The sequence below is a fragment of the Colias croceus genome, chromosome 10 (assembly GCF_905220415.1).
Source record: "Colias croceus chromosome 10, ilColCroc2.1".
Lineage (NCBI taxonomy): Eukaryota > Metazoa > Arthropoda > Insecta > Lepidoptera > Pieridae > Colias > Colias croceus.
In genome coordinates, this window is record NC_059546.1 from 1,821,837 (window position 1) to 2,052,193 (window position 230,357).

Below are 230,357 nucleotides of genomic sequence, written 5' to 3' on the forward strand. Positions count from 1 at the left end.
CTTATAAATACACGATAGTATTAGTCAGTTCAATAAAGAAACGAATCTTCATTGGCGGCCAAAGCTGACTTTGACAGATGGTAGGATCAGCAAAAAAGAAAATAAAAATAACGTAAATTGATAATTATTTTATTAATTATTTCAAATTGTTTGTTGACAAACTTTTTTGTTATTGTATTTGTGTATTTATATGAATTATCATATTTACGTATACAGAATGTAATAAAATCCCCATAATACTTGTAATAAGCCCATAAAACTGAACAACTTTTCCCAAAGAACATATATTGTCAAATTCCAATAAAACATTATTTACTTTCGCAAATGCATAATTGTCATTGTAAATTTATGATAAAAGCCAATATAGGGAAAATCAAATACATTTTAGTGATTTTATTTTTCCCTTTTTTTTTGCATACCGTACGGCCGTGTGTGAGCGAGAGGGAATGATAAGCGCCGCCATTGAAGATTCGTTTCTCTAAAGAACTGACTTATACAAGAAAAATTTACACTTTCTTGTAGAAGTCGAGTGATGATTCATAACATAACTATAAGCTACCTACCTACCTATTTATCTTATCTATTATTCCTCTGATTATTCTTTGAAAGTTGAAACGTCAATTTCGCATTGACAATTGACATGTTTACGATTTTGACAATCGGAAAAGTTGTTCAATTTGTAAAATCTTTAAATATTTAAATAATTATTATAGTTAAATAATAAGACTAATGCTATCAATGAAGTTAGGCATATAATATAGAAAGTAAAAAAGCAAACGATGAAAGTGTTTTCAATAAGCGACATACCAGAATTTTCCAATAAGGACCGCATAGTTGTAGTCGGAATAATAGGAAAGTCTCCCTATCGATATCCAAATAAAGCTAGTCCTCTAGTAACTGTACCTGCCTGGGAAGAAGTAAGGCATATTTATACTATTTTCCTCAATCTGTATTACTAAATATTGAATACTTTGTGTTTATTTAAAGTTTGGTTATTTGTTGTCACTTTTATGTTTCCTGTCTCCAATTCATATAAAGTTACTTTCAGAATGGTATCCAATGTCACTGGGATGAAAGGCAAAGCATACTCTACCTTCACGCAGTCACATATCTCGACACAAAGCAGTTAACAGCCCTCGCAGAGGATTTAAATGATAACTCAACTAGTACAGTCAAAGATGCAGATGCGGCACACTGGCTTGTCGCGTCTGGCGAACTGGCGATTGATTCTTGTAAAGCAATAGCCCTGCTTTTTCATTTGTGTCACATTGTTATATTGTCATCTCCCACTCCAGTATTTGATTTGGGGTATTTGCAGTTGTTTAAAGCTGTGGATGCTTATAGGTAAGTTACTGGGAATTAATATTTTAATATTAAAGATTAATCTTATTGTAAGACATTGTAAAGTAAACTTATTTTGCTTAAAATATACTAAATTAATTTTAATAGATATTCATATTCAAACATTTATTTATTCAATAAGACTTTTTCTAGAAGCACTTTTGAAACGTCATTATATATTTTTGCCATTTACCTGTATTATATAGATATTCAATTTAATTATTTTTCTTATAACTATATATTTTTTATTTTTTATGAATATATATTATATATTTTTTATGTAAATATTTAAATTTATTAAATTAATAAGCAGTATATTACAAAATACAATCATAATATGAACAAGCATAACTTACATATTTTAATTTAACACTTTCTATTCACAGAAATGAGTTAACGGGTCTAACAACAACAGCCTTACTGGATGCTGGTGTATCTGGAGCTTGGGAGGCCCACGGTAGATCCTGCTGTCCTCGCCTCCTGTTCCACTTCAGAAGAGCCCCAACACCACTACGCAAGAACCCAGCAGGTTTGAAACGGCTGGAGCATGCTGTGGAGGACCAGATATACTTTATCTTGAGGAAAGCTAGGATTATTACTAATGTGTGGTAAGAATAATAGATTGTTATATAAATGATTGAAATAATTTTTTGAAGTGAAACTTCTATAAAGGGGTTGGAAAAAAATTTAGTGTAACATTTTTCGTTACGCGTTTCATTTTTCCGTTACGCGCCATCTTTTTCTTATCCCTACCACGCGTGATTCGACGTATTTCTGTAAAGTTGCATATCTATAGTAAATTATTTTTTGAAAAATAAGGTCATAAAGAAGTTTCACTTCTTACGTGTGTACACTAGTACACGCACACATTTTTTTTCCTAAAACATTGTACTTATATTCATTAAAATTGCTAGAGCAATATTGGAGAGACTTTCTCACAGGACATAATGAACTTTGCAGACATTTTTTAATTTATGAAAAATTAAAAATTATTTCGAAAATATAACATGACACATGTAAATACAAAGAATTGTGTTATTATCATTAATAATTTGATATTTCAGTGCCAAATCACTATTTGCAATACCCAAAAATGAGGAATTTGTATACATAAGTGCTGAAGAAAACAATGGAAACGCTAGGGATATGAGTTCTCTAGTGAGAGGGCTTGTGCAATTGTGTTCAGGCACACAAACTGAGGTCACAGCTCGACCAACTTTTGGGCAATTTCTACAGACACATCTGGATGTGGCATTTGGAGAAGGTTTCGATGATAACGTCGGGAAATATGCTATGAGCACATCGTTTTTTGAGGTATATGGAATGGATATTTAATTTTAATTAAAATAAATTGAGTTGTCACATATTTATAATAAGATAAATCTTACATTATTGCTATTTTGATACCTTGTGAAGTGAGGAATAAATAGGTTTTCATGTAAATCTCAGTTATATCTTAAAAACAACATCATTCATATCTATACATATAATAAATCTGTAGAAGGGTCAATTCTGTACATTGAAAATATTGAAAAAATAAATAGCAGGGGGTGTTACTGGATCGACACCAAACCCAAATATGTGATTAAATAAATTTTTGTCTGTCTGTCTGTCTGTCTGTATGTGAAGGCATCACGTAAAAACTAACGGTTCTATTTCGATGAAACTTGGTATAATTATACCTTATTATCCTGGGCATAAAATAGGATACTTTTTATCCCGGAAAAATACGTAGAAAAAAAATAAAACTTAATTTTTCTTAATTTTTCCGCGCGGACGGAGTCGCGGCTTATATGAATAATTTTGTCATATTTAAATTGTGTTTTATTAAAATATTAAATAATTTCTTAAAACTAATGTACGTACATTCAAATGTACATATAAATATGCTAATAAACCTTGATATCCAGGGTTATTTTATTTCAGCTACCTAGTGCAAGTTCATGGCGTTCGGCCGCTCAAGCTCTAACCCCAGTCTATTTGAAGGAGTCTCCGAAAGTTGATGAAGACCAGGAAGCAAGTGGAGCCCTGTTTGACGCTTTGGCTACTGATGTTAGATTCTCGCAAGCTAGGTGTGCTAAGGTAAATTGTGCTCTATAAGTATGTGCTAAGGTTGATTTTCATTTGAAAAACAATTTTAATTATTTTTTACAGGTATTGCCTATAGCTCAAGCATCTTATGCTGAAGGTCTACCATCTCACTATTCAAGCCAACATCATGCTCATAAGGTAAGTGATAATGTATTAGTAACTTTTTTTTTAACCTATTGAGCCCCGAGCGGCCCGATCAGACCACGACACAATAGATTTTCTATTGTGTCTGTGATTCCGGGGGCTGAGTTATTAATAAATTAGAGCATTACATATTATTAAAGTTGTAAAAGGGTGACTGGAAATGAACTTAATTTTATTTTATTTTTGCATTTCTTGCATTTTTCTGAAAACTCAAATTTATTAAGTAGGTCTAAATATTTTAATGATGGTTTTCAACTTGTTGTTTCCTTCGTGTTTCACACCTACACGTCCATCTGCTTAACCTTTTTAGTTGGAATTGAGTTACCAAAAATTGCCAAAAAAAAATCATTTTTCTTAATATTCGAAGGTATGTTGGCTAATAATAAAACTACTAAATATCCCAGGTAACAGTAGCCCTAGGGGTAGTAGCGGCAATGGCCCGCGGGCCGCTAGCGCGCGGCGCCCGGGCCCGCCTGCGTGCCGCGTGTGCTGCCGCCTGGCGGACGAGGCGCTTGTGTGAAGCACCCTCACTCACTTCGCACCCCTGTATCAACCCTGACCAGTGAGTATGTAGATATGTGGGGGGATGGTGGTGATACTACCAGAAGTGTGTCTATAGTCGACACAAAAAAAATGATGAAAATAAAAATACTTTTACCTAATACAAAAGTCCCTTCCTCTGGAGGGAAGGGGAAATGAAGAGCAACTCCAAAAAAAAGTGGGTTCATAGTAGAAATGGCTCGTGGGCCACTAGGGCCCGCTTGAGTACCGCGTGTGCTGCCACCTGGCGCACGAGGCGCTTGTGTGAAGCACCCTCGCTCACTTCGCACCCCTGTATCAACCCTGACCAGTGAGTAAAGTAAATAAAGTTAAAAAAGAGCGTGTGTTCCGAGCGCACGTGTCAGAAGTGAAACTTCTTTGACAAGATTCAGAGATATCAAAATCGTCGCCTTACGTCGTCCATGACGTGATGGTATTGCCATGAAGTTTCACTTAAAAAAAATGAAGAAAGTCGGAAAGGTAATAGTAATAGTAAAAAAATACAGTCGAAATGAGAACCTTCTTCTTTTTTTGAAGCCGGTTGAAATCTTTTACATAAGAAAATATTCACATTTCCAGTCAAAATTTATTAAACTTATCGAAAATTACTCGCTATGTACCCTCTAACTAAAACCTCTATTACAGTGACAGCACCAAAGATCACCAGTTCATTAACTTTTATCGAAAAATACTCCCCCTTTAACCCCTCCCCTCTATTTTATTTTTTATCATATTTACTTATTTACCCCTTCTACATAATAAAAAATTATTTCACAGTGACAGTTCCAAAGACCACTCATCCGGCGTCCGCTACATAAGCGTGTGCAACTGCGGTCGCAGCAAGTGTTCCCGGGACGACCCTTACACGGTCAAAATGGCGAACTACACCTTCTACACTTACGCGGCGGAAGAGTGTGGTGTGTGTAATACGCTGCAAAATGTGGAATTTCCTGTTTTCCAACCGTCTACGCCGAGTTTTAGGTTAGTTGATAGTTATAAGCAAATTATCTGTGCTTTGTATTATCCGGTTTTGTTTTTGGTGTACCAAAAACACCGAATGAATTGTAAATAACTATAGAATGCTAGCAAATTATTAGCAGAATACAAATGTCTGTATCATTGAAGTGAAACTTCTTTATCGGGGTTGGAAAAAATTTAGTGTAACATTTTTTCGTTACGCGTGACATTTTTCCGTTACGCGCCATCTTTTTCATATCCCTACCACGCGTGATTCGACGTATTTCTGTAAAGTTGCATGTAGTAAATTATTTTTTGAAAAATAAGGTCATAAAGCAGTTTCACTTCTTACGTGTGTACACGCACACATTTTTTATTTAACTTAAAATTAGTCATTCTGATAGAACTACAAAGATTAACGCTGAAGTTAGGCGACTAGTAATAAATTTTATGTTAATACATATTTTAATTTTGCTACAGAGTTCAACAAAAAAAGTTCAGTCACGTTACCTTCGAAATGTTATCAAAAACTTCCACCGCCTATTTCGATCATTTTCCAGAGCGGCATCACTAAAAGGATCTTCACAAGAAACCCAAGAAAGACTGGAGTCTCAAGTGGACGACGATTCCGCAGAGTCACCGGGTGCTTCGCCCCCGCGTTCCGAAGGCTGGTCTCCACCGGATGAACTGTCTCCAGGCTCTGAAAAGGATGAGGAGGAGGAAGAAGAACCTGCTTGCAGTGATGATGCTATTGATGTGATGCCGGTCAGAGAAGATACAGCTAAAGGTTGATTTACTGATGGTCCTTGGAGTCGGATATATTCCGGCAATTGTAATGTTCCTACATATTTTTCTGTGTAACTAGCAATGAAAGTATTTTTTTTGTCTTTCTTTGGATATAATTTTAATTAAATTGTCTTATTTTATATTTGCTGCGTCATTCTAAGTGCTTGATATTTTAAACTAGCTGCGCACCGCGGTTTCGCCCGCGTGGCTCCGCTTAGCGTGATGATATATAGCCTATAGCCTTCCTCGATAAATGGGCTATCCAATACCGAGAATTTTTCAAAATCGATCCCGTAGTCCTTGAGATTAGCGTGTTCAAACAAACAATCAAACAAACAAAGTCTTCAGCTTTATAATACACTCACCGGCACGGAATCTTGGCCACTTACAAATTTGCCGATAAAAAAAGTTTGAAGTGTTTTTCACGATTTTTTTGTATGCAGATATGTTAACATATTATTTGTTTAATTTTATGGTAAGAAATCATTGAGTTTGAGAATAATCTTTTACCACTTTTTAAGAGTTACTCGAAATTTGCGATTTGTGCGGTTAAGCCGAAGTTACGAATTGTTCGTTTTAAACTTTTTTTGATATCGTTTATGCCGTTTTAAGATATTTTTATTGTTGTACTGTAGTCAATGATCATAACAAACAATAAAAAATGCCATTAACATCTGAACAACCTACTCAGGCTATCACAATGTTAGACCAATGACTGCCGCAACGTAAAGTACCTAATGTACAGTATGTACCTCGTTTAGCGATGCACTATGCATGGAGAAGATACCAGGAGACTGGCAGCCACATGTGCAGACCAGGAAATGAAGGTGTGAGGTGCGCATCAGCCCGAGAAGACCCGTTTATTGTTCGAGAGATACTCAGAAATGGCTTTCTGACAGTTTTTAGGATACGCCACCGGCTCTAAAACACCAGGATAATAAATTTGAGTGAGCAATCGGTGAGAAGACTAATGAAAGAAGTTAATTTGAAGGTTTGCAGACCAGCACGCCGTCCAGAACTCCTCAGACATCACAGAGAAGCACGTCTTCGTTTTGCACGAGAACATGAAAACTGGACCCACAGCCAGTGCGCTCGTGGGGTGTTCACAGATGGCTGCTAAGGCACTTTACGAGCTTCTGATAGCCAACAGTCAGTATAGAGGAGACGAGAAGAGAGGTTTTCACACATCACCACACTCAAAATGCGATTTTTCATGGAGGGTCAATAATGGTATGGGGAGGTATAAGTTCCGATGCTCGCACGGAGTTATTTATCGTAGATAATGGCTTAAATTTGATCAGGTACATCGAGGAAATTCTCCAGGAACATGTTCAGCCCTATTACAGGTTTATCAGTGAAGAAAATTTGCTACTTATACACTATAACGCACGTCCGCGTGTCGTACGATACGTATAAGAGTACCTTTAAGAGGTTATTATTGAAAAATTGGAGTGGCCAGCTCGTAGCCCGGATCTTAATCCAATAGAACACATCTGGGACATGCTTAAAAGAAATATAAAGTTCGATTCCAACCCAGCACTAATGTTAGATGAGCTTAGAAATACAGCTGGGGCCGTTTGGTACACTATAGCTCAAGTGGTCTCCAAAAATGTCTTCTAGAGTATGCCAGACTGGATGCAAACAGTGTTTAAGGCAAGAGAAGGAAACACCCTTTATTAAAAGGTTCAATTTTTTTTATGGAAACGTTCTTTCTAATTTTTTAGCATTTTTTAAGAAATCATTTAAATTTCACAGGAAAAGCGTAAATTCTTGTTTAATTCATATCTACTCGGAAGTACTTCTTATTAACTTCCAATTATTACTAAAAGTTAGTAAAAACATTAAAGTAACTAGTTTTGATTAAATTTTTATTGAATTTTGTAGTAGAAAAGAAATAGTGTTATTTTACGCAAAAATTTGCAGTGGCCAAGATTCCGTGCCGGTGAGTGTATTAGTATAGATTAACTGAAACATAGCTTATAGCCTATAGTATAGGGTAACTGCAACATTAACCAATAAAAAAAAATTTAAATAATCAGTGTATTATTTAGTAAACATGTCATTAAAATTATACAACTAAAAATATATTTTTTAAACGCTTTCACAGAGAAAGCAATAAGCCGGCAGCCATCAACAACAGAGTACTTACCGGGCATGTTGCACATGACAAGCCCGGCTGGTCTATTGCCACCTTTCCCGAGCTGGTCTCTGGTATGTTTGGGAGCTTCGTCCCTGTACTCCCATAGTTTGGGTCTGCCTGAACACTTGCAGCCTGGGTTCCTGCCACATACTAACTATTTGCTGCCGTGGGATTGTACTGTGCGGTGAGTTAAAAAAAGTGTCTAGATGAAAAATTTTGCAGTAGAACAATAGTTGATTTGAAGAAATTTTGCCAAGAACTTCTAGTAGAAATTTTGAATGTGTGGAATGCAATATAAACATTTTGATTCGTTTTACTGAACTTTCTCCTTACAGTTACTACTCTTTTACGTCTTATTCCTTTTCCATAATCCTTATTAAAGTTGCCATATCTCGTCATTGTTAAAATATCAATTATTTCTCAAGATATTTGAATCACTTACAGAGAAATACGGTTAACAAAATAGTTGATAGATACAAAAGATATCTAATTCAAGTTGCCATCTAAATCTCGTCATTATTTAATAATCAATTTGTTAATTGAAGTGAAACTTCTTTATCGGGGTTGGAAAAAATTTAGTGTAACATTTTTTCGTTACGCGTGACATTTTTCCGTTACGCGCCATCTTTTTCTTATCCCTACCACGCGTGATTCAACGTATTTCTGTAAAGTTGCATATAGTAGATTATTTTTTGAAAAATAAGGTCATAAAGAAGTTTTACTTCTTACGTGTGTACACTAGTACACGCACATATTTTTTTTATTTTCATTACTGCAGTAACAAGTTTTCTAAATAACATTAATTGTTTTACAGCATGGAGCAAGCGAATGTATGGCGCACGTCCACTAGAGGGCGCGGCAAGGGCGGCGCACCACACAACCTTACTGTCAAGATATTTATTGGCTTTGAGTATGAATGCCCTAGAGGACACAGGTAATGATTTTTTCTATCTATATTGGTATTTTTTTGAAGTGAAACTTCTTTATTGGTGTTGGAAAAAAATTTAGTGTAACATTTTTTCGTTACGCGTGACATTTTTCCGTTTCGCGCCATCTTTTTCTTATCCCTACCACGTGTGATGCGACGTATTTCTGTAAAGTTGCTTAATAACTCAGCCCCCGGAATCACAGACACAATAGAAAGTCTATTGTGTCGTGGTCCGATCGGGCCGCTCGGGACTCAATGGGCTAAATAGTAAATTATTTTTTGAAAAATAAGGTCATAAAGAAGTTACACTTCTTACTTGTGTACACTAGTACACGCATACATTTTTTTTGTAATGAGACACTTCAGTTTGTTTTCACAATTTAAGGTATTTAAAAAAATATGTTCATATTTCTTGAATAATATGTTGGTGGTCTTTTACATTTTATGTTTACATTATTTTAGATGTCTTATTATATTCATTAAAGTTAATTTTGTAATCGAAACAATTTCTATGATTTTGTGTTTCCCTTACTGTATGATAATATGGTAAACTAAAATTACACGCACAAAAACTTTCTTTATTTGAACCGCGTTTCGCCATATAAAATCGTAAAGGATAGACTTGTTTGCTACGAATAGCATCTTTTTCTGAAATACCTTATATCCGGTACTCACTACTACTACTTCAAACGAAGAGTGAACCGGTGCCTACTAGGGAAGCGCGTACCATCTTAGACCGCATCTTAGCTTTCCATCAGGCGAGATTGTGGTCAAGCGTTTCCCTATCTTGAATAAAAAAAAAACACACAGTAAATTCTTTTCCAGGTTCATGATGTCGTCCCCGGACACAGTGGTAAACGGGGGCGGGACAGCGTGGGGCGGTCCCGGGGCCACGGGCGTGGGGGCGGGGGCACGACTCGCTGCTAGTGCCATGCCATTATTCGCACCGTGCATATGCCGCCCTAGTGCCATGTTGGCACAGCTCATGCGCTTGCATGTTGTCACGCCGAAGGCTAGCGTGCATGTCACGCTGCAACCGAAGGTAATTCATTGGAAGAGGGAGGGGGATAGCCATATGTGGTGCTCAACTATGTCACATGGGGGCGGGGGCACGGTTAGCTGCCAGTGCAATCCACAGGAAATTTTGATGGGGAGGGGGGGGGGGGGGGCTTATTGCATAGGGCTAGGTAATATGTGCCATGCTGTTATTCGCGCCGTGCATATGCCGGCCCATTGCTATGTTGGCACAGCTCATGCGCTTGCATGTTGTCACGCCGAAGGCTAGCGTGCATGTGACGCTGCAACCGAAGGTAATTTATTGGAAGAAGGAGGGGATAGCCCTATGTAGTGCTCAACTATGTCACTTGAGGGCGGGGGCACGGTTAGCTGCCAGTGCAATCCACAGGAAATTTTTAAGGGGAGGGGGGGGGGGGGCTTATTGCATAGGGCTAGGTTATATGTAACATGGAGGTGGGGGCACGGCTAGATGCTAGTGCCATGCCATTATTCGCACCGTGCATATGCCGCCCTAGTGCCATGCTAGCGCAATTGATGCGCCTGCATGTTGTCACGCCGAAGGCTAGCGTGCATGTCACGCTGCAACCGAAGGTAATTAATTGGAAGAAGGAAGGTGGGGGGATAGCCCTATGTAGTGCAAGTTATATGATCTGTGGGGGGGAGCATGGCTAGATGCTAGTGCCATGCCCCTGTTCGCGCCGTGCATATGCCGACCTAGTGCCATGTTGGCACAGCTCATGCGCTTGCATGTTGTCACGCCGAAGGCTAGCGTGCATGTGACGATGCAGCTGAAGGTAATTGGGGATCTCTACTCTTGGCCTATGTGATTAATTCTGGCTGGCTGGAAATGTGTCCATGTAAAGGGAAGAAATATGTAACATTCGAGCGATCCATAATTGTTATGTATCCATTGTATATGATCTACCACTATCTCTAAATTCGTCTTATGACTGACTAGCTTTCCGCCGGCGGCTCCGCCCGCGGTTTCAAAGAAAAACTCGCATAGTTCCCGTTCCCGTGGAATTTCCGGGATAAAACCTATCCTATATTACTCGTGGATAATGTAGCTTTCGAATGGTGAAAGAATTTTTAAAATCGGTCCAGTTGTTTATGAGCCTATTCATTACAATCAAACAAACAAAGTTTTCCTCTTTATAATATTGGTGTAGACGACTATCATAGAAAGAACACAATGAAATTCGTGTAATGGACGACATGCTATTCGACGACCACAAAACGTAGCAATATAATTTATTTCTACGCACTTCGATACCTTTTCTCCAACACGCCTTTAAAACACTGTGAATTAACAAGTCCTCATTTCAGGTGCAACCAGTACCCCTTGGGCCGATATTCATACCTCAGCCAGATTCAGAAGGGCCCATAAAACTCAGTGCTTCAGCTTACTGGATCCTACGCCTGCCCTATATATACGCGGATGAAAGAGGCCCCATACAACGGCCTAGGACAGCTTCTGGCCACATGGGGACTATGCTTACACCCTTGTTTGGGTTGCAAGAATAAAAATATAATAATAAAGGGGTTGTTTTATTTCACTGATATTCTAATTTCTAACATGTTAATTTTCACTTAATCCTACCGCTAAGGAAGGTTTGTAAGGATGTTTGAATGTATGTTTATCCTTTCACTTAAAACGGTACTGATAAGTGTTGTGTATGAGAAGATAATATTATACCAGCTAGGGAGTTACTACATAAATTAAATACCAATTCATTATAATGTGATTTAATTTCAATATTGTATTTAATTTAAATTGAGACAGTATTTGCATGCTTTAGAGTAAGCAAAACATGATGAACAATCAAATATTTTGACATCTCTCTGTACCATGTTTTAAGCAAATAAATATTACTAGATTTCAGTTATAAATTTTATTTTAACTCGCCTAACTACAATCCTCTATACTTTGATTCGCCAACTTATCGGCTTGTAGTGGGAATAAACATTTTTAATTGCTTAATTTATTTTATAAATTTGATTGTTATGGGACTCGTGGTGTTTATTTATGTCCCACCATGAACTTTTAAAATAAATAATAAGAATATATTGATTAAAATCATCATATCATTGTGCCTTTTTGACAATACAATTGTTACAAAATTATTTTATAAATTTACCTTTTATCAGTAGAATTCCACCACCGGTTCACACAACTTAATCCAGCATATAGTGTATCATATTATATGAAATCAAACAAATTAGTTTTATATTTTTTTAACACAAATAAAAAATGTTGTTTAAAACACTTTGATGTGATTAACATTAATTAACGAATTTTCAAAAACAGAAACCTTCATAGGTATACCTGTAAGTTCGAATTTCGAAGTGTAATTTTTTTTATTTATGCCATATTGAAGACATAATTCGCATGATTTTTTAAAAATTATTTGGAAATAATATTAAACATAATAATGATATTTGTTTACAAGAAATAGCTATATTTTTTTGAACTGCGCGACTTTTCAATTTTCTTCCCCAGATGTCTCTAGTTTTTCTTCATTCATCGTTGATAATTTATTTTTATATTCATGAGAAGTATAATATTTAAAATCCGCCAAATTATCTAAGTTAAAATTAGATTTCATCAATATTTGAACTATCCAAAATAACTTCGCGATGTTGACGCATGCGCTCTCTGCTGGCTAATTTTAGAACAAAATGCGCGGGAAACTCAATTCGAATGTTTTCAAATTTATTATATTATATGTGTATTATCTTTTTCAAGTTTTGATAAATAATAATGAAAATATTTTTTAATAATAATAAAATCAATTTAGGGGTTGTTTTTATTTGTTTGAATTAAAAAATATCAACTTGATATGAAAGTAGGCGTGGTTTACCACCCCTTTCACGATTGGTGGGGAGCGTGGTGGGGGGGTGCGCTTCGTGCTGCGCTGCGCTCGGTGTCGCCGGCAGTTGTCGGAGTGGAACCAACGCGTGAACAAGTCAGCAGGAAACTCTGCTAGTTTGGATACTCATCGGCAATTGAAACTTTTCGGCGGCGCCATGCCGCTTCTGCAACAGGTTGGTAATTTTTACCAAGTGCTTGGCAGTTGTTTTAGCTTTTGAACTTTGTTGCTTTTTCGTCTGGTTAGTTTAAATTCTATAAATTTATTTGAATATCGCGCGCATATTTAAATTAACGGTCTTTTTATGTACCTTCGTTTTTTTTTTCGTCTACCCTTATTCTTCCAATTTCAAAATTTTCTATAGAATTTTTAGATTGTAGGTAATCTATGAACAATTAACAAATTATTATCATTTTTCTGAATATAAATCTACATACAAAGATGTTAGCTCTTGTTAATATTCTGCTTTCTACAGGATAATGGTCGTGGCGGCGGTTCGAGAGAGAACCGCCGCTCTTTTGCGGAGTTTTTGGGATTCGATGCGTCTCAGCTCACGGAACCAGCAGCGGCCCCAAGGGCCTCGCGCAGTAATGTACGTACAGTTTTTATAAATTTTTAAATTGAGGGTACTTGTTAGATTTCAAATAGAGAAAAGCGTGTGTTTTTCTCAAATTTTAATAAAATTTTTAATTTGGCGAGCTTTCTGCAACTGCTCTATAAATTGAAATAAAATTTTGCCAATACACGAGATAAACCAAAAAGCCACCGTTGGGCGCCAAATATTTTCAATCTTGCTTTGCATTTAAATGTCGTGACTAACGCAGTATTCCGCGAACTACCGCCAACTTCCCCGCAATTGGCAATATTTTTTAACTTTGCCCCATTCGTTGGCCGTTTATTTGAAAAGCTACGCGTGCATCATAAAACGGCGCACCCTAATGCATTCTGCAGTGGCTCAACTCTCAATATTTGAGTACAAAGCACTGTAGTTTTATTGTCCGTTCATAATATACCGTACGACATCCGTTTTGATGCCAGTTAATGTAGGAGGGTGGCTGGCAGCCCGTATTAATGGCTCGCCCGTGCCAAATAATGCAGGCCCAAGCTATGCACTTGCATTAGCTTGAGATTTCGGATTATCTTCAAATTAGTCTTGTATCGTTTTGATCGAATCACATACGCCACGTGTAGCCAGAATGAAAGGAAAGGGGTAATAAGTCTTTTTATGTATATTTGACGAACCAACTCGATATTTTGAACGACTTTATTGTTTGACGTTATATCATATCAATTGTAATAGTTATAATATGTAGGTACTTTCAAGTTAATGAGATCGTTAAAAATATAAAAATTAAGATATTAACGGACGTTGTAAAATGCACTAGCAACGTCCGTTTAAAAATTTACTTATCAGAGTCTGTAGAACAAAATAACTTTACTTAGCAATCCTGAAATACTAGTTTTATTAAAATCATTCGCATAGGGTCAAATGTTAAACATTCAGCAGGTTAAATTTAAGCTTTGCCAGATCAATATCAAAGCTGGACTGCTAAATTTACTTCGCAATAATCAGTTTAAAAATAGTTGCACTGCGCTTAATGTTCGGCACCATTTCAGGCTTAAATGCAGTGACATAATTTAATGGATCCAATACATTTTTAATAGCGCTGTAGTTTGGATTATGAATAAAATAGATTTAACTTATAAAAAAATTCGGTAATGATTCATTGCAATATGCGCGAATTTTTCAGCTATTCTTTGTTTTTAATTTTAATGTACATTGTACAAATTTAAGTTTTATAAAAGATGGATATTGCAAGTAGGTATTACCTGATTTTACTCACTGATATTGCAGTCACTGACTTATGTATGCAATCGTAACTTTTCATTTTTGGCGCAACCACAGATTCTGAGTAACCCTGTGCTTTATAAAAATTTAGCTTTTCTAAGCTCTGTAAAGTTGTCGGAAAAATAAACGTTTATTTTGTAAATTCAGTTTCGCAAAAGCAATTTGAATAAATGTAATAATTTATCGTGGTTGCCCTCCCCACAGTTTAGGGCCCAATTTGGAATTATTGCATTTCAAAGAACGGCTAAACGTTAAGCACTATTAAGAATATAAATTATAATATAGAGCGTGTATTTTCGTTACAATAGTCTGTTTTCGGTTACAAAAGTTCGCAATCGTGCACTTGGCAGACGTCTGAGTATCGCCGGCTATTGGCATGGGGCTAGCAATTTAATATTATTTGTATAGGCTTATGCCAAGCAGAAGCAGTTTTAATCGCGAATACGCGACCCGGAAAAATGTCTCCTTGGACCTTGTCGGGTGCATCGCCGCTTAAAATACGATCTAAAAATGTTCGATATGATAAATGTTGTCGCCGTTCATTAAATTTTATTATTCCATTTGAATTTGTAGCTCTATTTTATGGCGTATTTCAAATCTTGGTATATTTTCAGCTTACTTGGATTTCACGGGGATTTTATTTTATATCCCTATCTATTTTACCGTAAACGTCTTCCCTATTCAATCGTTAGTAATGACGTCAATAACGTATATCGTCTGTCTCGATCCTTGGCCGTAGATTTTCATGTCAATCTCAAATATCTAGGCCTCCAGTTCATTTCCATACGCACTATCATTATGAACAAGAAATATTTTCCTAGACGCGAATCTTGGGCTGTTTTTATCGTCATTGTTTGGAATCCTAATACAAAAGATGTTCCTAAATTTTTAGAGAAAATCTTACTTGTAATGATCATAAATTTGTATTATTGAAAAGGCAATATTTTATTTTCGATAAAACTTTCAACCTATTTTTCCTTTTCCTTTTTTTGTCTACATCTAAATTTATTTTCAAACATTTTACAATACCATCCATACTGTATTTACATAAGGAATATAATCTATTCTGAAACAATACGTAAAAATAGTTTCTAGAACATAATTTATTAAGGTCTAGTTTATATAGGAAAGCGAAGAGTGGCACTGGGACACGCCGGCGAGCCCGGAGGCTGCGCCGACCCCTCGCTCGCTAGTGCCGTCGGCTTGCTTCCCGCCGCGACACCCCACAGCATTTACTAGCTACAGGTGACTACGTTATTTGTACTAATTAACACTTAATATTTTTTATTAAAAATGTGAAAATATGTTTTGCGTTCGTCTTGCCAATCAAGCCATGTTAGTTGCTCTATATTATATAGAGCCAAGTGTACTAATTTACCAGAATTTTTATTTAAAAAGCTATTTCACGAATTTACAAATAATAGCGAATGTTCTATTTATCAGAAGAAAAGTGTATTGATAACCTTTCTGGTTACCACGGGAGTAAAGCCGTGGGCCGGGTATAGACAATGTATTCCCTCCTACACTTTTTTTGGCAGTGGGTTTACTTGGAATGTATTGATGTTTTTTTTTTGCTTTCCTGTACTAATTGGGTTATAAATAACTAAAGTTACTATTTATTTTATATTAATGCTAGTCAGAAGTTGTTCTGCCTTATTCGTATCATTTAGGGGGGTGAAAAATAGATGTCCGATTCTGACCTACCATGTGTGCATAAGCATAGTTTCATGAGAATCGGTCAAGCCGTTTCGAAGAAGTTTAACTTCAAACACCGCGATACGAGAATTTTAAATTAGATGTTCTATTATTTTAATCAATTTAACATTAAACTGCTAGACTGTACATTTTAAAACTGTTTCCGTGCGTTCAAATATACACATCTAATTCGTACATTAAGTGATATAACGTGTACCTGAAAATGAATTGCCCTCTTTAATTGTTGTAGTGAGCGTGCGCGGCCCGGTAGTTGGGCGGAGGAACCCTCCAGCCAGGGCATTACCGACCTTGTTGCTAGCCTGGTAAGTACCAATTTCCTATAGCAAATTTGTTCATGATTCTTAATGTTTTGATTACCTTAGTTCTCGTCCTGAGAGATTTCTTTAGTAAGTTTTAAAATCTTACTGTTTAGGCCAGTAAGTTAATCAAAGTGAATTTGGTATACGTACACGACGCGGACGGTCAATTTTCAAAGCCTATGGTATTTATTCCATTTTTTAAGTGTCGCAGTTGTTTACCGCTAAATCTATACCTATATCTATACCTATTGAGCATATTTTTTTTTTAATTTGGAATGAATACTAGACTGTTCGATCCTGGAGACCTCCATGATATCAGTCTTATTTCCGCAAAGCCCAATCTTGGAACAAATATGAGATATTTTCCAAATGCATATTTTCAACCGATTTCAAAAAAATGGTTTCAATTCGACTGTATTTAGTTTGATCCTCAGTACTCGAACAGAACAGAATAAATAAATAAACTCTTGACTGAACCGATTTTGATGATTTTTTATTTACAAGCTTCCGTTAGTGCCTTCCGGTTGGTCCTATTTTAATTTTGTGCAGGTCTAAAGTTGGCAAGTTTAAATTAAACCATTTACCAGCTAGAACAGTAAAATCATTGGAATGTTCTAGAAGGCTCTGACGCTGCCCCCCAAGAACATATCGCACACGCCGGGCCGGAGCTGCGACTCGCTGCATACCTCTGTTACTACTTCGTATCATGCTACGGTACTTATGTGTTTTTGAGTTATTATTAAAAAAAGTTAGTTTCAGGGATAGGTGTAAAGTGTTAGTTTCAGGAAAAGGTGTAAAAAGTATTACACGAGCTTTGGAAAAGTGTTAAACTTTAAGGAATTATTGTTTGGAGAAAAAAATTAAAGGGTTGTGGATAATCAGCTCTAGGGTACGCTTTTGCTGATACTAACCGGTTTTCATGCTATTTTATATTTCACTGGCTGACATGCACATTAAAAGATGTGTTTTAGTGTTGAGTTTTTATTTTGTTTCAGGTTGAATCTCATTGGTCCTTGGAACAAAATCAAACGGTTAACCGTAAAAAAGAGCTGCTACCTCGCCGGTCATCTTTTTGTAAGTTTTAATCCAGAAGGCTCTATTAAACTTATCCATAAAGCGAATTCATTTAAATTCATTGCTCTTACTAATTGCTCTACAGTAAAACAATTTTTTAATTATCATAACATATTGTTAGTTTTATTAATTTACATTCGTAAGATTAACTTAACTATGTGGCGAGTATAAAAATTAAAAATAAACGAGAACTTATATTCGATTCATCAAAATCGGTTGTTTAGTCTGAGGATGGATGTATGTGTATGTTTGTTTGTTACTCTTTCACGAAAATTCTACTGAACCGATGATGATCCTGGAAATCCCACGGGATCGATGCTCTTTTTATCGTTTATTTATTTATTTTATATATCTTTCGCAGTATTTAATACTTACATAGAGGCATCTTATTCCATTCCTTAAAAACCACGACTAATTTCTTAAAACTTTCTTAGGTGTAACATAAATATCTATTTCCCAAGGTGGTGCAGTAGGGGGTGGTGAAGAAGCAGCTCTAGTATGGAGCGGACCGTTACCCGCCCGTGCGTTGGATGGAGGCGGATATTCGCCCAAAGTGTTCCTGGGAGGCTTGCCCTGGGATATCTCGGAGCATACGCTGATGCAAGCGCTGAGGAACTATCATCCTGTGCGGTGAGTATTTGGACAGGTTTTTTGGGCAGGTTATTTTTGGCAATTATTTAGTTTGGTTTGGAAGGCAGCATTGTCCTGGAGTGGGTATGTGGAGATGTGTATAGCTAACGACTGTTTGGAAGGCGGCATTATCCCGGAGTGGGTATTTGTTGCTATGTATGGCTGGTGTAGAGCAGGGTTAGAAGAGGCATTAATGCGAAGCGGACCGCTATCTGTACGCTGGACGCTACTCCATTTTCTAGTGGAATTCTTTTATTTTTATATTGATTCACAATTAGTATTTTATGATAAATTATTTATTTCCGCAGCAAAAAGTCGCTGGATCACATGGAACAAGTTAAATTTCTTTAAACCTTATAATCCTAACTTTCATCATTCATTTCATTAATTCAGAAGAATTGCATCGAAAATCCTCCAACATCTGATACTTAATCTACACCAATTTAGTTATTAAAAAAATGTTTCTGTATTACATAAGTACCTTCGATATTCCTAGATGTTTTTTTCCTGTTCTGTGTTAGATTATTAAGATTTATATTTTTGTAATTGGTGGCAAATAAAACACTTTCTATTTCTAGATATACCTCTATTTCCTACATATTTTCCAAAATAATCCAATATTTTCCAGCGTGGAATGGCCAGGTCGTACGGGCACAGTACCGGACGGGCCGCGCGGGTTCGCGTACGTGACGTTCGAGAGCGAGCGATGTGTGCACGCGTTACTTGCAGCTTCCCGCAGGAACGGGAACAAGTGGCACTATCGCATCTCGTCCAGGACTTGCAAGTCTAAAGAGGTAAGTTTGGGAAGTTTGGCAAAAACTTGCCAAAGTTGTAGGTGGGCAACCTGATGTCACGGACGAATTCTACCTATACCCGTGGCCCTGTTGATGCGGCTTGACGGAACACAGGGAGGTTTTGGTCGGTAGAAATCCGTCATAACCCACGGCCTCTTCCCCGGAGGCCTTGGGTATCTATGCAAGATTTCCCCACTTAAAAAAAAGGTGGGCAATCTGATAAGTGTTCACTACCCATAAACACTTGTAGTTTCGTTAAATTTGGGAAGTTGGTAGCAATGACGCGCGGTTTCCCCTTCGGACGAATCGGCAAAATGGAGTAGTTCGTGAACTTAACATACTTTATCTCCACGTGTGCGCAGGTAGGTGTAAATCCCCGCCGTAGATATCCAGAAATAGAAAGATTTGTGAAGTATCGTTCATATACGGGTGATGTAGTCTGAAATGGATTCATAATAATTCTTAAACCTATGAAATTTTTACAGGCAGAAGTAATTCCGTGGAGTATACACGACAGCAGCTGGGTACGTGGGGGGTCAGCGCGGTTGGAACCAACCAGGACTGTATTCGTGGGAGCCCTACACGGGATGCTGTCTGCGCATGCGCTGGCCACTATTATGAATGATCTGTTCGCGGGAGTTGTTTATGCTGGTAAGTACAACACATACAAATATACACATACACACACAAACACATATACACACGTACATACAAAACTAGATAAATATAATTACGGGTCGTTGCGGCTCGACCCCTTTAGAACGATTTGTTCGCGAGTTCGAGTTACATACACGTATCACACACGTTCCCCATTTAAGTCATTGATTGGTAAAAATTACCGATTTTAGAGAAATATTAATGCTGGGAATTCTTTTAACATGCCGTACATAGTAAGTTCTTTATCGTACTTAGACAAACAATGATGAAAATAAGATGGAAATCTTCATTTTTTTTAATTCTCCATAATGCTGAAAACTTAGATTCAGAAATATAAAACGTATCTGTCCCCAGGCCTAGACACAGACAAGAACAAGTACCCGATCGGTTCTGGTCGCGTGACGTTCAACAACGTGCGCTCGTACGTGCGAGCCATCTCCGCGGGCTATGTGGAGATACGGACAGACAAGTTTACTAAAAAGGTGAGGAAATAGTGATAACATTTTATATTGAAAGGTAATTTTTCTCCTAAGATTCTGGAACAAAATCCATAAATCTATACTAATATTAGCTGAAGAGTGTTTGTTTGTTGAACGCGCTGATCTCGGGAACTACTGGTCGGATTTGAACAATTCTTTCGGTGTTGGATAGCTTATTTATCTAGGAAGGCATCACTCTACGACCAACAGGAGCAGAGTCGCGGGGGTGAAACCGCGCGGAGCAGCTAGTAAATAATACGTTAGAGTAAAATGTTTTTACAATTTCATAGCGACCGTTCTTTAATATTCTCCATACACTTTTCTTTACCTAGAGGTTTCTGAACCGATTTACATCGAATTGGTCCCATAAACATTTTATTCGGATAGGCCCAGTAGTTTTTATTTTATGAGCATTTTTGTCTGTATTTGTAAATGTTGCAAGTGCAAGTTTGAACTCGGTTGTTTTTAACGCAGTTATCACTTGTTGCAGGTACAAGTGGACCCATATCTAGAGGACTCGATGTGTTCACTGTGTAATGTGCACCAAGGGCCCTACTTCTGCAGAGAACCTTCATGCTTTAGGTGAGTGATAGAGCTAAAACTTGTTACGTGTGTAATTTAAGAGATCCCACAGCAAAATTAGTGCGTTCAGTTTTTCCGTTGAAGCCAAAATTTTATGTATATTTATAATTAATAATACTAATATTATAAAGCTGAAGAGTTTGTTTGTTTGTTGAACGCGCAAATCTCTGGAACTACTGGTCCGATTTGAAAAATTCTTTCGGTGTTAGATAGCTCATTTATCGAGGAAGGCTATGGGGTATAGGGTATATATCATCACGAGCCACAGGGGTGCAACCGCGCGGAGCAGCTAGTTAGAATATATATCGACTAGGTTGCCAGTCGGCAAAAATGCTTGCGGCCAAATTTTGACTGGCAACGACACGAACGCATCCTACTGTGGGATCTTGTCATTTGTTTCATAGTGATTAAGTAAGTAATTTTTTTCTTATTCCAGATACTTCTGCCGTTCCTGCTGGGCCTGGCAACATCCGACAGACAATCACAAGCCCTTGATGCGCAGTTTCAAGACTAATCAACCCGTTACCGCCACCATTGGCAACGGAAACGGAAATGGGAACAACGGAAATATGCACTGCAATAACGGAAACGGACAAAGGCAATCCCCGCACAGCGACCATAGCAGCATCAGTGGGGGGTTCGGGGCTCCTAATGATTGTAAGTACATTCTTAAAAAAAAGTACGGATATGTAATCCTTATGCACTTATTTATAAGCCTCTTAGCACTTTATAAAATTCTGTTGATCCATTAAATAACTCTAAATCGAGGTGACTTCTTGAATAGCCTTTTAAATAAGTCTAAACAGATTAAAACTTTATTTAAATTTTCCTATTTTTTGTTTAACATGGCCTATAATTGAAAATATTTTATTCCAGTGACACCATCCCCATCCACAAGTGCAGCGAGCGGTTCCAGCGAGCCCGCCACTGAAGAGGTCGGCGAGTGGCCGCTGCACTAGCCCGCGCACTGACGCCACTTTGACACCTGTCATCTGTCAAATTTGACACCTGTCAGTTTGACGTGTTGACAGATGACAGTGACAGGCGTCACAGACCACCCGACGCAACCCGTCACAGCTTGTCGCGACACTCCGTGTTGCACGTTGTCGAGCCGCTATTAAGTTGGGCGCTTCGCCAGCATCCGCTTTTAACTTAGATTTAAGGTTGATTCCATGTTTTGACGTGCAAATGCATTCCAATAGTAACCGCACGTCGTTGTTAATTATTTATTTGTTAAACAAATTATTTGTTTGTTATAAAAATGATTATTGTTGATTTTTTAATTGTACCAATCAGGTATCGAATAGTGATTTGCACATGCGTTCGTAGCGTTGCCTAAACTTGGCAATTTTAAACAATTTTAAGGTGCCTATCGGTTTAGGCAGTTAAAACGTTTTAAAGTTTTAATGGCTTTTAATAAATTGTGATTTTTATAGAATTTTAGATCTCTACGAATATGCTGATTTTAAAGTGCTTTTTAATTTTAATGTATAAAAATGTTACTGCAAATAAATATTATGAAAAATATGCATCTTTTATTTACTATCCTATATACAGGCCTACCTTACCAACACAAATGAGAAAGTCTTATTTTTTAAGTTTTGTCTGAATGTTTTAATAATTGCCTGAACTGACAAATCATTGTACATATTGGACAAGCCATAGCTACATTTTTATAAACACACATTAAAATTGATAAATATTTTAGTGATCATTTTAATTTCATGTAAATCTAAAGGACTAAAGAGCATTTAAATCATACCTAATCCTCCTGCTTAAGATGTATAACACACAACCTTGATTTATTTATATTTTTTTTATATTTGTTAAACAGCTTTGTGATGTCGATTGAAAAGTGCTTTATTAAGTATTAGTAAAGTAAAGTGCTTTAGTAAACCATTGACAAAAATTTCTAAATATACTTGCTGACCCGACAGACGTTGTTCTCACAGAGCAAGTAACATAGGTATGTCCTGTCTTATGTACGGTCAAACGATAGAGGGCTCTAATTGATTCTTAAATAGCGTCATCTATTGCATACATTATATCGCCATATTATTTAAGAAAATGGTTTAGACGTGGTTTACAGCTAACGGATAATTGTGACTGTTAAATAATAGACAAATAAAAATTTGAAATAAAATGACAATGTGACTTTATACTGAGATGTAACCTATCCTATCTTTCAAGTTAGATCAATCCGCACCCGGGGTGCAAGTCAAATTAAAAATCAGTTTAGTAGTTTTGGGAGTCCATCGCGGACAAACATAGTGACACGCACTTGTTTATATATAATAGTTTTGATCATTGCGTCTTAAATCTTAATACTGACAAGTTTTATTAAGATTCAATGCATTTTGAATGATTATGGAATTATAAACTTCAAAAAAACAGGAATATAGGATAAAAATAAAACTACACTTTTCGATTTAACCTTAGGTATATTGCATACTTAATACAAATACACGGTACTTATATACAACATTTACATTGAGATTGTGTTAGGTAATCCGAAATTCAATTTCGAATATTATACTAGATAGTTACATTTAATTATGAATTACATTTATATGATGACCATAGACAACCATAATCTCTATAATAAAAATGAACCCCTATTTACGTCCTTGGTCACGGCATCACGCGTGAATGGGTGAACCGATTTCGATAATTCTTTTTTATTATATTCCTTGGAGTACGAGGATGGTTCTCATGGAGAGCTTACGTAAATATGTACCAAGGGCGAAGCCAGGGCGGACCGCTAGTATGATATAAAATACAGGTTATCAGGACTTGATACAAATACTGAATCTATGATTGATTTATTTACTTTGTTTCTTTGAAATATAAAACAATTAGGGATGTAACGATACCGATACCGATATATCGGTATCGCCGATTATAAAACCACCGATACCGATATCAAACAATTCAAAAAACCGCGCCCAATGAACGATGCGGGAGGCCGCCCGCGCGTGCGCACTTTGTTTTCTGAAAAAACTCTACCAATAGTAAACTTTTATTAGATACTGATTGTATGTGTATAACTTAAAGTTTAACTGACTTTGTAAAATAATAATACTAAAATAAATGGTTTTCTTTTTTTATATTTGGCATTATTATATAAAAGAATACGATTTACAGTTGAGTCTCTGTTAAATGTTGGTAACTTTTATGCATAATTCACTATTTATTTTTCTACCAAGCCATCGATATCGGTATCGGTATCGGTATCGCCGTTATTTTATTACAAATATCGGTATCCCTAAAAACAATGTATACAAGAAGCGGCTTTGGTTAGTAGAAAACTGTAAAATATTATACATACATAGTACATACATTGAATGTTTTTTTTAACAGCTGGTAAATATTAAGAGAATATTTGGCAAAAATAATAAACTGGCATATAATAGAATCTAATTAAGTCATCAAATTTGTCTATATAATTGTAGTTAAGTATATAATAGATTCAGTGATCAATATTAACCCATTGAGCCCCGAGCGGCCCGATCGGTCCACGATACAATAGATTTTCTATTGTATCTGTGATTCCGGGGCCTGAGCTATGAACATTAAAATTTGCTTCACCAATATCTAACGGACAGGTTAATACTACCGACCTTTTAATTACACTTAGTACACACAAATAACACTGTTTATCTTAAATACAATTTCACTAAAAACGAATAAATTGTCTATGAAATCCTTTCAGTCTTGCCACATCTTGCCTTTTCTCGTTCAGTGTTGCCATCTAGTTCAATTTTCTTGTCTTATTAGATCAGTCGAAGCTCATGCTCATATCGGATGTGTTGGTGACGTCATGCTGTGATGTGAGGGCCACCGGGGTGGAGGGAGGGGGGAGGGAGAGAGTCACCGGGGGGAACGGGAATTGGGGGACTTCCTCCTCTGCAAGAAAAATGTATATAAATTTAGTACGTAACATTTTCATTTTGTAATTTTTGAGGTAAGGGTATGTTGTAAAGAGAGAATATAATAAGTAATTGGGAGAAATGTTTTTAAGCTATTGCATAGCTTCTATCGCGGGCCTTCGAGCGCGGGGACCGAATCTGGAAATTGCGTAACGAAAAACCTCACGCTCCCCACTCGGACGGGCGGAGGTGTGGCTTGAAGGCATAGCATGCAATAGCGCAACCGCGGCAGTCCCCGAGTGACACACGTATTTTTTTTATTTTTTTAGCGAAATAGCGCTTAAACTTTTGGATCGAACTTGAAATTTTTTGAACAATTAAACTTTCATTATTACTGGACGATATAGGCTATATTTTAATGAATTTAAGGTGTCAATTAGTGCGAGTGTTAAAATGTTTGATTGATTGACGGTCATCAAAACCAGTTGTTTATAGCCATTAGTTGTAACTGCTTTAAACTGGTTCCTTCCGCATGTAGTACGATTACGCAAAATTTCTACTAAAAGCTTCTAACTTACCTACTAAAAGCTACTATCTTCCTACTATAAAAGCTACTAACTTACCATTAAGCAGATCCAATCTTTCCACTACCGCATCTAACAACGCAGCGGCTACCACATTATCTGGCTCCTTCGCCAACGCCGCATGTAAGGCATCAGCAGCAGGCGCAGTTTGACCAGATAGCGCGAGGCAGAGCCCCCGCGCCGCAAGCGAAGCCCCCCGTGCGGGGCGGAGCGCTAGGGCTCGCGCGTGCCACGTGGCCGCCTCGCTGGGGGAGCCCAGTGCTCGGACTGCGTGCCCTATGGCATCGAGGGTAGCCGCCCAACACGGTTTAAGCTGCGAATAAATGTAATTGTGTTATTTATAAACACGTGGAAATAAAATGAAATAAACAAAAATAAGTGTGTTATGTATAAAATATATGGAGGGAAGAAGGTGAAATTTCTCAAAATAAAAAGGAAGGATTCTCGACCAGTTAATGATATTGGAAAGTTATAAGCTCGATAACGAAAACATTTCGCTTGCGCGATTCAAACCGAGATGTCTCTACAAATCCAACACTGCACTGTTGTATCCAATGATATTATGAGTAAAAATGTGTCGATAGATTATTAGCACTCCGGAAGTGGCACGTCAAAATGTGGCTAATAATTTATTGTGGTTTGGTCCACCATAAAACATAATTTTTACATTTAATATAAGTAACAATATTAAGTTTAGTAACAAAAAACTTTAGACAGAGTTTAACTTTAACCGCGGGTTCTATTTAATATGGTTTTATCGTATTTCACATATAGGTCTACCAGAATCTGATGGCATATTTATATTTAAGAAATAAAAGATTTTCATGTGGCAACTTATTTGACAACTATCAAATTGGTTGTCAAATTATTTGTCTTTTTTGCAGTTGATACATAATTTTTAGGATTTTGTCTAAAAAATCTTCGAAAATGTCGAAAAAGCCGCTGTGATCACAAGCAAGAGGTGTTGTTTATAATGTGTATAGAAAAATATTTGATGAAGAAGGGTCAAACACATCACAATTTTCAATTTAGAAGATTTTATTGGTAAATTGGACTTACCCGCTTTGATACTTTTAATTAAAAAATATTATATGTAGGTAACTATAATATTGTTTGTTGATTGGAATATAATTTTATGAAAACTTATTACAGGAGTTTCCAATACGGCTATTCGTCAAGTCCAAGCTGTCCAAGTCAATTTTATAATGTGTGTATCTGTTAATACTTACGAAAATAAACATAGTTTTATTTTACTTTTATTTTATTTTATAAAAAATTATAAGCAGTCTAGTTTTCTATCGATAGAACATCGATATTTTCACATGGCATAATGATAATGAACATACAAATATAGGTATATGTAAATAATAATATGTATTACCTGTGTAAAAGTAATATGTATATTATACATGTAAGTATGTACCTACATAATATTAAGTGGATATCTCATTATTAAGTACAGTATTGTCCACTTATGTAATGTGACTAATGATATAAAACAACTAAAAAATAAGCAGTATCAAGATCGTTCAGTCCATTTTCCCCAGGGTTGCACACTCAAAATTTTGATTTCCCTAATTGCCATCAGATTCTGGTTTACCTATAGACAACTATTAAAGTGACAGATCCCTGGTTTAAAGTTAGACTGTGTTTAAATTGTTTTATGGTAAGACCAATATAGTTTTAACAACACGCTTATAGTTCAGGATCCATCGCCCATTTTTGCAAGTGACTACTATCAAGCTAATTTTCCGTGAATAGCTTTATTTTGGTGAGACGCCCAATAATTTCCTGTACGAAACTCTCTATTGTGGTAGATAACAGAGGTAACAAGGATACAATTTTTTGATTTGATGGTTCTCAAATATTTATTACGCAATTTGTAGGACAATATGTCTGTTGAATTATATAAACATTAACTAAGTGAAAACAAAAAAATCAGCAGGTTAGTAATCATTTATGATGACCTCGTTATCGATACACATTGGATAGAGGGGACTCTTTGATCAAACTATAGATTTTGTAGGACAAATATTTTTTCGAATAATTTAGATACTTAATTATCTTGAGATTGAACAAAAAAAAAATTCAGTTAGTAATAAATATTTGAGAGACATCAAATCAAAAAATTGTATCCTTGTTACCTCTGTTATCTACCACAATAGAGAGTTTCGTACAGGAAATTATTGGGCGTCTCATCAAAATAAAGCTACTCACGGAAAATTAGCTTGATAGTAATCACTTGCAAAAATGGGCGATGGATCCTGAACTATTATGCAGACTGTACGCACCTGGTCGGCGGGCCCCGCGAGGTGCAGGGCCCGCAGCCACAGGGCCCTGGCGGCCTCGCAGTCCCCCGCGGCGTAGGCCCCCGCGCCCGCCTCGTGCGCGATGGCCGCGCTCGTCACGCAGCGCTTTATGCGCTCCCAACGACACTTTTTGTCCACTTGTGAGTCGTCCATTGCGGTCTCGCCGGGGGACTAGTAAATATAAAAAACGTAGATAACAAAATAAATAAAAATAATATAAATATAAAAATAATATAAAGAAAGATAGAAATGTGTAAGGATCCAGCTCAAAGGAAAAATAAATTAAATTATAGATCCGGCTCGAAGGACCAAAAAGTAAATAATGGAAGTGGATAAAAAAAACATCGAAATGTTATATAGGGCCATTATGGAAATTAATAAATAGAATATTTTTTTTATGTGAAGTGAATTACAGATCCGGCTCAAAGGTCCATATGTAATTTCTATAGACATTTTTTATTGTTAGCAAATAACTACCTGACTCGAAGGACCATGAGTTGAATTTAAAATTTAATTAATTTTGAAATCCGATTCGTTATTGATGAATAACGAATCCCGCTCGAAGGACTATGCCCTGAATTTAAGTTAGTATAATTTTTCATTAATATTGTAGAATATGAAGAATAACGAAACCGGTTCAAAGGACCCATGATTTGAATTGAAGATGCAACTATTTTGTCATTAATATTTTAGGTAAATAACTAATCCGGCTTAAAGGACCATGAAATGAGATGAAAAGTTAACTTTTCTTTTATATGATAGTTGGATCGCGAATCCAGTTCGAAGGACCACAAATATAATGTAAAAGTAGTTGTTCTAATATTATCGTGTAAATGAAAGTTTTTGCAATAAAACGATATTATCACCATGTAATTGTAAAGCTATATCATATATCTATACTATTATTATAAAGCTGAAGAGTTTGTTTGTCTGAACGCGCTAATCTCAGGAACTACAGGTCCGATTTGAAAAATTATTTCAGTGTTCGATAGCCCATTTATTGAGGAAGACGAAGGAGAAAATATTTATTTATAACAGAGAATTGCGGACAAAATCACAGGGCACAGCTAGTGCATAGTAAATACTCATTAAAATTGAAAACAACAATACTCACTTCAGCATTGCTATGCAATATGGCCGCTCTTGTTAAGAACCGTTCACACATGTTAATGTTATTGAGTAAGGAACACTCCACACCAACATAGAGCGGGGGTAGATAACTGCCCGGCATTAGTTGACTCGCCTTAAACAAATCAATTTTTTGAATTAAAACCTCTAATACTGACTAAAGCAAAGAAATAACTGAAATAATGAGACTTTTAAGGAATAGAAAAAATCCATCACGAGGCCTAGAGGCTAGACGTTACTCCGGATTGGCAAAAAGACGCGAGTTCGAATCCCGCCTCGCGAATAAATTTATAAAGCATTTGAATGTAACAAAACTAAATATTAAACTGCAGAATGCTTTGAACAAAAGTATAACAGAAAGAAGTGGGGAAAAATATAGAAAAAAAAGACGGGTTGCACTGCGGGAGTGCCGGCAGAAGTGAAAACTTGATTATTAACGTTCAGCATGTTTGATATTTTAGAATGGTGTCCGTCTTACGCATGGAATATAAGGGCTAAAAAAAAAAAAAACATCCGTCTTACGCTTTTTCGATCAGGCCACGTGTCCTGACGCGAGTTTAAGATTTTATACCCAACGCCGGTAAAGAAGTTTTCACTTCAATAAACTATTTACCAGTTATGTGTAGAGATAAAACGTAAAATAGTTATAATTTAATACCTTAAAATAAGCCGCAATAGCCTGATCATGTTCGTTATCAGCCGCAAAGCTGTGCCCGTACGTGAGCCACACGCAGCCCGCGCTCGGCTCCAGCGAGCACGCCTTGCTGAGGTAGCGGCGGGCGAACTCGTTCTTACCTGCGTTTTGTGGAAAAAAGAGTGTGTGTACTTATGTACACGCGTTAGAAGTTATACTTCTTTGGCGTATGGAAAAAAATACTAGAATATACAACCTGCAACATAGTTATCAATTTTCATCACACCCTTATGCTGTTAAATTTAGGTGTCGGTGTGCGCGCGCATCGAAATAATTCACTCTCATCATTTTTATCCATCGCGCCAAAAGTATAACTTCAATAATACATTTTTAGGTATAAACCTGAAGGTGATGTAACGTAAGCGTAGCGTTTCGTAGTTCTTATAACAAAGAGCGTGTGTGCCGAGCACACGTGTTAGAAGTGAAACTTCTCTAACAAGATTCAAAGATACCAAAATCGTCCATAACGAGACGGCTTTGCCATGATGCGACCTTGAAATTTTACTCTCAACGCACCTTAAGAAGTTTCACTTCAAAAACTAATAATTGAAATAAAAGTAAACAAAAGTGGAACAAGTAAATTGTGTGTTTCTTTAAGTAATCTAAATGCATGCAATGGAGAGGTTACAGTACAAAGTATAAACTATAAATATGTAACTTTTTTATATTTCTTATTTTGGCCAGAGCTTATTTGTAATAAATAACTTTTAAAACATACATGTTAAAACTGGAGGAAATTACTTTTAATTCATTTTGTATTAAATTAAGCATACTCATTTCTTCATTTTAAAGTTAAATCCAGTAACAAAACCTGTCAATTTTTATAGTATTGAAATTCTCACTCAGCATAATATAATATTAAAACACTCACCAATCAAATAATAATAGCATCCGACCGCGAACCACGAGGTCCACACAAGCGGGTACGCGTCCACGAGCGTGTGCGCGAACGCGAACAGTTCGGCCGATCGCTTGAGCTCCACGAGACACGCGACACGCACGTCCGCACACGCCCACGGCCCGGCGCCGTCTAACACTTTGAGCGCTTGTTCCCACTCCCCACACGCGGCTAAACGACGCCCACGCGCTTCTAGCCCGGTTATACTGCGGGCACGGGCCAGTTCTACCACCGTGCGGGACTACAAACAAGATGAGTAGTTAGATGTCTACAGATTTTTTGACAATTTTCTTGAAATATAGACTAAATTTCCAGTGAAACTCTATTAAGATGTACATATAACGGTTTGAGCTCTTGTTCCCGTGCTCGCACGCGGCAAGATGACGCGCACGTCCGCACACGCCCACGGCCCGGCGCCGTCTAACACTTTGAGCGCTTGTTCCCACTCCCCGCACGCGGCTAAACGACGCCCACGCGCTTCTAGCCCGGTTATACTGCGAGCACGGGCCAGTTCGACCACCGTGCGGGACTAGAGACAGTAATATAGCACCCAGTTAGTGTATTTTTGAAGTCACTTTTTTTAATACAAAATATAACACTAACATTAGCATCCCAATATGATAGTGGTATTTAACCTAGTTAGTTGTGAACTGATTTTTAGGTATAGACAAAATTTTCATTGAATAGAGATTTTTCATTGAGCTCCACGAGACACGCTACACGCACGTCCGCACACGCCCACGGCCCGGCGTCGTCTAACACTTAAAGCGCTTGTTCCCATTCACTACACGCGGCTAAACGACGCCCACGAGCTTCTAGCCCGGTTATACTGCGGGCACGGGCCAGTTCGACCACCGTGCGGGACTACAGACAATGATATAACACCCAGTTAGTGTATTTTTGAAGTCACTTTTATTAAAACAAAACTAAACACATATTATTGGAGTTAAATCTCTACTTGACAATTTTATTAGTCGACTAACTGCGCTCCACGGTTTCGCCCGCATGGCTCCGCTTCTGTTGGTCTTAGCGTGATGATATATAGCCTATAGCCTTCCTCGATAAATGGGCTATCCAACACCGAAAGAATTTTTCAAATCAGACCAGTAGTTCTTGAGATTAGCGCGTTCAAACAAACAAACAAACTCTTCTAGTATAGATAGAGATTACTTTACCATCAAACAAAGACTTTAAAAATATCTCTGTTAGCCTCGAGCATCTTATTTTTAGCAAATAAATATTTCTCTCTAAAGAAATAATAATCACAAAGAATTAAAAACTATAAAAGACAAAATTGACTCACGCTGTCGTCCTCTGTCGGCGTATTCTTAATAGGCGCGTATCGCAAGAGTCGCTCCCGATACGCGACTCGCAACAACGCCGCTTCCGCTGCGTTCAGTTGGTTGTTTATGGGCAGAGATTCTATTAGTTCATTCTCTGGAATATATTAAATTTAACAATTTTACATTTTTGCCTGTAGTATTATAATCAAGTCCTTTGAGTAACTCAACTATTTAGATGCAGGTTTACAGATAAAATTCGCATTGCTTTGCAATTTGTATAAAATGTCTATTTTACTATGTTCCTTTTTAGTAGCATTAAAAGTAAATTGTATTAGATAAAATGAATAAATTATCTGTCTGTAGATGGAAGGCCTCTAAAAGTTGAATATACCAGCCAACTGCGTTCACTATAAAGCAAAAACAATAAAGATATTTACTTCCTTCAATATCCTTTTATTAACCCATTGAGCCCCAAGCGGCCCGATCGGTCCCAGACACAAAAGATTTTCTATTGTGTCTGTGGTTCCAGGGCCTGAGTTACTACAATACGTAAAGTGTGTAGCTGTTATATATTATACTCTTTTATATCCATAATTTCATTAGAATAGAGGTATTAACCATAAATTTTAACTCACCCTGACTAGGTGTAAGCGCATGTTGTTCTAGCAACAGATCCAAAGCTTCGAAGCAAGCTACATCAGCTCGGAGGGCAGATGTTAGTGCTTCTATAGCAGCTTCTCGCCTTTCTAAGCATGTCAGTGCTTTTGCTTGCCATACAAGTACTCCAGCAAGGGCTCTCTGGAAATATACATTTTAATTGATTTATGGAATTTATTGGGTACATTTATATTATATACTGATTATGATTGTGATCCTGATATTGTTCAAGAATATTAAAAAGATTTTCCATTTAAACAAGGAAATAGACTAACTGAAGTTCAACATAGTTTTGGGGGACTTTTCCTCAAAAAATTAAATAAAAATATAAAAACTGCACTTTTCAAAAGATGGTCAAGTTAAATATTTTTCAAATGGTGGTTTTAAAGATAATTATCAAATAAGTTTTAACCAATAATTGGAAAAATCAGCCCTCAAACATTTACATGTATACCTACATTGTGAGTTTGATCCATGTTTCTGGGCTCCAATAGTGCTGGAAAACACTCCTCCATGAGATTGAGTGCTGTAGATGGTTCTTTGGCTGTAATGAAAGCTCTCATCGCCACTCCGAGGCATAATAAATGATTTCTGCAAAAATAAGTCCATGGTTAAGTCCAACATGTCATTATAAAGTTAAAATAACTCAAACTTCTTAATATAAAAATAGTGTAATGAAATTACAGCATATGTATATTAGACAAGTATATTTAGGTGTTGTTTGAAATTTTTATAATCTGCGTTTATGTCTACACTAGCTGTGCCCTGCGGTTTTACCCGCAGTGCTCTGCTCCTGTTGGTCTTAGCCTTCCTTGATAAATGTGCTATCTAACACCGAAAGAATTTTTAAAAATGGCCCAGTAGTTCCTGAGATTGGAATGTTACATTATCACTGTAAAATACTCTGTCTATCAGTTGTTTTCACATTTTGATTACTTCATAAGGCAAGAGATGCTACCTATTTGCTTTAATATCTCTTGCCTTAAGCTATAGAAAAAGTAAATAGAATATTACGTATGTAATCCCCTTGAAGTGATAGCGTGTGCTGCTCTATGCAGCTCCCCCTTTGCTAACAAGGTGCTGGCCAGCAGCCATATATCATCACCACTAGGTGTATCCAATCCACTGGAAGCTGCAGCTGCATCTGCCCAGAAGAACGCACTCGTCCATTGGCCCTGAAAAATAAATGTGTATGTGATAACATACAATAAGAAAATAGGACTGTGGGAAAAGGATATTTTAGTGACTTAACAAACGTCTTACGTATTATTATGATTTGAAATAGATACCAGTTGAATAAAATTGAATTTTAAGTAGAATTTAAATAAGAATACTGCGTTTATTCTTAATAATTGTAAAGTTACAACTATGGACACAGGATTGTCTTACCAATTCAGAGTATTGCTTTACAAGGGAGCGCATAAAGTCCACATTCAAACAATCTACATTATTTCTCGGACACGATTCTGCTTTAGCCATGTTTTGTAAAATAATATAGTCTTTAATCTGCAAACAATCACTAATCCACTACGTAACTATTAGTCTATCTCTCTGTGGTCTATCTATATTAAAAATACACTGTCTCTATTCCACTATTTTACAATTTGTACGCTTTTTAATTTAACACAAAAAAGGGCAAAAATGATTAAGGATTTTGTTTATCGCGCTAAAATAAATTCGTTGAGACGAAAATTGATTTATTTGACATTGACATGTGGTTTGACAATTTAGATTTGTTTTGTACTGACATTTTTTTGACATAAAGAAATGCCTAATGAAAATTATAAAATCGATTTTCGTAATACCTAGTTCCTTCGATCTATTACTTTTTATTATTTTAACATAGTTTTATAATGATAATAGAAATATAATTTAAATATATTTATTATTTAAAATAAGTATGTACTATACATAACAAAAAGAACTTATAATATTTTACACATATTATTTTTATACGTGTATGCTTAAAAATATAATTTATATTTAATCAGTTCGCGAACTAAACTTTAAAAAAAACTAATGTATGATATAGTTTTTCATTTTTACTCCAAATATTTAAAAAACCGACTAACAGTAAACTACATTTCTATTATGAATATAATAATAGAACGTCCCTAAATGGGACACCCATAAATCATTTTTCCCATGCTGTCATCTGACAGTTTGAATTTTGATGACGGAAAGAAAAAGGTTAAATACGGAAAAAGAGGGAATAGGCTGATTATGATTAATTGAGAGAATAAGTTAATTAAATAATTCCTAAAATAGTATAATTATATTGCGAATTGTATTAGTTAAATTTATAAATACAGTCCTTATAATAGAAACCTAAACTAGTGAGCAACGTGTCCTAGGTTAGGCCGTTATAGGAATCATGTTATTGCTGGCGTAACATGACAGAAAGGAAAATGTGCAAATTCTATAATTTAAACGTGCCTGAACGACGCGCTGGTGACATTGGACTTCAAAACCACGGGGGCAACGAGGAGGATGATAGGAACCCAGATGACCCTATGCAGCCTTACGTGCCCCCAAATGAGCATAAGTTGGAATATAGTTATTGGATGTGGTTCTCGAGGCGGCCGCCCGCCAGAGAGCTATCGAATACAACTACTGGTTATGGACAGGTAAACTGACCATAAGGCCTTTAAACCAAGCCTTGCAATGTACACATTTGTTATGGCTTTTTTTTATGGATTGTATCGTTATTTTAAAACTTAAATTAATGTAGAAGTTATCTTGTTTGTAAATAACTTAAAGATTGTGTTAATTTCATGAAACAATCAACTTTGGATATCATAAATGTTAAACATCTATTTAAACTTTTAGGCAATCCACATATTTCTATTAATTAAATTAAATACAGAGTTTTATGAAATTAATCTTTAATAACTCAGCCCCCGGAATCACAGACACAATAGAAAATCTATTGTGTCGTGGTCTGATTGGGCCGCTCGGTGCTCAATGGGTTAAGAAACATAATCATTTTATTTTGGGTGCTTATTAAAAATATAAGTCTTAAAAAATATACTAAATACAACGGGGATTTTTTCATATAAGATATGTAACAATGCCCATAATAATGGAATGCATTAAAGCTAAAAACTATTTTATTGCCTGTATAGATAAGTTATATTTCTTGATAAATGATATGTTTCCAATAGTTTAGAAGTAGATACAAAAACAACTTAAACTTGCATAGATTTAATTTTGATTTCATACCATATGAATAAACAACAACAATAATATTCCTCTAAACAATTTTCTATTGCACAATTTCATGTTTAAAATAATTTAAACATTTGTTCCAGGCTTTAAGAATGGTAGGTTGTGTTGGTTCAGTGGAACAGTGGTGGGGTCTGTACACGCACCTAGCGAGGCCCCACGAGCTGCCGCCACTCTCCGACCTGCATCTGTTCAAACTGGGCATCAAACCCATGTGGGAGGACCCAGCTAATGTTAATGGTGGTAAATGGGTAAGTTAATTATTAAAGGAAAAGTTAAAAAAATATATCTTATTTTTATTGTAAAAACTAAATAATATTTTATTCAATTTGATTGATGGAAGCTTAGAGACACTAATCTTTCAGCCACTTTTATTGTAAAACTAGATGTTTTAAAATACTGAATTTGTGATTGTAAATAAAATAAAATGATTCAATTAATTACTAAAGTTAAGTTGTTTTCAATTTTAAAACCACCTGTTGAAGACTGACTTACAAGACTTTTTGAAAGCCAAAGCTCTCTCTTGATGATATGCTATACCACCTACTTTGCTAAACTATTTTTCGTATGTTACCCTAAAAACATTTCATGGTACTTTATATTTTTTATTATAATGTAAAAGATACAAATAACATAATTTCAGGTGGTGAGGCTAAGAAAGTCGCAAACTGGTAGAGCCTGGGAGGATTTGTGTATGGCAATGCTGGGGGAACAGTTCATGGTCGGCGCAGAGCTCTGTGGGGTTGTGCTCTCTGTTCGCTTTCAGGTGAGTCTATAATAATCGTTGGTGAATTTTGTGTGCGAGTTGAACTTAAGTTTGGGCAACCCATACAAATTTTTATTTTTATTACAGACAAATTACTATATTTCTTATTATTTGTCTATTAAATAATATATCCATGCAAAGTGGTTACAAATTGCTTACAATTAAGTTTAGCAATTATTAATAACAAATAGCTGACCGCCACAGTTCTTAAAAAATCATAATCTTAAAATTCAATTAATAATTGTTGATAACAAATTGTACCTGTGTACTGAATAAAAATAAATTGTGAAATGTTCTTAAGGAGAAAGTGAAGAAATGTTTATAAGAACTACTAGGGCACTAGGACCTAGATTTCAAATTAACACAGCATATCAGAAAACCTGCTTATAGTATACTTACCTACATTCACAACATAAAAAGAAATCCTTCATAACACACTTTAACATCAAATACAGGAGGACCACCTAGCCGTCTGGCACCGGACGGCATCTGACATAGCCGCCGCGGGGCGGGTGAGAGACGCCCTACGCCGTATCCTCCAACTGCCCGCAACCGTGCCCATAGAATACAAGGCCCACGGTGACTGCCTGCGAGCCACCGCCTCAAGGGCAGAGGAGACAACTGAACGCACGTAGCCCACTGAACGCCTCACTCAGTTTTACATCAAGTGCTCTTTGTAACACCCTGTATATACAAGGTGTTGTTTTTCAGTGTACATTTCTTGTTTGTCAGTTTTTTTATGCATTTCGTCGTTGTATTGGTTAGTTTCTGTTTTTGAGTTTGTGATCAAGCGTGATTGTCGCCATGAAATTGTTAAAAATGAGGGTAGTCTATACCAAAGTATTAAAGTTTTAAGTCCGACTATGCATTTATGTGATTGATATATAGCACAAATATTTGTTTTTTCATTTACGATTTTTTTTTCGGTAGTTTCGTTTCCAAAATACGTGTAAAATTGAGTGAGGTAGCGCCGTGTACGTCGTACAATTCTCACAAGGTTTAGTGTACATAAAGTGTTCAGATAGTAACGCAGAGATTGTGAGATGTTGCCATACCCCGCTGACAACTTGTACAGTGAAAAGAACTGCTATACAGATAATAAATCAGATTTTTCATACTTTAATGTTTGTTTTTATGGCCTTTCCCAGTGTTGTATGATGAAATGTTAATGTTGAATCGACAGTCATATAGAGATAAATAATAATTATTGTGTCATTGTGTAAAGTCATTATTACACTATATTATTAGTAATTACTGATATTGATAACAAACTACATATTTCAATTCATATAGCAATAGTAATCAGTGTTTAAGGTTCAATATAAAAAAAAAAAACGCAGATATCTAGAAAATATATTTTAATACATCAATTCTCAACAGACATCCATGTTTGTTAATTAAAAATAAAAATACATGATAAACATCGTTGACGTCACACTTTACATATGACTACGAAGAATCTCAAATACCTAATAGCTATAGAATATTCTAGAATTCTAAAAAATCTTACACCACTAGAGTTGTGGACACTTACCCTATGATATAAAAATAAAACTGAGCACAGAATATACAGCTATATTTTACAAAATAGGAATAGTGTCTTGAAGTAAACTTTCATTTCAATACAAGTATCAGGGAATTTGAACTTTATGTCGAAAGAGGTAAGATTCATTATTGCTTTTAAATACTCGAAAGTCTTGTTAAACAAGCTTTGTATTAAATATAGACTATCGCTTTCTACTTTTATCAGCGTCCATTAAGAGGCCTACACCACCGAAACTAGCGCCACCGAACATTTTATTTTTTTACTCCTTAACCAGATCAAATTTAAAAAATCTAGCTCGGCACTTTGCTAGTATATTACTTGTAGTATTTTTGGTATTACTTTTCACTATTCTAACTGTTCATTATTCTAGAGAACTTTTGATTACCGCCAAAAGTGGCCACTTTTGGCGGTAATCAAAAGTTCTCCTAATTTACCGAATGCAAAATAATGAAAAGTAATACCAAAAATACTACAAGTAATATACTAGCAAAGTACCGAGCTAGATTTTTTAAATTTGATCTGGTTTAGGAGTAAAAAAATAAAATGTTGGGGGGGCGCTAGTTTCGGTGGTGTAGTCGCCTTAAGCAAGGTAGTCTACATCTTAAATGACGCGTATCCTACAAGGCATTCCTTCTCCCTTATTGATATTTTAGAACAGAAGAGAAACTTGTGATATAAGCCTTTAGGACACAGCGTGATCTTTATAAACATCAACCTTCTCTGAATCTTGTATTGAATCTGTAGGCCGTTTTTTTAAATACAACAGGTGGAATATATTTGAAACTAAATGTCCCATACTGTAATGCCTCCTCCACACTACTCGCGAAGTTCCTCGGCGAAGTTGACTAAAATCCGCGATGCTACACTACACACTCGTTCAACTTCGCGAGGAGCGCATACGTTCATATTCAGAACGAACTTCGGGTAACTTCGTGCCCTTTGACTCGTGCGCAAAAACCGACAACAAACGGAAGTCGGCCGAGGCGAGGTAAAGTTGGACGAAGTAAGCCGAAATGCCTCTCTACATTATTCTATTCGTCTAACCTCGTTCAACTTCGCGAGTAATGTGGAGGAGGCATAATATGGTTATAATAAACTTTAACAGCACGTCCACAACCTACATTCGACATCGAAATTTCTACACTTACAAATACGCTATTTACATTTGGCAAAACTTAATTTATTCATGGTGATATGCGCACGGCGTTGGAAACCAAATAGTCTGGATTTCCGTGTTGATATATTACAAACATATGCTTCAAATCACATTGTAGTTCGTTTTAGATATATGGTGCCTTAAATATACGTCGTGGAAGTTAATGGAGGAATTTACATATTATAGTCATAAATAAATATTTACGACCGCATAATTTAGCAGAAATTAACATTATATTAAATACCGATGAACGGGTCATAGACTTCAGACAATTATTATATTTCGTTATGGTCTTTTTGCAGTATGGCAATAATTGCCAAAAAAAAATTATAATGACATAATAATTTACAAATATTATGACAGAAGCTAGATACAAGAAAAACGCGCTAGGCTTTAGCCCAATTCAATACTAAACATTCAGAAGTGAAACCTACTATAAAACTCTTCATTTACACCGCCCCCTCAATTCCATCTAGCGTATAACTCTCGAAGTAACAACAGATTAGCTAATAAAACGTAACTAACACAACGAGTATATAAACATATTTTGTACACAACGTAAAAGGCACAAATGCAAAGACACTAGTTAAAAAATATTGCTATTTCAAATATAGTTTTAGCAAGACTAGGCTTTATATGGCAACAAATATTTAACATCTTACCAACAATTTATTACTGTACTATTTAAGGAATAGTACACGAATGCTGTTTGAATAAAATACAGTCTTTCTATGGCCGGTTGCAAAGCTTCACCGACCATCAGGGCGTACGTCAGTCGCGCTTTTCATATGTATGGAAATTCATAAAACCGTTCATAGCTAGACCGACCATACGCACGCGTATTGTCATACGTATTCGTGTCATAGTCATACACATTGTTGATGCGTATCGTCAGGACCGATGGTACGCACTGACGGTCGGTGAAGCTCTGCACCGGCCTAAGTCTGGGGTTATGAAAATTAGGCAAGAAAATTAACTTTATTGTCATTTATTGCTGATTATTATTTATACTCACCCCATGTTAAAATATATAAAACAAGAATGTCATTGATCTTGCAAAAATCGATTTTATATGATTTTTATTATTTCCAAATACGATTCATTTATTTCAAAAAAAAAAAGCAACAATCAATAAGCAGGAGCAAAAATATTTTTTTTTTTGACAGAATAATTAATATAACATTTTAACAATACAATTATTTTAGTATTTTTCACCCATGATCTCAACATGTCTTGTTTTAAAGAAAAAATCAAATAGCTTCTAACGTGCATATATTTTCCAATATTTTTTTTTTTTAATATTTTTTCCGCCACTCTTAAAGCTGAAATGTAATTATGTTGTTCATAGCAAAACAATAACGTTTCTATACTTGATCTATAGCAAAACATATTTGAGAAAAACTGTAAAACAATTTTTGTAATTTTTTCCCATGAAAATACGTTTAATAAAAGTGAATAAAGATAACATGTAATATTCGTGACAACATAATTGGCACCAACGTTAATTTTCATAAAAAGCAACTAAAAATAAATTATGATAGTATAATTATTTAATGTTTAAACTTACATTTAAATTTTTTATAAATACTCGAAACTTAAATCTAACAAGGTGTAAAATTGGACATTTGTTTTAGTTAAATGTAGAAACAGATCGATATAACAAACATGTTTTAGTAGAAGATCCGAACATAAGTCTACCTTCACCGGCGTGATAATAGAATGATACCAATTTTATAATAAACTAATGGTCCGCCCCGGCTTCGCCCGTGGTACATGTTTACGTTTTCTCTACATAAGATCCATCCTCGTACTTCAAGAAATATAATAAAAAAAGAATTATTCGAAATCGGTTCAGCCGTTCTCGAGTTATGCGCTTACCAACACATTTTGCGATTCATTTTTATATATAAGATTTAGTCTATTAAAAAATGGGTTTGCTGGGAAAATCCTGGACAGGACATTTTTAATGAATTAAAAAAAAAATTTTTTTCTATCACGCCGGTGAAGGTCGACCTATATTTGGATCTTAGACTATTTAGTGTGATACATTTTTCAACTAAAATTTATAAAATAACTAGCTGTCCCGGCAAACGTTGTTCTGCCTTACTCTTTATCACTTAGGGGTATGCAAAATAGATGTTAGCCGATTCTCAGACCTACCCGATATGCACAGAAAATTTCATGAGAATCGGTCCAGCCATTTTGGAGGAGTATGGTTAAACTAACATTGTGACGCTGTAATTTTATAAGATCATTTTTTTTGTTTGTTTTTATGTTATAAGTGCATTGGGGTATCTACTTACGAAATTATTGTTAATAAACAAAATATTATTTCATAGATTTGTACATATAGTCGCAAAATTCCAAATAAATGGTCACACAGAGGATTACAAGACAAAAATGATTTCTCAGTTATCACAATTCTGAATTCGTAATTGACTCAAAACACAATAAATGTCTTTATTTTCATAACGAAATTCATAATAATAATTACAACACATTTAACTAAATGTTATAATATTAATAAAACAAATCTGAATGCGCAGGAGTTACGTTCATAAAAATATTTACAAAAAAATGTTAACAAAATTAAATAATGGAGTAAATGATATAAATTTCACTTAAAAATGTAAAATAAATGTATAGGGGGACAAAATCTTTATAAAATATTTCATTATTATGTTATTATACAGTAAACATTTTAAAATATTTACAAAAAGAATAATTAAATAATTTTACTACCAAAAATAAAAGATTATTAGAAGTTTCTAAAATTACCCTCAAATTTTTGTATCATTTTCTTACGATATTATCTCCTCAGAAAATGCCTGTCTTATAATTATTATGCCTACATTTTATCTCTATCAATCGAGGTTTGAAATGATTTTTCTCTGCTTTAAACCTACTTATGATATTTGATTCCACCTTATTCAATACCAATGATATTAAAAGTTCCTACGATATTGCAAACATTTTTATCCTTTCGCGTCTTTTCATCACTTTAATAATTGTGAACGATCTTTTTATCCACAATAACTAAACAACATCAGATGATAAATTGGGTCAATACTTTGTACACTGTCATTCATAGTCATATTTTAAAATTAAATAAAATTTTATCGTTGTCTGATCTCGGAACTGTCAATACGCAATTTTTTTAGTCAATAATTATTTTAAACAAAAGACTAGTAGGTAATGTTACCTATATACTACAACTTTTCTAAGTTAAATCATATTTTTTTAAGTGTACAATATAGTGTCCCAATATTTATTTTATCGAAACTACAGGGAAATGTTATTTTACGACAATTTACATCACAATCACACCTACACAGTTATACATCAAAATTTTGTAAACATTGCCAAAGATTTGATATTTTACGAAAAATTCCTAGAGAATTAAAATCAAACTTTTTTTTCCAATAGTGCAGTTAAATAGTAAAAATGAAACATTAATTTTAAAATAATTCTAAGTTCTGTTTTGAAATTAATGTTCCAAAATGACTATCTAATTTTGTGCAATTATGAATTGTTAACATAGCAATTTCAATTGCTATTTGGCCATAGCAATGCTTAGGCCTTGATTTTTATATTTTTGAGAAACAACTCTTATGCTATATATTTTCTTATGATATTTATCCACATCAGTAGATGTGTTCCCAACTTATGAAAGGACTTTGTGTACTCTTTGTATCACTGTCGCCAACTGTTTGTACCACTTTTCAGAAATATGTAGAGTAGAGATAATAAGGACAATGTCTTTTCGCAGCGTTTGTGGAAAATTAATACATAATATAGCTAACTGTAATAGTAAGTTTACAAAGGAATGCCATAATTATTATGAATTTCCTCTTCTGCTTGGTCATAAAGTTTTCCCATCAGTTGTTTAATTAAATTAACATAATACATATCCTGCATAAATAGAGGTCCTATTGACAGATCAGGCAAAAGTTTGAATACTGCAATCAATTTAAATTCAATTTCCTACTATTGACTGACATTCACACTTCAGCAGAGAGATTTTAGCTGCTTGGAACTGCCTGCAAGTGATCCCTATAAAGATTTCAACATACTACGAAACTTGAATCTAAAACATTATTTCTAACGACCCCACACTCACTTAGGTCAGCAGATCTGCTGATTCAATTCATAATAAGAAGCCATGTCGTGTCCGAAAAGTGGTACACATATTATATAGTTTTATTACATACAAACGAACTTCATAAAGATTGTCCCCTTACCTCTACCCTATATACTCCGAAACCTAACCCTAAATCATTTCTACTCCAGACTCACCATCAGAACGTGATCAGCGGTAGATCCTCCATATTTAGCAGCGGTCAGCAGTTCTGCTCGTTCAGCTCATGTATTAGAAGTGGAGTGGTGTCTGTAAAGTTTGTGGTCGGGCGTTGTGCCGCAATACGTTCGAGCACACAAGAGGCTGAAAGCCGGGCTTCGGCGTCGTGATCCCAGCACTCTTCCATTGTGTCGCAGAGGACAGACATACCCTGGAATTATTGGTTGATAAGGGAATTGTATGATTTCTTGGTAATTATTACGAAGGAGCTGGCTTGATGGTAAGCTATCACCAACGCCCATGGACATTTGCAGCTATCTATAATAGTTATGGGATGAAGAAAAGGTAATTCTTTCATTTTTTTCAATGTTTTCTTATACAAAATGTAAATCGTAAACATGAACTTAAAATCTTTCATTGCATCAGCTAAAGGATTGGATGTAATAACTATTATTATTGAACAACTTGCGAACTGGTGGTATTTTTTTTTTATATGTTATTGTATATTAATTTCAAAATGATTTTGAGAAAATATATGGAAGCACGAATATACACAAATTCTAATAAATTAAGAACTTGATTAATATGGACAAGAGACAGTAAAAATTCATCTTGCAAAATATGTTCATAAATTTCATATTATCAGTTTTAGAAACTTCACGTAATATTTTTACGTTAAAATAGTCTGAAATAGATGCTCTAAATGCATCCAGTTAACCCGATTGGATAACAATAGAACTTGAACTGGGTCGAATAGTTTCATTTATTAACAATATTGCCATGGACTGTACAAAATCGTAAATGAACTCCAATGACTAAAGTATTTTACATATTGATTTTGCTATTTTCGAATATTTGCGAAGTTTACACATCATTTCGTTTTTGCTGAGGAGCAAGTTAAAAGTTAATTTCAATAAAACCTATTACTTGTTCTACAAACGAACTCTTACTGGCTAAACTCATTATGATAATATTAAAATATGGTCCGGAATCCGTAACTGTTGGTTGTTGGATAGCAAAGCTAGCTTGCACATTATCTTAATTTATAAATATAAAAAATAAGAAATACAATATGTTTAACACGACAAATATTATCCACTATCCATTACGAATATTATAAATTCAAAATTGTAGCCATGCCCAAGCTCTGTAGCTTTTACTTGAAGTTTTAATCGCAAGGCACAACTATTGAAATTTGAAATTAAATGATAAACCCATACTTGAAGATAATGACTTATCTCTCATTACATAATATTAATAGGCTGCAATTATTATCCCAAATAATGTAAAAAAGAGCTTGTGTGCCGAGCACACGTGTCAGAAGTGAAACTTCTTTGGCAAGATTCAAAGATACCAAAATCATCGCCTTACTCCATGACGTGATGGTATTGTCATACGCGACCTTGAAATTATGCTCCCAATGTGCCTAAAGAAGTTTCCTTTTTTTAATTGTTTAGTTTACTTCAAAATTCTCACAGGATGATCTCTCCACTGCGGCGGGATATGTGGCCTCATCTTCCTTTGCACAACCGTTTCTTGCATCTCTTCCAAGCCGGGATGCGAACCCACTTCCTCTTCTAGTGGGAGACGGTACTGCGCCGTTGGGTCGATACGACCTTCTTCGCACCTGAAGGAGATATTTTTATTAATATCAGCTTTATTTATAATAAAAAACAGAATTACCATAAAATTATAATTGGTGCATTGATTTGAGATGATGATGATGATGTTTTGAGAGGTGATTCTGGACTTGACTCCATATATAAAAGGTATTTTTCGTTGTTTCATAATCTTAAGAAGTTCGTTCGATTCAATTGATTGTTGAAGTTCAATATTAATGCTTATGAAATATTCGTAAAATATGCCAATTCAGATGCAATTGCCAATACAAACTTTTCTTTCTAATTTAAGAAAGTCTTAAAGTGGAAAAAAGGCAGTTCATCATAAAAAAACTCACCTAGAAGCAATCTCCCACAACACGAGCGCGCACGCGTACATATCTATCCTCAAAAATGCGTCTTTGGTAAAGTTAATAGCTCCATCTAGCACTTCAGGGGCCATATACCGCCTTGTACCGACTTGCCCATGCGCATCACCACACCCGTGCCCAGAGACAAATATCAGCGCTAGACCGAAGTCAGCGATGCAAGCGCTTAGATCCGCTTTTAATAACACATTCTTCGATTTAAAGTCTCGATGTGCAATGGCCGGTTTCCCACCGCCCTCTTCGTGCAAGTGAGCGAGCCCGCGGGCCACGCACGCTGCTATGCGCCATGCTTCTGACCAGGTAAGCGTGTGCGCTTTGAGATAATCGCATAGGGAGCCCTAAAATATTTTATAGGAATTAGTTTGGATAGTACGAAAAATAGCAATAAAATTACAAGATGCATGTATTTTTTTGTTGCTTAAACTTTCATACAAATATGAGCGAAATACGTGTTTAAGGAAAATGCATCAGGCTCTTTCACAACATTTATGAACAGATCTTTCAACCACGCTTAGTAATCTTATTTGCGTAACTAATACAATATGGACTTAAGTGAAATGTAAAAAATGAAATAAAACTCACCCTTTCATGATATTCTGTGATCAACCAATACTCCGCTTGTAAATTATCTCCCTTCTTATCAACTCCTATATAGTGCAATATATCTGGATGATCCATTCGAGGTAGTCGATATATTTCCTGTTCCGCAACCCATGATTGCTTATCCTGTAAGGGGAAGACTTTGACAGCGACATCACGTTGGCCTAGCTTCGCTCTCCATACAGCTCCGAACCTGCCTCTTGCCCGAACTTCACAGAGCGTCACTTGTCCCAATAGGCTCACACCTTCATTTTCCATACCAGCGCTCGCTGACGGCGGTCGTGATAGCGACGCCTCGCCATTTCCGAGCTCATCAAAAGATCCACCTTTACGTCTTCTGTACAACAAATAGCAACCAACAAGTACTGCAAATAGCAGGAATAACGGTGTCAAGGTGTACGCGATGACTGCTTTCGTGTCATCCTCCGCTGTAGGCAGAGGTGACGCAGGTACTCGTTGCGGCGGAATCTCTGTTTGTAGCGGCATACCGGCTTCTAGTCCAGGGAAAGTGGCGTTCTCATTGCACATGTCACCTTCACAGCAGCAGTGGAGAAGAGGTAGTTTCATGTTGTGCAGGCGACAGTTCGCCGCTCGGTCGTTGCACGCTACAGTGTCGAGGAAACATCCTTTGACTTTTACGGTTGCCGTGTTTGTTATATTGTCGAACTGCCATAGTGTAAAGCAGTGATTGCTCTTATCAGCCTCTATGGGCTGACACTCCTCTTTGACAATATTTGTTGGGACACATGTCGCGTCTTTGGACCTATCGCAAGGTTCAGGTAAAGTGTTATTGTAAAATTCACAGTAACGTGTAGTCACACCTCCTTCTTTAGGCCGAGGTGGGAGATTTTCCTCACTTGGTGGTACTGCATGGATACCTACAGAATTAAAAGATATTGGAAATATAATGCAAGGAACTACCTCATACAAAATGGTATTAATAAACTCATGCAAGCTTAGTTCAAGACAAGTTGGTGGTAAATTTTTTTTAATATTTGACAAAGTATAATTAATACTGTTTACATGAATAAAAACTATTGAGCACTTCAAAGAACTAAAATTACAGAAATTTTTTTGTTTGTATAAAACACTTTCTTATCGATAGGTAGAGCTAAGGTATTCTTTTAGTCACTACATAATTTAAAACAAAGTCGCTTTCTCTGTCCCTATGTCCCTTTGTATGCTTAAATATTTAAAACTACGCAACGGATTTTGAAGTGGTTTTTTTTAATAGATAGAGTGATTCAAGAGGAAGGTTTTAGTATATAATTTATTAGGTTTTAAAAAAAGCGGGCGAAGCCGCGGGCGGTAAGCTAGCTTAATATAAAAGTATTTTGCAAGATTCACCCTTCGTTAAATAAACACAATCCTTAGCAACGATACTATCCAATGTAGCAATTTAAGGGAAAATTAAATATTTGCACTCTAGAAAAAATAAAGCTAAAAAAAATTGAATGTAAAGAAGAAAATAATCATTTGTTTTACCATTCCAATAAATTGTCTAGAATTTGTATAATAACTTCAATGCAAACAGATTTATGTAAAATGTTCTAGTATAATTAGAAAAATAAATACAATATTACTGTATTTGATAAATCATTATCCCTTTGATATTATAAACTCGTAATATAAAACCATCCGTTGAAATTGATGAAACAAACATTGATTGTTATTTGATCATACTGCACATGTGAGTCAGCGGCAAATACTCTATCGTAGTAAACAATAAATCAAAATATTGATTAATACAGTTGTAATTTTAATGACAAAGCACATTGACTACAATATTTGATATACAAAAAGTATTAGTACTGAAATTTAAAACTATTAATATGTTGTTTAGTATGTGAAAAATATATAGTTAGGTATATAGAAAAAATGTATGCATAATGCATTTACAACTTTTTAAAGTTTTTTATAATAATAAGTATCCTGTAAAGATTAATTCATAAAACTTTTGTGTACAGGTAAGAGTTGTAACTTGTAATCTTTAATCTTTGATAGACTGTAGAATGAATAAACAGTTCTTGACAGATTGTTTATCTAGACATTCTAATGTAAATAACATGCAAAAACATATAATTATTTATGTGTTTTTTTACTTTCATTTATTTATTCGAAGTATACTTCTGCGGAGTAACCAAAAGGTACTAAAACAGAGATGCTCACTTACCTAAGACAATCAGTGATATACAAAATATAATATTAGAAGCCATTGTGTTTTGTGGCGCAGACGGGATCACCGCCGCCCGACCCGTCGCGACAATCCAATGTTATTTTTAAACACGGCCCCGACATCAAAAGTCTATTTAAGATTCCTACATAGGTACATGTCAATTCGTCAACCAAACAACGCACATCCCAACCATAAAAAGACAAAACGTCCACACAATTTACAATAGCACTATTAAACACTTGAATCTGTAGCTCTTAATTAAGTTATTGACTGTGATTCAATTTGTTTTTTAAAAATAATTTAACAAACAAGCAATCAAGTCACAAGCCAAAGCTTCCCTTTTTGACGTTTAAAGAGATGTGCCACATTCCTAACCAAAAACGGTTTCTAAAATTACCGATTTTTATAAAAAAAAAGATCTGCAATAATGTGGTTATAATAATGACGAAAGGTAATTCTTGTTATAAATACTGTATATTATTTTCAAAATAATAGGGAGGATAATGAATGACTGTTGCCTAAAATATGTTGTGTGGCATTTTCATAATGCTGCTGATACACAAAACTCTTTTATACAGAGCATGAGCATGACCCACAAAGATTTTATGCAACAGGTAAACTATATAATATTATTATTATGATCTAAGGGTGAAGCACTTGTAACAAAGAATACAATCACCTGCAGTGTGATAACCATATACCTTCGTAGACAGGAAAACCTGTAGTTGTAGTTTGTGATTACAAATGATACTGAACACATAATATTTACAAAGTGTACCAATTAAACCAACCATTATAAGGGCACCGGTTCAAATACTTTTGTACAAATAAAATATAAACAATTTACAAGTATTAATACCTAACATATTCGTATAGGAGGTAGCAACGTTGACAAGTGAGCATTTTAGTATAGTTGGTTCTTTGATATGCTGTTCCTCTTGCTATTTCGGACTTCGGTTAGAGTCCGGGCTGTCTGGCTGGCCGCAGTGGTTGCGTTTATTAGTGCGCATCTTATCTGCACAGGAAAATATCCTTAATTTAAAGTCATTTTTTAACGCCTAATTTTTAATCTTTTGCCTTTAGATAGATCCAACAGACATAAATTTTTTATTGCAAGACGTTTTATTCGTTGTTAAATAGGTGCCAGACACAATTTTTTATTTAAAATAATTAAAATGTCATCGAAATAAGTGAAATTCTATCAAGATGAGTCCCCGTGAAGGATAAGTAATCACTGTGTTACTTATACTATATAAAATATTCATTTTACTATTTACAATTTTTTTGCAACAATCTACCATGGTGCCTTCTTTTCCCAACGAACCACAAATAGGACGTTAATGTAAACTTGATAAAAACCAAATATCATCAAGAAATTAAAGACTTTTTAACGGTTTTTAAATGCGATTTATTCATTGTATTATTTTCCCGAGTCTTTAATTTCTAAATGTATAATACTCGCGTAAAATCAAACACTAGAAAATACAAATATCATCAAATTCATATTTATACCCAAAAGTGTAATAAATATGAAACCATCTATTAAAAATATTAGTTTACTAATTATTCAATATAAGTATTAAAAAAGGATAATATAATATAAATAATAAAGTTATTACTTACCTTTTAAGCGGACTCATGTTGATGTAATTTCACTTATTTCGATGACATTTTAGTTATTTTGAAATAAAAATTGCGTATGGCACCTATTTTACAACGAAAAAAACGTCTTGCAATAAAAAATTTATGTCTGATGGATCTATCTAAAGGCAAAAGATTAAAAATTACGCATTAAAAAATGACTTTAAATCAAGGATATTTTCCTGTGCAGATAAGATGCGCACTAATAAACGCAACCACTGCGGCCAGCCAGACAGCCCGGACTCTAACCGAAATAGCAAGAGAAACAGTAAGTATATAAAAAACCCAACTATACTAAAATGACTTTTTTTAAAACGTTGCTAGCTCCCGTACTATATTATAATTATTAAGTAAAGGTAAAATTAAACAAAGATAATTTATAGGAATTCATTATTTATTTACCAGAAGCAATCAAAAAATACCTCACTGGTGTTAAATTTAATCTCACTTTATCACAGTCCATGGAATCTTTGAGTTTATTTTCTAAATATATTACACATGCTTTTGAATATTGATTTTTATTTTTCAGTTCAGTAATTTGTGACAAGAGGGAATCATTTTCATTTAAGTCTAAAAGTTGTCGCATTTGTGCATCTCCAAACGATTTAAATGGACATCCTCCCTCTGAGCATGAATTTCCAATGTTCTGTATTTGGTCACAGTTCCGACATGAATAATTCTTCCTGCCACCTTCTAACCCATACATATGTCTTATACCATAGAGGAGCTTTTTTTCATCTCTCTCCCAATTATGACAACAACTGTGAGCATGAGCTTCTTTACTGTACTCCATCTTCCAAAACTCTATAGACTCATTCACAGGCATTCCAATATCTTTGAGGAATAGACTATAATTAAATCTTTGTTCATGGGATAGTCTATGCCGTTTTCTAAGCTGCAAATGCAGGTTTAACATGCATGGTGGAAACTTTTTGGAAGCAAAATCAACTTCTTGACTAGATAAAGCATTTGGTGTAGATAACTTGCCTCTACATATATTTCTTACTTTTGCTACAATTTCATTTATTCTTGGATCACAGGTCATATTGTTTAATTTAATGTCATACAATTTATGTTTTAAATTTCTACTAAATAATATTATTAAATATTCTTTCCATTGACTGCATGGTATTCTAGCCACACCATTAATTAGTTCTACTCTTCTTTTAGATACAAATTCCAAACAGTGAAGAAATCTTAATTCTATATAGTAGAAGTTACAATCTTCATTACATTCGCAGCTAAGATGTTGTGATATGTGTTTTAAATAAATATGTTGACATAAAATTTGTAATGGCTTTATGAAGCTTACGAATGCATTGTCAAGTTTTCTTATATTTTTCAATAATTTTCTAGCAAAACATCTGATATCGTAAGAAGTGGAAAGGGAATACAGTCGGTGTTTGAAGAGAGCTACTTCAGTCTTCAATAAAAAGTTGTTTATGTCATTATTTCGTTCAAGGATAGCTGCTACACATAACGTAAAATGACCAACATTGTCATAAACGCTTCCTTCGATCACATACTCATTGTACTCAACTGGTGTATTCCTGGAGATAGTATTTAAGTACTCTAACCTGTTTGTGACAATAACTTCCAATTCATGAAAAGGTATTGACCCTTTTATTGGTGACAAATAAAAAAAAGACATGTCATTAAAATAATTTCATGTTATATTCCAAATAAATTGACTACAAACAATTAGTATCTAAAAAGTAATGTAAACAGTAAATACCTATGTAAATTGTAAACAATCGTTGAAATACGTCATTATACGTGACATTTAATTAGATCAAGATGACAAACGACGTTGACAATGAGAAACTGTGCTATACCACAGATTAGATAATAGCAGATACAGTTCGTGAAAATACCTGCGCTACAATCATAGCTGTGAATCATAGGCTACAATATTATAGCCTACAAAATCTTAATATTAATAACTACGGTTTACAGCGAGAATAAATGGTATGTACCCACACAAACAGTTAAAGAGTAAAGTAATAAAAGGGGAACAAACAGTCAAGATTGTGTTGCGGCCCGCCGGTGGCGCCGCGCCATGGCGATGCTTCACGCAGTAGCATTAGTCACTAGGTACTATACTATCCAATTATCCATTCCAGTGACATACTATCACACGAAAAAAAGTTCATTTTCATTGCCTGGAAAAAAGTTTTAAAAAATAAGATCAGTAACTAATAACTTCATTACTACTATTCTTTTTAAATAATTTTAGTACCTAGTTACCTACTTAAATCATTAGTAAAACATTATGCTTTTAGTAGATTATTTCATATTTGTAACACTTTTGAGTAATATATATCTACTAATATTATAAAGAGGAAAGGTTTGTAATTATGTATGTATAGTTTTCACGCATAAACTACTGGACCGATTTTGATGAATTCGGCACAGACAATCTTTAGACCCTGAGAAGGAACATAGGCTTATATTTTTTATTGCGAAATATGTACCACGGGCGAAGCCGGGGCGGATCGCTAGTGATAATATGAATTTGATGATATTTGGTTTATAACAAGGTTACATTGAACGTCCTATTTATGATGAATTGGGAATAGGAGGCACCATACTCCATAGGTAGGTAGTTTGTTGCAAAAAATATTATGATAAGTACTTACCTATATATGAATATTGGTATACTCGTTAAGGATATTAACATACCTATTACAATAACAGATAAGGTACATATATTTTAGGAATAACCTTGGATTTGCACAAAGTTAAGCAATATGTAATTATTTCATTATTTTCCTTATTTCCTGAAAAAACAAAATGTATTTAACTCAGACCTTGCTCGTTTAATTATATTTTTTTCTTATTCGATATAATATAGCCTATCGATTTAACGGCGGATATTAAAACGAGGTTTTTAATTGTAAAATACTAATTACTAAACATAATACATAATTATTATATAAACAGAGGTTGAAGCGGCATACCTACGCGTAGAAAAACGTTCCGTTTCAAGTCAGCTTAATAATAGGTACCTATTGAGCTTGCTTGCGTTTAGTCGGTGACGTTGCTCAAATATCTGAGGATTTAAATGTATATTCTTTCTTTGTCTAACGCGGAACGGCTCTAACTGCTTGTATGTTTGCATGTACCGCGTCTAAGTATGTCAGTTTATATAATACTAGCTAACCGCCCGCGGCTTCGCTAGGTTTGTCTAAAACCTAATAAATTATATAGGTACTAAAACCTTCCTCTTGAATCACTCTATCTTTTAAAAGAAACCGCATCAAAATCCGTAGCGTAGTTCTAAAGATTTAAGCATACAAAGGGACATAGGAACATAGGGACAGAGAAAGCGACTTTGTATGTAGTGATTATGTATTTTATTTTTAAGCTATTAGGTAACGATTTTTAAGGACAAATGAAGTTATTGCTATAGAGAACAGACTTTAAGTAGGTACATCAAAAGGGTATGGTACCTACCTATTAATTTATTGTAATTATTACGATCTAAGTAAGTAACACTTCTATTTTAAATATCTAAATAGTAAATTTGATAATATACATTGTTAGTATTTTGAATATTAACCAACGTTGTATTTGTATTGACAATGAAATCAGTGAAGCGTGTTTTAATTGAACGAAGCAGAATGCTAATTATTATTTAGCCGTATCAATTAGCTAAGTGTGGCGCCTGGCTGCAATCTAGTAACGGCCATTATTAACTGTGGGCAGAGTCACGTATTCAATAAATTTGCTGCGACATTGCTCTTTATAAATTTGCCTATCAATCATACAAACTACTGCATTATTAGGAAGTAGGAACTGAATATTATGAATATTGGTTTTTTTCTTCGATTATTACTTTTAAGTCAGGATTTACGAACGTTGAAGGTAAATTGTAATATTGTTATTCTTACTAACAGGAACCCAGGTAAAAAGTAGCATATAATAATATGAACCAACCAAATTTCAATCAGCTTTTATGATAAAAACCCGTTTTATCTAAACTTATACCACAGAATAGGTACCAATAATTATTAATACCTAGTAGCTAGCTTCTTTTACACTAAAAACTTTCTCCAGAATTATCTACCTACTCTATCTATTAAAAAACCGCTTATCTATAATACCACTATTATAAAGCTGAACTAGCACTTTTAATTTAATTAATGTTATAAAGCTGAAGAGTTTGTTTGTTTGCTTGTTTGAACGCGCTAATCTCGGGAACTACTGGTTCTATTTTAAAAATTATTTCGCTTTTAGATAGCCCATTTATCAAGGAAGGCTTTAGGCTATATTATATGATCGCGCTAAGACCAGCTATGAGCTATAAGACCAACCGGAGCGGAGCACTGCGGGTAAAACCGTGAAGCACAGATAGTATACTATATATTGTATCGCGTTAAGTTTCATCCAAATCCGTTCATTACCTTTCTCGCGATATTATCCTCACAAACTTTTGCATTTATAATATTAGTAGGATTACTGGTACATAGTTAAAACAATTTCCTGTAACTTTTTGAATATGGGTATTGATAAGAATCAAATATTTATGTTTAAATAGATATGTGTAATAATCATATAAATATAAATTAATATATAATAATTATAAATAAAACATTGCGACCAATTTCGAAACGTTATAAAAATTAAAACTTAATTACGAACTCAATTATTAGGTAAATTATTTATTTATTTACGTATATAAATTAAGTTTTATAATGGCAATTAAAAAAAAGAAAATTAAAAAACGTAGATAATAATAAATTGGCATCTAGAACATTTTACGGAAGGTCGTTTATAAAATAAAAAAAAAACAAAATAATTATCGTTCTATCGTTTAATGAGTCCTCCAAACTTTGGTGGAAGTTGAAGGTAGCTTGCAACACACCTACATATAACCTCATACTCATTAGTGGACTCATTATTTTTCAGCGACCCGCCAGTAAGGAAAGAAAGCCTTAATACAGGGGTTCCCAATCTCCCCCCCATCAGTTCCAAGCCTTGTCGTGGCCGGGGGGGCTCAGTAGCTTGGAGTGCACTCGTGTACTCTGAGTGAAGCTAATTGGACGCGGAGGGGCTGAAAGGCCGGTCTGTCGTCTGATGACATGATTGGTTCGACGGCCAGGGATCCATATAGCTGGCTGGCTGGCTTGAAGGCAGGCTGGCCGGGCTGGCTGGAACCGGCTGGTCACACCGGCTGCCTCGCTGGCTGGCTAGGGGGCCGGCTGGCAGGCTGGCTGAAACCGGCTGCCCCACCGGTTGGCTGGCTGGCTGCTTTGAGCCGCGGCGGCTGGCTGGCATGCTGTCACCGGCTGGTTGTCCGGCTGGCTGGCTGGCTGGCTGGATGGCTGGCTAGCTGGCTAGGATCCTCCGGGGGGCCAGGATTGGCTCAGGTGCCGTTGTGGTACGGCGAGGTATGGCGGCTAGTGGTCGCGGCCTGGCAATTTGGCTGGGCAAAATGGGGTTGGAAGGTCGATTGGGCCTCGTTTGGGTCTCGTTCCGACCGACTGGCAGGGGGCTGCGCTTTGCGGCGGTGGATGGCGGCCAGAGGCCGCGCGCGTTGTTTTTTGTTGGTAGTCTAACTACCAACAAAACAGGGGGCGGGATCCCGACGCGACACTTTTGTGACACGCGGTGACTCCTGTAGGTGGGTGTAGGGCGGCGGCTGTCCTGTGACAGCCGTCTGCCAACTCGTAATCCGGTCCGTGGGGCCGGACCGAGGGCCGCCACCTCTGGTGTGAGGTGGGGGCTGCGAGGGAAACCTCTATAAAAGTGCGCCGGAGGGTCCTTCGACGCGTGAATCACGTTTCAGAGGGCCTTTCGGCGCGCGCCCTTCGGCCGGTCGATGCTGGGGTCGAGGGTTTGGGGAACGCCGATGATGGAACGGGGAACAATCCATCATCGGCGAGCGGGTGGCGTGAGCTCGTGTACAGCTTGCGCCACCCCGGGGTGGGCATTTGGTGGAGGGCCTGGAAACGGGCAAGTGGCGGAGGGCCTGGAAACGGGCAACTGCTGGGCGGGATATGCGGAAGATTGCGAATGTGTACCCGCATCCCGTCTAAAGCAGCGCGTTGGTACACGGTGGGGTTTTAGTCGGTAGGAATCCGACATAACCCACGGCTCCTTCCCCGGGAGCCGTGGGTATCTTAGGCAAGATTTCCCCACTTGAAAAAAAAAAAAAAAAAAAAAGGGGTTCCCAATCTTTATCAGCTCGCGGCGCAGTTTATTTTAAGTTTTTTGTCACGGGGTCCTACCCACCCAACCTAGCTATTTGAAAAGGAAACGGTCGATATAGGTATCTACAATACAAGAATAGAAATTAGGTTAGGATAAGAACAAAAATTAAAAATACGTGTGGCACTCGGGGACTGCCGCGGTAAAGCTATTGCATAGCGTGCCTTCAAGCCACACCTCCGAGCCCGTCGGAGTGGGGAGCGTGAGGTTTTTCGTTACGCAATTTCTGGATTCGGTCCCCGCGCTCAAGGCCCACGATAGAAGCTATACAATAGCTTAAAAAAATATTTACTCAATTTCTTTATTCTAAAAGAATTTAAAGAGAAAAACAAAAATAAAACACGATAAAGGCAATCATCGTAGCAAATTTTAAATTCTTTAATGTCAATTAACGACGCTATTTTTCTTACCGATTCGAGCATTCAAAAAAGGTACTCGCGAATATAAGCAGATCGACTCACGGCACCCCTCTAACCTTCTACGGCGCACAGTTTGGGAACCCCTGTAAGGTACTTATTACCATAGTATTATGTATTCTGTGGCCATAAATGTTTTAATGGCATAAAGAAAAAAACATATTACAAAAACTAAAATTAATTCATCATTATCAGAACGTCTCGTTGGTACAGTTGCAGTGGTTAAACCGAGGAGTCCATGGTTCGATTCCTGGTGGAGACGAAGAAAAAAATGTCGCGGTCGGGCAGGACTACATTCACTCATAGCTTACCACGAGTCGAATTTGATATTTTAGTTTCATAGAAAATTATTCAAATGGTTTTTAATTTTTTGAGCATAGAAAAAAAAATCTTTTAAAATTTATATTGCCATGAGTCTTTTATTAGAGCCATTTTTAGAACTAGCCAAAGTAACTAGGCCTGTCGGTTAATGGGCTGCGAAGGGTGTCAACAGTGGGAGTAACTAATACACTTGAGGGTTATATTGTACTAGCTGTTCCCCGCGGTTTCACCCGCATTGCTCCGCTCCTGTTGGTCTTAGCGTGATGATATAATATATAGTCTATAGCCTTCCTCGATAAATGGACTGTCTAACACCGAAAGAATTCAAATCAGACCAGTAGTTCCCGAGATTAACGCGTTCAAACAAACAACAAACTCTTCAGCTTTATAATATTAGTATAGATTAGTATAGATTATCTATATGTAAAACTTAAAAGTATGCAATGCTATAAACAACTGCAATAATCATTGAAAAAAAAAGTTATATACTTGGACTTGCTATAACTTGAATAGCGTTACATTATTAATGGGGGTGGTCGAGCGTCTTAGTACAGTGGGTGCATGTACCTACGTTGTGTGCTTGTTACAATTATTGAGAGTTGAGACAAGGTTGAGACGTACTGGCTTCGATTTCTGTTGGAGACTAAAATAATTTTCGATTGACGATTGCTGTAACGAAAATATGAAAACACATATCGTAAATAAATAAATAATCGATCAATGAAATAGAAGTTCATGAACATTTGAACATTGAACATCAACAATCCTATATCTACTTAATATTATAAAGCTGAAAAGTTTGTTTGTTTGTGTGAACGCGCTAATCTCAGGAACTATCCGAACACAGTCCGATCCGAAACAGTCCGATTTGAAAAATTATTTCGGTGTTAGATAGCCCGCATTTATCATCACGCTAAGACCAACAGGAGCGGAGCCACGCGGATGAAACCGCGGAGCGCATAGGAAGAACCCTGATATTTATTTATTTTTCAGATAAATCGAGATAAATGATATGATATTATGATTGAAAATAACATCCAAACTTAAATCTATCAACCTCTCTACGACACTTTTAAGATTTCCCAAATTGAAATCAATCGGCATTAGGTATATGTAAGTATAGTCTAATAAAACTTAGAGTTGAAACTGTATTTTGCTAAATTCAAGGCCAACTGAAGGCAAATGTGGCAAAATACTAATTGAATTCCGTATTTATTATAAATTAAAACGTTACATATAGTAAGTATAAGTTATTACAATTTATAGTATCTACAATCTCTAACATTTTCCCGTATTATCCTGAAAAAATTCTCACGGAGGGGCGGAATGGTGTCTCAAATTTTTTCGTGAAATGATTTTTTTATAAAATAGAAAAAATACATCAATATTCCCCCAACATTGACATGAACTATATTGTTATATTCAATTCTAAATGGTAACAACACAATATGTCAGATATCTCACAAAAAGTGAACTGATAATATTCATGAATTCAGTCGTCGTGTGACGCCGTAGCCGGCACCATGGCTTTCAACGTGCGCTTTGGCGGGAAAAATTATGACATAAAGAACTTTTTACACGATCATCCCGGGGGTGTGAATACATTGGAAAAGTTTAAGGGGCGGTCTATAAACGACGTTATGATAAAATATGGGCATAGTGTCAGTGCATATCACATGTTAAGTGATTTTAAAGTTGATGGCAATTTAACTGGTAGTCTTAGTGAAAATGGTAGGATTATTACTAAGGAGGATAGCGGTAGGGATGAGAAGGAGATCGCGTTTGTAGAAGAATTGGAGGTAGGAGGAGTTTTTTTTCATTTTTTTATAGAATTATTGTTAGTGAGTTATTTAGAAATACTTATAAGAGGATGTCTGTGAGTAAAGTAATCTTTAGAAAATTATCAATTTACACACAAACTAAGTACTTACATATTTTTAATCATTGCAAGTTTCATCAAAACAATGTAACAAGTTTGAAAGTAGTTTGAAGTCAGAAGTTTTCATTATTTCCCTCTAATATATTTTAATAATTGTAGGCTTCACATACCGTATGCTCCACATTGGTTCTTGATTGACGAACATCCTTATCAATTACCTAACTAGATATAAAAATACCTATTTAAAATATATAAAAAAACTTTTTCATAGTAGTTTCGATATTTAATAGTGACACGACAATTTTAATGGATAAATTTTTATTGGTAGTGTATTCAAAGTATTTATGAGCTGCGTCTTTAGTTTGATGACGATCAGCGAAGTTAGAGGGGATTTTGCACCGGAGGTTGCAGGTTGGAATCCCACTGCTGGAAAATTGAAAGTGTTGAATTGTGTTTTATACTGTTTACTTATAACCGTGCTTGTTTGCTAAGTTTAAGAACTTTGCTGAACTTGTGAGTAGATTGCGTGAATTATTTTCAGGAACAGATATTTATGTAGCACTGTCGTAGCCCCGGTGTCACTCAATATTTATCATTGATATATTTTTGAGATAGATAAGCATGAGTTCTAACACCCCAGAAAAATCTTTAATTGATTCTTTTGAGGATCGAACTCAGATACTCAATAAAATAGCAAATTCTGATTTAAAAGAGCAACTATGGAGTTTCTTGCCGGTTCTTCTCCGTAGATACTGCTTTCCGAATCGGTGGTAAATGTTAAAAATAATTATGTATTGACGTTTCAAAAGTCTAGGAGAAGTCTAATTGAATAAATAAATGTTTGAGTTTAATATTCTACCGTCTACGCTTACCTACGCATCAATTAATTCACATAAAAGTTAACGCGCATAAATCTGAAGGAAAATACTAATCAAGAGGGTCATAATAAATTATTAGGTCGACAGTCGTCTATTAGTTATCCCTCCACTTTGCCATTAACATAATTACTCGTATTTACGGCTCTCGGTCGAGCTTTGATTTAATGGTCATCGATTTTAGTTCGAACTGCTACGTGCTTCTAAAGAAAATTAACAATAGATATTATATTAGTCGTAAAATGTTATAAAATCAGTGTAAGTGATGGCGTTCCAGGGTTATTCAGAATTATTATTTTTTCTTTTCCATAGATACTGCTTTCCGAATCGGTGGTAAATTTAAAAAATGTAATGACGATTCAAAAGTGCTTCTAGAAGAAGTCTAATTGAATAAATGAATGTTTGAGTTTGAGTTTCAATTATTCAAAACGGTGATTAAAAAATCTCTACATATCCTCAATTTTTTAAGTCGTTGCTAGGAGAGGAGCTTATGGAGCATCGGATGGTAAGCGCTACCACCGGCAAATCTACAAACGACCTACGCGGCTACGCCTCTACAAATTAATCAAAATCTATGGCTCTATGTTTCAGAATCTGTTAGGACCATAGATCATAATGCTTAGCGCATTCATATCTATAGAACTTTTCGATAAAAGTAGCGATCTACTTACATGGTATTTGTAATTATCTGACTAATTGGCTCATTTCGTTAATCGAGTGTAATCTCACCTCACCGAAAGTTTTAGTAGGGTATTTTTATAATACCTACTGATATAATCAGGTGACGAATAGCAGCTATTTATATGTATCAGCTGATATTTTCGATTTCAAGAAATGTTTATGCAAGATATATGATGATATGATAAAATATGATGACATAGTTTTTACTAGGAAATGCGCATTCGTAGAAAATTAAAGAGCTTTCAAAAATATGGGTAATGGTGTAATAGCTTAGTATTCTTACTACAAACCTGAGAATCTACTTAACTAGTCGCTCTTGGTATATTTGGTTAAATATTGTATAATGTAAGTAGTTTTATCTAATACTAGCTTTCCACCCGCGGCATCGCCTGCGCAGTCAAAGTAAAACCCGCATAGTTCCCGTTCCCGTGGGATTTCCGGGATAAAACCTATCCTATGTCCTTTCTCGGGTATCAAAATATCTCTATACCAAATTTCATGCAAATTGGTTCAGTAGTTTAGGCGTGATTGAGTAACAGACAGACAGACAGACAGAGTTACTTTCGCATTTATAATATTAGTATGGATTATTTGGCAAAGGAAATTGTCATAAAATAAAATACAATATTTTTTTAAGAGATCTTTCTGACTACACAAAATTCTCATAAACCACGTATCACGTATCTATCAAATTCCATTAATAAGATACCTGAACGTTTTTTTCATTTGGGTCAACTGATAAGTCACCAAATACAGATATCACATAAAACTCATATTGGATTATTGATTGATTGCTACCATAGTCTTAAACCATTCATGCCAAACATTAGTTGAGCAACAGTTGATCAACAATGTTGCTTCTTTGTTGAAACTTCGTTTAAATTACCAATGCTCATATGATTCTAGTTCTCCTAATGATACCTTCTTATATGCCTATGCTTCTAGAGCGCGAACATTTCAACATGCGTTCTCAAATGGAAAACATAGTGTTGCCAGTAACATGTTGACGAAAACTCCGCAACATGTTGATTTAACTATGTTGCTAACCAAATGTTTACCACTAATAAGCCCCGTATTCCCTATTTGGTCAGGTTATCGCAATTTACACAAAAACACAGTATGAGAGTAAAACACAGTATAAGTAGTTATTTTAAGTTATTTTCATAATGTTCGTAATTTGATAAATAATAGATAATTAAAATTCGGTTAAATCAATGAGTCATATCTGTCAGGTGTTCATTTAAAGGAAATAATAAATCCAATATTGATTAGATTAAAATAAGGCATAGGTATTCATTATTTTTATGATATATTATGATAAAGACGCATTTCTTATAGGTATCTTTTATTGATAGAGATAAATTGCTTTCATGTAAGTAAGTATAGTCGAATACTTACTTTGAGATTCCCAAAAATCCAGCAGTCCTTGTCTGGACATTCAAGTGGCGAAAGTAAATGAACATGGAAAAGAGATGAATGAAGTGAAAGTTCGTAAGGTTTGACTTTATTATGAGGAGATAATTTTTGTAGGTTTTGAACTTTGAAAGTACCTAGTTAATAAAATTGATTTACCATACCAACCCAAAATATTTCTAGACTATAGCTCTATCTATACATATAAAAAACGATAACGATACGGTAGCAGTGTACAATCTCGATTAAATCAATTAATTACAATTAGTTCAGACATATTTACACATCGTATGAACGCACGAAGATAATATCATTAATTTCCCCGACCACAATCGCTATAAAACGGAATTGACTGGCCCTTGAATGTCGACCCTGTTGTTGGATTTGTTGTTGATTATAAAGAATTTCCACGTTCATTGTCATTGTTTTGCGTATCTCTATTTTGTGTGTCAACAGATACTTATTCTGCATTTTTACTCATGCTTATTACGTTTCAATTAAGTATATTATGGAGCTTTGTTCGAAAAAGAGGAACTATATGAGCGTTAAAAATGGACGTGGTTATTTATTATTTAAGTATAATTTATTTATAAGTAAATTTAGACCCAACAAACTACGCATAGGTATTACAGTATGTACAGAACAAAGATATTACCAATAATAAACTCCGAGAAAAATTATTTGGTTTGTCCATGTTAAAAATATTTTTTAACTAACAGTGACTTGATATTCTTTGCTCCAGTTACCTAGAAAGTGACGTGTTTTATGAGACCATAATATCTGAATAATCACGAAATAATCGCTGAATTACCTATCGTTTTTATAATTATTATTGTTTCAAGGATTTTTTCAATGTTCATGAATTTTACGTTGTAGTTATTACCTAAAAGAAGCAGGTTGACGTTTGAGACTAATTTCAGTTTCTTATATTATAAGCCATCTATAGGAAGAAAATTTAGTAAGGTCAGAAAATTATCGTCAGTTTACATTTTTCGTTTTTGGATATGTTTTAAAGTGGCTATTGGTAGGTAGTTACCTACTTATTATTTTTGGAGCAAGGTTTGGTTGGGAAACTGTTCTGGGATTTGACTAAAATAGAGAGATTTTTACGAATAAAAACTAAACGCAGATGTGAGTTCAAATTATAAATTGTATTTTCTATACAATAAAATCAGAGTCGCTATTCATAAAATCATAATACAATTTAAAATTATTTATAACCCATGTCCATAAAACTTATGCATGATTTAAACAAAGACGATGCCTTGATATTATATCTAGGTAATTCCTAAAATTGGAAATGTTACTATAAATAGAACATTCCGCTCATAATTTAAATTCTAAAGTAAACAACAAGTTTTAGGAAGATACTTTTATCCTTTTGAATTGCGAAGTGAAAGAATTTTGTTTTAATTATACATAATCTTTATTTAATTCAATGAATATTAAATGCATACCAGATATTATTTTCACGTTATGATATCTATAATTATAATAGGCAAATATACCTACGTTAATGTTTACCCAATTATTTTACAGTCAGTATCTTATCCGTCATGATAATGATCTTATCAGTCATCAGGGAATGTACGATTTAACTGTTCACTTTTAAGTACAGTAATTCAAACAATATTTATAGTTATTAGAACCAGTTTTTCATTGGAAAAATGATACTCACTTGATTTGACGGGGTTAATAATAGGTTTACTTGCTGAAAATGTTCAAAGCTGTTTGACATAAATTATACTGTGTTTGTCTTTATATCCTTTTACTAGCTGTTCCGCGCGGTTTCCCCGCATTGCTCCGCTCCTGTTGGTCTTAGCGTGATGATATATAGGTAGCCTTCCTCAATAAATGGGCTATCCAACACCGAAAGAATTTTTCAAATCAGACCAGTAGTTCCTGAGATTAGCGCGTTCAAACAAACACACTCTTCAGCTTTATAATATTATAGTTTAGATGAGATATAGGATGGCTATAGGTAGATGCCATTTGACATTTGTTTTCTAGGAGGTAAATGAATAGACTTTCAGCCTTACTAACCTTCACGATTTTTTATCAGAAAGGACAGGAGTCAAGTTTTAACCTATCTTAAAAAACATACAAGCATATTATAATCATTAGCTTTTTATGCAGTACTTTTATGAAGACCATAAGATCTTGATACTTTGTATTACCTTAAGTAACCAACACAACTTGATAATAAATTCAAATTAATATCGATCGAAAATGCCACAAATGAATCAAGAAAGTGAACTTAATGCATATTGCTCACCTGTTACTTTCTCACTGTCTTCGATCGCTCTTGACAAATATTATTAAATAAATATATTCCTATAGATTTTATTTTGCGCACCGTACCCTTGAATTACAGTTTAGTAATTATAGACGCCAGTCCAAACTTACAATTACCGTATTATCACATAATACTTAATACTTATACGTATTGTAGAAGCTGTTACAACAAAACTAAATAAGTAAGTTTCTAACCATTACCCCTTGTTTCAGAATAGACTGGATTGGTCAAAACCTTTACTGTCTCAACTGTCTAAAATAGCGCCACACTACGAGATATGGGTCAACAGCGCAGTGTACAGAAAATGCAGACTCTTCTCCAGCCCTATCCTTGAGAGCTTGACGTATACTCCATGGTACCTGGTACCTGCTTTTTGGGTACCGATCATATTGTACCTGATATGCACACAGTACTTCGAATATGTTTTGTGTGGAGGTAAAGTATGGACTTTTTATTGTTATATGTAGGTATATATATATTAAGTTTATTCACAAAATAAGAATTACATACATCTAGTTTAATGTTATGGGTGTCTTCTTTTTTGGGGAGAAGATGTTCTCAAGCAATACAAATATTGTTGTTGTACCTAGTGTTCGTTTGTTTAAAATTGTATAATGCTGATCAGTTTTGACAGAAATTTTGTAGAAAAATCAAGTACCTACTTAATTTTGTTGTTTTAATTTTTCCACCCTATTCCATAGAATGCTTGATTTATTGACAACACAATATATGAAATTAAATCACAATTATTCTAGAATCATTTATCATTCTGTTGCATTCAGCATTTGGACTATCAATCATAAACTTAATCGTACAATCATAGAGTAAAGAGAAGGTCCGACGAACACTAGGTACATTTTTTGTTTATCTATATTCTATACTAATATCACAGACTACCTAATATTATAAAGCTGAGGAGTTTGTTTGTTTGTTTGAACGCGCTAATCTCAGGAACTGCTGGTCCGATTTGATATGAAAAATTCTTTCGGTGTTAGATAGCCCATTCATCGAGGAAAGCTATAGGCTATAATAGGTATATCATCTGCACGCTAAGACCAACAGGAGCGGAGCTATAACGCGGGTGAAACCGCGGAGCGCAGCTAGTATTTGATATAATTTATTGATTGCAAGTGAAATTTGCGTACATATTATTAAACTTGGTTTCTTTATGTTTTTTTTCTTTATATATATTTATTTATCTGTATTGTGCAGTTATATTTCATAATTCTTAACATTTTACGCTTTGAGTTACTTCAACTGAGTACTGACTTCCTTATCTCTTACCTTGAATTTTCGTGTCTCAAATCAATATTATCAATCCATGTGTCGAATGAATCAGTCTACAACAAATATTTAACAGTTAGTCACCCGTTATCGATATTTTATCTATGATAAGAGCGTATGTGAAATTTGTAACATTTACGCAAAGACTGTTATTTACATGTAGGTGTTACATACTTAGGAAATAGTTTGAATAATGTTTTAGAAATGATGATAAATACTTTCCTGTAAATAAAATTAGGGACATTTTTAACTTGTAGTAAATTTTGCCTACGTTGAAGTAGTTAAATGGAGGGCAAGAGAAAACTGCCTTTTTAAAATTGTACCTATACTAAGTAATTGTACCTACTAGAGATAGGTTAGCAATGCCCATGTTATAATATCATGAAACTTTAATAGTCAATTAATTATAAAATAAAAAAAAATGTGTAGAATAATATTATACCTTATCACCAACTTATCACACCGTAGGGCACAGACTAAATAATTATCTTAAATTATCTGTCATTTATTGAAGGTACTAGGAAACATTTATATATGATAAATATCAATAATCAATATGCTTAATACATCTGATACGAATATCACGAAGTAAGCCTTAGGTTTGCGTTTTATCATTTAAAAATGTATCGAAGAGGATTTGTAATTCGTGGATGGTTTCGTAGAAGAGTTATCGGTGTAAACAGTATAAATGATAATTTCATTATCTTGATAAGATTCTTCTCATAACGGCCTGACACTCATAATATGTACAGCCATGCTAAAAGCAAAATGTATCTCTTTGAAAGTTATCGAGATAATTATACAATGTCGCCCATGCGCATGTGATCGCCCGTAATATTCTGAATACTCATTCATGAAGAAATATCGAATTTTTAGCTATTATGTCGTAGGTTACAAATAATGATTAAAAATGACGTCCTATGGGGATAATTTATGGACTTCCACTATTTTTTTTAAATAAATACACAATTTTTTACAATTGAAAAAATTACTTCGATTCCGTCTTTTTTTTCGTAGTCGATAATTTTTAGTAAAAATGTTAATTAACCTGTTAAAATAACTCATAAGCTTTTGGAAATAATAAATAGAATCCAAATCGGTCCACAAACTTCGGAAATGTGTCAAAAAATAGAAAGCAACTCTATAAACTCTACTTAAAAAAATAACAATTTAATATCATGAAAAATATTATAGATAGACCCCCCCCCCTTTTGAAGTTTATTTTCGATATTTTTCATGAATGTTCAGAATATTACGGGCGGTCACATGCCCATGGAGTAGGTATTACAGAAAACAATGACATAAGTTATCTGTAATGGGTATGCCCCTATTATATTTACACATAATCTATCTGTATTTACGTCGATATTTTTTTTAATAAAGATTATTTTTACAGACAATAATCGTCGGGAAATACTGAATGATGTTCTGACAAGAGAAATAATATTATTGTTAAAGTTGATTAAAGGAGATTGCCCAAGTGACTATGGCACTTGGTATCGCAATCAAACTTATTGTGTCAAGATGAAATATAGCTCAATTTGAAGCTTGATGTTAGTACTTTTAGAAACGATTAAAGTTTTTATATAAATAAGCCGCAGTTCGCGACAATAAAAATAAAACAAAAGTTTTATTCAACGTTTCAAAAAAATACTTTATCGAGTTTAAACTAACGATGAACGTTAAGTTTTACATTTATTACATAGGTAATATTTTAATTTACAAGATAAATGTGAAAAGTAAATCGTAATAAACATTATTTCAAAATAAATAACGTCGAACAATGCGTCGAACATATTCATTCAACTATGACATATGACGCAGGTAGGGTTGCCAGGCCATAAAATGCAAAGGCCGGACTGCGCACTATATAAGGCCGGACATTTTAGCCTAAAAGCCGGACATGTTTTTTTTATTGCCAAACATAATGTTTTTACAGCTGGGCTGTTGAAAAAAGTATTTATACGTGGTGAAAAGTGAGGATATTCGATATTTATTAAAAGATGGACATAATATTTATAATAAAAAAAACTCGTTTACGAATTTGAAATGTTTATTAAGTTACACTATTACAGTTTTACTTACAAATGGATCATCAGTCTTTTGTAGATAATTAAATATTATTAAAACTAAGAAACAAATGAATATAGCTCTCTTTTGGCATTCTTAATACTATAAACTAAAAAATATAATAAAACAAATAAAAATAATCATTCTTCTGGAAAGTAACAAAAAGATAATATTAATTTTACGGCTAGGTAAGAATTTACTTTATAGTAGGTATTTATAGAACAATTTAAAATCTTTAAAAAATAACAAAATCTAGTTATATTTGCCGGCCGGAAGATAGTTTGCTCTCCGCTCGCCCTTGTCCGTTCGGGTCGGGCGCTCGTCCGCCCATCGTCGTACGAATCGCCACTCTGACAAAAAGCCTGACAAAAGCCGGACAGGCCAAACACGTACATATTTGGCCGGACGCGACTGCAAAAAGCCTAACATGTCCGGCTAAAGCCGGACACCTGGCAAGCCTAGACGCAGGACGCTTGCAAGAGAGATAGATATATGTGTCAAAACAAAAACTTTTACTTTTATTTCTATTTATTCGGTATAATTACGACTTAATAGTGATAAATATGATCATTATAAATACAAATAGGAATTAACAATATCACGAACACGTGACACAACTAGTATTTTACCGATTCCATACGTGGTCATACATGTTTCAAAAGAATAACTTTTACTATTATTTCAATTTATCCGGTATAATTAAGACTTAATATTGACCATTATAAATACAAATAGGAATTAACAATATCACGAATACGTGGCACAACTAAAATTTTACCGATACCACCCGTGGTCATTCTCCTTTATGTATCCAAGTCTTATTCTTTTTCTTATCAATAAATATAATACAATTAACTTATCTAATTTACAGATCAATGTCCTGCAAATAGACTGACTACAATGCAGTTTCTCTGGCACATGGCATTGGGTTTCATAATTTGGACGCTTCTCGAATATTCTCTACACAGATGGGTGTTCCATTATGACCCAGGGTCGTCCATCATAATGATACAGTTACATTTTCTGATACATGGAATGCATCACAAGGTAACTATTGTGACAAATTTTATTTTTTATTAGATTTTTGGGCGTTATACCATTTTTGGCCGTTATGTATTTTGTATACCCCTATGCATCCCCTATATAACAGTAAATATCCTGGCAAAACGTTTACTGGCTGATGGCTCAGCTAGTTCTATCTATTTATAGCGTTTTTGTAAACATAGAAAATAATAGATTATTTTAATTATCTTTAACTCTAGCGAGTATAGCTGCATTCTGTGGCTGCATTATTATCAGTTTCGTTATACATACCATTTTTACAAGATTTTTTTTTCAGGTGCCATTTGACGAGTTACGTCAAGTTTTCCCGCCAATTCCTGCGTTTGTGATCACGTGTCTCTTATACGCGCCAGCTAGGTTACTGCTTACGTATCCATCGGTTAAAGTAACTGGAGTTCTAATAGGTAAAAAATCAAAGAAATACATACCTAACTTGTACCTGAATATAGTTACACCATTTCTTAAAAAGGAAAATCGCAAGCAGAATTTCTGTAAACCGCCATGCACAATGCACATATTGTGAAGAGGCTAATAGATCATCACTCGCTTTGAAATAGAACACCAGTTAAAATAGGTCGTAAAATTGTTAACGGCAATGGTTATAATAAATTTATACCACAGATAAAGTAGATAGGTAAATAGGTTCTATATACCTTCTGGCGTGATTATATTATCTATATTTTTAAATGTAAAACTTCATTAGGTACATGGACATGATTAAAAAAAACTACAGGTTTCTAGTAAACTCCTCTGTAGAACTGGTAGTAAATTATTATTTTATTGATCTGCGCTTCTTAAAGATGTGTAGTGTAAACTGTAATGTAGAATAGATTATTAGAGCTCCGGGAATGGAATGATAATAATGAGCTACATTTTACATCAGCTTTCTTTCACCCGTGATAGTTAAATCATGCCGTATGCCGTTTTAGAAGATGGAATGGGCCCTATTCAAAATAGGCAGCGTTTGCGAGTAGATGCCTTGGTAGAGGCAATCACGATAGTAAAGAGGGCTCAATTGTCTGTGATCGGCCGTGATTGTTTATGTTTATTCATAATCGCCATAATGACGGCAAACATCGAACTCAAACTCAAACTCAAACTTAGGAGCACTTTCGGATCGTCATTACATATTTCTAACATTTACCACCGATTCGGAAAGCATCAGTACCTATGGAGAAGAACCGGCAAGAAATTCCATAGTTGCTCATTTAAAATCATGTTAATACCTATACGTATCGACGATCATTTGTTAGGCCATTGTAAAGAATGTTGTGATGGTAACTTACCCCCTTTTAAAATATCATTGAGTGATGAGTACCTACCTTTTTTTTACGCAATAGGAAAGCAAACGAGCAGACGCGACCTATACGTATCGACCTATACGTATCGACGATCATTTGTTAGGCCATTGTAAAGAATGTTGTGATGGTAACTTACCCCCTTTTAAAATATCATTGAGTGATGAGTACCTACCTTTTTTATGCAATAGGAAAGCAAACGAGCAGACGCGACCTATACGTATCGACGATCATTTGTTAGGCCATTGTAAAGAATGTTGTGATGGTAACTTACCCCCTTTTAAAATATCATTGAGTGATGAGTACCTACCTTTTTTTTATGCAATAGGAAAGCAAACGAGCAGACGCGTCGCCTGATGTTAAGCGAAACGCGCCGCCCATAAGCATCCACTGGGAAGAGGGTGTGTTGCTGTCCTCAAAAAGGAAAGAGAGGGATATCACGGGAATTTATTTACATTACTGCCGGTTTTTCAGGTGCTTAAAGGCACTCTTTTTGAAAGTCTCCATGTTGTAAGAACTCGGGAATACCGCCGTTGGTAGGCCTATTTACCTACCTATTCCAATAATAAACTAATATCCTAATAAAATAATATTCACTATTTTCAGGCTACCTGGCGTACGATATGATTCATTTTTACGTTCACCAAGGCACGCCAAGGGACGGTAGTTATCTGTACGCGATGAAGCGATACCACTCCAATCACCATTTTGTTAACCACGATAAAGGTATTAATTTTAATAGTTAGTTTTGTAAACGAAATAGTTATTTATATTAACTGATGAAGTTTCATAGAATCCAAAATTAGTTGTTTGGCAAATGAGTCGTATTCAATTTTAACCGTTAAAAATAACATCGTAATTTTTTTGTATTCTTTTAAGTGTTCGAATATTGTAACATTTGAACATCTAGATATATAAAACTCAAAGGTGACTGATATAGTGATTTATCAACGCACAGCCCAAACCACTGGACGTATCGGGCTGAAATTTGCACGGGCATGCAGGTAGATTTCATAACGTAGGCGTCACCTAAGAAAGGATTTTGATCAATTTTACCTCCAAGGGGATAAAACAGGGGATGAAAGTACCGTGAAAATTAATTTTCTCCACGCAGGCGAAGCTGCGGGCAACAGCTTGTCTACTATAAAACGCAATATAAATAGTTGTTTTGTCTTTTCAGCATTTGGAATCAGCAGTAAAATATGGGATCTGGCGTTCAACACATTTGTTCAAGTGAAGAAATTAGGCATAAGTTTAAGATGGTAGTTTGTATTATGAAGGCTAATATTATAACAATAAAGTTTATTTTTTGATAAACGATAAATGTATTTTAAAGGGTTGCCAATTGAAGTATTTTTAGAATTGCACTTTATAATAATTAATGTTGTTACGTAGTATTAATTTTGAAATGTGGTAGGATACGAAAAAAATGTATAGAATGAGTAGAGAAAATGTCCGAACATGTAAATTTTCACATTTACTTGGCAACCCTACACTATGTGTGATCAAAAAAGTTGTGACCAAAAATATTTATTGAGCTGAAATATTTTAACTTATAAAAATACTAGATTTCACCCGCGGCTTCGCCCGCGTTTTCAAAAGAAAACCCAAATAGTTCCCGTTCCCGGGATTTCCGGGATAAAACCTATCCTATGTGTTAATCCAAGTTACCCTCTATATGTGTGCTAAATTTCATTGTAATCGGTTCAGTAGTATTTGCGTGAAAGAGTACCAAACACACACACATCCTCACAAACTTTCCCATTTATAATAATATTATACCTACCTAGTAGGACTTACTAACTGATACCGAAATATATTTGAAACAGGATATAAAATATTTATTCAAACGATTAGTTTCCCTTACCTTTTAAAGTTTTTTTTTTATTATAAATCGTGTTTTAGTTAAATTTGAATTAAATTATGGTGGTAAGTTGTTGATATGAAAGGAATATACATAGGTAATATATACTTACATCGAATAGGAGAGCTTTGACGTGGTAAAATCAAAAACCCTTTAGAAACACAAGTAGGTACCTATTGAAGATGAAGCAAGTATTTTTATCTAATTTGAGAGATATCATTAATTTGAAATAAAGAAAATGAGTGTAAAAATAATAATGAATTTAACATTTAACAAAAAACTTAAACAAAACACGCATTCATGTTATTATTGTATTTTCACAGATCCTTGATGAGTGTAAAAAGTTTGAATTAAATCTGTCCATTTAAAGAGATACAAAATGGGTCTATAGGAGTCGTTTACATACCTACGAATAAGCATACGAACATACAGGTGAAGCTTATAATAAAAACGTGTTAAAAAAGCGTATATAATAAAAGTGCCTTTACATATACAGGGTGTCCCACTGTTGGTATAGGTACTAAGCGCGAAGGGACTTGTAGTTTTGCATACCCTGATCTCGTAAAAAATACTTAAAAAACAAAATTACGTCAAAAATTTTTTGCTAAATTTTTTCTGAAAATCCATGTTTTCATCCCTAGCTTCGCGCAGCCGACATATACCGCTTCTCTAATGCGAGCGCCGAGCATATTGTCTATGAAAACATAAACGATAGCTCACGTGCTGGTGGAAAAGTTGGGCGGGTTGCTTGTTTTGGGTGTACACATAGTTTTAAGAATTCATCTATTTGAAAAAAAAATGCGTCTGGAATTTTATAAGTATTTTTTACGTACTCAGCGTATGCAAAACTATAACCTCCTTTGAGCTAAGTAGGTATACCAACAGTGGGACACCCTGTATTATTTACCGTCCATTTTATGTCCACGATCAACATTACATAAAGAACAAAAAAATACCTATTGGCATAATTTTATGGTAGTGCTCTCTTTTATTTAGTTTTAGTTTACTTGCATCTTACATCACAACAGAATAAATTGTCATCGATCAAGTGCCATTGTTTTTCTTGAAATAAAATGTTATTTTGTTAACTAATTGCTTTTTATTTTCTTTATTTTTAACCGACTTCAAAAAAAGGAGGAGGTTATAAATTCGGCCGGTATGTTTTTTTTATGTATGTACACCGATTACTCCGAGGTTTCTGAACCGATTTACGTGATTCTTTTTTTGTTCGATGCGGGATGGTGTCGAATTGGTCCCATAAAAATTTTATTCCGATAGGCCCAGTAGTTTTTATTTTATGAGCATTTTTGTCTGTATTTGTAAATGTTGCAAGTGCAAGTTTGAAGTCGGTTGTTTTTAACGCAGTTATCACTTGTTAAGTACCATAGTTATAACTATGCTAAATTACTTACCTTATTTAAAAAATATGATATCGAAAATGTTATTTTTTTTGAATACCTTGTTGGTGAAAAGAGTTTGTATAAACAAATGTGTATGTCAAATACCTATGTGTCATCTTATAATTTCTCTCTTCCGTCTTTACCCTTCGTACTACGCGCATCGTCTAATAAAGAATCTTAAGTTTATTTAACAATCTTTGCTTTTTCCTGCCCAAAACCCATCAGGTTATGGGCCCAGGACGTTATCTTTGCTCTGTATATAATTATTTTTGAGTTTTGGCAGAATAAAAGTAATTTTATAAATAAACTAAAACGCCCGTCCATACATGTAAAAATGGCGACATCGACATCGATTTCGACTTTAACTCCTGTGGAGAAGTTGAGCGGCATAGAAAACTACAGTAATTGGAAGTTCCAACTGAAAATGCTACTCATTCACGAGGACTTATGGGACGTCGTTTCGGAAGATAAAACTGAAGATGTCAAAGATGCGGCTCATATGAAGAGATCTCAGAAAGCTCTTGCTAACATCTGTTTGTCAGTAAAGCCCTCGGTTTTTACGCATGTAAGGAACGCAGAGACGGCGCGGGATGCATGGATTAATTTGCAAAAGGCGTACGAAGACAAGGGGTTGTCAAGGAGACTGAGTTTGCTTCGTCTTTTGTTTGCAACAAAATTATGCGAATGTGAAAGCATGGAAGCTTACGTTGCGAAGATTAGCGACCTAAGTCAACAGCTGAACGATATTGGTTCACCTCTGGAAGACGATTTCGTTGCAGTTCTCTTACTGAGTGGCTTGTCTCAAGACTTTGATCCACTCATAATGGCACTTGAAAATTCTAATATCAAGTTGTCGAGTGAAGTGGTCAAAGCGAAGCTCATGCAGGAGAAGCATCGACGTGATGAAAAAGGTGACACGAGTTCAACAGCGTTGGTGGCGGCACGTAAGAAAATCAAATGCTTTAAGTGCAAGAAGCTTGGTCACTTCTCGAGGAACTGTAAATCTGTGAAACCAGTTAAGGCGGAGAGCTCAACAAACCAGTTACTATTGACAGCATTATCAGCTTGTGTGCAGAATGATATATGGTTAATAGACTCTGGTGCGAGTAGTCATATGTGTCATGACAGGAATATACTAAATAACTTTGTTCCTGGTTATGTGTCTGAAGTCAAGGTGGCTAATGGTGAAAAACTATTTACTGCTGGTCGTGGTGATGTAAAAGTAAATTTGAAATTAGGCATCAAAACAATCAGTGAAGTTTATCATGTACCGAACTTAGCTACAAACTTGTTGTCAGTCAGTGCGTTAACTAGGAAGGGTTTTAGAGTTATTTTTAATGAAAAATGTTGTAATATATTCTATGGTAAAAAGCTAGCAGCTACAGCTGTACATAAAAATGGTGTTTATCAATTAGAAACTGCAGAATCTGTTAGAGAGCGTGATCTGTGTGTGGTAGGATGTGGTGGCTGTTCTATGTTTTCAGGGAATAGTGTAGAATCTGCGACTACCAAGGTAAATACAGAAGCTCAAGATTTAGTGCAGAAGAAAGCATCTGAGAGCTGTAAGAAAGAAACTGAGCTGAGTTTCCAGGCGGCTGCTAACTCTGTTACGCAGGAGACATGGCACAGGAGACTAGGACATCTCAATATGAGGAGTATGCATTTGTTAATGAAAGGTATGGCTAGTGGTATTACTTATGATAAATCACAGTTCAGTCAATGTGAAACTTGTGTTAAGGGGAAGCTTAGCAAATTACCTTTTCCTAAGAAGGCACAAAGTAGGTCAAATGAACTGTTAGGTGTTGTACACAGTGATTTATGCGGGCCTATGCCAGTGAAATCTTTCGGTGGTGCTAGTTACTTCCTCACGTTTATTGATGATTGTAGTAGGAAAACATGGATTTATTTTCTGAAAAATAAGAGTGAAGTTTTCGATAACTTCAAACATTTCAAGGCAATGGTGGAGAACCAAACCAATAGAAAAATAAAATTGTTGAGGACGGATAATGGAGGCGAATATGTCAATCCTATATTCCAGGAATATTTGAAGGATAACGGCATCATTCACCAGACTACCATACCGCACTCGCCTCAGCAGAACGGTGTTGCTGAGCGGGCCAACAGGACAATCGTCGAGAAGGCTCGTAGCATGTTACGAGACGCAGGCTTAGATGGGCAGTTCTGGGCAGAAGCGGTCAATACCGCTGTTTATTTGAAGAACCGGTCCCCTACAAAAGCAGTCTACGGTAGCACGCCAGAGGAAAAATGGACTAATGAGAAGGTGAATCTTAGCCATTTACGTATATTTGGTTGTGTGGTTTATGCCTTGACACAGAATCGTAAGAAATTAGATTCAAAATGTAAACCTTACATTTTTGTAGGATATTGTGAAAATAGTAAGGGTTATAGATTGATTGATCCAGAGAATCTCAGCAAAATTATTAAATCAAGGGATGTTGCTTTCTTTGAAAACAAATTCTATACAAAAAACACTGAAAAATGTGAAAATGGTGATTTTTTCATGATGATAAATAATTTACAGACTGAGAATTTAAACTCAAATGATTCTCATGTTGAAGTGGCACAGTCTGAAAATTCACTATCACCAGAAAAAGGGGAAGAAAATGAGATTGTAACTAATCCCAGAAGACAGTGTATTTTTGAGTTAGATGACTCTGACAGCAGTAGTTCTGTTGATCCTTCCGATGTCACTTACATTCCAGGTGAATCGACACTTGAAGATGCGATGGATACATCGGAATATGACAGTGCGTGTACTGCAATGCTGACCTGCATTGGAGATGAACCAGAGACAGTTCAAGAAGCTCTAGGAGGGGCTGAAGCTGTTCACTGGAAGAAAGCAATGGCTGATGAGTATCAATCATTTATTAAAAATAAATGTTGGACATTAACTGATCCACCTAAAGATCAAAAACCGATTAAGTGCAAGTGGTTTTTTAAGAAAAAGAAAGATCTTGATGGAAATCTAAAGCAGTATAAAGCCAGATTGGTATAAAGTAAAAGGCTGTGAGCATAAAGTATATAAATTGCATAAAGCAATTTATGGCCTAAAGCAAGCTTCGAAGTCTTGGTATGAAAAGATAAACCATGTGTTGGTTACAAAACTTTGTTTCAGAAGACTGTCCTCAGAGCCCTGCGTGTATTTTAAATCAAATGGTGAAGAATTAGTCATCATTGGGTTGTATGTGGACGATATATTATTATTTTCAACCAGAAATTCACAAATGAAAGTTGAAATAAAGAAGAAACTCATGCAAGAATTCGAAATGAAGGATTTAGGGCCAGCCAGCCATATACTTGGTATGCGCATCACAAGAAACCAAGATAATATCTATCTTGATCAGTCTAGTTACATAAAGAATGTTTTAGACCGTTTTCATATGACTGACTGTAAGCCAGCTCAAACTCCAATGGAATCGGGATTGAAACTTGTAAAGGCTGATAAAAAGGAGGAGAATTTGGAATATAGAAATTTAATTGGTTGTTTAAATTATATTTCAGTTAGCTCCAGGCCAGACATCGCGCACGCGGTAAGCATGCTGAGCCAGTATAATGATTGTTATGATCAGCGTCATTGGAAGGTCGCGAAACGCGTACTACGGTATTTAAAGGGTACTGTAAACTACAAACTTGTTTTTAGTAGAAGTGGTCTAGACATCAATGGGTATATTGATGCTGACTGGGCTTCGTGTGAGGTCGATCGTAGGTCGTACACTGGGTTTGTGTTTCAAATTGGGAACTGTTCTGTATCGTGGGAAAGTAGAAAACAGCGAACAGTCGCTCTTTCTAGCACAGAAGCAGAATATATGGCTCTATCAGATTCTTGTAAAGAAGCGTTATTCATAAGAACTCTGTTGTATGAATTGTTAGGTAGGCATTGTTCTGTTACGATTTTTAATGATAACCAATCAGCACAAAAATTGTGTAAGAATCCTATGTATCATGCTCGTACGAAACATATAGATGTGCGGCATCATTTTATAAGAGAAGTTGTAAAAGATAATATTGTTAATTTGAATTATTTGTGTACTTCTGAAATGACTGCCGATATTTTAACAAAACCACTTACTAAAGAAAAGCATTATAAGTTTGTAACGTGTTTAGGTTTACAATAAATTTGTTAAATTCTTAAATTGTAAAAACTAAACTTGTTTAATGTTGTACAATAATTATGTACCTACACATTTGTTTAAGGGCCAGTGTTGGTGAAAAGAGTTTGTATAAACAAATGTGTATGTCAAATACCTATGTGTCATCTTATAATTTCTCTCTTCCGTCTTTACCCTTCGTACTACGCGCATCGTCTAATAAAGAATCTTAAGTTTATTTAACAATCTTTGCTTTTTCCTGCCCAAAACCCATCATACCTATCTCCTTAAAGATGACATTAAATATTATGATCTACTAGCTTACCGCCCGCGGCTTCGCCCGCTTTCTCTAAAACGATTTGAGATTTAAACTATCCTATCTCTCAAGTTGGATCGAACTGCGCATGGTGTGCAAATTTTATTATAATCGGTTAAGTGGTTTAGGAGTCCATTGAGGACAAACATTGTGACACGAGATTTATATATATTAAAGAAGATTATGATTATTAAATTATTATGTAAACAATATAATTGTATTGTGTGAAACACTGAATCAGATAAATAATCAAAGATAAAGGATTGGGAAAGAACAGGTGATGCCATGGACATGTAAATTTCAAGTAATTATCGCAATAGGAATACGTGACTCGATAAGATGCAACTCCATTGCTTTTGAACACAACAAATATTTTCATACCATAACACAGTCGCATATTATCAACAGCTTTTATTTCCAATATCAATAAAAGAAAACAAACAAAATAATTTTGTATTTCTTCGTAAAGAAAATTCGTAAAAATATTGTCATGTAAAATTGTATTCTGGATACGTTTTTTTATTATCTGTGCAAAAATGAAATCGATTCGAACATTTTTATTTTTTAATTGCACGATTGGTTTTCTTTTCTTCTGTGCCAGTGTCAGTGGTTGTATAAACTGTGGTTTGGAGGGTTTGCTTGACGACGTGTTTGCAGATGTGTGTGAAGTGTGTCCCTTGCTGGCAAGCACTACTTTGAAACTGAAGGAACTGTTCACTTCTAGTTCTGAAGGTAGGTGGTTACATTGAGAACTGGAATAATGTACCTTATTCCTTAATTTTAATAGTTAGAGTCGCAAAGAATATTGGGCAAAGAGTTCAGACTTCAGACACACAGAAAATATCCGTTTAAATTTGAATGTTGACTATAAATTATGGTTGTCTATGACACACATACATACATAAAATAATCTTTAGAGATTTTTTTTATTAATGAGCGAACCTACGAGTTTACCAAGTTACAATAAAATATAACACTTTCTGTCGTCTTCTGTGGTGTACTTCATTGAAATAGACACACGACCGAAGTTGAAGGTCAATCCATAAACTTTTCTATGCTCTCATTTATAATCCTTCAGAAAACGAAGGCCCCATCACCTCAGACCTGGTTTCCGAGTGTCTACGATGCGGTCGGGATTTGGCAAAGACAGCTGCAAAGCGGGGAAACCAACTAGTCAAGAATGGTATCACGTTAGAGTCGTATTCTCCATCGCTACTGCATTTCTTCTACACAGAACTGCCACATGATATGAAGAAGGCATCTGAGACTTCAAACGAATTGATAAAAGCGACGAAGTTGTTGCAAATGAAGATGTGTTCGGGGTAAATTTTTATTATATTAAAAAAAAAACTTTTAATCAGCGAGGTGGTTAAATGACTTAAAATTATTTTCCTGATGCAAATACCAATTCAAATTTTAATATTCAAATTCCAGAACATTCTGTATGAATATTACGTCATATTATTAAAATATTTATTTTTAGCTCCAACGTAACTCCGAACACATTTCTCTCTTACTTGGAGCATCACGTCATTCGTCCCAAAGAAACATTCTGCAAGCCGTTTAGCCCTGTCTGCTGCAATGATAAGTACCGTAGCATTGATGGCACTTGCAACAATAAGCAGCATCCGTACTGGGGCCGACGAGGTGCGCCGTTCACGCGTATAGCCACTCCGAGATATGCTGATGGTAATGTTTAAGGTCTATAGTTTATGGTATATTTGATGCTAACACGCCTCTTTTGTGTGATTCATTAGGAAAATAGTGCTTTGCTAAACGATCCATACAGTAATATTATATAGTGCAAGGAGCAAACGATTCATCGATCATATTTCAATTAGGCATTTCTGTAAAATATGCCACTGCGTTTCATCTTCTGCAGCATCTGTATCTAACAACATCAGATTAATGTTGGAAAGAGAATTAAATGTGAATATTAATTTCCCTAGCTTACGATGTCCTCGTATAGTCATACCAATTTATACAAAGGTCAGATTTATCTAGGAATCTACGCAATGCCAGTAGCTAAGAGCGGTCGGCCGTTACCCAACCCTCGAGTTCTTTCAACCAGGCTGTTCAACGACCGTCCGATAGCCAGCCATGTGTTCACGTACCTCAACATGCAGTGGGGACAGTTCATCACGCATGACCTGATGTCTAAGGTCATGGATGTAACAGGTAAAGTAAATTAGAAAAAGATAATGGTACAACACGTAGAAAATGTTCTAGAAATACAAATCATCAATCAATCGTCTAGTTAACGAAGTCATCATCTGCAATAAGTGTAATCTGAAAAGGTGAGCTGAAATAAATACTTTCAACTTATGATTGCTAACAAGTTATTGGACAAGTTGTAATTCAAATATACCAAGTTGGTGCAATTTATTAAGGTTATTGCTTTGACTAAATTCCCTTTAAACACATCTGATAGTATCTATGTATTAAGAAAGTCGTGTGTTGAAATTAGATTTTTCTCGATCTTATCGAATTTACATACACATTGTTAGACGAAGGTGGAATCCAGTGCTGCCTCGGCAACGGCCAAGATGTTCTGCCTCAAGATTTGCTAAACGAGAAGTGCATACCCATATGTGTGCCAGATGATGATCCCTTCTACCAGTACTATGGTATTAAGTGCTTGAACTTTGTGAGGAGCGTTACTGCCCCGAGAGATGACTGCAGCTTGGGTCATGCTGAGCAGGTAACAATGTTTGGTAAAATGGTAGTTTTGCTGCATTTAACGTTTATGAACGTTGATCATAATATAATAATTTTGTACATTAGTAGGGTTTTGACTTAAATTAAAATACTCCTAATAGAATAGTGGTTAGTGGTATATAGTAATAGAGTGGTAACTTGGTTAAATATTATAAGTAGATTTATTTAGTAGATTTACTAATGTCATTTTATTGCTACATTAATATTGCACAAGAAATTAAATTCACATCTGTATGCGACTGTAAATACAACTCTGTATATTCATTAATAAACAAGTTACGACAACTAACCATAAAACCTGACTCTAAATCAATATAGATGAATACAGTGACTAGTTACCTAGACGGGTCAGTAATATACGGATCAGATAATAAGCTAGCGTCAAAACTACGAACGAAATGTGGTGGAAGACTCAAAGAGGAGACAAGGAACTCATGTAAGAAGGGATTCCTGCCATCAGTTGATGATAAAGCTGGTACTTGTGACTTGAGAAACATGTCCGAACCTTGTTATTTAGCAGGTAAGCAACATGGATAAGTAACAAATACGAATACAAGACACGTTTAAAATAATATTCATGCACTCAAAGATATTATGTGGGTAATTTTTGCAAATTCTCTGACTATATTAAACAATTCATAAGAGGGTGTTCTAACTTAAACCAAATACACACAACGAAAGTTTCACATTTCGACTACTTAAAAGCACTATTTTTCAGGTGACGACAGAATCAACCAAACGCCAACCTTAGCAGTTTTACACACATTACTGTTAAGAGAGCACAACCGTGTCGCTGATATACTGGGCACATTGAACCCACTGTGGTCGGATGAGAAAATTTACCAAGAGGCTAGGAGGGTTGTTATTGCCGAAATACAACATATAACATACCAGGAATGGCTGCCATGTAACTTTGGTAAGAATTTAGTTAGTCGGTTTCAAAGATAAACGTGAAATGATAATAAAGACAAATTTGCTTGATGAAGGTAAGATGCTATTGAAAAATTTTTAATTTAATGATGTAGAGTATGATTATGTATTTTTAATATTTTCTAGCAATATTTTACATTATCGTCGCTTCTTGTTCGTTAACAAAAGTAAGTTACCTATAGAAGTGTAATTAATTAAACGCAAATATGATTTCTAGGCGAGAATTATCTAAGATACTACCGCATTGCACCATCATCTCTCTACAGCCGAGACTACAATGAAGATGTCAACCCTGGAATCATCAACGGCTTTGGAGCTGGCGCATTTAGATTCCTTCACACAATGATACCAGATTCCTTTATGGCTTGTCCCGCGTCATACCAAGCAGCGTATTTGTATAAGTGAGTATTTAATAGATCTGAAGTTTAAAAAGTAAATAATAATAATTATAAAAAAGTTATAGGAAAGAAGCATTATCAAGCAGGTCTATAAGATCTATGACCAATATAAACAAATTTGGAACAATTTTCACAGGATAAGTGACTACTTTTTCAACCCAAGTCTTGTAGAAGCTTCCAAAGATTCGTTTGATGATATTGTACGAGGTTTAGTAACACATAGAGCAGCAGAATCTGATCCATATGTTACTGGAGAATTGACGAACTTACTCTTTAAATCGCACAACAAATGGGGGTTAGACCTTATTTCTATGGATATACAGAGAGGCAGAGATCATGGGATCGCTTCTTATAATGACTATAGGTAAGCATATTATATTGGAGATAAAATAGTAAATATATACATTTTAACTTAACTAAAAGAAATGTTATAGGGAAACATGTGGACTAAAAAGAGCGACGACATTCCAAGATTTAATTGGCGAAATATCTCAAGATGTAAGTAACATAAATAATATTTTGTTCCATACATCGTATTTATCAATAACAAATTAAATTTTATTTAAATATTTCCAGAGAATAAACGCACTTGCTCAATTGTATGAATGCGTTGACGATATAGATTTATTCGTTGGAGGTGCAATGGAAAAGGACGTACAAGGTTCCGTTTTAGGTTATACGTTTCAATGCATTGTTGCTGAGCAGTTCTACAGAACTCGTATCGGAGATCGATATTTTTATGATAACAGTGAAATGCCGCATTCTTTTACACCAGGTAAATGTCATATTGTTGTTTTTCTACGTACCTATTTAATAAAATAATGACGAAACAATTGAAATTGTGATGGGGGGTGACGCAAGGAACTAATTTGGGACCTGTGTTATAAAAGAGTGTCATTGTTAATACTGTTTCATCAAGAACCTAAAAATTATCATTTTTATTATCTTTACAGATCAACTAAAAGAAATTAAAAAGGCATCAATGGCGCGTCTAATTTGCGACAATACGGAAGGTGTAAAATATATTCAAAGAAAGGCATTTGAAGCAGAATCTGTTTACAATCCTAAGTACAGTTGTGATGATTATGATAATATACCCGTTGTGGATCTGACGGCATGGAAGAGGCCTAAATTTGAACTTTATGATTAAGTTTAATACCTATTAATAGAACACCATATCTGTTATTATTAAGATAATGTTATTATTGTTAATAATATTAAATATTTTGTTAATTTAGAAGACTAATTTATTTTTAGAAAATCTCATAATAATAAGAGTGGTTCTGAATAAAATGCTGTTTTTTTTTTCATGATTTATTTGAAACCTGTATAATAACAACAATAAATACTACAAATATCGAAAGAGATAACAGTAGATTAATAATTCGTACTTGTCAAAGTTTAGAATTTTAAATTGGAAGACACAATTTTAGCATAGATTATAGAAAACTACACTTTATGGCATAATCTATGTTTTAATTACTAAATTCTAACATTAAAATTATTGCATAAATGTTTTTGATTAACGATCTACTGACTATATTATGTCTAGATGTGCCTAAAACCCATAAAAAGTTTATGGTTATACTTATGAATTAAAATTTAAAATATAGGTAGAATAAAGCTGAGGCCGTACTACGGTGTTTTCCCGCCAGGTGTTGTAACCGCAAAAACGTCTGAGATACACACACTACATTTAAATATTGACGCCTCTTCACGGTTTTTACCAGCGGGCATTTTGTAGAATTCCGCCGTTTTAAAATCAGTCTCGAGAACAAACCACACTTCAGGTCGCTTTTATTCGTTTCCTTGAAACACATAAGTAATCCCGTTTATAAATCGCGGCGGTTTAGCCGTAGTGTGGCCTAGGCCTAATGTAATGTTAACAATTAACATTCAAATGACAGTAACTTACTTAACAATACATCAACATTCAATTCATAACTTCAATACAAATAAACAATATTTCCATAAGGTCAGGTAAATTCGATGTAGCTTTAAATTCTGATCACCTTTTTTTATTTCTATTCAATATAACAGCTTATTCTTAACGAATGAAAAAGATTCTTCTAATTAATAACAAGTAACATTATACAAAGATTTCTTATATTTGACACACGGCAGAATCTATCCTCATAGTTGCCATACAGAAGAAATACTATAGAAGACAACAATTTCCAATAAAACTACTTAGACAAAACTTATCTTTAGATTAACAAATTCCTCCCATTTTGCTTATCCTTATTCCACATTCACATCAATCTATTCTGTAGAGAGTTCCATGACACTGACCCGGTCATGAGTTATGTTATACCACTCGAGTTTGGTCTAGCTAGAATATTCTATCAAAACTATTATCTGATTAGATTAGCAAATTCCTACCGTCTTGCTTATCCTTGCTCCATATTGATGTCAATCTATTCTGTAGAGAGTTCCATGACACTGACCTAGTCATGAGTTGTGTTATACCACTCGAGTTAGGACTCGCTATTCTTTGTAAGAATGGCTGCTTGTATAGCCTTTGAGCTTCTTCTCTTTGGTCTTCTGTGACCTTTCTGTCGTCCAGATGGTATAGTGAAGAGAACTGGGATATTATGAAGAGTCTGGAAGTAATTAATAGTGGGTTAAATTAAGTAATTAATACTGACTTAGTTTAATTAATTGTGTAGTTGAGGAAAGAAAATTAATACATATAGTACTAATATCATCCAGCATAGTTCTATAATACAGTAAACAAAATTGTTAATAAATATGAGGGAATTTAAAAGGTCATATAATTATTAAATTCAGTAAATCTTATTTCGCATCACATGGCAACCAAAAACTAACGTTATTACACAGTACTTCATTGGTCACAGAATTTATGTTATACTAGCTTTCCACCTGCAGTTTCACCCGCGCAGTCAAAGAAAAACCCGCATAGTTCCCGTTCCCGTGGGATTTCCGAAATAAAACCTATCCTATGTCCTGGGGTAAAAAGTAGCCTATGTCCTTTCTCGGGTATCAAAATATCTCTATACCAAATTTCATGCAAATTGATTCAGTAGTTAAGGCGTGATTGAGTAACATACAGACAGACAGAGTTACTTTCGCATTTATAATATTAGTATGGATTAAATAGAAGTAATAATTGAGATATAAATATAATCAAAATATATTACCTGTACTGCAAGTATTCGTAAAACGTGCCTCCATTGAAGTAGCTAGGGGCGGCCGGGTTGCCCATTAGCGACAAATATTGTAAATTGGGGCATGATTCCTTTAGCTTACCCACCCAAGGGTACAAGGATGCTATTTTACAATAATTTAACCTGAAATTGAATAATTTTAAATATTTTCAATATTCTAACAAAAAGTCTATGTGAAATGTGAATTAGAGAACCTGACAAGTAAAACAATATTTTTTATAGTTAATCCATTGAGTGTATCACTACATTAAGTATAAAACAAAGTCGCTTTCTCTTTCCTTATGTCGTGTTTAAATCTTTAAAACTAAGCAATGGATTTTGATGTGATTTTTTTTAATAGATAGAGTGACTCTCAAGGAAGGTTTTAGTATATAATTTATTAGGATTTAGACATAAGTATTAATTATTTTTTAACAACAAATCAAAGGCAACAAGATTAATTTAACTTGAATCTTTTCAGAAGAATAAATCGACATCTAGTATTGCCCCTATTTTAAAATTTACAGAAAACAAACAAGAATATTTCCTTACCATAATAACTGTAGTTTTGGCAATGGCGGTAAAAAGCTGGTGTCCGTAATGGGATTGTCATCAGCTATCAGTGATGTGAGGTGTTTGAAGTGGACTATTGGATCCAGATTTCTAAAATGAAAACAAAAAATCTATATTCTTCAAAAAATAAGTTTATATGAAAATCGAGATCTTGTTACCCAAGTATATTCATAATATCAAAAAGACCATAAATTTAGGATACATGCTCTAAATATGTAATCAAAGTTTGAACTGTTAGCATGGTATAAAAACAAATTTAAATTTAACTAAAGTACATAGGTCAGTTTATTATTTAATTTTTAAAGCAAATTTTTACATGAGCTTTCAACAAATAAACACAACTTACGTGATTTTATTGTGACTTATATCTAAATATTGGATGTAGTTTGAGAACTTTTCAACTATGGTTCTTGGTACTTCATATAATCGCTCATAGGCCAAAGTTAACTTGGTTGTTTCCTCTTCTTCAGCACTACCATCATCAACACTACATTAAAAAACATAAAATAAAGTAATTAATATATCTAAACAAAGTTTTGAAGAATGAATAATTAATGAATTTAGAAATTAGTAGCCTAGAAATCAACATTTGAATGAAACTTACCCTATTAAGTCGGAAGAGATCGATGTTTGAGGCATAGCTGTAACAGAATCTACCAGAACGTTGCTAGAGATATCCACAGCTATTATACCTTCATCCTGGTTCGTAGGAACACTGAAAATACTGTGGAATAATGTTTGTTTGTTTTAATACTTCAACAGTTTTGTGTGTAGAAATATGTAAACATCGATTGGAACACCTACTATTTACTACGACTACTAGGCCTTTTTCAAAGTAATTTATCTTGCAGGTCAATTCACTGATCACTCAATATAATAAATAAATCAAATTTTGTTTTATTGAGTTATTTACGTCAACATATTTACATCCATGTCACATGACACATCTATGTCAATTGTCAAATGTCAAATCCAGTCAACTGTCAAATTATCATTCGATTTTCAAAAGCCATCATCGTAGATCGTAGAGCCACAGTATTACAATATCTATACAGTACGGAAACTAATGAACTTGTGCAGAGAAACGGAGGGGAACTGGCGGGGGGTCGGGCGACGCGGGCCGCGTAAGGTAAACACGCTTAGTTTGCCTTACCTAGCGCGAAAGGACGATGCAGTCGTATTTTTTGTGTAAACATTTTATTATACATAGTTAGGTACTTACATATTATTTTATTATGGTGCGCACAAACTGTTCCGTTTACGGATATAAATCTACATTGAAATCCCAGAAGGAAGCAATATTTCAGATAGATTGTACAAATTGTATAGTCTGTTGAATTAAAATCAAAGCTATGTATATTATTATGTTGTCCTCATTATTTTCTAATCAGATTGTACATGCGAATGCATTACTTAGTTAAATGTTATAATATACAATTAAGAACATCCAAAAATAAAGTGTCCCCGTAAATAATATTTAGCAGTGCAATATCTGTAATAGGCATGACGACAGTATCCATAAATGATCGTATTAGTGTTTTTAAGGGAAAATGTATAATAAATAAATTAAATATAGTGACTTAAAAATCTTAAAAACATTAAGATTAATGAGATTATCAATAAAATAAAACATTGAAACTCTGCAGTTGGCCATTTTGACTAAAACACGCGTGACGTCACGCTTAAGTAAACAACTCACGTCAGATGTATTTTGTTGTTATGAATATGTTGAGAATATGCATTTTTATTTATTTTCTATTGTTTCACGTATGCTTTATCGACTCAGAACAGAAATATAATTGCGAATTCACGAATACGTGGTTTCGGGGTTCTGCGCGCCAACTTTATAGAATCATTTCTTATTATTTTCTCGCTTGAAATAATTACTAACACATTTTTGAGCATTATTTTTATGTGGATTCACACTGCAATAATGCACACCACTTATAAACTTTGAAATTCGATTCTATAACACATATTAAATAAATATTTTTTTAATTTTCTTCGCAATGCGTACAAATAATTACGTATTTACTAAAGAGTGACGTCACGCCTACGCCATGACACCTGCGAGCTGTTTTGGCACAGTTAATAAATATTTTTTGAAAAATGGCTTTTATCTTCGTTAAATTTAAGTATATTACCGAAATATAGGGTTTTTCTTGTATAGTAAACGTATACACACATTATGGAAGAGGATTTCAAAATCTTTCGTCATGCCTATTATATATTTATGAACAAATAATTACATCAGATTTAATAATCGCAATTATTTTGAATGTACATATGAATAAAAGATTTCATCATAATATAAATAATCACAATTATTGTTTTATTTCCCATTTGTTGCAACCCTAGCGTATTTTCGTGTGGCAGCGTAAGTACCTACGCTGGCGGCGTCTGTACTGTACTGTACGAAATAATATTGTAATACTGTGGTAGAGCTATCATTCATCAAATTCACCGAGCACAGAGTAAAATAATCGCACAACAGAATAATCGTAAATCCACCGTAAATCACTCGTAAATCGTACCTATTGAATAATTTCTTTACTGCTAATCTCACTAATCTCAACAAATTATGTAGTTAGTACAAAGTTATGTACTCAATTCATTAGGTGAAGAGAAATGGAATACTTATTGGGTTGAGTTGAATGCTATCTTAATAATTTAGATGGACATGTTCTCATTACTATATAAAATGGTATCCATAAATTAATTATTATTAGGTACTATCCCCTTCAACTATCCCATAGTACAAATTAATGATTGTTCTTTAAAATAAGCCCAGCCAAGTGAGGCAGCAAAGCACCTACCAGCCGCGGCTTTGTATAACCATACCTATCGCTATCGATATGTTTATTTCCGTACCAATTTCATTCAAAACTAAACCTGCTATAAAACGTTTGGTAGGTACTTTAATTTTTGGTATTTAAAAATAGAATCTCTAATATAAAGTCGTATATAGTCATAAGATTATTTTAATAATAATGTACCTAAGTAAGTGTTGTAATACCTAAATTATCAAAGTTAAGTTAAGCACCTTCTTCTGTTCTTCAGATCTCTAATAGGTACTTCTCAATCTGACTATGTACCTATACCTATTATAGACAATTTTAACCAGTTATTCTAATTAATAAACAAACGGGATTATAATACAAGTGTACCTAAATTGTATCTTTCAAAATTACCAGAAGAACTAACTTACAAATTTTCACTATTCACATCAACCATTTTGACACTAGCACATAATATAATAATACCTATGTTTATCAACACCACAGAATTCGTGTCTACACGAATGTATTTATCAAACTGAAGCTACAGCAAGGGTAGATAACGCGTTTATCGAAAAGTTAGTGACCTGCATTGTTCCGTTTATTTATTGAATCGTAGCAATTATCATATTGTACGAAATCAATCATTGCGAAGCCATTTGACTGGTTTTTCTAGCCGCTGAAACTAAGGTTGTGTAACTCGCATCGGTCGTAACTCGTCGTTATATATTAATTTTTTAATTAAATAATTGATATGATAACAATAATTAGTGAGTGAATCACAGTAGGTATTACAACTAAAAATGTTAGAAAAGAAAAATACCGTAAATACCGTTCGTATTAAATCATCAAAATTACTTAAATCATCACTTTATATTACTGATACATAATAGGTATTGTATAAAGAAAACGTTATAATTTAAATCTTCTAAGTACCTATATAAGAGAGAGTCGTCGTTTAGTCCAGTAAATCTGAACCGTTTTGGCTGGAAATTGGTGGAGATACTTTTTAGTTTTTAGTCCTAATATTATTATCTTTGAAAAAAAAATATTTACAACCCGGGCCGTAAATATTTATTTCCTTGTTTAAATTCTCATTTGTTTCTACCTAGTAAAAATAGTGTAGTATAATTATTGCAAAATCAATATGTATTAGTTATTACCTACTTAACATTATAATTTCATAATAGTCTTATTTTTTTATACGCTATTAATAAAAGCTGCAGGACTTTTTTCTCGTGTTCTAAGGTCTAACTTCTAAGTTTTCCTACGAAGTTTTCAGATCATTGTTGTGGGTATATAATATCTATTATCTACCTACCTAAGTACTTATTTGTAAAAATATAAAACAAATTTGAATGTTACTTTGTAACAAAATTGCTTTAAATGCTCTGTATGTACTTAGAACATACAAACATAAATAGATAATTAACGAACAATAAATTTAATGTTAATTTGCTAATTAACCTTTACTTTTATTGATTTACATCACGATTGGTATATGAAGCGTAAAATTACATGAGGTACCTATACTTACCTACTAATTTATCCTTATCCTTTCATAAATTACTAGCAGTCCACCCCGTCTTCGCCCGTGGTACATATTTACGTTTTCTCTACATAAGAACCATCCTCGTACTTCAAGGAATATAATAAAAAAAGAATTAACGAAATCGGTTCAGCCGTTCTCAAGTTATGCGCTTACCAACACATTTTGGGATTCATTTTTATATTATAGAGAAACCAGCTTATCGCCCGCGGCTTCGCCCGCTTTATAAATAAATAAATAAATTAATTAATAAAATACGTTGCGTAGTTTTAAAGATTTAAGCATACACAGGGACATAGGGACGGAAAAAGCGACTTTGTTATAGACTATGTACTATGTAGTTATGCGAAAGTGTGTACGTAAGTGACCTAATGTGCTACTTCTAACTTTCAAAGCAGTAACATAATATTATTATACCTATTATTCCTGTGGAAATATCTATTACAATGCATATTTTACACATTGAAAAAAATAATGATTAATGATTGATAAATTTCGCATAGTTCCCGTTTCTGTGGGACTTACGGCACAGATTAGAGAATAGTTACTTCGTAACTTACGGGATAAAAAGTAGCTTATGTTTTATTCTAGGACTTCAGCTACCTTCATACCAAATTTAATTGCAATCGCTTCAGTTGTTTTGCGTGAAAGAGTTACAAACATCCATCCATTCATCCTCACAAATTTTCGCGCTTATCTCAGTATATTAGTTCCAATTGAGAAATTATTTTTGTGTTGCATTAAGTATATATACCTAACTATAATAATAAAATCTAATATTATAAAGCTGAAGAGTTTGTTTGTATTTTGTTTGAACGCGCTAATCTCAGGAACTGGACACTGGTCCGATTTGAAAAATTCTTTCACTGTTAGAAAGACCTTTTATCAAGGAAGGCTGTAGGCTAAATGCTAAAAGAAATTCATCCAAATTTAATTCTCTCTTTTTAAGTCGTAGTAAAATCCTGAATATGTAACTATATGAAATTAAAAAGTGATAATAATAATATTTATAATATATTTAATATAAAAAAAATATGTAAGTTAAACTAGGTCATCGTAGGTAGTAATTAAAATATTTTCCGATGCTTTGAATTTGATGATTGTATACTAAAATGCTAAGCTAAAATGAATGCAAAATAATTGATGGCTCTATGAAAATTTCTGCAAAAATTGTTTCCAATTGGACACTACTTGCATAATATTCAAAAATTTGCACAAGAAACAAAATGTAAAAATTTCAGGAATAGATTAATTTTTTGCTGACTCAGGCTCAGTGTCTTTTTTGACCATATTTTGAGATATTTTGTGACAATTGACTGGTGATTTGGCATGTGAAAGTGACAGTCAGTAGGTAATTGTCAAACAGGTAGGTATTATAGTAAATAAATTCATCATACGTCACTTAGCTATTTTGCAAATAATAAAATAAAATGGAAATATAAATGTAAAAATAATTAATATATAAAGAAAGTAAAATTGTATCCATCCCGTACGTCTTATAAAACACACATTTACAATGGACGTAAGTATTCGTAAAGGTTATAAATAATTTCACATATTTCAAGCAATATCTCTTAACTTCTCTTAACTATAAAATAATTTATATTCTAGGAGAGTAACATACCCATCGACATTAATATAGGAAAACTTCAAGATTGGTTAGTGAGCAGAAGACACGTAAATAAAGAATGGCAGAAGAGTATTCTTCCTGTAAGGGAAAAGATTAACAATGCTATCCAAGACATGCCTGCCCATAATGATATAGCTGCTTTACTATCTGGGAGTTATATCAATTATTTCCACTGTTTGAAAATCATAGAGATTTTGAAGGAAACTGAGGCAGATACTAAGAATCTGTTCGGAAGGTACGGGTCACAAAGAATGAAGGACTGGCTGGATGTGGTAAGGAATTACGAGAAAGATAATCTCTTCTTGGCTGAAGCTGCTCAAATGCTAGCAAGGAACATAAGCTACGAAATTCCTGGATTAAAAAAACAGATAGCAAAAGAGGAGCAGTTGCAAGTTGTGAGTAAAATAATTTTATATTCTTACTAGTTTCCGCCCGCGGCTTCGCCCGCGCAGCCAAAGAAAAACCCGCATAGTTCCCGCTCCCTATGTCCTTTCTCGGGTATTAAAATATCTCCATACCAAATTTCATGAAAATTGGTTCAGTAGTTTAGGCGTGATTGAGTAACAGACAGACAGACAGACAGAGTTACTTTCGCATTTATAATATTAGTATGGATTAGAATTCATTTGGAATGTTATAACTTTTGATAAATCTATTAGAAACAATGAAAATGATAAAGATGTTAAATTTATTAAATCGATTAAGATTATTAAAACAATTGTTGTTTCATATTTAATGTGCAATTGGTCAATCATAAAATTTGTCGTCTCACCATGCATTAAATTATTATGTTATGTTTAAAGGAATGTGAAAAGAAAAAGAATGATTACTTGAAGAGTGAAGCATCTACTAAAACTGAGTTTCTTAATCTCTGCAAACAATTGGGAATCAAAGGGGACAAAATTAAAAAGGAATTGGTGGAGCGTTTAGAGGAACTTCCTGGAATATATCATGAGGTATGCAATTTTTTAAACTATAATGTATTATGTCTTGTTCGTTGCAATACTACCATAGACAAGTTAAAAAAAAAGTTTTATGTAACTACATAAAAAATGCATATACCTCTTTGATATTTAAGAAATCTTCAATCTTCATACATCATTTTGATCATTTTAAAGTATTTTTATTTCATGATATTCACTAAATATTCTTTGACTTCAAGACACTTTTAAACATATTCATTTTAGTTTAAATTTATACTTTGAAAACATACATCCATATTCACTTTTAACACAATTTTTGTATTTCCTATTGGAAGTTGGAACATAATATTTACAGATGTATAATAATATATAATATGAATTTATTTTCATTAAAAATAGAACTTAAGACTGTTGTACAATAAAGAGTAAATAAATAAATAAATAGGACGCTTTTTAAGATCGCCAGTTCGCTCAAGCCCGTCCGTCCCAGCATAGAACTTTACTCTGCATTCACAAAGTACATGCTCGGAGACGATACATCAAATGTGTTGCCGCTGCTGCAATACATAGTGGAGCACGGCAACACCACAGTGTATGAGTGGATGTATGGGGAGGCTCCGTTGAGTGTGGAACCAGATACTATACATATTGAGGTGGACGATGCCGAGCAGGGGGCTGGTGATCAGGTATTTTGACTATTGAGATAATAGTTTCAAGCAAATTTTGTTATTTTATAAGAATTTACTTCAATGTCCCAATTATATTATACTAGCTATGCTCCGCGGTTTCACCCGCATTGCTCCGCTCCTGTTGGTCTTAGCATGATGATATATTATAACCTATAGCCTTCCTCGATAAATGGGCTATATCTAACACCAAAATAATTTTTCAAATTTGACCAGTAGTTTCTGAGATTAGCGCGTTCAAACAAACCAACTTTATAATATTAGTATAGATTTCATTTTAAAAATATCTTTATTTCCTTTAATCATATTAAATATCTTAATCATTGTAACAGGAAGAATTTATTTCTATGATTATAATGAAAAATAAATATCCCGATTTAGCAAGCTGCAAAAAGCTGAATAGCTACTTGCGTTTAAGACAACTGTGAATCAAATATGAAAATATTTCTTCATATTCTGTAATGCTACAATTAATACAGGGTTATTTGTAAAACACCGGCAACCTCGCAGGACAAGATAGCTAACATCATAAATAACAACATTTGTTCTACGACTTTTGGCATAACGCAATAAATTATTTTTAAATGATTTTTTAAGCTTTTATTGTACGCTCCTAACATTTTTAAGTCTATGTTCTATTCATTATCGAAAGGACGACGCGACGCCCCCTTTCTCCTCCCTTTCGGTTCTTGTTTACGTAATTTTTGGAATGCGCGTAGAGTTTATAATATTCAAACGGAAAATTAAATGAATATTTATTTTTATATGAAAAAAAAAATCTAACAAATTACCAAAAGTCGTAGAACAAATGTTGTTACTTATGATGTTAGCTATCTTGTCCTGCGAGGTTATAATAATGCTACAAAATAATTCAATTCTTAGAAAATGGCATGTTTTAGTAAAAACTTATCACTTATTTTCCAACATTAGATTGACTTTGGAGACGATGCAATAGATTTCGGTGCAACGGACGCATCGGCAGAAATAGATTTTGGAGATGGAGACACTGGCGGTGAAATTGACTGGGGCAATATTGATGCAGCTCCTGCTGAAGTTGTGAGTTTTTTAGTTCTCAAGATTTTTTTTGTGAACCGTACATGTATAGCTATGTGTATGGTTAGCAAATTCATGTAGATTAAATATCTACATAAATTTTTACTATGAATTATTAATCAATATTTAATTTTGTTTTTGGTCTATTTTGTGTTTGAAGGTTATTTTATTTGACTTGTCTCAAAATTATTGTCAAATGTAAAATTATTGAGAATATACAGAGATGTAGTAGTAGGGGAGCCCAGGATGCTAAATGTGGATTTACTCGAGCGTCACGGGAACCTATTAGAATTGGTAGATTAGACCATAGCGAGAAAAAAAGGTCCTATAATGTTTTCACTTTTAGCGGTGGGGAAGGGTTTTTTGATTTTTTTTAATTTAAAAAAGAAAAAAAATGGCTTGGAAATACTCAAGCGCGTTAGATATTGATATTTTGCATGCTCCAGGACGTCACTGAAAAAAAGTATACGTTAATCTGACGATTAAAGTGGCGATTTAATCGCTATGAAGAAAGGGTAAAAAATTAAAGTAATATTATTCGAGCGCGTCAGATTAATATCTGGGGGGGTTAATTACAATATAAGAAGTCCCCATTTCGCTAATCTGACGATTCGAGCTCAACCTTAGGGAATTATGGATTATTCAAATTTTCCAGCGGGGCCCCTGAGCGCACCCACCAACCATAACTGCTCATATTGACTAGAGGTACTAATGAATAGCTAAGGTACCGTCCCTAATAGTAATCTGACGCGCTCGAGTTAATCCCAAAATCCCCTCTTGGGCTCCCCTACTATAGGTACAGTTTTATGATTTTAGTTGCTTTATTTTCACCATTGCTTACTTAATTAATATTTTTTCTATTTCTAAAAATTATTACTTTGTAGGACCTGTCCTCCGTAGCGGATATATCAATAGCGGACGCGGGTATAGTGATCGAGGAGCAGGGGGTGGGAGGGGGAGTGGCGCGGGGGAGGGAGGCGCTCACGTTACTGGACAACCCCAACACGAGGAACCAGATCATAGACCAGCTCGTTGAAGTTAGTATCGTAGGGCAATACAAAAAAAATCGCATTGTATAAAAAAAAGTCTGCTAGAAATGTATTAAATACTTTATTATTATAAGAATTATCAAGGTGAGTTTTAAAAAAAACATTTTTAAATCTGTGAGAACTTCACAGACAAAAAAAAAGAAACTTCTTTAGCATTGTTTATTCCAATGCTTTTGTGGTAAATTTAAAGCCTTTTAGCGGGCAAACAGTTTAGTCATAATGATTTCGAATATTATTTGGTACTCACTACTCCAAACAAAAATAAATAAATAACCTCGTAACGCCCAGGCTATTTTTACCAAACATTGGGTTGCAGCCCAAGTACCTTTTAAAAGGTTCACATGGTGCGGACCCAGAGGTGATGAAATCTAAAAAAAGTGCCTTATTATTTCCGTATGAGCGTGGGATTTTTTCTGCATGTAAATGTATGTCAGTGGAAGGTTTTGAGACACTAAATAACCCCAAATTCGTTATTCTTTATTTAGGCATATGGGCTTTAATGTATTACAAAACCCGATTTCGCAAAATTCGTATTTTTGATATTATTGATTAGCGGTAGACAATATAGGGTTTATTTTATATTACAAAAAACAATGAACATAAATATTTGGATTAATACATGTCTTCCAAAATTTTAATGACCAAAAACATATCTCACACTTACAATCTGAGAAAAAAATATCAATTTTTGAACAATATGATCATTATTTTCTGTACTTATTATTTTTAAAGGCTTTATTATTTATTATTTTTAAATACTTAATTTTGCAAATAAGAGTTGGTTTTTAATAAAAAAACTATTATTTTCAGATTCTTCAGAACTGGAAGAGCTTTCTTGGTTTTGGTTTATGTTGTAATCCTCATCTCCAAATAGTTCATACTTTTCTATATCTGACTGATTTAAGCTTCATCTATTTGCTCATCTCTCATTGGGTTACCTGAAAAGGATAGTACTAAAAGATTCTGTAACAGACTAAATGATTTACTTTATATTATGAAGGAGAAAACGGTCTAAATCATAAGTTGCAAAGGCAAATCAAATTGATTAGTGGTTTCTTCCCTTATACCTTTTAAAATCCAATAATATGTTAATACTCTTATACCTTCTAAAAGGTATCCGGACTTTAAGAGGTTATTTTACACGCATATTCTTTATTTTCGCGTAAATCTAAATGTAATTATAATATTTACTTATTTGTCAACAAGCAGAGTAAGATACTCTCAGTTAAAAACCTATAGTAGAGCCATTTTAATAGGCAACATTTGACAGTTCAACAAAATTCAACAACGTAACCTAGTAACGACGACATAGAATAACATGATATTTCGTTTTGTTAGAACTGCACATTTGCTTAACTTTTTTCAATTACGATTACATATTTATAATAATAATGACCAATACAAGTAATTTTAAGATTTCATTTTACTGATTAACCATTCTAAACATAATAAACAATTTCTGAATTGAAGAACTGACGTCGCTAAAATTTTGTGTCAATAAACCTTTTTTCTTTTTAAATACCAGAGATGTTACTCTAAAAATCGAAATCTGACATCTAGAATCGAATGCATTGATTACTTGTGAATAAAAATCATCATAAATTAATAAATTCGATTGACAAATGTTTCAAATCCGTATCGATTAATTCACTTTAATCGATGTTTTTATGCAAGTTACATCTCTTCGAAGATAAAATTGATAGACGTCAAATGTTGCCTATTAAAATGGCTCGACTATAAGATTGCATCAATAATCATGGATTGAACTTACCATGTCCTCTAGTCAATCAAGATGGCCAGACTTTTCGCCGGAAATTACATATATTTTATTTTTCTATTGGCACTATTGCTTAACCATAGACAAAAACATACTTTCCAGTAGCCGGATAAAAAACAGTAATTAGATTTGGCGCGTAATTTAAAATGTTACGGCGTTTTCAAATCAGATACTGTCAGATACCTTTAAAAAGGTACCGTGGGCGTTTATGTCATAAAGTTGGATAACAGCTTGGGCCGGTACCACTATCGAGCTGCATGCCTTTTAATAGGTATCTGGGCGTTACGAGGATAAAACATATTTTTCTAACACCCCCATTTACAGCTGGAGTCCTTCCTCAAAATGCGTGTATACGAAACGATGATATCCAACGAGAGCCAAACGTTTTCGCTAATACAACAATTACCGACCGAAAGTGAAGATGCATTAGCGGCCATGTTGGATACAGTACAGGCGGCGAGTAGAGCGCTCACGGCGCCGGAGATCGCGCACTTGCATAATGTGAAGCATTCGCACAAGTTAGTATAAATTAAGTATAATTTTTTTTCTTTTAGTGTAAACCATGTTAGTGTAACTTATAGGTCCTGGATTTTATTTTTTAACCGACTTTAAAAAAAGGAGGAGATTATGTAGGAGGTTTTTTAGTACTTACCTACTACTTAAAAATTGTAGTACAATCCGTGAAAGTGATGCATTGTCAATAAATGAAATATCCAAAAACAGCCTGGCTTTCAGAAATAATGTAGCCGTATTTTACAGTACAAACATTATTAACATTAATGGAAGCATTTTTTTTAGCTTTGTGTCTAAATTACTAATCCCATATCTTACCTTTTATTATTATTACAAGTAGAAATAGTTGATGTTACGACCTAAATACAATAAAGTTGAAATATGAGATATTTTTCAAAAAGAAATCACAAGATAATATTTCTATTCTAACAGATACGTAGACGTGCTAACAGCGCAACTCCAGCAGAAGTTAGCAATGTGCGACAAAATGGCGCGTCTGTCAGAGCGAGAGGCAGATAAGAAGAAAGCCGCGAGTGAGAGAGCGATAGAACTACGCCCTCTGTTGACACGATTGGTCGAACGGACTATTGACTTGCAGGCTAATGTATGTGTTTTAATAAGTTTAATCAATTTTTTTTGAGTTGTAATTGTGATTTTTTAAGTTACTAGATGATCTTCTGAACAGCTAATTTGACTTTAATTCCGATTTCTTTTAGTTATTTTCTCCTTTATCAATATAAGTAATAAAGAGACGAATACAGTTAAAAAATGATATTAAAGTACAAGAATACTTTGGTACTTTTTCTTTGTGAGTTGCTTAGTGTACCTACTTAGTGTACCCACCTATATTTTTTCTATACTAATTTGAGTACCCATCGAGCGAGAAGGAGTGATTTAAGAAATATACCCCACAAATTTACTTTTTGTTGCAGATCGAAAAGGAAATATCCAAAAAGTACAAAGGACGTCCCGTCAACATCATTGGAGGTGTGAAGTTTTTGTAAAATATTAATTATTCGACGAATTGTTTGCATATATTGAAATATATTATATTTTATGGTTCTTGTGTGTTTTATTTCTATAGATTTTTTATTTTTTATGAAACTAATATCAATTAAAAAGGCCAGGAAGAGTAATTTTTAAGTTAAGATAAAAAAAGTTTTCCGTCAAATATTTTTTATTCTTTAACAAACTTTATATTTATCCATAAACGTAATAATACGGGTAATAATAGTATGGATAAGGGTAATAATAATAGTAGTAGGGGTAATAATAAGGATAGTAAATAACACATTGGACATTTATCTTTGTCGTACCATCTCGTCGAGTTTTCATGCAGTTTTGTGGTACTGGGTTGCCGTTACTTAAAACTTGTTGTAGTAATAATAATATTATGAAAGAAAAATAAACGTATCGTGGCGCCATCTGGAATTCGTTTTGGTAAGGTTAGGTTATACCACGGATAACACGGATATTATGCATAATACTATACTATAGTAGCTAACCCTGTCCTGTCTTAAAATGTAACCTATCTTATCTTTCAAGTCAGATCAAAGTGCACACGGAGTGCAAATGAAATTTAAAATCGGTTCAGTAGTTTTGGAGTCCATCGCGTACAAACAAAGTGACACGTAATTTTTGTGCGAATAGCGAGTCGGATGCCGTAAAAGGGGGTAAAATATGTATGTTTTTTTATTCGCCATGCTATTCGCACGCATGTAGGTAAGTATAAGTAAGTGCAGTATGCAAATAAATGTATTTTCTTTCTTTCCGTCTTATATTATAAAAAAAATAACGAAGAAAATATCGATAAATTTCATTATCCTGGTTTAGTAAGTTCAGGTTTGTAGTTAAATCACAGAATACATAATAGTAGCTAAACTAGTTAAATCATATTATTTTAAGACTATAGATCCGATTTATTTTTACTTACAATGCAGTCGCGATGCTCTCACAGTGTCGTTTTAAATGAAGATCTCTGTAATCGTATAGAACCTAATTATTACATGATATTGCCAAGATAAGAATGATTAAGCATGAAATTAATTGTACTTTTTTAATTTGTGCAGTCGATCTATCTTCATAATTTGATCTTAGGCACAGAATACATAATAGTAGTTAACGCTATAATACTAATATCACGCTACGCATAATAGTTTAACCCATTTTACAATTCAAGTCTACACTTAAACTAGAGTCGCATTTATTTTTGAACAGGCTGTATAGTAAAATTGCATAAGTGTGAGTACTGTGAAGATGCCAGCTTTCCTTAGTCGGCCTGTATCTAAGTTAGTGTCTTATGCAAGTTCTAATAACATTAAAAGTTGAAACATTATAAGTGCTAACAAATATACTTCCAGAGTCTAGACCAGTTGTCGTAAGAGTTCTTAAAATAAACACTTCTTTCAGACATTTTATGTTCTTTGCGAATAATGAGATCACGTTTAAAAATAAAAAAGTATGCAAAAGTTTCTCTCAAGTTCAAAAAGGACTAACTTTTTATGGCTGCTACTTTTAAATTTCATAATTCACAACTCAATACCATTCAGAGGATATTCTTAAAATGGCAATAAAAGTTGTTCTTTAGCTTTTAGAATAGATTTATTCTTGTAAATATGGTGAGTAGGTATATTATACTTTAATCTTTATAGACATAGGTAAGCTACTGTATCCGATTAATATTAGATATGCGAAAGTTTGTAGGATGGATGGATGGGTGTTTGTTACTCTTTCACGCAAATACCTACTACTGAATCGAATTAAATAATGAAATTTGTTATGTAGGTAGCTGATAACCAATAGTATACGACTACTGGCATACTTTTTTATCCTGGAACTCGCTCAGGTTTTTCTTAGAACACGCGGGCGAAGCCGCGGGCAGAAATCGAGTTCTCTTTTAATTCCCATATAATATCTAATACTTCTGTACAAGAAAAATGCCTGTTTAGTTTCCTATACTTAGGTAAAGGTATCATGAAAGTAAATAAAACTAGATTTGTGATTATCGTTTTATTGTGAAAATAAATAGTTACATAAATTTATCGTATTTACACAAATTACAAAACAAAATTAGAATAAGATGCTTGTTATAGGTAGGTAACATCACACATTTTAAAAACCTAAATTTAGTACGTAAGTATGTATATTATTACCCGCTTATCTAATAAAACTTTACAATTACATATTGTTGTTAGTACAAAAACATTATTAAATATTTACACATTTAAAATGTATTAGATCCTAATAGTTAATAAAAAACATTAAACTTAAAAGTAGTGCCTTGGTTCAATGTTGCCCAATTAATAAAAAGTTTTTCACATTTCACACAAAACTAGGCATATTTATTTATTAAGACTAGACTCATACAGTATTATTTAGATATTTAATTTACAACCACATTATAAACGTTATTATTTATCTATATTCTATACAGTTATAGAAAATTTATACAGCTGCTATAGAGACAAGAGCATGGCCTATAATTAGTTGATCTTTATCCAATTATTTCAATCGAAGATAACAAGCATTTTACTATAGCTATCAAAAAATAATCTTAAAAATATTTATTTTTTACTTTTTTGTCACTTTTCGGAAAAGATTGCCAAACGTCTAGTTCAAATTATTATAAAATCAAATTGAAGTAGATTTTCAGTTGAAAATCACAAGTATTTTATTGGTTTTAACATTTTTTATTTTTATTTTAACACTTTTCCACCAAAAAACCCGAAAATGCCAAGCACAAAAAAAGCAAATTTACTTCGAATTTAACGTCAAAATAACGGGACAATCAAGATATTCTGTAGCAGCCTAAATGGGGAGGACCTACATAAGGGCCTGCCTATAGGACAAGTGTATTCCCGGACACACATAGCAAATCGTCTATCACATTCACAGAGCCTCCCAGCACAGCTATTGATGACCTGACGACGGTGGGAGTTAGTTCTCCAGTTGAAAATAACAAGTATTTTATTGGTTTTAACATTTTTTATTTTTATTTTAACACTTTTTCACCAAAAAGCCCGAAAATGCCGAGCCCAAAAAAGGTAATTTACTTCTCATTACACTTCAAAATCACGGGACAATCAAGATATTCTGTAGCAGCCTAAATGGGGAGGACCTACATAAGGGCCTGCCTATAGGACAAGTGTATTCTCTGACACACATAGCAAATCGTCTATCACATTCACAGAGCCTCCCAGCACAGCTATTGATGACCTGATGACGGTGGGAGTAGTTCTCCAGAGCACAAAGTGGTTCACCGTCATAGCAGGTCCAGTAGTAAGGCTGGAAGTAAACTGTGTAGAAGGGGCAGTGTATGTGCTCGTAGCATTCGTCGTGGAGACGGCAACAGCTGAAAGGGAAATGATTATTATGTAAGGCTTGTACGAGGTTAAGTGTATCCAATGTCTTGTCAGATATGTACCTGGGTCCTGAAATCGAATGTGTCAGGAATTTGGAATTAATTGAAATTTTCCTGCAGGAAAGGTCTAAGGTATCAGATGTTGTGTATGTTTTTCTTAAAAGACGCTACGAGATCTCGATAAAGATTTTTTTATATTAAGGGTAGGTAATGTGAGGTTTATGTTCTCCTGCAATATGTAGGATAGAATCATTGGTGCAAAATTTCCAAAATACAATCTTTATGTCGCTCTATGTAGAAATAAAATGAAATTAGAGCTTTTTAATTAGTGTCAAAATAAAAACATGATTTTATCTTATTCTTGATGTTTTTCACAACCTACTCTCATTTGAAAATATATGTTATGTTAACCTTTCTGTAAGTAAAATGTTCATTTCATTTAAGAACTTACTTATCAATCCCATCAGTGGGTCGTCCGGAACCCCCGATCCCACAATAACACCCATAACCTTTGTAGGAGATGGGATTGCAGCCGGTAGCACATGTTAGCATGTTGTAGAGATGTTGTACACCTCGTTTGCCGCGGTCTGTTTTGTTCATGTATTGGTTGGGATCTATTACTCTGGAATAGACAAGCTTAAATGTATGTATGTCTTGTAATTTGAAGAGTTTTATGTCCATGTTTTCTTTTTTGTAAATAATAATGATGATTTTGGATGACTAATTGTAGAGATATTGGTTGATGTTATGTTATGCGATGATGAATTAGTCCTACTAGTCCAATCCTACTAATATTATAAATGCGAAAATTTGTGAGGATGGATGTGTACTATAGTGTATGTTTGTTACTCTTTCACGCGAATACTACTGAACCGATTACAATGAAATTTAGCACACATATAGAGGGTAACTTGGATTAACACATAGGATAGGTTTTATTCCGGAAATCCCACTGGAACGGGCACTATGTGGGGTTTTCTACGAAAACGCGGGCGAAGCCGCGGGCGGACAGCTAGTAAGAAATAAATCTGGTTGAATTAATTTTAGAGTTCAGAGCTGTTAAGAGCTAAAAAGAGAGGTGTCCCTGTGTCTTTCTCTAAAGTTTATTTCTTCTTAAGATCTGTACAAACTACATCCATATTCTTATTAAATTTTAACAAATACATCATTATCTATTATTGAAAGAAATTACTGAAGTAACTAAGTCTAATAGTCTTACAAATGAATATTACTGACCTGACACCTTTTGCATAATCAGCCTCCGGCACGGAATACCTGAAGGGGTCATGGGCGAAGCCGACAAGCAAATTCTTAGTTCTAACGTAATTATATCCTAAGTCGGTTCCTTTGGTTTTTTGACTATGCGTGTTTCTGGGGTTTAGAGAGAAGGGTCGAGGCGTGTGGCGGATCTGGGCATAGCGTGTGTTATTGTATATGTGCTCGTAGGTCAGTTGCTTCGGCCAGACTGAAAGAAAATAATTGGTTTAAAAAACACGGTTGTATGAAATTATTGTATTGCCACTGATCCTTGATAAGTGTAAAAAGTTTGAATTAAATCTGTCCGTTTAAACTGGTTCAAAATCGACTCGAAAGGCAAACATGCAGATGAAGCTAAGTGTGTTAAAAACAATTTGTTTGATAAAACTTAAATTTTATATTGTTATACAGTATATTAGGTCTCATAATTATTATTGTATCAATCGAAGTTTGTGGGTGGTATGGGTAGGTATAAAAGGCGACTTTTATCCGTGATAATCATTGTAAAAATAATATCTAATTATGTATTGTATAATGTATTATACAATCAGATATATCTTTATACGATAGCATTCAAATACATAAATAAGTCTATGGCATAAATATGTTTATAATATATGAAATAACATCATTAGGACAATGGTATACTTCTACCCTGCGCACGCAAGTTTAACAATACAATGTGTTTCATATAAGTAGCTAAATATAATTTCATAATTACATTATAAAAGTACGGAAATAAAGAATGTCTCTTGCATTACATAATTAAACAGCTATCATATGCAAATAATAGCCTGATGTAACATAGCCCATTGAAATTAGATCTGTTTACGCACTAAATAATGTGAACAATGATTTGATTAAAGATAGTACACAATAGGATGGAATAGGCTATGGAAATCGACGGTGAAATGCTTCGAATGTACAATGTGACCTTGACTTTATAAGCATAATGGCTGTAGAATAGGAAATTGTAAATAGATGAAATTACTGATACATTAAACTTATACCACGAATAATTATTATCCTACTAATATTATAAATGCGAAAGTTTTTGAGGATGTGAGTGTGTTTGTTACTCTTTCACGCAAATACTACCGGACCAATTACAATGAAATTAAGCACACATATAGAGGGTAACTTGGATTAACACACATAGGTTTTATCCCGGACATGCCACGGGAACGAGAACTATGCGGGTTTTTCTTTGAGAACGCGGGCGAAGCCGCGAGCGGAAAGCTAGAAATTTATACCTAATGTAACATAATGTTTAAGTATTTCTTTATGTTTTTGACTGTTCAATACTTTATGTGACTGATATGTTTTTTTAGTGATATAGAAATAGAGTTAACAGACAAAGGAACTGGGAGTAAAACTGTGCTTCGCTTATAATTATTATGTAGGCTTCTATCATAATTTAGTGCAAATTCTAAGTTGTGAGTAATCACTAATCATTTTGTTTATTCAGCTACTGCGAAATATTACTCAGTTTAAATGAGATTCCTAGTGCTAGTTAAGCGTCTTGTTTAAACAGTGTTAACTAATAGTTCTATCGAAATTCTTTTGGTCAAGGCACCTATTACAGTAATCTCTAAATACATATTCTCTACGCGGTATCTTAATATGGTGCTTTGAATGTCCGTGGCACATTATTATAATTTTATTAAGAAATAGTCCTTTCAATGCGTTGTTTATAGTCATAGGTTCGATTTGGTGTGATACAAGGTTGTTATTTTCAATGTAATTGGACCATTTTTGACATATTATTTTATGTTTGTCTTTATTCATTCAGGGTTCCATTTTGACCAAACCTGCTTGTAATTTTGACCAAAGTAAACTCAAACTCAAACATTTATTTATTCAATTAGACTTCTTCGAGAAGCACTTTTGAAACGTCTTTACATATTTTTAACACTTACCACCGATTCGGAAAGCAGTAGGTATCTATGGAGAAGAATCGGCAAGAATCTCCTTAAGTATTGTAAGTTATTGTCTATTGATGATAAAATTATTGCATTCAAAGAGTGCTTTTGATGGAATCTTCCATTTGGTATCGGTGTGAATTATTATAGATATTGAAAACATAATAATATGTAACACGGAACATCAATCATCGAATTCAGTTTTATTATTCGTAAGATTTGATCTATAGACTATAAATGTTACTTAAGAAAAATAGGTACCTGTCTATTATATTAACTTAGATATTAAATTAATACAAAAATAATATTTTTACATGTTTAATAAAATTGATTTAACGTATGCTCGTCAATCTGTAACGTTATGAGAGCGAACTTGATTGGCGAGTGAAAGTTTTTTAGCCGAATTATTCGGATACCACCGGTTGACCGCTAAAGAAAGCGGTTTGGGACTTACATAACGTTCGTATAATTAAGACCAAAGTATAAATGAATAATAATATTTTTTAAGGTATGGATCTGAACTGTGGCCTTTTTAATTTACGAAACTTTTTTTTGCTTACGGAGGCAAATTGAACTAATTAAAGATTTAGAAGAAATAATCCTTAAAAAAAAAACTAAACACCTTCAAATGGTTACATTAGTTTTCAAATAGCTTTTCGGTTGAGTATCGCGCGCTTGCCGAAAAAATAAATACACGTGATATATTACTTTAACCCCCCCCCCCCCTCCCCCTGGTGATATTTCGTGATTTTTTGATGAACCCCTCCCCCCCTTTCGAGCCCCAAAGATGCTCATAAAATAAAAATACTTACCTACTGGGCCTATCCGAATAAAAATTTTATGGGACCAATTCGACACCATCCCGCATCGACCAAAAAAGAATCACGCAAATCGGTTCAGAAATCTCGGAGTAATCGGTGTACATACATAATAAAAAAAACATACCGGCCGGAATTGATAACCTCCTCCTTTTTTTTGAAGTCGGTTAATAAAGTATAATAGTGTATTCTTATACATATAGAATATGGGTTCCTATAAAAGCTTCCTAACACATGGTGGATAATTCAATCAGAGATGGGGCTCTTAACGACCGTTTTGTGCGTGTTTGTGTATTTTTATGCCGGTCGTGAAATTTGTCATTAACACAATGTTTGGAAATAATTGTATTAGAACATTAATTATGCACTCGTCTATTATCTATTCATTTATCTATATGGAAATTGTTTTACTGTTGAGTATTATCGACGCAAGCTTTTATTTACGTAAGTTTGAGTTAAATGTAGGCTATTAATAGTGTTTAGGGTTGTGAATAAAAAATAATACATAATTGTTGTGGAAACATAATGAATGTAGGGTGGAGTCTCCTATTATCGGCCTGCTCCTAATATCGGCCTTTTCGAGAAAATGGAATATAACTATAAATATCGATCTTATATCATAAAATTTTTTATGCAAAAAGAGACTCTATATACATAAGCAAAACCTGCCAAATTTCGGTGTGGGTACCTTAACTGTTGAAGATTCAGTTGGCCATAGAGCACGCGCAGGTACGAATATGCGTAGTTTGGCGGCATTGCGGAGTCAAATCCCTGAGTCGACGCTTTACGTGGATAAGTATTTTAATGGAATTAAACAAACCTATAGTATTTAAATTTATATATTCTTAAAGAAAAACAGTCAAATTATCGATAAAATAGTGTGTTTTTACATTTATTTGTCTTTTTAATGAAATAATTGCGGGGCCGAGATTAGGGATCTGTATTTATTGATAAATCTCAACATCGGCCGGGTGGTCGATATTGGGGTAATATATGAAAACTTTAAATAACATGTTTAGCTATTTTATATGTTAGCAGTGATATTAATAAGGTTAGAAATGAAACAGCAGCTCCGTTTGATCACTAGATCCTAAAGTCGGCCGCCTAAAAAGATTTTTATTAGCTGCGGCCGATATAGAGAGAATCGATGCGTAATAACGGCCACCTTAGTAAAACCTTTTCTACTACCGTACCGTCGGACTTTACAATAAACAGGGCTAGTGATACAAGATGTATTTTATTTTTTGATAATCATGCCGGCACAATGCCGGCAGTGAATGCCGTCAAAAATCAAAGTATGAGCATCAGAGACGCAATTCGACAATACAACATTCCGACGACCACTTTACAAGGTAGACTTCATGGAAGAATAGACACAGATTGCACAGTTGGTAGAGATACCGTCGAAGAAGATGAAATTATTCAATGGATGATACGGATGGCTATTTGCGGTTTTCCTAGATCACGTAGCAATGTGATAAATAGCGTTAAAAATATGATAAAATAAGATAAAAGATCCAATCCGTTTAAAATGGACAACCAAAGAAAAAGTGGTATTCCTTGTTTTTAAAAAGACACTCAATTCTTAATGAAAGGGCTCCAGAAGCTATTACTCTGGCCAGGGCTGTAGTTACAGAAGAAAGTGGTTTAATGACTTACAAGAACATATAAAAATTAAAATCAATCGGGCACGGAAGACATAATTATTACAAGATCCACGGAGAATATTAAATAGGGATAAGACGAGCTTTAGTATTTGTCCCAAGACAGGTGAAGTAATAGAGCCTAAGGTATGGAAGAAAATTTATGAAGTTGCTAAGGGTAGTGAAAAAATAACAATAACTGTTTTGCTAGTCATATCTACAGCAGGAGAATCTTTGCCTCCGATGGATGATTTCCCTATATCCATAGACCACTAAAGTAATCGTTTATAGCACCATCCTGGTTTCTCAGTTTATCAAATATTGGTGGATGAGAAGTGTATGTAGTATTCTATGAATATGTTGCAAATGGCTATAATGATTGGGTGATTTCTGATAACATTTCAAAGCCAATTCTTTTTCTAGTTGATGGACACAAGTCTCATTTAACCCCGTATCTTTATTAATTGTCTTAAGAATACTGAATTCGTTACATTACTTTTAATTTTTAAGACAATGTAACGAAAATACCAATCATGATAGGTGAGTTAAAAAAATGATTTGTATCTTAATTGATAATAAAAAATGTTACAAGTTTTACGTTTTATTGATCTAACTTCACCTTAGAAAAGATATGCCGATATTAGGGCCAAAGACGGCAGATGTTAGGGTGTTATCTTGCTATTAGTGGCCGATATTGAGGGAAATCGGCATACTCGAAATAAAAATTCTATATTAAATAAAGTAACAATGGATTCGTAATTTTGAAAATGTAGTAATGGAGTTTCAATATCTATCTACCTAAATAAGGCACTGTAAGAAAGAAAAAGCTATCAATGTAAAAATTACATCCAGTCAAAGTTCAAAAAAGTTGACATGGCCGATAATTGGTGCCACCACCCTACTAATTTTGTGGCTTTTACGTTCAGGATTTTTCGTTGTTTCGGCGCGTCGTCATATTATAATATATGAAAAAATATTATTTTAGAATATATTACCTATATAATTTTGATTATTAAAGATGATATTTACACAAACGTGTTTAAATTATAGTCGTATATGACAGTGAAAGTGGAGTATAATTGCGAAATTCTCGCGAGAAACGCTGTGAAAGGCGCCTAGTATGTTACAAGTAATATTATGGTAATCAAGAATATTATATGTAAATTGAAATTACAATAAAATTATATGTAATTCATAACGATATTAAGCATACAACAAACTACATAGGTTAAGAGTCTATAGAGGGCTTAGTCCACTATTTATTAGTATCCATTTAATTAAGGTGCGTCCTTCCCTTACATTTATGATATGTTTTGTCCTTGTAAATGCTGTATTTATTGCATCTGTTTGACTGGTGTGTTCACTGTTCAAGGGTGTGACTATATCAATTGAGACCTACTATTCTCAAAAACTATTAAGTTTCTGCTAATTTTGCCTTCTTGTTCCATCTTATATTTCGCTGAATAGTATTGATCGTAGGTATACCTACAGTCCTGACGATAATTTTCGTCAAATACAGAAGTGAATCACTTTGAAGTCCATACCTCGTAAAGGTAATAAACTAATGAACGGCTACAATAAAAAATTACCTTAAGGAATTTACGTTACGTAAATCCAAAATACAAAAACGTCAGCATCAATTCACAAGGTGTATAATTTAATCAGTCAGATTGGTTTAATACAATTATTTATACACCTACATGGTAACACATTTAATCTACTTGAAATTCCTTAACGAAGCTGTAACTTTTCGAAGAATCGAAAATGATTGTAATGGCATTTTAAGGTAATGACGAAGGCATGTTGAAGAGATCTTTGGAAAGGCTTTAGTTGTAATGTTTGTTAATATAAAAAAAGATTAAAGTTCTCTGAAAGGCCTATTAAAAGATTTAACAAAATAGATAAATAAAAACAATATGGGAGTGTTTCTTTATTTCCTGATATAACTAATAAGGACCTATCTTTAGAAACGTCCTTCAATCTTCCCTAATATCTAGGAGTTAGTAAGGTTTTGATTCAAAAATGTAAACAGCAAGAATGCCTGCCCAGCCCAGTTGTCTTTATTATAGACCACCCTTTGTTTTATTAACCGTGTATACCAGAAGTAATTGCCTAGTTAATACAATTTAAAACACCTATTATCATTCAGTGATTCTTCAAGACCTTGACATTTCTGTTCCTGTCTGTACATATATGGGAATCGTAAAATTATTGAGTATTAACGGAGCGAATCCTATGTATAAAAGTACTTACTTTCACCGTGTAAATTTAAATGATGGAATCAAGATGGAATGATTTATTGCCGGAGCAGACTGATTGCATGATATGTTTGACATTTTTCGAAGATATACCTTTAGTAGCATAGTTATGTATTCTGTGCCTATAGTTTACCTTTGGGCATGTTAAACTATGGAAAATAGAACAGTGTGTTTTTCTGTTAAGGTTTCAATACTGTGATATTGCTTTATTTAATACAATAATAGTAAAAGTTTAAAGGAAAGGTAATGTGAATGTCGTAGTGGGTCTACTGGAAAATGTATGATTATTGATTATTTTGTACAGTTACCTGCATTAGAATGATATGTTAGAATTTAATCATTAAAAGAATATAATTATGCGAGTCGCTTTATAATTAAAACATTATTTTTTATACCTGCATACATAAAGTGGATTACAAATTAGTCTACCACAAACTGACTCCTAACTTTTATCTACATTTTAACCCAATGTTCCTAAACGAAACGCAACGAATTATTTAACCTAAGAATAAACTTTAGTTTGGTCAAACGGGTTACGATGATCCACCTCCGCTTCCCATGAACTCTTTTAACAATAGGAACGTTGCAGAATCATACAATCATTTAGATTTTAGATTATCTATTATAGTGCAACTATTTGCGTAAAAACGTAGCAATCATAGTATACAATCAGTAGTTGAAACTTGAAAGGCATCTTATACCGGACATCGGGTAAAATTACATTTTTAAAGCACGAAAATGCAGACGATTGCATAAAATATGGTACCTACTATGTTGACTATAGGTACATGTTTCTATAAACTATAAAGATTATTTTAATTGTTTTATTTTGTGGATTGAACGGATGATTGCGTGATTTGTAACGAACGAAGTTGTAGTCATAAATGTTTATTAAAAAGTTTAGACAGTGTAAGTTTTCTTTCTATCATATTAGATAAAATATAAGTTTTCATTGAAAACATCAAGGAACAAAAAACGTCTGATAATTTTTTGTTTTGGTTTCCACATTTCTATGGCCCTTTTACTGTGGAGGTAACTTAGGAAAATAATGATTGCATTATAAAAAAGTTACATAAGCTTACGTTCTACTTTATAAGTAATTTAGATAGTTTAATCTTATGTTTTACTCATTAAAGTATTAATTGTACAATTAAGACACCATTGTGATGTTCATTTGTGTTGCATTATTAATTAGAAGAATTAAGCACAAGCAGACCTTGAAAATATATAAGTGTGTACAACTGAAAGCACGATGTTTATATAAGTATTTTTTATTTTAATTTATTCCTATTTCCAGATTACTAACTAAGAGTAAACATGATTTAATAAAATATCGATATTTTTAAGCAGGTTATTAGTATCGCAAATATGTTATTTTCAGCAAAAATATTTGTAAATGTTATGAAAAAAGGACTTACATTTGATCTGTTTCGTCTTTCGTACTAATTACTATAACCCTGATAAACGCGTGAACCGCTTTTGATGCGGTAATAGAAAGCGAGTCTAATTGAGATGGTTATTTGCAATAAATAATTTGGGAAGATCCAATCAGGGCCATGGCTATTGGCTAACATTACTCAATACGTGTTTACATCAACCCAATAATTCCAATTCATTAAAAAGGTTTATAAAAAGTTATTTATGATAAATGATGGTTCTATTGTGTAAGTCTTTAAAGTTCAAGGTTATCTGTAAATGATTCTGATACTAGGTCATACCATTGTCTGAATAATTACAGGTTAGGTTAGCTAACACAGATCCTAATAATTATGGTGTAAAGTTGCAGTAAATGTTCATCCGTGCAATAGGCCGTGTCTGTACAATGTAGAAAAATAGTATGGTTTTTGTCCATAAACAGTTCAAAGATGATTATAGGGACAGAACTTTTAGGGATTCAATTATAAAAAAAAAACTGATTAACTACTTATAATAAGGGCCCTTAGTACGTGAACCCGGCAAAATGGACTGTTTTCTATGAGCTATAATTAAAAATATTGAAGTTTTTTCGCACTGAAATTTCTAATATGTATTACGGAACGTATGTGTGATGGGATGACTGTTTCCAAAACACGATTGGAAAAATTTTGCTCGTTAAAAAAAAATCCTGAAGTTACCTCTAAAATATCATATAAATGCTCATTACAACCGTATTTTACTATAATATTTCGAATAAAATCACAAATACATAGGTATTATTTACCTGCTCGATTTCGTGACTGTTTTAGATTTAGAAAATACTAAATATTTTCATTCACTTTTTGATAAAAATGTGAATGGCGCTTACGATTTTTAGTTTCGAGCACGTTGATTCCATACTAAACGCGGATCCCCTCACCGCTTACCTCAGGCCCGAATAGCTGAATTTTCGCTGACCGCCTAACCCCCCTTAATAACATTTGATAGTAGTTAAAAACACACATTATCAGATAAAAAAAAAATATATAGGTTGGTTAAAATACTTTGATATTTTTTGCGCGCACAGGGGAAAATGTTATGTTCATTGCACATTATAATAGGTATGTAATTGTACTTTGTATGCACGTAATGTATTATCTCGTTGAGATTAAAATGCAATTGATATTTATTACGCATGTTTTATAAGGAAATGTACCTATTCAAGTTTATTGGCAAGTACATCAATGTGGTTTCAACCATCTATGGGTTGAAATTTATTTCCTTACGAGTAAGTTAAAAAATATACATGAGAGAAATAACAACTTAGTTACTTCTTTTTTAAATAAATTGTAAAAAAATATTCATGTACCTATTATATAATCGATTACCATGGCGATTAAATTTCACTTGTCCATTACTTTTATAGGACAAGTTGGACTTAAACCTGCTCGATTTTACTATTGTGGTATTTGGAAAGTTAAAAATACGTGGTTATACAAAAATGTTTCGATTTAGTACATTTTATAACATAAAAAAACTAAACCGCCTCCAAATTATCACAATAAGACCAGCTATCAAATAAAAAAATATCATCATAATCGGTTCATCCAATAGTAAGTTCTGAAATATCAAACAAAAAATACAGTCGGTTGAAAAGCAGTTAAGTAAATATGCAACGTTTCTGTTTTTAGAACCATATTGTTTACTAAATTACTATATATTTTATATTGTATAAATATTATTTTCTGAGTACAATAAATTTAATATTAGTTAATAATTGTATTTTATATCTCACCTGATTGACTGAGCACGGATGGCACTAAAATAAAATATATGGCTAAACCCGCATACAGATTTTTGAAGGTAACATTTCTACACTTTCCGCTGATGCTATTAAAAACACAACTTATTTTTATCACAGGGAATTCCATCACAGCAGGCAAAACCATTTTTTATTATCACTTTCCAAAATTCTATGTTACTTATTCCAACATTTTTAACAAAAGGTATTTTTTTTTTACTAATTTAAGTAGGTAACATTTATAAGACACTAAAAATTAGCATGAATTTATTCAACAATAAAAATTGACATTTGAATTTTGAAAAAAAAAGTGATTGCAGATAAAAAATTGGCGCCAAAAGCGCGCTTGCAAGGCGCATGCGCGGCGCAAACGTGCGTAGTGAATCGTTAAGCGCAGATCTCTGCCCATACAGCCATCAGATAATTTTTTGATGCTTGTTTACGATAACATCTTGAAATTATTGCTACATTTAATAATTTTAAAGCGGCATAAGCCTATTAAATCCCATTTTATTCTTCGCAACATAGCTATTTGGTGAAATGCGCAAACGATGTGTCTATTTTTTTGTGCTATGTTACTATATTGTAATAGATACATTGAAAATGATGGAGTTTACTTATTAAAAAAATATCACGATTTAGCGACTTTTGAATGGACGTAAAAAATATTTTATCAATAATTTTTTTTTATCCAGGCGAAACCGGGACTAACAGCGTGTATATTTTGCTTTAATAAAACATTGTTATTTCAAAACATAGGTATCGTAAAATCAGTTAAGTGACGAAATTTATTCACGCACCTGATGTAGATGAAAAGAACATTTTATGTCCCATTCGTTGCAAATAACTTAATAATCAATAAAAGGGTATGTATGGAGGTTTTTAGGTTATAAAAATATTATTGAAAATATCAGGTTACCAGTTGAAACGCAGAAAATATCAAAATCAATCTTTTTCGATTTTATATAATATATAAAATTTTCATTTGAAACGTAGATATTCTGTAGAAAAATCATTTTTGAGAACAATAATTATCACTGCTTGTTGGGTGTCATTTGAAAAAAAAAAATGGGTGAAAATAATAAAAAAAAACCATAATCAAAACATTACAAAAAGTACGTAGTACCTACCTAAAGTTTTTTTCAGTTTCTAGTCTTTTCGTTTTGAGCTCCTCTAAGAGTAAAATATTCACGCAAAATCACATGTAGGTAATCATATTATAGTGGAAAATAGTAGCTCAATGTAGTGAACTATTATTTTCCTATTATCCTAACTTCTATTTACTCAGGGTTCTTACAAATTGTCATACCTACAATAATTAAAGTCTTCATCAATTTCACAAGTAAATTTTAAGAGCTCGTCGTAATTCAATAATCGTTAATTGTTTACCGATAACAAAATAATCATCGTAAATGTTTCTCAACGTTTGTCGCGTCATGGTTGGCACTTTGTTCGAAATTTGATTTTTTTTTATTTTTAAAAAGTTTTTTCCAAATCTATTGAATAAGTTGCCAGGAAAGTGAAATGAACCGTAAAATGTACACATTTTTGTTTGTGACAATATTATTGCTGGAAGAAAATTTAATTGTTTCTTCCGATACAAATTCTACTGATGAGAAGAAAAATGAAGGAACTACAGAAAAGAAAATTCGAATATGTTCACCGGTGTGCTTCTTTTACCCTTTCTTCTATCCCACGTATTATTATTATCCTTATTATGTTCCATCAATTTTAGTCATCGGATAAAGAAAATAACAAAATAAAATAGTAATAAAATGTAACGCTCGAATTTTTAATTAAGTATTTACATAAAGCTAAATTCTTCCTTTTTCCTCTTACTTTGATTTGAATAAAAAATATATAAAAATGTTTTATTTCACCACAAATGTTTTATGTAGACTTAAATTATGGTTACCTACTGCTTTTTGAAGAACGATAAATTTTGTAAGGGAATTCTTATCTTCATCAAGATATTATTCTGTATTTAAATTTAACTGAAATAAAGTGAACGTACGTACGGTGTACATACCGTACGGTATGTACCTATTTGTAGTACTTTATGTAATTCCATAAATTATAATTATGATTTGGGTTTTATTTCGTATTATATAAAAATTTCTCTGTACATAATAAATTCGAATAACTTATAAAAAAAAAGTTGTCAAAGTATACATATACCTTCGCCTTCGCGAATGCCTTCGCGAATGCCATCGCAAATGCCTTCGCGAGTGCCTTCGCGAATGCCTTCGCGAATGCCTTCGCAAATGCCTTCGCAAATGCCTTCGCAAATGCCTTCGCGAGTGCCTTCGCGAATGCCTTCGGAAATGCCGGCGGTACAGCCGCCGGCATTTGAAGACCTGGATATAACTTTGGGTACATACTAGGTACATACAGTTGCTAGTTACATATTATTTTTTATTGTTGCCCCACCTTGAGCCCATGGCTAGCTACGCCCATGCTCTGGGATAAGAAAATGGAGGCTTTAAGGCTTTGTTCTTAATAACAATAAAAAACTAGTCCTTGTCTCAATTATTACCCAAAGATTAATATTTTTTACGTACAAGTATCTATATTACTTGAAGCATTTATTTTTAGTTGCTCTAATACCCTAATACTTTTTCCATATCTGACTTTGCGTTGTATGTGATATTTAATACAAGTTTTCATCCTCATTTCCTTCAAGGATATCTTTCAAGAAGTACCTAAATATAATCTATATACCATATCCATCTTTAGTACGTCCAAATTCCGTATTCTATAGTCATTTGGAATATAACATGATTTATAAGGCAAACTTTATTGTTACAATAATGTATGCGAAATAATGCGCATACCTACATGATGGAATACCTAAGTTGTTCAATTGTTCATACATTTTCTCGTCATCGAGATGTATGTATTATTTTAGGAATCTAGAATTAGTAATTATGTAATACTCCAATGCTCTGCCCTGCTTTATTTCAGATGATCCTCTTACTAGTTATCAATATAAAAACAACATTCGCATACCATAGAAATTGGGGTCCAATACTACCTCCATTCACACCAGGCCCTATCCCCATTGATACAGAATGTGATGGAACCCGACCATGCCTCGAAATACCGTCTAGAAAGATCTGCAAGGAGAAGCTGTCACAACCTCTTATACCCTGGTTACCGATACCATGGTGGTACTTCTTCTGCCAAATGATCACGGGACCTAGAACCGGGTTTCCATTGAAAACAACTTCAAGTACTATTCATCCGTATTTCAAAAAGGCTATAGAAGAATTGGCCGAGTTCAAGAAAAATAGAAGATTCTCGAAGAATTACCCAGAGTTTGAAGGGACATGATGTAAAGCTCTAATAACAGAATTTGTGTATTTTCTGTGTGTGTCTTTATGTTGAATCCCAAATGAGTATTATATTAATGTTGAAGATGTACCTATGCTTATAAGCCTTTTTTCTAGTATACCGGCTGCTTCTCAAAATAAAGAATATACTTAACTAATAATATGTTTTATTATCACCTATAGTAATATTTTGATACTAGAAACTCGATTACAATGGGACTTATGCGGGTTTTTCTTTGAAAACGCGGGTGAAGCCGCGGGCGAAACTCTAGTTACCGATATCAAGAACAAACAAATTAAAGGTAAACTGTACCTATTGTTTGTAAAATTATCAGTCATTAGAATTGAACAAAAATCCACGTTCAAAATTACTGAATATATTTTAAGAAACATGAATACTTTAAAAATATTATTCAAAGTTTAATAAACTTCCCAAATATACTTTTAATTGTTACCGAAATACAATTGAAAGTTGCCAACTTCAATATTTATGTTCCGTCTCTTATTCCTCATATTATACAATACCTTTGTTAACTTGATATATTTTAAGAAATGTTGAAATAATTTAACATTATTTTTATTTTAAATAAAGATCATTTTTGTTTGCATTTTTGTTCCTTTTTAATGTTGAATCATTGTGAATTGTAATGTGAATGTTGTATTATTGATCCAATGTTCAATGATTGTTTGAAAATAGTGTTAAATTGTAAAAATTAATATATAAAATGTGTTATAATATATTATGTATTCCTTGTGAAACAACAAGAGAAATTTATAGTGCTGATAAAAATGTCATAAAACCAATACTAGGTATTTAAAATTAAAAAAAATATTTTTGTTAACAACATTAAAGCGCCTGTAAGAAAATTGGAGTAAAAAATATTAACTTTATTCAGTATCTCTTTCAAATCAGTAACGATGTCTGTTTATAAAATTTAATAAACTATTATATCGTCAATGAGTCTAAACAAATTTTAAATCATAATACAATTCTATACATTCTAGGTTATAAAAATTCTAATAAAAATTGGATAAAAATCAGCGCCTGATAAAAAACAGTTTCAAGTTATTGAGAGCGGTTTTAAAACAAGAAATGAAATTCATAGTTCGTATTCAAGATAAAATGAAACAATTTTTATGTGATTGACGCGCTTTATATTTTTAATAAGAAATTAAAATAATATTTCAAACACAATTATTGGTTTTGTCATAATAATGTGAACGGCTATTACCTATATTTTTATGTTAATTGGATAATTAAACGCCTAAACTAAAAATAGTTGTAAATCTACACCTATCAAATATTATCGTGAGAATGTATATCCAGGTTTGTTTTTTTGTTTCTCTTTTTATTATTTTTTATTAATTTCTTCATATTATGGTAGTTTATGTAGGAAAAATATGTTTATGATTAAAATGTTTTTAAAGTTTTTTAGATTTCATTTTATGATGATTTTTCGTGTGAAAAATGTGAAAGCTAATATTTTTCATTTTATATTTATGATTATATTGTAATATAATATTATGTTTTTGAAGTTTTTTAGATTTCATTTTATGATGATTTTTCGTATGAAAACTGTGAAAGCTAATATTTTTCATTTAACGAGTTTTCAAGATTGAGTCAAAAAGGCGGGAAATTCCAATGTGCTTCCATTGCTAAGAATATGGTTGTTAATGATTCGTAACCTCTTCACAGGTTATGATATTACTATCATGTCTACACATTTCAATGCCTCGTCGGTTATCTGCTAACAAATTACGATACACACACCCAAGACCATCCATATTGCCTGATTTACAAGGAAATGCACCTAACCTCAAAGTGCCAAATAAAGACTTTTGCACCTTCATGGCGTCAAATAGCGCGGGAAAATCCTTAGTTTTACCATGGTGGTATTATTATTGCCAGGATTTAAGAGAGCAAGAAGAAAAAAAGGTTAATCCTAATAATATTTATTTACCATTATACAGTGCTATTGTAGAAAAAGTTCAATGGTACAGGAGAAACGGTATTTTTGAACCGAGTAAGAAAAATCCAGTCCGTAAAATTCGAGTGTAGTTTTCAAAGAATTTGATTTCGGGACTGAGAAGTTCGATATTCAGTTATCTATATTATATTTTCATGAGATGTTAATAAAGTCCTATTTTATTATTGTAGTTTTTGTTCTATTTTGATCAAGTATGTGCAAGAACGAACTTCAGATATAAATATTTATCAGGTGATTCTTTTAGTTTGGGAAAGAAAAATAAACGTGAAAAATTACAATATTTTTATACTATAATATCGTTTTTATACTGAAACTATAGATAGGGTTTGGGTAAGAGTATCTAGAAAGTGATACGGTAAAATATTATGTTCAGTACTATGATATATAAAAGAGCTAGATACGTTACCCGCTCTCTATTTTGGCAAGAAAAAACTCAGGTAAGTGCCCGAGTTTCACTTAGTCACGCACCATTCAGCGTCGTGGCTGGACGTTCTTTTTGTATTTTAATCGGCAGTTGTTATTACGAAGTACATGAGTGAGACATGTATTATGTCTAGTGCGTGAGAGTGAAAGAGAGAACAACTGTATTGGTGATAATGCGTTAGTAAGTAGGTATGTATTAATTACGCTGTTTTTTAGTGCAATGATGTTGGCGTATGCCGCGTCTACTAGTATAATAGGTCATTGGTTCAGTATCCATACTTATGTAAGTATGTAATTGTTTGTATCAAAAGCAGTTCTTAAACAATTCACTGTTTGCAAAAACACAAACCCGATATGTTCTGTATTGCATCGAACATTTTGAATCAGAATGCAAGCCTTTAAAGTGGTGCGTATATTATTATTTTTTTTTACATATATTTATTTCATATTAAAATTATGATAATTTTACTAGAGTGCGTTTATTTCGTACTCAGAGGATTACTAGCAAATTAGCAATGTTTTCTTTGTAAAGGTAAGTAAACAAATATTAATGAAAATTAAAGTCATTATCTTCTATTACGTGTATGTACAAATGGTGTATCTATTTTCAGGCAGTTATATTACTACATGCATCACTTATACTCTGTAGAAAGAGATACAGAGATTCATCATCAGAGGAGAGCATAGAAAATGTCCTATACTATCAAGACTGCCAGCACAAAAAGGATCCCCCGAAGCCCTTACAGCTCAGAGCGGTGGAACCAACCACGACCACGAAGAAGCCTCAAGAGTGCAAAATGTGTTGTACCATGTGCTGTGGGGATGAGTGCACACAGACAAACTCTGGAAGAACCATGTCAATGAACCAACCGAGACAGCCGTTCCCAGTTCAGCAGCCAAGGAAAATTGAACCTTCAAGACCGACGCGACCTCGTGCCCGCAACGCTCCGTTCTTCGCGAGACGCGATCTAGGATTCACAAAGGATAATATAAAGAGCCTAATATCCCAGGATATGGATATACGGAAGATATTGAAGGACCTCGTACGGGTGACAATGCAGAAGGTGGACTTGATGCAGCTGATGAACAGTAGGACGGAGAAACCAAGGGATAGTGTATTTGAAAATGACTTGTGAATGGTCATGGTCGGAGACTAATGTTGTTAGCTGTTATTAAGAGCGACAGTCGCATGGCTGGTCGAATTATCTTGTTAGACATATGCTAGACGAGGAAATTTATTCATAATATGTTGGATATAGGAATCGCCTACTTGGACTAATAATAAATGTAGAAGCATTGCACAGCAATGCCAATTTTGCCCTTATAATATTATTATTCAGTTTTCTAACTGTGGCTATACTACTTTAATTATTTTATTCTGTGATTTTATTATTAGTAAAATTCATGTTATTTCGCTGTAGTTTTAATACACCATTTTATCCTCTTACTCTATAAAAATAGATTTTGTTCAAAATATAAAAATGAATAGATTTGATAATATAACTTGTCATATCAATTAGTCTTATTATAAAAAAATATTGGAGGCGCCGGGTATCGATCCCGGTACCTCTCGCATGCTAAGCGAGCGCTCTACCATCTGAGCTACGCCCCCGATAGTAACACATTCGAATTTAGTGACCACATACAGTATTTTTTTTTATTCAAATCAAGAAGAGTAGTGAAAGGAAAGTCATATTTGCAGTCAGATAAGGCGCAAGGCGTTTTTTTTTGTTCAATTAAATTCATATGGATAGTGTGAATAAAACAACTTAATTAAAAGAGAAATAACTACATAATGTAGGTATGTAAATGTAGGATTATGAATCTGTAGACGTAAATTTTTAATTTTTTGCTCGGGTTGGTGTCAAAATGTCCTGTATGTTTACTAAATTATAAAGTCTTTGTTCTGTTATCAGTTCTTTAAAATTGGTATTAAACTAGTATTTACCTACCGTTAACATTATGTCTTATTAAAGAATAATAAGCATAAAAAAACTTTTATATGAATCGAAAATATAACATCATTTTGGAAACGAAAATGTAAAAAATCATAAAAAGTTTGTGCAACAATTATCATGGCTAATTCTAAAATGTCGACGGCGTCCTTTGGGATACTAAATATTAACAATATAATGCAAATTTGTGAAATTCACGGAATAATTTCAGTAAATTTCACGCTTTCGTCGACAAACTTAAAATCGAGTTAGATTTTTCGCCAAATTAAATAGGTAGTTCATTCCGTTGAAATTGAAGGAAAATGTTGTACTTAACTACTTAGATATGTTTATTACGCCAAAATGAGTGTTTTTCTTAATGTTTAAATATTCAGTTATTAGATCTACAATTATTGATAACAAAACCAGCTTATGTACATCGAAACTACGGTACAACAATAACAGGAAGGATTTGTATTTATCTTCTTTTAAAGTGGAACTTTTATTACATCGTCTCAAACTTTTTGGTCTGTGTAGCGCATGTCGCGTGACGCACGATACGTACGATAATTATCGTACAAATACGATAATTTTTAGTAAAATGTCTATAGTGTGAAAAAAAGTTTCACTTTTACCGTGGTTTCATAAAACCACACAACATTTTTTTTTAGTAGGTACGATTCAATTAAAATACAGCTGTTCAACCCATTTAAAGTTGGTTTCTATTTAGGGCAAATATATTATCAACAATGTAATCATTATTACTAGCTGTGATTTGTTATCAACCGTTTATTACAATTAGGCATTATCACAGAACTTTTTCATTAAGTATCTACAACCTATTTATCGCACCCTTTTATTTGTAACAACAAAAAGTCAAAAAAAGTAAAATATGCTGTCAGCCTGCGGCTTCGCCCGCGTTTTCAAAGAAAAACCCGCTTAGTTCACGTTCCTGTGGAATTTCTGGAATAAAAGCTATCCTATATGTGTGACAATAATAGATGAAAATGAGTTCAGCAGTTTTCGCGAGAAGTAGTAATAAACATTCGCCTTAATAATATTGGTAGGATAAACATTTCAATTTGGATATTTCTTTACTTTTGTAGTAATTACACACATATTTCTCAAAAACAACTAGCTTAAGAGTCTGTCATACATCTTCTATTGGTAAGGTTTTGTCGAAAAATACATTCAACGGAATTGAACAAATAGATTACAGAATTTAACAGTACACTTAATCCCCCTTACATGTCCTGTATGATGAATGCTATTTATTCACTCTGAGGTCCACTAATGTAGTTGTACCTTATAATAATGTTCCTTTGTGATAGTAACAAATGATACAGTATTGTAGCCCAATGAGAAATGTCCAACGTTTAAATTGGACAATGGTACCTTGAAGTATATGTAACTGCATATAATAAACTGTCTTGTGAATGCATATAGTATAATAAACTGTCTCGGAAGCAATTACAATTTAATTGTTTCTACGGTAGATCTGTTTCTAAAACTTTCAGGATGCATACTTAAATAACAGGGGATTTTAAACATGAATGCAGGAGAATCCAATGAGCGTATTATTGAAGTGAAACTTCTTTATCGGGGTTGGAAAAAAAATGTAGTGTAACATTTTTTGTTACGCGTGACATTTTTCCGTTACGCGCCATCTTTTTCTTATCCCTACCACGCGTGATTCGACGAATTTCTGTAAAGTTGCATAGAAAATTATTTTTGGAAAATAAGGTCATAAAGTTTCACTTCTTACGTGTGTACACTAGTACATGCACAATTTTTTATTTATTTTCTTTTCACACGTTTAAACTTTCGTAAATACATTAAGTAGTGGCCACTGAAACTGAGATTAATTTACACGTGATTTCTAAGTTGTCCTTGAAGTGACAATTGAAATGTTAGGTACGTGTGATTTATTAACCTACTTCAAAAAAAAGGAGGAGGTTATCAATTCGGCCCGTATTTTATTTATTTATAAATAACGAAATAATATAAACATGATGAGTGGCCTTGTTCCAGACAGGTCTTTCATTTATCTAGTTATAGGTATATATTAATCAGGGTTTTTCATGAAGTTACATAATAACTAAACATATCATCTACACTAATATTATAAAGAGGAAAACTTTGTTTGTTTGTTTGATTGTAATGAATAGGCTCATAAACTACTGGACCGATTTTAAAAATTCTTTCACCATTCGAAAGCTACATTATCCACGAGTAATATAGGCTATTTAATATCACGCTAAGACCAACAGGAGCGGAGCCACGCGGGTGAGACCGCGCGGCACACCTAGTAGTTATATAAAACAGGGTTTTTCATGAAGTTACATAATAACTAAACATGTCAATAAATCAATCATAACTACGCTGTAACCATTAATATTATTTTGACGTAAAGTTCGTGTAGTCACTTTGACTACAGTATCACAAAGATGCAATGAACCGCTTCGTTTGTAAACTGTTCGAATTATCTAAAGTAAATTCACGAAGTGAAATGCATTGTTTCGACGTTAATTTAATTATTTTAGTCTACGTAAGTTCCTAGATGGTTAGGTGTTAGTGCAAGAGTGAGCAACGTATTGATTTCGAATTACTAAAAATTACTAAAACTAAAAATACTTACAGGTAGGTAATCGTTTAGTAACTATTAAATAATATATCAAAAACAACTTTAGTTATTCCAAAATAAAGTTCAATTCGTGAGTTTTATTAATTGGAGTGAAAGTTCATAATATGAAATAAAAGTAAACTATATTGTTATTGGTTGTAAGTGAATTTGTTAGCTTATTTTAAAAAAAGCAACAATTGTTTGTTTTAAAGGTTTCATCGTTTTATTACAAAGGACATATAAAATATAATTAACTATAAGATAAAGGAAAATCCAGTTATTAATATTTTCATATTATTATTTACTATTCATCTACTACTTACATAATATTTTTATTTATATATTTTGCCTAATATAATGTTATCAAACCATTGATTGCAATATCACAAATACAATAATGAGTTAACACTTCATAAACGTTGTTATACATGGTGTAATCGTTAAGTGTGCACAGGCGATTATTCCGTAACTATTACAGATATCAAAAAACTTTAAACTGATTTGGAAAGTATTAATTAACCTAATGAGTAAAATGATCATAATACATTTTTAAAAATAAAACGAGAAATACGTACCTACTTAAAGATTCCACCCTGTATTGTGTGATTCATTTATATGACGTCACGATAAAAGTCCTAATAATTAATTAACTCTTATTCCCGCCAAAACAATAACGTTATCTCATAGCTGTCAAAAGTTTGTTAGCTACCAGATTGAAAAATCAAAATAACCTATGGGAATCATTACAGATCTGTGATAACAGCTGTAATTAAAAAGCTTCGAGTGTTTCCTATAATCAACTGAATAACAACTCCATAATCAACTGATTGCAATTTTAATAACTTGAGTGTGTATGGTGTGCGAGCGAGAGGCACATTCGCCGTCTCGCTCCTCCCCTAAACCCTGAAGTCGGTGGTTGAAGATAGCCTTCTGTATAGAGCTACGAATGTTTAGAGCTGATAGATTTTGTGGTAAAATGTTTCAGTTTTTATTAATCTAGGTTTTGATTGGCTATATTATAATGTTGAATTGATGACTAAATAATATATTATGTAATAGTTGTGTCAAATTGTAACCTATTATTATTTATTTCTTCACTAGCTAATTCAATTACAGATTTGTTTTAAAAACAATCGTAATTGATAGCTTCGAGAAAGCCATACTCTATATCATGACCAAATTATAACTATTACAATGTTGGATATATCGTTAAGTACTATGTAATAATAAATTGATAAAAAAAATGGATGTTTAATATTTATAAAGAGGAAGTGATAGGAATTGATATTGAACGAAAAGATTCAAAATAAGTTATCCATAGTTACTATCATCATAATCTGTATGCTTTAAACACCAGCACTACAACATTACTTATTCAGTTTAAAATGTATCAATACCTATAAACGTATAATATATATTATATAAGTACATATTGTATCTACGTACGTTCGTCCCACGCTCTCCGCGCTCGCTAGATCTATGGGCGGGTTTTAAAAGTCCGCGCTCCGCCCGCCCTATCGTACTTTGCGTGGTAGCAGCGCTGCTAGTGGTTCCTGAACGAGCACCTGCACTTTTGGCGTGAGTAGAAGTTTTATTTTTATTTTTTAAAATGTGTGCGGCCAGGAGTTTATAATGTTCTAAATTAAACAATTAACGATAGGTTTTAGTTTGGTTTTTATGCCGTATTTTTTTTATTTGAAAAAAAAAGAGTTAAAAAAAATGTTTGGAAATTATGGCATGAAAGCGAAAATTGACTTATTTTTTTTATAACGTAGTTTAAACTTTAAATAGTTTCGTAAATTTATGAGCATTAAATGTTATTGATTTCATAAAAAAAATATTTTTTATTTGTGATCAGTAATAACTGTGAAATTGAAAATAGGATAGTTCACATATTCTTTAAAATTTTACGATACGAAGTGAATCAAGAACGTAAAACTAACTTAGTTACTTTGCGGCATAAACTAAAGTCAGTATAAAGTGATGAAATAAATATCGTTCTACAAATAAAAAGACAATTATTATAAATCCTAATAAATATAATTAAGTGATAATAATATACTATAATAACAAATAAAGCAACAAGTAATTCTTACAAACTAGATCTAAAACTTTCAGCGTTTCTTCGCTCGAGGTATTCTTATTTACGAAAAATATTTTTTTACCTCGATATTAGGTTAATTTTGTATAATAAAACTCTAATATTAAAATATAACTCTTTCGTAAGTAATCATTGGCTATTGAATAAATGCATTGCAACATTAGGTGAAAGATTGTAGCCATACCTATTGTATTTTTAAATAAATAAAAAATATCAACCAAGTTCTCCACCTTCATATACTTATGGGTTTTTACTATATTTATTTTCGTATTAATATGAGAAAAAGTACCCAGTATATTATAGTTTGTGAGTAACTTTCTTAACTTTAAAAATATAAGAAAAATTAACGTCATAAGTTGCTTCTTTTAAAGGTGAGCGATGTGCAAAAGTTGTGGCATAGATTTTCATAGAATTCTACGATATAAGTAAGTATTCCGTTTTATTTAATACATGTATAAAACAATAAGAAAGCATCACTACAAAGTCGCTTTTTGCCGTCTGTGTGTATCTATGTTTATATCTTTAAAATTACGCAACAGATTTTGATGGGGTTTTTTAAAATAGATACCTAGAGTGATTCTCGAGGAAGGTCAGTGTAAAATATAATTTGTTAAGTTTAATACCAAGTAGGCGAAGCCGCGGGCGCAAAGCTAGTTAAGCATATACGGAAAAATAGAAGAAGTTATATGGCTTAATAAAGAAAACCTCTGAGGCTGTAGAATTTACCAATATGTCTCTTCAATTATTATTTTAATCTATATTTCACACAGCAGAATTAATAATACAAAAAGAAATAGAAAATGTTTAGTTGTGTTGATAACAATATCTCAATCAAAAGTAAGGCTAAAATAAAATTCATTTTACTTATTCATTTTACTATATATTTATAACAGTCATTTTATAATTAAAGTTTACAATTAGTAATGAATAATAATTAGGTAATACATTTCCCGTTCGGCATCTGTAATTCTCTGTTTACTTAAATATCTCTATTGACTTTAAATTTCATTTCGGCATATTCAAAATGTCCGTAATTAGGTACTTATGTCAGATTTGTACATAATAATATTGTTAATAATATATTATTCCCATTGAAAAAAAACGAACAACCTAAATTCACTTAAGATTCACTAGTAGTGTAAAGTTAATTCACTTTTATAAATTTGATAAAGACAATTCTTTTTATCATTACAACTAAAAAACAATTCTGCGAAATTTCAAATCCATTTTAGGATCTTTTCAAAGATTTTTATCGCATTAAAACAATGCTTTTGAAATTTAAAAATATTTAAGGGTATCGGTATGAGTTATGAATTTTACAAAAAAAAAATATATATATATATTTAACACGATGAAAACTAATGAGACTATAAGTTTAACGTCTCATTAGTTATAGATTTTATAAATTTATAACTAATGAGACGTTAAACTTAAAGTTTATTTTACTAATTGTCGTTAATATAATATGCATTAAGTTTGTACAACAACATGTCCTCCGGTTTCAGGATTTATGATGCATGTCAGTTTCACGTTTTGTCAACCTTGCACGAATTCGCGTTAAAACCACAAACTAAAATAATAATATAAATAATAATAAAATCGTCTTTATTTGGTTCTCACAACATTAAAAGGTTACAAAAACTTAGTAATAGTACACAATGTATAGTAGAAGATAACGTTGTGAGAAACTGGTGCCTGAAATAGACTACATAGAAGTCTGAGGTACAGGTCACCAGCCCCCCTCGCGGATGGGGGAAAATATAGAAAGATTAGCTTTCCGCCCGCGGCTCCGCCCGCGTTTTCAAAGAAAAACCAGCATAGTTCCCGATCCCGTGGGATTTCCGGGATAAAACCTATCCTATGCGTTAATTCAAGTTACCTATATGTATCCTAAATTTAATTGTAATCGGTTCAGTAATATTTGCGTGAATCAAACATACACATACACATCCATCCTCACAAATTTTCGCATTTATAATATTACTAGTTTACCCGCCCGCTTTGTCTAAAACCTAATAAAATTATATACCTACTAAAACTTTACTCTCGAATCACTCTATCTATTAAAAAAATCGCATCAAAATCCGTTGCGTAGTTTTAAATATTTAAGCATACAAAGGGACATAGGGAAATAAGGACAGAGAAAGCGACTTTGTTTTATACTATGTGTATGTAGTGATAAGTAGGATATGATAGGGTAGGATGTCAAAGGACTGTATTATCATTAAAACTGCAATACTAAATTCTTAAGAAATTAAAGACATGAACATAAGTTATATTATTTTTATTGGAAAGAAAAGAGTTCTATATTAAGCGTTAACTATGAAATGATTACAGTTGCTTTTTCTTATATATCTGGATACATTCTAGAAGCTTTTAAATAAACGCACAATGTTTTAATAGTTTTACCGCAATAAATATTTAATAATACTTATCTATGTACTGCACTTACAATATTCCATTATCATAAAGCTTAAAGCGGTATAAAAATGGATTTGTATTGCTAATAGAGATTCATAAAGAGCCGTTTAACTATATGCTTTCATACGAATGAAATTGGATTGGTTTGTGCGCGTCGTATTTTAAATTTTTGTTTCGCAAATTCGTATAAAATACGGGAAAATTGTTCCAGAATATTCTTTTGCGTGTACCATTCACTTTATGAATGGGAAGATTTAGATATCGATGTTAATGTTGTGATAAAGTAACTTTGTAAAGAAAAAGGATCAAGTAATAGATAATTTAACATTCAACAAGTTTAAAATCTAAATAAAGTTATATCTACTTTCCTTTGAAATAAAGTGCATATTCATTTTAACGGAAGGTATGCGATCAATTTTGTAGCAATCGATGATATTAAAAGAGCCTAAACAGCAAAATTTTAGAGATTAAAATATTTTTAATTACACCAAATGCGACATTTTGAAAATTAGACGTATTCACGTGATTCGTTAATACTATGTATGAACAATAGACATACACAAGAAGAATAGAGTTATTATTTCGTACGAAGTCGTGGATAATCCACAATTTCTGGAATCTGCTAGTTATGTAAAAAAAGATTCAGAGAAAGTTCAGCGGATCTGAAACTTGTCCTTAATTATGGTTTAGATTCACGTACTACGTGTGAATTTAAAATTCATAAACGAAATAATTGCTAATATATTCAAGGGTCTATATTGACTTTAAAGTATTCATATTATTGCATATTGTTCTCCGTAATTTCTACGAATATCGACGTTAATTTGCAATTGAGATCCGGACTTTAAACTTCATTTAAATTTATGAGTTTATATGGTAAATAATTATTGGAAATGTACACTGATTTAAAAAATTCCGAAGGTTGGTTTCGACATTATAAATACCTATTAAGTGTGCTTTAATTTGTTAAGAATGATCTATACCTACCTGTTACGGTGAATTTACATCAAACGAGCGAATGCTCATTCTAACCTATGTCAAATTATTTTGGCGTAAACAGGCGTAGAGCATTCTGTCGTTGTTGTGTGTTCGAAAAGATTCTATGCACTGAATACGAGTTTTCGTTTACACTAAAAGATCACGAAAGAATGCTCTTACTCTAGCTCTATGTTCGTTTGATGTTAATGCACCGCTAGAAGACTAAAGGGTGTTATTACAGGTATATCTAAAAATATCATATTGTTAAATTTAAGGAGAGTTGATTTACAAGTACTTACAGAGGGACACATTCTGTCTTCCTTTTCACGACAGGAATAATGTAACTAAAATTCCACTGCGACACATTAAAATAATATTTTTTAATATGAATATATTAAAAAAATGGATGACTCCTTGTAGAGTAATGTTCCCATATAACTGGGTCCTTGCTTTTTTAATATAAACGATAACCGAATGGTTTTGATAATATATCTAACTTTTTATGAGTTTTTAGAAGTACTGCTTATTTCTTGCACCATTGCCATTTTTTCGATTCTCAGAATATACAGCATTCATATATTTTATGCCCAAAATATCTCAAGTAGAACTCTTTACCAAACAGATAACCTACAAAGGGTTACATTGCTACGATTTCTCGGGATTTATCCAGAGATAAAGATCAGTATCTATATTTCATTGCGTGAATTATACTTTCAAAATAGCAAAGGGAGTTCCCACGCGTCTCTCTGAATGTACGATTTTTATATCATTTATCTATAGAAGTAACCTTTAAACTTCAAGGCCGATAAATAACTGGGCACTCTTCAAAACATTCATTTCATATTTATGTTTAGTGAAGACTATTTTTAAGGAAGGGTATTATTAGCTTACGTTGTGGTTGCTTCATACAATTTTCGTGGTTTCGATTCGACAATCATTCTAAAGTACTTAGGTGCCTAAGAGTATATAGTAGTATAAAATGATACGTATTAAAAATTACGTTATAAAGTTTTATATAATTTTGATCCTGTATTTTGTTAAAAAATGAATCAGCAAGAACCAGAAGTATTTTGTTTTCAGTTAAAAATAATTTGAATTAACATATTTTAAAGGTTATCGTGTTGAAATTGTCAAAATATATTACGTAGGTATCTAATGGATCTTGAGCACTTATATACTGCAAGAATCGCTAAGGGATACACAGCATTTGTTATCTGTAAGGTTATATTCCTCCCGGGAATGTCGCGACTGATGTGTCAATTGCTATATTGTTCTTTACATTATTGTCCATATTATATGATATTTTGCACCGGTTCATTTAATTCAAACGAGCGAATGCTCATTCTAACCCCACTATGTCAAATTATTTTAGTGTAAACAGGCGTAGAGCATTCTTTCGTTGTTCTTAGTACGTTTGAAAAGATTCTATGCAATGGTCTTATACTGAACAACACTGAGTTTATTATTGGCATGCATAAAAATCGTATTAATAGATTTGTAGGGTAGAAAACGCATTAAGATGAACGGTGAATTTGTAAAAAAAGATCATAGAAATTAAGATTACCCAATTTACCTTGCTAGCTAAAATTATATACATTTTAAATATCACAGCTTATAAATAGGTATGTCTAAAGTTTTGGTTATTGAAGGGAAACGATTATTTACTGTAGCTAAAGGTTACTATTGTTACTAAGTTATCCAATTTAGGAACGATTCGTAGATCTATTCGTATAGTGAAAATGAAATCGAAATTATTTTTTTTTATAAATACGAAAATTTCAATAATTGTTGTTTTTTTTATAATAAGTTAGTTCTAATAGATAAAATAAGTAATTATAAATACTTTATCCATGTTTTACTTAAAAAATTGTTAAATCAACACATAACTATATGAAATTATTTTAATGAATTGTAGAGACGTATAGATGAAGAATAATTGTATAGTAAAGGCAATGGAAAACATTTTAACAAATTCCCAAACAGATGTATAAGTATCAACAAGGATTTTGAGATGCTTACATAAATTTGTTTTATTATGAAACCTCCAGAACTTTCACTTACATTGTTTTAAAGAATAAATTGTAATACGTATTTATAGTCGAAGTTTGGAATTTTTCTTTATTTTGAAGTTAAAGGATTTATACTTTTTTCTGAATTGTTTATGGCGAATGTTACCTAAATTGTTAGTACTTTTTACTTTTTTTACTTACTGGTTAGAAATCTTATCGCAAATATATATTAATGTAAGGCACTGATTTCAGGTGTTTATTAATTTATAATATAGGTAGATTATTATTATGTACTACTTTTGCACTGCGTCTCCTTGTCCACCAGGTTATCTGGAAGAGATCGCTGTCTGAGCGATAAGACCGCCTGTTGTGCTCTTTTATTAACTAATGTATTGTGTATAAATTTATAAATATAAATTTATAAAGAATAGAAAAAATTCGATCACGAGGCGGGACTTGAACCCGCATCCTTCGCGCCATTCCAATGTATTGTGTTAAGTTACTTGTACTTTTCTCTGTGGTGCACAAAAAAGTATTTTTGTTTGTTTGTTTATGTATCATTGTATAATCGGCATACCATAAATGTATCATACAGTAGGTGTATTAATAGATTATAGGTACTTATAAGTTCACTAAAAAAGTACGCCTGATGTAAAAATTGAGAAAAGGGTAAATCACTTAAGACGACCTACAAGCGTGATTTGTAATAAAACGCGTGTAAAGTCGATTCAATGGCATTAAACATTATCTCTATACACATGAGTACATTATTTGTCACTTTACGACAAAAGCCTGGCTGCTTTACGATGTTTTAGTATTCATAATATCAACATAATATGGCCGTAGAGTTCATGCTTTCGCGGCAAAATGAAGACTTGTGATAAAAATTTTATATCACGCTTTTAACTATTTGAATCAACTAAGCTTGTTTAGGTGTTCACTTACAGTACCTAATTAACCTGTGTACATATGAAAATTAAATACTGTATTAGAATGAAATGATAGATCATTTTATTATTCAACTAGCTTCCACACGCGACTCCGTCCGCGCGGATACCGGTCTTCGCGTGGATGGTTTATTTCTCAATTTCGAGTAACTGACAATGACATCTTATAAAAAAAATCACATTTGGTATCGATCCAGTAACAGCCCTTGATATTTATTTTTTCAATATTTTCAATGTACAGAATTGACCCTTCTACAGATTTATTATATCTATGTATAGATGACAATAGTCTATTAAACCATAATATAGTAGAACATGTTGTTATATTATTTAAACACAGAACATTATCGAAATACTAGAGCGATAACTTTTTCATTTTCTTCTAAAAATACGTACAAGAAATACTTCTTTCTATTAGAAAAATACAGATAAAACAGCGTTTCCATTCAAAGACTTTAACCTGTAACTAGGAAGTCGTCAAAACAAATATACAGATTGATCGGGCGTATTTGGTGATCCATTTATATACCCACATGTTGACAGAGTGACTTCGTGCATGAATCTAATCAGATTGGGACCAGCAACAACTAAGTTAACTATTCGTACCGGTCGCGGTGACCAGAATAACGTGACCCCTGCATCGTGTTGATTTTGGAAATCTATCTTTCCAATGCAGTTCACTGTGGAAATCAACTAGGAAGTTTAAGACTTGATTGGAGCATACTATAAAAAAAAAATGTGTGCGTGTACTAGTGTAGGTACACACGTAAGAAGTGAAACTTCTTTATGACCTTATTTTCCAAAAAAATAATTTACTATATGCAACTTTACAGAAATACGTCGAATCACGCGTGGTAGGGATAGGAAAAAGATGGCGCGTAACGGAAAAATATCACGCGTAAGAAAAAATGTTACACTAAATTTCCAACCCCGATAAAGAAGTTTCACTTCAATAATAACTTATTCAATATGAAGCGAATTTCTTTAAAATAGGTCTATTATTTGGTAATACGTTCTTATCAAGTATTAAATTTCGTAGTAGGTACAAATCTTTGTGTCAAAAATATTTGTGACCATTCACTTGCTTCATTCTTCTTTGTTCTTGCTTTCTTTTCAAGTTTGTTGCTTCGTGTTTCTTTGTGTTATTGCTCAGTTTACTCTTATTAATTTCAATAGTTAGTGGGATTGATAAAGCCAGAGAGAGCTTAGTCTGGTGTAAGAGGTTTAATTACTTTTAGGCCTTAGCCCTAAAGGCGGGTTTAAAAATTTTCGTTCAGAAATTTAGAAACATACAAATTTAATTAGATAATTGCAAGTTTAACTTAAAATCCTTGATTTATTTTATTAATATAAATATTATATTTTACATTATTTTAAAGCAGCATGAATTCAACGAGAGTAGAGCGTCTCTACACCCAACATTAGAATTAACAATTTTTGGAGCGTTGCATTACTTACCTTCAAGGTTATCCTTTTAAAATTATTCCTCTCTCGGGATAACCTAAATCTAAATATGAAACTACACGGTTTCTCGCTTATTATAATTATTTACTTTGTTAACGTGGCTGTGCCTGTGCCACTCTCTTGGATTTATATTTATCTTATACACTATGTAGTTGATTAAATCTGTTATTAGAATAACATGGGATAAACTGATTTGAGGACTTAACTTTTATGCAAATATCAATGAAGAAGAATGAAGATTTCCAACTCATAGCTTTAAATTAATTCGTCTGTATGAATGTTATTTAATTACTCATCATCATCATCACTATCAGCCTACATTTGTCCACTGCTGGACATAGGCCTCAGTCATGGCACGGCATTTAATTGGCATTTAATTACTATATTGTAATAACTCAGCCCCCGGAATCACAGAAACAATAGAAATTCTATTGTGTCGTGATTCGATTGGGCCGCTCGGTGCTCAATGGGGAAATCTTAATAAGCGTTTCTGTTAATATATTATTCGTTATAAAACAGGGAAAAATATTCTGCAGCAACATTGTAGTAAAAATATATTATATATCAGTTATTAATTTATTATGTGATTGATAGTTTCAATTTGAAAAATTGATTGGCACACCCACTTTATTCTCACTTTGTAAATTTAAGACTGAATACCACGGATTTATAACGCACTGTATTATTTTTAAATTAATATTAAATATACATTTTAATAAATAAAAATGAAATGAATTTAATATATTTTTTTATATTCTTGAACTTAACGATTTCAGTAAATCATCATTCTAATGTGTTCATTTATTACTATAAAAATAATTTGTATTCAACCATAAAATATTAAAAATAGAATTTTCCCTCAACTGTTTGAACTAATATTTCGATTCATTAAAATAAAGTCCAAAGGTCATGTCCATGTCATGTCATTCCGTTGAACCAAAATCAGATATTATGTAACAGATACGTCATCAAAGGCCCGAACACGTGGAAGATACAATCGGATCTGCGGTCACAAACATGTGTTGCGAGATTTTGCACGTTTGTTTATTAATCCATTACGTATAAAGTGCATGATAGTTATTGAAATCGGATGGCATTCATTTTGATAATTGGTCTGTGAATTTGATAGGGATTTTTAATAAATTGACAATGAAGTTTTCAATTCAAAAATGATTGTTCACAATGCTACAAGCTAAGGCTACAAGAGACTACCACAGATTCCAAGACTAAATACTTAGTTACTACGAAAATTGATTTTTTTTTGAAGATTTAACGGCCAGGCAAAAATTGTCTAAAAAGTCCAAAATATGAAAAATACAAAATTAATACGTTCATCATTTTATGAAACGTTTTTAGTAAATACAAGTATTTCTTTCAAACAATTTATAGAGCGTTTCCATTAATTAATTTATTTTTGGTTTACCGTCCACAGGTTGACGTAAGTTAAAAGCTTAATTGAACTTTTAATACGGGATAATAGCATTAAGTTTTATGGACAATATGCCGAATTTTACACATTGTTACCGACTTTAAATTAAGATAGGATTTTGCATGTGGTTATTGATAACTTTTTAGAAGGTGAATCGGATTTGATGATTTTATATTTGAAAGCTGATTATAATAGCTGATCATAATTTTTAGTTAAGTCGAAATTTGATGTGAAGTTTTTTGTAATTATTATTTTTTTTTGACTACAAACTATTGTGACGATGATCTGATTTTTATAAGATTGATGTTGCATACGTACAAAATACTATATTTGTTTCAAACTTTTTTTTATCGGTTAGTACATTGTCAAATGCTAATATTAGTACCTACCTATGAAAACGATTATTATAGAAAATAAAATAAACGACATTTGATACATTTTTCTAAGATTTGAACAATAGATATTATAATTAATTTCCCTTTTGAAATGAACAAACCCTCGTAACTTTGACCACGAATAATTATTGTTTTATGCGTAAGTCAGATTTCTTTAGTAGCCATTATTGATGAAACCTTTTTAGTTCAAAGTAATTTAACAAAGACATTGTGCGTTATTTTATTTGTAAAAAATATGTTATAGATTTTAAGTAATATAAATAGAATGTTAATATTTACTATGAGTACCTAACATATTTATAGACTATGCAAATAATTCGTGATGACTTGATACTGGCCATTATACTTTTGTTGTACAGAGAAGAAAAAGTAGAGTAAACGTCATATTTTTCTTGTTTTGGCGGGAATAATTAAAATCGCTGTTTATACAAAATAATTTAACGATGTCATTAAATAAAAAAAAATATTTATTTTTTTAATATAGTGTGGGTTAATAAACATTATTTTAAATTATATATTTTTTTGCAGAATTAAAATGGCGCAGAACCTGTTGGCATTCTCTATCATCGCAGTGCTTGTAATTACAGTTGGAGTTAATGCAAAACGTAAGTTTGTTTTTCTGACTCAATATAATATGTTTTTAGAATATACACAATATTTTTTGTGGCTCTCTTATCTTCGGATGGATAAATTAAATGAAAAATTGCGGTTAGTGAAATGAAAATAACAAATAAAAAAATGTATTATCTATGTTTAGTGTACATGACCTGTTATATTATATTATGTGTTTACCTCTAAACATTTAAATAATTTGAGTATTTTTTAGTCTTAAACTATACCTTCTCCGATATAATTAAAATGAAAATTCACGCTTGGTAAATAACCTTCAAGAAATGATTACAAGTAAGATTTGTTGATATTAAAATACACGACCACACAATACATTTGCTCCGCTTGATTAGACCTTTACAAACTGAAAATTACTTAACTTGCGAGTTTTCGTAATGAGACAAAACCCTTCATTTGTGGTAAGGGATAACAACATATTTGGAATGTATAAAAATAAGATTGAATACAAAATGTGTGGGCGAATTACCGGTTTTTGTGTTAAGCTTTTTTTAATTCATTATGCTTTTAATTTGAAATACATATTGTACTTAATATTTAACAATTAAAAACATTTGAAACTCCAAAGAAACATTGTGTACCGCGTATTCGTTACATTAAAGGATAAAGTTGTAATATTTTATTTCTTCTTCTTCTTACACTAACACAAATCAAATGCAGAACTGGCTCGTCTTAATTTAGCCGGTGTAAATTTCCTGCATAAGGAAAATTTACTTACTAGATATTTGCTTTTAAAACCAAGTGGAATTGTAAACAACGGGCAAAAGTTTAGATCTAAATGGAAGTTATTATAGTTAAGTTTCACAACTATTGTTTATTCTAAGAGTCTTACGTCTTAGCCAAATGATGCCTAAGAACACACAGATTGTTTTTTTTTAACAAAACTTTGTACTTACGCAAAATATGTTTAATTAAATGTTTTATATCATTTTTCAAGGTTTGTATAACAAAAAACACAATGTATAAAGATGAAGTATACCTTATAGACTTTTATATGCCACATTTTACGCCATGAACTTTCAAGTTTAAACAACATAATTAATATTTTATTCGATAAAATAAACTCAAACTCAAACATTTATTCACTCAATAAGACTTCGTCTAGAAGCATTTTTGAATCGTCATTACATATTTTTAACATTTACCACCGATTCGGAAAGCAGTATCTATGGAGAAGAACCGTGCTCTTTTAAATTATACCAATTGAGAGCATTGCATTAGTTCAAACTTTAATGCGGTGGTTCTTATAAATAAAATGAATAAACCAAGCATATTGTACGAATAATATTGGTTATATATTTTGTTTATAAGAGCAGTGGTGGCTCAGTGGTGAGACCTCGGACTTCGAATCGATAAGTCCGGGGTTCGAGACCAGGCGAGCGCGCAGGAAATAAATTGATTTTTCAATTTATCTGCGCATGTTGTAACATCACCACTGCTCGAACGGTGAAGGAAAACATCGTGAGGAAACCGACATGTCGAAGAATTAAAAAGTTCGACGACATGTGTCATCCGCCAACACGCACTTGGCCAGCGTGGTGGATTATGGCCTGTACCCTCATAGGAGGCCCGTGTCCCAGCAGTGGGAACGTATATGGGCTGATGATGATGATGATGATGATGATGATGATATATTTTGTATTGTTACCTCTTGCTAATGCATTTTACTTTACGTTTCACTAGCTTTTAACCCATGACTTCATTGCACTTATTACGTGACTGTATTATTATACCAATGTCCATTGCTTATTTTCCTCCAATTTTATTCAAATTTGATAAGTAGTATTCTATAAGGTCTAATCTTTATAAATCACACAGAGGAGAATGCAAAGTCGGTTGAGCCGTTTTGATAAATATTAGGTACTAGCTTCCACCCGCGACTCCGTCCGCGTGGATGTCGGTCTTCGCGTGGATGGCTTATTTCTCCATTTTGAGTACCTCTGACAATGACATCTTATAAATATCTATTGGACCCAAATACTAGCTAGGCCTATAATAATACGCAACGTGTGTTCGCGGTTCTACGGAACAACGTCTATGGATAAAACTGAAAAATTAAGATTAATTTTTTTCTACGTATTTTTCCAGGATAAAAAGTATCCTATTTTACGCTAAGGATAATAAGGTATAATTATACCAAGTTTCATCGAAATCGAACCGCTAGTTTTCACGTGATGCCTTCACATACAGACAGACAGACAGACAGACAGACAGACAAAAATTTTTTTAATCACATATATGGGTTTGGTATCGATCCAGTAACACCCCCTGGTATTTATTTTTTCAATATTTTCAATGTACAGAATTGACCCTTCTACAGATTTATTATATGTATAGATATTTCTACTAAATAATACTAGCCAAAAATGGGAATGGAGCATTTTTTTATTATTAAGTAGATATATATTAAAATTCTAATGCTTGTATTTGTACTACTTAAAAAATTGTATGTAAGTTTTGTATGTAGGTATATAACGAACATGAGGGATGTAGATCGTAATCTAAATTTGCATTGCATGTTGGTAATAAATTATAAGTATTCCTTTACCGACATACGTATAGTAGAATGCCACACTAAAATATTTTTCTTATTTTTATAGATTCAAAATATTTTTTGTGATTTAAGTCTTTTATTGGTATTAGGTACGGTCTATGTATGCTCATAGAATATACACAATATTTTTTGTGGCTCTCTTATCTTCGGATGGATAAATTAAATGAAAAATTGCGGTTAGTGAAATGAAAATAACAAATAAAAAAATGTATTATCTATGTTTAGTGTACATGACCTGTTATATTATATTATGTGTTTACCTCTAAACATTTAAATAATTTGAGTATTTTTTAGTCTTAAACTATACCTTCTCCGATATAATTAAAATGAAAATTCACGCTTGGTAAATAACCTTCAAGAAATGATTACAAGTAAGATTTGTTGATATTAAAATACACGACCACACAATACATTTGCTCCGCTTGATTAGACCTTTACAAACTGAAAATTACTTAACTTGCGAGTTTTCGTAATGAGACAAAACCCTTCATTTGTGGTAAGGGATAACAACATATTTGGAATGTATAAAAATAAGATTGAATACAAAATGTGTGGGCGAATTACCGGTTTTTGTGTTAAGCTTTTTTTAATTCATTATGCTTTTAATTTGAAATACATATTGTACTTAATATTTAACAATTAAAAACATTTGAAACTCCAAAGAAACATTGTGTACCGCGTATTCGTTACATTAAAGGATAAAGTTGTAATATTTTATTTCTTCTTCTTCTTACACTAACACAAATCAAATGCAGAACTGGCTCGTCTTAATTTAGCCGGTGTAAATTTCCTGCATAAGGAAAATTTACTTACTAGATATTTGCTTTTAAAACCAAGTGGAATTGTAAACAACGGGCAAAAGTTTAGATCTAAATGGAAGTTATTATAGTTAAGTTTCACAACTATTGTTTATTCTAAGAGTCTTACGTCTTAGCCAAATGATGCCTAAGAACACACAGATTGTTTTTTTTTAACAAAACTTTGTACTTACGCAAAATATGTTTAATTAAATGTTTTATATCATTTTTCAAGGTTTGTATAACAAAAAACACAATGTATAAAGATGAAGTATACCTTATAGACTTTTATATGCCACATTTTACGCCATGAACTTTCAAGTTTAAACAACATAATTAATATTTTATTCGATAAAATAAACTCAAACTCAAACATTTATTCACTCAATAAGACTTCGTCTAGAAGCATTTTTGAATCGTCATTACATATTTTTAACATTTACCACCGATTCGGAAAGCAGTATCTATGGAGAAGAACCGTGCTCTTTTAAATTATACCAATTGAGAGCATTGCATTAGTTCAAACTTTAATGCGGTGGTTCTTATAAATAAAATGAATAAACCAAGCATATTGTACGAATAATATTGGTTATATATTTTGTTTATAAGAGCAGTGGTGGCTCAGTGGTGAGACCTCGGACTTCGAATCGATAAGTCCGGGGTTCGAGACCAGGCGAGCGCGCAGGAAATAAATTGATTTTTCAATTTATCTGCGCATGTTGTAACATCACCACTGCTCGAACGGTGAAGGAAAACATCGTGAGGAAACCGACATGTCGAAGAATTAAAAAGTTCGACGACATGTGTCATCCGCCAACACGCACTTGGCCAGCGTGGTGGATTATGGCCTGTACCCTCATAGGAGGCCCGTGTCCCAGCAGTGGGAACGTATATGGGCTGATGATGATGATGATGATGATGATGATGATATATTTTGTATTGTTACCTCTTGCTAATGCATTTTACTTTACGTTTCACTAGCTTTTAACCCATGACTTCATTGCACTTATTACGTGACTGTATTATTATACCAATGTCCATTGCTTATTTTCCTCCAATTTTATTCAAATTTGATAAGTAGTATTCTATAAGGTCTAATCTTTATAAATCACACAGAGGAGAATGCAAAGTCGGTTGAGCCGTTTTGATAAATATTAGGTACTAGCTTCCACCCGCGACTCCGTCCGCGTGGATGTCGGTCTTCGCGTGGATGGCTTATTTCTCCATTTTGAGTACCTCTGACAATGACATCTTATAAATATCTATTGGACCCAAATACTAGCTAGGCCTATAATAATACGCAACGTGTGTTCGCGGTTCTACGGAACAACGTCTATGGATAAAACTGAAAAATTAAGATTAATTTTTTTCTACGTATTTTTCCAGGATAAAAAGTATCCTATTTTACGCTAAGGATAATAAGGTATAATTATACCAAGTTTCATCGAAATCGAACCGCTAGTTTTCACGTGATGCCTTCACATACAGACAGACAGACAGACAGACAGACAGACAAAAATTTTTTTAATCACATATATGGGTTTGGTATCGATCCAGTAACACCCCCTGGTATTTATTTTTTCAATATTTTCAATGTACAGAATTGACCCTTCTACAGATTTATTATATGTATAGATATTTCTACTAAATAATACTAGCCAAAAATGGGAATGGAGCATTTTTTTATTATTAAGTAGATATATATTAAAATTCTAATGCTTGTATTTGTACTACTTAAAAAATTGTATGTAAGTTTTGTATGTAGGTATATAACGAACATGAGGGATGTAGATCGTAATCTAAATTTGCATTGCATGTTGGTAATAAATTATAAGTATTCCTTTACCGACATACGTATAGTAGAATGCCACACTAAAATATTTTTCTTATTTTTATAGATTCAAAATATTTTTTGTGATTTAAGTCTTTTATTGGTATTAGGTACGGTCTATGTATGCTCATGGTGAAAAAATAAGATGATATAGTTTTCCGAGAATAGGTCGTAAGATATTTTTTAATCAATTAAGTTAAGTTTACGTCTTTGGTGGTGGTGGAAGGACCAAAATAAATAACCTTTTTAATTCAATACTTTTGAAAAGAACACCCGACTTAGAGACTTTAAATCTAACGTCTTCAATGCCATGGATATGGGATTTCAACTCCCAGATGTAATTAGTTTCTGTAAAGCATTATTAAGAAAAGTGTTGGGATATTCGGATTGAGGTAATAAAAACTGTAGAACTAATTATATTATTTTTTCGTTACCACTAATGATGCAACATGGGATTTTTCTACAAATTGTTGAAATAATATAAACAAATTTTATTTATTTTTAGTTCGATTCCCGGTCGAATCAAATGAGTGCATTTTCAAAAATCTTTGAATGTTCTTTTAAAATATAAAGGAATGTTTCCTTACAGCAAAATCTGCTATCTCCAGTACATATTTCAAGTACTTTCCCTCCAGGGCCCACACTGTATTTAGAAATGATAGTGTATATGATCCGTGTTCATTCTATTAAACATAACTTAGTAAAGCCAGCCTCTTATATCCGAAACTTTTCAAGTAACGTTACCTCAAGTACATGCGGATAAAAGTTAATAAACACGTGTGTTATCTGTATCTTTGCGAATTTTGTGTACGAAAGACATGTTGTTATCAATTTGGGAACTTTGAAACTGCCGCGTTAACCAGGATTTGTAATCGGCGTTGTTTTTGATGTTTTTAAAAAGGTTGAGTAATCAGTTATGCAATTTCTATTAAAGTGGAGAGTTTTGAATGTAGGTATTTTTTTATAGAACATAATTTGTGTGTAGTTTAGTTGTTTAAAATAATTGTGTCAAATTACAATACAGTATTTTAAGTAATTCCGTTCACTTCTTTAAAAAATATACTAACTTTAGTTGGACTTTAGAGACAAATAAAACCAAAACATTTATGATCAGTCGAGGTAATTGACCATAAAACCATAATATATTGTAACAAATCCTTAAGATTTTGCAAGAAACTCTACTCCAGCCAAGATAAATGACCTAATACTAAATGCAAGGTAAAATGTCACAGGTTTTTACCCTATATCAACACTATTCGTTGTTCTACGAGTAAGTCACTTTTTGCTTTGTCCCTTCCATGTCGCTGATTTTTTTTTTTTTTTTTTTTTTTTATAAAGGCACCCGCCATCACAGGGTGTTCGCGCCACCTCTGGAATATTGTCCAGAGACATTATTTTCATTTTTTTTTTATTTTATTTTATTTATTTTTTTTTTTTTTTGTTTACAAAACACAATTTTCAGCCACATAATAAATTAAAAATAGAATTATTACTAAATTAAAAATATTACAAATACAAAGTCAAAAATATTAAAATACTGGGTAAATAAAATAAATGCTACAAAAGTTGAAACTATCCTAATACTAATATCACAGAATCACATCACACGCCATTGTTTCGCTTATTGACTACTTCTACAATATATTTACAATATTTAAAGAAAGTATCCCTACACTTGTCCCCCAGGGCGGAAGGCAGATTCTCACCCGTCATCGCCATGCCCAATTTTTGCTCAATAGCATATCTATTGCTTGCAAAAATTGGGCACTCGAGTAACAGGTGAGGAACCGTCTCCTCTACTCCGGGCTGACATAGACACGACGGATTCTCCTTCAGCTTGAATCTGTTCAAGTAGAAGGCGAATCCGCCGTGACCAGTCAGTACTTGTGTGGTGTGGTGTGTGATGTCTATTTTTCCGACTACTTTGTATGCAGCAGCAGCGCTTGGGAAAAAGAGCTTCGTGACTCCGGCCGTTCCTCCTACTTCGTATCTCCTATCCCATTCGCCAATCGTATCCTGTCTCAAGATACGCTTGACGAATGAAACAGGACACAGATCGTAATCCGGTTTCCTCCTCAACCCCAGAGCGGCCCCCCTGGCTAACTCGTCTGCCCGTTCGTTCCCCTTCAGCCCTGCGTGCGCCTTGATCCAAAACAGGGAGACCTCCCGCCTCTGCAATGCAGCTTTTCGGAGGGCCGCCCGTGTTTGCACAGCCAGGGGATGAGGGGAACTCAGGGTGACCGCCTGGAGTGCCGATCTGGAGTCGCTGAGGACACCGACCTTTGCCGCTCCACTCTTGCAGGCTATATCTACTGCTCTTTTGAGCGCAAGGAGCTCAGCCTGATAGACGGTACAATACGGCGACAACGCAAGCTTGATGGCCTTTGTCTCGATCGCACCTTCCCATACAGAAAGGGCGGCTCCGACTCGACCCTCAATCTTGCTGCCGTCCGTATAGATCCTATGGACGTGGCTGTCAACCACGTCGGCATAGGTGCCCTCATCTACCAAGACGAACCCCAGCTCTACCTGCTCTGCCGGATGTGGGTCCTCAATCGCGGGTGCCATTCGTTCCACCTCCCTGTCCCTCATCACCGCCGGGTGCGACACGCCCTTCCTGATCTCATAAAGCCTCGAAGCTTCGAGTATTCTGAGATCAAGAGGGAGTATCCCAGCCAACAGCAACGCAGAGTTCAGAGAGACAGTCCGATATGCTCTGCAGATCTTCAAGGCAAAACCTCGTTGCACGGTGTTGAGCCTCTTTCGGACCCCCATCCTTTCCGCTGTGGGTGCCCACGCTGCTGATGCATACAAGATAGTCGGTTCTATAACGGCGATATATATGGTCTTAACTACTTGGGGGTTAAGCCCCCAACTTACTCTGGCTGCTCTCGCTAACAGTTTTTAGCGGGCGATTGCCTTCTTGCAAACGCTCCCGACATGGTCGTTGAATGTCAGGCCGCCGTCAATAATAAGGCCCAGTATCTTAACATTATCGTAATATTGGATGTCCACACTCCCCATTGTAAGTCGTGGCTTGTCATATTTTAGTTTTCGTGTCGAGAGCAGGGCACATGTCTTGTGTGGCGCGAATTTCAGCTTATTTCTGACACCCCATTCGTCAATTTTTGCTAATATGCGGTTTGCCTTGACCTCTACTTCTAAACCCGTATCTCCATCAAACACTAACACTATGTCGTCGGCAAACGCCTGACAGAACACTTCCATCTCCTCTAACATCCACAGCAGGGGATCCAACAAGAGAACCCACAGGAGCGGTCCACCTATGGACCCCTGTACGCACCCCTTGTTGGTCTCTCTACTTACTTCCACACCTGCATACCTTACATTCACTCCCCTTTCACTCAGGTAGCTGCTAATCACCCGCCTCATGTTCACCGGACACCCAACTTCGGCCAACCGCACCTTTATGGCTGGCCACCAGGCGCTGTCGAAAGCTCCCTCTATGTCTAGCGAAACCACAACAGAAACCTTCTTCTCCTCCCTCTTATTTCTGATATGGTTCACCAGTCTATAGAGGGCGTCCTCGGTGCTCCTCTGTGGCATGAAACCATACTGGTGGGGGCTTATTTTGGGCAGCAAGTAGAACCTGAGTCGGGCGACCAACATCTTTTCGAAGATTTTGCCGAGAACAGGTAAGAGACCGATCGGTCGATAGGCTTTCGGTACCCGGTATGATTCCCTGCCCGGCTTTCTCAGGACCACCACAGTCGCCCACTTCCACTGTTTGGGGAAGTAGGCGACAGTGAGGCACCTGTTCAACAGCGCAAGGAACCACTCCGGGTTACAATCTACAGCGTGCTGGCAGATGTCGGCCGTGAGGCCATCCGCCCCGGGGGCCTTCTTGGGATTGAAGGACCTAACGGCTCCCTTCAACTCCTCCATGATGAAAGGAGGATCGTCCGGACCCATCGGCGGTTCGGTGTCCAAGGACTCCGCCCGCAGGCGCGTCAGACGATGTTCCTCACTTTCACCACTCTCCAAGTCCACGGGGTAGAAAGTCTCCGCCAACAGTTCTGCAGAGCTTCGGGCGTCGAGGGTTTCACCACCCTTCGTAAGGGGCAGATCCTCCTCTCTCCTAGTGGCTCTGTTCAGCACCCTGTAGATGCCCTCCCAGACCCCCTCTCTATCCTGTTTCCGGCAAAACTCCTTCCAGCTCTCACATTGCGCATCTTTCACAGCCTTTTCATACTTCTCCTTTTGTTCAAGATACAATCCAACAACGCGGTTTCTGCGAACAGGTGCTGCGTTTCGGATCCTGCGTCTCCTCATGGCAACTTCCTTTTTCATCTGCGCGAGCTCATCATTCCACCAAGACAAATTGAATTTTTGTGTGTGTTTTTTGGTCGGCATAGTGTCTCTGCATGTCTGTGTGATTGCTTGTGTGTAACTGTCTATTGCCTCGTCTATTTGTTGTGTGCTGTGTATTGTGTCTATGTCTTGTGCAGTCAATTGTCTGTCCGACATCAGCTGAGTCAGTTTCTCATGAAACTGAGTCCAGTTTGCCTTGCGTGTGTTAAATATGCGTGTGGTTCGTACAATGTTCGTGCCTGTGGATTTCTGTTGTCTGATGCCGAATGATATGCCGTTGTGGTCCGAGCTCGTGAGACCCTCCTCTACTCTCCAGTCGCCCACTCGGTTCAGCAGATCGTCGGAGCATGCTGTCACATCCACGTAGCTGGAGTATCTTTTCCCCCCTCTGATGGTATCGAATGTCGGGATGTCCCCGGTGTTGAGTATGTGCATACCCATTGCTTCCAGTACAGCAGACACATCCCTACCTCGCTGGTCTTCCTTGTCACCACCCCACCACGGGCTCTTTGCATTCGCATCACCTCCCAGGACCATCCTATTGGAACCTAACTTTCTTCCTATCCGCATAAGATTGTCCAGGTAGGGCCCTACTGGCTTATCGGGCTCGAAGTAGAAGGACACTACAATCATCTCCCATGCTTTGGTTCTGAGGGTGGCTACAACAATGTTGTTGTTGCTAAGGCGTGCGTGTAGCTCGACGTCCAGTGAGTCGTCGAGTACTACAATACACGCCTTAACTACACCGCCCCCTTCCCCATCGCTCTGGAAGACCCTCACTCCATTGTATGTCCTCACACTCCGTGCCCCACCTACGTAGGGCTCTTGAAGTAACGCTACGCAGGCCTTACGCTTGGTGGCCTCGAGCAATAGCTCCTTAGTGGCGATTTGGCTCCGCTGGAGGTTGGCCTGCAATATTCGGTACTGGAAGTACTCACCTTGGATAACCTCAGCAATACGCTACCGCCGACCTGGCTAGAGCGTCCCACCTCTTTCGTTCCACACACTCGCGGTCAAAGGCACTGTGCTTCACGCTACCTTTCTTGGCCTTCGTGCAATTAATGCACTGAGGCGCTTCTCCCCGCAGCCACTTGTCGCATTCAGTCCTCATATGAGGACCGGCGCAGTGGCTGCATCGTACCTGCTCTTCACTACACACGCGCTTTGTGTGCCCATATCCCAGGCAGCGGGAGCACTGCACCAGTGGACTGTGGTCCATCACTTTCACTCTTCCCAACCCTATGTGGGCGTATCTCTCATTCATCCATCTCCTCCATACCTGTGGGCTCGCTCTGACCACCACGTGGTTCTGGAGGGGGTTCCTCGCTCCCATCACATACGCGACTTCAACCTTTCGCTCTTCCCCTTTCAAGCCCTCAAGGATGTCTGCATTCTGGTTCCTTAGCGCAGTGATGAAGTCGCCAGTGTCACACTTCATCACATCCCTGAAGACCAGAAGAGGGCTCTTGTTTTTCACTTCTTCCACAACTAATCCCTCATTCTTTCCCAATCTCTCTTTCACCTTATCTCTTTCTTCTTCGCTCACACAGCCGACGACTACTTTTCTATTTTTCACCTTTCTTACTCTTTCCACTTTTACCCATCCATCTTTTGCGTCCACAGTCTTCCTAATCTTCTCCAATACATCTTCTCCCGTTTCCTGTTCGTCCTTGGAGGACACCATAACCGAATGCAAAGCCCTTGTTTCGGGGAATCTCTCAGCGACTCCTCTCGAAGCAACGGCCGCGTAACTTGTCGCTTTGGCAACAGTCATGTTGCTCTCCAACAACGAGCTAAGCCTTTCCATTCTCACCTCACTCCCTTTCATACTTCCACTCATCTCTTCCATCCTTTTTGTCATTTCTTTCATACTCTCTTTCATGCTTTCATGCATTTTGTTATTTTCTTTCATGTGTCTCATCAGTGCTTGGTCAGTAATCGTCGGAGCGTCGGACGGATGGGGGGGATGTAAAGGGTCCCTCCCCTGCCCTCCGCCGCTCCCAGCCCTGGCACTGGTGAGCTCTATATCTAGTTCTTTAATTATCTGGTAGAGTCTGTCTAGCGCTGCGATGACTCCCTCTTTTCTTTCCGCTTTGAGATTTCGGGAGTCCCTTATGTGGCTTTTCGCTTTTAATAGACAGGCTTTACCCTCAGTCAAAAAGATGGATGCCGTTGGAGGTGGGCTTCCCTCCTTGTCTTCGGCTTGTCTCTTACTTACGACTACTTTCTTTTTAAGAACTGGAGGCTCCCGGATGGGGGGCGAAACAATAGTGTTCAGAGCCTCCAGTTTGTCAATGCTTTTCCGCACTGCGGATGCCTCAGCTTTTGTTGGAGCCCTGCTCACGTCAATTGTCAAGGTGTCACTCGTACGTTTTTGAGGTGTGTGGAACATCGCTATTAAATCTAAACAGTTGCTCCAATAGGGAGACAGCTGTATAAAATAATAATATAATAGGTAATTACTTGTCAAAACAACCTAATCTAGACAGTTGCCCCAATAGGGATACAGCTGTATAAAATAATAATTACTTGTCAAAACAACCTAATCTAGACAGTTGCCCCAATAGGGATACAGCTGTATAAAATAATAATATAATAATTACTTGTCAAAACAACCTAATCTAGACAGTTGCCCCAATAGGGATACAGCTGTATAAAATAATAATAAAATAATTACTTGTCAAAACAACCTAATCTAGACAGTTGCCCCAATAGGGAGACAGCTGTATAAAATAATAATAATAATAGTTATTTGTCAACAGTATAAATACTAACCTAGCCTAACAGTTGCCCCAATAGGGGAAACCCTGTCCTAACCTATTAAAAGATATTGTGTAGTACAATGTATATATAATATATATAGTCAGTGTGTTCTAGACAATAAAAGATTGTAATATATACACAATCTATATAGATAGATAGCACAATATATATACTTATTTATTACCTTTATAGATAGCACAATATATACATAAAGTAATATAAATAGTCTGTGTGGTGATAAATAACGGATGTTCCTATGCTCCCAGAATAAGGCGATGAAGCTATTAGTAAAAACTAACTGGCCTAGCAACTAAACAAAATATTGTCATTTAACAGTGGCTCCGATTGGGGCTACTGGTCTTGCAATTTTTCTTCTGATCCCTGGCGCGGCGTTGCGGCAGCGTCTACTTCTCGTCCGATCCAACGGGCGAGGTGTCAGACCTGATTTGCGTAAAAATCAGTTTACAATATTATTATTTTGTAATCCTTTGATTACACTGGTCAGTGTTGTTTATCGCCTTCGAATTCAATTGAAGCGGCAGTCGGGTGAGACAGCAATTATGACAGCTGTCCTTGTTCCGCAGAAGTGAGTATGGGCCGCGGAGAACTACTCGACTTGTAAAGTTTCACGCCACTTTATTCACAGTTATCACTGATATAAAGGTTATATTTGCGTACATGAACTTTTGAACAATTTAAAAATAATTAAGTACACGACCGCTTGCGAGCACTGCGTGAACGGAACTCTGTCGCTGATTTTGAATCACCTATTTTGCTCATAGACTCTCGGATGGGATGCTTTTAAATTTAGGACAACTTACGATGTACGATTTTGACCAGGTATAGACGTAAATAGAATTTCATGCGTGTATTCATAGCATCTTAATTAATAATAATTACTAATCTATTAATTCTCTTTATTGCATTCTCTTTAGTATTATTAATATTATAATTCAAAAGATAATGCAGCAGCAGTATTAGGTACTTTAAATTCGATATTTTAACATCTGTTAATCACTTTAAAGGATATTTACAGTCACTTTGATGCTTTGATCAGATTTGTCAGAATTATTTTAATACCACTATTGACTTTGTTGAGGCTTTGAGAAACTAAATGTTAAATAACAGATAGCCTTTACAGAATAATTTTTATGTCCCTTTGTGCTTTTTATTTTATTGAGCGTTAAAACAATAATCTTTATATATAAAAATGAATCACAAAATGTGTTGGTAAGCGCATAACTCGAGAACGGCTAAACCGATTTCGATAATTCTTTTTTATTATATTCCTTGAAGTACGAGGATGGTTCTTATGTAGAGAAAACGTAAATATTATGTACCACGGGCGAAGCCGGGGCGGACCGCTAGTTGCAAATATAATTCTCGACTCGACCATATAGTTCTTTTCATACGTTCAAGCAATAAAGCGTTAGTCTCTGCTTTCTATTTTTCCCTTGTTTTTCCATTTGCTTAATAATTTTTTCACAAAAGCATTTTTAATCTTTAGATAATTAGGAACTGCGCTTTTTATGTGTTATTTGGTATGGTGAGGTAAGAGTTATGACGTATATAATTAAAATAGATGTGAATAATTTTAATGGAATTTTATTTTTCTGGTGTCGAAGTTTTTATAATTTTAACATTATTTTAAAAGATACATTAAATATACATAAAAGTTGTGGGCCAACAATTATTTAATTACTAATTTAAATTATCTTGTTTTATTCTTCTGCAGATGATGGTTCCTCTGATGAGGCATATTTTATAGTTTTTCTAAGAAATATTATTTAGTCTCGTTTGAAGTTGAAGAGAACACAGATCCCTTTTTAAATTAATTTAACGATACATACTAGCTTTCCGCCAGCGGCTTCGCCCGCGTAAGTAGTCAAAGAAAAACCCGCATAGGATTGGGATTTCCGGGATAATTCCGGGATCCTATATCCTTCCTCAGGTCTCAAGCTATCTTTGTAGCAAATTTGAAGTAAATCCATGTAGCACTTTTTGAGTTTTTCCTGGACATACAAACAGGCATAGACAAAAATTCTACAACTATATTTTTGGCTTCCGTATCTATTGTAGACCACGCCCCAAGTATTCTTTAAAAAAAACATACAATGAATAGTTTTGACTTTCCTAAAATATAGCAATCTCCATCAACAATGTTTATTGTATCAGCAAATCAGCAATATTTTGTCAAGCGAGCCCATTGCTTGTGTATCCTCGTTCGTAACTGGATTAAGTGCCAAACCGTAAGGTTCGTTAGAGGTACAGCTAATCCGACAGTCACTGGCGATATTAACCATTATATAAGGCATACAATGGACCACAGGTTTAAATTAATCCTGGGTATTCCATTTGCATTATTGTTCTAGTATTAGTGCGTTTATTCTTTGCCTTTGCATTATGTTTATTGTGTTCATATGTTTTATCTTAATAACATTGCAGTTTAAGTAAGAAAAAGTAGTTTAAATAAGTAAAGAGTAGAGAATATTTAGGTAGGTAGGTCGCGGAAGAATTCCAACCAATACCCGCGGTTCCATCATTAAAGCGGCTCGATGGAACACAGTGGGGTTTTAGTCGGTAAGAAGGTACATAACCCCGGCTCCTTCCCAGGGGGGGCGGTGGGGATCTTTGGAAGATTTCCCCACTTAAAAAAAAGGTAGGTAGGAGGTAATTAGTCGTTTTTGTCAAATATTTCTGCTGTGCCAAAAATATATACGATTCTGTCTCTATGCTTTTCCAAAGCAAACAAAACTATCACATTGTACCCGAATTAAAACAGTATTTTCACGTCTTAACATTACCATAGGTTCTAATACGTAGTGTGTGCACAAGGTCCCAGTAAAGCATATGTCCAAATAAGGCGAAACGCCCTGTGTACATACGTTTAGGTTAAAAATGCTGTTTGCAGAATTGATATAGTGCTCCAAGGGAGGGATTAGAAGTACGAGTATTAGCTTAATTGTAACGTACAATCGTTGTTACAGATTATAAAAGTTAGTTTTTGTGATAATGTTTTCATTATTCTATACTAGTATAATATTATAAAACTGAAGAGTTTGTTTGTTTTTTTGTTTGAACGCGCTAACCTCAGGAACTACTGGTCCGATTGAAAAGTTCTTTCATTGTTAGATAGCCCATTTATCGAAGAATGCTATAGGCTTATATATCATCACGTTAAGACCAATAGGAGCGGAGCAATACGGGTAAAACTGCGGAGCACAGCTAGTTGTTAAAAGCGTAATTTGTAGGTATAACTAGGTGGGTACTATTATTAGAAAAAAAAGAGATTTAACTTTTTGTTGCAAATTTAATTTAAATACAATTCAACTGATTTGAAATAAAACTTTACCATTAAGAAGGCTTCATCTTTGCAAAGAAGCCAAAGCTACTTTTTATCCCGGGTCAACGCAGGTTAAACTGAGATGCGGTTCGTCGGAAATAAACATGATTATGAAAGTATTTTTAAAAGCATAAGTTTAAAAGAAATATTGTCTTTAATTCACGTTAGTTTTTAAAATAGTATGTTCGTTTATTTATTACACTTTTACGTGGTAACTACTCCAGTTCTTTTTGTTTTGTGCGTATAAAATGAAGAGTTGCTGAGCTTTTTAAACTTTTACGAAAGTTGAAAAAATGACTCGACGCTGTAAGGTTTTTCAGTCTTTTTGGGTTATTTCACTCATAATAATTAAGTTATATATCTAGAGTAAATACAGTATGTATGCGTATTACGAAATTTTTCGTAATGTGAATTGTTAACTTTTAACACGATTTAAATATTTAAAAATAAGTAAAAGATTATAATATAAAAAAATGTTGTGTGTTTTTATGAAACCACGGTAAAAGTGAAACTTACGATAATTATCGTATTTGTACGATAATTATCGTACGTCACGCGACATGCGCTACACAGACCAACAAGTTTGAGACGATGCAGATGGCGATGTAATAAATGTTTCACTTTAATAAAATAAATCATCTTCAAGATGTCATATATATTTTAAATGTAATTTAGTAGAAAACTTAAAGATTGCAAACTTTTTATAACTCAGAAAGAACTTTAGTCATGAATAAGAAATATGATTTCAAATGAATGAGTAATCATTTAAATTTTATACATTACATTCATAATTCCTGAACATAATTTTAAACTATAATCTACAGAACGGACACTCTCCGCCTCCCGAAAAAATTAAACACTTACCTCACCCCCACAGATCACAGAAACTAAGGGAGATATGGTTAGGGGGCGGGGCCGGTGTCGCAGCAATATGTACAAAAAGAGAACAAACTGTAGCGGCTGTATACGTACGTCACTTACAATCTAGTGTGCGAACGAATAGCCGCTCTCATATTTTTGTGTGATGACACGCACACAACGCGAAGTATTGTTTTGATTTTGTTTACTGCAGTTGTGTGCGTAAATTTTTTATGAGACACGGTTTCGTACTCAGCGCAAGCGCAAGCATTGGCATCTCTCTAGATCTCTATGCTCACCCCGCACGATCACGCTATAGATGGCCCGCATTTTTCCGTAAGGACGATACGCAACGAACATTAATCAAATTGACATAAAGTAATTTTATTATTTTGGATTTGTGATTATCGTTTTTCGTAGAAAATGGTTAGATATTGTACTGTTTACGGATGTATTTCATCAGAAAAACGCGAATTTCTTTACGCTAGTCACAATTAATGCGTTGCGTTGCCAACCCTAAAGCGTTAACACACACATTTGCACTCTCTTCAGTGTGACTGTCACAACCTTTTGTATATGGAGTGTCCGGGGTGTGCTATAATACAACTTCATTCCTTTGAAGTTAAAAGTTGAGGAATATTTATATAAAGTGCCTTGGTTTTTAATGTTTATGTTGAAATAACGATAACTTTGATAAAAGATCTAGGATTTACAAAAGCGTAATTAATGACGGTTTATTTTAATGCAGAAACCGTAACTTTCAGCTCTGATTGTTTCAAATAGTCTTGTGAGTTTATACGAAACAAAAAAGGCAATTTATGTATGTTCATAATTTTAAAGAGTAACAAGGTAGGAAGGTGGTAAAGAGCCTTTTAAAAAAATTAATAGGAGGTAATGCTTTTTGTAAAGATTAATATTATATGGTTTCATGAAACACTAAAAACTTTTTTACGCTATATTTATTATGACTAAACTACTGTGTATTGCATCCCTACTAATATTATAAATGCGAAAGTAACTCTGTCTGCTACGCTTGATCCCGCTTAAACCTCTCAACCGATTTTGATGAAATTTGGCACAGATAAACTTTAGACCCTGAGAAAGAACATAGGCTACCTTTTATCAAAACACCACGCGGGTGAAGCTGCGGGCGGAGCTAGTTTTCAATAAAAGAGACATTTAAAATCGTGATAGATTAAAGAAATTACTGTTTTCAGAAACTTATAAAGTTTACTGCTAGACATTAAATTTCATTATTATTCAATCTTAATTATTAACTATATGAATTATTATTATTAAATCTATATATGTAATAAAAATAAATAGCCAAATGTGTTGCTAAGCGTTACAATCGATACGGTCGACCATTATTTGGCCTATTTTATACGTTTTTAATAAGGCAAAGGAGAGAAAACCCGGAAAAGGGGTAATAGGACATAACTACTTTTAGCAGATAATTATTTATAGAAATAAAATAGCATTGTAATGTTTCATTAAACATATTAAACGTAATGTAGGCCATGGACGTCTCGACTTTTGTGGTTATTGTCTGCAAGAATTAATTTCCTGTAGAGGTCTCTATAGAGTAATTAGGTTATTATAGGAAAAAGCGCGTCCGTTTTGCATTTGCTTCGTTATTTTTAGTTTAGTTTTTATTTTAAAGAAATCTTTATAGTGTTCGTATACTATTATGTCAATATAATTGAATCATGAAGGTATGACGATCACATAATCAAATACAATATTAATATGGAAAAATGCAAAAATTATTAACGAAAGAGAAGAAATCATACTTTTATAATCTGATATTATATAAGTGAAAGAAAGCTTTGTGTATGGAATGGCAATAAGTAGATAAATTAGGAATTTAAATATCATAAACACATTATATATACTTTCTTCATACTAGATCTTTTTTTTAAAGTTAATCGTTAGATATCTATACATATAATAAATCTGTAGAAGGGTCAATTCTGTACATTGAAAATATTGAAAAAATAAATAGTAGGGGGTGTTACTGGATCGATACCAAACCCAAATATTATGTGATTAAAAAAATTTTTGTCTGTCTGTCTGTCTGTATGTGAAGGCATCACGTGAAAACTAACGGTTCGATTTCGATGAAACTTGGTATAATTATACCTTATTATCCTGGGCATAAAATAGGATACTTTTTATCCCGGAATAATACGTAGAAAAAAATAAATCTTAATTTTGCTTAATTTTTCCGCGCGGACGGAGTCGCGGGCGGAAGCTAGTTGTAAATGAGCGTGTAGTCTATATAGTAAAGTCTTTCATTTAGTTGTATCATCGTATGAAATCACTATTCCGTCGGTTTTCAGAGCTTTGTAAAGAAAACAATTTAATAAATTTCCGCATACATAACGAAACAAACGAATGTGCAGGAAACAGGGACGATGTTTGTCAACATTAACATAATGCGCCATGAATACTTAAATTGTCTTTTTTAATTATGATTCTTTTAATTGAGCTTTTTATGTTTTCGTTCTGCTGTATAGTGAGAATTTGTAAATTTTCGCAATTGCTACTGTTGTATACATAATCTTTTCTACAATAAATTGTGTTATATATGATAATATACCTATCGGGTAAGCTATTGTCAGTGATATACCAACTGACAATAGCTTACCCGATAGGTCAGATAAAAATAACCCTAAAATATTAACACAGCAACTTTTCCACAAGGGAATATTCATAAATAGGCCAAGATCCAACTCCTTTAGCGGAACATCTAACCCGGAAGTGAATCGAACAAACCTAATAAGCACTGCTAGAGAAACAAGTAACAACAACAATGCACATCACACTACACAAGACCAAGAATGGACACAAACCAATAGTTCTAAAAGGCAAAGATCTAGCCCAGAGCCAACTCAGCGCAGTCACAAACAATGTAAACTAAACTACTGGCTGGCAGCGCCAGGAATACCAGTGTCTAACAGTTTTAATGAACTAGACACTGAGGAACCTACACTGACGACTGAAATATCGCCTACGCTCAAACCATCAAGACCTCCTCCGATGTTCATTGACAAAGTTAGTAACATCCAACCCTTACTTCAACTGCTTGAAGAAGTCGCGCAAGGAGACTATGAAGTCAAAGTCCTACGTAACGAAAGAGTAAAGATACAACCTAAATCAGCCGAGTCATACTCTACCATCTACAAAGAGCTTCGGAAGAAAAATACAGAATTCTATACTCACCAACCAAAAGTAGAAAGAAGTTTTAGAGTTATTCTTAAACACCTCCACCCATCTACTGACAAAGAAAGCATCAAAACAGCCCTTGAAGAATTGAATCATAAAGTTCGAAATATCTGGAATATCAAAAACAGAATATCAAAGCAAGCTCTTCCAATGTGGAGCATCGATCTGGAGCCTAATGTAAACAATAAGGACGTATATAAAATTAGATCCTTACTCCATTGCCGCATAGTCATCGAAGCACCAAGACCAAAAAGAGAAATTCCACAATGTTCTAACTGCCAGGAATATGGCCACACTCAAAAATTCTGTCACAGGCAACCTAGATGCGTAAAATGCGCTGAACCACATCATACCTCTCAGTGTCCTCGAAAAGAAAGATCAATCGATGTTAAATGTATACTGTGTAGTGGGAACCACCCCGCCAATTATAAAGGCTGCATAGTGTATCAAGAATTGCAAAAAATTAAATTTCCTGTACCACACCCTATAAGGAAACGAATGATGGACATAAGAACGAGTCAACCCGATGTAAAATTACATAGTTCTAACAGCAAAAGAACTTACGCTTCTGTCACAAAAGGTGCGCAACAACCTAACATTGAAAATAATAATGAATCAACCATAAACAACAAAGTTGGAACTAACGGCGATCTAAACGGTATTCGGGATCTATTAACAACTCTTATGAACCAAATGCTCATTATGACAAAAACGTTAACCGAAGTCATTGCCAATATCCAAACACATTCACTGCACTAATTATAGGCGTATGGAACGCGAACGGCTTGTCACACCACTCAGAAGAGTTGAAAATATTTCTCAAAATGAACCACATAGATATAATGCTTATCTCCGAAGCTCACTTCACATCAAAGAGCTACCTAACAATAACAGGTTATACTATATATCGCACAGACCACCCAGACAACAAGGCCCATGGTGGTTCAGCTGTTCTTATCAAATCGAAGTTAAAACACTACTTTCTGGGCTCTTACTCAAAGAATTATATTCAAGCAACAAGTGTAGTAATAAGTGACTGGGTCAGCGATATTACGGTTTCAGCACTATATTTACCACCAAGATACACTGTAAAAGAAGCAGAATTTAACGACTACTTTCAAACGCTTGGTCACCGTTTCATTGCGGGCGGTGATTATAATGCAAAGCACACTTTTTGGGGCTCCCGGTTGATATTACCTAGAGGGCGAGAGCTTCTCAGATGCATTCAAGCCAAGAATCTCGAAGTTGTGTCTACTGGACAACCCACCTATTGGCCATCTGACAAAAATAAAATTCCGGATCTTATAGACTTCTGCATCACCAAAGGAATCCCCAAGAACAACATCACCTGTCAAGGTTCCCTAGATCTGTCCTCCGATCATTCCCCAATTCTAGTAAACGTTCAAACTGTCGCAGAAGCACAAATAGAAAAATGTACACTACACAATAAAAACACCAACTGGCCACTTTTTAGGGAACTTGTTGATAAAGCATTCACTAATCAAATCTGTTTAAAATCAGCGGATGACATAACAAAAGCAGTGGAGTTTTTCAATAGTAGTGTACAAGATGCAGCTTGGTCGTCGACCCCGCCATCGAAACCTCCAAGGACAGATAACCTTGTCCCCAGACACGTACTTCATAAGGTCGCCTTAAAAAGAAAGCTATGTAAACAGTGGCAAGAAACCAGAAATCCCAATACTAAAAAGCAGCTTAATCATATCATCAGAGACTTGAAGCATACACTAGATCTAGATCGTAATGTAAAATTCAGCAATTACCTATCGGGACTGGATTCCACCGCTTCCTCAGACTACTCCTTGTGGAAGGCCACCAGAAAACTAAAACGACCCGTCAGAATATCACCCCCCATTAGAAAAACAGATGGAACTTGGGCCCGAACAGACCAAGAGAAGGCTAAGTGCTTCTCGAATCATCTTACGAACGTTTTCTCTCCTCACCCATATGAAGGCCCATTAGATCACCTGGAAGTTGTCAACAACCTTCTGGGCACAGATATGGATACGGAAAACCCCCCGCCCAAATTCTCAAAAAAGGAGATAAGCAATACTATAAAGTGCTCTAACCCAAAAAAATCACCTGGTTACGATCTTATCACCAATCGTTTATTAAAAGAGCTGCCTGAATCGGGAATGATCTACCTAACGTCTCTTTTCAATGCCATAACGAGGCTACGATTCTTCCCTGATCAATGGAAGGTTGGGATGATTATTATGTTGCTTAAGCCAAACAAAAAACCTGAAGAGGCGAAGTCATATAGGCCCATAAGCCTACTACCGATCGTTTCTAAAATATATGAGTCACTTCTACTGACACGCCTGCTACCGATACTCGCGGAAAATAAATTAATACCAGATCACCAGTTCGGGTTCCGCAGCAAACATGCCACTGTTGATCAGGTACATAGGCTCACGAAAAAAATTATGGAGTCCTTGGAAACAAAAACATACTGCTCTGGTGCTTTCTTGGACATATCCCAGGCATTTGACCGTGTATGGCACGATGGCCTACTCTATAAAGCTAAATACTCACTACCAAGTTACCTGTATGAACTTATAAAATCATTCCTGGAAAGAAGACACTTCATTGTCCGGGAAGGAGAAGCGTTGTCCGAGCTGTGTCCTATAAAGGCGGGAGTCCCTCAGGGCAGCGTGTTGGGACCTGTACTATACCTGCTCTTTACTGCCGATATACCGACACCCACAACAGTCATCACAGGTACATTTGCCGACGATACCGCTATCTTAGCAACGCATAGTGACCCAGTAATAGCCTCAGAGATACTTCAAAAGGCACTTAATGAAATCTCCCAATGGCTCAAGAAATGGCGTATGAAGGCAAATGAAACAAAATCTGTAAACGTCACGTTCACTTTGAGAAGAGGCTTATGTCCCGCAGTAAAATTAAATGGCATTGAAATTCCTCAAGCTGACCATGTGAAATACCTCGGAATTCACCTTGACAAGAGATTAACCTGGCAAAAACACATCTTCACTAAAAGAAAACAACTTGGGCTACAGGCTAGAAAACTGCACTGGCTCATCGGTGGAAAGTCCCAACTGTCCCTTGAGAACAAAATATTAGTATATAAGGCTATCCTAAAACCCATATGGACATACGGGATCCAACTTTGGGGAACCGCGGCCAATTCCAATATTGAGATATTACAAAGATTTCAAAACAAGATGCTAAGAATAATGACAAACTCTCCGTGGTACATACCCAACGAGCTCCTCCACCATGACCTAAAAATCCCTACTGTGAAACAAGAGATCCAACGATACGCAAAGTCATATAAAGACCGCTTAGCGCACCACCCTAATATTCTCGCCCAGACCCTTATGGGCGAAGATCATCAAGCACGACGACTGAAACGAAAAATACCTCAAGATTTAGTCCGCACACAGTGACCACACTGTTATAATGAGGATGTGACATAGGTCACATACCGTGCATGCCAATAATGATATGTCCAACATGCCGCTTATTGTCCCAAGCATGATGGAGACAGATCGCAGCAAAAAAAGATTAAAAAAAAAAAAAAATATATGATAATATCTTAAATCATTAAACAAATGCAAATATATCGGTAGTTCGCTTTGTTAAACATTAGTTTTACTCTGATTATTTTCACAGTGATAGACCTTAATTATCTCTTAATTTAAATCTGCTAATATGTTTAATAAAGACTCGCCTCTTCTATACTTTGAAAATATATTTGATTACTAAGTAATAAAGTATTTTTACAGGTGGATGTTCAGCATTCGGTCACTCTTGCTTCGGTGGTCACGGAAAAAGGTCTGGCGATTCACCCATCAATGTAAGTTGAAGAATTTTGATTATTTATCAAATTATATTTACCTTGCCTTCTGTATATAGAAATAGAATGAAACAATAAAGTATAAATGTATCTCAAAATATAGTTAACATTACATCGTTGATCGAAGAGTTACATAAAATATTTGCCCTAACAAACAAATTGATTTTAGAAACTTGCATGAAATTTCAAGGGTTTTAAGTATGTTTAGTTAATAGACCTTAGCCAATAGCCTGAATATCTCAGAATACATATTATAAGGTTACGTTTATAGATGTAGCGAAGCGTTTTAATAATGAAGATAATATGTTATTTTTTTTTGTCTCTACATAAATACCAATAAATGAGAGTTTATTATTAACTAGCAAACCGGGCGAACTCCGTTTAGCCACTACACGGAGCCCGAGACCTTTCCAACTAATGCAAAACCGTGGAAATCGGTTCGTGCGTTTTTATATATAGTAGATAATTATTATCCCTATAATCGAGAATTGAATTCCACTTACGAAGAGTTTTTAGTTTCAAAAAAAATATCAGCTTACTTTCTACATGATTCAAGCTTTGAATTACTTAATATCACCAAGATTAATTATTTCACAAGTATAAAAAATAAAGTTTTTATTGGCTACTAACTTTTATGTTATCTTAAAATACAATCTAATAATTTAATAAAATTTCAAAAAGCACACGTTAGTCGACTCCCGTTTAAAAGCCAAGGTCGGCGGTCACGTGATGTCTCGGCAAACATAACAAACAAACAAAACTTTAAGTTTGACTTGTTGATCGCCATCGGCTGAACTGTAATATGCAACTATTTTACTAATAAATATGTTACAGGGAATTTGAGGATAGGAAAATGATTATATAATATAAAGTACATATGTAATCGTTTAAAGTAATCGTAAATGTCAATCATTTTTTTTGTGTTTATGTGTGTCTTTGAGATAGTTAAATACATTCTTTATTTCCTTCTAAAATTAATTTTTAATCGAATCTTGAATCTTTATATTTTGTCACATAACGTCCTATGATCACACATCATTTTACACACAATATTAAGCTATATTTATGACTTTTTATAATGGGTACCATTCACAGGCGCACCCATCCGCTGGATTTGTAGCTGGCTACAAGTCCGCGGACCAATCTGCGTGTGTATGTGTAGTTGTGCGCGGCTCGCGGCTCGGCGCGGGCTCGCCGTCTGGAGACGCGAGCGCCGCGCCGCACCCGAGCCGCGCCGGACAAATCCGTACGTGTGTGTGCGCGCGCGGATTTGTCGGTGAACTTGTCAAAATAACTAGCTTTCCACCCGCAGCTTCGCCCGCGCAGTCAAAGAAAAACCCGCATAGTTCCCGTTCCCGTGGGATTGCCGGGATAAAACCTATCCTATTTCCCGGGATAAAAAGTAGCCTATGTCCTTTCTCGGGTATCAAAATATCTCTTTACCAAATTTCATGCAAATTGCTTCAGTAGTTAAGGCGTGATTGAGTAACAGACAGATAGACAAGGTTACGTTCGCATTTATAATATTAGTATGGATTAAAAGAATTCATAAATCACAACGCATTTATTTATTTATGGTGGATTCTAGATAACAGATTTCGATTTTTAGAGTAACGTCTCTAGTAAGTATTTAAAAAGAAAAAAGGTTCAGTTCTTTAAATCAGAAAATGTTTATTATGTTAAGAATGGTTTATTAGTAAAATAAAATATAAAAATTACTCGTATCGGTCATTATTATTATAAATATATTATTTTAATTGAAAAAAGTTAATCAAATGTGCAGTTCTAGTTCGTTCGTTCTTTTTTTTCGTGGTAGGATAGATACGTGCAAGGCTCATCAAAGTTCACAGTCGACTGGACTGCAACTCGGCGCTCGTGTAATGTGTGGGCGATGACGGATTTGTCCATAGATTGGTACGGCTCGGGGCTCGGCTCGCGGTGCGTGTAGTGAATGCCGGGCTTAATAATCAATAGTCTAATAATAATCACACACACCCACACACGCACTATGTATTTTATAGTTGAGTAAAATAAATATGTAAAATTTGTCAGTAAACTTTATTTATTTATTTAACTATTATAATCTCCCTGTAGCCATCCAGCTCAGAGCTGATGGGTCGTCAGCTAGGTCAGGAAGAAACTGCCCCACATCCCGTGTACCCTCACTCTGGTTACGAAATCCTGCCTTCTGGTGATGACATCATACCTGTAAGGGATGGTGGTAAGGATAAATAAATTTTTTGGTTTATAAAATGATATTATTTGAAAGTATTTTTTCTGAAAGTACATATAAAAGAGTTGTAGAGGCTGTAACTGTAGACAAATGGGTACATAATGCAATTGATCATTCCGTCCTCTTGACTCTAGAGAGTTTAAATTTATATCGTACTGTAATTTAAAGAAATAATGTTTTTGTTATGTTATAAATGAAAGCTTTGAAGATTATTGCTAATGAACGGAAAAAATAAAAATAGTTCGGCTTATGTTAATAATTCAGATATTAATGTAGAGACTTGTTTTGTCTCAGTTTAACGAGGTTAAAACTACTAACTGCTGTGTACTGAATTTTTAATCTTAACAAGATTAAATATATTATTAAGTATTTATGTGTACTTATTGTAATACTCAATAGGTGTTTACGACCGAGAGGACAATGGTGTGCGAGATGTAATGAAAATGAAACTACGGAACATCGTAAAACATTGGGTATGTATGTATAACTAACAAATAAAACTATACAAAGAATCTAAAGAATTAACTTTAATAGAAATAAATCAATAAATGAATCGTAAAACTTAGATTATACAAATTGAAGTTAATTAGTATTGTTTTGGACGTGCCAGGTATCGTATGCAAAGATGCTATGCAAAGCTATCCTTTGTTATCTACAGAAATTAGTGTCATTATCTATATTAATATTATAAAGCTGAACAGTTTGTTTGTTTGAACGCGCTTATCTAGGGAACTAATGGTCCGATTTGAAAAATTATTTCGGTGTTAGATAGCTCATTCATCACGCTACGACCAATAGGAGTGGAGCCACGGGGGTAAAACCGCGCGGAGCAGCTAGTAATATCTAAAAATGTTTATTTTTTTTAATAATGCAACATAAGTAGTAATTTCAAGTAAATACTTTTTTCTAATATATTTATATATTTGTTTTCAGATGGACAATTTCCGACGGTCGCAACAGAATGAAGACGGGTATTATATCGAGACATTGTAAATTACGATCGCTTCATTTTAATAAGAATTTTATGTATAATAAGAGGGTATCTTTTTTTCTTGTATAAAATTTTCAATAAATTTTCAAAATCTGCTTGTTATAAAGGAAAGTTATTGGAATAAAAAAAACAAAGAAATTGTATCATGTTTTCGTTGTACAAACATAGAACTTTTCAAAATTACACGAATTACAAGCAAACCAACATTTTTATTAATTGTATAAAACTTATTTAATTTTAATATAATGATACTCTCTACTGACTGTTCTCTTCTTAAAAACATGTTAACGAAAATCGTAAAAAAAAATTAAACTTAAAAATGTTTATTGTCAATTAAGAGTTGTTTTTTTCTTAAATTTAAGGCTGATTTTTCAATCCTTCGTTAAAACTTATTCGTCGAATAACGTATTACACGACCATTTCAAAAATGTATTCTAATTACCCGCATTTGTCAGTTTACATGTGACATTTTAATATTGTCGTGTAATACTTTATTGGACGGGTAAGTTTTAACCAAGGATTGAAAAATCGGCCCTTAGATATACATTATAGAAGGCTGGGTTAGTCTTGATATATTATTTTAATTATATTCTATAATCTATTATTATTTTTTCATAATCTATTCTAGTTAAACAGATAATTGTTTCTTAAGACAAAATGTTATTAAAAAAAATCTATTGTTGTTTATCTGAAATGTTTAATTCTTTGTCCTTAAATAAAATATGGAGTAAAACATAAGTTTACCATCACACGAAAATTGTAGAGTAGTTATAGAGATGATAAGTGACTTTGTTTTATTAAATAAATTATTAGACATTGTATTTTGTTTTATTTTCTAATACACCTTTAATAAGACGAAATGAATGAAATCGAAATCTATATGAATACACGCTCACACTAACAACAAAATTAAACTGGTGTTAAATATTTGAGACTCTACCACTTTCCTTAGCTTATAACAATTAATTATACCTATAAAAATATAACTGCTATTAATATCCTATCCTACTAATATTATAAATGCGAAAGTTTGTGAGGATGTGTGAGTGTGTGTGTGTGTGTTTGTTACTCTTTCACGCAAATACTACTGAACCGATTACAATGAAATTTAGCACACATGTAGAGGGTAACTTGGATTAACACAGGATAGATTTTATCCCGGAAATTCTTCGGGAACGGGAACTATGCGAGTTTTTCTTTGAAAACGCGGGCGAAGTGGAAATCTAGTATATTATAAATTTTAAGGTAACTCTGTCTAACTGTTTCTTCTAACCATTGAACCGATTTAAATGGACATATTATGATATTCAAGCCAAAACATTGGTTTTTATCGTGTCAAATGATAAAGCAACGTTAGATGAATGTTGGCAGATATGTGTTGTACCTTTAACGGTTAGCATACTAATTAATGACTTATATCAGAAACAAAAATAGCTTCCGCTCGTGGCTTCGCCAGCGTAGTGTTTTGATAAAAGGTAGCCTATGTTATTTCTCAGGGTCTGAGCTATTTTCTGTGCTAAATTTCATCAAAATCGGCTGAGAGGTTACTTTCGCATTTATAATATTAGTAGGGATACACAACTCGCGTGATTTCATTATAACTTACAATGAAAGCCACAATTTAATTCCGTTGATTGAAGATATGTTTTTGACGAATAAAAAGCTTTTGATTATGGAGGTTTTAAAACTATTATAAGCTTTAAATAAGTTTCTGGAACATTACTCATTGTTCACAAGTTTTGGATTTATTGTCTTTTTATGAGGCGTGGATGTATATTTCTATGATAGAATTTCAATAAAAAATATCATGGCAATTTTCATTAACGTGGGTGAAGCCGCGGGCAGAGAGCTAGTTTGACTCTATATTGAATTTGTATTCGAGTGTATAGTTCCGATGCTTGCGACAACTTTTTCAGTTTACGTTAAACTAATTTTGTATCGTTTGTGACTTTTTAAACTTCTGAAGGTATCTTTTATAAATACTTTTATGATAGAATGACTGCAGAAAATTACATTATTAGTTTTTCAGACTTGTGACCTTTTTCTCAAGACTACCCCTTTCTATTACATTAATAGCATCGATAATATGCATCCGCTCCTTAATTTCCGGAAAAATTAGATAGAAATGCAATTTTCAATGTAATTAGGTAATTAATTTTTATCATAACATTTTTGTATTGATATACAAAAATGTTATGAAAAAATGTTATTTTAAATTTTCTGTTGGAAAAAGTGAAATTTATTAGCAATAAAACAATACAAAAATACCTAAAGATGAGTAAATTTTTAATTTCAATTGTTAAATTCCTAAACTATTTTCTAATGAATTAAGAGGCATAAAAAGTAGCGGTCAATGCATTAAAGGTCTTTACTCTTTAGTATTGTGACCTCATATTTGTTAGAATAATGAACAGGGAAAAAATAGAACTGAAGACTAGAAATATTTTTCTTGTTTTTATAGCTTTTTATTTTTAAGCTATTGCATAGTTCCGTAACGAAAAAACCTCACGCTCCCCACTCCGACGGGCGGAGGTGTGGCTTGAAGGCATACTATGCAATAGCTTTACCGCGGCAGTCCCCGAGTGCCACACGTCTTTTTTTTAACTTGGCTTTAACCAGGAATCCTTTATTGTAAGTAACTATTTAAATATTTTATTATTTTTTTAAGTTACTAGCTGTCTTGGCAAACGTTGCTTATTCTCTTTAAGTACTTGGGGGTATGAAAAATAGATGTCGGTCACAAAATTTCACGAGAATCGGTCCAGCCGTTTCGGAGTATGATTACAAACATTGTGACACGACATTTTACATTATATAGAGATTATAGAAAAACAGAAATCAAGTCATCATTAAATAATATCGACAGCCACCCTAGCCAAGTGGTTTCCTGTTAGCGTAGCGTTCAATAGAATAGACTACGAATGTATGAGATTGACGTAAGCTGTAGATATACGTTATAGTTATAGAAAAATTAAATAAATGAAATAAAAATAATAAAATAAAATTAATAATTATAATTTATAATTATTAATAATTTAAGTATTAAATAATAAATATTTAATACTTAAATTTAATTATTTAAGTATTTTATTAAATTTATTTTAATTTATAATACGTTATCTACAGCTTACGTCAATCTTATACATTCGTAGTCTATTCTATTGAACGCTACGCTAACAGGAAACCACTTGGCTAGGGGGGCACATAGGATTTATTTCCCTTTATTTCATGTAAGACGACTTTAACATTAGCAATAGGTATAACGATAGGTACGTAAATCTGTCTACGTAATCACATGTCGAATTATCTTGCTATAGGTAATCTTTAATTGGACTAGAAGTGAATTTATCTCTGTGTGAAGGGACCGGTGTGTTAATTATGAATCATTGGTTAGAACTATTTGTTTATTTTGTTAGCGTTGGAGGTGTGCGATTATCGTGTAGGTTATCTTTATAGGAAACGGGATTTGAGTGTATAAATATTAAACAGTCATCAAATAAATTACGAAATATAATAAAAAATAAAACTCCGCTGTATATGTCTGTAATTATATTCAAAATCAAAAATAGAAATAAATTATCCAAAAAATTTTGATTTATAAGAAATTAGGTACTATTTTATATTTAAAAATACGACTAATCTCATCATCAAATAAAATTTAACTGCGAATTAAGGTACTCCGTCATTTTGGGATCTCTGGTTCAAAATTACTTAAGTTAAATGACTCTATGTAAAAGAAGACTCTAATGAAATACAGTAAGAATTATTCGTATGCCTAAAAATACTATCATTAAAACAACTCGCCAAGAAAACATTTACGAATCATAAGAAATGAATTAAAAAACAAAAGTTAACCCGCAATTTAAACTCTTGAAGCTGTAGCAAGAAAAATTACAAAGAAAGAATTAAAAAGTTGTTGAAATAAAGGGGAAAATTTCCTCTGTCAAATTAAAGCGTTTAACAAAATATGCTGCAATGTTTATTTACCATAACAATAATTGTGGTTAAATGATTCGATACAGAAGTTTTTCAATGGGCTTATTGTTTGGTTCGTGGGTGGAAATTACTAGCTTTTTGTCGACGACTTCGGGCGCGTGATTAATCGAAAATATTAGGACAAATAAAAAAGGAACCACATAAATGTTGACGCCCAATTTATTACAACATACTTATTATCCTTTAACTCTAATTCTGCACGGTATGCGAAATGGGATGATAATAACAACGAATAAATTGCATTTTATATTCGTTAAAATCTTTAATTTATAAGTTCAATAGATTTTAAAAATTATTTTGTATTTTGAAATCCGCCGTAAAAAAAAAGTATATTTTATTTTAATAGATCGATAATTGGATAAAAGGTACTTATAAGTTTTAGCATGTGCTGCAAAGTATCAAAATTAAATCAAACAAAATTAAACGTTTAAAAAAATACGTAAGCATCCTGCACAATGCCCATTCTCAATAACCATAAAAAAAATACTTATAGCCTCTGCCAAAATACTACAAAAAAGTAGTATTAAGCGATCCACACAGGTAAAACAGATAAAATCTGAAAACAATCGTAACCCTTGCGCCAATTGACCCGGGCTTAGAGAAATTAATTCTTCCTCCATTTAACGAGCGCAATGTATCAAGAATGCCGTGGAATGAGACGGTATTTTAAAGCTAATTTACAGTTAGTATCTACCTATTTAAAGTTGAAGTATCGTCAATGATAATTGAATTTTAACAATTTATACGGATACTTTGTTTTGATGTAAGAATTACAATAATTTAGAATTCGTTAAGGATTTTAGACGTGTTTTATATCGTTTATAAAAAGCGGAATATTTCAAACTTGTATAATAATTATTGTAACAAGTTTATGAAATGTTATTTTAAGAGGGAAAGCGAGATGAATAATATGTTACCACTTAACAATAATAATATAATATACTTAGAGACCAGATGTCAAAAAATAAAATTTATTTTATTAAATATAATGCATAAAATTTGCAATAAAAATGTATATTCGATATGATCACAGTATTACAATATTATTTCCTAAATATGGTAATACTGTGATATGATGGTTTCATTTATATTTTATTTTATTGGGAATCAATAGCTTTCAAACCAAACATTACAAGAATCATCAAATCGCTTCACCCAGTCAAAAGTACTGTAAGTAGTAATAAATAAAAAAAATGCATTAAAGAACCTGCATCTTTTTTTAAAGTCGATTGAAAAAAAATGCAATTGAACTATAAAAATGTAACAAGCACGCCTGCCGTTTCCGGTATTTGCGAGGCAACGAGCCAAGCTGTAATAGGGAAATGAGGACCGATCCTCATATTATAGACTCACATACACGAGGTAACATCACTATGGAAAAATACTGGCTGTAAACTGCTTTTGGCTTAAAAAAAGCAAATGAATAGTGTTCCATATTTGAAATTCGCGCGCTTATTTTTCTGTCGATAAAATAATGGCGGTAATATTTAAGAATGTTTTGAACATGAAAAAAAAAAGTAAAAGTAAGTTAGAAAAATGTGACGTTGATTTATTTAATCAGTGTTATTAATCCTTTTATATTCAAGTTATTTTAAGGAAGAGAGAAATGATTAAATTAAATAATAATTTTAAAAGTTTGTCGTAAAGCTCCAATGTCGATTAGTTTGTTACAGTTGATGGTTTATTTAAAAAGCGAAATATTTATTGTTTTGCGATTTTTAAGTCAAATATTTTGTAATTAAATATTTTAAATTTCCCTATATTTTTTCTTGCTTTCCGATTGCGAAGACAAATTCAACAAATTATCATTAACGACGGCATGGGCGTAGCCACGGTGGGGCAGGGTGGGGCGCTTGCCCCACCCAGGCTTTGACCTGGAAGGTACCTAACCAAATCTAAAAATTGAATTATCCAGGTACTAACTACTAAGCTTAATATCCGTAAGAAAATTCACACTCGATTCTCGAAAGTCGACAGTCGACACAGAAAATGAGACCAAAACATTAGTATTATTTACCTCTACAATGACTGATTAACAAATAATTTTCATACGCCCAGCGACCAAACGGCTGAAGATAGGGACACATTTTGGATCTATTTCGTGATGTGGTAGGTGAACAATAAGGTGTTTTGAATAAGAATAATTCGAATAACGAATTACACACGAAAAAAGAAAATAGCTGAGGCTTCTATGTTACATAAACTGTAAGAAAAATGAGTGTAGTACAGTTAGTTACAAAACTCAAAAAAATATGGGCCTTAGAAAAAAAAACTTTCAGAAAATATTACACAGAATAAAGTGAGTGTTATAAAAAAGTTTTCAAGGTAAAGAAGATGCCATCGCAAATGCAGGCGCGTTCGCAGGCGCGTTCGCAGGCGCGTTCGCAGGCGCGTTCGCAGGCGCGTTCGCAGGCGCGTCCGCACGCGCGTTCGCACGCGCGTTCGCAGGCGCGTTCGCAGGCGCGTTCGCACGCGCGTACGCACGCGCGTTCGCACGCGCGTTCGCAGGCGCGTTCGCAGGCGCGTTCGCAGGCGCGTTCGCAGGCGCGTTCGCACGCGCGTTCGCAGGCGCGTTCGCAGGCGCGTTCGCAGGCGCGTTCGCAGGCGCGTTCGCACGCGCGTTCGCAGGCGCGTTCGCAGGCGCGTTCGCAGGCGCGTTCGCAGGCGCGTTCAGGCGCGTTTGTAGGCGCGTTCGCAGGCGCGTTCGCAGGCGCGTTCGCAGGCGCGTTCGCACGCGCGTTCGCAGGCGCGTTCGCAGGCGCGTTCGCAGGCGCGTTCGCACGCGCGTACGCACGCGCGTTCGCAGGCGCGTTCGCACGCGCGTTCGCAGGCGCGTTCGCAGGCGCGTTCGCAGGCGCGTTCGCAGGCGCGTTCGCAGGCGCGTTCGCAGGCGCGTTCGCACGCGCGTTCGCACGCGCGTTCGCAGGCGCGTTCGCAGGCGCGTTCGCAGGCGCGTTCGCAGGCGCGTTCGCAGGCGCGTTCGCAGGCGCGTTCGCAGGCGCGTTCGCAGGCGCGTTCGCAGGCGCGTTCGCAGGCGCGTTCGCAGGCGCGTTCGCAGGCGCGTTCGCAGGCGCGTTCGCACGCGCGTACGCACGCGCGTTCGCACGCGCGTTCGCAGGCGCGTTCGCACGCGCGTTCGCACGCGCGTTCGCAGGCGCGTTCGCACGCGCGTTCGCAGGCGCGTTCGCAGGCGCGTTCGCAGGCGCGTTCGCACGCGCGTTCGCAGGCGCGTTCGCAGGCGCGTTCGCAGGCGCGTTCGCACGCGCGTTCGCAGGCGCGTTCGCAGGCGCGTTCGCAGGCGCGTTCGCAGGCGCGTTCGCAGGCGCGTTCAGGCGCGTTCGTAGGCGCGTTCGCAGGCGCGTTCGCAGGCGCGTTCGCAGGCGCGTTCGCAGGCGCGTTCAGGCGCGTTCGCAGGCGCGTTCGCAGGCGCGTTCGCAGGCGCGTTCGCACGCGCGTTCGCAGGCGCGTTCGCACGCGCGTTCGCAGGCGCGTTCGCACGCGCGTTCGCAGGCGCGTTCGCAGGCGCGTTCGCACGCGCGTTCGCACGCGCGTTCGCAGGCGCGTTCGCAGGCGCGTTCGCAGGCGCGTTCGCACGCGCGTTCGCAGGCGCGTTCGCACGCGCGTTCGCAGGCGCGTTCGCACGCGCGTTCGCAGGCGCGTTCGCAGGCGCGTTCGCACGCGCGTACGCAGGCGCAAATGCCTTCGCAAATGCCTTCGCAAATGCCTTCGCAAATGCCTTCGCAAATGCCTTCGCAAATGCCTTCGCAAATGCCTTCGCAAATGCCTTCGCAAATGCCTTCGCAAATACCTTCGCAAATGCCTTCGCAAATGCCTTCGCAAATGCCTTCGCAAATGCCTTCGCAAATGCCTTCGCAAATGCCTTCGCAAATGCCTTCGCAAATGCCTTCGCAAATGCCTTCGCAAATGCCGGCGGCACAGCCGCCGGCCGTGCCACCGGCATTTGAGGTTCGAAGACCTGGATATGACTTTGGGTACATACAGTTGCTAGTTACATATTTTTTTTTTATTGTTGCCCCACCTTGAGCCTAGCTAGCTACGCCCATGAACGACGGTGTGTTTAAAACAACGAACATGTTTAAAATCAGGGAGCAAGCAAATTCAATAAATATTTTCACATTTTCATATGAAAATTTAACACCAAAGTTTATTCTCATTGGTAAAAATTCATCGAACACGGAAACTTGGAGTGTTGAAATGAATACCATTCTAGTGTTTAGGAGTGCGGGTAATCGAGATACGTATGATTCAATTTCGTACCTCGATACAATAATTTAGCGTTACTGGAAGCGATTAGATTAAAGTTTAAATTCTGCATATTTAATAGGCAATTTTATAATATGATAGAGTCGTAGGAAATGCTTTATTTGTAAATTACAAGTCTTGCATCGTGTTTAAGCAATGAACATATGAAATAAAATAAATACTTAATGGGATAGATACTTTAGTATCTGATTAAATGGCAATTTGATCGATGAGTGACAGAAAAAAATGTGTTTTTTAGTGGTTTTATTAATTGTTGGACTTATCAGGTGACACAACTCTCTCATTCCTCATCCATGCAAAATGTTCCAAATGAATGCAGTACAGACTATAATTATTATAGTTCGATTTAAACTTAATGGCTGCTCGGAAGCATGCTAATTATTAGCGGGACGTTAAGGGACCTGTGCGCACCCGCACTCGCACCTGCACCTAACTTCCGAACCGCCAGTAAGTTTTAATCGAACTGTATCATATACTGTTGTTTTAAGTAATTCTATATCCGTGTATGGAGAATCAGATTTAACGAGTGGCGCCTCACTTTGCAATTTAAATGTCGCGGCATGTCGCGTTCAGGCTCTGTCGATGAATCTGTTTATGACTTTACACTTAGCTTTTAACGAATGAACTCTAAAAAATTATGATAACTTATAGAGCTCTATATTGAGTGCTAGATTTTTTAAGACAAATAATACGAAGTTACTTCTTTTTAGTATTCATTCTTATCGTCAGTTTTTATTGGTTTAGAATTTAGATATTTATTATTTTTACTTATGTATTATTTGTAAGGCATGTTTATCTTAGTTTAAATATAAGGGATTGATACAGGAAAAAGAAAAACAATGCTTATGTCATATGTATTAAAGACGTCATTACCTAGTGTCAAGTGGGAGATGAGCACATCTTAGTTTGAAGGGGATCTTGTGTTAGTTGTTAGTTGTTACTATGTTCTCAATATCCACGCGTATCCACGCGTCATAATGGAAGCATATTAAAGAAACTTTTTATTTCAAATAATTATTAATTAAATATTAAAAATAATTATAATTATAAGGTTTATAAGCCAGTTCTCTGAAGCGGTGGTAATTGGTACAATATAAATCTCGATTTTTATCTAGTTTAAATAGATAAATATTTGAATCATATAAAGCTTAGGAAAAGTATGATGAGATGCGAAAACCCGGCTTTATATTATATGAGAGATAATGCAATTTAAATTTTTAGGAAAAAAACAACGTTATTACTTTCATAAGGAAAGTGAATATTCATTGCTAACAATTAAGTACTAATCGAAGATTGGATTAATAAAAAAAAAAGACGTGTGACACTCGGGGACTACCGCGGTAAAGCTATTGCATGCTATTCAAGCCATACCTCCGCCCGTCGGAGTGGGGAGCGTGAGGTTTTTCGTTACGGAATTTCTGGATTCGGTCCCCGCGCTCAAGGCCCGCGATAGAAGCTATGCAATAGCTTAATAAATAAAAAATACGTGTGGCACTCGGGGAATGCCGAAATAAAGCTATTGCATGCTATGCCTTCAAGCCATACCTCCGCCCGTCGGAGTAGGGAGCGTGAGGTTTTTCGTTACGCAATTTCTGGATTCGGTCCCCACGCTAGAAGGCCCGCGATAGAAGCTCTGCAATAGCTTAAAACGTTTCAGAGAAGCTTTTCATTCATACTTTATTCCTATGTTTTAAATCTTTGATGTGAATAACAGAGAAAGTAGAGCCTTTGCTCTACTTTTTACTTACTATTGATTTTATTAAAAATTTGTTTTTACCAATAGAAATATACCTTTAAGGAAACATTTAAGGTGTACCTTACGTATAAAATATATCAGTAAGGCTATATGAAAATACTAATATTATAAATGCGAAAGTAACTCTGTCTGTCTGTCTGTTACTCAATCACGCCTTAAGTACTGAACCAATTTGCATGAAATTTGGTAAAGAGATATTGTGATACCCGAGAAAGGACATAGGTTACTTTTTACCCCGGGTCATAGGATAGGTTTTATGACGGAAATCCCACGGGAACGGGAACTATGCTGGTTTTTCTTTGATTGCGCGAGCGAAGCCGCGGGCGGAAAGCTAGTATGAAAATAAAGAGGAAACTGTTTACGAAAATTTGGACAGAACCAAATACCTGTTGTTATACATTTATTTCTATTATATACACCAATGTGTATACTGTATACGCAATTAGAACTCTGATCCTCTGGGAGGGTAAAATGCTTTTAGCGAACTCGTCATTACAACAAATTATTGTAGTTTTTACTGAACTCTCTGTATTGTTGGAAGGATCCATTAGAAAGGTCACTTGCAAGGTGATAGGAGTCATAATTAGCGAATGTGTAAAAGCAACTTAACTGTGAATATGCGATAAACATTTTTGTATTGAATATTTTGTTCAAGTTTGCTGTGTTTAATCGCACATGAAAATTGGAAACTATGTATTTCAGGTGGTTTTGAAATAAACTTTCAAATTGAAATAACCTTAAGCATATAAATATTCTGAAACTGAGTCAATTCTATCGATTCCACAGACATGCTTTGCAAATTTAATTTTGAAGATATAAGAATCTTTATAGGTATATTATTAGCTGCGTGGCTGTGCTCAAGTAAACTTATTAACAATTTTTAAAAAATGTACACATATCATTTTTAATATATTATTTAAAATCTAATCTTCTAAATCTGTTCCGCCATTAATGAGTGAATATTCTTATATTTACATATTTTAATATAATTAATTTGGCGTACGCACGTCTCAAAATGTATTGAATGAAAAGATTGAATATTCAAAGATAGATATTATTTAATATTATAATTTCAATATTGTGGTATATACATTCTTAAGTGACCCTGAAACATTTTTCCCTTTTAAAATAATCGTGTAAAAGTACAAATCTGGGAATTTTATATCCAACTTCCTCTCTTTCGTACATGCTGTACCTTATTTTGTGTTTTTATCTATAACGCCTCTGTACATTCCGTTTTTGCTAATTTGGATTAGAATCTCCATCGAAATCTAAACGAAGCTTATCAAAAAATGATAGAAATCTATAAATAGGTAGGATTATGAATAATATTTTACTGCTATTTTGAAACAAAGAATATAATAATAAACTAGGCACTTGCAATAAGAAAATAATCATTATTTTAATAATTTAAACGTAATGTAATTAAAATTAAAGATTATCATAAGTATTTTCTACGAATAACTTAATGCTGAATTGTTCAATTCGGACGAATTGTATATTTAAAGAATTTCGTCACTTTGAATTACAGCACAGTCCCTTTCGAAATTACTCAAATCTTTCAGTTTAAATGTTATTTGAAAACAGTATCACTAGAGGTACATTATAAAACAAAGAAACTTTCTCTGTCCCTATGTCCCTTTGTATGCTTAAATCTTTAAAACTACACAACGGATTTTCATGCGGTTTTTTTAATAGATGGAGTGATTCAAGAGGAAGATTTTAGTATATAATTTATTAGGTTTTAGACAAAGCGGGCGAAGCTGTGGGCGGTAAGCTAGTATTAAAATAAGTGAGATTTGTGTATCAAGAAGGTAATATAAAAAAAAGAATTAAACAAAACGAAAAAAAAAACTGCATTACAATTAATTTGCCTTTATTTTACAGATTTCCTATTTAACACCAACAATGAAGTATATTAATTTTATATCCGTACTTATACATATATGTATTATATTTGAGCTACTATATTTCTATATTTTCCAACAGAGACATTTGAAGTATAGTTCGTATATAAATATGTTTTCAGAAATCTTATACTATATGATACAGACAGTCAATTGTAACCCAGCCCTACAACTGACGGTGATGATAAAAGAGTATTCGTATAAATAAGATGTAGTAACTCTTCAGTCGATTGTGTAGCTTAGTGGTCTTGTGAGGCAACTCGCTGAAACAAAAAAATCTCAATTAAAGACACGTCACAAACTACGAAATAAAACACTTTAAAAAGTTCTTAGTTAGAATACTACACAATATTATAATATTAGTGTTGTCACCATACTCCTCCGAAACGGCTTTATAGATTTTTATGCGTTTTATGTGTGTGTAGGTTGAATTGGTATTTTTAATTTAAGGGCGTAATTAGAGACCTATATCTATACTAATATTATAAAGCTGAAGAGTTTGTTTGTTTGAACGCGCTAATCTCGGGAACTACTGGTCCGACTGGAACATTTATCGAGGAAGGCTATATATCATCACGCTACGACTAACGGGAGAGGAGTCACGGGGGTGAAACCGCGCGGAGCAGCTAGTTAAATATAAAATGGAAACATCATTGTGACAAAAACATTATCGAACTGTGGTATGGACCCACCTAATATGGATAATCGACCACAAAGATAGATAGAATGTAGTAGCTCAATGTGGAGTATTTCTTTAAAAGAAGATAAGTACCTGTGTTATAGGTACATAGTTATTTGTTATGACCTTTTAAAATGTCGTGTGCTGTAAAGAAGAAAATTGAGCTTTGGTGCAATAGGTATGTGGGTTTAATCGCACGGGATTACTCCCACAGATAAGAAATGTTATAATGTCATATCCTAGAATACTATCCAATTGTTCAATTTATTATAGTGTTAAGAAGTTATAGACTTTAACGACGAAGCTCTTTTTAACCAACTTCAAAAAAGGAGGTTCTCAATTCGACTGTTTTGAGTATGTTTCGTCAAAACTTTCGACTGGGTAAACCGATTTTGACGATTTTTTTTATTTGAAAGCAAGTGCCTTCCGTTGGTCTCATTTAATTTTTTTCCAGTTCTGACCATTTAATTAATTGTGTGTGAATTTTTTGTTCAAACGCAATAGTATGGAACATACCATTATCTGCCATAGTTTCATTTTTGTGAGTAAATCGTCGTCCAACATCGGTTTGGCTTCAGGTAACTTTGATGCTGCGTCCAAGTTTTGTAGTGGTAGCTCTTCACTGTCTTTTCTGGAAAAGAGAAAGCAGAGAATTTATAATAAAACTATCTGTTGTCGAAACTAAGTTATTATTTCCTAATTCTAACTGATTTTTAGGAGGAATTCGCATATCGGCAGGTATGGTCGATAGAAAAAAAAAAAATTAAAATTAAATAAATACTTGATTACTAGGCAAAATTTGCACGATCAGAGTACCCCCTTCAAACAAAAAAAAACAACCTTGATACTTTACAAGTGAAGCTTCATTTATATAAGAGAGAATAAATACTGCCTTCAAACAAAAAAAGCTTGAGACTTATTTAAGTGAAGCTTTCTCAAACTGTCATTTATTACAACGCCATCTATTGTTCACACGAATAACTATTATACTGAAAAAGGAAAACTTACAGAGGGCTGTTCGCCGACGAGTCGTCTATAACCACCCGGAAGATGTCGTCAGCGTCGTCGTGTTTCACTTCGAAATTGTTGGTGTTGTGCTATAAAATGATAATGTTTATTTACATAGATGTCTCTGACTCTAAACTTTTTAACCGACTATACTCTACAAAAAGGAAAACGATTGTCATCAATTCGAAAAAGTTATTATTAACATAACTTTTGAATGGGTGAATTGGGGTGAACCGATTTTGCTTTGGATTTGGTTACATTTTTTCGGGTCGGTCTATTTCTGACAATTTAAAGGCAGTTTAGTATTTTAAATAAAACTAATAATTTGTCATAGTTTGTACTGTTTGTTACTACTATTTATGCCTGTTAACTATTTTACAAACGTTTGTTTACAAATGTAGAATGAATTATGGAATATAGAGAATTATTGCATTTTAATAATACTTATGTACAATTGTTCCTTATATCTGAATAAAGTTGATAACAAAAAACAAAAAAATTACCATTTCATTATTAGCCATACGACGTAACATCCTTGTGATGAACCAATCAGGAGCCGACGCGGGCGGCTTCCCAGATCGTTTGCCGTGTGCTGAAAATTAAGATGTTTAATTAATTTTCTATTTATGCCTTATTTATTATATTATAAATAGACAAACTTATGGTCTGGTAGTTAATACTTTGAGGGGAAATTTGTTTGAAAACGAAGTGATCTTTTAGCTCTATGACATTTTTGTAGAATTTCGGAAACAAAATTATAGTTATCCCGCCAAAAATATTCATAAATTTATGGAAATGTTATGCTATGTAGTATGTTATTTATGTATGTGTAATAATGATTAGGAATTTGTTTTATTTCGCATCTCTGAGTCTCTTCATTGTGAATAAATTATAATTGCGTGAATCTTCGATTGAGTAGACCGTACACATGAAACATACAATTTTTATTTATTTTCTATCAATATTAATCAACACAATTAAGTACGTGATGTATTTACATTGTATATATTATATTATTTAATAAGTTCCGTGAAATAATATCACTTTGCAGAAAACTCGTCAAAATAATCATATTAATTCACATAATTACGTGGGGTGAAATATAAAAAAGTATTCCCTAAAGACCATTTAAGTCCGTTACAAAGTTTCAAGTCTATCATTATCTAGCTTTCTAATAAAAAGTTTTAAAATAATCAACATTCAGTTTTATTAATGGTCACATTCCTTTTTTTTTCTCACTATTTGGATTTGATGAAAAACGATATTTCCTTTTGGTACACGTAAAATATAAATCTTACAAAGTAACAATATAATACGTCTTAATATTGATTGATATACAAACCTTAATCAAATCAATTCAATTTAGAAATCGCCTTTCGTTTTTTTAATCCCATATTTCCTAGCTTACAATATGACCCTACTTCTTGGCATACCGTTAAATTTTCTGTTCTGTATTTGGGTTATTAACCTTTACCATAATAAAAAGGCAATTTACAATATTCATATGTAATCTTAGGATTAACGGGTGTTGTATTTAATTCATTAGCCATAATATTCATACGTGGCACATTTTGGCGGGAAACGCTTAGACGTGTTCGAAATAATTTGAAATGATGAGATTATAATGTCCGCCATGATTAAAAATGAATCAGGTAAATGTCAATTAAGGTGTTTTTATAAATAAACTCATTACATAATATTAAGATTTCCTTATCTATACTAATATTATAAGGCTGAAGAGTTTGTTAGTTTGTTTGTTTGACTGAACGCGCTAATCTAAGGAAGTAGGTACCTACTGGTCCGATTTGAAAAATTCTTTCGGTGTTAGATAGCTCATTTATCGAGGAAGGCTACGCTACGACCAACAAGAATGGAGCCACGGGGGTGGAACCGTGCGGAGCAGCTAGTTTATTATAATAAAACATATTTTATATGATATGATTTGTGTAAAAAACATCAGTATAAAAAATATTGCGTTCAGGTAATCGTTTTACATTGGGCGGGAGAATTTCGAAACTGTTTCATTGGTTTAAGTAGTATTGAAGTTTTAATATAAAATCCAAAAATATTTATCCAAGACTTTTATATAAAAAAAACAAGAAAAATAAATAGCGTCTGCTTTTTACAAAAGCTAGTACTAGTACTGTACCTAGTACCTACAAATGTTTTGTGAAATTTTCCTAATATCGGTTATGAATGAAAATGTTTTCCATGAAATATCAGAAATGGAAATACGTTTCGTTTAGAAATTAGAACTTAACAATAGACAATGAAGAATCTTCGCATCATTTGGAAAACGTAGAAATTGTAATTAGGCTCGATTGATATTGGGATTTTTTAGCTTTATTTTCGAACTGTGGGTTTTAAGAAATAGCAGATTGAATGATTAACAGCAATACAATATTAGCAATTAAGTATGATTAAACATACCTACATAATTTGACATTAATTAGATTTATAAAGTGGAAAAAATGAAAAAAAAAAATGCGAAAAAGATAGAACACTTTAGGTAAAATAATTTGTCATTTTTTTATTTGTTAATTAAAAAAAGAAAAGCATAAGTAGATAGAGAAAAAGATTGAACACTTTAATGTGTTGTTGTGTTATAGTAAATCAATAAAATATTGGTTTTAAATGGACAATATGCTGATTGATTAAACTAAGTGTAGATATTGTTTTTACTTAAATAAACAACTTTATTTATAACAAAGTTCCATTGCATTCGTATGGGAAAATGCAGTTGTCCCTGTCATGTCGATTTATGAGTTATTTATCAAAGTAATCGTCGATGTAATCTATTGTAGGCAATAAACTTAATGCCTTAATCTGCAATGATAATGATTGCTATATTTTTTGTGTCAACACTGTCTTTTGATAAGCTCTTTATTTGCTTTTACTGCGCAGGTGACGAAAATTTATAAAAATTAACACCTGTACTGTACATACTGTTATATATTAGAAATAATTATCTAGAAGGAGAAGGCAAAACAAATATTTATTAATAAAGAACAAGAAGATTGAAAGATCGTAAAATATACTAATATTATAAAGCTGAAGAGTTTGTTTGTTTGTTTGTTTGTTTGAACGCGCTAATCTCAGGAACTACTGGTCCGATTTGAAAAATTCTTTCGGTTTTACATAGCTCATTTACCGAGGAAGGCTATAGGCATATATCATCACGCTACCGCCAACAGGAACGGAGCCACGCGGGTGATACCGCGGGGCACGGCTAGTTAATAATATTATTACAACTAGTAAGCATTAATATCTATAACTCACCTCCCCAACAAGAATGTCCGTAGCTTAAACAGGATCCTGAAATAATAAGAATTCAGTTTTAAAAGCGTGTCATGAAAGCTTCAGCTATAGTAATAACATACTATATCTTCAAGTATTTCTGTAAGATTTGAATAAAATATAAACATATTACTTATGCTTAAAACATTACACAAATAGTGATTCAGTATTTCTTTCATATATAGAATTTATACAATTAAATAGGGACTAAGTAATTTATGAAATTAGCTTCTAGTTCCGTTTGCATTTGCTACGCCCGACCGAATTTTTTGTACGTTTTATTTGCCCTGACGATAATAAATACAATACTTTCCGAATTTGGTAGAGTCATTATACTCCAAAATACATTACGATATTCATTTTTATTCACTTATTAGCTGTGTTTTCTAAAATGTCATCAATTAGGTAGTATCCTAGTTCCATTGGAGTCGAATCCAACTCATAAATCATTAAAATTCGTTCCGCCAATTTTGAGTTATAAGTGCATTAAATAACACTAAGTACTTTAAAAAACGTTTCAGCCGATCCAAAGTAATAATTGTAACTAACATTATGTATTCAAACACCCCACATTGTTTGTTCTCTCTATATTATTGCCTATTATCATTGATATAATATTACTACGTATGGAGGAGACACCACGAACAAAATCTGTGCGCCATTTTTTTGCTCTAACTAAGTTTTAAAAATTATTTTCTAGAGTACTTACCGATGAAAGTCATTCCTTTGCACTTTTCCGTATTATTTGTATTATTTGTGCAATATCGTAACACACACGAAGGCATATTGGATGCGTTTCACTTTAATCCATTGAGCCCCGAGCGGCCCGATCGGTCCACGACACAATAGATTTTCTATTGTGTCTGTGATTCCGGGGGCTGAGTTATTAAAACAAATAAAAAATGAGCGTGCAGTTAAGCCATATGGCTTATGGTGAGCGGAACATAAGTGATGTAGGCGGTGTCGTCTCCATAATATGTATATCTCAATGCCTATTATTAGATTATTAGTCATCGCACAGCCACAAGGCACTCCACTGCATTAGATCATAAAACGCATGCACTAGGAATGGCTTCTATCCTTTATCTAATAAGCGAAGACATTAACCTATCACTTTGATGTATCGTATAGCGATCGATGTGTTTTGATGAAAACAAGATAGGTTTGTTTCAACATAGTTTGTGTTAACAAGTTGTAGAAAGCTGAGAAGTAAAATTATAATTTATTAAATTATTTCTTCTCTTTACTTTTCTCTAAATACGTACAGTAGATAGTTGATAAAATAACGCTGACAATTCAACTCGTATAGTAGTAACGAGATTCATAAAGAATTTAAGTTGATTACGATGATTACAAATCCATCAGGTATTTAGAAAGCATCGTAATAACATTTATAAGATTCAATAGATTCCTATAAATAATTAGCCCTTAAGTGAACCCTTAGGTTAACCATTAAGGGTTAACCAAATTAAGAGTTATAAAAACGTTATACTCCTTTTTCGGGACAAGTATAAGCACCGTAAAATGTGTAGTTCAATTAAAAAAGTGTAATTAATATTTCGTCAGATTGTGACCTACCTATTGTGGCCATTTTTTTATTCAAATAACTTCAACTAATTTCAGTTCTAAATCTTCGTGTATTTCGGGAAAGATTTGTAGGTATGTATTTGTGAATTTTGTATTTTTGACTGTGTGACAGTATTCGATAAAGTCAAAAACTACGCGACCATTTTTCTGAAATAAAAAGGTAAGGGTAGAGTCATTTGATTTTCAATACTCGAGAAGTTAAATTTAAAATGATAATTCCTGAGTACCTTTAGTTATACATATTAACATCTACTTAACATTATATTAGTTATATATATTAACAATAGCTTTAACATCTACGTAACTTGTCATACCGCAAACAAGTGAACCCATAAAATAACTCTAGTTTCAAAAGAACAACTAAAGGCGTTATCTTGAAATAATTGAACAAAATAAATAAAACGCATGACAGTTTCCACTCATGTGGTTTAAACGCCTTTGCATATTGTGTTGAAAGAATTGCATTCAAAGTGTTAACCGCTTGGGAAATTTTTATTCTTCACATTGTTTATGGATCTTTAGTATTGTATTAGATGAAGTGGGATGAATGAGATACGGATAATTGTGTTGTGTTATTTATAAATTTTAGAATTTATAGCAGTTTTATTTAAATTTGTTTAGCGATTTATTAACGTTCCTACGACTGACTTGACGGGGTTATAAGATAATGCGTACCTAATTTTATTTTCAGAATATTATTATATTCCAAAAATCCAATATGCCGCAAATGAAGATCGTCGAAAAATTTACATTACACCTTGCATTACACTCAAAATGTGAATTAAAAAAAAATTAAAATTATGTTGTCACTACAAAATTTGATGCAATGTATACTATGCAATGCAATGTAAGTATATAAACTAGATTTCCGCCCGCGGCTTTGCCCGCGTTTGCAAAGGAAAACCCGCATAGATCCCGTTCCCGTGGGATTTCCTGGATAAAAACTATTCTATGTGTTAATCCAAGTTACCCTCTATATGTGTGCTAAATTTCATTGTAATCGATTCAGTAGTTCTTACGTGAAAGAGTAACAAACATCCATACATTCATACAAACTTTCGCCTTTATAATATATATTATATATAAGAAATATTAGATTAAACAATAAGATTAATGTAGGATACAGTAATATAATTTCCATACATTAATATATTATGTGCATAAATAAGCATCACTGTGTTTATTAGTTTTCAACACAATTGGAAAACTAAATTGAGTGTTATAATTCTCTATGGTAATCAGATCATTTCAAAATTTAAATCGGCATTATCATAGCTTTTGGTTGTCCGGAAGCTCATATAATAAGTACCTACACATTTCATATTCTGAACTAAAATTTTTTATGTATCTAGGTAGTGTAAAGCTCGGAGCTATTTTAATAATAATACACGTAAATAATGAGTTTCCTAATAATTTTTACCTAGTTTTCAAACTATCTCTATCTCGATAGCCGAACTATTCTCAGGTTTAGATACAAAAGTGTGTTTATATTTCTCTATATGTATGATGGTTTTCGTGTGTATTTAAAGTTATATTTCACCTGACAAAACAATATAATATGCTATAATACAACTAACCATTAAAAAGTTAAATAAAAAAGTTTTTAAATACATTGTGTAATTTACTTCAATGTTTAACTAGAAACTAGCCTTGGCAGTGCACTTCGAATAATTCAATTTTAAGAGCTTTATTTAATTTTCCCAGAATCATTCACAACAAGGCTAGCTGGTTCCGTGAAAATATTACACTATTTTATGAAATGCAAACGCATGCATATTTATAATTGCCTGACCGATGGTTGAAATGATAATAACCCTGTGTACAAGCTTGAAAAAACTACAAGCGTAGTGTAATGAATAATAGAGGCAGCATTTGTTTCGCCCTCTATTCAAACTACAGTGCAATGCGTTAACTACACTGTGCTAGAGACACGAGGCTCCGGAAAGAACAGCTACAAGGAACAGACATACACGAATATAAAACAATTAAACAGATTAACAAAAACATAAAAGATTACATACTTACCATTGGAAGTAAAATGATTTCTTTCAAGAATGAATTTCGAACAAATAACAGGAAAAAGAGCGATAAAGTATATGAGATACATTTGTCCAGAAACATGAGTTACGAGAAAGAACATGAGCTAAGATAGGAAAAAGATCAAGATACATGAGATGAACAACCATGAGCTAAGTCATGAAACATAAGACAATATACATGAGCCAAAACAACAAACAAGTCAACATACATGAAGTGAGAGTCAAGAACCATGAGCCAAGTCAAGAAACATGAGTATACGTGAGCCAAGTCAGGTAACATGAGCCAAGTGTAACAGCACAGTTTCATACCTCCGCGTTGGCTGCGCCATCCGTTGATTTTCTGAATTAGATGGGACGACTTGCTACCTCTATTATTAATTCTTTGTTCTGTGAACCAAAATATAACATAATTATACAGATAGAGTTAAATTTGAAGAAATATTCAAAATGAGATCCATTATCACGCGAATGTAAAATTTTAAGTTAGGTATAAATCATATCAACTTCATAATCATAATGTTTGTGCATCAAAACACAAACGTAGCTTAGCAGATAAGCTTATCCAAAGGTTTGATATTAACTCTCGATTTTTCTAGAAGTTAATTTTGACATAAAAAAAGTTACGCTTTATTATTATTATTCCAAACGTATTCGGACGCTTTTGACGAAATTTGTGGTGAAAGATACAATTTACATACATACACATTTAAACTAAATGATGGTTGTATAATTAAAAATACAAACTCCTGTTAGCCAAAAATTTTTATCGAGAAACAATTTCATAAGTGCAACATAACATTTGAATTTAACCATCACAAAAAGTAGCTTTTCAAGTAATAAGCAAAAATGGCCACTTGCCTGATCTCGCAATATGACGAGAACTTGAAAATAATAAACATCGTTATGAGCAAGACGTCAAGCGGTTTAACGTCTGTTTAAACGTTTATTGAGTGGAAACTAGAATTGGCTTATTTGAAAGCCGATTACGTTAGAAATATGGACTTGTAGGAAATAACATTGCATTATGGAATGTCATTGCTCTTAGGATTTTAAAACTTGTTGAGTTTTTATTATTGTTTTATTTTAGGAATAGCGTTTTAAAATTTCTATTATTGTTCAAATTTGATATTTATAGAAGGTAAGTAGCAAGTAGGTCTATGGTAAGGGTTCATATTGTGATATTATTTTTAATTTATTATCTCGTAAATACCTAGCTCACAAGGCATTCATTTTGGAACAATTATTGGAGGGCAAGATAGAGTACATATTCTTCTTCAATTCTGAAGCTCTATGTTTAAGTATTTGCTATAATATAACAGCTTTATACATAAAACAATATCTTTTCTTTTCTTTCCATCTTCCTAAATCACAATTTTGTATACTCTGTGTAAACGTCACTTTACAATATTAAAAGAACAAATGTAAGGTCGTATACACAAATCCCTCCGTGTGTAATGAACCCATTACGTCGCACGTTCGTGTAGACCTACCTCAATACGTTTAGAAATATTTGTGGAAATGGCAATTACCATGAAGTTCGCGATTATTTTTAACACGTTTTACTGGTATGTTTTTATGTAACCGATTTATTTAGACTCGATATAAGGCTATTTAAAACCTGCAAAACAGACAGATTTCCACAGAACTATATCGAAGTTCTGTGCAGATTTCATTAAAACATTCAATATATTAGGATAAATTATACTTACCTATCAATAAATGTAATAAAAAACATTTAGTTGTTAATTGGAGTCAATTTTACAGTAAAAATAAACTAGGATTAAAAGATAAACCAAGTTAGATTAAACCGTTAAATTAATTACAGCACGATACATATTTGTCCGCTCGTAAAGTGGTGAGGGCCAATCATATTAGACTTTAACGGCGACATAAAATATCACTCAAATATTAGCCAGCGTTAAACGGGGTGATTTATTTCTAATTCATACTATATGAATTAAATTTAATAGATATAAATATTGTATTCATACACTATGTTGTTTTAAATCGAATGAAAGTACATAATTACGCTTTTGGAAGTTATTGAATTTCCCGCCTAAAACTTTTTTTTAATCATCTGTCAAACGTAAGGGCTGGCAGTCCATCAATATAATTACTCCAACAAAGAAAAATAAACAATATGATAGAATTAATTATTATTATCTAATAATAAATAAATATTTGTAAGAATAGACAGTTCTATACATATTAAATAATATAAGTAACAAAACTATGAATAATTTAAAGCTCAGGCGAATAAAAAAAAAATGTTGCAATCTTAGAATAATGTGTCATTATTCTAAGGTTCCAATATTTTTCAAAACCACAGATAACAGACTCGCATTAAATAATAAAGTTGAACGTCACCATGAAAAGTTTCATTTTATGTCGTGATTTAAAACCGTTTTACTATCATAGCAGGATAGTTGACCTTTCAGCTGATTCAACTATCGAGAAGGATGTTCCATGTTTTCCTTACAGATGTTTTATTAAAATTTGAATTACGATAACAGTAATATGAATGTTTTTATTGAATTAAGTATAGGTACTATACCTACATAACATAGTCCACAAAGATCCGTTACAAAAGTTAGGTGAATATTATTGATAAAAATTGTATGTGTCGAAGGTATCATTTCATTTATATTTTATCGAAATAAAATAAAAATAATGTGTGTAAAAAGCAGAAATAGTAAATTTAGCTTAGAATGCTTTTTAAATAAAATATGTTTTAGTATTTTTTTGTGAAATTATAGAGTCCTATTCATCTTATGTGTCAATAAATAAAATTCAAGTACGTACTTATATTATGTTGATAATGTTAACATTAGAGCCTTTTATCTAATCTATTTATATCCAGCTAAGGTACAGCATCAATTTATTATAAAAATAAATCAAAGAACTAACTTCCATACTATTTTATCTATTCTAATATTATAAAGCTGAAGAGTTCGTTTGTTTGTTTGTTTGAACGCGCTAATCTCAGGAACTACTTGTCCGATTAGATAAATTATTTCGGTGTTCGATAGTCCATTTATCGAGGAAGTCTATATAGGTATAGGGTATATATTATCACGCTAAAACCAACCGAAACGTGAAAACGCGTAGCACAGCTAGTAAGAAATAAAACTAAATTATGTCTACACGTGTTAGATAATAAAAACTAATAAAACAATTTCCCATAATTGAATCTGTATTTCGTTGGAAATCAGAGAACGTCAAATAAAACACAAAGTTACCTAGTCGTTCCCAAATCGAAGGTTCCCTTGTCAAAACAATACAACTAGTTATAAGTTGATAATGTGTTTACATGTGTACGTGATTATTTTTAAATATCCCTAAAAGATAAGGTGCTAAATTCGTAGAATACAGTTTCATTGACGTCACGTAGTTTGTTACTAAAAATTAAACACCTCGTATTATTATGTTAAATCTTAGCTTTAGTTAGATAATTTGAGAGTTGATTTACTTAATTGCAAAAATGAGAAAAAATCATATTAAAATAATCTTAATTCTTTGCTATTTATCTCGTTTTCAGCTTAATTTTAAAGTCTACCTTTGCGTCATTAGGTACTTTGATATGATACTTAGTTTACGCAAAATCGTAAATACTAAATTTGCACAACGTGATTCTGAAAAATAATTTATGGTCTATAGGATTGTGCAATTTACATGGTATATTATTTCATGCAGTGTACCTACTTATTTTGTCTTGAAGTGAACTTTTCTATAAAATCGTGACACATTTCAGATTTTCCCAAAACGGTGAAAAGGAAAGTCGAAATACCGAATTGTATCAAATAGAGGTGGATTAACAATGGAAAAATATAATTAGAACATTATGAAATTGCCTTCCAGAATTGTAAAGACTAATGGATATTATGTCTGATAAAAACGGATTACGAAATATGTTGACTCCGTTATATGTCTCCATTATATTATGTCAACTATGATATTAAAACACATCTGCAGGGTGTAATCGCTAAGGGTGCACAGGCGATTATTCCGTAACTATTGAAGATATCAAAAAACTTTAAACTGATATCGAAAACCCTTTACCTAATGAGTAAAATAACAATTATTACTTTTTAAAAATAAAACGGGAAATATCCAAAAATTTTACATCAATCTCAATTTAGTATGATCTATGTATCCCAAATATGTTATATGAAAAATTCATTTAGAAACTGGAAATAGAGCTTGATGTGGAATACAATAGTATTCCAAAACGAGGACGTCACGTCGAACATTTCGCCGTCCCCGGAGAATAAAATGATAATCGCCATTACCATAGTTTTATTGTTATACGATATTTGAAGCCTACGTAGCTTAATACATCTATACAATTTTTTTTGTATTTTTTCTCCTGTTATCCACAAAGTTATAGGATATTACAATTGTATTCACTGCTTTTTCCCAGAACATATTCGTACTAGAAAAAAAAGATAGTAATATGATAGTGAAAAAGTTTCTTCACTCTTTATGTGGTAATAACTTTTACAATAATATTCTCGGAAAAAAGAAACGGCGAAATAATGACGAACGCCTATTATCATTTTATTCTCGTAAAAATATGTTTTGGCGCCATTCGTATGATCATGTACATTATGATCACGATGTAGATCAGGAAGACTGATTTTAATTATTTTTTAGTGTCTTCATTTTTTATGTAATAATAGTTGATTACTCTAATATTGTTTAAAAAAAAACCAGAATAAAAGTTCATTGGATATTATCCATTAATGCATATGTCCAATATAAACGAGAATAAAATGATAAGTGTGTATTAGTAAATTTACATTTCAGTCAAATGCTACTAACTTTTTAAATTTTAATTATCTTCAGTTCTCTTAAAGTTATTAAAAATATTTTGAAACATAATAAAAGGTTAAAAAATTAGCTACCACTGAGCCTTTTTTATATCTCTACGTCTATTGCTTTGCGAGTTATAGACAATTATCGGTTTTTTATTTCTCCTGAAAAGTTGTGTTTTTGCTGTTATCATTTTATTCTCCGGGGACGGCGATTTGCTTTGAACACAAAATGTATGGGAAATTAAATGTATGGGAGTGAATAATGTAACTTTTTTGGATACTACCCGTTTTATTTTTAAAAAGTTATTAATGTCATTTTACTCATTAGGTTATGTACTTGCGATATAAGTTTAAAGTTTTTATTATATCTGTAATACTTATGAAATAATCGCCAGTGCACACGTAACGTTTACACCCTGTATACTTATTAATTTCAAAATAAACTCAAGTTTAACTCTAATTTCAAACTATTTTTTTACATATTCACAGTAATATTTTAATGTATGTTAATCAGCAACTGTTTCGTAGAAAGATAATATTATTACAGTTCCATTTCCAGCTTAGGAAAACTGTATGTTATTTGCAGTAAATTAACATTATAAGAACTATTCCTAGCCGAATAGAACTTATTTAAAAATACTTTTTGGCTTATAGCTATTATAGCCTTTTTTTAGCTAGCAAACAGTAATACGGATAGAGCTTTTTAAATAATTCGTATAATTTATTCAATATTGTTTTCATGTTTCGTTAAAAAGTGACATAATGTACTTTGCTACTATTAAAATGTACGTATCTAATGTTTGAAAAACAAATTTCTGCAATATATTGAAAAAAAAAAACAATCTAAGAATTCAACCTTCTTTTATGAACCTTTTTGAATAGTGCACAGTAAAAAAAAGAACATAAACGTCATCTTCGTTTCGCGCCAAAATTTTGACATTCAATTTTATTTTTATTTTTTTCATCACCAAGGATACACTAGTGATTAGTCTCCCAGTCGTAATCTTATAAGTACAAACCTGTTGCGCCCTCAGTGAGGCAGACGATCAGTAGAATGATTAGTAAGGCCGTGGCAGACGCGCTGGGGAGGCATGACTTGGGGGATTTCTGTTTCTGCATTGCTGCTTTTTTGTCTGTAACAAAACTATAATTGTAGGTAATATAGAGAAAAAGTTCTGATAATGGAATGGGTAGAACTTATTACTTAATTGGAAAATTATGACGCAAAAGAAGAATCTAGGAAGAAGTAGATAGAGCAGAGAAATTTAGTATTGGATGTATATGGAGAAAAGTAACTCTGTTTGAAATGTTAATTAAATTTTATTAGAAAAGAAGGTGTAGTTACCACTTTATATGCCCAGTTTAACGTACGTATAAGAAATTTGCATGTGCTGTAGGCGTATGCAAACTGCAAATGATGTCTCATTTTCAAGTTAATTATAACATTACACCGAAATTTAATCTGCTGTAATAGGGTATTACAGCAGATTTTACCGGTATTGTTTATAATTCAAATTATTGTTATGACAAGGTCCAAGTCAGTACAATTATAAAGTAAACAATCTTCTGTAAATACCGAATAAGCAATCTTTGATTTTATAAGCAGATTGTTTTGAATAAAAATAATAATAACGCTGGGTTTGGGCCGCTTTTAGAATAATAAACTTCTAATTTTGAGATATCTATTTGATTTTAATTTTAATGATCATTGTTACTATGGAAATTATTTATTATTATATTAAACGATACGTCTGATCTTTGGCTAATCTATATAATAAAAATGAATCGCCGAATGTGTACTAACGGCTGAACCAATTTCGTTAATTCTTTTTTTATAATATTCCTTGAAGTAACTACGAGGATGGTTTTTATGAAGAAAAAGACGTAAACACCACGGGCGAAGTCTGGGCGGACCGCTAGTAAACAAAACTTTATATTGATCTAGATTTCTCTCAAATTGAAGCGATTTTGGCAGTTATTTTAAGACATGTTAGCAAACAGTTTATAACATAGAATAACAACAACCATGTAAAGTTGTGGGTTGGAGCTTATGTTTTCTTAAACAAAATAACATTAATATTGGAATAGATAATCCAGGATAGCTCACTGAACACTGGTGTTGCGATGACTGCGTCACAAACTATATTAAAAAAATAAAAAAAACAACGAGGTGATGTTTTTATTTTTTTTTTATGATTTAATATTCCAAAGACCCCATGATCTAGATGTTATTATTCGAGTTCGTTTAATAATAAAAACTTTCTGTTCGCGTATCAAATTATTGTCAATTTTTTTAAGTAAACAAATGCCCTTTTTTTTCTCCCATACTATTCATGTAATGATAACATTTGAATCATTTTCACAAGCAGTTAACGGTTATAATATTACTGTTATTAAAAAAAAAAACTTAATTATTTTATGTAGTTACGGTATGTTAGCATTTAGAGGTCAAATAATTCTCAACAGTTAGCAGAAAATAAGTTTCCGTCATCTTATTGTTTCCAAGATGCATAAAGGTTTTTAATCGCATCCCATCTTGGATATGCAACGACTGCGATATCTCAGTGTTAAGTTATAAGCGATTTCGTTTTTGTAGCTATATACAAAAAAAAAAATCTTTATTATTACATAAACATTTGGTAGATAATACAATGCACTAATCTCCACACTAGGATTCCCTGTGTTGTGGAGAATAGTCTCTTCCAGCTTACGTCTATTTACACAGTTTATACAGAGGTAAATTCTTAACTACGAAAATACATACAATATGCTAGTTGAATAAATTTCTGCGAGTGAATGAGATAGGATGGATGTCTTGAGTGAGTTTGTAGAATTATTTTAATGGTCTGAGGAAGTTTTCCGTGTGTTCGTAGTCCAAACCACAAAGGAAATTTTTTACATGTTTTTTGCATTGCCTCTTGGTCAGGGGTAGGAGGTTAGTTGCTAAATTTAGTTTTTCGTAAATAAAAGTAATAATATTTTATATATAGTTTTATTTTATAGCCATTATTTAACATTAATATTAGTTTCTTTTTATATTATAAGAGGAGAAAATCATCTTTAAAATTGGGTATAGATAATAACAGATAATATATATTATATATTATAATACATTTATGAAGATAAAACAACTTAATTTGGTAAGTTAATACTTTTAATTCTCGTTTTTATTGTGTCGACGTATAAATTTCTTATATAGTTCAAACATATTTGTGACCGGAAAACAATAAAAAATACAGCATCCCAAGGCTTAATGACAGGCAGTAAAATTTCAGTTATTACTTAGGAAATAGGAAGGGAAATGTCTGCGTTATAGTTTTTATCACATCTTCTCTATTTACCACCGATAGATTAATATGGAATAACAAGTCATCAATGTTCTCGGTATATACTAAATCATTCATTATCATTAAAAAAAAATAACCGACGTTTAAAAAAAGAGCACGTGTGCTGAGCTCACGTGGCAGAAGTGAAACTTCTTTGGCAAGATTCAATGATACTAAAATCGTCGCCTTACTCCATGACGTGACGGTATTGCAATGACGCGACCATAAAATTTTACTCTCATCACGCCTAAAGAAGCTTCACTTCAAAAGTCGGAAACATAGCAAAAACCTATGATAAATTAGGTAAATTATTTAGTCTAACCACTGCTATATTTTTTAAGCGTGCCACAGACTAAAAATGACAGCTATTTAAAACAAATGCCATGACCAGAAGTAACAGGTCGTATTTAAAAAAAATGCCATGACCAAAGTGACAGGTCATATTTTAAACAAAGTCGCTCACAACTGGCGCCGCAGCACGCACAAAGGAACAACATTTATACAGACCAAGACAGACAAAGCGTTCGCATGTCTTCACTGACAGTCTATTTCGCATAGAAAAGAATCGTTGCGTGTTTTTTCTGCATTTCTATAAACGCCAGATCAAATAAATGGACAGAATAAAGGATTAGCGGAATTTGTACACAAATCGTGCGTTGTTTAAAGGTTAAATAAAATTTGTTGTATGTATTTGTTTTTCACACGCGTGAATTTATTTTAATATCGAAAAATCTACTAGATACTAACGACAATATTAAAATTTTATGAAACAATAATTAAATTAGAAATGTAATTAATCGTAGAGTTAGTTGTGTTAACAAAACATCGTCACCATCATTAAATGTTTATAATTAATGTACTTTAAATAGATCAACTGCTTAACAACCGGATATATGATACTTATCATTATCATCATCATCACTACATAGTATAAAACAAAGTCGCTTTCTCTGTCCCTATGTCTCTTTGTATGCTTAATTCTTTAAAACTACGCAACGGATTTTGATGCGGTTTTTTTAATAGATAGAGTGATTCAAGAGTAAGGTTTTAGTATATAATTTATTAGGTTTAGGTCAAAGCGGGCAAAGCCGCGGGCGGTAAGCTAGTTATAATTTATACTGCTTTCCGAAACGGTGGTAAAGATTAAAAATATGTAATGGCGATTCGAAAATGGTTCTAGAAGAAGCCTAATTGAATAAATTTAGTTTGAGTTTGAGATTGTAATTAACAAAGATGTAATAGATTGATAATTTAAATGTTTTAAGTACCTACCTACGTTCAACAAAATTGGCTACGATTTGGAATACAGATAGTTTAATTATCTTGAAAAAATTGCTAGAAAATTAATTATCATGAAACAGTACTTACTATTGATTCGTCAACGATTCTAAAGTATTTTAAACTATTGTATACTACAATAATGAGTACGAGAATTATTTAATGAATTAAATTATTATTCGTTTTCTTCTTGGTTTATACAATAGATTAATCATTCCATGTAATTATTTTGATGCTGTTGTAATAGTTTAAGTTTTATATACGTTTGTCCTAAGCGTTTGTCATACAAGATTTAAAAATAAATTAAATAAAAAGCAATGACTTAAGAAAACTTGAATAAAGCGGCTTATGTCTTATTAAGCTTTCTTATTTACCTTTCGTAATTCCTGAAACTCCTACATAGCATAAACACTATCAGATTTTAGTTTAAAAGAAGAATATTTTTATGATATTTATAAGTTTCACATAGATAATCTGATAAATTTTAAGTGATAAAAATAAGGAAGTATAGCGAAATGAGTTAATATTGATGAATTTTTAAACAATAGATTATTTTTATTCGAGGCTGGGTTTGAACCCAGGTCTTTAACCAGAAGGCTTTTGAATTTATTTTGTAAGATTCAAAAAAATAATACAATACATAATAACTTTTATAAACTGTTTATTCGTGTTTGATTTACAAATTTGTTAAAAAAAAGTATTTTCATCCATCCTCATCCATTAATTCCATTTTTACGTTCCCGTGAGTAAAATAAAAAATCGTATGCAATGGAAATTGAATAAATTTGAAATATTGTCATCGATGTGAGTGTAGCCTTTGTTTATCTATACTAATATTATAAAGCTGAAGAGTTTGTTTGTTTCAACGCGCTAATCTTAGCAACTACTGGTCCGATATGAAAAATTTCGGTGTTAGATAGCCCATTTATCGAGGAAGGCTATATATCATTATGCTAAGACCAACAGCAGCGCAGCCACGCGGGTGAAACCGTGGAGCGCAGCTAGTGTGTTTTTATATTATGTTTACTAGCTGTCCCGGAAAACGTTGTTCTGCTTTACTCTTATCACTTAGGGGTATGAAAAATAGATGTTGGCTGATTCTCAGACCTACCCGATATGCACAGAAAATTTCATGAGAATCGGGCCAGCCAATATATCAGAGATATATTTACGAAAGAGAAATTCCCTCCTTTTTAGTGGAGGAAGTAACTGATATTGTTAAGTTTTCATTTGATTACGGGTGAAATAATGATTCTCTTTCTGTTAAATTGCTGTATTCAGATTCATTTACAAAAAAGTTCAATGTTATTGGATTTATTTAAGTAAATAAAACTCAAATAAAAACTTATAATCACAGGAAAAGAGCTGCTCCTGGCATGTTTTTGTGTGATCGGGGTTTTTGTCAACTTTAAATAGGATTTGTTGTACTAATTTATACAAATAGGTAAAAAACAACTAAAACAATATTTAGGTATTCTAATTGACTGTTAAATTTGTGGAATTTATTAAGATTTTCCTTGACCTCCAATTTTTTACTTTGGTACATCATCTTTTACACGATCATAGTAAAAGTAATTTTAATGGATCGAGACATTTTTAGTTTTTATAAAACAACTAGCCTTCCGCCCCGGCTTCGCCGGTGGTACATATTTCGCAATAAAAGGTAGCCTATGTTCTTTCTCAGGGTCTAAAGATTGTCTGTGCCAAATTTTATCAAAATCGGTTGAGAGGTTTAAGCGGAAAAGCGTAACAGAGACAGACAGAGAGTTACTTTCGCATTTATAATATTAGTAGGGATTATACCGAAATTACAAAATTAATGTATCTTAATAACTTGAAGATACCATCTTATTCATTTAATTATTTATAACATGTTTCTACCTAACTGTTTTTTAAACTCGATTGAGAATAACTAAAAACTATGGCTAATAATACTCCATACAGTTTTATATAAAGTTTCTAAATATATAACTCTTTTTATTGTTTGTTATTATATTAACTCCATTACTAAGGATACGAAAATGTATGTGAAATTATTTTCGCTCTTTTACGAGAACGTTTCAAACGATATTTTTTATATCTGAAGATAGAAAATAGATATAAGTAAGGTATAATAAAGAACAATGAATATAAATTCGTAACTCTATACAGGGTGTAATCGTTAAGTGTGCACAGGCGATTTTTCCGTAACTATTACAGATAACAAAAAACTTTAAACTAATATCAAAAGTACTTAACCTAATGAGTAAAATGGTCGTAATAAATTTTTAAAAATAAAACGAGAAATATCCAAAAATGTTACATTAAACTGACTTTCGATTTCAGTTTAAAGTTTTTTGGTATCTGCAAAAGTTACGGAATAATCGCTTGTGCACACTTAACGATTACACCCTGTATAGGGTTCATAGACAATTGAGGAAATATAACTTTTATATAAACTAGTAGCTGAAATAGACTTTTTCATTTATATTTCAACAATAGTAGGCCATTTCTGTAGAAATCCTTTAATTTTTATTTATGACATTTTTAATTTATTATTAATTCTTGGAACGTTAGCATTTAGTATGGATATTATTTTCATCAAGAACTTTCCAATTTTTTGCAAATTCACAATATTTAAGATTTTTCTTTTAGTTCAAATTAAAATTATTTTAATAATGTATTCATTGTATAATAAGGCATAGTTATCTACTTTAACTTTGAAAGGATATATTTATAATGTAAAAGCTATAAAGAAACCGGTCCTTAATAATAAATAAAAAGAAATATTAAAATTAAAGGTATTTAAAAAAATTCTGGAACGTGTCTGCAAGATTTATGCATAGATCCAACTATATAACTATATTAACTCGTTTATTCTAGTTTATATATTTTTTTTAATAATTGTAATAAAAATACATTTACAAGATTATCTATTCAAACGTTTATTAACTTTGTTTTACAGAATTTGTTAAAAACTTTACAATTACAAATAAGACGTAGAGCGAGCTTTTAAAGTTTTGTATAATATTATTAATTGGATTTATAGTTATGATTTTAGTATAAAGTAGTCTACATAATTAAATTCATTATTGTTAAAAATCAATACAATTTATATTAAAAAAACCTAAATTACGTACAGAAACTTTTTAAAACAGATCTGAAATCTAGCAAAAGTTTACCAAACAACTCATTTATTGAAACAATTATTTAAGCATTAGAACCACAAAATTCAATTTATTTTTACAATAATATATAAAGCTATACATAATTAAAAAAACACGTACAAACTCACGGCAAGCAGGCAGCACTGATCGCGACGCACAGGTGTCTAGGCGGTGGAGTCGAACTCGCTCGCTTATATACCTACTCAACGCACCGACGTACTTATGTAATAATATATTCCCTTTTTTTATGGGGACATTTTTTTTGTAGTTCGGCTCATTATTTTTTTTATTGTAGTAGTAGGTCCAATGATGTGATGTCAAAACGAAGTAGTAAGGACTTAAGAATTAATGTAAATTTACAAATCGGTTAATATGCAAGTATAACTAATTAACATTATTTATTTCGGACTTTTATATTAATAGATTTTAAAACTTTTTTACTACTTCATAAAATATTCATAATCTGTAATGAACATTGCAGTTCCTAATTAGATTGTATCTAACAAAGGTATTATTGTCAATTGTTCCGCGAGATTAATTTTTATTTGTAAACTATTTACAAAAGTTTTAGAATATGATCTAGCTTACCGCCCGCGGCTTCGCCCGCTTTGTCTCAAACCTAATAAATTATACACTAAAACCTTCCCATCCCACTCTATGTATTAAAAAAAACCGCGTCAAAATCCGTTCCGTAGTTTTAAAGATTTAAGCATACAAAGGGACATAGGGACAGGAAAAGCGACTTTGTTTTATACTATGTAGTGATGTGTTGACTGTTGAGTACTTATGTATAGTTTTTCCTATTAAGCTATCGGCGTTGCACTGAAAGATGAATTTATAAAGCTCTGAAAGATTATTGGTTTTTTATCATTATTTCTTATCGTGTAATAAAATGTAATTGTTAAACATGTCATTATTTTGTTCACGTCATCAGAACTAATCCACTCTTTAGCGGTTCGTATGAAAGTGTGAGTTTGCATTAAGCCGACGAAATAAATATTTGGTGCGATAAGTTTTACAATGTTTAATGTATATAAAAGAAGGGAAGTCGAAAGAAAATTGTATTTAATTTAATGTCAATGTTAAAAGTGTTTATTTATTATAAATATAATGTGAATTTAAATAAATAAGCTTTTTTTCGTATTTAATATGAACGCTTATTCTTAATTTCAGAACAAACATAGTTATGTACATATTATACAGTATTTGACTTTATTGAGAGGACGTATGTTGTCAAACGTTTTTTGTAAAAATATTTAAAATATTTCAACATAACTTATGTTCAACTTTCTTATAAAACTCAAAATTGAAATTTCAAAATTAATAGGAAAAAATAAACGTACAAAACAATCGTTTTGCCTCTCGTTATCATGAACATAATGCTAAGCGTAATAATTTAAAAACAGCTTATCCATTAAGAGCTTTTTCGTTATTTTTACTTTTACAAGTAGGTAAATATTTTATTTATTTTGAGATAATAGATTGTCCAAAATATCATCAACACAAAAAGAAATGATTATATTAAGATTAACTCGCTGTGCCCCGCGGTTTTACCCGCATTGCTACGCTCCTGTCTCTCTTTGCGCGATGATATGTAGCTTATAACCTTCTAGACTAGAGTAGATAATTTTTGAAACAAAAGAAAAACAATTTTTTTATCTTTTTATTATTTTTAAAGGCTTCTACCCCAGTCTATTCCTCAATAAATAGGCTATATTCTAACACCGAAAGAATTATTGCAATTGGACCACACAAAAATTTCATGAGAATCGGCGCTGCCGTTTCGGAGTAGTACGGTAATTAACATTGTGACGAACATTGTAACAACGAAAATTTAATATCATACGGTTTAACTAACAAAATGTTACCCATTCGCTTTGCAATGGATGTTATTGCAATAACCTGTTTTGTTTTTATGATTGACGTACTTTCATGTGAGCAAGAGCAGGACACAGCTATGGTAGAAAATGGTAGAAATTTATCCATTGTTTAACTTTTTGTTAATGAATCGCCAAATGTGTTGGTAAACGCAATACTCGAGAACATCTGAACCGATTTCGTTAATTCTTTTTTTATAATATTCCTTGAAGTATGAGGATAGTTTTTATGTAAAGAAAAAGGTAAAAATGTACCACGGGCGAAGCCGGGGCGGACCGCTAGTCTATAATAAAAATGAATCGTCAAATGAGTTTGTAAGCGCAAAACTCGAGAACGGCTGAACCGATTTCGTTAATTATTTTTTTATAATATTCCTTAAGGTACGAAGATGGCTCTCATGGAGAGAAAACGTAAAAATGTACCACGGGCGAAGCCTGGGCGGACCGTTAGTAATATATAGAGATTCTTAACTAGCAACAGATTAACGGCCTTACTAATAAAACGTTAAACAATGGATAAATTTCTACTATTTTCCTCCTCTTGCTCACATGAAACGTCAATCATAAAAACAAGACAGTTATTGCAATAACTAATCCATTGCAAAGTGAATGGGTAACATTTTATTAGTAAGACCGTTAACATATATCAGTTAATATAGAGGTTCAAAGACTACAAATCATAAGTGATGTAGGCAGAACTAAAATTACTGCATAAACATGAAATTATGCATACATTACAACTTGAGTTAACAAACGATCGCGTATTTACCCGCGCTTCTGTTGGAGCCTCGAATTAACACTGTTGTGAAAGGGAAATGTATTTTAGCGACTAATATCGCTTTTATATTTAAATTTGGGGTGAATAGAATATTTTTGTGAGCTCCTGTGAGTTATACGTCTCTCACAATATAATATACGAACTTACGTCTGAACAAAATATTGAGTTTTATAGACTTTTTTTAAGATGTGGTTAGGACGATATAACCTTTCAATTTATCCGTGTAAACGAATTGTTATGTTAAAATTATTTATGATTTATTTGTAAATAAAAGTAATACTGGCTAAAAGTGAAGTCCCGTGTCCCGGTAGTGGGGTAAGGGGCAGATGCATTATGCATACATCTCATCGATTTTCTTTAGGGACAAGTAGGTGATCAGCCTTCTGTATCCTACCAGACCGAGACATTTTTTTTCTTCGTCTCAACCCAAGACCCCTCGGTTCTACGCTCACGCACCAACCACTGTACCAAGGAGGCGGTCAAACTGGCTAAAAAGAGAATTATTGTACATGTACGATAATAAAACAGAAATATTAAACGCAATATGTTTCATTCAGGCGCCTGGTGCGTGTAGACAAATTAAAATAACTATTTCTTTATTTCTAATTATAATACAATTTATCGAAATTATCTTATTTATGAAGTACGACGTCGTCAGAAACCCTGTGCAAAACATGGTGGATTTGTATGATGTTAGTGCTAATTTACTATACACATATAAATAATATATTAAATTATTATTAAGCTATTGCATAGCTTCTATCGCGGGCCTTGAGCGCGGGGACCGAATCGAGAAATTCCGTAACGAAAAACTTCACGCTCCCCCACTCCGACGGGCGGAGGTGTGGCTTGTAGCCTGAAGGCATAGCATGCAATAGCTTTACCGCGGCAGTCCCCGAGTGCCACACGTCGTTTATTTTTTATTATTATGTATAAAATATCAGACGAGACATATTTAACGAGATCAAGTTGTAGAGAAAAGACATTAATGTTATACTCATATTTTATAAATTTAAATAGCTTCCATACTTAGTTATTTTTGAATCCCACGTTCAATTTGACGGAACGTACTGTACACAGTACAACGTAGTTTAGTAACAACTGATACAATATATTGTCAAAACTTAATATTAAAGAGCGTGTGCCGAGCACACGTGTCAGAAGTGAAACTTCTATTATAAGCTTCAAAAAAAAACCAAAATCGTCGCCTTACTCCATGACGTTATGGTATTGCAATGACGCGACCATGAAATTTTATTCTCAACGTGACTAAAGAAGTTTCACTTCAAAAAAGAAATAATTTATTAATCTTCGATATAAATGGCGACTTTGATTTATATTTTAAAATTATATTTTAAAATCTGTTGTAAGAAACCCCGCCCCCATCAGATGTTTTAAATTAACAGAAATCAACCTATCTATTTATTTAATGGTATGATATAGTAACTACAACCTAGAAACAACAAAAAATAAACAATAGAGGTTATTCCATTTTAAACGAATTCAATAAATTAAATATATTATATAATATTTTTTGAAATACTATACACGTTATCCATACTAATATTATAAATGCGAAAGTAACTCTGTCTGTCTGTCTGTTACTCAATCACGCCTAAACTACTGAACCAATTTGCATGAAATTTGGTATGGAGATATTTTGATACCCGAGAAAGGACATAGGCTACCTTTTATTGCGAAATATGTTTCACGGGCAAAGCCGGGGCGGACCACTAGTATGTAATAAATAACATAAATATAAACAAATAAACAGTGAAAAAGTGAGCTCATTAGTAATAATTTTTTGACATCGTTATCGATACATATTCGAAGATCACCCTTTGATCAAACCATACCTTTTGCAGGGCAAATAGTTTTTGTGAATAATATTAATGATTGTCTTCACATTTAATAATAAAAGAAACAGTAAATATTTAGTTATAATTGATAGTGGTCTACGCGCTTGCTACGAAGGGATCTACGAAAGTAAAATAGACCTACGCCGTGAGCGATAACGCGGCATTATTTGAAGCCAATAAAATCCACAAAATTTTTATAAATACGATATTTATATATTTTTTTTATTTTTTATAGCAATTAAATACAATTTAATAAATATTTTTATTATCTAATCAGGGCCTACAAACAATTCTTTCTAAAGTTGAACAGTACAGTGTATTTATTGTAAACACTAAAGAGGTTTGTTATGAACTTTTATAATTACAGCAACGAGTAGTTTCTTTAAGTCTAACTTATTTATCTAATATTGTGATAACGGTAACAAGTTAAGCTCATATTTCAATTACACGAAGGCGGCGCTTGCGAGTTTCCTTTAAGTAAAGGTGGAATCGCTAAAAATAGAATTAGTTTTAAAAGCAATTTGAAATCAAGATAATTATAATAGATTGGGACTATTTATAATGTATGTATTCAATTAAGATTATTGTTTTAATCCATACTAATATTATTAATGCGTAAGTAACTCTGTCTGTTTGTCTGTTACTCAATCACACCTTAACTACTGAACCAATTTGCATGAAATTTGGTATAGAGATATTTTGATACCTGCCCCCCTAGCCAAGTGGCTTTCTGTTAGCGTAGCGTTCAATAGAATAGACTACGAATGTATGAGATTGACGTAAGCTGTAGATAATATCTACGTCAATCTCATACATTCGTAGTCTATTCTATTGAACGCTACGCTAACAGAAAGCCACTTGGCTAGGGGGGCTGAGAAAGGAAATAGACTACTTTTTACCCCGGGACATAGGATAGCGTTTTATCCCGGAAATCCCCCGGGAACGGGAGCTATGCGGGTTTTTCTTTGACTGCGCGGGCGAAGCCGCGGGTGGAAAGCTAGTATTTTATAAGGCGTCTATGTGTTTTATAAATAGTTTTTTTATGGCACCTGGAACTTGCAATCTACCTAAATATCTGCAATACATAGGTATCCTATAGGTCATTAAAAGGATATAACAATTTATACAGATAAAAATAATAAAATAAAAATTTTAACCAGCTTGACCATTTTCAATTGGTTAATCACATAACCCATAAGTAAATATTTCCAAATTTTCGTTGTTAATTAATCCTTACATAGGATACTGCGTTCAATATAATTACCACCAAGAATTTAAGTCAATGTATCAGCATCGCTTTAGTTATTTGTACGCACTAAACAAGCTTATATTATTAACAAGCTTCCGCCCGCGACTCCGTCCGCGCGGAAAAATTAAGAAAAATTAAGATTTATTTTTTTTCTACGTATTTTTCCGGAATAAAAAGTATCCTATTTTATGCCCAGGATAATAAGTATATATTTATAAGTATATTATACCAAGTTTCATCGAAATCGAACAGTTAGTTTTTACGTGATGCCTTCACATACAGACAGACAGACAGACAGACAGACAAAAATTTATTTAATCACATATTTGGGTTCGATCCAGTAACACCCCCTGGTATTTATTTTTTCAATATTTTCAATGTACAGAATTGACCCTTCTACAGATTTATTATATACGTATAGATTTGAAAAGCTATCTACTTTAGTATTTTTAAGTTAAGTTTAGTAAGTATGGCTTAAGTACTCTCAAAATAGCCAGTACTTGGTTTTAAATGTAGTTCTTAATATACACAATTATATAGTATTCCATAATTTTCATTCTGTAGAATGCAGGTCATTATGCTGTCCCTTTCTCTTTCCGTTTCCTGTTTCATTCCCTTATGTCGAACATAATGGTAACTGATTCTTTTATTAACTATATTGACTAAAGGTTGCATGAACCATTTAGATAGAGCATCATTTCTGCTTTATTTTGGATCTAAATTATAATAGTTCATAATAACTCTAATTCTGGTAACAATATGGTTTTATATGTATGTATGTATTATATATTTTGTACGTTATATATATATAGTAGTTGATTTGGCAAATTAATTTAGGCAAAGAAAATGCAAAGAAAATTCTCACCAAACATTAAAAAAGTCATAATTATGTTTTAAGACCTCATTATTTACGTCGTAACATCCTTCTAATAAAGCACTTGTGTTTAAATGGTGTCTGGATCGACGCCATTTTGTTTTTATTGTCTGTTTATTGGTCTTTCTGACATAAGAACTTGGCTTTAGTATGTACGTAGGTGATCTTTAAGTATACATAAAAAATGTTTTGTGGAATATTCGTCTCAAAATTATGGGGAATAAAATATCCCACCAAAAACATTTTCATGTAAAATGTTGCCAAGACGAGCCCATTTGACTCGCACCGTCAAAAAGTTATCAGATCACACGTAGAGCCAAGCTTCTAACACTACACGCCCTAACTCTACAAGGCCTAACTTCACAAACTCTACACCTTAGTCAAAATATGTGGCTTGGCCATTTCGCTACATTCACATTGGCGTAATGTGAAAAATTAATTCGCTGTGCATTACTTTTGTGTTATACAATAGTTCTTGTAGTAACGAACGGCCAAGCCACATATTTTGACTAAGGTGTAGAGTTTGTGAAGTTAGGCCTTGTAGAGTTAGGGCGTGTAGTGTTAGAAGCTTGGCTCTACGTGTGATCTGATAACTTTTTGACGGTGCGAGTCAAATGGGCTCGTCTTGGCAACATTTTACATGAAAATGTTTTTGGTGGGATTTCATTTCTTTTTGTAAGTTGTTTGTAACAAAATTTCATATGTCGATTAAATTTAATTTTTTTTAACAAGGATTACATATATATATCTAGGGGAAGCAAGTTTTAGATTATTAGATTAGACCTGTAGCGTCATCAAAATTTATATTAAAATTACAGGTCTCATACAAACTCCCATCCCCTAGTTTAAGGGGTTGGGGGATGAAAGTTACAAGTTTTATAATTTTTTTGTTGTTTGTGTGCTAATACTAGCTTACATACAAAATTTCAGCTTTCTAGGACATTAGGAAATACCTTAAGAATTTTGATGATCATCAGTGAGTCAGTGACGAAATTAGCGTTTTTTAGATATAAATAAAATCTGAAGTATAAAAGCTAATGTAATTAAAACTTAATATATTCAATAAGTCCGCTATTGACAATATATCCCGAAAATTTTGTTGATCTAGCATAATCCAAACCCAAGTTATGAGGGTTCAAAAAAACGTCGAAGCGCTTCGAGAAAAGGTAGGTAGTGCCCGTGCGGTTCGCTTGGCTCGTCTTGGCTTGTGGAATATTCGTCTCAAAATTATGGGGAATAAAATATATTATTAAAATATTCTTGATATGTTATCATTTATGTACTACTTTTTAGTAACTTTTCGTAATATTTATAATAAAACAGCAACTACGCAGTTTCTTGCCGGTTCTTCTCCATAGATACTGCTTTCCGAATCGGTTGTGTCATAAATATGTTATGATGATTCAAAAGTGCTTCTAGAAGAATTCTTATTGAATAAATATAAAATATATAAAACAAAAATTATTATGTTCTTTTATTGTCACAGCTTCTCATTAGGACTTTTTGATTTTCGAATATTTTAATACACAATGAATTAAAGTGCTGTAAATATTATGTATCACAAATATGTTATTTTCAATAATATGCACGAATCCGGTAGTTAGTACACGAATTTAACTTTATAATTTCAATGACTATTACTTTGAAATATAATTGAGTAAGTTGATTAATGAACTTATGTATAGGTGAAATATATCAAGTTTTGTCGCCCTCTAATTGTGCAAAGTTGTGTTTTGTAGTCACAACCCTTAAGATACAGTTTCTGCCAACTCAACGGCTTCTATGAATTAATTCTGTAATAATATTATTGTATCGTTATTAATGGTTTGATTTAGATGAGGTTTTATTAATAAGTAGTATGATTTTCAGATATTATTTTAAATATTGTACTGGTATAATAACGAATAATAGAAGTAATATGTGAATAAATACACGAGGAAATACATTTGTTATAAATAATGCTGATCTCTTATGAAAAACTATCAATAATATTGATATATTCACATTCTTTAAAACCATCTTGCATTAAGTGGTAGTACAAACAATAATAATAAAACGTACGCAGATAGTTACAAGCATGTTAAGCATGTTACAAGTTATCAAATTTATTATAGCGCCATCTAGTTCTTAACGCCTTAAACTTCAACTAATTTCTTCAACGTGCTACGATCGTAGCAGCGTAGCGTGCTACAAATATTTAAGTGTTGGTAAAGATGGCGTATTTATTACATGCATGTACAGTTCTATATTCATAAAATGAGATGGCAGTACGTTCTAGAACCTTCTGATATATTCATATTTCCGGGTGTTGTCGGTAATTCCGTAAATGATTTAAGTTTAGAGGGTATTTGAGGAAATGTTTAGATGGTATTTGAGGAAGCTTCGGCGGTAATTGAATCACGTTCATCACGAAGTCAATTAAGCAATTGTAAGTATAATTTGTACAACGGTAATAACAAGGCACACAAACTTCACCCAAGATGAAAATTGTGGTCAGTAGATGGATACTAGTTCTTCTACGCGACTCTATGCGCGTTATTTTTTTCATTCATCATCATTATCATCATTGTCAGCCTACACTTGTCCACTGCTGGACACAGACCTCAGTCATGGCACGCTACTGAGCTCGGTCGTTTGCTCGTTGTCGCCAGTTTTAACCTTGTTTTTTGCCATTATGTCTTGACTAGCTGTTGCCCGCGACTTCGTCCGCGATTAGGTCGTTTTTCGTCATTCGTAGTTTAAAAAAAATACGTGACAATTTATTTTAAAATGTTCTTAATTATAGTCTCTTATAAATTTAACTACATTAAAATTGAACACTGATAAGAAAATCTTAAAATCTGAAGAAAACATGAATGAATGTGATTTAAATTCTACATTACTAAGTAGTTAGTATCAAATAATAATCTAAATGAAATGTAGATTAACAGTTTGAGCACACCATTATAGAACATGTACCTAAGTACACATTAAATTACGTTAGTTTACATAGTAACTTTACTAAAAACACGATGACTATATTTCGCGCTCGGTACCACAAACTAAGCATGTTTGTGGTACGTGGCCCGCGTCACTTGACCCCCCGCGAGTTCCCCTCCGTTGCTATGCGAAAATACATTCGTCGCCCTACTGTAGGAAAAATTGTAATACTGTGGCCTGGGCGTTATAACACGTCCAGGGAGTTCCTGAGTGCCGATATCACCATCTTGAGGAAAAGCTTCTAATGTCGATTTAAAACTGCATACACACGAATTAACCTGTTCTAAAATTGTGAAATGAGTTCAGTTTTAAATTTGAGAAATATTGATTTCTTGTACTCCACTATTCGTTGTAGTCGAATACAAAATATATTTAAACAAACTTAGGTTGGCCTTCAGGCAAAAGGGATCCTATCAAAAGGTAAACTTGACCTTGTATCTTAAAAGTAAGCATGAACAGACCTTCTGATAATTATTGAGCACCAAAGGATCATCAAAGGTTCCGATGTATCTTCAAACGAAAGCCGACTCCTTACTACACTTTAAAGCATTACAAAAAGAACATACTACGTTAATATCGCCTATACAGAAGATGATCTGTAATCAATTGTGTGAGCAAACCCACTTTTATATTTGTCAGACTACACCACCGAATTCGTAGATTGTTTACCTCATGACGAAATCTGTCTGCAGTAAGACGGGCCTCTCGCTATTCGTACGTTTCCAGAGACCGAATAGTTTCAATTCTTAATCTTTCATTAAACAAACTTTGTCTCATATAATTGTAATATTCGCGTCCCTACTCTAGTCATTGCTTATGCTCATGTTCATCTTCAAGAGATCGAATAATATTATGATGCACCCTATCATTTGTCAAACGGTCTTCATATTGAGTAAAGTTTCAGATTCTCGAGATAAAATATGACTGTCGTGATCAGTAGTGAGACGTAATTCCCTCTCAGTGAGGGTTTCGGTCTCACGGGATAGTACAATATGCCGTTTGCGATCAGCTGTGAGACGTCATACCCTCTCAGTGAAGGTTTCGGTCTCACGGGATAGTAGGGGAGACCGGGTTTGGTTGTCTCACGGGTTGGTTGTCACAGCCAGCGGTCTTAATACAAAACTGAACTATCGAATAAGTCTGTTGACCAGCGTGGCAAGAGCGTTACACTGACAACGCTGTCCCCACTTCGCGTCAGACCGCCCCGATCTGCCGTGAGGGCCTCACACGTGTTTATTGTTTTCGCACAGATTTTTTATGATATTAAGAGGACCGAATATTATGCTCCTCATAACACACTGTGAACGAAACGACAGTGCGGTTTAATTCAATGCCAACACCATCAGAAAAAAGGATTATTTTTAATTGTGAAAAAATATATTATGATTTACACTATTAACACTCTTTTAACATAAAATATAAGTCTGTGAGTGTGTAAAAATAAATCCACACATCAAACTTATGTTTATAATTAAAATATACTTTGACTACTTTGACTGTTAGTCAAAGTTTATTTTTACTAACAACATGTAAATGAAGAAGAAATAATAATTACCAACGAACTTACCTTTTCTATAATACTTAACACGGCACATTTTTAAAATTATCTTGCTCAACTCTACTCAAAAATTGGAGGGTTTTGTTGGAACTTTAATATGTAAAAACTATGATATGTATATCTAAACTACGATACAGCTTGCATGCGGAAATGCTCATTAAAATTGTGAATCTAAAGAATAACTAACAACATACTATTCAATTTTATTGAGCTGATGAATATCTTTTGCCTAGAAGAAATCACCGTCACCTAATAAATATAATGTGTTTTCTTATAAAACCGTTACATAATTTATTTTATCTACAATACTGAAAATGATACATTTATAAAATATAAAACATTTTATGTAAAATGATTAAAAATAAATAAATGAAGCAACTACGATTCAAAGAAAACATCTTTTTCAGTGTGAAAATGCTCTTAGCAATCCTGGATGATGAACTGTATATCATGTACTCTGATCCCAGTATGGTCAGTACCTCGATAGCCATAACGATAAATATTATAATCAGATAACCTAACCCAAAATCAAAATAAAAACATTACTTGTAAAGTTGTGAGTGCAAAATTTACGTTTCATTTGGCAATAACATTTTTTTCGGTACTAAAACGTAGTAGTTTGATATGTGGTTGGCTGCCCCTCCTCTCCTTCCTGAAGAATATCCTCCAAAATTTCCCGAGATACTTCCAATGATTGAACCATTGGACGTTGGACATTAACTTCAGTCAAAAATTGACGAAGCAGATGATTACTAATTTCCACTTAATCCTCGCTGCTACTATCTTTATCATCAAATCATCAATTATTTTCAAGTGGTGTAGTAAAAATATCAGCAGAAATCGTCTTCCAAAGGCGATATAATTTTATGAGCATTGAATCTGTTAATAAAAAATATTATTTCATTCTAAAAGTGTAATACCTATAATACCAACAAAAAACATGAATTGCTATCATTATAAAAAATAAATACCTATAAGTAACAACTTACCTTTTGTGGGAACGCATGATGGTGAAAATTCACAAAACACGAAGATCGCATTTGATATTTTTGGTTTTATGGCATTCAATTGCTATATAAATTAATAAAACTACATACTACATACTATAAAAAAAGTCGCTTTCTCTGTCCCTATGTCCCTTTGTATGCTTAAATCTTTAAAACTTCGCAACAGATTTTGATGCGGTTCTTTTAATAGATAGATTGATTCAAGAGGAAGGTTTTAGTATATAATTTATTAGGTTTTAGACAAAGCGGACGAAGCCGCGGGCGGTAAGCTAGTAAATTTATAAAACACGAAGATTTTTAAAATTGTAACTAATGAACACAATCATTAGATTAACTGTAGATAATGGTGTCTAGTTTTACTTAAAATAATAAACATCAGCTACCCTCACTTTAAAAAAAATGTAGTATATTGATTATTTACACGAAATATATATCTTATAGGGAACGGAAGATATGGGTTAAAGAGTTAAATAAATAAATAACATATTTAAATTATTCATTTTTACTAACATTGTGTTCAGTAGTGTTAACATGTAAATTGATTTGATTTTTACGAAATCTCATAGATGGCGCTGTTACAAAATTAACATTATACAACTTACATTCTTTAAACTATGTTTCTCTTCCCAAGTTACTTAAATGGCATAATTTTTATAGTGTCAATCTAGATATTGTCAAACAACATTTATACATATATGCGTCATTTGATTATTAATTTCCAGTAGTTAACGTGTGTTTGATTTCTATAACACTTCATATATGGCGCTGTTTCAAATTTGTCTTTATACTGCTAAGATTCATTTAACTGTTCCTCTGCCCAAATTACGTAAATTACATAGTTTTTATTTTGTAAAGCTAGATAATAGCATGGCTTACTCGAAACCAACATTTAAACATGAGTCTTTAGATTGTACGCTGTCGTAGTACACAGAATAGGTAAGAAAAATAAAGGTTCACAGCTCCTCCCCCGAAGGTGATATCATGATAATATGTATAAACTATCCTCACCCGACCTCTAAGGAATATTCATGCAAAATTTGAAGTAAATCTATGCAGTACTTTCTGAGATTAGCTCGGAAATACATACAGACAAACAGACAAACAGACAAACAGACAAACAGACAAAAATTCTAAAAACTATGTTTTTGGCTTCTATATCGATTATAGATCATGGATCAAGTATTCTTTTAAAAAAATATTCAATGTACAGTTTTGACTTTCCTACGATTTTATTATATGTATAGATTATATAGCCTACATCCTTGTAGATTAAATTTTTTCTATGCCAAAACAGTATAAATCAATTACTCTTACCACTTGTCAATCAGGCGTTTTTTGTATAATTAGCAGATTCATTAACAGGCATTTGAATTTAACTTTTCTTAATATATAATAACGATGAAACGAACTAAAAAAATTATTACGTGTACGATAAAGAGCAGATACACCAAATCATGATTTAAACAAGAATAAAATTGCCTCCAATTTCATCTAGAATGTCGCTTAGTTTGTCTAAAACAACATCAGTTTCAAAGCATCAGTTGCTATGCAAAACTGCCATTTTGTAATTGCAAATTGGGCTTTGAAAAATTTGCAAGCTCAATTCACTTTTAGTTGCAAATTGAACTACATTTCGTACGATATTTATTTGATTAGAATTCGCTAAGCGATCTTTGAGTTTACATTTAAAACGTGAAGTTTTTTTAAACAAAAATATTCGATTGGATGTAACTAGATTAGCATTTTACATCTGTTTTACTCGTTTTTCTTTACGGATAACTAGGCGATCAGCATTACTCTGCCAGACCTTTTTTCATCTGTGTTTAGTGTCCACTGTAACGAGGTGCCGGTCTAATTAGATTTTCTAATTAATGTCATCAGATAATTTAATATTAGGTAAAACTAAGCACGATTTGTATTATGAGAGGATGTTTATGTATCTATACGTACACTAATATTATAAAGAGGAAAACTTTGTTTGTTTGTTTGTTTAATTGTAATGAATCTATATATATAAAACTCAAAGGTGACTGATATAGTGATCTATCAACGCACAGCCCAAACCACTGGACGTATCGGGCTGAAATTTGGCATGCAGATAGATGTCATAACGTAGGCGTCCCCTAAGAAAGGATTTTAGAAAATTCGTCCCCTAAAGGGGTAAAATAGGGGATAGAAGTTTGTATGAAACTTTTTATTCCTTGGATGTATTTGCATTAAATTGGGCATGTAGATAGATCATATGACACGTAGGCGTCCGGTAAGAAAAGATTTTCGAAAATTCATACCCTAGCTTTGCCCTGCGGTTTCAGTCAGTAATCTATATATATAAAACTCAAAGGTGACTGATATAGTGATCTATCAACGCACAGCCCAAACCACTGGACGTATCGGGCTGAAATTTGGCATGCAGGTAGGTATCCCCTAAGAAAGGATTTGGATCAATTCTACCCCCAAGGGGATTAAATAAGGGATGAAAGTTTGTATGAAACTATGTCAATTTTATACCGATCGGGCTTAGACTTTGCATGCATAAAGCTACTATGACGTAGGCATTCCCTAAGTAAGAATTTTGTCAAATTCCACCTCTAAGGGGATAAAATATGTGATTAAAGTTTTGTAGTTTTGTAGGCCCTAAGTTTTTACATACGCTTAAAAAATGTACCAAAGCCGCAAAAAATATACCTAATTAATATTAATACTTCTTAACGCGAGCGAAGCCGCGGGTAAAAGCTAGTAGGCTCATAAACTACTGGACCGATTTTTAAAATTCTTTCACCATTCGAAAGCTACATTATCCACAAGTAATATAGGCAAGGTTTTATCCAGCAAATCCCACGGTAACGGGAACTATGCGAGTTTTTCTTTGAAAACGCGGGTGAAGCCGCAGGTGGAAAGCTAGTATATTATAATTATAATAATTGTAGCAAAAATGAGATAAAGTTTCATGTAACGTATATTTAAGTTGATTATGGCTATACTAAACTGCACTCTATTCAAATAAAAATAAATATATGAATGAGAAGAGAATACATTATTTGATCATACCTACTCTGTTATAATTGGAGCGAACGTGGCGGAATCAAAATGTAATTAGTAAGCTAACGAATGAGGAAGTTACAATTGTAGGGGAAATGGGCCAGACAAACAGTAACGGCATAGTATAAAGTGAACAAGTAAGTTATCTTCGGACAAAGGTACATCGTGCTGTTTGTATGTACGCGGAGCGCCCCCCGTTCATGTACGTACGCACGCACACCATCGGTTTCTTCTCATGGACCGTTCTCGTGAGGGCCGCGCCATCCCTGCGCCTCGCGAGTTTAGGTACCGTGCGCTCTTAAACGCCGGGAGTCTCCCTACTTGTTCTCTTTATACTATGGTAACGGTCATTTTGGCGAACAGCCAGCTCACTCAATTTAAACTTGAGTAGGTACGCAACTCAATTCAAATGAATAATCCCTGTAGTCTGTAGTGGAATGTGAAGGAGTATTGTCTGAACACGTGATCAAACAAATTTATAGTGAAAATGTTTATCTTTTCTTTCATGCTTGTAATAATCATCTTTTGTTTTGGTAGAAAAAATAGAATAATTTTGTTTTATTAAAAAAAATATCGAAATATCACAAATTCTGTAGTTACCAAGTTAGTTAGCTTTACCAACTTTTGAAGAGGTCTTATAATTTAAAAAAGAAAATAATAAAAACAAAAAACCACAACGAGTTAAATATATTTATGAACTTCCAAAAAAAATATAAGCTACATTTTTTGGAAACTTTATATGGTTAAAACATGTTTTAACTCTCAATGTATTCACCGTGGTGTAATAAGAGTCACGATTACAGTAAAAGTATTGTTTCAAAAAACCTGAAAAACAGCCTTCAATGGAAATTCCGCCATTTGGCTGGGCTCATTCAATCTTTTGCCAAGATATTTAAAATGCGGGTTCGTTATAAGAATTAAGAGGTGTTTTTGTCGGATGTCGTTATGTTATTTTTCTTTTGCTCGTATTTTTAGTTGAGCAAACATTTAATGACACGTTTTATGGCAGGTTTAAGATATGATCATTATATTTTTATATTTGATGCTTAAATTTCCATTGATATGTTTAGATGCATATTATATTTTAAAAAGATCAAAGGTATAAAGTTTCTTATAATATTTTTGTGTGTTTTACGACCTACTATTATTATAACTTTATTTTGTATTCCTACCCCTGATTAATAAGGTATTTTCTGAATTTATATTGAATCCTATATCATATATAAAAATAACTTTATCTACTTTTTTATTTATACTGAGTGAAGATCAAACACGAATGAAAAACTCAAGACCTAAAACATGTTTCATTACATTGAATATCTGCTACAGAAGTCAGAACCTATTACTTACATAGAAACTCTTATAGCTTCGGTTAAATAGACAACTTTATACTTAAAACAGATAATAGAGAGAGCACAAGTTCCAATCCTAACAGTATTCTTAAGTATATGTGATTTCTGTAACGGTGCATTTACATCAAACGACCGAATGCTCATTCTAACCCCACTATGTCAAATTATTGTGTAAACAGGCGTAGAGCATTATCTCGTTGTTCTTAGTGCGTTCGAAACGATTCTATGCATTGTTCTAATACTGAACACACTGAATACGAGTTCTCGTTTATACAAAAAGATTACTAAAGAATGCTCTTGCTCTTGCTCTAGCTCTATGTTCGTTTGATCTAAATGCACCTTAGGAACCGTTTGAAGTTCTACCTATTAGTTTCAATTTAACAGATTTATAGCTACATTCTTGAAATAATAATAGTTTTTATATAAAAAGCATCAGTCCCTTTTTTATATCGATTTAAAAAATAACATGAAAGGTTTTACGTCAATATTGTTCGCAGAAACGGAGTCTACAAAAGATAGCATCAAATGGAATACGGGACATCAGAGAGGAATATACCTATATCGAATTAAAATTACATTTACCTGTACGTGACATATCAAATAACCACTCTTTGTCATAGCGGTGAAATCACAGAGCCTCAATTGATCCCAGTTTAAAGCCCGACGCAATCCAATTAATTTTGCAGTGAAATATTATAAAGATGACGTGTGAACGGGATTGTCAGTTTTGTTGTGCTGTATAAGTATAAATCTTTAGAAGAATCAGTATACTTAAAAAATATGGTTGATTTGAAAATTGCCTTAGAGGGGTCGTTATTAATACCTGTGTTTACCTTAGTGTTTGATGTAAATTTTGTGAAGTATTATTTTTTTGTGTACCTACTTTATATTAGATTATTTAGAATTTGTATAATAACGTTTTGGTGGTTAATACAGAGAGAAAAATAAAACTCTATCATCGTTATACAAATCTATATCAAATAAGGTTCTATCTTTGCGCATAAGGGGCCATCCATAAAGTACGTCACACGTAAAGAGGGGGGAGGGGGTCGACAAAGTGTGACATGGTGTGACAAGGGGTGGGAGGGGTCCTAAGTTTCGTGACATCACATTTCAAAATCTAGAGGTACTAATCGCGTAATCTATACATATAATAAAATCGTAGGAAAGTCAAAACTGTACATTGAATATTTTTTTAAAAGAATACTTGATCCATGATCTATAATCGATATAGAAGCCAAAAACATAGTTTTTAGAATTTTTGTCTGTTTGTCTGTTTGTCTGTTTGTCTGTTTGTCTGTTTGTCTGTATGTATTTCCTAGCTAATCTCAGAAAGTACTGCATAGATTTACTTCAAATTTTGCATGAATATTCCTTAGAGGTCGGGTGAGGATAGTTTATACATATTATCATGATATCACCTTCGGGGGAGGAGCTGTGAACCTTTATTTTTCTTACCTATTCTGTGTACTACGACAGCGTACAATCTAAAGACTCATGTTTAAATGTTGGTTTCGAGTAAGCCATGCTATTATCTAGCTTTACAAAATAAAAACTATGTCATTTACGTAATTTGGGCAGAGGAACAGTTAAATGAATCTTAGCAGTACATAAAGACAAATTTGAAACAGCACCATCTATGAAGTGTTATAGAAATCAAACACACGTTAACTATTGGAAATTAATAATCAAATGCCGCATATATAAATGTTGTTTGACAATATCTAGATTGACACTATAAAAATTACGCCATTTAAGTAACAAAAAGTTAAAGAATGTAAGTTGTATAATGTTAATTTTGTAACAGCGCCATCTATGAGATTTCGTAAAAATCAAATCAATTTACATGTTAACACTACTGAACACAATGTTAGTAAAAAAGAATAATTTAAATATAATTATGTTATTTATTTAACTCTTTAACCCATATCTTCCGTTCCCTATAAGATATATATTTCGTGTAAATAATAAATATACTACATTTTTTTTAAAGTGAGGGTAGATGTTTATTATTTTAAGTAAAACTAGACACCATTATCTACAGTTAATCTAATGATTGTGTTCATTAGTTACAATTTTAAAAATCTTCGTGTTTTATAAATTTACTAGCTTACCGCCCGCGGCTTCGTCCTCTTTGTCTAAAACCTAATAAATTATATACTAAAACCTTCCTCTTGAATCACTCTATCTATTAAAAAAACCGCATCAAAATCTGTTGCGAAGTTTTAAAGATTTAAGCTTACAAAGGGGCATAGGGACAGAGAAAGCGACTTTTTTATACTATGTAGTGATATTTATAAAGCAATTGAATGCCATAAAACCAAAAATATCAAATGCAATCTTCATGTTTTGTGAATTTTCACCATCATGCGTTCCCACAAAAGGTAAGTTGTTACTTATAGGTATTTATTTTTTATAATGATAGCAATTCATGTTTTTTGTTGGTATTATACCTATTACACTTTTAGAATGAAATAATGAAATGATGAATTCTTTTATTATTTTGAGGTGCATTGGGAACAGTAGTTTTTGATAAAATTTTATTTGTAAGTAGCTTTTTTTTAGATTTACAGTTAACTTTTGATTTTTTTATTTACAGATTCAATGCTCATAAAATTATATCGCCTTTGGAAGACGATTTCTGCTGATATTTTTACAACACCACTTGAAAATTGATGATTTGATGATAAAGATAGTAGCAGCGAGGATTAAGTGGAAATTAGTAATCATCCGCTTCGTCAATTTTTGACTGAAGTTAATGTCCAACGTCCAATGGTTCAATCATTGGAAGTATCTCGGGAAATTTTGAGGATATTTTTCAGGAAGGAGAGCCTCCTCTCCTTCCTGAAAAATATCCTCAACCAACCGGCAGCCAACCACATATCAAACTACTACAAAAATGATACTACGAAAAAAATGTTATTGCCAAATGAAACGTAAATTTTGCACTTACAACTTTACAAGTAATGTTTTTATTTTGACTTTGCGGTTATCTGATTATAATATTTATCGTTATGGCTATCGATGTAGCGACCGTACTGGGATCAGAGTACATGATATACAGTTCATCATCCAGGATTGCTAAGAGCATTTTCACACTGAAAAAGATGTTTTCTTTGAATCGTAGTTGCTTCATTTATTTATTTTTAATCATTTAACATAATATGTTTTATATTTTATAAATATATTATCATTTTCATTATTTAAGTAGATAAAATAAATTATGTAACGGTTTTATAAGAAAACACATTATATTTATTAGGCGACGGTGATTTCTTCCAGGCAAAAGATATTCATCAGCTCAATAAAATTGAATAGTATGTTGGTAGTTATTCTTTAGATTCACAATTGTAATGAGCATTTCCGCATGCAAGTTGTATCGTAGTTTAGATATATCATAGTTTTTACTCAAATTTTTGAGTAGAGTTGAGCAAGATAATTTGAAAAATGTGCCGTGTTAAGTATAGAAAAGGTTAGTTCGTTGTTAATTATTATTTCTTCTTCATTTACATGTTGTTAGTAAAAATAAACTTTGACTAACAGTCAAAGTATATTTTAACTAATACTACTTAATATCTATTATACTTATGTTCAGTATTTATTTGTATTATTATTGATTGACAATTAATATATTTTTATGTCGTATACCAAATTATAAACATAAGTTTGATGTGTATTTAGCTGGATATATTTTTACACACTCACAGACTTATATTTTATGTTAATCTTTGCGAAAACAATAAACACGTGTGAGGCCCTCATGGCAGATCGGGGCGGTCTGACTCGAAGTGGGGACAGCGTTGTCACTGTATCGCTCTTGCCACGCTGGTCAACAGTTCGATAGATTCGATAGTTCAGTTTTGTATTAAGACCGCTGCGCGCTGTGACAACCAACCCGTAAGACAACCAAACCCGGTCTCCCCTACTATCCCGTGAGACCGAAACCTTCAGTGAGAGGGTATGACGTCTCACAGCTGATCGCAAACGGCATATTGTACTATCCCGTGAGACCGAAACCCTCACTGAGAGGGAATTACGTCTCACTACTGATCACGACAGTCATATTTTATCTCGAGAATCTGAAACTTTACTCAATATGAAGACCGTTTGACAAATGATAAGGTGCATCATAATATTATTCGATCTCTTGAAGATGAACATGAGCATAAGCAATGACTAGAGTAGGGACGCGAATATTACAATTATATGAGACAAGAACGATTAATAAGTTTGTTTAATGAAAGATTAAGAATTGAAACTATTCGGTCTCTGGAAACGTACGAATAGCGAGAGGCCCGTCTTACTGCAGACAGATTTCGTCATAGTCTTAATGACTTGAGGTAAACAATCTACGAATTCGGTGGTGTGGTCTGACAAATATAAAAGTGGGTTTGCTTATAACCTCACAATTAATTACAGATCATCTTCTGTATATGCGATATTAACGTAGTATGTTCTTTTTGTAATGCTTTAAGGTGTAGTAAGGAGTCGGCTTTCGTTTGAAGATACACCGGAACCTTTGAAATCACTACATTTAGAGGAACATACTGTGCAATGTAAACTGTTATTAGACAATATTCGCTCTTATAGTAGTGCGTTTCAAATGATCCTTTGGTGCTCAATAATTATCAGAAGGTCCGTTCATGCTTACTTTTAAGATACAAGGTCAAGTTTACCATTTGATAGGATCCCTTTTGCCTGAAGGCCAACCTAAGTTTGTTTTAATATATTTTGTATTCGACTACAACGAATAGTGGAATATAAGAAATCAATATTTCTCAAATTTAAAACTGAACTCATTTCACAATTTTAGAGCAGGTTAATTCGTATGTATGCAGTTTTAAATCGACATTAGAAGCTTTTCCTCAAGATGGTGATATCGGCAGTCAGGAACTCCCTGGACGTGTTATAACACCCAGGCCACAGTATTACAATTTTTCCTACAGTAGGGCGACGAATGTATTTTCGCCTAGCAACGGAGGGGAACTCGCGAGTTGCGGGGGGTTAAGTGACGCGGGCCACGTACCACAAACATGCTTAGTTTGTGGTACCGAGCGCGAAAGATAGTCATCGTGTTTTTAGTAAAGTTACTATGTAAACTAACGTAATTTAATACTTAGGTACATATTCTATAATGGTGTGCTCAAACTGTTAATCTACATTTAATTTAGATTATTATTTGATACTAAGTAATGTAGAATTTAAATCACATTCATTCATGTTTTCTTCAGATTTTAAGATTTTCTTATCAGAGTGTTCAATTTTAATGTAGTTAAATTTTATAAGAGACAATAATTAAGAACATTTTAAAATAAAGTGTCACGTATTTTTTTTAAACGACGAATGACGAAAAACGACCTAATCGCGGACGAAGTCGCGGGCAACAGCTAGTTTTAAATATAAATTAAACTAAAAAATATGTCCAACTCTATCTTTACGGCAATACGGTTTAAATTGTTTTGTGGACAATTTATATTTATTCATTAGTTTATTTTTTTGTTATTGTTTCAAATATTTGATATTATGTTGATTTCATAAAAAAGTACTTAAATTAAATGGAAATAAAACTATTTTGAAACTGCTGTTTTAATTTAATTTATTTTTTCGATGTAAAATTGCAAAACATGTGACGTCACACTAGGGGTCTTAGAAATGTGACCACCTGTGACAAGGACGGGGGGGTGCTCAAAAACTCATGAAATTAGTGTGACGTACTTTATGGATGGCCCCTAAGTAGTCAACTCTATTCTCATTTTTCCATTGATATATTTATTGTGTCTTATTTTTTTCATCCAAATCAGGATTATATTTACATCCATTACTTTTTATAAATGAAATATTTATTACTTACTAAACTTTTAACTGCATTTGTAGGTGCGAAACTTCGGACCAGTAGTTCCCGAGATTAGCACGTTCAAATAAACAAACAAATTCTTCAGCTTTATAATATTATAGTATAGATGATATAAATTAAATATAACAATTGATATTCATTAGGCTTCTTTACTATTTTCAATTCAGTTTCCATGCTAATTGGTATAAACATACTAATCATAAAAATATCAGGTGAAGTAAATTTTAAGTCCTGAACGTGAAAAGTAAAAGAACGTACAAAAATACTACCAACATAGTAATTTGAGACTGTTATGTAATTTCACTCAAGTCGTTTCAGTTTATGAGGTGCAATACACGAGTTTATGGCAATAGCCTTCATGCTTTATTGGGAACATTGCACTTATTGGCGTAGTTTTATGACCTTCTGAATTATTGGTAAATAACGTTAGAAACTAATTTTGATGTTTAGAGAGCAGTTTTTAATGTCTGCTAAATTTGCAGAACTATACGAATAGTTCTGCAAATTTAGCAGACACTATATGAATTTTCAGCTAAATTTGCAGAACTATACGAATTTTCTCCTTTCGCATTTCTTGAAGATTTAGAAATATATTTACATATTTTTTCATTTGAAGTTTACAGGTTAATGAATGCCGACGAAAAATCCACTTCAATAAAAAAGCATTCGAAATTCATAATAAAATCAAATGAAATAAAATAATATATTAAATGAGTAAATATATATTATTTGAGAAACAATTTACCTGAAATTATTTCCGTGCGAAAAAGATTAAAATCTTAAATTTTACCTTTATAATAATGGATGCTATTCCATAATGAAATCGAGTCCTTTACATTCTTAAAGTAACATCAAACAACTTCTATTTCCGAGCGTTATGAAGACACTTTCTACTAAAATATAATTATTAGGAAAAGCCTAATCTTCTCATTGGAGCGATGCCAAGCTTCTTAATTAAGTGGAAGCCTTTATTTAAATTTTAAAGTTTATTATGTTTCTAGAAGCTTCGCTGATGATAGAATGTACATATTGATGAGACTAATCGTGAATGGAACAGTTTAGTTGGGCAGGGATTTAGAAAATTCTAGATATAGTAAACATAGAAGAGCTTTTCTGAATTATATAGCGTTTAAAAACCAAATTTTAAACAAATTTTGGTACCAAATCATTTGTTTAACAGGAGCAAAAACATATTAAAAAAATAATTTGCTATTATTGGAATACATACAAGATAGAGGTTTACGTTTAATTAAAAAAAAAAAAAAAACATTTTCAACAACTTTGTCGCTACCATTTTTGTTCTTTTTAACAACAGAAGTATATATATAAAATATTCTTAGTTATTGTACAATGTTTTTGTACTCTATTAAATATTAATAAAATATTCAATTTCCGTATTTAATATTATCTGCAAAATATGCACCAACATTACCCCATTTTAAATAGGTAATTATTCTCTTGGTATTCTGATACTATACTTTCCGCCCAAAATAATATTATGATCTTATTTTTTTTTCTAAAATGAAGTTAATTTTCTCGCTGGATAACGCCTATATAGCACAACAAATAAGATACATAATTCTTTAGGAATTTTATTAAATACTTACGGATGTAAAAGGATATCTAGCCAAACTTAAATCTACGGAAATGGTAATGATAGTAGATTAGTGTATACTGTTTAGTGCAATGTGTACATAGCTTAACATATTCATATTAGTTTGTCTAGGAAATGTTTTTATAAACTAAACTAGTACTTATCATGGTAGGAGGAGTATGTAGAGTCAATGGTTTTGCTATTTATGAATTGTTTTAAAGCTTAAGGTTAAATTTATCTCAATTTTTGTGTAAGTAGCATTTTACTTGACTATTCAAAAGAGGGTAATGGGTAATCAGTCTCGTTTTAATATGTATGAAATTATAAAATTTATGTCCATAATAAAATATTCAATTACACCACATATAATAACTATTACAAGTAACTGTGGCTGAAAGAAGAGACGCCCGAAGCTGTGAGCATATGAGTGAGAAATGTAACTAACCTGAGAACTAGCATCTAGTACTGTTGGAGTGGTTTATTTAAGTAATTAATACACAGCTATTCAAAGCACGGGAAAGGCATCTAGACAGGACAATAGAGCTGACGCAGTGAGGTGACCCACGTATAGCAACTGAATGGGATCCTTACACGTATGGGATAGGGGCTAGGGCTGTCACAAGTCGAGTTTATAGTAAATAACAGTTTATAGTAAATAAGAGTTGTGACAACCCTGTTAACAATTATGTAATGGAGGAATTGTAGACTTTGACGGAAACATCAAAGGTTTTGATGGTATGTTTTATACTCTGTGTATGGCACAAAATGAATTAGTATTTGCGCGATGCTGTGATAAAATATTGTTTAAACAAGTAAAATACTTATCGTATGTTAACACTTTAATAAGTATTGGTTAAATATATGAATGATATGATGTAGAATGCGACTCATTTCTTTCTAAATTCTTAAAAACTGCCCAAATCATAAATGATAATGATATCTGACTATTTCTGTCTTTTAATATGTTCTGTCTCAAATGTGTGTTTATCTTTGCAAAGAGAAACATTTTTCTGAGTGACATCGCATTATATGAAAACTTATGAGAGCGTGAAAGTAAGGAAAACGTACTGAAGTAACATGTCTGTCTTTCTCAAATAAGAGTAAAGTTCAAATAATTATTATAAACAGTTACTTTTACCATATCTACATTGTAGGTATAGTAAAATTGTATGAAAGTCAAAACTATACATTGAATTTTTTTTTTAATAATACTTGGGGTGTGATCTTTGTCTGTTTGTCTAACTGCGGGTTTTTCTTTGACTGCGCGGGCGAAGCCGCTGGCGGAAAGCAAGTTACTAATAAAGTTAAAAGTATTATAATATTTAATATCATCAACCATCCAATATGACTGATGACTGAGGCATAACATTATTTTACTAGTATTAAAAAATCTAAATTCTCGAGATCACCAGGTATCAAATATCCGCTACGAAATCAAGCATAAAATAAAATAAATGTTTGAATTATTCAATTGAGTTATCCAATAAATGTAAAAAGTTGGAATCCCGTAAAGAACAGAATACTTCCTTTATTAAATTTTTATTCGCAAATCCGGAATGAAAAAGTTACGAAATAAAAAGGGCAAATAATTGAGGAAACTTTGCAGATTCAATTCATGGAAACGGCCTCTACACGTTGGAGGCATATTTCGATTTAATTTTTTTCAAGCTTACCTTTGCTATTAAGTTACGTTTTTGCTTTGATTTTAAGCACAGAAGTGTTAGGGGTAAAGTCACTAGTAGTTGACCATGTACCTGTAGTTGACCGCTAATGCATATAAACCGTTATAATAAGAATTCGCGGCAATTTTAAAAACTCATTCGTTAATAAGTAGTTAGAGCTGCTATCTGGTCAAATAGGCGCGAAAATTGCGCATCCATATCTGTCAAATATAGTAAATGGTTGCAAGTTGTTTGTTGAGTGACGGACCATAAAATCAATAAATTCGTTTTTTGTAATAATATTCGTAGAGATTGAAAAAGTTTGAAGCTAAATACTAGGAATTTTATCACCTTGTTGACGGTAAGTGTTTTTCGTTTCTTATTCGTGTATGGTTTATTTAAATGACAGAGTAATTAAAATTTAAAGATTTGTTGACGAAATTGAGATGTGGGGGTGGTCCAATACTGATTCCGTTTGACTGTGTTTTTCTAGTAATTGACCATTGTTGTCCATTACCGAATTACCGTTTGACTATGATTTTCTAGTAATTGACCATGGTGGTCAACTTTTGATTAAGTTCTGTATCTTTTAAATATACTGCATATAATAATTAATTAAAATAAACTATTTTATTTACTTTAACAATAGATTGATTTTCTTTAGTAGTTGACTAACTTTATGGTACGAATTTATGGCTATGGCCTATTACTGAAACCAATTTTTATTTTGTAGATGCCTGGGGCGCATTCCTAAATTATACTGAAGCTGCTTTATTGAGCGCGGGGACCGAATCGAGAAATTACGTAAAGAAAAAACCTCACGCTCCCCACTCCGAAGGGCGGAGGTGTGGCTTGAAGGCATAGCATGCAATAGCTTTACCGCGGCAGTCCCCGAGAATAAAAAAATGACGTGTGGCAACGTCGTTTTTTTATTTAAATTATAGGCTTAAAAAGGCCCAATTATTATTATATTTCAAATAAAACGATTTCTTTTCATCTTATTTTGCTTCTTATTTAACAAATAACCCAATTAAAATTGTAGCATCTGAGTGGTCACCTACTGATGCAAAATTTGGTCATCTTCTAGTTTTTAGATGGTCAACTACTGAATTTCTAATATAAGAACATTTTTATTTTTTTTAAGTATATTCGACCATTGTACGTGGTGAAATGCTTGTTCATATGTTAAAACACATTTCACAAGGTTTCCAAAAAAAGAAACTTACTGAATTCATATGATAATTAAAGTCAAACATTTAAAAAGAATATTCTGTCTCCTTAAGTGGTCATCTACTGATGCTTTTACCTTATATGTTTTGTTATAAAAATAGTAACAGTAAGGTAAGGTAAGTAACGTTAGTAACTGAGAAACCATTACACTAGATTAGTAGTAGCTTTTACGACGATGCGAAATATAATGAAAAGAGTGGGTAATGACATAAAATACAAATTAAATCAATACCTAGAAAAGTAGACTATAGATTTACTTTAGGTACTTCAATTTATACACATACACAAAGCAACAATTATAAATCAACAGTATATAATATGTTAAAACCTACGCAGTTATATAAGTTCGATAGTCACAGTGTTTTATCATATATATTGGATGCATGGAGGCGTCCTAGATCGAAATACTTCGGCTTTACATTTTTTCCAGAATTTCTTTTTTATCTTTCCTTTACACTGAGCCCTTTTCTGGGGCAATTAAGAGCAAGAACATTTGCTAGCGTTGTAACACGATTAGTCAAGTTTCAGGTTTAAAATATTCAGCCTATTTAACATAAATATAGAGTTTTACACGTAGCAGTTTTGTTAATAAATTGGGATTATAAACGAATTTAGAACTAAAATAAACCTTTTCTACAAATATGTGCATCAAAATGCCTAAAGAGGAGGAACCAATCTAGATTCTAGAGTGGTGGTCTCAATATCAACAAAATAATAAGAACAAAAATAACGACAATCGAATTGAGAACTTCTTTCGCTTTTGGGAACGTTGATTATGAATTTAATAATGCAATCTATAATAGCAATAGTTGCATGTAAACGAAGTAATAAACAATATCGCGATAAAGTTATCCCGCTACATAAAAGAAAAAACAAAACGTGCATTGAATCACTATGAAATATATGAACTTTTATTGTTGTTATTTCACGGCACCTGATTTTGTTAACTGCTCGGCACCGCCATTATTCTCGCAACGGAACTGTTTCAGGTATTTATAGTTGACGAATATAATTTATACCGAACAAAATCAAATTGATCGATGCTTTATATAGTGTATTATATTATTATCTACTAGATTTCATTGTAATCGGTCCAGTAGTATTTGCGTGAAAGAGTAACAAACACACACACACACACACACACACACATCCTCACAAACTTTCGCAATTATAATATTAGTAGGATCTGTGCTTTATATCAATGCATTATTGATAAGACAACCATTATATCCAAAATACATAATAATGTAGTAGAAATATTAAAAATGCTAGCAAACTGCTCTGCCATTTTTCTCTCAACTGTATTATTATTTAAGTACCTATTAAATGTTTTCTGCCTCTATATAAATATCATTTAGATTCAATAAAGATTACGAAACACATAATAAGCAGGTAAAAATATTAAAAAGCTGGCAGACATAATTATATGGAATGATAAGCAACTCCATGTGGCACCTTTTTGCTATTAGATTAATGATACCTTTGATTTAACGCAATTCTCGTTATTTCCTTTTCACGTAAAGACTTTCTTTCGAAGATTACGTCGCACGGGAATTAATTGAAAAGTTTCTCAATGAAAGGGAAATCCAAAGTACTGTTAATCCTATAAATCCTGAATGAATGGTTAAATCTATCACGCATAGACTTTGTAATACGGTATAATGATTAATGGTAATAGATAAAAATATGGATAAACATGTAGAATAGAAAATACTACTGAATCTAAATACATAACTAAAATTTTGAATTTCAAACTGCATTATTAAATATAAATTACATTAAATAAATATAAATAAATAAAAATAAAAATATAAATATTATAAATCAAGATGATAGTTCTAATGACAGATAAATTACCTATCGGCAACGACACCTAACTTTTTAAACATAGTAAAGAAAGTTTAGAACATCATCATCACAACACTTATGATTCAATTAAAAGAAATATCATCATAACATTTAAATCGACGTATTAAAGAATTACACTACTAGACATACACACATGAACACAATAAAACGATATAAATGTTAATCTTAAAACATTTCTCGTCAAATGAACATTTAACGACTCTAAAATGTTTAATACTCCAGGCACATACATTTTTCAAGTACTTTACTAGCTGCGCTCCGCGGTTTCACCTGCGTGGCTTTGCTTCTGTAGGTCTTAGCGTGATCATATTATATAGCCTATAGCCTTCCTCGATAAATGGGCTATCAAACGCCGAAAGAATTTTTCAAATCGTGCCCGTTGTTCTTGAGATTAGCGCGTACAAACAAACAAAACAAACTCTTCAGCTTTATAATATTAGTATAGATTCACATAATATTATGTAGATGAGTATCCAAAGATAGGGGAATGTAGGAAGGTATAATCCAGCTACAAGTTAATGTATTGAAAATTTTAAATTGCTCGTCATTATCTTGGGCAGATCCTATAAACGGCTGTAGTCTATTCAGATGCTTAAAGTGGAATAAATTACAGAGGTTTAAGGGGAAATAATTTTGCATGTTTACATAGGTATAAATATGTGAAAATGTGAATTATATTTGATGAAAAGTTAATAACTCAATTATTTAACGTCTTTTTAGAAAGAAAAGGTTGTGAAGCATCTTATAGTATTTGAATGAAATTATTAGGATCGGTTCAACAAAAAAAAAAATACAAACTAAAAGTGACGTTAATATGAATCTAAAGGCTCTTTCAGTTCTCTATTAATCTACGCCATTACTACCAACTGTGGAAAAAAGAACATATTACTTATTTGATGAACGAAGAGACACGTACTTTTCAGCCCATAGTGTATACTTACCAACACACACCACAGCCCATAGAGTATACTTACCAACACACCTCTACAAGATTCAGAGCAGCTACTAAACTGTGAAAATCTCCAAAGTTTTGGAACAACAGCCAGTAACTATCCACTACATGACCAGGGTAACGAGGAAGTCAATTACTAGCCTAACTCAGAAAATGCTTATGCTTCATGTTACCTGAATAGTACAATTTATGTCAAAAGACCTGCGACGTACGTTACCTGTAATTTGCATGTAGCCATTTCTATAATAAAATTTCTTTCTAATGCTCAAATGAATTGCGTTTTTCCCCATAATCATAGGCGCGGCCATGATTGCTAGAAATAAATTGCTATTGTGTTCTATTCATTTCACCGGTCTTTTTCTGTCGATTTGAGCCTGTAAACGCAAAATAGTTTTGTAAATTATTGTATTGTTACGTATAGTTATGATGTTGTTGTGATGTAAATCGTTGGAGAAATTATTCTTCTGCGAGTTTACGCAAAAAATAAACACTAATTCAGTGTAAGAAGAAATTTTGGTTTATCGTTTTAAATGTACAAGGGCGGATCCAGCTTTAGTGCCACATAGTCGTGGTCCATGGTCGTAGCTAGCCATGGTGGGGCAACAATAAAAAATAATATATAACTAGCAACTGTATCATAAATGTATTTATATAGTTCATGCTTTTCCTATGGTATTGTGCTTACGTGAAATAATGTTAACAAAATATTTTATATTGGACCTTAACTCAAGCAACAAGGGATAAAATTACATAGCTACAAAATTTGTTTCTCGAGGAAATATACGTAAACTAGTCTGTTGTTATTTTCCGAGGCTACACGTAAGCTGGCAATACAAATTTAATCTGCGCATATTTTGCATCGTAGCATCGTAACTATAAAAAAATCTTATAAGGCACTCACTGGTTGAATAAGGAGAGTTTATTTGAAGCTTTAATAATAATAATTATATTGCGTGCTTGAATGCGCTAATCTCCGGAACCACGGGGTCGGTATGAAAAATTATCTCTCTGTTAGATAGTCTAATAATTATCAAGGAAGGCTATAGGTATAGGCTATATATGCTATAATATATGCTAACATATTTTGTAAAATTAAATTGTTATACTGAAATGATTTAAAAGAGCAACTATGGAGTTTCTTGCCGATTCTTCTCCATAGATACTGCTTTCCGAATCGGTGGTAAATGTTAAAAATATGTATTGACGTTTCAAAAGTGCTTCTCGAAGAAGTCTAATTGAATAAATAAATGTTTGAGTTTGAGTTTTGAGTATGCAAGCGGAGCTATGCGGGTAAAACCGCGGGGTATTTCTGTAATACCTACTCGTATATAAAACTTAACAGGTAAAATAGTTTGTATACGAGTATAAAATACAGTTTTCCGCAACTCAATCATGAACATGACCCAATAAATGGCAAGTAATTACAATCATTAATTATGTTAACCGACTACGTCACAAAAAGGTGGTACTATAGACCGCGCTCATGCGACTGCATTATGGACCTCTGCCAAGTGGCAAGCCAGACTTCAGTACATTGTTAAACCTTTTCATAAATTTAATTATAATACGGGTTCCGTAGGTAAATGGTAAAAGATACACTGTAAGCATTTAGATATTTATAAAGTTTTTAAGTAAACTGTACATTTAATGAATAAGATATCCTATACACAAATAAAATAAATTCTGTATCTATGTATATATATTATCTATGCTTAAATTTTTCGTAATTGAAAATGTAAGCTAATGGTCAGTTAAATATCATATTAAAATTTTGATAAACCATCGGTAGTTAACATTTTATATAATACGCAAATTAAATGTAGGTATTAGGTACCAATAATACTAATTGAGCAGTGGTGGCTCAGTGGTGAGACCTCGGACTTCGAATCGATAAGTCCGTGGTTCGAGACCAGGCGAGCGCGCAGGAAATAAATTGATTTTTCAATTTATCTGCGCATGTTGTAACATCACCACTGCTCGAACGGTGAAGGAAAACATCGTGAGGAAACCGACATGTCGAAGAATTAAAAAGTTCGACGACATGTGTCATCCGCCAACCCGCACTTGGCCAGCGTGGTGGATTATGGCCTGTACCCTCATAGGAGGCCCGTGTCCCAGCAGTGGGAACGTACCTATATGGGCTGATGATGATGATGATGATGAATACTAATTGGCTTATTATTAGTAGGTACAGGTAGAGAATTTTTTATAATCATAATAAAATCAGTAAAAAAAGCGGCAGTCACCATTTTATTTACGCAATCCAATATCAAATCATATACCACGTGTACATACCTGTATTTATGAATATATAGGCCCAATTACCTGTATTTATGAATATACAAGGCGACATCATACTACAAACCGAATCAAAGCCATGTCGCAGTAACCAGAAGTTTCGGTCAATACTCAATTATTCAGGTATGGAAAGTTTGTGAAACGACAGATGTGAATTCATTCTACGCTCGATTAATTGCATGCGGTTGTGTTGTGGCTAACTTTTATTGGAGAATATAGCTTTTTTTAAGGCAAAAATGTTTGTAAAGCTCTTTTATGTTGATGTTCGTTTTGCTGTGGTATTGGATTCGTGTGTGAAGAATTCGTTTGTTTATGCAATGAACTTGAAGCTATATTACTTATTTTATATTTACTTTAATAATTCAAAGCAAAAATACTAAATTTGAATGTTTGATTTTTTTTTAGAAATTGGTTTAATTATTATTACTGCAATTCAATCGGTTATAATTATTTTAATCTATTGAATTCCATTTTGAGTCCTTTAATATTTTTGGTTTAGAAGAAAACAAGCTTACGGTCACATAAAATTTCAATAATCAATGATGTCTGAAATTATTATAAAGTATTAAATTTATCACCGAGACAGAACGTACAATAAAAATAATGCGACGTTGCCAAACTTAACGAAAATGTTCTAATTTTATTGTACAGAGAACTGTTACAATTCTTTTTAATCATATGATTTTTTTGAGTCCTATAATATTGTCATTTTAAAGTAAACAAACTTATCAGATAAAGTCATAATAATTCATAAAAATACGTCAAAAAGTGTAAAATAGGCACGACATTATCAAAACGTGGTAAAACCTTAATAAAAAGAATGCGACGTTGCCAAACTTAATGAAAATATTGTTCAAACTTCAAGAGAACATGTAATGTGGTTAGATTCATAAAATGAAAACACACTTTGTTTTTAGAGAATGTGGTATGAATTTTCCAAATAGAGAATGGAAATATAACTATTTGGTTGGAAAAGTTAGTTTGGGTTAAAAGTTTTCAGTTGTACATGAAAATTATTGTTTATGATTTCATTATTTTGTTCGTATATGTTTAAAGTTGTTATTTTAAATATCATTAGCTATTTTATTTCACTGGATTTCCTATAGAGATCTTCAATTAAGACTTTTAATTTAGGTACATTACATTATTGAAAAAAAGCTTTGATCTGTGATCGAGTTCAAAACTGGTTAAAAAACGGAACATAATATAAAAAGGATATGCTTATGTTAGGAGCTTGTAAAATCATTATGAAGAGGACTAATTTACATAATAATATATACTACTGAAGATGAAATGAAATAGAATACTCTACAGTGTTATATTCAGCAATATTATTCACAATTGCCACCAAAGACCAACCAGAAATTCTCCAAGTAATTCACGAAAGACTTTCTTAAACAGCTTATATAAACGAGAAAGCAAATGCTACATTTGAAATATACTTGGATGTCAGTACAAATAACTTCTACATGGCCTGGTGCCAAATGTTAACGTTGATGCCTTGGATCCTGCTAAGCAAATTCCGTATATATGCGTTATTTTCATTAGAATAACTTCTCTGCAGTATGTTGAGATAGGCAGTGAAATAACTAAAGAATATAGCTGATTGTCCGACCCGGATTCGCCCGTGGTACCTACATGTTTAAACTATCCTATCTCTCAAGTTGGATCGAACTGCACATGGTGTGCGATTTTTATTATAATCGGTTAAGTGGTTTAGGAGTCCATTGAGGACAAACATTGTGACACGAGATTTATATATATGTGGGGATGGTGTAAATGAAAAGCCAAATTCGCCCAATCGATTTATTTCCCAGACACCGGTTACATATCAAAAATACATTTCAACAATCCTCCATTACATCGTACCACAAAACACAAAGTCAAGTCATAGACAACCAAAAATCTACAGTCTACAGATAACATGTCCACAGATTAAATAATAGAAAAACACAGACTAAAAATAAAACTAGTAATCATGAAATACATCTTAATATTTTATCCTATTCCCACACGGTCATCCTGCAGAATCATCTGTCCCAGATGAGTCAACAGTCGTAGATGATCAATATGGTAAGTAGACAATGGTAAATCACCTTTATCTATTACATGTAGAAATCCTTCCTTCTTTCCTCTTTTATTTGAATTAAGTATACATTCCACGCAATTATCAATGTTTGTTTTAATCTTTTCTTTTAAATTCTCCATATAATAATTTCTATTTATTAATTCCTCAGTCTTAACACAACCAAAATGTCCGTTTTCATGATGTTTTCTTATAATTTCATTTTGCATTTTCTTAGGTACAACCATTAATTTATTTCCATCCTTAATCTTCCATAACATTCCATTCTCTAAAACATAGTCATCATAAGATTCCTTTTCTAATACTTTCTTTATTAGTTTTATTTGCAGATCATCATCTTGAGCTCTTCGCAGGCGTTCTGCGGTATCGGTAAGTACAATTATATTCTTTATAGGCTGTCGGCTGAGAGCATCTGCATGTTTCATCCTTGCTGCAGGCCGATGTTCAATCGTGTAGTCATATTCTTCAAGTAAGAGCGCCCAGCGAGCTACTCTCGGAGGTAAGTCTTTTTTCTGCAATGTCATAGTCAAGGCGGAGCAGTCTGTAACAATTTTAAATTTAATACCTAGCAAGTATACTCTAAACTTTTTAACAGCTTCAACAATAGCTAATATTTCTAAATAATAACTGTGATACTTTTTTTCAGTAGCGGATGTCTTCTTGCTCATGTAGTAAACGGGATGCATCTTATTATCTGTTAAACTCCTTTGCAATAATACAGCACCATATCCTTCAGCACTTGCATCTGTGTGTAGTTCTGTTTCTAAATTCGGATCATAAATCTTCAAAACTGGAGATTGACATAAAATAAACTTTAATTTCTGAAATGCTTTTTCACAGTCTAAGTTAAAATTAAAAACAGTACCTTTCTTTAGTAAATCAGTCAGAGGTTTTGCTATTAAAGAATAATCCTTTATAAACTTTCTAAAATAACCTGTTAGTCCGAGGAAACTTTGAAGTGACTTTATATTGTGAGGAGTCTGAAAATGTTCTACAGCGGCAATTTTCTCCACTGAAGGTTTAATTTCACCTTCTGAAACAATATAACCCAAGTAATTAATACTTTTTTGCATAAAATAACATTTATCCCAGTTAAATAATAAACCATACTCTTCAGCTCTGTCAAATACTTTTTGTAAATTAACAAATCCTTCCTCTGCAGATTGAAATGGTAAAATGAGATCGTCAAGATATGATAGAACAATACCATCCGTAATAAGATCCTGAAAAATATCATTAATAAATCTCTGAAAAACAGAAGGAGCAGTGCATAAGCCA

At 33.6% G+C, this 230,357-nt stretch overlaps 14 protein-coding genes, 1 long non-coding RNA gene and 1 other non-coding gene across 23 annotated transcripts; 8 read left to right on the forward strand and 8 right to left on the reverse strand.

Annotated features, from left to right (window-relative positions):
- Positions 1 to 659: 659 nt before the first annotated feature.
- LOC123694913 (protein SMG8) lies at positions 660 to 11,483 on the forward strand. The gene is made up of 13 exons (XM_045640536.1): positions 660 to 917; positions 1,049 to 1,344; positions 1,728 to 1,949; positions 2,406 to 2,655; positions 3,268 to 3,423; positions 3,496 to 3,570; positions 3,981 to 4,138; positions 4,894 to 5,097; positions 5,634 to 5,860; positions 7,967 to 8,183; positions 8,814 to 8,933; positions 9,753 to 9,969; positions 11,271 to 11,483. Exons 1-13 carry the CDS (start codon positions 780 to 782, stop codon positions 11,466 to 11,468), a joined length of 2,478 nt encoding a protein of 825 aa, XP_045496492.1. The 5' UTR covers positions 660 to 779; the 3' UTR covers positions 11,469 to 11,483.
- Positions 11,484 to 12,895: 1,412 nt separating this feature from the next.
- On the forward strand, positions 12,896 to 22,416 carry LOC123694927 (cytoplasmic polyadenylation element-binding protein 1). Of its 2 annotated transcripts, none has more exons than XM_045640559.1 (13): positions 12,896 to 12,989; positions 13,290 to 13,406; positions 15,790 to 15,908; positions 16,609 to 16,681; positions 17,297 to 17,392; positions 17,674 to 17,752; positions 18,214 to 18,382; positions 19,011 to 19,176; positions 19,662 to 19,827; positions 20,188 to 20,315; positions 20,803 to 20,894; positions 21,331 to 21,551; positions 21,771 to 22,416. In XM_045640559.1, the coding sequence occupies exons 1-13, from the start codon at positions 12,972 to 12,974 to the stop codon at positions 21,851 to 21,853; spliced, it is 1,527 nt and encodes a 508-aa protein (XP_045496515.1). In that variant the 5' UTR covers positions 12,896 to 12,971; the 3' UTR covers positions 21,854 to 22,416. The 2 variants fall into 2 exon arrangements, with proteins under 2 accessions (XP_045496515.1, XP_045496516.1); XM_045640560.1 differs by having other exon boundaries at positions 17,300 to 17,392.
- An 899-nt stretch (positions 22,417 to 23,315) lies between these two features.
- LOC123694954 (cell division cycle protein 16 homolog) lies at positions 23,316 to 34,056 on the reverse strand. Its single transcript, XM_045640604.1, has 11 exons — positions 33,706 to 34,056; positions 33,331 to 33,491; positions 32,775 to 32,907; positions 32,295 to 32,457; positions 31,680 to 31,813; positions 30,350 to 30,617; positions 29,443 to 29,579; positions 28,771 to 28,899; positions 27,639 to 27,827; positions 25,387 to 25,660; positions 23,316 to 24,800 (listed from the first exon to the last, which is right to left on the reverse strand). Exons 1-11 carry the CDS (start codon positions 33,793 to 33,795, stop codon positions 24,673 to 24,675), a joined length of 1,806 nt encoding a protein of 601 aa, XP_045496560.1. The 5' UTR covers positions 33,796 to 34,056; the 3' UTR covers positions 23,316 to 24,672.
- Positions 34,057 to 34,470: 414 nt separating this feature from the next.
- On the forward strand, positions 34,471 to 37,430 carry LOC123694946 (eukaryotic translation initiation factor 4E type 2). The gene is made up of 4 exons (XM_045640593.1): positions 34,471 to 34,943; positions 35,628 to 35,792; positions 36,185 to 36,307; positions 36,763 to 37,430. Exons 1-4 carry the CDS (start codon positions 34,710 to 34,712, stop codon positions 36,940 to 36,942), a joined length of 702 nt encoding a protein of 233 aa, XP_045496549.1. The 5' UTR covers positions 34,471 to 34,709; the 3' UTR covers positions 36,943 to 37,430.
- A 4,230-nt stretch (positions 37,431 to 41,660) lies between these two features.
- On the reverse strand, positions 41,661 to 48,434 carry LOC123694919 (activin receptor type-2A-like). Its single transcript, XM_045640549.1, has 5 exons — positions 48,067 to 48,434; positions 45,876 to 46,771; positions 45,264 to 45,631; positions 44,783 to 44,933; positions 41,661 to 43,517 (listed from the first exon to the last, which is right to left on the reverse strand). The coding sequence occupies exons 1-5, from the start codon at positions 48,107 to 48,109 to the stop codon at positions 43,350 to 43,352; spliced, it is 1,626 nt and encodes a 541-aa protein (XP_045496505.1). The 5' UTR covers positions 48,110 to 48,434; the 3' UTR covers positions 41,661 to 43,349.
- A 1,652-nt stretch (positions 48,435 to 50,086) lies between these two features.
- LOC123694935 (DNA primase large subunit-like) lies at positions 50,087 to 51,473 on the reverse strand. The gene has a single exon (XM_045640570.1). It carries the CDS (start codon positions 51,359 to 51,361, stop codon positions 50,105 to 50,107), a length of 1,257 nt encoding a protein of 418 aa, XP_045496526.1. The 5' UTR covers positions 51,362 to 51,473; the 3' UTR covers positions 50,087 to 50,104.
- A 6,698-nt stretch (positions 51,474 to 58,171) lies between these two features.
- Positions 58,172 to 71,140, forward strand: LOC123694937 (fatty acid 2-hydroxylase). Its single transcript, XM_045640572.1, has 6 exons — positions 58,172 to 58,459; positions 64,017 to 64,239; positions 68,030 to 68,205; positions 68,498 to 68,624; positions 70,125 to 70,244; positions 70,699 to 71,140. Exons 1-6 carry the CDS (start codon positions 58,184 to 58,186, stop codon positions 70,782 to 70,784), a joined length of 1,008 nt encoding a protein of 335 aa, XP_045496528.1. The 5' UTR covers positions 58,172 to 58,183; the 3' UTR covers positions 70,785 to 71,140.
- On the forward strand, positions 66,848 to 67,832 carry LOC123694958. Its single transcript, XR_006751884.1, has 2 exons — positions 66,848 to 66,912; positions 67,627 to 67,832. It is a non-coding gene; the product is annotated as an uncharacterized LOC123694958 (long non-coding RNA).
- A 6,596-nt stretch (positions 71,141 to 77,736) lies between the features above and the next one.
- On the forward strand, positions 77,737 to 82,585 carry LOC123694915 (peroxidase-like). The gene is made up of 12 exons (XM_045640539.1): positions 77,737 to 77,939; positions 78,286 to 78,529; positions 78,691 to 78,896; positions 79,212 to 79,385; positions 79,715 to 79,908; positions 80,244 to 80,445; positions 80,644 to 80,841; positions 81,073 to 81,256; positions 81,390 to 81,617; positions 81,688 to 81,751; positions 81,830 to 82,028; positions 82,207 to 82,585. The coding sequence occupies exons 1-12, from the start codon at positions 77,744 to 77,746 to the stop codon at positions 82,401 to 82,403; spliced, it is 2,286 nt and encodes a 761-aa protein (XP_045496495.1). The 5' UTR covers positions 77,737 to 77,743; the 3' UTR covers positions 82,404 to 82,585.
- A 280-nt stretch (positions 82,586 to 82,865) lies between these two features.
- LOC123694943 (leucine-rich melanocyte differentiation-associated protein-like) lies at positions 82,866 to 88,336 on the reverse strand. 6 transcript variants are annotated; one of them, XM_045640587.1, is made up of 7 exons: positions 88,202 to 88,336; positions 85,598 to 85,717; positions 85,340 to 85,480; positions 84,973 to 85,083; positions 84,415 to 84,564; positions 83,636 to 83,856; positions 82,866 to 83,061 (listed from the first exon to the last, which is right to left on the reverse strand). In XM_045640587.1, the coding sequence occupies exons 1-7, from the start codon at positions 88,225 to 88,227 to the stop codon at positions 83,051 to 83,053; spliced, it is 780 nt and encodes a 259-aa protein (XP_045496543.1). In that variant the 5' UTR covers positions 88,228 to 88,336; the 3' UTR covers positions 82,866 to 83,050. The 6 variants fall into 6 exon arrangements, with proteins under 6 accessions (XP_045496543.1, XP_045496542.1, XP_045496545.1 ...); XM_045640586.1 differs by having other exon boundaries at positions 82,866 to 83,856; XM_045640589.1 differs by having other exon boundaries at positions 82,866 to 83,856; positions 88,161 to 88,252.
- Positions 88,337 to 90,701: 2,365 nt separating this feature from the next.
- LOC123694928 (CDK5 regulatory subunit-associated protein 3) lies at positions 90,702 to 98,012 on the forward strand. The gene is made up of 9 exons (XM_045640561.1): positions 90,702 to 90,841; positions 90,931 to 91,344; positions 91,753 to 91,905; positions 92,331 to 92,558; positions 93,489 to 93,614; positions 94,496 to 94,648; positions 96,762 to 96,955; positions 97,383 to 97,554; positions 97,883 to 98,012. The coding sequence occupies exons 1-9, from the start codon at positions 90,836 to 90,838 to the stop codon at positions 97,952 to 97,954; spliced, it is 1,518 nt and encodes a 505-aa protein (XP_045496517.1). The 5' UTR covers positions 90,702 to 90,835; the 3' UTR covers positions 97,955 to 98,012.
- Positions 98,013 to 99,954: 1,942 nt separating this feature from the next.
- LOC123694942 lies at positions 99,955 to 112,790 on the reverse strand. Its single transcript, XM_045640585.1, has 5 exons — positions 112,399 to 112,790; positions 102,547 to 102,775; positions 101,762 to 101,932; positions 101,166 to 101,301; positions 99,955 to 100,870 (listed from the first exon to the last, which is right to left on the reverse strand). The coding sequence occupies exons 1-5, from the start codon at positions 112,550 to 112,552 to the stop codon at positions 100,721 to 100,723; spliced, it is 840 nt and encodes a 279-aa protein (XP_045496541.1). The 5' UTR covers positions 112,553 to 112,790; the 3' UTR covers positions 99,955 to 100,720.
- A 4,261-nt stretch (positions 112,791 to 117,051) lies between these two features.
- Positions 117,052 to 119,422, forward strand: LOC123695182. The gene is made up of 2 exons (XM_045640943.1): positions 117,052 to 117,063; positions 118,759 to 119,422. Exons 1-2 carry the CDS (start codon positions 117,052 to 117,054, stop codon positions 119,281 to 119,283), a joined length of 537 nt encoding a protein of 178 aa, XP_045496899.1. The 3' UTR covers positions 119,284 to 119,422.
- Positions 119,423 to 119,686: 264 nt separating this feature from the next.
- On the reverse strand, positions 119,687 to 119,759 carry Trnaa-agc. The gene has a single exon. It is a non-coding gene; the product is annotated as a tRNA-Ala (tRNA).
- A 22,100-nt stretch (positions 119,760 to 141,859) lies between these two features.
- Positions 141,860 to 143,032, reverse strand: LOC123695183. The gene has a single exon (XM_045640944.1). The coding sequence runs from the start codon at positions 143,030 to 143,032 to the stop codon at positions 141,860 to 141,862; it is 1,173 nt and encodes a 390-aa protein (XP_045496900.1).
- A 30,728-nt stretch (positions 143,033 to 173,760) lies between these two features.
- Positions 173,761 to 195,116, reverse strand: LOC123694995 (neuropeptide CCHamide-1). Of its 2 annotated transcripts, XM_045640668.1 has the most exons (8): positions 195,084 to 195,116; positions 188,233 to 188,346; positions 182,709 to 182,786; positions 178,756 to 178,791; positions 175,980 to 176,068; positions 175,477 to 175,565; positions 174,985 to 175,099; positions 173,761 to 174,052 (listed from the first exon to the last, which is right to left on the reverse strand). In XM_045640668.1, the coding sequence occupies exons 2-8, from the start codon at positions 188,330 to 188,332 to the stop codon at positions 174,029 to 174,031; spliced, it is 531 nt and encodes a 176-aa protein (XP_045496624.1). In that variant the 5' UTR covers positions 188,333 to 188,346; positions 195,084 to 195,116; the 3' UTR covers positions 173,761 to 174,028. The 2 variants fall into 2 exon arrangements, with proteins under 2 accessions (XP_045496624.1, XP_045496625.1); XM_045640669.1 differs by lacking the exon at positions 182,709 to 182,786.
- Positions 195,117 to 230,357: the final 35,241 nt, after the last annotated feature.

Coding starts and splice junctions, on each gene's coding strand:
- LOC123694928 (XM_045640561.1), top strand. Junction 91,906..92,330: donor TTCCTGGAATATATCATGAG/GTATGCAATTTT, acceptor ACGCTTTTTAAG/ATCGCCAGTTCGCTCAAGCC. Junction 94,649..96,761: donor TCATAGACCAGCTCGTTGAA/GTTAGTATCGTA, acceptor CCCCATTTACAG/CTGGAGTCCTTCCTCAAAAT.
- LOC123694995 (XM_045640668.1), bottom strand. CDS start 188,332: ATGCAGAAACAGAAATCCCCCAAGTCATGCCTCCCCAGCGCGTCTGCC. Junction 178,792..182,708: donor ATGGCGCAGCCAACGCGGAG/GTATGAAACTGT, acceptor TTATTATTTCAG/GATCCTGTTTAAGCTACGGA. Junction 175,100..175,476: donor TCGTCGGCGAACAGCCCTCT/GTAAGTTTTCCT, acceptor TCTCTTTTCCAG/AAAAGACAGTGAAGAGCTAC.
- LOC123694937 (XM_045640572.1), top strand. CDS start 58,184: ATGGCTTTCAACGTGCGCTTTGGCGGGAAAAATTATGACATAAAGAAC. Junction 58,460..64,016: donor CGTTTGTAGAAGAATTGGAG/GTAGGAGGAGTT, acceptor CCCTTGTTTCAG/AATAGACTGGATTGGTCAAA. Junction 64,240..68,029: donor CGAATATGTTTTGTGTGGAG/GTAAAGTATGGA, acceptor TCTAATTTACAG/ATCAATGTCCTGCAAATAGA.
- LOC123694954 (XM_045640604.1), bottom strand. CDS start 33,795: ATGGCTAAAGCAGAATCGTGTCCGAGAAATAATGTAGATTGTTTGAAT. Junction 33,492..33,705: donor TAAAGCAATACTCTGAATTG/GTAAGACAATCC, acceptor TTTATTTTTCAG/GGCCAATGGACGAGTGCGTT. Junction 25,661..27,638: donor TCGCGGGGCCCGCCGACCAG/GTGCGTACAGTC, acceptor ATTTATTCGCAG/CTTAAACCGTGTTGGGCGGC.
- LOC123694946 (XM_045640593.1), top strand. CDS start 34,710: ATGACAGAAAGGAAAATGTGCAAATTCTATAATTTAAACGTGCCTGAA. Junction 34,944..35,627: donor CAACTACTGGTTATGGACAG/GTAAACTGACCA, acceptor CATTTGTTCCAG/GCTTTAAGAATGGTAGGTTG. Junction 35,793..36,184: donor ATGTTAATGGTGGTAAATGG/GTAAGTTAATTA, acceptor ACATAATTTCAG/GTGGTGAGGCTAAGAAAGTC.
- LOC123694935 (XM_045640570.1), bottom strand. CDS start 51,361: ATGTCTTTTTTTTATTTGTCACCAATAAAAGGGTCAATACCTTTTCAT.
- LOC123694943 (XM_045640586.1), bottom strand. CDS start 88,227: ATGGTTGATGTGAATAGTGAAAATTT. Junction 85,481..85,597: donor ATCTCTTCCGACTTAATAGG/GTAAGTTTCATT, acceptor TTTTTAATGTAG/TGTTGATGATGGTAGTGCTG. Junction 84,565..84,972: donor CCAAAACTACAGTTATTATG/GTAAGGAAATAT, acceptor ATTCAATTTCAG/GTTAAATTATTGTAAAATAG.
- LOC123694913 (XM_045640536.1), top strand. CDS start 780: ATGAAAGTGTTTTCAATAAGCGACATACCAGAATTTTCCAATAAGGAC. Junction 4,139..4,893: donor CCCTGTATCAACCCTGACCA/GTGAGTATGTAG, acceptor ATTATTTCACAG/TGACAGTTCCAAAGACCACT. Junction 8,184..8,813: donor CCGTGGGATTGTACTGTGCG/GTGAGTTAAAAA, acceptor ATTGTTTTACAG/CATGGAGCAAGCGAATGTAT.
- LOC123695183 (XM_045640944.1), bottom strand. CDS start 143,032: ATGGGGGTCCGAAAGAGGCTCAACACCGTGCAACGAGGTTTTGCCTTG.
- LOC123694942 (XM_045640585.1), bottom strand. CDS start 112,552: ATGGTTTTGCCTGCTGTGATGGAATTCCCTGTGATAAAAATAAGTTGT. Junction 102,776..112,398: donor ATCCGTGCTCAGTCAATCAG/GTGAGATATAAA, acceptor ATTTTCTTTCAG/TCTGGCCGAAGCAACTGACC. Junction 101,933..102,546: donor GATTATGCAAAAGGTGTCAG/GTCAGTAATATT, acceptor TGTCTATTCCAG/AGTAATAGATCCCAACCAAT.
- LOC123694919 (XM_045640549.1), bottom strand. CDS start 48,109: ATGGCTTCTAATATTATATTTTGTATATCACTGATTGTCTTAG. Junction 46,772..48,066: donor TATATCACTGATTGTCTTAG/GTAAGTGAGCAT, acceptor TTAATTCTGTAG/GTATCCATGCAGTACCACCA. Junction 43,518..44,782: donor CGCAGTGGAGAGATCATCCT/GTGAGAATTTTG, acceptor CAATAATTCCAG/GGTATGTCTGTCCTCTGCGA.
- LOC123694927 (XM_045640559.1), top strand. Junction 17,753..18,213: donor ACCTCGCCGGTCATCTTTTT/GTAAGTTTTAAT, acceptor CTATTTCCCAAG/GTGGTGCAGTAGGGGGTGGT. Junction 18,383..19,010: donor AGGAACTATCATCCTGTGCG/GTGAGTATTTGG, acceptor AATATTTTCCAG/CGTGGAATGGCCAGGTCGTA.
- LOC123694915 (XM_045640539.1), top strand. CDS start 77,744: ATGAAATCGATTCGAACATTTTTATTTTTTAATTGCACGATTGGTTTT. Junction 79,909..80,243: donor GCTTGGGTCATGCTGAGCAG/GTAACAATGTTT, acceptor AAATCAATATAG/ATGAATACAGTGACTAGTTA. Junction 81,752..81,829: donor TTGGCGAAATATCTCAAGAT/GTAAGTAACATA, acceptor AAATATTTCCAG/AGAATAAACGCACTTGCTCA.